This window comes from Lutra lutra, chromosome 4 (genome assembly GCF_902655055.1).
Source record: "Lutra lutra chromosome 4, mLutLut1.2, whole genome shotgun sequence".
Lineage (NCBI taxonomy): Eukaryota > Metazoa > Chordata > Mammalia > Carnivora > Mustelidae > Lutra > Lutra lutra.
In genome coordinates this window covers 157,593,905-157,839,157 of record NC_062281.1, presented here as the reverse complement: position 1 = coordinate 157,839,157, position 245,253 = coordinate 157,593,905, and the positions used below count along the sequence as shown (strand labels likewise).

The 245,253-nt window shown below is 40.1% G+C and overlaps 2 protein-coding genes and 1 pseudogene across 9 annotated transcripts in view; 2 read left to right on the top strand and 1 right to left on the bottom strand.

Moving 5' to 3' along the window:
* LOC125096937 (BEN domain-containing protein 5) overlaps positions 1-39,764 on the bottom strand; it is a 1,594,254-nt gene extending 1,554,490 nt beyond the window's left edge. For 2 of the 3 annotated variants that reach the window (XM_047724116.1, XM_047724117.1), the window contains exon 1: positions 39,545-39,764. In XM_047724116.1, the coding sequence (XP_047580072.1) occupies positions 39,545-39,578 (34 nt within the window). In that variant the 5' untranslated portion in view covers positions 39,579-39,764. The remainder of the gene's footprint in view (positions 1-39,544) is intronic. The other variant, XM_047724115.1, reaches the window with a different exon arrangement.
* A 36,297-nt stretch (positions 39,765-76,061) lies between these two features.
* ELAVL4 (ELAV like RNA binding protein 4) lies at positions 76,062-221,866 on the top strand. 6 transcript variants are annotated; one of them, XM_047728354.1, is made up of 8 exons: positions 134,301-134,352; positions 166,500-166,549; positions 169,573-169,813; positions 195,717-195,820; positions 211,903-212,056; positions 213,728-213,953; positions 215,559-215,597; positions 218,793-221,866. In XM_047728354.1, exons 3-8 carry the CDS (start codon positions 169,585-169,587, stop codon positions 219,160-219,162), a joined length of 1,122 nt encoding a protein of 373 aa, XP_047584310.1. In that variant the 5' UTR covers positions 134,301-134,352; positions 166,500-166,549; positions 169,573-169,584; the 3' UTR covers positions 219,163-221,866. The 6 variants fall into 6 exon arrangements, with proteins under 6 accessions (XP_047584307.1, XP_047584308.1, XP_047584310.1 ...); XM_047728355.1 differs by lacking the exon at positions 134,301-134,352 and adding an exon at positions 135,089-135,155; XM_047728351.1 differs by lacking the exons at positions 134,301-134,352; positions 166,500-166,549 and adding an exon at positions 76,062-76,194.
* Positions 186,709-187,095, top strand: LOC125099011 (40S ribosomal protein S12-like; annotated as a pseudogene).
* Positions 221,867-245,253: the final 23,387 nt, after the last annotated feature.

The following is a 245,253-nucleotide window of genomic DNA, read 5'->3' as shown; positions in this document are numbered from 1 at the left end:
TTTTTTAAAGATTTTATTTATTTTTTTGACGAGAGAGATCACAAGTAGACGGAGAGGCAGGCAGAGAAGAGGGAAGCAGGCTCCCCGCTGAGCAGAGAGCCTGATGCGGGACTCGATCCCAGGACCCTGAGATCATGACCTGAGCCGAAGGCAGCGGCTTAACCCACTGAGCCACCCAGGCGCCCCTGCTCAACGCTATTTTAAACACAAAGCTCACTGGATTTGACAAGGACTCCAGAGACAAACTCTGATAAATAAATAAAGGTACTGATTAAATGTTTAGTGAACTACATCATTACAGTTAAAATAGTACTTTGGGTATACTTGAATATTCCTTAATATGATAATTGGTTTTTTTTTAGAGAGGGAAAGAGAGAGTGAGAGAGGAGAGACAGAACACAAGGGGGAGAGGGGCAAAGGGAGAGAGAGACCCTGAGATGCTTAACTGAGCGAGCCACTCAGGCACCCCAATGATAATTTTTTTAAAAAGAAAAGAAAAGAAAAATAATAAATAGTAATAGGATGTGTACAAAATTAAATAGTATCTTAAAATGTTTTCAAACATAAAAAAGATTAAATAGTATCTAAATGCTACATAAAACTTAGTAAACTTATAATTTACTAATACTTGAATACCTGCTTTGATCATATTTTTTTCATTTTTTCATATTTATAAAAATTCATATAGAAAGGATTTTTAGATGATGTATTAGATCATTTATGTGTATTTGGGCTTGCAGTATATACCGTACCCTCACTCCTAGTCCTTGAATCACAAGGGTTATTACAAAGCAAAAGAACAGATGAAGTTCAAATACTTCTAAAATCATAAAAAATGTACTTCTGGGTAGATTGACAGTGCTTTTACCTTTAAATGTAAGTAGATATCAAATTTTGAGTGAGCATTATTATAATTCTCAGAAAATCAGTTTTTAAAAGACTTGATGAGACTATAAATTTCACTGCAAATAAATAGTAGCAATGTATAAACAAGACTGCAATGCCATCTTTACTGAAATTTGAAAGTCATATATAAATGATCAAAGGACTAGCCAGAAAATTCCTAAATCAGATAATGTCACTCCATCACTGAGCACTTATTTAATATAAGAGAACACATGTAAGAAGCAAACACTACTGCATAAATGAACAATGTAAAAATCACATTCTATACTTCCAAAGGATTTGTAATATATCATAAACAACTCATGTATTTGTTATTAATGATGGAAATTTATTTGTAATAATGCATAAAATGTTTTGGGTGCTGAAAATATTAAATGATAAAAATTTTTCAGTTTTGTTCTGTATTGCCTGAAGAATAAGAACATTGCAAACTTTCTACCATACTCTACTAAAGAATGAGAAGCTAAAGAGACTCTGATGATCATACAAATAATTTATCAATCATAGATAAAGACCACAGACGTGAAATAACTTGACTAAGTAACAAAAATAAGACCTCTTTTTTAAGAGATTTTTCTTTATTATTTGACAGATAGAGATCACAAGTAGGCAGAGAGGCAGGCAGACAGAGAGAGGAGGAAGCAGGCTCCCCACTTGAGCAGAGAGCCAGACGCAGGGCTCGGAAGTCCTCTTGTTAAACATGGTGTGTTGAATACTGATATTTAACACACCTCCCTTCTGAAAACATCACTGAAATGACAGGAATGAGAGAAAGTAAAAGTATATAAATCCAAAGGGACAGAAGAAAGGTAATGATGGCAACAAAATTTTGAAATTTAAAAGCTAACAGGAAAATGGCAACTAAAAAGAACAAAGAGCAAACCTATGGTGGCAATAGGGCAAAGTCCAGAAGCAGGCTGATTCTGACTGTAGAAGCCTAGAATCCCTCTCAAATAGGAGCTCAAATAAAGCTAAAAGCAGGACTGGCTAAGATTGTATAAGCAAAATGTACTCTTTAGAACACCTCCCTTAGCTCACACAACATGGAATCTGCCCTTTCTCCATCTTGGCAAAAGACCAGAGATTTACTTTCTAGAAGTTTTAAAACATTGCCAGGATATATTACACAACCCCAAAACCTCAGTAGTTTTGTACAATGATAGTTTATTCTTATTCAGATGGACAACATTTTAGGGCAGCTACCCTCCACATGCTGGCCATATCAACATGTGGTTCACATAACTCAATTAGTACACATCTTCTGTGGTAGGTTCAGTTTTGAAAATATTTTGCACCATTTGTCATATATTTTTATTCAAAATACATTCTTTAAAAAACAAATATTTTGTGGGGTACATGGGTGGTTTAGTCAATTAAGTGTCTGGCCTCTTGATTTTGGTCAGAACTCGGTTACAACCCTGAGATTATGAGAGTAAGCCCCATGTCCGGCTCCACACTGAGGACGGAACCTGCTTAAGATTCTCTCTCTGCCCCTCTGCCTCTCCCTCCCCTCTTGGAAAACAAAACATAACAAAACAAACAAAACAAATATTTTGCTACTCTTTTTTTTTAAGATTTTATTTATTTATTTCACACAGAGAGCACAAGCAGGGAGAGCAGCAGGAAGAGGGCAGGGAGAAGGCCCCTACAGAGCAGGAAGCCCAACATGGGGCTCAATCCCAGGACCCTGGGATCATGACCTAAGCTGAAGACAGATGCTTAACCTACTGAGCCACCTAGGCACGCCCTTTGTTATTATTCTTCCTTATTGAATCTCAAAGTCCCAGAAATTTCTCTTACTAAAGTTAGGGAGTTAACTTAGTTATATGATACCAATACCATAGTGAGCAACAAAATATACCTATATCATCTGTGTATTCTGAATATATCTTATACAACCCATTACCTCCTATTCTAAATTATAATCTTTATTTTCTCTTCTCATATTCTTGTGTGAAAAACCGTTTGTCTAATACTGGTAGTGCCCATCTAACATGATCTATCCCCAAAGTCTACAGAAGATTTGATGGGTTAGTCACTTATTCCTCTAGGAAACCACTTCCCTGCTGCTAAAGGAAATGATCTATGTACTATACAACCACTCTGGGGGGAAAAAACAGATCTATAAAACTCATTGGCATACACCAGCATGACTGCCAAATGTATTCAGTACTTTAAAATGCTTTGAAAAAAATTAAAAAATAAGATCCTTTGTTTATGCCAAATCATTAAAGTAACTCTAATTTTATCCACAAATGTCAAGAAGAGCAGAAAACCAGTCTCAGTCATAGCATTTTAGCCAAGGAACTTTGGTATATTGTTATCACTTTTACCTTATCACTAAGATAACAGAGCTGAACTATCTATCTAAAATACTTCTTTCTAAAGGCAAACCAATTCTGCAGTTTTTAACAACTAAATGGCCAAGTTGATATATCTTTGGAGAGATTCAAATGACCATTATCAGTATTCAGAAAACAAATCAAATACATTTTGCAGTGCTTCTAAAAATATAAGAAGCTATGTAAAATAGCAACGTAACAACAAATAATGGGGAGCATTTTGTGTTTGGTGTTATTCATCTAAAATTTGACAGGGACAGACAGCATGTAAGTAACAAAATCCAGGAATTTCTACTGAGCTCATACTTCATTCAATTCTACATAGGTACTGTGAACTTGAAAGTCATAGGATTTCTCACATCACACTGTAACTTTTTTAATTTGTTTAACAAATATTTCATTGTGTTTTGTTATGTTCCTAGCACAAATATTAACTCAATTAATTCCTAAAGTAATTATAGGTTAATAGGCAGAATTGGAACACTCAAGTCTAACAGCCACACAAATCCTCTTAACCACAAAAATAACTGAGAATATGTGTATAAATATAACCAAAATAACTTGACTCCTTTTTTCTTTTTAATAATAAATCTGGGATATACCTGGTCTTTCAATCACTAACTTCAGGGAAGTAATTTTGATCATTTATTTAAGAAAGAAAATATATGCCAAGACTCAAAGGCAAGAAATATACTCCTTTGCTATATGTTTACTCACCTTGCTTAAAACAATGTCATCAATTTTGTAAATATATTAATAGAAAATAAGAAGATATACCTATCTTTGGACAATAAGAAGCTTCTTTTAAATAATTTAGAACTACAAAATCCAGAGAAAATAAAAATAGTTTGAACTTATTCTCTAAGTTCTCTAATCATTCTTGAATCAAGGATGCATTTTGAATCAAGTTTTTATCTGCCCATTTATCCAGTCTTTTTCTAAGCATAGTAAGAGTACCAACAGATAATTTCAATGTATTCCTCAGGAGGGAAGAAGGAAATAAGAGAACTGAAAGGTCATTTAGTCAATTTCCTGCTCAAGCATTTTATTTTCCCTATATTTTCCAGGGCTTTGCAAAGCTACAAATAGAGACATTTCCTCACCAGAATCAACCCTTTCCACCAGATGATATAGAGCTTTTCTGGCTAAATAAAAATATATTTACTGGGGCGCCTGGGTGGCTCAGTCGTTAAGCTTCTACCTTCAGCTCAAGTCATGATCCCAGGGTCCTGGGATCAAGCCCCGCATCGGGGTCCCTGCTCCTCGGGAAGCCTGATTCTCCCTCTCCCACTCCTCCTGCTGTGTTCCCTCTCTCACTGTGTCTCTCTCTGACAAATAAATAAAATCTTAAAAATGTATATATATGCATATATATATTTTTTTGGTTTTGGTTTTTCAATTGAGATATAACTGATATAACATTTTGCTCATTTTAGGTGTACAACAATTATTTGATATATGTCTATACTGTGAAATGATTACAAGCTTAGTTAATATCCATCACCACACATAGTTACAAATTTCTTTTTGTGATGAGAATTTTAAGATATATTCTCTTAGCAACTTTCAAACATACAACATAGCAATGCTAACTATAAACATCATGATATAAATTATATCCCTGAAGTAGATTTTTAAAAGAAAAGGACTGCCTGCATGCCTGCATGCAGCAAAAGAAAGAATGATCCAAGTCTTTGCTTTCCTGATCTAATCAGATTTCCACTCACAATGGCCCTGCTTCCTCTGATTTCACTGTTAACATGAGTATTTCTAAATCATATACATCTAGGATGATCACACATTATCAGAACCACCCAAGAAACATCTGGAAAAAAAACTTTGGTTCTACAGTTGTAAAAATCTTTCCAATCCCAATCCTCTGTAACCCCTATCCTAGTTTCTTAAAAGTACTAGAAGTAGAAAATACAAAAGGACTACATATTAATACCAGTCTATATTTGTGATATGTACACAAAAACATTTCTTTCTCAAGCAAGCCACAGCATCTGAAATACCCATTTAGAGGAAGTTCTTGAGTGCCTAGATAATGCCACAAGTGCTATAATGATAATATAATGATAATTATATATATATATATATATGCACAATTAAACCTAGAAATAAACCTATACTTTTCTTATTTTTCAAAAGAGAAAATAAGACTCAGAAGCTATCATGCATGCCCAAGATTACAGAGCTTGACTGCGCTACTACTCAAATCCTCAACTATGTAAATACACTGCCTTAGATCCCAAGGAGACTTAAAGGAACAAAGGATGATTGTGCATCAATGTAAAATAATGGATTAATCTTGAAGAAAAGAGGACAAGACAGAGCTGTGAGGGGAAAGGAGATAAGACATGTACACTTTAAGTGTAAAGAAGGCTAATCTCTGGGAGAGCAGCTGCTTGATTCCCTGCTCAGGGAGAAGAGACTCATGGGCTGTCACTGATGAAGTAAATCAGTTAGGAATAGTAATGAGCCAAGTTCGAAGAAAGGCAAGTTACATACATAAATAGCTTTCACATGGGGTGCCTGGGTGTCTCAGTCAGTTAAGCATCTGCCTTCGGCTCAGGTCAAGAGCATCCGGCTCCCTGCTCAGTGGGGAGCCTTCTGCTTTCCCTGCTAGTGTGCTCTCTCTTTCTCTGTCAAATAAATAAATAAAATCTTAAAAAATAATAAGAAGAAAAAATAATAATAATAATAATAGTAGCTTTCACAGATTAACCTAGACCTATAATGGTAGTCATACCATTTGTAGTTATTGTAGTTATTTGTAGTTATTGTCTTAGTTGGTACTTTTATTTCTTCCAGCTAAAGACCTTGTTTCTTTTCCTCAAAACATATAAAAGAAAGAGCACGTGTCTTCTTGCAACTTCAGTACTTGCTCAAACACATCCAAATGTGACATCAATTAGCTCACCCTATGTAGACATTTAAAGGATTATCAGTTTCCCAACACCATTTGTTGAAGAGTCTTTCTTCCATTGGATATTCTTTCCTGCTTTTTCATAGATCAGTTAACCATACAGTTGTGGGTACATTCCTAGGTTTTTTCATTCTGCCTCATTGATCTATGAGTGTGTTTCTGGGCCAGTACCATATTGTCCTGATTACAGCTTTGCAATATACCTTGAAGTCCAGAATTGTGATGCCTCCGCCTTTTTCTTTTTCAGGATTATTTGGCTATTCCAGATCTCATGAAATTACTCCTGAAACCAATGTTACACTATATGTTAACTAACTAGAATTTAAATAAACATTTGAAAAGAAACCAGAGTTAAGTAGGTAGATTTACTGAGGCCATGTAATGAAGCCTTTAATAGATAAAAATAATAATAAATAAAGAAGTATCAGAAATTCTCCTGTTTTAAATCATGAAATGTTTCTTGAGTGATTAAAAAAAAATCAACAAGTTTTAGGTCTACCTCTGTGCTCTTTAAAAATAAGTTCAAATATAAAATATCATTCCACTCAGTTCTATCATACTGAAATGCTTCAGAAACTTCCAAAGTAATACCTCTGTGTCACAGTATTATCTCCTCACAGAAACTATAGATTTTATAGTAGCTGAGAAATATAAAAATACAAGACAGCATCCGAAAAACTAAGGCACTTTTTAATTATTTTCTAGTGGGTATACCTTCTTATATAATTTTCTATTTCTTTCTTTCTTATAAGAATAATTTCATGATATACTTAAGAAGTGAGGAGTTGGAGGAAAGCTAGAGATCATCTGTTTAATTTCCCACCTCTAGATATAACTGTATTTTTTCATTTAAATTTTAGCTAGTATCTAGAGATCATCTGTTAAATCTCCTGCCTCTAAAAAAAACTGTACTTTTTATTTAAATTTTAGTTAGTTAACATACAATGTAATATTGGTTTCTGGAATAGAATTCAGTGATTCATCACTTATGTACAACACTCAGTGCTCATCACAAGTGTCCTCTTTAATAGCCATCACCCACTGAGACCAACATCCACTGTCCTCCCTCCATCAACCTTCAGTTTGTTCTCTATCGTTCAGAGCTACTTACGGCTTGTTTCCCTCTCTCCTTTTTTTCTTTTTTTTGTTCCCATAAGTTTATCTGTTATCTTACTTAAATTCCACATATGAGTGAGACCATGCGGTATTTGTCTTTTTCTACCTTATTTCACTTAGAATAATATATTCTAGCTCCAACCACATCCTTGTAAATGGCCAGATTTCATATAGATATAGATAGATAGATATAGATATAGATAAATATAGATATAGATATAGATATATAGATATCACATCTTCTTTATCCATTCATCAGTCAATGGGCTTTCTCCATAGCTTGACTACTGTTGATATTGCTGGTTAAATGGATATATGTACCCCTTCAAATCTGTATGTTTCTATCCCTTGAGTAAATAACTAGTAGTGCAATTGCCAGATCATAGGGTAATTCTATTTTTAACTTTTTGAAGAACCTTCAAACTGTTCTCCAGAGTAGTAGCATCAGTTTGTGTTCCCACCAACAGTGCATAGGGTTCCCCTTTCTCAGCAACATATGTTGTCTCCTGTGTTGTTAATTTTAGTCATTCTGGCAGGTGTGAGGTGGTATCTCATCCTGGTTTTGATTTTTTTTCCCTCATGATGATTTGTATTTCCCAGACACTTTTCACGTGTCTATAAGCCATATGGATGTCTTCTTTGAAAAAGTGTGTCTATTCATAACTTCTGCCCATTTCTTAGCTGGATTATTGGTTCTAGGGGTGTTGAGGTGGGTATGTTCTTTATACATTTTGGATTTTGGACCATTTTTGTTTTTGATTCCCTTGCCTCAGGTAACATGTGGAGTAAGTTGCTAAGCCAAGATCAAAGAGGTTTTTGCCTGTGTTCTCTTCTAGGATTCTGATGGTTTCCTGTCTCACATTTAGATCTTTCATCCATTTTGAACTTATTTCTGTGTATGGTATAAGAAAGTGGTCCAGTTTCATTCTTCTGCATGTTGGTATCCAGTTTTCCCAACACCATTTGTTGGAGACTGTTTTCCCCCGCACTGGATATTCTTTCTTACTTTGTTGAAGATTAGCTGACCATAGAGTTGAGGGTCCACTTCTGGGTTCTCTGTTTTGTTCCATTGATCTATGTGCCTGTTTTTAATGCCAGTACTATACTGTCTTGATGACTACAGCTTTCACTATTACTATTTAATATAGTACTGGAAGTCTTAGCCACAGCAACTGGACAGCAAAAAGAAAATAAAAGGCATCCAGATCAGCAAGGAAGAAGTCAACCTGTTCACTATTTACAGATGGCATGACACTCTATGTAGAAAACCCAAAAGACTCCACCAAAAAATTGCTAGAACCAATACATGAATTCAGCCAAGTCGCAGGATATAAAATCAATTTTCAGAAATCTGTACATTTTTATATACCAATAATGAAGCAGCAGAAAAAGAAATCAAGGAATCCATCCCATTCACAATTGCACCCAAAACTGTCAGATATCTAAGAAAAAACTAATAGAGGGGCGCCTGGGTGGCTCAGTGGGTTAAGCCGCTGCCTTCAGCTCAGGTCATGATCTCAGGGTCCTGGGATCGAGTCCCGCATCGGGCTCTCTGCTCGGCAGGGAGCCTGCTTCCCTCTCTCTCTGCCTGCCTCTCTGTCTACTTGTGATCTCTCTCTGTCAAATAAATAAATAAAATCTTTAAAAAAAAAAACTAATAGAAATGGGAAAACATTCCATCCTAATGGATTGGAAGATAACATTGTTCAAACGTCTATACTACCTAAAGCAATCTAAACATTAAATGCAATCTCTATCAAAATACCACCAGCATTTTTCACAGAGCTAGAACAAACAATCCTAAAATTTGAGCCACAAAAGATCCCAAATAACAAAAGCAATCCTGAAAAAGGAAAACAAACTGGAAGCATCGCACAAAATAAGTCGGTCAGAGAAAGAAAAATACCATATAATTTCATTCATATGTGGAATTTAAGAAACAAAACAGATGAACAGAGGGGAAAGGAAGGAAAAATGGAATAAGATAAAAACAGAGAGGGAGACAAACCATAAAAGACTCTTAACTATAGGAAACAAACTGAGGGATGCTTGAGGGAAGGTGGGTGGGGTTATGGGGTAATTGGGTGATGGATATTAAGTACAGCACTTGATATAATAAGCACTGGGTGTTATATGCAACCAATGAATCACTAAACTCTACCCATGAAACTAATAATATACCACATATTAACTAAATTGAATTCAAATTTTAAAAATTTTTAAATAAAATAATACTTGTCCATTAGTAACCACACAATTTAAAAAAACTGGAGGCATCATAATTCCAGATTTGAAGCTACAGACATAACTGTATTTTTTTTAAGATTTTATTTATTTATTTGAGTGAGAGAGAGTGCAGGTGAGCTGAAGAGAGAGAAAGAGGGAGAAAGAATCTGAAGCAGACTCTGCGCTGATCACAGAGCCAGACACAGGGCTCAATTCCACAATCCTGAGATAATGACCCCAATCAAAACCACGAGTCAGCCACTTAACTGAGTTACCCAGGCAACCCCATAACTGTATTTTTAAAACAGTTCTGTAAAACAATCCATATTAAATATAAATACCACCAAATATTGGTATGATTTCTATATGGCACTAACACCACTAGAAAGAAGTGCAATACCAACATGAGGATAAATTTTCTTTTCACATTTTATTTTCTTTTAGCTACTGTAACAATCTGTTGTCAATCTGAGGCTGATAGTGGTACTAACTGTAATGGCTTAAACTGCAATGTTCTTAAAATCATCTATGATCTGTTACTTACTAGGCAGTAGACTGGCCAAGCTATTTAACTACCTATGTATCACATTCCTCATTGTAAATATAATGATAATACCTTCCTCACAGTAGGTTTATATGTATTAAGTTGCAGAATTCAGCATATGTTCAGTGCAATGATTCTTGTACTAACATGAATATGCATATGAAATTGCTGTGTATGTTCTAAAGTTCTATAAAAGTGGTAATATTAGCATCACTGACATAGATTAATGTTATATCCTCTTCACGATAAAAATCTCAAATCTAGCAGGGTTATTTGAGAACTAAATGAAATAGCACATGTGAAAAATGTTTAGCACAGAGCAAGCTCTCAATAAAAATTTGTTTAAAAATATGCAAGTGAAAACTCCTGAGCAGCCGGGGAGATTTAGTATACTACCTAATCTAAACTATTATATATATGACTACAATATTTACATATAATAATCTTTCATTTATAGGACAACATTATGTAGTATATTAAAATCATCAATTATTAATGTTTTGAGTTCAGAGATCCCTCATGTAATGTTATTAGGACTAATATAATGTGAATTTCCCTTGCAGGAAGTTAGTTAGTATATATTGTTAGTATATATTGTCTTAGTATATATTAAAAAAATACATATGTATATAATTGTATATATGTTATTGCTTTCAATATATCTATTAAAATAATCTTTAGATGTGTACATATATGACATTAAATCTATTCTAAAAATGAATATTTTGCAATCTTTGTAATAATCAGAAATTTTATATACTCCAATTTTTAAAACCTTTAAATAAATGATTCATTTTTACCTCCAGCTTACTCTTTACACAACATATATCTATACTTACATTCAACCACGTATACTTTCATTGACATTATCTCCACTCCTGGTTCTCTCAGAGTCAGGTATCAAATATCTAACTGCATTCTCATCATGCCCACATATTACCTCAAATTCATTGTGCCTGAAATAAATCTATCCCTCCCACAACAATACCATTTTCCCCCATTTCCTTCCATTTCTGTCAATGAATCACCGAGTTTGAAAACTCAAACCTTTTTTGATCCCTTTTTCTCTCCTCTCTGGAAAGAGAGCATATAGATGGAAGAGCAAAGAATTTTGGAGTCAACTGTATCTGGGATAGTCCTGTTTTTATTTCTTAGTAATTGTGTGAGCTTAAGCTATTATACCATTTCTGAACTTAAGTTTCCATGTCATAAAAATAGAAATTCATCTCAATTACCTTGTAAGATTTTTATAAGGTTTAAACATAATGTATATAAGGTGCTTAATAGGTAGTGAGCATGCATAAATATTGATAAAGCAACTTCTCTTCCTTCATCACATCTAGTCATCAAGAACTACAGATCCTTACTTTGAAACATCCCCATTGTCACAACTGTTCTGGGTCCTTCTCATTTAAATTCTAAGTTCTAGATCTCATCTACTTCCTTTATCCACCTTGGGGCAATGGCCACAAAAAAGACAGTCTGTCCAGAAGCCTCTGCTAACCTGCATACTAGCTCCCAATAGCATTTAATCTATTTTCCACCAATTTGGAATCCCAGAATTGTTCACTCCATCCAAATTCCTTCTGTCCATTCCCCTTCTTCATCCTTTACAATTCCCTTATAGGTTCCCTCTGAGAGTAAATTTGATAAAAATCCTCCACTGTCTCATCCTTCCCTTGCCTACACACTTCTAAATTACTCTGCCACTCAGTCTAGCTCCCCATGTCACCCTATCTTGTAACACTAAGATAATGTCTAGGACTGGAACTCTTAAAACTCACTCCAATGTTCCCATACTCTTAAATAAATGTCCCCACCATCTCCTTACTCTAAAACCTGACTCCCCAGATGGCACTATTACTCTTGCAGTCCTCTTAAGGAGAGACTGCTCATTTTTTCTTGCTCTAGAAACTCCAGGATGAGAGGAGGACCAATATTCTCAGCCCCATGTTTGCTTACAGATCATTACTATTCCATCCGTATTCAAAAATGCACTCTCTTTGGGAGGCCAACTCCTGAGACCAAAAATCCCCTTCTCTAAGACAGTTAAGTGCTATAGGATTCCTTGTCAGTTCTTTACTGAGTGCTGAGAATACAACAATGAATAAGGCAAATATAACAGATGCTTGGGTCCTGACATGAACATGTGCAACAAAACTACAACTGACCCCCACAGTGGACAAGTACTGGAAGCAAGAAATAAATCTTTGTTGAATGAGATCTTGCAGTTTGCAACACAGATGGACATAGAGGGTATTATGTAAGTGAAATAAGTCAGAGAAAGGCACATACCATATGATTTCACTTATGAATGGAATCTAAAATGAATGGAATCTGTGAAATGGAATCTAAAAACAAAACAAAAGCAAAAACAAACTAATAACTGTAGAGAAGAGATGGATGGATGCAGGGGAATGAGGCCAAAATGGGTGAAGGGGGAGTGAGAGGTAACAGGTTTTCAGTTACGGAATGAATAACGGCTAAAAGTCACAGGGATAAAAGATAATGCGTAGGTACAGTTAATGGTATTGTAGAGTACTTCATATTGACAGCTGGCAGCAACATTTGTAGAGAGCATAGCATAAGGTACAGAGTTGTCTGATCACTATACCCCTCACTGTACCCCCTGAAACTAATGTAACATTGTATGTCAACTACACTTCAATTAAAAAAAAAGAAACCTTGTTATTGGAAATGCCTGGAATTTTTGAGCCATTTATTATCACGGTATAACTGAGCCTAACGGTAAATATGCCATATCCTTTTACCATGATCATTCTCATGCTTCATGATCTATCTTAAGCATCACTATTGCCATGAAATTTTCCCAGATCAGTTTAATACCAAGTTATTTTTTTCCTCCTCTAGATTCCTAGAGTTCAGCTATACAACCTTTTTGGCAGTTCTATTCCTGTTTTGAATATTATTATTTAAATCTGAATCATCATAATTGCTTAGTGGGCTTGGCTAACATCATAAAATCAACATTCAAATATTATATGCCTCCTATAGGAACACAAAAAAAAAACCACTTTGAAATAGTCTTTAAGAAAAAAGGAGCCAAATATAATCAGATTTCTACATATACTCACTTATTTACAAGAAATATAGAAGACAAAGAATGCTGAACTGCAGTATAGGAAAAGCAATCAGCAAAATCCAGAAAATAATCTGCTTTCTTCAAAAAAACAAAAAAAAAACAAAAAAAAAGAGAGACAGAGAGAGAAAGATGGAGGAAAACCCATATATTAAATAATTCAATTCAAAACCAACTGGATATTTGATTGTAAGGAATTATTATTTGGGATGATTTTACATATATATCAAATCATATTGGTGTGATTACATATACATGTGTTATGTAGTTTATATATAGAAAGCATGCGTCCTGAACTAATTTAACATTTTGTGTCAAACTATATTCAAATTTTTAAAAAAGTTTTTTTAAAAGAGCACATGTCTTTTAGAGATGCATATTGAAATATTTATAGATTAAATTATATATCTGTGATTTACTTCAAAATAGTACTAGGAAAAGGACACTGAGTAGGAAAGAGGAGTACAATTAATAATTGCTAAAGCTGGATGATGAGTGTTCTTATATTAATTATATTGTACTTTCTATTTCTGTATACATTGAAATTTTCCCATAATACAAAAGCTAGTTTTACCATGGAGTTCAGAACTTGCCACATATACAAATTAACTTAATAATAAATGAAACTAAGTAGTAGATACATATGCTGATCCTATAAAGTACTGTGACCAAGTAAAACCCTGATAGTCTAGAAGAGGGCCTTCAATGAGGAAGAACATAAATGTACCTCCCTGGGGGGATTTTCCAACATACCCTATCAGAAAGAAAAAAATGCATACACACACACACACACACACACACACACACACACACACGTGAATATATATGTGTCATATATATATATGTATACATACACATTCACAAAGATTATTTAAAATGGGGGGGATTGCAATATTTATAAACTATGCAGGTAATACCAAATGAGTGAAATAGGCAGATAATAAGAAATAAGGAGAAAATTGGTGAAGGTGCAGACTGTATGTAATACCAGAAAGCTTTTGCCCCCTTCTAAGGATGGCACCAGCTACTCAGCTCTAGTCAACACTGAACATGCAACAATATAAGCCCCGTTTTGCCAAGTCTCCTGAATTTCCAAAAGAAGCCAGAAATTCATACTTTTCTGTGAAACCTCTCAATTTTTAAACAATTAAGAACCAATCAAATCTAATTAATTCCTTGCTCATGTATTTCATGAGCCCAACAAAGTGTTTCTAATAGGTTGATCCATCTCCTGCATGTCAGTATGCAACTACTGTCTAAGCAAAATGTAATATGGCATGATGAAACAAAGGGAGATGCATTCCAGCTTTTTCCTAATAGCAAGAATGTATTTTGTTCATAGCCACTAAAATGAGAGAAAATTTCATGAAATTCATTGCTACCTTTAATGTTTCTCTTGTGTAAATAAAATATTGAAGGTAAATTGTGAGCAGTTGTCATTTATTCCTCTCTCTCATCCCAAAACAAGGCTCCACTAAACAAGTCTCTATTTATTTGAAAGAATGGTCATATTTATTTGAAAGAATGGTCATAAGCTTCAGTGTGAGTAGGTGAGACAAATGAACCAAAAATAAATGGTTTTACCTTTGGCTTATATACCAATCTGTGAAAAGATATAATACCCCTGGGAACCCTGGGTGGCTCAGTCGGTTAAGCAACTGCCTTCAGCGTAGGTCATGATCCCAGGGTCCTGGGATCGAATCCTACATTGGGTCCCTTGTTCAGTGGGGAGCCTCCCTCTCCCTGCCTTTCCCTATGCTTGTGCTCTCAATCTATCTCTCACAAACAAATAAAATCTAAAATAAATGAATGAATGAATGAATGATATAACAGCCCTAAAACAGTCTAGGAACTATACTGGTTTCCTCACATTTATCCAAGCCCTTAAGTCTGCCCTAGTTTCTCAAACATGCCCATAGAGACTGTCCACAGAGGAATTAACTGTGGAAGACTGGTAAGAGACAGAAAAGACCACCAGATGTCTTTCACCTTAAATGCTAATATGTTTTGATTAATAGAGTATGCATTACAGGAAGGTAAGAGCCTCAAGTTTCTTACACTCCTACTTCTGGTACAGAAGCCAAATTTAACTTTTAAAAAACTTATTATAATAAAAAATGATAAAGTTACATTCTCAAGACCCAAAAAAGTCAATGTGGAGGAATTTGGGAACTTCTGCTCACAAATCCAGTCAGACAATCCACATACCCAAGGATCTTTTGTGCCTGAAATAAATTTCCTTATAATCTTCTAAGGGAAAATGTGCAAAATCAGCAAAGCAAGAAAATACACACAAGAAACCTTCAATGCAAGTAATAATGTGACAACCATGGTTCAAATAAAGCTATGTATTTCAGATTTCCCAGTTTGTTGGCATATAATTTTTCACAATATTCTCTTATACTTGCTTGTATTTTTGTGGTGTTATGATCTCTCCTCTTTCATTGTGATTTTATTTATTTGGGTCCTTACGCTTTTAGACAAGTCTGGCTAGGCACTGGTTTATCAATTTTATTAATTCTTTCAAAGAACAAACTCTTGGTTTCATTGATCTGTTCTACTGTGCTTTTTGTTTGTTTCTATATCATTTATTTCTCCTCTAGTCTTTATTATTTCCCTTCTTCTGCTGGCTTTAGGCATTAGTTACTGTTCCTTTTCTAGCTCCTTTAGGCAGTATGTTAGGTTGTGTATTTGAGACTTTTCTTGCTTCTTGAGATAGGCCTGTATTGCAAAATATTTCCTCTTAGAACCAGCTCTGCTGCATCCCAAAAGATTTGGACCATAATGTTTTCATTTTCATTTGTTCCCATATATTTTTTTATTTCTTAATTTCCTGGTTAACTCATTCATTCTTTGGTAGGATATTCTAAATCCCCATGTATTCGTGGTCTTTCCAAATTTTTTCTTGTAGTTGACATCAAGTTTCATAGCACTGTGGTCTGAAAATATGCATGATATGATCTCAATCTTTTTTATACTTGTTAAGGGCTGATTTGTGACCCAGTATGTGATCCATTCTGGAGAATGTTCCATCCACACTCAAAAAGAATGTGTATTCCATTGCTTTAGAATAAAATTTTCTGAGTATATATGTTAAATCCATCTGGTCCAGTGTGTCATTCAAAGCCATTATTTCCTTGTTGATTTTCTGTTTAGATGATCTGTCCACTGCTATAAGTAGGGTATTAAAGTCCCCTACTATTATTGTGTTATTATCAATGAATTTCTTTATGTTTGTTATTAACTGATTGATATATTTGGGTGCTCCCAAATTGGGGACATAAATATTTACAACTGTTAGATCTTTTTGATGATTAGACCCCTTAATTATGATATAAAGCCCTCCTCATCTCATGTTACCATCTTTGTCTGATATAAGTATGGCTACTGCAGCTTTCTTTTGGCATCCATTAGGTTATAGATGGTTTTCTATCACCTCACTTTCAATCTGCAGATGTCTTTAGGTCTCAAATGAGTCTCTTGTAGGTAGCATAGAGATGGGTCTTGTTTTTTGGGTTTTTGTTTTTTTTTTAATCCATTCCAATATGCTATGTCTTTTGACTGGAGCACTAAGGCCATTTACATTTAGAGTAATTATTGATAGATACTGATTTAATGCCATTGTGTTACCTATAAAGTTGGTGTTTCTGGTGATGTTCTCTGTTCCTTTCTAGTCTTTATTGCTTTGGGTCTTTTTTTTCCTCCACTCAGAGTCCCCTTTACTAATTCCTGCAGGGCTGGTTTAGTAGTCACAAACTCCTTTAGTTTTTCTTTAGGAAACTCTTTATCTCTCCTTCTGTTCTGAATGACAACCTTGCTAGATAAAGTATTCACGTCTGCATATTTTTTCAATTCACCATGTTGAATACATCATGCCATTCTTTTTTGGCCTGTGGAGTTTCTATGGACAGTTTTTCTGTGAACTGGATCTCTGTCTTCCCTTGAACATTAAAGATGTTTTTTCCCTTGCTGTTTTCAGGATTAGTTCCATGTCTGTGTATTTTGTGAATTTGACTGTGATATGTCCTGGTGATGGTCAGCTTTGGTTGGATTTAATGGAGTTCTCTGTACTTCCTGGATTTTGATGTCTATTTCCTTCCTCAGATTAAGAAGTTTTCAGCTCTAATTTGTTCAAATAAACCTTCTTCTCTTTTTCCTTTCTCTTCATCTTCTGGGACACCTATGATATGAATGTTATTATACTATAAAGATCACTGAGTTCCCTAAGTCTACATTCATACTCTAATATTTTCTTTCCTTTTTTTATTCAGCTCATTATTTTCCAAAATTTTATCTTCTATACCACTGGTTCATTCCTCTGCTTTGTCCATCCTTGCTGTCACTGCATCTATTCACTTTTGCATCTCGGTTGTATCATTTTTTTATTTGGCCTGACTGGCCTTTAGGTTTCTTATCTCTTCAGTAAGGGGTTCTCTACTGCCTTCTATTTGTTTCTCAATCCCAGCTAATGTCCTTGTGATTACTGTTTTAAATTCTGGTTCAGACATCATACTTGTATCTGTATTGATTAATTCCCTAGCCATGACTTCTTCTTGTTCTTTCTTTTGGGCTGAATTCTTCTGCCTTGTCATTTATTTTGGGTCACAGTTTTTTTATTAGGAAAGCCTGTTGTATTCCTGTGCCTGAGAATAATGGCTATATTAAGAAGGGGTCCAAAAACAAAATAAAACAAAACAAAACAAAAATAGAAAGCTGGATCCTGTGTATGTTTTGGTCTACTTGTTAAAAACCAGATCTGGGATCAGGGGTTGCCGGGAAGAAGCTAGATCCTACTTCCCCTAGAGCTGAAGATTTGCAGCACTCTATGATCAGTAGACTTGGTGCATGCAAGGGGTTTGTGCTGGTCTTCTCAGCATGTGGCCTGATGCACTGAATCTCAGGTGGACTTGCCCTAGTGGAGATGCACTTGCAGCTTGGGGTAGGGGGAGCTATGGGGCTTGGTGTAAGCACCTCCAGCCTCCACTGGGTGGAGAAGTTTGCTCATTGAGGTCAGTCAGTGTTAATGGGGGTGCAGGGGCATCAGGCAGAGAAGATTGCATCGACTAGCTCTCTCATCCCTGGAGTGGGAAGTCTGCAGCGACCACTCATCAGCAAGCCCTCGTAGAAAAGCAATCACCCCCCCTCCTTGAGTCACTGGCTTCTGCCAGATCCCTGACTTCACCCTGCCTACACCTGAGCTGTCCACCTGCCAGGTGGCACAATCGTCCTGTGTTTTATCTAAGGCTCATGGCAAGATTCCAAAACTCCCAATTTTAAAGATCCCATAGCATGAACCCATGCTGGTTTTCTGGGGAAGTGTCTCACTAAGCTTTTGCCATTTGCCAGTTTTGTCCCAGAAATTGGTCACCCAACCGTGCAGCAGTTTGGAGTACAGCACAACCAAAACCAGTACCAAAGTTTGCTGCCCTCAACTTGTCTCTCTGTTTCTATGTTAGTGAATGGGGCAGCTCAATGGCACCTGCTGAGTCTTTTGTCCCTAGAGAGGCCATTCCACTACTCCCAAATGCACTCCAAGGAGGGGAACTGTTTCTCCTTGGCAGCCCAGGAGATCCTAAGACCATGCTGCCTTCTCCCGGGTCGCCATCTTCTTTCCCCACTGGAGTACCACCAAGCCTACCAGGCATAACCCTGGTAATTGCACAGACCTCCAAAGCTGCAGACTTCGCACTCTGCAGCTTATAAAAACTTGCAGTGGTTAGCCTCTCTCCTTTTCCCAGTAAGTGGTTTCAGGGAAGAGTTTTCCTTGTGCAACCCCTGTGCACACTTTCACTCTTTCTCTCTGTCTCTCCCTTTCTCTCCCACTCCTCTCTCCATGATCAGGGCTCCTTTCCCTTTGCAGCATCCACAGTTCTCTTCTCCTGTCCCCCAAATCAACTCTCCCCAGCTCCTACCTGCCACAAGGTGGCCACTTTGGTACCTCTAATTGTACAGTTTTGTTCTCTCAGTATTCAGATTGATTTACTGGGTGTTCAAAATAATTTTATATTTATCTAGCTGTGTTCAAGGGTTGAGGCAAGCTTAGGGTCCCCCTATAGCTCTGTCATCTTAAGTCCTCCCACACACACAAGTATTTTTTTAATTAAATTTCCTAGCCTATTGGGGCACCTGGATGGCTCAGTCAGTTAAGCATCTGCCTTCAGCCCAGGTCATGATCCCAGTACCTGGGATCAAGCCCCGCATGGGGTTCCTGCTCCACGAGGAGTCTGCTTCTCCCTCTCCCTCTACCTGCTTGCTCCCCCTGCTTGTGTTCTCTCGCTCCCTCTCTTCTCTCTGTAAAATAAATAAATAAAATCTTTTAAAATAAATAAATAAAAATAAATGCATTTCCTAGCCTATTTCTTTTCTTTAGCACTAAATATTCATAACAGTCAAAGCAGTTGGGAATAGTACGCAGCACATTCATTTTAGACCTGAAATACCTAAAAAACAGACTTCTATTGCCCTGCCAGACAGCTCATTACCAAAAACCAATTAACAGAAAAAAGCAAGAACAATAAAAATACAGAAGAAATCAACCAGACAAAGACTGTAGCATGAAAATCAGAAAAGCTAAAGATGAAAAGTTTACAGATTTTACTGTTTTCGTTTCTTTAAAAAAGAATGGATTAGTATATAAAAAAGATAAAAGCTTGAAAAAAGCATAATCAGCAATATGAGAACATTTAGCTCGCTAGCACAGAAACAAAAGGAACTCATCTATTCCCTTGATAGTACTTAGCCATTTTTGAAAAACAATTTGACTAAAAGTTCTAAACTTTCGAAGTATGTGTTGCTCTGAGCAGACAGGAAGAGGATAACGATTCTTTCATTACTCTAATAACAAGAAAACCCATTCTTAGTTTTAAGTGTGTAATGTGTTTTTAAGAATGGTTGGCAACTTTTGATAACCTAAACAAGAAACTATTAAAATTAGATAGCTGAAAAAAATTTTACTTACTTCATTTTGGCAGGATGACATGCACTCCAATGTAAACTTTGCTAAGAACAACTCTTTGCCAAATTCAAACCATTTTAAAAGTAAGGATGTATAAATGACAAAGCAAAATTGCCCCCCTCTCCCACCAAAAACAATTTGATCCCTGGAATAATCTGGTTCACTAATTAGGCACAACACTCACTGTCTCAGAACATACCACTTTCAACCAGATTTCAATTAAAAATATATAAAATATCTCAATTATCTACTGATAACCTTAATTGAAGTAATCCAATCAATTAAAAAAACGCAAATCTACTCACAATATGAAAATCTCACAGTAAAGAAATTATATAATCAGCACAATACAACTTAAAACTAGTCCCAACTCTGGCAAATATTGATACAAAGGAAGGAAATTCCTTTCTTAGGATATAAGTAAGTCAGCTTCTAGGAGTTAATAAAAAGATCATGATTTCCTCCTCAGAATATAAGGAAAGGTTGTTCTCGGGAAGTTGAATCCTTGACTACAAACAATTTATATTAAATTGAAATAAAAGATCCAGGCTCCTCAGGGAAAATAATAAATAAAATCTAACCCCTTTATTAAATCATTTCATTTTTCATCCAGTTCCATAATACGAGTGATGTTGATCTTTAAGTACAAGGCCCCACAATATTAATAAACCTAAACTCAGATGAGCCCTTTCAAGTCTTTTATAAGAAAATTCAAAATAATTATAATTTTTATCAGGTTCCAGAAATGTTACTAGCATGTCTCATAAGCATTGCTATTCCTGAGGTAATGATATTAGTAAGATGAAAAATTAGAGTATTATTCCTTTGGAAGATATTTCTAATTTTAATTAAAATTATTTAAAGTTTCATAATATATTTATGACACGAGAACTCATATCCCATCAATACATTGTACTCTTCCAATAGATCAGAAAGGCTCTTTAAACATACATGAAGCTCCATATCTCATGAAAATGGAAAGCATCAATTAATCCAGTGAGTGGGTTAAGAGGATTTCTACTCTATCAGAGATATTATTATATACCCCTCACAACAATACTGAGTAAAGGATTAGTATCACTATTTTAAAGATAAATAACACTGAGGCTCAAAGAAGCACTGTAACACACTAAGGAGTAGTTAGAATTTTAAATTTTATCTGCTAATTCCAAAACCTATACTCTATTTACTATGTCATGCTGCATGAAGAGACAAACACCTCCAAATGAAGTTTTAGGGTTTGTTTATTTTTTTGTTTTTTATTGCAGTATAGTTAACATACAGTGTTATTTTAGTTTCAGATACACAATAAAGTGATTCAACAATTCTATGGGGCACCTGGGTGTCTAAGTCAGCTAAGCGTCTGCCTTTGGCTCAGGTCATGATCCCAGGATCCTGGGATTGAGCCCTGAGTCAGGCTCTCCAGTATGTGGGATTCTGCTTCTCCCTCTGCCCCTTCCACTCCCCCCTGCTCATACTCTCTTTCTCTCTCTCTCAAATAAATAAAATCTTTAAAAACTATTTTATACATTACTCAGTGCTCATCACAGTAAGTATAATCTTAATCCCCTTCACCTATTTCACCCATCAGCCCACCCACCTAACGATCAGTTTGTTCTCTATAATTAAGAGCCTATTTTGGGGTTTGTCTTTTTTTTCCTTGCTCAATTGTCTGTTTCAAAAATTCTATCTATGGGTGAAATCATATATTTGTCTTTCATAGACTGACTTATTTCACTTAGCAGTATACCCTCTAGATCCATCCATGTTGTTGCAAATGGCAAGATTTCACTTTTAATAGCAGAGTAATGTTCCCTTGTGTATATATACCACATTTTCTTTATGTGCTCATCTATTGATGGGCACTTGGGTTGCTTCCATATCTTGGCTATTACAAATAATTTATTAGTAAATAAATTAGATATATCTTTTAAATTAGTGTATTCTTTGGGAAAATACCTGGTAGTGGAATTACTGGATCATATGGTAGTTCTATTTTTAACTTTTTGAGAAAACTCCATGCTGTTTTCCACGGTGGCTGCACCAGTTTGCATTCCCACCAACAGTACACAAGGGTTCCTTCTTCTCCACATCCTCACCATCACTTGTTGTTTCTTCTGTTTTTTATTTTAGCCATTCTAATAGGTGTGACATGATATTTTCATTTGTATTGACCTGATAATGGGTGATATTGAGCATCTTTTCATGTGTCCATTGGCCATCTTTATGTCTTCTTTGGAAAAATTTCTGTCCATGTCATCTGCCAAGTTTAATTGGATGTTTTAGTTTTGGGGTGTTGAGTTGTACCAGTTCTTTTTATCTTTTAGATACTAACTTTTTATTGGATATAAATGACATGCAAACAACAATGCAAATATCTTTCTCCCATTCATTTAGTTTTGCTGATTGTTTACTTTGCTGTACAGAAGCTTTTTATTTTGATGCAGTCGCAATAGTTTGTTTTGGATTTTGTTTCCCTTGCCTGAAGAGACCTATCTAGAAAGATGTTGCTACAGCCAATATCAGAGAAAGTACTTCCTATGCTCTTTTCAGGATTTCTATGATTTCACATCTCACATTTAGGACTTTAATCCATTTTCAGTTTATTTTTTGTGTATGGTGAAAGGAAGTGGTCCAGTTTCATTCTTTTGCATGTTGTTGTCAAGTTTTCCCACAACCATTTCTTAAATGCATATTCTGGCTCTTCTGTCAAAAATTAATTGACTATGTAATCATGGGTTTATACCTGGGCTCTCTATTGTGTTCCATTAATCTATGTGTCTATTTTTGTGCCAGTACCATACTGTTTTGATGACTACAGCTTTGTACTATATCTTGATATCTGAGATTGTGCTACATCCAATTTCGTTTTCATTTTTCAAAACTGCTTTGGCTATTCAGGGTCTTATGTGGTTCCATACAAAATTTTAGGATTGATGGTTCTAGTTCTGTGAAAAATGCTGTTGCTCTTTTCATAGAGATTGCATTAAATCGATAGACCACTGTGGGTGGTATAGACATTTTAACAATACTTGTTCTTAATCCATGAGCATGGAATATCTTTCCATTTGTGTCATCTTCAACTTCTTTCATCAGTATTCTATATTTTTTAGAGAACAGGTCTTTCCCTTCTTTGGTTAGGTTAATTCCTAGGTATTTTATTTTTAGTACAATTATAAATGGGACTTTCTTCATTTCTCTTTCTGCTACTTGATTATTAGTGTGTAGTAATGCAACACATTTCTGTACATTGATTTTGTATCCTGTCACCTTACTGAATCCATTTATCAGTTCTTGACGTTTTTTGGTGGAGACTTTAAGGTTTTCTATATATAATATCATGTCATCTGTAAACAGGGAAAGTTTTACTTCTTTCTTACCAATTTGGATGACTTTTATTCCTTTGGGTTGTGTGACTGCTACAGGTAGAAATTCCAGCACTATGTTGAATAAAATTGGTGAGACTGGACATCCTTGTCTTGTTCCTGACCTTAAAGGAAAAAATTCTGGTTTTCCCCACGGAGTATGATGTTAACTGAATTTTTCATATTAGGCTTTTATTATGTTGAGGTATATTCCCTCTAAACCCACTTCTTGAGGGTTTTCATCATAAATGGATGTTGTACTTTGTCAAATGTTTTTTCTACATCTATTCAAATAATCATATGGTTTGATTCTTTCCCTTGTTGATGTGATGTATCACACTGACTGATTTGTGAATAATGAATCACCCTGGCATCCCAGGAATAAATGCAACTTGATTGTGGTGAATGAGTTTTTAATATATAGTTGGATTCAGTTTGCTAATATTTTATTCACGATTTTTGCATCTATGTTCATAAGACATATTGGCCTGTTGTTCCTTCTTTGTAGTGTCTTTATCTGGTTTTGGGATCAAGGTATTGCTGACCCCACAAAATGAATTTGGAAGCTTTTCCTCTTAGTTTTTGGAATAGCTTGAGAAGAATGGATATTAATTCTTCTTTAAATGTTTGGTAGAATTTGCCTGTGATGACCTCTAGTCCTGGACTTCTGTTTGTTGGGAGAGTTTTATTTACTGATTCCATTTCACAGCTGGTAATCAGGCTGTTCAAATGTTCTATATCTTTCTCCTTCAGTTTTGGGAGGTTATATGTTTCTAGGATTTTACCCATTTCTTCTAGGCTGCCCAACTTGGTGGCATATAATTTTCCGTAATATTCTCTTATAATCCTTTGTATTTCTGTGACATCAGTTGTTATTTCTCCTCTTTCACTTCCTATTTTGTTGGAGTCCTCCTTTTTTTTTCTTTGATGAATCCAGCTAAAGGCTTGACAATTTTGTTAATCTTTTCAAAGAACCAGTTCCTAGTATCATTGATCTGTTCTATTGTTTTTTAGTTTCTATATCATTTGTTTTTGTTCTAATTTTTATTATTTCCCTCCTTCTGCTAGGTTTGGGTTTTGTTTGATCTTCTTCTTCTAGACCTTTAGGTGTAAGGTTAGGCTGTTTATTTGAGACTTTTCTTGCTTCTTGAGGTAGGCTTGTATTGCTATGAACTTCCCCTTTGCAGCATCCCTAAGATTTTGGACCATTGTGTTTTCATTCTCATTTGTTTCCATGTATTTTTTTGATTTTTTTATTTCTTGGTTGCCATTTATTGTTTAGTAGCATGTTATTTAACCTCCAAGTATCTGTTTTCTTTCCAGATGTTTTTCCTTGTGATTGATTTCTAGATTCATAGTGTCAAGATCAAAAAAGATGCATGGTATGGCTTAATCTTTTTGAATTTGTTGAGCCTTGTTGTGTAGCCTAATATGTGATCTATTCTGGAAATTGTTCCATGTGCACTTGAAAAGAATGTTTATTTTCCTGGTTTGGAATGGAATGTTCTGAATATACCTGTTAGATCCATCTGGTCCAATGTGTCATTCAAAGCTATGGTTTCCTTTTTGATTTTCTGTTTGGATGATCTATCCACTGGTGTAAATAGTGTATTAAAGTCCCCTACTATTAATGTATTATTACCAATTACTTCTTTATATTTGTTATTACCCACCTTATATATTTGTGTGCTCCCATATTGGGTATGTATATACTTGTAATTCTTCTAGCTTCTTGTTAGATTGTTCCCTTTATGATTATATATATAGTATCCTTCTCTGTTTCTTGTTACAATCTTGGCTTTAAAGTATATTTTTTTCTGATATAAGTATTGCTACTTCAGCTTTCTTTTCACTTCCATTTGCATGATAAATGCTTTTCCATTTCTTCACTTTCAATCAACATGTGACTTTAGGTCTGAAGTGAGTCTTGTAGGCAACATATGATGGGTCCAGCTTTTTTCTCCATTTCGTCACCCTATGTCTTTTGATTGGAGCACTTAGTCCATTTACATTCCAAATAATTATTGATAGGTATGTACTTATTGCCATTTTGTTATTTGTTTTGTGTTTCTTTGTTCTCTTGCTCTCTCATCTCACAGTGTAGTGGCTTTCTTTAATGACACACTTTGATTCCTTTCTCTTTATGTTTTGTATGTCTATTACTGGTTTTTTATTTGTGGTTACCATTACATTTGCATATAACATCTTCTGCAAATAGCAGTCTAATATTATGTTGATAATCACTTATATTTGGACACTACTACTTTCCCCCTCACATTTTCAGTATATGCTGTCATATACTTTATAACCTTTCTTATTCTGAATCCCTTGACTGATTTTCATAGATATACTTAATTTTACTGCTTTTGTGCTTCCTACTTTTCTTATTCCTACTTTCTATTCCTTTCCCCGGTCTTTCTTTCCTTTCCACTCAGAGACCCCTTTAACATTTCTTGTAGAGCTGGTTCAGTGGTGATGAACTCCTTTAACTTGTGTCTGGGAAACCTTTCTTTTTAAGATTTTATATATTTATTTATTTGTCAGAGAGAGAGAGAGAGCACAGGCAAGCAGAGTGGCAGGCAGAGGCAGAGAGAGAAGCAGGCTCCCCGGTGAGCAAGCAGCCCGATGCAGGACTCGATCTAAGGACTCTGGGATCATGACCTGAGCCAAAGGCAGCAGCTTAACTGACTCAGCCACCCCGGCACCCTGAGGAAACTCTTTATCTCTCCTATTCTGAATGATAGCTTTTCTGGATAGAGCATTCTTGGCTGCAGATTTTTTCTTTCAGCACTTTCAATATATCATGCCAAAGTTTCTGGCCTGTAAAAGTCTCTGATTTAAAAAAAAAAGCCGATAGCCTTATGTTTTCCTTGTATGTAAGTTTTGTCTTGCTGCTTTTAAAATTCTCTCTTTATCACTACTTTTTGCCATTTTAATTACTATGTGCCTTGGTGTGGATCTCCTTGGTCTACTTTTATTGGTGGCTCTCTGTACCCCCTGGATCTGAATTTCTGTTTCTTTCCCCAGATTTGGGAAGTTTTCAACTATTATATCTTCAAATAAATTTTCTGCCCCTTTACTCTCTTCTCTTTGGGGAATCCCTATAATGCAAGTGTTATTATGCTTGATGGCATCGCTCAGTTCTGAGTCTATTTTTACTTTTCTTATTTTTCTCTCTCTCCTGTTGAGCTTGATTGCTTTCTAGTACTCTCCTCCAAGTCACTGATCCATTCTTTTGCTTCCTCTAGTCTATTATTTATTCCACCGTCATTTTTAATTTCAGTTATTGAGTTCTTCATCTCTTATTGGTTCTTTTTATGCTTTCTATCTCTGTGTTAAGGGTCTCATTGAACTCCTCTTCTCTTTTCTCAAATCCAGTAAGTACCTTTATGACTGCTAATTTAAATTCTCTATCAAGCACATTACTTATCTCCATTTGGTTTAGGTCTCTTCCTGTGATTTTGACCTGTTCTTTCATTTGGGAAATATTGCTCTGTCTCTTCATTTTGTCTAACTCCCTGTGTCCGTTTCTATGTGTTAGGAAAGTCAGCTATGTCTCCTGCTTGAAAGTAGGGGCGTTATGAAGAGGTCCTGTGATGCTCTGCAATGCAATATCCCGTTTATCAAAAGTTGGTGCTCACTGTGGTCTCCTATGTCTACTGCATGCACCCTCCTATTGCAGCTGAGCTATGTTTGCCTTTGATCCAGTCATCTGCAATGACTCTCTTTGCCTTTTGTGAACAGGGTTTGATCCCTGTGTTTTTAGTGGGTCCCTGTGCTGTTAGTGAGGCCACCTTTGGCTTGAATCAAATCAAACCAGGCATTTTCAAGATGCAGTAGCACTGAACTATAGGTCACTTTCCCTGTGTTGTTCCCTGAGAAGCTTTCACTAGCAGGTATGGCCTATACTCAGACCAAATGTCTTTCTCCCAACCCACTGCAGGGGCCACAGTCAGACTGGTGTCTGTGGTTATCTTCCCCTCTCCCCAGGGCAAGAGTCACTTTGCATTGGTGCCAGCCCATTTCAGGGCTCTTACACATTGCCAGGCTTGTGGCACCACTCTAGATGGGCTCTAGCCAAGGGCATGTTGAAGGGAGCAGGTCTACAGGAGAATACAGTAGTGCTGGCACACTACTGCCAGCATGGTCTGTACTACCAGTCTGCTGTAGGAGGGGACCTGCAGCCACTGGGGACCCAGGTAGGCAAGGTTGGAGGTGGTGATGCACATGGTGTTTGTGAGGTTTGTGTGGGTCTTCTATGGGAGGAGATCTGGAACCAAGGCCTTGCTTGAGGGGACATTCTGCAGAATTCAGGGGCAGGGCATGCCATTAGCAAGCCAGACAGCAAATGATGGTGCCATATTGGTTCTCTAGGGTCCATGTCTAGTCCAGAAAACAGGGAGGGAAATGGCATCCAACAGTTCCTTTGTTCCTGTAGAAGTCTCCTAGTGATTCCTGCCCCTCAGCTCATGCTCTGAGATTATTTAATGACTCTCTCTCTCATATACCCCATGCATTATTTTTCAAATTGCTGCTTCTATGTTGTATGTATCTCTAAAGGGCCATATGTTCTGCTATCTCTTTAAGAGTGGGGACTAAGTTTCCTCAGCGCTCCTGGCTCTCCCAAAGCTGAGACCACGTGCTTTTTAAAGTTCCAGGTGATGACCCCACAGTCATAAAAATTCATGAAATTTGGCCCCTCTGTTTTTCGAAGCCAAATGTTATGGGGATTCATCTTCCCCATGCAGGTTCTCCATCCCTGGGCTATGCTCTGAGGTTCTGTTTCTTTCCCCTCCCTGCATCTGCAGCATCCTTCCCTTCTTTCCTCCTATAGTCCATTTAGCTCCAAATCCCATCTCTACCCTTCCAACCTTCTTTCATTTGGACTCTTCTCAACACTGTAACTCTGGGGAATCTTCTCTGCCAGCCTTCGGGTCCTTTCCTAGGTTATTTACATTCATATGCTGTTATCTAGTTGTATGCATGGGATGAAGTGAGCTTAGGGTCCTCCTACTCTGCCATCTTCTCCAGAAGTCTCCCAAATGAGGTTTTAAATGAGCTTGCTCCATTCCCAATATATTAAATGTGTTTAAGTCCTATTCAACTAGGACACTTTGTTTGTGAAATGCCAAAAGTTTCTCCACTTTCCCCTTCATTTGTGTTAACATTCTCAGCTTCCAATAGCCTAAGTTCAAACATTTAAACCTAAAATTTACGGATTAAAAATGTTTCCACTCATTTAGTACACAAATATTTACTGAATGCCTACCATAGCAAGCATATGCTAATTGCTATTTTAGTCCCTACTATTCAGCACGAATTTACTCAAGAAGTGCATAGAGATGCCTAAGATGAGAAAATTCATTGACCCCATACTTCTCATTACTGAATTACAGTAATCAGAAATAAATGTGAATTTTTTGTTTCATATGTTTGTCTGAAAATTAACATATATATTATCTATTCTTCAATAACTCAATAACAAAAGAAAATTTTGAGTTATTTTAAGGTCTACTATGTGCCATCCCCTCCCATTAGTAAAGGCATTCATTTTATATTCAGGTTAAATAAACCCAGGAGGCAGAGTGGACTAGTCTCACCAGTATGGACACAGAGCCAGACAGACCTGGGTTATAGTTCAAGTTCTATTACTTAAGGGTTGTGCAGTCTTAGCTTCACCACTTAATATTTCTGAACCCCAATTTTCTCATATGTAAAACTGAGATAATTATACCCCTTGCAGTAATTCTGTGAAAATTAAATAAGATATATGTAAAGTGCCGTTTGTCCTTTGCAAATGACAAAACAATGGCTTACTGAACTAACTTTGCTTTTTTTTTTAAGATTTTATTTATTTATTTATTTGAGAGAGAGAGAGAGCATAAGCAGGGAGGGGCAGAGGGAGAGGGAGAAAGAATCTAAGGTAGACCCCACACTGAGTACAGAGCCCAGTGCAGGGCTCAATTCCACAATTGCACAATCATGACGTGAGTCAATACGAAGAGTCAGATGTTCAACCAACTGAGCCACCCAAAATCCCTACTAAGGTTGCTTTTAAAGGCCATTCCTATAACACCTGGTTATTTATCTCTCTCCATCTTAGGGCAGTATATTAATCACTGAATGGGAATCAGGAAATTTAGGTTACACTTCTGGTTCCTCTCTTCCCTAGTCGTGGGACCCTGGTTAAGTCACTTAACTTCTAACATTCAATATAAAGATAAAAATTCACACTTCCCTTACCATATGTTCTAATCTTATACATGTCTTTTCTATTTAGGAGAGCAAAAATGGAAAGAATCTGGGCTTCAGAATCAGAAATACCTGGTTTCTAGCCACATAAAAGCCTGAATCACTTAATCTCTCTTAAATACATCTATACAAACCTGGAGTCTTATTTTAGGTCTATTGTGATGTAAAATGAGAAAGTAAACTACTAAGAAGCTGAAAGTATAAGATAAACTGATGACCAAATAATTTAGGAACCAGCATTTGCTTTGGACCTACTCTAGCACAGATGTTATTGGGTCAACCAAATTATTCCTACTTTAAAGATTTCAGATTTTTAAATGTAACCTCTATTACTAACTGAAATGAAATCCTCTATTATTAACAAACAGAAGATTTCTTAACCTGGATTTCTAGGATGGACATTACCTCATAAAATTATTTTCAAATTTTCATGTGATTGCACACAGCATGCATTTTCATGAGAAAGAATTCATTGTCTTTTCATAACATACCCAAAGAGATCTATCACCCCAGAAATATTTAAGAACCAATAGAAGGAAAAAAAAAAAAAAGAAGAAATACAGTCTTTAGTTCTGTTAATAGATGAAAATACTAGCAATGTTCAGAATAAGCTTCATTTTCTCACCACACAACTTTCCTAGGTGTATGTTGCTCTCTCTGCCCTCCATTCCTCCTCTCTATTCCCAGTTCCTCTGCTTACAACCTTCACCGGGCTAATTTCTTATTATTCAGTACTCAATTCATGTGCCCTTCCAAGAAGTAGCTTTACTGAACTACTCTTACCACCACTCCCAGGCTGTCAGAGAACCATTCTCTAGCCTCAGAATTCTGTGTACCATTCTTTTTATTGACTGGATGGTAATTTTCTAACTCTATTCTTCCTCCACCATGATGGAAGATCCTTGGAGGCAGGGATTTTGACTAATACATCTCTGAATTTCCAAAGTTGGACACAATGCATGGTACATAATAAGTATTCAATACATATTTTTAAAGGTTTTTTTGGGGGGGGGAGAGACTGTGCGTAACTGGGTGTGGGGGAAGCAGGGCGGCAGTGGGAAAAGGAGAGAGAATCTTAAGCAGGCTGCACACCCAGTGCACAGCCCGATGCAGGTCAATTTCACAAGCCAAGATCATGATCTAAGCAAAATCAAGAGTCAGATTCTTAATTGAGTGAGCCATCCAGGCACCTCTCAATATTCTTAAATGAATAATCCTAAAAATGAATAACACAGTCCACAACATAGTGATTTCTTTCACAAAGCCATGACACAGAGATTAATATATTACAATTAGTGACGCCTAAAATTCCTGAAAAAATGCAGCAAAAAAATTTTTCCCATTTCTTCCACCAAAACTCAGAGATTTTGCTCTGTAACATTGCTGAAAGTCATTACATATGAATTTCCAATTCTATATAAAAGCTTTTAATCCTAGGGGCACCTGGGTGGCTCAGTTGGCTAAGCATCTGTCTTTGGCTCAGGTCATGATCCTAGGTCCTGGGATTGAGCCCTGCATCAGGCTCTCTGCTCAGTGGGGAGCCTGGTTCTCCCTCCTCCTCTGCCTGCCACTCTGCCTACTTATGCTCTTACTCTTTCTTTCTCTCTCTCTCTCTCTCTCTGTCAAGGAGTAAATAAAATCTTTTTAAAAAAAAAAGTGTTAGGGGCGCCTGGGTGGCTCAGTGGGTTAAAGCCTCTGCCTTCGGCTCAGGTCATGATCCCAGGGTCCTGGGATCAAGCCCCGCATCGGGCTCTCTGCTCTGCGGGGAGCCTGCTTCCTCCTCTCTCTCTCTCTGCCTGCCTCTCTGCCTACTTGTGATCTCTCTCTGTCAAATAAATAAATAAAAAATCTTTAAAAAAAAAAAAGTTTTAATCCTATATAAAATTCTAGAAGCCTTTTTATGTTTGATTGTTTTGTTTTCCTTCAGTTGACATGCAAGTACATTATTCTGAAAACCTGTTTAGAGACTCAAATAATCACAATCAATAGTTCTCAAAAATAAATGACAAATAAAATCATCTTGCAAAAAAAGAAATTTATGAGTCTCATTAAATAAATACAAAATATATAAAAATTATCATATTCCCATATGGTGAGTAACACATCAATGAATTATTGCAAGCTTTCACACTTACAATAACATCTTATAATCAGAAAAATCAAATTCAGCTAAGGATGAAACTTTTTCTTAAATCAATACTAAAATTAATACCTATCCCCTTGCTGAAATTTAACAATTAATAAAAATATTCTAACACCCATATAAGACCGTGCTGTTCTTCATTCCTCAACTTCATAAAATCCCTCTATGAAAAACACATAGCAAGTATCATTCTCAATGGGGAAAAGCTGACAGCCTTCCCTTTGAGATCAGGAACATGACAAGGATGCCCACTCTCGCCACTGTTGTTCAACATAGTACTAGAAGTCCTAGCAGCAGCAATCAGAAAACAAAAAGAAATAAAAGGTGTTCAAATTGGCAAAGAAGTCAAACTCACTCTCTTCACAGATGACATGATACTCTATATGGAAAACCCAAAAGACTCCACCCCCAAACTACTAGAACTCACACTGCAATTCAGTAATGTGGCAGGATACAAAACCAATGCACAGAAATCAGTTGCTTTCCTATACGCTAACAATGAAAATACAGAAAGGGAAATTAGAGAATCGATTCCATTTACTATAGCACCAAGAACCATAAGATACCTGGGAATAAACCTTACCAAAGAGGTAAAGGATCTGTATTCGAGGAACTACAGAACACTCACGAAAGAAACTGAAGAAGACACAAAAAGATGGAAAAGCATTCCATGCTCATGGATCGGAAGAATAAACATTGTTAAAATGTCTATACTGCCCAGAGCAATCTATACTTTCAATGCCATCCCGATCAAAATTCCACTGGCATTTTTCAAAGTGCTGGAACAAACAATCCTAAAGTTTGTATGGAACCAGAAAAGACCCCAAATTGCTCAGAAAATGTTGAAAAAGAAAAACAAAACCAGGGGCATCACGTTGCCTGATTTCAAACTTTACTACAAAGCTGTGATCACCAAGACAGCATGGTACTGGCACAAAAACAGACACATAGACCGGTGGAACAGACTAGACAGCCCAGGTATGGACCCACAACAATATGGTCAAATAATCTTCGACAAAGCAATAAAAAATACACAGTGGAAAAAAGACAGTCTCTTCGATAAATGGTGCTGGGAAAATTGGACAGCTATGTATAGAAGAATGAAACTTGACCATCCTCTTACACCATACACAAAGACAAACTCAAAATGGATATAAGACCTCAACATGAGGCAGGAATCTATCAAAATCCTAGAGTAGAACACAGGCAGTAACCTCTTCGACATCGGTCACAGCAACTTCTTTCAAGACATGTCTCCAAAGGCAAAGGAAACAGAAGCAAAAATGAACTTCTGGGACCTCATCAAGGTCAAAAGCTTCTGCACAGCAAAGAAAACAGTCAACAAAACAGGGGCAACCCACGGAATGGGAGAAGATATTTGCAAATGACACTACAGACAAAGGGCTGCTATCCAAGATCTACAAGGAACTCCTCAAACTCAACACACACAAAACAGATAATCACGTCAATAAATGGGCAGAAGACATGAACAGACACTTCTCCAAAGAAGACATGCAAATGGCTAACAGACACATGAAAAAAATGTTCATCATCATTAGCCCTCAGGGAGATTCAAATCAAAACCACATTGAGATACCACCTTACACCAGTCAGAATGGCCAAAATTAACAAGATAGTAAACAAGTGTTGGAGAGGATGTGGAGAAAGGGGAACCCTCTCACACTGTTGGTGGGAATGCAAACTGGTGCAGCCACTTTGGAAAACAGTGTGGAGATTCCTTAAGAAATTAAAAACAGAGGAGGGCACGTATTGCGTGGATCACTGGGTGTGGTGCATAAACAATGAATTTTGGAACACTGAAAAAAGTGGCTCAGTGGGTTAAGGCCTCTGCCTTCGGCTCAGGTCATGATCCCAGAGTCCTGGGATCTAGCCCCGCATCGGGCTCTCTGCTCAGCAGGGAGCCTGCTTCACCCTCTCTCTCTGCCTGCTGCTCTACCTACTTGTGATCTCTGTCAAATAAATAAATAAAAATCTTAAAAAAAATTTAATTTAATTTAATTTTAAAAAGAAATTAAAAATAGAGCTACCCCATGACCCTGCAATTGCACTACTAGGTAATTACCCCAAAGATACAGATGTAGTGAAAAGAAGGGCCATCTGTACCCCAATGTTCATAGCACCAATGGCCACAATCGCCAAACTGTGGAAAGAGCCAAGATGCCCTTCAACAGACAAATGGATAAAGAAGACATGGTCCATACATACAATGGAATATTATGCCTCCTATCAACAGAAAGAATGAATACCCAACTTCTGTACCAACATGGACAGGACTGGTGGAGATTGTGCTGAGTGAAATAAGTCAAGCTGAGAGAGTCAATTATCAGATGGTTTCACTTACTTGTGGAGCATAAGGAATAACATGGAGAACATTATGAGAAGTAAAGGAAAAGTGAATTGGGGGAAATCAGAGTGGGGAGATGAACCATGAGAGACTATGGACTCTGAGAAACAAACTGAGGGTTTTGGAGGGGCGAGGGGAGGGGGTTAGGTGAGCCTGCTGGTGGGTATTAAGGAGGGCAAGTATTGCATGGAGTACTGGGTGTGGTGCATAAACAATGAATTTTGGAACACTGAAAAACTAAAATTAAATTTAAAAAAAAAAAGAAGTGCCCCAGTGCCTCTGGGGGGCGGACGGGGACGGGGACTATACTGTTCTTAAATGACCTGAAAACAAAGCTGTGACTTTCTTAAAAATATGTATGCAAAATACTGACATCAATCTGACCTTCTTAATACATATAGTTCTCTGGTATCTCTCATTGAAAGGGACACTGAGCCATGATACTTGAAACTGAAGTCAAATGCAACATTCAGAGCTCCTTAGAAGAAACAAGCATACAAGCATGAGGGAAACAAAAGGTGTTTTCTGTCCCAAACAAAAGGTATTTTCTGTCCCAATACTGTACTTTTTAGATCTTTAATAAAGCTATACTTACAGATATTACAGAATATAAGTAACAAAAAAATTAAAGTTTTAAAAATATTTCATTTCTAAAAAGGGAAAAAGTTATGTAAATCCATATTCCCTTTTCCACAATACCAAAATCTGTCAATCTCTAAAAACCAAATGTTTGGTGCCAAAACTAATTTGTTGGCAAAACTTAACCTAAATTGACATGAAGCTATTTGTAAGTTTTTTTCATTCAGTGTGGATGTGCTATTAATGTTGTTTGATTACAAGGTAATTTCCCATACCCCATGGAGATATTATGTAATCAACAGTTCATATGCTGCATTACTTTTCCAAATCCCCAAAAACAATCTGAACTCTGAAATATATTTGCACTCAAGGCTGCAAATAAGGTACTATAGCCCTGGATTTCCTCTTCTCCAAAAGGTGAATTTATTAGTAAGCCTTTAGGGAAAACGTACACACACAGGTGTACACACTCACACACATACATATACTAATTAAGCTATCATTTCTTTGGGGATAGGATGGTGTAAGACATTATGCACTTTCCAAACCTATCTCTAATTCTTACCTGAAAAGTAGATGTTACTATCCCCAATTTGCAAACAGACTTAACTATTTTGCCCAGCTACTAACAGAAGATAGAAAAGATTCTTCTTGTCTCTAAGGCTTTTTAAATTTTCAAGATTCTGTCTACAGATGATTTCACATACCATGAAGTTATTTTTTTTTTTTTAAGACTCAATTTCACAGAGAAAGTGATCAAGGTACAGGCCATTTTAAGAGACTGCATCATTCTAAAATTTCTGGTCAGTATGGACTTCCACAAAAGTAACAAACTTGACAATATAGGAAAGCAATTTAACCCGGTAACTCAAACGAAAGCTTTCATTTATGATAATTGGAAAAGAAGGAGAAGAAACAGGGCAATCTCGTCTAAGACTAATACGCCTACATTTAATTTACTATAAGGTTTCTTTTTTATTATTATTCATAGTCAAATTGTTGAAGAAGAAAAATTCTAACATTCTTGTCCTCGATTTTTTTCTTGTCCTCATTTTAAGGTACATTACTTAAAGTTTAAAGAAACTTCCTTTTGCAAACCTGACCTTCTTACAGAGCTATCTGCATGCTTGAAAAAAAAAAAAAAGTTTAACTGTCCCTTTACACTTTCAAGAAATTTTAAGAAATTTACTCTGTTCAGGTAACAATTCCATACTCTCCTTTCTTCTGATAGCAAATAAATTAAACCAATGGGGAAAAAAACAGAATGTCTTAAATTCATCACTGTATATTTAAAGCTTGCTTTTATATGTAAAGTATAGGTAATGCAACTTAATTTTTTATATTCGAGTTTTTTTTATATGTAAAGTATAGGTAATGCATCTTAATTTTTTATATTCAAGCTTCAGGGGAACTAAGTAAATAGCTTATTGGGCACTTCAGATATATTATCTTTAGTATGCACAACCATCCCCATTTTAAAGATGAGGGAACTTTAGAACAGAAAATTTGAGTCTAAAGTCCTCATCTAATAAGGTACCGAAACAGGCTTTAAACAAAGATCTGAATCCCAGTTCTTTCCACATCACCTTGCTAACATATGCTTACCTTAGAATAACATTTCCTATGGGGCAATAATTTTCATCCTGGCTATTTGTTCAATATGTAGTATGTTGCAATACTAACAGAAAATCAAATAATGAATCTAGATGATGCTAAAATAGGCCCCAAAATCCTACAATCTTACACTTACTTGCAGTTATTGAGCAAGTTGCTTAACTTCTCTGTGCCAAAACTTCTTCAAATAGTAGAGATAATACTTAAGAATTAGTAATGATGCTGAAGTAGATTAAAACATACAATGCACTTGGCACAGTATCTGGCATATAATAAACATTCCATAAACATTAGCTATTCCCTACTAACATGAGAAATCACTAGAAGGACATGTTTTGTACCAGGCGACTCCAGCCAGCAGTATCTGGACATCTAATCCGAAACAGTCAATCCTACACTGACTTGCAATCTATGACATGATCTGGTGGGAAAGATGATGTATGCCAATCAGTTTTTCTCTCTCGGGAATCTAAATTAAGAAATAAAGACTGCACCCACTAGTAGTGATTCAGAAGTTAAATGGTTTGGCTTCTACCTTCACCAATTTTCTCTCATCAATGTTACCAAAAATGCTAAATATGTTGCTAACTCTAGTTTTTCAGTCATCCTTTTAATATCATTTGGCAGCATTTAATCTGTTCAAAACCATTCTCCTCATTCTCTTTGGAAAGCACTAAAATATTGAAGGTATTCAACACTTAATCCCAAGCCTCTGCTCCCCACACTCTACTCTTCCTCTAGGCAATTACATCTACACTTACGACTTCAGTAATTATCTCCACTTTGGCTCAGACTTCTCTTACACATTCAACTGTGTTGTCAATCCCTCCACTTACTTGGATGGTTAAATGATACCCCTAACTCCATATGTCCAAAACCAAACATGATCCCCCCTCAAACATAGCCAAGATCCCTTCCAGTGCTCCATATCTCCATTAGTGCATCACCAATTATCCAGTGCACAAATTAGAAAATTAGAATATGCCCTGATACCTCCTTTTCCTTCATCCCCATCTTTCACTAAATCCTATTAATTTTATCTCTTAAATATTTCTCAATTTCTTCTCTCCATCTCCATTGCCACCTTCTAAAAGGTCCACCTATATCCACTTTTGTACTTCTTTGTACTTTCTTGTACCTTTTGTACTTTCCACACTAGCCAGTTATATTTTTCATGATTTTAATCACGTCATGCTCCTTAAAAGCCCTTGACGGCTTCCTATTATTCCTAAGATTTCTGATCAAAATTCGTATCATAGTATACAAGGCCTACAAGATCTGTTTCAGTTTCTTTTCTCCTATTGCCGTACATGCAGCCATATTTGTCTCCTTTCATTTCCTTAAACACATCATGTTTCCTCCTACCTTATGGTCTTTGCACATGGTTTCCCTCTGCCTTGACCACTCTTCGTCCTTCTCTTCATTTATTCAATATATCTCAGCTAAAGTATCACTTCCTCAGAGAAAGTTTCTTGAACCCATAGACTTTATCAGGTCATTCAGTTATTCACTTAATAAATATTTAATAATAACCTACTGTATACCATGTATAGTTCTAGACAAGTGGGATTGTTAAACGTAACAAAGAACCTTGGCTTTCATGGAGCCTATATTCTAATGGAAGAAAATAGACAAGATGGAATAAAAATAATAAATGAATTCTACAATATGTATAAATGCAGTAAATCTAGGGGGAGATAGGGGGAGGGTAGGAAAGAACAAGAACAAGGTAAGAGAATCACAAACAGAGAGTTTCCAGTACCTAACTTGGCACCTGACATGTAGCTGGCACTCAATAAATTATTTGTTGAGTGGATGAATGAATAAAAAAATGTTATGAGGAACTTAAACTATAAAAAGAATAGAGGAACTACTTGGTGGAAGAAACAGAGATGCCACGAAAGAAAGAAATCATGCAGGTCTTGAGAGGTAACAATCTCTTGAATTATTCTCAACAGCTTTATTTGGCTTCTAGTTCCAGTCACTATATGGTCTTAACATAACCACTATCCCCCTTTCCCACCACCAAAGGCTGAATAATTCAAGTGAGTCACTCTTGTAACGAAAATACCTAATCAGGACACATACACAAGTCTGTGTATATCACTTTCATCACTTACCAACAGACATATCCCCAAGGCCACTGCTTTGCTACACACACAGATATCACTTGTCTTAAAGCTTCAGTTCTTTAGTCGCAGACCCTTTCAGGTACAAACTCCCTCCTACATGCACAAGACTGTGAAAATCCTAGCTCTCTTCTATGACTGTGTAAGACACTTAGGTCACTACTCTCCAAGCCCAGTCAAACTCACAAAGGGGTCCCCTCAGGAATAGGACAATGGGACCCCCTTCCCAATAGTCTTCCTGCACCTTGAAGACTATCTTCCACCCACAGATATGTGGATATACACTCCCTTGTGATTCTGAATGACCTTCAAGAGCACTGATCCCATATACACTCAAACTCAGGTTCCAGCATCGTTTGGAAAGGTTCTTAAGGACTGAGGCTCTGGGTGTCCCCTCAAGCCTCTTGTCTTTATAGGACCCACAGGAGGATCTGTATAGTTTCTATGTGTTCAGGGGTGACCCTAAGGTACCATACTTCCCCCAAAACACACATACTCGGTGTATACACCCCTTCCGTGCCACTACCTGATATTAAAGTAACAGTCCCCCCACATACACCTGCCTCCGCATTATATGAGACCCTCTCCACCAAACCATGCTCCTTTATGGAGCCCTCTTATGCTTCCACAGGACTGTGTACCCCCTACTCCTTCGATCAGCTTCATTTCAGGTGCCCCCTCAGTACTGGAGTCCCGTGTCTTCCCTGGAGTCCCAGCCCTTTTTGGGCCCACGCTCACTTAGAAGTGTGCACAGTCCCGCATACACCTCTGCCGCCCCCGCCAGGACTCCGAGGTCCATGCCCGCCACTCAGAGCGGTATGCACCTCCCCTGACCCCTGACCCCGAGGTCACAGCTCTAAGGCGCAAATACACGGAGCTCCTCCTCAGCAGTAGAGCCATGCCCAAGTCCCCCCTCCCTTCAGACCCAGGACAGCCATGCTGCCTCAAAGCTTCCCCATGATCGACCGCCCTCACAGACCTGCCTCAGGCGCCGTCTGGCTCCGCTCCGCCATTTTTTGTTGTCCCTCCGCCTCTAAGCCCACACGAAAATCGCGGGGCAGTGGGGAGCTGGCCACGGGATCTGCCGGCTGACAGAGCTCCCTCAGGAAGACGCGGCTCGACGGTTGCCAGGGCAACGGGCGGCCCGCGTGCAGGCGGGCAACGCGAGGCGGCGGGGGAAGGGGGGGAGGAGAGGTGGGTGCGCGGGGAGGCGGGCTGGGAGGGAGCGTGCGTCGAAGGCCCCGCCCCCGCGGCGCCAGCACTCTTCGGTCTAGGCGCCTGCCGGGCTGGGACTATGCTGCACCTCTCTCCGCCACCGAGGCACCGCGTCCTGGCAACTGAGCATGCTCAGCTGCCTCTGGTTAGTCTGGACGAGGTCCGCTGGGACGGCGCTCGCCAGCCACAGAGGGGGTCCTTTCTGCTGACCACAGACCTGGTTGGGCTGGCTTTTCTGTGGTTGGCGCTGTTTGAGGGGCCTGAGAGGTTTCTTGATTTCCCAACGCGCCTGGCCCTGGTCGAGGTACTGCGTAACTTAGGTTTTCAACTGAAATGCACCAAGAATCAATCATTCTGTGCCCACCCCACCCCATACTTGGGCTCCTCGCCCTCGCACGACAGCACCAAAAGGGCTTCTCTTTCGCTGCTGTATTTTTCAGTATATTTAGGAAGCCCTTTCCCATCTCTCCGTGGTGAATCGCCACTATCTTCCAAGACCCAGCTAGAATATTACTCTTTCCTGAGCTACTCTGTCCTCCCAAGGTCCTCTGTGCCACCCTGGCCTAACACTGACTACTTTATGCATCATTCACTTCTATCTTCCTTACTTAAGGGTAAGGTGAACTCCCTGTTGCCTGGAGTCAGTCTCTTCATCTAGGTACATTCCATAATACAACATAGTGCTTGACACAAGATAAGTGCTCAGTAAATATTTGTGGAATGAAAAATGACTCCTAAATTCACTCCTGTACATCCTACCAGTTTTATTGAGCACTTAATTTTTTAACAAGTACCATTCCAGGTAGGCCCCTTCTCTTCAAGGCACTCGCAGAGATAAGAGGCTTTATATGCCTCATGTAACTAACTTCTAGGAAGTTAGCCCACCAGATAGTGGACATTCAATACATTTCTTAACTGAATAAAAGATGTGGTCACATCTAGGTTCTTTCCATAGTTTGGCTATTGTAGACATTGCTGCTATAAACATTCGGGTGCACGTGCCCCTTCGGATCACTACGTTTGTATCTTTAGGGTAAATACCCAGCAGTGCAATTGCAGGGTCATAGGGTAGTTCTATTTTCAACATTTTGAGGAACCTCCATGCTGTTTTCCAGAGTGGTTGCACCAGCTTGCATTCCCACCAACAGTGTAGGAGGGTTCCCCTTTCTCCGCATCCTCGCCAGCATCTGTCATTTCCTGACTTGTTAATTTTAGCCATTCTGACTGGTGTGAGGTGATATCTCATGGTGGTTTTGATTTGTATTTCCCTGATGCCGAGTGATATGGAGCACTTTTTCATGTGTCTGTTGGCCATCTGGATGTCTTCTTTGCAGAAATGTCTGTTCATGTCCTCTGCCCATTTCTTGATTGGATTATTTGTTCTTTGGGTGTTGAGTTTGCTAAGTTCTTTATAGATTTTGGACACTAGCCCTTTATCTGATATGTCATTTGCAAATATCTTCTCCCATTCTGTCAGTTGTCTTTTGGTTTTGTTAACTGTTTCCTTTGCTGTGCAAAAGCTTTTGATCTTGATAAAATCCCAAAAGTTCATTTTTGCCCTTGCTTCCCTTGCCTTTGGTGATGTTCCTAGGAAGATGTTGCTGCGGCTGAGGTCGAAGAGGTTGCTGCCTGTGTTCTCCTCGAGGATTTTGATGGATTCCTTTCTCACATTGAGATCCTTCATCCATTTTGAGTCTATTTTCGTGTGTGGTGTAAGGAAATGATCCAATTTCATTTTTCTGCATGTGGCTGTCCAGTTTTCCCAACACCATTTATTGAAGAGGCTGTCTTTTTTCCATTGGACATTCTTTCCTGCTTTGTCGAAGATGAGTTGACCATAGAGTTGAGGGTCCATTTCTGGGCTCTCTATTCTGTTCCATTGATCTATGTGTCTGTTTTTGTGCCAGTACCATGCTGTCTTGATGATGACAGCTTTGTAATAGAGCTTGAAGTCCGGAATTGTGATGCCACCAACTTTGGCTTTCTTTTTCAATATTCCTTTGGCTATTCGAGGTCTTTTCTGCTTCCATATAAATTTTAGGATTATTTGTTCCATTTCTTTGAAAAAAATGGATGGTACTTTGATAGGAATTGCATTAAATGTGTAGATTGCTTTAGGTAGCATAGACATTTTCACAATATTTATTCTTCCAATCCAGGAGCATGGAACATTTTTCCATTTCTTTGTGTCTTCCTCAATTTCTTTCATGAGTACTTTATAGTTTTCTGAGTATAGATTCTTAGTCTCTTTGGTTAGGTTATTCCTAGGTATCTTATAGTTAAGCAGAGAGAGTCAATTATCATATGGTTTCACTTATTTGTGGAGCATAACAAATAGCATGGAGGACAAGGGGAGATGGAGAGGAGAAGGGAGTTGAGGGAAATTGGAAGGGGAGGTGAACCATGAGAGACTATGGACTCTGAAAAACGATCTGAGAATTTTGAAGGGGTGGGGGGTGGGAGGTTGGGGGCACCAGGTGGTGGGTATTGTAGAGGGCACGGATTGCATGGAGCACTGAGTGTGGTGCAAAAATAATGAATACTGTTATGCTGAAAAAAATAAAAAATTAAAAAAAAAAAAGATGTGGTCACAGAAACAAAAAGAGAGAGAGAGAGAATGGCTTTGGTAGAGGTTAACTAGTCTTTAAAGTGCTACAGGATCATAGAGGTGGGACTTTAAATTGGGAGGTGGTGGGGTAAAACAGTTAAGATTCCAAAGAGGAGTGGATACCCTAGCTGAGTCTTGAAAAATGGATAGTTGTCAGCCAGGCAAAGGAAAGGAGGACTGTGGCAGGCAGAAGGAGCAGCAGGAGCAAGGCAGAGTGTAGGGACCATCTGTTAAACTACAAGAAGTCCAGTATGCTAAAGCACAAACTGACAGGACAAAGCCTTATCTCTAAAGAAGCTCCTGTATAGCTAGGTAATGTCTTCAGATGTGTTCCCCAAAAGCAGAGACTGAGGTCAGGACTTGGGTGCTAGTAATTTGCTTGGGATATAAGCCCAGGAAACAGAAGTGAGGGAGAGAAGTGAAAGAGGGAAGGGTTTTGAGATTGAGTTGATTGCCTTAGTAGACTCCTGGGCATAAGATCACCAGAGAGACCTTCTGAAAACAGTGTAGAATATGTCTCAGCATTGTCCCACCAAAGAAGAAGGAGACTAGGTCATTTACCTCATGATTTCCATCTTCATTGTTTCATATTATCTCCATCCCTCAGGTTGAACTCTCATATTCCCTGGTTATGCTTGCCCAGGGCTAAGCAACCTTTTAGGACTTAAAAGAAAGCCTTGAAGCAGAAAAACAGAGGGACTAGAAAGTACTTGGGGTGGGATGCTGGCAACAAATTGGAACTACACATTCACCTGTACTGAAATCAGGAATAAGTTGTGGGTACCACGAGAACCTGGGCAAAAAGTTACATGAAAATACTCATCATTGGGGTAAATACCCAGTAGTGTAATCAGCTGGGTCATAGAGTGGCTCTATTTTTAATTTTTTGAGGAACCTCCACACTGTTTTCCAAAGTGGCTGTACCAAACTTGCATTCCCACCAATAGTGTAACAGGGTTCCCCTTTCTCCACAACCTCTCCAACATTGGTTGTTTCTTGTCTTGTCAGTTTTTGCCATTCTAATTGGTGTGAAGTGGTATCTCAATGTGGTTTTGATTTGAATCTCCTTGAGGGCTAATGATGATGAACATTTTTTCATGTGTCTGTTAGCCATTTGTATATCTTCATTGGAGAAGTGTCTCTTCATGTCTTCTGCCTATTTTTTGACTTGATTATTTGTTTTTTGAGTGTTGAGTTTGAGAAGTTCTTTAAAGATCTTGGATACCAGCCCTTTATCTGATATGTCATTTGCAAATATCTTTTCCCATACATGGGCTGTCTCTTTGTTTTGTTGACTGTTTCCTTTGCTGTGCAGAAGCTTTTTATCTTGATGAAGTCCCAGAAGTTCATTTTCACTTTTGTTTCCCTTGTCTTTGGAGACATGTTTTGAAAGAATTTGCTCTGGCTGATGTCGAAAAGGTTACTGCCTATATTCTCCTCTAAGATTTTGATGGATTCCTCTCACGTTGATGTCTTTCATCTATTTAGAGCTTATCTTTGTGTATGGTGTAAGGGAATGGTCGAGTTTCATTTTTCGGTATATAGCTGTCCAATTTTCCCAGCAACATTTATTGAAGAGACTGTCTTTTTCCATTGGATCTTTTTTTCCTGCTTTGTCAAAGATTAGTTGACCATAAAACTAATGATAGTTAGAAGTATGTAGTATATGAAGTATAGTATGGTGACTAACATAACATAATAAAAAAATTACCTGGGTGGCTCAGTGGGTTGAGTCTCTCTCTGCCTTCGGCTCAGGTCATGATCTCAGGGTCCTGGGATCAAGCCCTGCATTGGGCTCTCTGCTTGACAGGGAGTCTGATTCCCACTCTCTCTCTCTGCCTGCCTCTCTGCCTACTTGTGATCTCTGTCCATCAAATAAATAAATAAAATCTTTTTAAAAAATTACAATTAAAAAAAGAAAATACTCATCAGAAATATCCCTCATATTTGAGTAGTTTAAAAACTCACAAGCCATGTCACCACAACCATCAAGATGAAAATAGACAAGCTTTCACAAATCAATCCTAATGACTGACTGATAAAGGCTGTGAGGACTATAGGAATTTCAGTATGGGGGCGGGGGGGGTTACTGAGGACTAAAGACCACAAAAGAGCTTCATTGCATATAGGAAAATGGGGGGGGGGAGTTGAGGACCCAGCTTCTACTCAAATTCTGACTTTATAGCTTTATAATCTGGGGCAAATCACTTAAATAGACATTGAGCATCAGTTTCCTTTTCCAACAATCCTGAACAGCCCTTCCTTCCACACAGAGTGCTCTAAGTCACAAGTGGTGGGACAGGTTAAAATGCATTTAATAAGTATAATTACAGTAAATAAAAATCTGGCATGTTTTAGAACAATTAAACCTTGATTACATTTTCTGAGCCATTCTCTGTGCAGATACTAGCATTAACCTTAAAAAATAAAACTACCAGTTATTTTACCAATAAAAACAAGTTTATCCAGAAATAGCAGAAAATTGCAATCTGAGACAAATGAACTGTAGCAAAACCATAGAAAGGGCAAGGCCCAGAGCAAAGGAGAGATACACTCTCTTGTATAGAAAAGGAAGGAAGTTGGGAAGGCTGTTATAAACATAAAGTCCATTGGAGTAAAGTAGGAGTCTCAAGTATAGTGGCTTCTCATTGGCTGCGTTGTGACTGTTTCTCATTGGCTGAACAGTTGCCAGGACTGAAGGAAAGCCTTTCTTAGTAACCCCTGTGGGGTTAGTAAAATAATATTCACCTGGGAAGCTCCTCACATTCTGTAGGTATGCAATTGTCACGGAGTGCTGGGCTTGAGAGCTTCCCCAGCCCACTTCCTGACTCCTTTCTAAAAGAATTTTCCTTGTATTAATTTTCACACTGAAGATAGAGATGAATATAACACTGTCTATGGTTTCTAGGAGCTCACAATCCAGAAGGGAAAAGAGATTTAATCCATAATTATAAGACTGCATGATCAGGGTTTTAATAAAGGAAAGTATGAGAGGTGGTAGGAGCCCAGAAAAAGGCACACAACCCAGCCTGGAGCAGAGGAGATAGGTAAAGGTATATTTAGGAAAAACTTCCTAGAGGAGAGTTTCTGATCTAACTCTTAAAGGGCAAGTAGGAATAAGCTGGACAAAGAAGATAGTGGAACATGGGGAAAGGGTGGTTGAGGCAACAGGAACAGCTTGGTCAAAGCAAGGGTAGTGTGTCTGGGGTAGATAGCAAGGCTGCATCAATAAGTAAAGACAGATTCTGGAGAACTCCTATATGGGGAACTTGATCCTGAAAGTGACAGAAACCCATTAACAAATTTCTAAGAAGGTCAGGGCCCTGGTCAGCTCCTCTGGTTGCTGTGCAGAGAGTTGATTAGAGCCCAGAAAAGAAGAATTGGATGGTGCTGTTCTATACAAATGTGTTTGTTGACATTCCAAATTATCATTTGATGAGAACTTTTATGTGCTACATACACTGCACTGTTCAATTTAAATTTTAAGTAAAATTAAAAATCAACTAGTCAGACTAGCCACATTTCAAGTGCTCAGTAGCCACCCTATATTGACAACATATATAGAGAATAGTCCCATCAATGCAGAGAGTTCTGTTGGACAACACTGATAGACATATTCCAACTGGGCAGAGAAAATAAAATGCCTAGAAAAATTCAGCACTGAAAAGGACCAGGTTCAGTTCTCTCCTGTGTGTCAGCTTCTCTTTAAGAAGCAGGGCAGGAAGGAGGGTCGACTTCACACCTGCTGAAGTCCTCAGAGACTTCCTTCTAGTATAAACAGCACAGCATGAGGAGAGGGTTATACATGCCCCGCCACGTGGACTCCTTGGAGTCAGTTTTCCCATGCTATCATTCAAGGTGTGCCCAGGAGGTCTGCCTTCCACAGGGATTTCCTGAGGTTTCTTATCTCCACAAACAGCCACCCACCCACCCTAGAGCCAGGGTTCCTTCCTTTTAACAAAATACTCCCTGTAGGATTCACCAACCTCTGTAAACTTTTATTAAAATGATGCCTTCCATGTGCTTATCACTGAGTTAGATACAGGATGGGAGAGAAATATTCAAGTTACAATCACATTTCTCACATGTACCAACTCATTTAATTCTCAAAGTAACATGGTAAAATTGGTATTAATGTTATCAACCTGTACAGAAGATCACATTGAGATTCAGAGAGTTGAAGTGACTTATGATAAGTCACACAGTCAGATAGCAGTAGCCCCAGGGAAGACTGGAATGCTGCTAAGAAATTTACCTATGTTCTCCCAAGAAATCTCATATCAAAAATCATACAAACTAACTGGGGAAAAAAGATGAATAAACAAAAATCCAGTTCACAATTTCCAAATATAGTAAGAGCAGTAATAAAGCACACTCAGAAAAAGTGTCAAAGCATTAAAGAGGGATGCCCTTGGTGGGCATCAAAGAAGGTTTTCTGTAGGAAATGACCCTGGAACTGAGTACTAAGGATGAAGGGGGTCAGCCGGATGAAATACAGGGTAGAAAGAAGAGAAATGAAAATATTTTTTAATTCAACTTATAATTTGTATTTCTACTCTGTTTATTGCTGGTTTGGCCTTCTAGAAATGTTATCATTCTATCTTGTCTTCTAAGTTTTGCTTAAAAAAACAACTGGTCCTACACCAAAGCTGTAAAAGAATTATTTGAGGATTTCTTTTTAACCTGAATAAACTATTTAAATGTTAAAATATGAGCGAATTTAACAGAAAGAAAAATATTCTGATGTTGAAAGGAAGAGAAAAATCAAAGGTGTGAAGTTATTTGTCCTTGCAGTTTCCTTGCCCCAGAATGCTCTTTTTTCAGAATCTGCCTGACTGACTCTCACTTCGTTTAGATCTCATCTCAAACATTACATTATTGGAGAAATCTTCCCTGACAACACTATTTAAAGTGTATTTCCTAGATAGTTCAGAGTTTTTTATAGTATTCCAAGTGGTATCTTGGGTTTTCTAATTTTTTCCTATTTCTTTGCTCATTTAGACAAATGCTATTAATTTTGTAAGTTAACACTATAATTGTAAAATTCTGTGAAATCTCATATTATGTCTAATAGCTTGTTGACTATTTCAGATTTTTCTTAGCCTATAGGAAAAATCAACAGCAAAATAGCAGTTGCCTTTTCCCTTCCCGTTATTTAGTGTATTTATTTTTCCTTTACTACTGCTTTAGCCAGAGCTTTTAGTATTGTGTTAAAAAGTACTGTATAAGATGTACTGAAAAGAAGGGCCATTTGTACCCCAATGTTTATAGCAGCAATGGCCACAGTCGCCAAACTGTGGAAAGAACCAAGATGCCCTTCAACGGACGAATGGATAAGGAAGATGTGGTCCATATACACTATGGAGTATTATGCCTCCATCAGAAAGGATGAATACCCCACTTTTGTAGCAACATGGACGGGACTGGAAGAGATTATGCTGAGTGAAATAAGTCAAGCAGAGAGAGTCAATTATCATATGGTTTCCCTTTTTTGTGGAGCATAACAAATAGCATGGAGGACAAAGGGAGTTAGAGAGGAGAAGGGAGTTGAGGGAAATTGGAAGGGGAGGTGACTCTGAAAACAATCTGAGGGGTCTGAAGGGGCGGAGGGTGGGAGGTTGGGGGAACCAGGTGGTGGGTATTGGAGAGGGCATGTATTGCATGGAGCACTGGGTGTGGTGCAAAAACAATGAATACTGTTATGCTGAAAATAAATTTAAAAAATTTATTTTCTGTATAGCTGGCATTCTTTTCTTTTTCTGATATTAAAAGAACTGCATCTAAATTTTTGTCATTAAATGTAGAGTTCAACACAAAGTCTTTGTCAAGTTGAGGAAGTTTACAAGGAGTTTTTAAATTACAAATAGGTATTAAATTTAAAAGCAAAAACTTTGTTTGCATCCACTAAGATAATCACATGGCCTTTCTTCTTTAATTTGGTTAAACAAATTGATAGGTACTCTAATTTTAAAACATCTTTGCGTTTCTGGAATAAATACTATTTGATCATAGCTTAGTTTCTTAATGCATTGTTGGATTCAGTTAACTATTTTATTTAAAATGTTTATATCTATGTTAGAAAATAAAATGGGCCATCCGAGCCTAGAGAATTTGGGGAGGAACATTTTCAATTGTGATATCAAATTCTTCAGTGGTTGTTATTTTGCATTGTTCTTCAGCCAATTTTGGCATTTTATATTTTTCAGAAATATATAAATTTCATTATGTTTAAGTTCTCACATTTTTTTTATTTTTAAAATCTTTCTTATGGCTGTATATATCTCTTTTTTATTATGAATTTTGTTATTTCAGTTTTTTTTCTTGATTGATATTACCAGAGATATATCTATCTTATTGACCAAGTCAAAACTTTTTGTTTGTGTTTTTTCTCTCACTCCTCTCTCCCTCCCTCCCATCTGCCACCCTTTTAGTTAGTCAGGGTTAGGTTCAGGTACAAGTTACAGGAAAACTCAAAATGTCACTGGCCTAAGGTAAAATGTTTCTTCTTTCTTAAGTTGAAGAAGTCTACAGGTAGTTCAGGGTTATTGTGGTGCTCTAAATGTCAAGGATCAAATTATATGTATCTTGCTGCTCCACCTTGTATGGCTTCCACCTTGGTCCAAGATGACTACTGGAATTCCAGCTATTAAGATTATATTTCTGCCAGCAAGAAGGAGGAATGGCTCTTAAGGACATATTCCAGGTGCTGCACATACAATTCTACTTACATCCCATTGAGCAGAATTTGCTCACGGAAACACTCCTAGCTGAAGAAAGAATGGGAAGTGAGTTTCTACCATAGACAGTTGTATGCCCAGATCAAGATGAGCTACACAATTGGTAGGGCTCTGTGCAAAAGGAAAATGTGATGGCTCCTTATTCAAAAAGTATTAAGAATTTCAATATGGCAACAGCAGAGCATTAAATTAATCTTGGGACCCTCTGAGCACTGCACCCTGGGAGACTGCTCAGGTCACATGCCAATAAAACTGATTCTGACCTGGTTTCTCTAAAAATTGGGGTTTTTTATTTAATGAAGAAGAGGATGAAAACAAATATTGAGGGACAACTCAAAGTCTATGCTTCATTGTTTGATTTAATCCTTTATGCCTTTATTTTTTTCTCCTTGTTTCTTAGGGTTTCCTCTGTCCCACTTTTTTAGATCTTCAATTGAACATTTAACTAATTTGTTTCTTATTTTCTGAAAAATAGATTGTATATTTCCTTCCATGTACTCAGATTGGTATTATTATTGATTCCATTTTACAAATGAGAAGAATGAGCATAGAGAACTTGAATGGTTAAGCTTAAAGAGCTAATAATTGGCAGAGGTGGAATATGAACCCAGGCATCTTGTCTCTGGATTCCACGCTTTTAACTAAGACACTGTACTACCATTCTACATTGTACGTACATTTTAATTATGTCTATCACTTGAGTTATAACTTATTTTATTCTATCGCTCTTTCCAGTTGTGGGACTTATTAAATAAAAATATGCAAGTCTAAGAGGTTACTGCCTATGTTTTCCTCTAGGATTTTGATAGATTCCTGCCTCACATTGAGGTCTTCTGTCCATTTTGAGTTTATCTTTGTGTATGGTATAGGAGAATGGTAGAGTTTCATTCTTCTATACATAGCTGTCCAATTTTCCCAGCACCATTTATTGAAGAGACTGTCCTTTTACCACTGCATATTATTCTTGCTCTGTCGAAGATTAGTTGATGAATATTAGTTGACCATAGAGTTGCGGGTCCATATCTGGCCTCTCCACTCTGTTGCACTGGTCTATGTGTCTATTTATACACTGGTACCATGATGTCTTGGTGATCACAGCTTTGTAGTAAAGCTTGAAATTAGGCAACGTGATACCCTCAGTTTTTTTTTTTCTTTTTCAATGTTTCCTGAGCAATTCAGGGTTTCTTCTGGTTCCATACAAATTTTAGGATAGTTTGTTCTAGCACTTTGAAAAAAATGCCAGTGGAATTTTGATCAGGATGGCATTGAAAGTATAGATTGCTACTAGGCAGTATAGACATTTTAACAATGTTTATTCTTCCACTCCATACACAAAGATAAACTCAAAATGGATGAAAGACTTCAACGTGAGGCAGGAATCTATCAAAATCCTAGAGGAGAACATAGGCAGTAACCTCTTTGACATTGGCCACAGCAACTTCTTTCAAGACATGTCTCCAAAGGCAAAGGAAACAGAAGCAAAAATGAACTTCTGGGACCTCATCAAGATCAAAAGCTTCTGCACAGCAAAGAAAACAGTTAACAAAACAAAGAGGCAACCCACGGAATGGGAGAAGATGTTCACAAATGACATTATAGAGAGAGGGCTGCTATCCAACATCTATAAAGAACTCCTCAAACTCAACGCACACAAAAAACAGATAATCACGTCAATAAATGGGCAGAAGACATGAACAGACACTTCTCCAAAGAAGACATGCAAATGGCTAACAGACACATGAAAAAATATTCATCATCATTAGCCCTCAGGGAGATTCAAATCAAAACCATATTGCAAGGGGTACCTGAGTGGCTCAGTGGGTTAAGCCTCTGCCTTCGGCTCAGATCATGGTCTCAGGGTCCTGGGATCGAGCCCCACATCGGGCTCTCTGCTGAGCAGGGAGCCTGCTTTCCCTCTCTCCCTCTGCCTGGCTCTCTGTCTACTTGTGATCTCTCTCTGTCAAATAAATAAATAAAATCTTAAAAAAAAAACCACATTGCGATACCACCTTACACCAGTTAGAATGGCAAAAAATTAACAAGATCATAAACAACAAGAGTTGGAGAGGATGTGGAGAAAGGGGAACCCTCTTGCACTGTTGGTGGGAACGCAAGTTGGTATAGCCACTTTGGAAAACAGCGTGGAGATTCCTTAAGAAATTAAAAATAGAGCTACCCTATGACTCTGTAATTGCACTACTGGGTATTTACCCCAAAGATACAGATGTAGTGAAAAGAAGGGCCATCTGTACCCCAATGTTCATAGCACCAATGGCCACAATCACCAAACTGTGGAAAGAGCCAAGATGCCCTTCAACAGACGAATTGATAAAGAAGACATGGTCCATATATACAATTGAATATTATGCCTCCATCAGGAAGGATGAATACCTAACTTTTGTATCAACATGGACGAGACTACAGGAGATTATGCTGAGTGAAATAAGTCAAGCTGAGAGAGTCAATTATCATATGGTTTCACGTACTTGTGGAGCATAAGGAATAACATGGAGGACATTATGAGAAGGAAAGGAAAAGTGAATTGGAGGAAATTGGAGGGGGAACATAAACCATGAGAGACTGTGGACTCTGAGAAACAAATTGAGGGTTTTGGAGGGGAGAAGGGTGGCGGTTGGGTGAGCCTGGTGGTGAGTAATAAGGAGGGCACTTATTGCATGGAGCACTTGGTGTGATGCATAAACAGTGAATCTTGGAACACTGAAAAAATAATTAAAGTTTAAAAGATACCACAACTCATATTGAGTAGAATATTGATAAACTGTGCCCTCTAAGCTTTGCTCAAATGCACATTCACGAAGAAAATAAATGTTGCTTTAAAGCTTTAAAAAAAAATGTGCAAGTCCAAATTAAAGTGTTTAGGGATACACACTTGAATAATAAAACCATAAAGAAGCACATAGAAGTGATAATTAAAATATGAGGTAGGACAGAAACTGTGATTAGGACAGGGCATGCACAGGGGCTAGAAAAATTCTTTCAGATCTGGTTGGTGGTTACAAGGTTGTTTGCCTTCTAAGAACTCATGAAGCTACACATTTTTGCATTTGTGTTTTATTTTACAATTAAATATTTTTAAACAAATATGTTCTTTCAGTTCAAGAGTACATTTCCATCCCAACCATTTTTCTCCAGATTAATATTACATTTTTAAGACTGCCTACCATTCACTATAATAATTGTTATCACTTAATAAGTGCTAGTATGTGCCAAGCACCTGACACATGCTCTAATTTCATTCTCACATAGCTCCATGATAAAGGTTTGGTTTTGCTTTTGTTCTGTTTATTTTTTAAGTAGACTCCCTGTCCAGCATGGAGCTCAACACAGTGCATGAACTCATAACCCTGAAATCAAGACCCAAGCTGAGATCAAACATCCAACTGGATGTTTAACCTACTGAGCTACCTAGGTCCCCATGCTTTTGCTTTTAACATAGGTGAATCCTACGTTTATTTTGAAGATGATAATAAGACTCACCAGAGCCCATAATTTATGATTCCATGCATGTAAATGTTAGCAACCGCCACAGACAAACTATATTTTGAGAACTAATACACAATAGAAAAAGCGATCCAACAAGTCAGGTATTAGTGACTTTTTGTCCCCCAAGTTTTTATTTAAATTCCAATTGGTTAACATACAGTGTAAAGTTAGTTTCAGGTGTAGAATTTAGTGATTCATCACTTATATACAACACCCAGTGCTCATCACAACAAGTGCCCTTTTGGGGTGCCTGGGTGGCTCAGTCAAGCATCTGTCTTTAGCTCAAGTCATGATCCCAGAGTCCTGAGATTGAGCCCTGCAGCAGGGTCCCTGCTCTTTGGCAAACCTGCTCTCTCTCTCCTTTGGCAGCTCCCCTACTTGTACTCTATTTCTCTCAAAATAAATAAATAAAATATATTTTTTAAAAGTGCCCTCCTTAACCCATCTCCCTGCCCACCTCCCCTCTAGTAACCCTCAGTTTGTTCTCTATAGCTAAGAGTCAGTTTTCTGTCTTGTCTCTCTCTTTTTTTCCCCCGTGTTCATCTGTTTTGTTTCTTTTTTTTTCTTTGGGGGGGGATGGGAGTGGCAGAGGAAGAGGGTAAGAGAGTCTTAGGCAGACTCCATGCCCAGAATGGAGCCCAACGTGGGACTTGATCTTACAACCCTGAGATCATGACACAAGCTGAAATCAAGAGTCAGTTGGATGCTTAACCAACTCAGCCACCCAGATGCCCCACATCTTTTTCGTTTCTTAAATTTCATATATGATTGAAATCATATGATATTTGTCTTTCTCTGACTGATTTATTTTGCTTAACATAATAGTTCTAGCTCCATCCACATCATTGCAAATGGCAAGATTTCATTTTTTTGGTGACTGAGTAATATTACTTTATAAATACTCACACACATATATACATACACACACACACACATATATATATGTATACATATATACACACACATGCACATAAAATATCTTTATCCATTCATCAGTTGAAGGACATTTGGGCTTTTTCCATAATTTAGCTACTGTTGATAAAGCTGCTATAAACATTGGGGTGCATGTATCCCTTCAAATCAATATTTTTGTATCCTTTGGGTAAATACCTACTAGTGCAAATGCTGGGTGGTAGCATAGCTCTATTTTTAACTTTTTGAGGAAGCTCCATACTGTTTTCCAGAGTAGCTGTACCAGCTTGCAATCTCATCAACAGTGTAAGAGGGTTCCCCTTTCTATGCACATGATATAGGTTTTACTCCCATTTTACTAACCAAGAAACAGAGAGAGAGGTTCAATAAATTGCTTGATGTAACAAAACTACTAAGCGTTACAGTGAAGATTTGAAGCCAGGCATGATTCCAAAGATTATGCTTTTCATTAAGATATTCCGTTAGCTCCCAGCCTTTTCCATAACAAACACTCAAATAATATTGATAATATAAAGGCAGCTCAGTTTGAGGGACAGAGTATTCTATCAATGACAGTAAGGGTAAGGCTGTGTCTAGATGAGTCAGACTTGGTATTGGCTTAAGGAAACTAACTAGTAGAAGGGACATTGTGGCAATTTAAGCTGAAAAATCTGTCCCCTTACCACTTCTACTTCTAAATTGTAAATCATGTCATTGAAGAATATGTAATCGACAGTAACACAATTCTGTGTAGCAAAAAGGAGAGCCATTAACAGCTAGTTTGGTGGATTGAAAATACAAACCAGGCTCAGGAGAGTGCCAGTGGCTTCTTAGCCCAGTAATGCCCAGAGGCTTATGTTTTGAGGTAACATGGATAAATACTTGGTAAAAGAAGAGAAACGCTCTCCTTAGTAAATCTTGTTTGTCTGTAAGAAATAATGCCACACACACCCCATGGGCTTTGTGAAATAACTTATAGGGTAAACTAATGAGAAAATCAACAGTGATTGTCTTTCTCTTAGGAACAGGAAGTGACCAGAAGGGTAGGAGTTGAGGGAAAACTGGTCCAAACCAGAAATATACAAAAGGTCAGAAGAGCAGATTATCTTCCTTCAGATGAGGAATAGAATTCCCAAAGGACGGAATGAGAACATGGGCCTCAGGGATTTGGAAGAAGATTGGGTTAAAAGGGAAAGTTCAGGAAACTGAGAAGGGAAGGAGGTCTGAAAGATTGAAATTCCCACAGAGGCCACCCTCTTTTTTTGAATGCCCAATATGAAAAGCTTCACTTTTCCATTAAAAGTGCTAAAGAAGGATGGGTTCCAGTCTCTATTTCTCCCACTCCTTGCTAAGAGCTGCCTCCATAAAGAATTTTGTATAGTTTATGTGGTTCTTCATGTGAGTGAGTTTAGCAGGACAGGCTAGTCAAAGAAGCGTCAGACACAAACCCCCTAGTACTTCGTAACGCCAGTGGAGTGGGACTATAGAATGCATTATACCCAGGGTGACTTGGTGGCTCAGCATTTAAGCATCTGCCTTTGGCTCAGGTCCTGATCCCGGGGTCCTGGGATTCAACCCTGCATCAGCCAAGAGTCTGCTTCTCCCTTTCCCTCTGCCCTTCCCTTGCTTGTGCTTGCACACTTTCTCTCTCTCTGTCTCTCTCTCAAATAAATAAATAAATATATATTTTTTATATATATATATATATAATATATATATATAAAATTTATTTGTCAATTTGTATGTCAAATAAATAATATATATAATAAATTATATATATAATTATATTATATATAATATATAATAATATTATTATATATTATACATAATATTAATATAAATAATTATATAATAATATTATTATATATTATACATAATATTAATATAAATAATTATATATAAATTTAATTAAATTTAAATATAATATTATTTTAAATAAATTTATAAATTTATTTTATAAAAATTTATTTTTATTTTACATATATATTATATATTTATATTTTATATATTTATTTTATAAATTTATTTTATAAAAATTTATAAATATTAAATAAAATTAAATATAAATTATATATAAATAATAATAATATAATAATATATAATAATATTATATGTTATATATAATATAATTATATTATATATAAAATTTATTATATATTATTTATTTATTTATTTATTTATTTGACAGAGAGTGAAAGATCACAAGTAGGCAAAGAAGCAGGCAGAGAGACAGGGGAAATAGGCTCCCTGCAGAGCAGAGAGCCTGATGCAGGACTCGATCCCAGGACCCTGAGATCATGACCTGAGCCAAAGGCAGAAGTTTAACCCACTGAGCCATCCAGGTGCCCCAATGAAATATATTTTTTAAAGTGCATTATATCCACATATAAACTTAACTTTTTAAAAACTGAGATCACACACTATGTATCATGTATGCCTTGGTTTCATCACTTAATGTTAATTCATAATTTTCCATGTAATAAAGTATTCTTTGCAAACATTATTCCTATTGTTGGAAAAAATCCATCTTAGGGATCCATCATAACTAATTAAACCATTCACTTCTTGAATATTTAGTTGAATCAAGTCCTACCTTTTTTTTCTATTATAAATAATGCCACAGTGAACATTCTTGCATCATCTCTGATCACTTCCTTGTTTGGATTTCTAGATATCAGGTCACTGGGTCAAAGGGTATGATCTTTTCCAGTCTGTTGAAACATTTTGAAAGTTATCATCCCTTAGAACTCAACCCTTTATGCTTCCAGTAGCAGAGCATGTGAGTACCTGTCACACAATAAGTTCCCAACATTCTGGCTGTGATATTTATGGGAAAGAAATGTTTTACCCCATTAGCCAGGACATATGAACTGATAGAACTTAACCATCTGCCGAGAAGAAATTTGAGAAGTTTGGTTTAAACATGGATAAGCTGATTGCACTTGTCACAGATGGGGCACTGCAAAAAAAGGGGGAAATTGTTCTCAGTGTTTTATTTGCATCAGGAGAGAAGAGTTTGCACCCTAGACTTTCATGCCTCTTTCAGAAAGAGGGTTCTCGATATAAACTAGTTGTGCTGAGCCCTCTGTGGTTTAATGGAGGAACAGATCAAGATCTCTAATTTTACTCATGCTTATGCCCTTAACCAGTACTTATTTATGGTCTATTTGGAAGAAGACAAAGTAGAGTAGGGAAACCAGTTTATTTTAATGACATCAGATTACTTGATTGTTTAAACTTATTAAAGAACTAGAATAAAAGACTTCATGCTAAATGACTTTAGGTTAAAGGACTCCATTTTGGTAGGTCTCCCAGTGACATTAAGATTAGATTTTCTTAGTGCTATGGCAAATACCTAAACAGGTCAAGCCTGAAACTGCAAGAAATTAAACAAGGCAGTTGCTGACTTGTTCAAAAAAATGAAGACATTTAGATTAAACATGAGGCCTGGAACTTCATTCTCCAGTACTCAGAGGAATAACAAATTTTACAGTTCTAGAGTCGAGATGTAGAAATAGAGTGAGAGTTTCAGAAGAGATTCACAGATTATGATAACAATGAACCTAAATATCCAGAATCAGTTTTGAAGTGCAAATTTCAGGATGTGCCCAAGTTTTATTAGTTTTAAGAGGAAGTGATTAATATAAAAGTTAACTATGTCCAATAAAGAGTGACAGTATCTCTAAAATGGTGTGTGCAACTATGTAAATCTCAAAACTATTTGAAAATTCATGCCAATGTAATGAAACACTAGGTTATGACTCTTTTTAAGAAAATATGTGAAAAGAAAACTGATTATCACAAGTGACATAAGTCTAGAATTAGAATTCAGATGTTCTCTATTCCTAACACAGCAGTTTTCAAAATAGTCTGGTCTGATAAAAACCTGTATTTTCACTGAGTTGACCAAAATAGGTCAATGATTAATAGTAGGCCTAAAACTGGGTATTTCTTTCCTAGTTAATAAATATGATTAATTTTTTCTGAAACACTTTCATTACATTTTAGTGCATCTTAAGTGATATTTTTGAACAGCCTAAAGGTTTCACTTCCTATCGTTGTATTATAGAATGTGACATGTATTGGTAATATACTATGATAGGCACTAGCTTTTGGAGTGTGACAAGTCTAGTCCCAAATCTTGGCCCCATCAACCCATATAGTTCTCTCCGAGACCTTTAACATCAGTTGTCTAGGCTTGCCTTTCCAATCTCACCTCCTACAACATTCCTCCTCACTTATGATGCTGCAGCCACACAGGCTCCTTGCTGTTCTTCAAACACCTCAAGATTGTTACCCTTCACATCCTTCATTGTTCCCTTGTTCCCTCTGCTTAGACTGCTCTCCCCCCATATCTTCACATCATTTGTTCTCTCATCATTCAGATCTCTTTTCAAATGTCACCTCCTCAGAAAAACCTTCCCTAACCATTCAATCAAAATAGCTCCACCTTCAATCACTCACTATTACATCAATATATTATGCCATAAATAAAATCATAAATTCTATTTAATTATTTGCCTACTTATTTATTGACTATCATCCCCACTGTAAGCTCTATGGAAGTAGGAACATAACTGTTTGGGCCCTGCTGTATCTCCAGCAGCTAGAACAGTTTCTGACACAGAGTGGTTACTTAGTAAGTAATTTTGAATGAATGATTAAATAAATGAACAAACAAACAAAAGCTGTGATAGCTTTATGTACAGATATTTGGGGTATACAAAGAAGGTGTGTCTAATCTAAACTTGCAATTAAAATGGGGAATGATGGAAGGAGATTTCCCAGAGAATGGTAAATATAAATTGAGTTTTGATGGACAAGTAGGAAGAAGGGAAGGATCCTAGGTAAGGAAACAGTAAAGGATATAAAGAACAGAGGGTCACAGAGAACATAATTTGAATACTCAGGGAATGCAGGTAATGTGGGGTGATTCCACAATAAGGAAAATTCAAGAGAAAAATGGCTACTGTGTGATTGCTTGCAGGAGTTGAGTATAGTCTCTGAAGTCCTATAAATAATTTGAAACCTAAAGGTGCTAAAAGTGTCCTCTGTTTAAATGCCCACAAAGGTGATCAAAATAATCTGGATTTTCCTTCCAGTAGCGTTTCCGGTGATATGGGAAATTAAAACATTTATTGGATATTTAGGTCGATCTTTAAAATTCTCTGTGTATGCTCTGTCCATCTCCCTCCTATACCCACTCTCCAACTAAGATCTAGCAGAGACGTGGGTGAGCTGCCCTTCAGGACATCCAACAAGATCTATAATCATAAGCCATCTTTAGGTAGGGTTAGAGACAGATTCTGTATGGTAAGTGCATCTTACATAGCTGTATTAATAATACTCAGTAATTGCAGCTGTTGCTATATGTGTCTTAGCTGATGTTTTAAATAGTAGTCCTCCCAAGAACTTTCCCACAATAAACTGATTGCAAAAGACACATGTATATATATATTTTTTTGACACATGTATATTTTTATGGTTGGTACAATTGTCAGTTTAAGAGGCACACATCCTCTGTAGTTGGAGAGAAAAAGAGTACATGTTGTTTTGCAGCAGGTAAAATGGTCCAAACACAAAACCACATCCATACCACAAGGACTTTGTAATCCAAAAGCAAGAGTGGGCATGCTATGAAGCACTACAGAACAATACACACACAATACAGGCAGATGGAGTGGCATATGGCCACCACAGCTGGAATGCTTTGTAAATGATCCCCAAACCATCACTGGTCTTTGAGCACTTCCCCAGTTCAAGGTATAAAACACCATCTATTATCAGCAAACTCTGAAAAGCCAAATGAGACATTTAAAGTAGCCTTGAGTCAAGGTCATATTCCTAAAGTGTGTAGACCTGAAAAATAAAGCTTTCTGATGAGAAGTGAACTGCTGCCCACTTTTAGTGGTAAAATACTCTGTATCCTTGTTTTCAGAGGCAGATACAATTCATTGACTCTTCCTGATAAGATGCCACTAACCAACACTAAAATAAGGATCTTAGATAAATGTCTTTTAAGGGCAAATAAGAAACAGTTCAGGAATTATTCTCTTGGCTTATATTCATCAACTACTAAAACCCTAGTGCTGTTAGTGCCTATATTGTTGCTAAAATTTGGGAATAATGGATGTGTAACTGGAATGTGGTGGAAAGATCATTGGTACTAGAGTCAGATCAGGTTTTTGTTGTTTTTTTTTTTTAAGATTGTATTTATTTGACAGACAGAGATCACAAGTAGGCAGAGAGGCAGGCGGGGGGCGGGGAGCGGGGTCCCTGCTGAGCAGAGAGCCCAATGCAGGGCTTGATCCCAGGGCCCTGAGACCATGACTTGAGCCGAAGACAGAGGCTCAACCCACTGAGCCACCCAGGTGTCCCTAGATCAGGTTTTGATTCCCAGCAAGTCACTTCATCTTTCCAAGCTCTACTCTTTCTAACTGCAAAATGGGAGTAATTAATTGTATCTACTTCACTAGACTGTTTAAAAATTAAATGAAATAGTATTATTAAGTCATTTCCCAAATTAGAAAGCAGTATACAAATGTTAGAGCTTATTATGTAATATTCATTGTGTTCTCTTCAGTCTCCATGAAAGCTCTTTGAATGACCCTACAAGAATTATGTTAGTTATTTTTAAATAGGTTTGACTTTTTTAAAACACGTTTTTTTTTTTAAGTTTATTTACTTATAATTTCTACACCTAACATGGGGCTTAAACTCGCACTCACAACCCTGAGATCAAGAGTCACATGTTCCACTGACTGAGGCAGCCAGGCTTTCCTAGAATGCTTTAGACTTAGAGAAAAATTGAGAAGCTAGTATACAGAGTTCCCATATACTCTATAGGCAGTTTCCTCTATTATTAACATCTTAGATTAGTATAGTATGTTTTACAATTAATGAACAAATATTGACACACTGTTATTAACTAAAGTTTAGAGTTATTTCCTTGTTTTATTTCCTTAGTTTTATTTAATGTCTTAGTTTTATTTAATGTCCATTTTCTTTTCCAAGATCCCATGCAAAATATCACATTACATTTAGTTGACATATTTCCTTAGACTAGTTGTGATTGTGACATGTTCTCAGACTTTCCTTGTTTTTAATGACCTTGACAGTTTAGAATATTGTTCAACTATTTTGTAGGATGCCCCTTGATAGCAATTTATCTGATGTTTTTCTCATGATTAGATTGCAGTTATAGGTTTGGGGGAGGATGACCACAGAGGTAAAGTGCCATCTTCATCACATCATATCAAGGGTATGCACTATCAGTATGATTTATGACATTGATGTTGATCTTGATCACCTGGCTGAGATAGTGTTTGCTTGGTTTCTCCCCTGTAAAGTTACTCTTTATCCCCCTTTCTGTACTATATTCTTTGGAGGAAGTTGTGATGTGAGGCTCACGCTTAAGGGATAGGGAGTTTTACTCCCTGTCTCAGTTTGTTTTTGCCAAATAAAAGCAGCATTTCCATGGGACAGAGCTTGGCCACTTGCTGTAGGGGAATGTTGGGACTATTTTCCAAAGACCTGATATGAGCTCACTGTGTTTTAGAAGGAAAGCTAGTGGGCGCCTGGGTGGCTCAGTGGGTTAAGCCGCTGCCTTCGGCTCAGGTCATGATCTCAGGGTCCTGGGATTGAGTCCCACATCGGGCTCTCTGCTCAGCAAGAAGCCTGCTTCCCTCTCTCTCTCTCTCTGCCTGCCTCTCCGTCTACTTGTGATCTCTCTCTGTCAAATAAATAAATAAAGTCTTTAAAAAAAAAAAAGCTTTTAGAAGGAAAGCTAGTGAGAGTAATTTTCTGTTCCTTTCCTTGAAAATCATGGTCAGTTCCCATTTTTCCTTCAAGATAAGTTTTACCTTAGAGAAAAAATGTTTAGTTTTTAGATTTGACATTGAATGCTTCAGGGGGGCCTGTCCTCTTCATATAGTGCTGTTTTTTCCTTCCTTATTCTCCTTTCTTATCTGCATCTTCTTTAAAAGGAGAGCTCATGCATTCATTTCTTCTTTTAGATTTTTCCACCATGCTATTTCAAATATATTGCCTGTATAATTTTCTGAGATAAAATTTAGAATCCAAGCTTCTCTCTGAGGAAACATTACCTTTGAAGTTCAGGGAAGCATCAGAATCGAAGTGAAATCTACCATTTGCCTCCTTACAACAAATTTTGGGAAGATAAAACTAAAAAGATACAAAAGGAAAAATCAGTTTTAAACTGATAATAAAGATGCTGTAATGAGTAAAAATTAAGAAAGTCATGAATAAAAGTCACTTGGTTTACAATAATTGCATTTCCCTAAACTCAGCAATGTGGACCAGCCAAAGTATCTAAATCTCAAACTTCTGATTCACCCTTTCCAGGACAAAATTCATTTCTCAAATACTAGTCTTTATGGCAGAATAAAAACACCATACACATACAAATACACAAAGTGATAGGGTACCTGTGTGGCTCAGTGGGTTTAGCGTCTGACTTTTGGTTTCAGCTCAGGTTGTGATCTCAGGGTCATGAGATGGAACCCTACATCCTACCTCAGGTTCCAACTCACACTCAGCGGGAACTCTGCTTGAGATTCTCTCCCTCTGCCCTCCTCCCAACTCATGCTCCTTCTTTCTCTCTAAAATAAATAAATAAATCTTTAAAAAATACACAAAGTGAAATCTGACACAGGAAATTTAGATAGGTTAAACCAAGTCATCAATATTTGTTTTAAAAGAAAGTCATGGGGCACCTGGGTGGCTCAGTGGGTTAAAGCCTCCGTCTTCGGCTCGGGTCATGATCCCAGAGTCCTGGGATCGAGCCCCACATCAGGCTCTCTGCTCAGCAGGGAGCCTGTTTCCCTTCCTCTCTCTCTCTGCCTGTCTCTCTGCCTACCTGTGATCTCTGTCAGATAAATAAATAAAATCTTAAAAAAAAAAGGAGGTCATATAAAGGTAACTTTTTTCTAATGATAGTCATGTAGATATACAATTCCTGCCATTTTCCCTATCAAAAATATGCACATATCAAGAAAAGATGGCTCATTTGGCTAACATACCTATTAAGGCAATTTATTGTTTGACAAAAAGGTAACAAAGATTAAAATATCCCTGGTTATAGTACAATATAGTATAAAGGAAAGAATATGAGTTTTGGAACTGGAAAGACCTCATATCAAATTCTAACCTCACCACTTACTAATAATATGACCTCACATATGTTAACTTTCCTGAAGGAAAGTTATGAAAGACATCTATGAAATCTATGAAAGACACTAGCCTGCCCTTACAAGTTATGACAATTCTATATAACATAAGTTAGATGCATAGCAAAAAGCCCTAATTAATATAACGAGGTTCTGAATTTCAAGAGACAGAGAGGGATGCCTGGGTAGCTCAGTTATTTAAGCATCTGCCTTCACCTCAGGTCATGATCTCAGGGTCCTGGGATGGAGCCCCATATAGGTCTCTCTGCTCAGTAGAGAGTCTGTTCTCCCTCTCCCTTTGTGTTCTCTCTCTCTCTCATAAATCAGTCAATCAATCAATCTTTAAAAAAAATAGAGAAAGAGAAAGAAGATACTATCCTGATCCCCACAGAGTTTATAATCTAGTGGAAGAAATGGGGATGAATCAAGAAATGCTTTTTTTAAAAGTAAAATTATCAAAATAATACATTCTACTGAGTGACTTAGAAACAGGTAGACTTCCCTAAGAAAGTAATTTTGAGTTAAAATAAATCACTGAAAGAGCTAAAAGAAAGGTAAGCATTAACTAAATCAAATCCTGAGGAAGAGAAATGCAGACAAAGGGAACAGAATATGCAAAACTTCCGTGGTAGGGCACACAATGGTGCTTTCAGGGAGTGAAAGGATGCAGGCTCCAGGAACAATATGTGGGAGAGGTGGAAGGAGCCAAGATTAGCAGGGCCTTATAGACCACCTTAAGGATTTTAGTCCTTACCCTACCAATAATAAAAAACCTTTGAAAAGTTTTGAGCACAGCAGGAACATAATCACGTTTTTAAGAAGGCACCGGACTGTAGGGCATGAGAAGAGACAGGAAGGCCTGAGGAGACCAAGGCAGCAGGCGAAGCAGGAGCTGATGGAGGTCCTAGAAGAGGAAATGTAGGCACAGAGCAACTAGCAAATGATAGAGCCAGAATTGACAGGTCCATTTTTCCTCCGAAGTTTGCTTTCTAACCTTATATTAAAATACTAAATACCCACAATGAACCACACATAGAAAGAAGGATACTTGTGGAATAAGCTGTTGATTTAAAGAATTACCCTAGCAGCCAGCATCTAGATTTATTCCCAGCAACATAATTACATGGAGGAAAATGGAGGTGCACAGAATAGCAGAGTTCAAGCAACTGAGGAACTAAATACTGAGGCGGGAGGGAGAGACAGGGTAGTGGAAAGGGCACTAGATGAGGAAACTGGATTCCAACTTCTAGGTCCAATTCTGTGACATATACTTGGACAAACAAGTCACTTCTCCTCTTCAGACCGCCCCCATCTGTCATAGGACCAAGTAGAGCTAGCTGATTCTCTAGGCTCCCTTTCAGGGCAAAGTTTTCTCACTGCAGGAGATATATCATAAACAATAAAGACAGTTGTTAGTACAGTGGGATAGTGTGCAGGTCTGAAGCTACCGTAGGAAGAGAAAACACTTAATAAGTCCTTATCATGTGCCAGGAATTCTTCTAAGTATTACATATAAACTGCCTTAATCTTCCCAGCAAATCTTATGGGTAAGAACTATTATATTATTCATTAGCTTCATTTTATAGTTAAGAAAACATAGGCACAGAGATGTTAAGTTATTTGCTCAAGATCTCACAATTACTAAAAGGCGAGACAAGATTTCAATGTCATAGCCTAGCTATAACATATATATCCTCTAAGGATGTCTGGGTTCAAATGCTAGCTCAGCTATTTTCCAATAATATGAGTCCTGTTGTGACTCAATTTTCTCATCTACAAAATGGAAATAATAATAGTTTTTACCTAAAAATGTTTTCATGATGATTAATTAAGGATATACATATAAAGTGAGTAGAAGACCGTTGCCTAGGACTTAGTAAGGGTCAGTAAATGTTAGGTTTATTATTACTTAACATTGTGGGAAACAGTGGCAAGAATGACTATTCTTGGGGCACCGAGTGGCTCAGGGGTTAAGCCTTTTGCCTTCGGCTCAGGTCATGATATCAGGTCCTGGGATTGAGCCCGCATCCACATCTGGTTCTCTGCTCAGCAGGGAGCCTGCTTCCCCCTCTCTCTCTGCCTGTCTCTCTGCCTACTTGTGATCTCGCTCTCTGTCAAATAAATAAATAAAATCTTAAAAAAAAAAAAAGAATGATTTATTCTTTCCCTAAGCTTTCCTGGTGTTTCCAAGGCCAAGAGGCAAACTTTAAAACTATGAGACCCTGCAGAGGAGAGCTATTGTTTGTCTGTGCAAAGAATTTCTCCCACATGTTATTTTTTAAGGTATACCTTCTCTTAATACTTGAAATTTTTTTTAATGTGGTGGTTATAAATAAAATAACCTATGTACAAAATAAAATTGGCTCCTATACCTAATCTAATATTGATTTGAATTAGGTTGGAACTCCTTAGGGTCCTAAGTCAGTTTATTGGGTCGTAACCAGCATTTAAGAGAAATGAAAGGATGGTGTAAATGATAACAACATCAGAGTGCATTGCAATTAATAAAGGTAAGTATTATTCATGAAATGAGAGAGGGGAGAACATAAATTTTATTCTTTACTTTGCATAGTTAAAAAAGTTTCAATAACACCGAGCTAGATTATTTATTCATTCAACACACATTCACTATGTGTAATTTGTGCTAAGCATTCTGCCAAGAGCTAGGTTCACAAGAAATACTTAACAGAGTTTCAACTTCAGGAAATTCGAAGCGAAGTGGGAAAAACAGACACTAAACAAAACCAAACTGCACTTCATGGAGCCTAGGCCTTCCTTCCTAGGAGAGGAGTGATATTTACAAGGGAAGGAACATTTGGAATTACTGAGGTATCATGGGAACCACATGGCTGGGGAAGGGGTGCTTATTCTGTCAAGGTCACTTGTAGCTTGGTAAATTTCTTTGATTTTGGATTAACCTTGATTAAAAAGTCACAACATTTACACAGCTGAGGAACAGATAAACTGTGAGATATGAATCACAATTTATATAGCTGATTTAATAAATTTTCTTGCTTTCTGACAGGTACTTTCCTTTTGGAACATTTGAGAGGGGACGTGGAATGGAATGGGAGAATATTAGATCCTGTCCATCCTTCTCCTCCAGATCCTATCATTAAAATGTGTTAAAGAGAGAAGATGCTGAATTGTTGAAACTAGATATAGTTAAAACCTCACTGTAATTATTGCGGGAGCCCCACAGACTGCTAATAAGGCTGTCTGAATTAGCACCTGCTCCTGGAAGGTGTGAGCCCATTGGCAGCCTGGCCCCTTGAGTCAGTAAGAAAAAAATAGGAGTGGAAGAAGGAGTCTATGTACTGCCTTGTAGGTGTTCTCTGAAAGTCTCTGAATCAGTATTTATTTTCTGTTTGCTGCATTCACTATGTGCAAGAGATTAGGCTAGATGGCAAAGGAAACATAAAGGTAAGAGATACAATCTTTACACACAAAGAAATCAAACAGAGGGACAAGACATTTACACAAGGGACAAAAGTCCAAAGTACATATGGAGCAACATGGATCAGCACAAGAACAAGAACACTGACCTTGGAGTGGATCACAATCCCACCACTTTCTATCTGTGTGACCCTTGGACTCAAGTCATCTAACCTTTCAGAGCTTCAATTTCGTTATGTGCAAAATTAGGATGATGAGTTTTTATGAGGAGTAAAAGATAGCCATGAGTGAAATGGGCAGCATATCTTGAGTGAATGGTAGATATTCAATAATTGAGGTGACTGCAAAATCAAAGTGCCTGCAAAGACATAACACTGAAATGCTTTGGAATTTCAAAGGAGGAAAGTGTTATTTCAGGAAAAACTTCTTAGAGGTGACATCTGAGATAAACCTTATAGGACTTGTCTGACATTAAAAGAAGGCAATGAAGTAGGGGGAAAATATTCCTAGGGAGGAAGGACATAAGCAGAGACATGAAGCGGTAAAAACCTGGGCCTTCCAACCAGTAGATGTGTTTTTGCTGGGAATTGTAGTTACATAAATGAATAAGTCTGTCTCCAACCTCAAAAAGCTCATAATCTAGTGGGAGACAGATACAAATAGAACTGAAGTAGACAAAGCAGAGTGACACCAGCTGTGAGAGAGGACTGCACAGGGGCTGTTGGAATCTAGCAGAGGCCCATTTGGACCAGCTGGGGCTAGGAGAAAAAATATGGCAGGTGGAGACATTTAATGCCATAATGAAGCCTAGGGTCAACAGTGGGGCTGAGTAGCCTAAGTGACAGAAAATGAGTCATTAGAAATGAAGAGTTCAAGGAGTAATGGAATTAAGTGATCAAGATTATTGTTGTCTGTTGATGGCCCAGAAGGCAGAAATAGAAGGAAGGCTATGTGGAAGAGGTCAATGAACTAGGTATAAACCTCACCCGGAAAGGTAAGATTATTTCCTGGAGGGCAGTAGGTTTGGTGTTTGAAATTTACTAAATACTTCCTATGGAGCAGTTGCATTCTGCCAGGTACTTAGATTCATTATAATATCTCTAATTGTGTTGGTTAGAATATTGGTTGGTTTGCTGCAACAGAAACGTCCAAAATAAGTGGCCCAAACAAGATGGGAGTTTGTTCCTCTGTCAAGCGAAAGTCTGGCTATGTCAACCATGGCTATTAGGACAACACACATAATCATCAAGATTCCAGAGTTTTGTTGTCCTGCGAACTTGTATCTCAACTCTCACCATGACATCTGCATTCCTATCACCTGGAAAGAAGGGACAGTGGATAATGTGACCCAGAGTCACTAACAGTGACCAAGATTCAAGGGGAAGAAGATTAGATTCCCCTCTAATCTAATTTTGCAAGGTCACATTGCAAAAGAACAGGTGGGTTTGGGATATACTGCTGTAGCCACATTTGGAAAATACAATCTGCCACACATTTTAACAAATAACCTTTAACAGAATGCTGCTCAGCCTAATGAATGTTAGTAACCTGCAGACAAAATGGCCATGAACAAAATGGATTCCACTTACTTATTTTATTCATTTGAATCCATAGAACAACTCTTAAAGGTAGATTTAGTTCATACCCTCACTTTACATATAAAGAAAATAGGTAATTTGCCAAGATCCCTAAGACGGCTAGTTGTGGAGCTGGCATTTGACTACCAAGCTTGTGATTCTTCCTGGCATGACAGAGCCTCTCATGAAGCCTGACATCCAAAGAAAATGCAATAGAAAAGACAGATTTCTTTGCTATCACAAGGATTCAATAAATATTTGTCAAACTGAACTGAGTTAAATCAAACTCCTAGAAGAGAATCTTAGAAACAAAATTTGAAAGATGTTCATAAAACTAAAGTTAGTATTGAAGAAAATACATTAACCAGCTAATGAAACAAGCTCTAAGTGAATACCGTTCCTTCATTCACTGATATACACACAACAAATGTTTAACTTTTTAAAAGTACTTATTCTTTGTTCCATTCTAAAAGAATTCAGGGCACAGATATTAGACTAGCAATGTCAATAAGATGAAATAATACTTACAGATTTCAGTTAATCACGTTAGCACACTGGAAATGTCCAGTAAATTGTATTCATTGCCATTGGTGAGAGCACTTTGTAGAGAGCTGAGGGAACTGGATTTTATTTCTGACTCTGCTTCTCACCAGCTGTGTGAACTTGGGCAGATCACTGAACTTCTCTGGACCTGCCTTTCCTTCCCTATAAAATAAAAAAGATTATATCAATGATCTCTAAGGTCCCTTCCATCGCTAAAACCTATATGAAGACTGAGTGCTCTTTTTCTTATCATTTCCTGTATGTCATGCTTGGCCAAGCTCTTTTCTACTACTAAGCAATTAATTATCTAATCTATTAAGTGCAAACTACAACAGTTAAGGAGCAACTAAGAATAGTTAAAACTGTTAGATCAAAGGTTCTAATAAAATGTTTCTGAACATATGCTCATGGCCTTACTTGAAAAGCTTACTCATTGTTCCATTGAAATCTCACATGATGAAACACTCGAGAATGCACAAATTCCATTATATCCATAATAATAACATCACAATGTAGCCTTATTCTGACAATGGAATATACCATTTATTTCACAGCTATGTAGAGCTTTTTTAAAAGGCACCTTACCTCTATCAAGCTTCAATATTCATTCAGTCTTTCACCTTCTAAATCCTACTTGTTCTTTAAAATTCAATTCTGGGGGTCCCTTGGGTGACTCGTGGGTTAAAGCCTCTGCCTTCAGCTCGGTCATGCTTCCAGGGGTCCTGGGATCGAGCCCCACATCGGGCTCTCTGCTTAGCAGGGTGCCTGCTCCCCCCTCCCCACGCCTGCCTCTCTGCCTACTTGTGATCTCTGTCTGTCAAATAAATAAATAAAATCTTAAAAAAAACAAAAACAAGAACAAAAACTCAATTCTGGAATCCAAGAATCTTCCCTGGTCCCACTCCCACCTAACTCCCTCTCTCCTAGACTGCTCTGGATGCCCCACTTGGCACTCTCAAATCCCTGGTATTCTGTTTTAGCACCTGTTAACACTGTGTTACATTGTACTATCACAGTCTGTCATTTCCTTGTCTGCTATCCCCTCGGGCCATGATCTTGAGGACAGAAGACAATTCCATTGCCAGTGGTTAACAGGAGGCCTAGACCTAGTAGGTGCTCAGTGAATACTTGCTAAATGAATAGAGTTCTTTCTTCTCTTTCAGGAGATGTTGATGAAGAAAACAATTAGATCCACTTTTTATCTTAAATATTTGAGGGATTCAGGAATTTGATTAAGATTAAATAACAGACTGTGATAGTACAATGTAACATAGTGATTAATCCATGCCTTCACACATGCTTATTCTCTTATGAATGGGCATAGCTGGACTCTTTTATGAATGTTTACCACGCAGAGGAGAAAGAAGCAACTTGTATTAATGGTTACCATACACACTTTTCCCATTAACATTAAATATAATCATTATAAAACTTATGAGTTCAGTTTATCTCTATTTTATCTCTATTATACAGACACTGAGGCTCAGAGAGATTAAAAAAAAGAAAAGGAAAAAAGCTCACCAAAGATCACAGAGCTCCTGAATGACAGAGGTGGGATTAATCTGACTCCATCTAATTTCACACTGCCTTTCAAGGGAGGAGGGGCAGGTGGGGAGAAGGAGGTAGGAGTGGAAGGGTGAGGGTTGGGCCTCATGTTCTGAAATCTCTCCTGTGTTTAAAAGTGATCTATTCCACAAGTGTATTCTTACTACCCTGAAATTTACCCCTTTACATGAAGGTTAAGCAGCAAATGCTCCTCCATCATAACTAATACCCATGTTCCTCCCAAGTCATTATTTGAGCCTTGGAGGGTGTACACATGCTATTGTTAAGTTGTTCTCATTAAGAAAGAAATAGGACGATACAAACATAGTGATCCGAAGGGGCACATGCACCCGAATGTTTATAGCAGCAATGTCTACAATAGCCAAACTATGGAAAGAACCTAGATGTCCATCTACAACGAATGGATAAAGAAGATGTGGTATATATACACAATGGAATACTATGCAAGCCATCAAAGAAATGAAATCTTGCCATTTGCGACGACGTGGATGGAATTAGAGGTATCATGCTTAGCGAAATAAGTCAATTGGAGAAAGACAACTATCATATGATCTCCCTGATATGAGGGATAGGAGATGCAACAATGGGGGTTGAGGGGGTAGGAGAGAGTATATTGAACAAGAATGGGATTGGGAGGGAGAACAAACCATAAGTGACTCTTAATCTCACAAAACAAACTGAGGGTTGATGGGGGGAGGGGGTTGGGAGAGGGGGGTGGGGTTATGGATATTGGGGAGGTATGTGCTATGGTGAGTGTTGGAAGTGTGTAAACCTGGTGATTCGCAGACCTGTACCCCTGGGGATAAAATATATGTTTATAAAGCTGTAAAAAAAAAAAAAAAAAAAAAAAGAAAGAAAGGATGAATACCCAAGTTTGGTAGCAACATGGACGGGACTGGAAGAGATTATGCTGAGTGAAATAACTCAAGCAGAGAGAGTCAATTATCATAGTGGTTTCACTTATTGTGGAGCATAACAACTAGCATGGAGGACAAGGGGAGATGGAGAGGAGAAGGGAGTTGAGGGAAATTGGAAGGGGAGGGTGAACCATGAGAGGACTATGGACTCTGAAAAACGATCTGAGAATTTTGAAGGGGTGGGGGGTGGGAGGTTGGGGCACCAGGTGGTGGGTATTGTAGAGGGCACGGATTGCATGGAGCACTGGGTGTGGTGCAAAAATAATGAATACTGTTATGCTGAAAAAATAAAAAATTTAAAAAAAAAAAAAGAAAGAAAGAAATAGGGCGGGACAGGGGAGGAGTGTGGCAAATCAAATCCTGAGGTCCAAAGGACCAGATAACAAAGAACACAGGTGCCCTTATAATTAAGGTTCACAATGAGCTTGTGATACCTTTGTGTGAAGATTTGAGACTTTAAAAAAAAAATAACATTGCCCTTAATACAGGAATTGCCTTTCAGAGGAAGAAAGTAAGTTTCCATTCTCTTACTAATTACTTTGTTACATGAAGTTGACTCTTCTAGAATCACAAAAGACTTACAATTGTAAAATTTTAACAGATTGTCTTTATGGTTTATATTGGGATGGGATGTAAATTAACATTATACTTGGAGAATTTAACATAATTACAAGACACTTGTTTTAAATAGTTAACATCATGCTGATAAAATTAATATTTTAATATGTTATAATATGTACATATGTATAGTGTGTGTATATATATGTATATATATATACATACATATGTGTGTGTGTATATATATGTGTGTATATATATATATAATTTAGCCAAAGAAATATTTTCAGTTGATGAGAAATAGTTTCATTTTCCTGTACTATGGTTCTTAATTCTATGATGATTTATTTTTTTGAGATTTTTCATAAGTAGTATTATCTTAACATATTTGAATATAAAATTGAAGACATATGATTTTTATTTATGTGTAGAATTTTTCAATTGTTTTCAAAAGACCTCATAAATCCAGAGAATAGATCAAATCTTTGAATATAGTAAATAAAATGTATGACAGAGTGAAGTTCTAAATATGCCAGAATCTTTTCTTTGAAGAATTCATGGCTGAACTGATTTTGGAAAAGTTAAGACTGAAAGAATTGGTATTTTTTTTTGTATATTTCATGTCTGGGTTTGAAGTCTGTTTTAGTAATACAAGCACACGTAAATGCTACAGGAGTTTCTTTTAAATGGGGACAGCTTCCTCCTATGAATTCTGACAGGTTGTGCATTTACACAAGCTTTTAGTGTTAAATAAAAATATCTTCAGTTATCAATATAATGCATGTGCTAAAATCTTTATATCGGTGTAAAAAGAACATGCAATTCGTAAAATGTGTAATCATTTAAAGAACGCTGAGTACAACAGGCACTGTTCTCATTGCTTTCTGTCTGTTAACTCTTTAATACTTAAACCCCATGAAGTCAGTTCTATTAGCCCATCTTACAACCAAGAAAACTGAGGAAAAAAGAGGCTAAGTAATTTACCCAAGATCCAGGTCTAGTAAGTGGTAGAGCTAGGATTCAAAACAAGGCAGTTGCAGATCCACCCTCTTACCCACCACACTGAATAGATAAATTAGATCCCCTGGAGTGGTGATTTGAGTAATAAGATGATTACAAAGAGCAGAATTTTGCTACAAGAATTGTGCCTCAATTATTGAAAATGACGGGTTTCAAGTTTATATGTATCTACCTGGCAGTGTGTTAGGCTAAGTACTTTAACTATCTCTTTGCATTTAATCCTTACACCCATACTGTGATGTATTTATCTAACTATGGAAACTAGGGCAAGTTATTTGGCTTCCCTTAATTTAAGCCTCAATTTCCTCATCCTTATGTGAGGATGAAATTATATACTGAGTGCTCTGCTTAGTGGCTAGTACAAGGCCAACTCTCTATGAGTTAGCTATTATTATCATTACTGGTTTTAGGCTAGAAGAACCAAGTAACTTGTTCAAGATGACACACCTTAAAGAAGGCAGAGCTGCAACTTAAAAGCTAGGTCTGATTGATAACCTAACTATAGTGGCTAAGACTATGTTCTTTACTGTGCTAAACTGCAGTGAATTCTTGTGTGCTCATCTTGGCACAACGCCTTGTTCGTTGTAGGTACTTTGATAATAATCAGAGAGTGATTAAAACAAAATTTATTTCAATTCCAAAATAATAAAAATTTACTGCTGATATTTTTTTTAAAATGCAGGTAAGAAAAAGAACTAAAAATCACACATAATCCCACCTTCCAAAGTAGCACTGTTACCCTTTCGCAAACAAGATCATTCTAAGCATACATTTTGTGATTTCCTTTTTTTTCCTCTTTGAAATATATTGTGAACATCTCTCCATGTGGATAAAGATTTATCTATTGTATCACTCTTAATGTCTACAGAATATTGCATTGCATGATCAGTCCTATTTGTGGACCACTAAAGACTATTACCAATTTTTCCATATTCCAAAGAATGCTACAGTAAACAATCATAGAACTTCATCTTTGAACACAATAATGATTACTTCCTTAAATAAATTTATAGAAATGGAGAGGCCAGATCAAAGGATACCAGTTAGAATTTTGAGTTGGTTTATCCTATCTGCTCAGGAACAAAACTCTTTTGTAGTACATAGTCAAAAGGAGACTGGGAAAACAGCTCTTATAACCATCAGGGATTGTTCCATTTTAAGGCTGTACTAAGAATGAATTCATTTAAAACTTGTATTAAGTGAGATAATCCATGAAATGTAAATATGATAAGTGGTCAATAACTAATTGCTATTATCATAATGAAAACAACATCAAATTTGTTTCATTTGGCCTTCCAAGTCCTTTTATTACCTAGGCCTCCTCCTTAGTTTATTTGGGTGTATTTGAAGGTCTGAATGGATCAAGCCCTAAAACCAGGAAAAACTTCATATCCTGCGAATTATGATGTAAATCAATAGACCAGGGGTCAGGAGAACTTTTATAGTTTTTCCTCCCACTTCCTTTGTGACCTTGGGTAGGTCTTCTCTGGACCTTAGAGCCTTCACCTATAAAGAGGCATTGGATAAAAAGACCCGTTTAAGATTTCCACTCTAACACTAGGATGTTTACTCCACCCCAGTAATTCTTTTTTTTTTTTTTAAGATTTTATTTATTTATTTGACAGAGATCACAAGCAGGCAGAGAGGCAGGCAGAGTGAGAGGAGGAAGCAGGCTCCTTGCTGAGCAGAGAGCCCGATGCGAGGCTCGATCCCAGGACCCTGAGATCATGACCTGAGCCGAAGGCAGCGGCTTAACCCACTGAGCCACCCAGGCGCCCCCAAACCCAGTAATTCTTATTCATACCTGTATTTCCTGTACTTTGAATCAAGGTAGATTTTCTTTGGGCAATAATAGACATTCTCAACATCCCAAATATCTGTGAGTTTCTGAGCCCCGAATACAGAAATTTTATAAAGATCAGGGAGTACCAAAGAAGTCACTCCCTCCCTTTTTTTTTTAGTCTTCCCATCTTTAATTATCATCACATTACCCAGCACTGGACTAACACTGTAACATTCAAACATCTGATGTGATTTAGGAGACCAGAGAGTATCTGAAGGTCTCTCCCAAATCATTCAGGCCAACAAACATTTTTACCTTAAATTATCATTAACATACTTATTTTAAATTATAGTACACAAATCTCTTGGACAGTTTTTTAAATTTAAATTTTAGTTAACATACAGTGAAATACTGGTTTCTGGAGTAGAATTCAGTGATTCATCACTTACATTCAACACCAGTGTTCATCACAACAAGTGCCCTCCTTAACACCTATCATCCATCTAGCCCATCCCTCACCCACCTCCCCTCCATCAACCCTCAGTTTGTTCTATATTGTTAAGAGCCTCTTATGGCTTGTCCCTCTCTCCTTTCTTTACTTCCCCCTCTTCCCTATGTTCATACTGTTTGTTTCTTAAATTCCACATATGAGTGAGATCATATGGTATTTGTCTTTCTCTGACTTATTTTGCTTAGTACAATATACCTAGCTCCAACTGCATCATTGCACATGACAAAATTTCATTTTTTGATAGCTGAGTAATACTCCACTGTAGATATATATACCACATCTTTTTTATCCATTCATCAGTTGATGGACATTTGGGCTCTCTCCATAGCTTGGCTGTTGCTGATAATGCTGCTATAGACATCGAGGTGCATATACCCTTTCAAATCTGTGTGTTTTTATCCTTTGGGTGAATACTTAGTAGTGCAATTTCTGGATCATAGCGTAGATCTATTCTTAACTTTTTGAGGAAACTCCATAATGTTTTCCAGAATGGCTATACCAGTTTGCATTCCTACCAACAGTGCAAGAGGGTTCCCCTTTCTCCACATCCCCGCCAACACCTGTTGTTTTTTGTGTTCTTAATTTTAGCCATTCTGACAGGTGTGAGGTGGTATCTCATCATAGTTTTGATTTGTATTTCCCTGACGCTGAGTGATGTTGAGCATCTTTTCATGTGTCTGTTAGCCATCTGGATGTCTTGTTTGGCAAACTGTCTCTTCATGTCTTCATTTCTTAACTGAATTATTTGGTTTTTGGGTGTCGAGATACTAATTCTTTATCAAATATGTGGCTTGCAAATATCTTCTTCCATTCAACAGGCTGCCTTTTAGTTTTGTTGATTGTTTCCTTTGCTGTCCAGAAGCCTTTTATTTTGATGAAGTTCCAGTAGTTCATTTTTGCTTTTGTTTCCCTTGCCTCCTGGGATGACTCTAGTAAGAAGTTACAGCACTGGTTGTTTGAGGTTTAGTGATGTCATTCACAGTCTCCATTTCTCAGTTCTCTTTGGACCTATCTTGGACACACTAATCAACTGGCCAAACATGGCTTGCGGGACCAACTTAAAGTGTCCACACTGCCTGCCAGAGCAGGCCACTTTCCTAGTGTGCCTTCACCCAAAGGGTAAGATTTATCCTAAGGATTCCAAATTGAGTAAGTTTTTAAACCCTCGGAGCTCAGCACAGTGTTTTGCCAATAACAGTGGTCCCAATGGTGTTGGTGGACATGAACCGCAAAGCTGCTACCTCGCTTAAAATTTAAGCACGGGTAACAGTACTGGAGTAAAGGGAGAAATTTTACTCAATTACCTTTTCAACATAGACTCTAGGTCAAGCGCCAGGGCCAGGATGGAAGCCTGCCTGGCAATGGCCTGTCCTCCGGCTCTCCCGCGGGGCGCCCCCTTGAGGCGACCGTGGGGTTGACTGCAGAGACGGCGGCGGGGGTTGCAAAGCGACCAAGCGGCGCTGGGCGGGCGAGCGAACTAGCCAGCCGGGTGCGACTCCACGGACTAGCCCCGCGCGCCGCTCCCCGCGTCGCGCCCTGCCTCCGTCGCCTCCCGCTGGACGGCACCGCCAGGAAGATGCGCCTCAAGAACCAGGTAGCCGCGCCTCTGGTCGGCCCAGCGCCCCTGACGCCCCGCCCACCCGCTGTCACGGTCGCCCGCGGCCACGCGGCCACGTGGCCGCGACTACACCGTTCCGGGCGCGCAGCCCCGCCGCCCCATTCCCAGGGAGGGAGTGGGAGCCCCTGTAGTTGGGAATCGCTCGGCGCACCTCTGGCTGGAGGACTCCCGGCGACCCTTCCCCCTCCCATCTGGAGGCTCTTTTCCGGCTGGGCTCCGGTCAATACACCGCCGGCCTCCCGAAAGTCCCTTGGCTTCAGAGAAGACAACCGAAAGTTGGGTGGGCGCGCGCCCCCTCTCCTGCGACGGTGGACCCTGCCGCGCGTAGAAGCCACCGCCCTGTGCCACTCCCCTCTGCGCCTTTCCCGAGCTGTCCTCTGAGTGGTTTTGCTGAACTAGCTGGTGGCGCCAAAAAGTCCGGGCGGCTTCGAGCCTGCAGGGCCCCAGGGTGCTGGGCGAGCGGGAGCGGATCCTCTGGGGGCCCCTTTTCTGTGTGACTCCCGCTAATTGTTGAAAAGCCGAAATCTCCGATCCTTCCCCCCCGCCCCATTACTGCGCGCTGTGGACCTGGGCTTGGGATATTTCTGGATGAGATTGAGAGGGCGCGTCTGTTGCACTAAGCAGTGCTCTTGGTTAACCGACGAAAACGGAGACTCAGATGTTGGGTAGGGTCTGTCTGTGTTTTGTGGTTTTTGTTTCTCTTTGGGCTGGGGGTTGTCAAACGTTCAGGATTTAGTAAACACACGTCCTCAGGTTTTGAACTTGCCCGAGTCGAATTCGTTTCTAAAAGGGACCGAAGCTCTCCTCCCCCAGCATATGTTAAGGGACTTAGGTAGACCCCAGGGAAACCGAGGGGAGGGGATTCTAGAAAACAACTGTAGGGTTGCGGGGGGGGGGGGGGCGGGGATGAGTCATATGATTCCCAAGGTGTTAGCCGGTACCTCTCAAGGGTGGTAATTCTGGTAAAATCTTTCCCCTGGGGTTTCAAATACCTGCCTCTATAACGCTGTTCGGCAGGATCTTTGTGGGATCCTGAAAGCCTACCTGTACTGCTTTATTTTACTAGAACCCCTTTAAAGAGGCTGCCTCATTTTACTCTCCTGCGTTTGTGTGCCTAGTTTTTTTCATATTTTATAATACTTGCAAATTGACACAGAACAAGCTTTAACCTCAGTCATTTCAGAATAAAAGTGAAATGTGAATGGAGCTTCATTCATGAGGGAAGTAATCTGTGTGAAGTGTTTTGTAAATGTGAGTGGGTAGAATTTTAAACTGAATAAAATTAATGTAATGAGGAATCAAAAGGTTCAATCCAGATGTTTGCCTGCATCCCTAATAAAGTGACAGTGCAGAGCTGCACAGTGCCTTTCCTTGTGGCTCTTGGGTGGAGTGGGCTGTGGCACTGTGGTTGACTAAGAACAAGTGGATGGTTGGATTCCTTCCATTCATTTTCTAAGGCACTAACCATTCCTTGGGGCTGATGGGGTTGTGACCCACCCACCTATGTAGAGGATTTTCCACCTTTCCCAAGTACTTTAGAAGTATATAAGGGATTTAATGCAGATTTTCAGTTAAAGAACTTGTAAGTAATCCTCTTTAGTTATCATTAGTACGAGACCGTTGCTTGCTTGTTAAGATGCAGTGCCTGAATGTGATTGTAATAGAGGTGGAGTTGTGATTTAGAGCTGGTGACTTCACTAATTCTACTACGTAGTGTGTGTCTTGAATTAACAGACAACTCCTAACTATTTGTGTAGAGGAAATATAATTTGGCATAAGGGATTCTAATTCAGATATTCTTGGTTCAGGTCTGATCCCACCACTCCTAGTTTTGTGACCTTGCATACTTAATTTCTTGATCCTACCATCCCCTCCCCCTTTATTCCCAATAGACCAAGGAGGATAATACCAACCTTTAACATGGGAATTAAATGAAATACTCTGTATATATAAAAAAAAGAAACACTAAGTACAGTGCCTGGCATGTAGGCACCTAGTAAATACTCCTATTGTTAACTATCCATAAGCAGTAGCTATTACCAGCACTACTACTGTATTTACTTAAAAATACCTACTTACCTATCTATGGTTGGAGAGAGAAACTGACTGCAAAGGGGAAGGAGGAAACTCTCTGGGGTGACTGAAATATACTATATCTTGACTGGGGTGTTGATTAAGAGGGTGTATCCATTTTTTAAAACCCATCAAATTGAACCATTAAGATCTGTGCATTTGATTGTATGTACATTACATCTCAATTAATTTAAAAATTTAACCTCCAAATGTGTTAAATACATATCTTTGGGGAGGTGGCAGTTGACACACCAGCCTAATTCTGCGTAATCTAGGAATTCATTTCCAGAGACCCCTCTGCATATGAGCATATCTCCTTCATAAGTTCATATTGGGTCTTAGGAAACAGAAAGAAGGTGTTCTCATTTTTCGGGTTGTTGTCAGGAGTGATAGTCTATGGAGAAGAATGATTGACTCATTCTGAGATGATATTTAAACTTACATTTAGTATTAGTTTTTACTAAATAGCTTTTTACTTTAAAAAAAAAAAGATCTTATTTATTTATTTGACTGACAGAGATCACTAGTAGGCAGAGAAGCAGGTGGGGGGCGGGGGGAGCACGCTCCCCACTGAGCAGAGAGCCTGATGTGGGACTCCATCCCAGGACCCTGAGATCATGACCTGAGCCGAAGGCAGAGGTTTTAACCCACTGAGCCACCCGGCCGCCCCACTAAATAGCTTTTTAAAAACCAGATTAAAATGTTTTATTTGATCCAGTAGTGCTTGTTTGTATAATATACCCATTCAGTAAACACAGTTTCTGAAAGGTCATAGTCACTTTGTATCCCTTTCTTTGCTTTCAGTAAATTCTTTATATTGTTTGGAGTTAAATGAGATACCTAACATGCTTTTAGCAAGGTACCAGGCACTTAGTAAATGCTAATTTTCTAGCTGTTATTATTAAAATTAATATATACAGGGTACCCGGGATGGGTCAGTGTGTCGGGCTCCCTGCTCAGTGGGGAGTTGGCTTCTCCCTCTGCCCCTTCCCCCTGTTTGTGGTCTCTATCTCTCTGTCTCTCTCAGATAAATAAAATCTTTTTTTAAAAATTGATATATTCATATTCATGTTTTTTGGAGGTCAGAAATCAACATTATGCATGTTTTAATGTCAATTCACTATAAAGATGCTGTGAAAAATAGTTATTTTTCAGAAGCTTCTCTCCTTGGCTAAGAGATGACCTTCTTCTCTTTCTGTCTTCACATGGTCTTTTCTGTGTGTCTGTGTCCTAATCATCTCTTCTTATAAAAACACAGTCATCTGAATTAGGTCCCACTCATATGACTTCATTTTACCTTAATTACTATCTCTTTAAAGGCCCTATCTCCAAATAGTCATATTCTGAGGTACTGGGTGTTTCAAGACCTTAACATATGAATGCGGTGGGGGCAAGGGGTTCACAATTCAGCCCACATCACATGGTATCTAGTAAAAAGCTGCATTGGTTCTTTCAAAATAGCTCAGCACAGAGAATATGAAACAAGTCAGATTTTGACTCTTGTTTTAGAACAGTTCAGTTTAGATTGAAATGTTGTAGTTCCCTGCTGCAGTGAGAAACCCAAACATATCCATCAGGTACACACACACACATTTTACATATAAGGTCAATTACAACTGAGGCAGAGTTAAGGTCATTGTCTAAGCTGGGTTTAATCTGTGACAATCATGTCCTTCGTTGATTGAGAAAGATAGCTATACAGTGTCTTCCTAATCTTTCTGGCTTTATAACACTTGGGTGATGAAGGTAGAAGTTTTGGCTCTCTGGAAAGAAATCATTTACCCCTTTTGTACTTTAATACCTAGTTCTGTCTTCTGAGCCCTTTGTTTGACTTTCCAGGTTATCTTTGCAACAAAATAATTATACTAATCCCTTAATACATATTTTCTACATATTCAAGTCATGAATTTATGGACCCCAATTTAATGCACAAGCAACCTTTGTTTCTCAAATCAGAGCCTGGAGATAGTTTACTTAGAGCTACCTAACCTGCCCACTTCATGGTTTATTTCTCTTACCAGTTTGAGGTTCATCTTGGCTCTTCATGTTCATGCATCAGGATGTGATATTTTATCTAAGGAAAAAAATTCTCTAAACTTATGTTGTGCAAAAATGGCTCTCAAATGCATTATGTGTGTTACTATAAGTTTGTCCTAATTTGCACAGCCTCTGAACAACTGGCAAAGTGGCTGGTGTTGACATTTCGGCTTCCAAGGAGTTCCCAGTTGCTTTAGGAATTTTTACATTTTATTCGTGTAATGACAGAGTTTACAGTTATCCACAGTATGTTAATTATAAACATTTATTATCTATAGTACCAGTTTGATGCTTGATCTTGTATTTCTTTTACTAGAAACATTACAGCTTTTACGTTTAATTATAAGGGATTAATCATCACATATCAGTTTTCACCTATGAACAAAAATCTTGGAACAAATTATAATTGAGATGAGGCTATTGGATTTAAAATTCAATGCCAACAAAGCTTTCTTTTTTTTTTTTTACTTTTAAATTTTCCATTAACAAAAACTTGCTGATATCACTGAGCCTCATTTCACAAGACTGATCTGATGATTGACTGACTCATTCATTCAATGAACATTTGTTGAGTGTCCAGTATGGGCAAGGCCCAGTTGTAGGTGTTTGGGATATAACAGGGAACAAAATTCAAATATCTCTGTCAGCAAGAGTACAAGGGGATATAGGCATTAAAAACAGCCATAATAAAGAAGTACTTTATATAGCATGTTAGAAGGTTATAAGTGCTATGAGGGGTGGGCTTGGGAGGGGAGAAGTAGATTAGGATAAAGGGGATCAGGAGCTTGGGTAGGGGATTGTGATCTTGAATAGGGTTGGCCTCACTGAGAAGGTGATATCTGAACAAACTTAATGGCAATAAAGAAGTTAGCCACGTGACAATGTGGAGAATAAGCAGAGGGAATAGCCAGAGGAAAGGCCCTAATGCAGGGGTGTACCTAGAAGGCTTCAAGGAACTTCAAGGAAGACAGTGTAAGCTAGAGAAGAGTGAATGAGAAGGAAAAAAATTATAAATTGGATTATAATGTTTGTATGTTGAATAAATAGCATCATGGTTCGTCATCCACTAATAAGCAAATAGATGATTAACATATATTAAGCACACAGCAAATGCCTGCTGAATGTTTCTTTGGTAAATGAATTGGTGCTTCTAAGAACCGGTCCTGAACCTCAATAGAAAAAGGAATAGGCTTCTAGAATTGTTGCTGATTCTGGTGCCAGCAAAAGTTAGAATTGGAGCTGGGAAAGGGAAGGCAGGAAACTAACATGGAGATGCCAGCATGCAGTTGACTGAGTCTTGCCAGACTGTTGTCACACTGACTTCACTAGGGAGTTAGTTTTTCACTCGGACTTAAATGTTTGGTACTGAAAAATTCCTTTTCAGTTTGATTTTTGTCCTCATGATTTGAACTTTTAATCAGAAAGAAAAAATTCTAGATAGAGGATATTCTTGATTTGAAAGCTTGAGATGTGTCAACCTCGCGATTCCCATACCATAGCATTAATCTTTCTTGCTTACTTCTTATTGGCTAGATCTCATAGTTATCATATTTGCATATTTTGTTCACAGTTTACAAAGTATTTTTATATATATTATTTGTACCTCACAACAATATATGTGTAGTCCACCGTAGTAGCCCTTATTACATTTTGGACTGGGTGTCTTCCATTTGTCCTCTAGATCTACTTTCTATCCTTTTCCACAACCTTTCTGTGGCCTTGGAGGCTGACCTTCATAGATTGCATCACTGGGGTCCACTGCCCTCTTGCTTTGGGAAGGATTCAGCTAGTGGTAGGATCCTTTGGGAAGAACTCAGCTAGTAGAGCAGCATATCTGAGGGCAGAAGGAGAGGTCCGGGTATTTATTCCCCCAGGTCCCACTCTGCTAGGCTATTGGTTAGCAGTGGTGTGTGAAGGCCAGAGCCCCTACCCATTCTACAGCTATAGTTCTCTCTCTGGGTTCTCTAAGGTCTAAGGGATAGCAAAGGGTCTCCAATCCTGCTGGCCCAGGGTGCTTCATCTCCCTTGATGAATTTCTTTCATTAAATCCTGTTTAATTTTACTCTTTGTGTATGCCTTCTGTTTCCTGTCTGGGGCCCTGACTGAGACATAGCTTTCAAGATGACAACCTAGAGAAGTTGACTTGCCCAATGATAGAAATCTGGTAAATGACAGAGTAGGGACTTGAATTCTTGTTTTGTGACTCTGGTGCAATTAATTTTAAACATACCTCTGTAAATATATTCCAGCTGGTGTATACTGTTGAGAAACCTTTCTATTTTGGTCTCCATTTAAAAGTGTATTGTATGGGATATTATGTATTGGTATTTCCTTAAATGTGGAAAGGCTTTTGTAAAAAGTAGGGCTCTTTAGAAAGAAATACTGTTCTCTTTTTTGCCCGCAAACAAATAGACATAACCTGTAGTATGTCATATCTTCAGAAGAAAAGCATGGAAATCGGGGCACCTAGGTGGCTCAGTCGATTAAGCTTAAGCGGCTGCCTTTGGCTCAGGTCATGATCTCAGGGTCCTGGAATTGAGCCTGGCTTTGGGCTCCCTGCTCAGTACAGAGTCTTCTTCTCCTTTTCCCTCTCCCCCTACTCCTGCTCATGCTTTCTCCCTCTCTCAAATAAATATAATCTTTAAAAAAAAAAAAAAGCAATTAAACTGTTTGCCTTTGGTTATTCGTGGTGATGAAAAATAGGGATAGTGTGTATAGTTAATAATCTGTTATTTTCCCTTTCATCTCTCTGCTGGTCTGCCATAAAATCCCCTTTACTCTTTGTCCTACTTTCCTGTCTCTTCCCTTCCAACTGTTCACCAACACCAAACATTGTCTCTGAGTTGTAGATCTGACCCTGTCATTCCCTGTCCCCCACTGTCCACAGGATGAGGCCCAAGCTCATTAGTTTGTCTTTCTCCAACTATCTTTACCCTTCTATCTAACCTCATGGCCATCCATTTCTCCAGTTTAAATCCTCTACTTGCTTCAATATTAAATTATTTGCAGTTAACCAAACATGCTTCATATTTGCTTTTGCTGACTTGCATTTGTTGTTCTCTCTGCCTACAATATCAACCATCCTTGCCCCTGAGCCCTAGCATCTGCCAAGAGAACCATTTACACATCAGAATTCTGTTGGAAATCATCACATGAAACCTTGTGGACACCTCAGACAGAGCTGCCACATCTGAGGAAAAAAGCCAAAGTCCTTGAGGACAGAAACTAGACTTTATTCATCACTGTATCCCCAGAGTTCTGGAGCCTTGTACTTAGTGGACGATCAACAAGTATTTATTGAGCAAATGACTCAGCATAAGGCTCTTTCGACCAAGATTTTTATAAGGAAAATTGTTTTTCCTAATTTGAATTAAAATGTCAGAAAGGTAGGGTGAGGGTGGTAGTAAGGAAGAAATAAAAAGCAAAAATTCTGGGTTGTCATCAACTAGAGTTTCTATACAGGGAGTCCATGCCATGGAGTCATGTTTTTGCTGCTAGAGGCCCAAGTAGGACTCTGTACAACTTTGGTCTCTTACCCAATATACGGACACCTGTGGTTGACCTGTGTTAGCCTGTTCTGCTGCTATTATAGAAGGGATTATTCTTTTTTTTCTTTTCCCCCTGAAGATTAGTTGGCCATCTTTTCCCTACATCTCTGATATTAAAGATCTTTTAGTTCTCACAGCATGAGTTTCTGAACAAAGAGTCATCTGGGAAGCAGCAGTTTTGAGGATCTTACTCAGGTCATTGGAACTAGTGTTCCTGAAAGTGCCTGGTGCATAACTGTAATAATAGAAGTCAGATCCCAAGTTTGTATTACAAGTGAGTGTTTTGTACTACAAACTCTCCCTGTCCACTCATACTATCACTTGATGAGGGGAAAATGATACTAACTGTAATACTATACTGTAATTTGAAGTCTAATTACTATGTTGTTTGGAGACATATGGCAGAAGGACAGAGCTCAAGAAACTTTAGTATACGTGGGACACCCTTATTTTGGGTTGAAATAAATTTCTCTGTCCTCTGAGGATGTGATCTATTTTTTTGAGGTGTAAATTATACAAGGTTTAGAATATTGTCATAATAAAATAATTTCAAAATACAAGTAGCATCAAAACATTTTTACCAAATTTTAAAGAGTGAATTATTTTTTCCAATCTTTGAAATGGGAGAATCACACTTTATAAGGGAGAGGTGATCAGAGTAAACAAAAATTTAGTGATCTGTCCTCTACTTATAAAATGTTGTCATACGGAATCACAATGGGCCTGCTATTCTGCTTTTCTAGATAAGTTGTGTTCAATAGGAGACATTTTTTAATTCATAAGATAGTGAAGAGACTTAATAAATTTGCCAAACCAAATTGGGATAACCAGTGCTGTAAAGACTATCATAAGAGTCTTTTTCTCTATGGAAAATTGTACATATATGGGATGGATTGACATTCAGTAGGGATGAGGACAGGAAAGGACATATGGGGGAAAAAAACCAAACCACAAAAAATTAAGGTGAGAAATGTTTGTGAGTAGCAGTGTTTGTAGAGAACCATTTCACTTTTCTCTTACATTTTTCTGCATTGAAAGAGTAGTATAAAAGGAACGTGAAAATTGAAGAATAAAGAGTAAAAACAGAACTCTGAACTAATGGTAAGAATTCTGAGATACTGTATTTATCACAAGTGTTACTGTTCCTGTATTTATTATCCTGATTTATGGCATCATCATCTACCTAGTGGACCTGTGCAGAAGAATGCTGAAGAATTACTATAGATCTGTCCTTCTACCTTACTGTCCACATTTAGTTTCAGTCTCTGGGTCCAGATAGCCAATTTGATTTCTTTAATTAGTTAAGTGCCTAGTATATGCCTTGTTCAGATAGGGAGAATGATATAGATAAAAATTACCGCCCATGTGAAACTTATATTTTCTTAAGCATTGTATTTTTCTGATTTGAAGATAAGATTTCTGAAATGTAAATGCATTTTAACAATCAATGTTTGGAAAAAAAAAAAAACCACTAAACTAAGACTTAGTAGGTTGTGGTGTGGTTATCATTACCTGTACATGGACGAACTTAGTTAGGCTCATAGGAGGTATCTTTTCAACCATCACCTTGGTTGTATTTTTTGCATTTGGAAGTCCCATACACGATTGAATTTTAACTTACATTTATATCCCTGACTGTCACTTAAATTCAAGATAGTCAAAAAACACATGAAAAGATCTCCCACATTATTAGTCATTAGTGAAATGCAAATCAAAACCACAGTGAGATATCACCTCATATCCACTAGCGTGGCCATAACAAAATAAGAAGAGAAGAAGTTCTCCACGAAGATGTGGAGAAATTGGAACCCTCATACATTGCTGGTAGGATTGTAAAATGATGCAGCAACTGTGGAAAAGTTAGCCAGTTCCTCAAAATGTTAGATATAGAATAACTATATGACCTCCACAGGTCCGCTCCTCCGTGGGTACCCACGAGAATTGAAAGCAGTCATTCAGATACACGTTACACACATGTTCATAGTAGCAGTCTTCACAATAGCCATAAGGTGGAACCAGCCCAGATGTCCATCAATGGATGAGCAGATAAACAAATTCCGTATACACATACAATGGGATATTCTTCAACTACGAGAGGGAAAGAAGTTCTATTGCAGGCTACAACATGGATGGACCTCCACAGTACACTGAAAGAAGTGACAGAAGCCAGACACAAAAGGTGACACATGATTCTACTTATATGAAATATCCAGAATAGATAGGTCCAAAGAATGAGAAGGAAGATTGGTGGTTGCTGGGGACTAGAGGTGGCAGTGGGAATGGGGAGAAACTGCCTAACAAGTAAGGGGGTTTTACTTTGAAGTGATTGGAATGTTTTAAAACTCGACAGAGGTGGCGGTTGCACAATGTGGCAAGTGTGTTAAATGCCTCTGAATTGTTCGCTTTAAAATGATTAATTTTATATTACATAAATTTCACCTCGATAAATTATTTTAAAAAATATTATACTGTGATCCAAAATGGAAATAAAAATTATCATGTGCCCTCAAGTTTGCCGGTCATATACTATTCAGTGCAATTATAAGCTTATTTGTGGAGCATAAGAAATAACACGGAGGACACGGGGAGATGGAGAGGAGAAGGGAGTTGAGGGAAATTGGAGGCAGAGACAAACCGTGAAAGACTATGGACTCTGAAAAACAATCTGAGAGTTTTGGAGGGGTGGGAGGTGGGAGGTTGGGTGAGCCAGGTAGTGGGTATTACGGAGGGGACGTATTGCATGGAGAACTGGGTGTGGTGCATAAACAATGAATTCCAGAACACTGAAAAGAAATTAAAAAAACAAATAAAAATTAAAAGAATTATAAATTTAAAAAAAAGTGAAATCTTATCATTTGCAATGATGTTGCAACTAGACAGTTGGAACTAGAGAGTATTATGCTGAGTGAAATAAGTCAATCAGAGAAAGACAATTATCATATGATTTCACTCATTTGTGGAATTTAAGAAACAAAACAAAGGATCATAGGGGAAGGGAGGGAAAAACAAAATAAGACAAAATCAGAGAGGGAGACAAACCATGAAAGACTCTTAACTATAGGAAATAAACTGAGGATTGCTGGATGGGAGATGGATGGGGGGATGGGAATCACTGGGTGATGGGCATTAAGGAGGGCACATGATATAATGAGCACTGGGTGTTATATGTAATTGATGAATCACTGACCTCTACCTCTGAAACTAATAATACATTATATGTTAATTTAAAAAAAATAAGTGGTCAAATCTCTCTTTTTTTTTAAGATTTTATTTATTTATTTGACAGACAGAGATCACAAGTAGTCAGAGAGACAGGCAGAGAGAGAGGGGGAAGCAGCCTCCCTGCTGAGCAGAGAGAGCCCAAAGCGGGGCTTGATCCCAGAATCCTGGGATCATGACCTGAGCCAAAGGCAGAGACTTTAACCCACTGAACCACCCAGGCGCCCTGGTCAAATCTCTTTCTAAAGATCCTAGAATTTTCAGAGTTCAGAGATTGTTAGGAACTTTTCGTGTGTCATAAAGGACTGTCATATAGGCATCTGACATCTACATGTCAGAAACTTGACTTCCAGTAGAAGCTGTATGATATAGGTATAACTGGGGTATCCACATTCCTTTTCTCCTCAGCCGCTCAGAGCACATCAGTAAACCCCACTTGGGACTCATAAATGATTTTGCCTTTTTTGTAGTTGTCATGAGTGAGCACTGGTGGCAGAATTGCAATTTGCCTCGACAGGTGGGTCCAGAAGCAAGATCCAGAGCAGTGACAAAGGAGTTTGTGAAGCAGTCTCTTGCTATTACCGTGTTGAGGAAGGGTGAGGCAGGCTGTAGCTGAGGATATGCTGGACTTGGTCTTCTTCTAACTATGGCACTGCTACCAGCATGATCCCATTTACAGCAATAGTAGTCCCCCTGTCATTTGTCAAGTCTCAGACAGCCCTCAAAACCCTGTGACACTGTGAGCTCATATTTCTATGCCTTTACAGGCCCAGAACTCTGACCTATTACATCTCTTAAAGTCTGGCTGGACAAAGCTGTCTGGTTACTTCTTATAGGTACCTTGAATGCCTTGTAGTACTCAAGCATGATTTATACATTCAAGGTGATTTTTCTTTTTTTTCTCTTATTGGGGAAAAATATAAATAAACATGTTTAATATCCAGCAGATCATCTCCATAAGTAAAAAGTATCAGAACTTGGAAAAACCAATATTCCCTGATACCTTTTGAGATTGTAATATCCCTCCTAACTCAAAGAGGCCACGTCCACCAACATGGACTATGAAAAGCAGAGTCCCTGTGATGCTCTGCTTAGCTATCAATGGCCAAAAATGATGGATAATATCTTTGCATAATAGTTTCTTTTTATTCATAAAATTATATACAAATTTAGTTTTCAAAGTTTGAATCTTAGCCAGGATTTAATAGTTGCTATTTTCTTTGATATCATGTTTCATCTTAATACCATTAGGCAGGGTGTGTACACTCCAGGTAAGCTACAGAAACCATGGGCCCCTTTCTCCCTTTTATTTCACTCAGGCCAATGTATACATATTTCCTAACTAGCCCCTACAGTCACCTGAATTTACAATTCCCAAAAAAGATTGAAGTTTTTCAGTTGCCTGTAATTGTGCAAAGAATTTACAGTAAAATCAAATATTATAATAGTACACACTGAGTTTCTCAGCACTGTTCTAAGTGTTTTATCTGTATTAACTAACCAATGGAATCTCACAACAGTGTGGCCACTGTGGAGGTGTGCCATTCAGACCTCTGTTCAAGAGAGAACTCACTTCTCTCAAGAGGAGTGAAGTTAGATAATAGCCTCTAATTGCAGCATCTTTAGGGCATGCCCCAGCCAGTGACGGAGCATGGTAGAGATCTAGAGCCTGACCATTTTTGCCTAATGTGGTACTTCTTGTGTTGGAAATCTTTGTTCCAGAGCTCTCTTAGGGGATGGCCAAGCCTTTGTGTGATCTTTATCGTACTCTCCTCTTGAATTCTACTTCCTCTCCCTATATTTTCACAATAAACTGATAAATCTCCTGCATGCCTGACCCTGTTTACTGTCAGCTTCTGGGAGGATAGAAGTGATACAGGTAGGTACTATTACTGTCCTTATTTTACAGATAAGGTAGCCAAGGCACAGAGAAGTGGCTCAAGGTCTCATAGCTAAATGGCTTTCAATGTCTTTAATCTTGTTCTTCACTCATTATGGTATGTTACCTCCCCATTCTAAAGTTCTTATCTATCCAATTAAGTATCCTTTGTATGGCAGAAACTCTGCTGGGTTCTAGAAATAAAGAACTGTGTAATATAGCCCCCTATCTCAAGAAACCCATAATCTAGTAGAGAAAACAAGGAAAATAAGCAGGCAGTTTCAGTCTTTGCTCTCAGTGCAATGATGAGACATGTGCAGGGTGCCCTGAGAGTCTAGAGGGGAGGAACCTAATTTGTGTCATTTCTCACTTCCTCTACCCCTGGTATGGACATCCCCTTCCTCTTATTCCTCTAGCCCATGCCACCAGACTCATCTGGGATGCATATCATGTTCTCTGACCTCCCAAAACTGAGTTGGGCATGATTGTTCTGTATTCTTTTTTTTAAAGATTATATTTATTTAATTGACACAGAGAGAGAGAGAGACAGACAGACAGACAGAAAGATCACAAGTAGGTGGAGAGGCAGGCAGAGAGAGGGGGGGAAGCAGGCTCTCTGTTGAGCAGAGAGCCTGATGCGGGGCTCAATCCCAGGACCCTGAGATCATGACCTGAGCCGAAGATAGAGGCTTAACCTACTGAGCCACCCAGGTGCCCATTGCTCTGTATTCTTATGGGAACCATCTGTCTTACCATCTCATACCTGCCTTAGCTGATGTTTACTACTTGCCTCCTGCTTGTCCATATGCGTGTTGCCTAGTGGCATGACTAGCTACAGAAGTCTTTGTTGAATCAATGAATGAGGACAATCATTTGTTTGCTTGGACTATTAACTCCCAAACCTTGAACAAGGTGTCAAGGTGTGAGTAGAAAAGAGATGTTGGAAGAGAATGCACAAGAGGCACTTCTGCTCCTTTAAAATTTGGGCTCAAACATGGACAAATACTTCCTATCTTGTTTATGATATAGATATGTTGGGCTGATATTTTTATCCATTTACCCACTCATCCATCCATCCATGCATCCATCCATTAGTTTATTCACTCTGTCAACACATATTTATGGAGTGCCCTCTGTGTGTCAGGCACAGTGCTAGGTACTGTTCATAGAGGTGATTGAGAGGTACAGTCTCTGACCTCAAGGAGTTTTCATTCTGGCAGGGTAATTGGGATCTAAACAAATACAACCCAAATGTCCCCCAGGTCCCTCTAATTCATGGATCTTAGATGAGGTCACTTTAAATCTTTGTCAATAAGTCCAGTGTGTGTATTTATGTACCGGATGACATGCTGTCAGTTCTGTCCCTCTCTTAAGTCTCTGTGGGCATCCTCAAAGGCTGCCTTTTTCTTGTAAGTGAAATAACACCTATCATTGATAGTTGCTTGATAGTTGAATAAGTGTTGCACAAATTCAATATTTTATCATTATTACTAATATAATCATATAATATATCCTGCTATTTACATTTCTACTTTTCTTCTCCTCTGATGCCTCCTTCTCACCATTTTTCCTGGCCACCATGTGCTGTTCTATTTGTTGCTATAAAGCTGCGCAAACCTTTCCACTATGCTACCACCACTACTGGAAACACCTGCATGATATGACCTTCTGGTTTATCAGCTTCCTCTATGGCCACTGTCTCTAGATTTCTGTTCCTTTGTCACCATCTTCAATCATCTACTACTAAGACTTGCTACACTCATTTCATCACCTAACCACTGTTCACCCCTGCCCCCCTTAGAGCATCTGCTCTTTCTCCTGCCAGTTTGAGTTTGTTGCAATTTCCCATGATCTCTGGGTCTCAGGTGCTCCCCTCTCTCTAGTCAGTAGTGAAGTACTTCCCCCCCCCCTTTTTTTTAAAAGATTTTATTTATTTATTTGACAGACAGAGATCACAAGTAGGCAGAAAGACAGGCGGAGAGAGGGGAAGGGAAGCAGGCTCCTGGCCAAGCAGAGAGCCCGATGCGGGGCTCCATCCCAGGACCCTGGGATCATGACCCAACCTGAAGGAAGAGGCTTTAAACCCACTGAGCCACCCAGTCACCCTGCACTTTCCTCTTTTTATGTCTATCGACTTTTGTAGGGATCCCACGATACTGTAGCTTGGGCTTCTAGTAAGAGTTATTTTGTTATCAGACATCTTTCCTTTTTTTTCACTGTTAAATGTAGCTTTCAGTTAGAACCTCCAACTGTAGCTGGAACCAATGATCCCATCCAGCCTATTTTCTCATTTATGGTGGATTTTTTTCCCATAGGGCTTTCTGTTTTACCTCTGTTCCAACCTGGAAGGTTCAAACCAAGGATGAAGAAAAAAATAGGGATTAGCTAATGGAAGAATGGAAGCAGGATTAGGTACACTGCAGAGAGGAGATGAGAGACACAGTAGAAGGAAGGGCCCTCTGCAAAGCTCCAGAGGTCAGGACCAGCATGGGTGTGTGATAAAGCGAGGTGTGCTGAGATAATGCAAGCATCGTGATATAACCAGCATACTCTAGAGTTCAAGGGCTTAGATGGCAAGAAGAAATCCTGGGAGCTTTGACTGTGTCAGAACCAGGAGGGCCTCTCCTAGATACTGAGAACAGAAAAAATTATCTGGAAGTGAAACAGGTTGAGTTTTCCCATGTGCAGGTGTTTTGTTGGTAGCTAATTTTTCCCTGGCCCCCAAAAGCTGACATAAGCTGCTGACCTTTCGTATGTATTAAGCAAGGCTTGTATTTCTTCTTGGTCCTTTTCTCCATCACTTTTATTACCCATTATCTCCATTACTTTTATTACTGGTCTAGACAATGTATATACTTCTTGTTTGTTTTCTGGATCTGTTGATTGTCATGACCTGAGAGTTGCCTCAAGCTCCCAGAATCCAGTTATCAGCCCTTCCAAGTTTTGGATGTTAGGACTCTCAGATTAGTCTTTTCTCTTCTTTTTTAAAAAGACTTTCTTTTTAAGTAATCGCTATACCCAACAGGGACTCCAACTTACAACCTGAGATCATGAGTCATATACTCTATGGACTGAGACCACAGGCACCCCTCAGATGAGTCTTTCTTACTCCCTTACAAAGAATTGCCCTTGTCCAAACCCACCAGATTTGAAGAGTCACCACATGGATATCTTGAAGATATAATCGCTGTGACAATCCTGTGACAAAAATCACATATCTATAGCAACAGAAGACTGTGGTCCCACAGGAATCTCCCATCCTGGGCGTCCTTCATGGTCCTTCCCATGTGAGGCCTTGTCAGTCCACGTTTCTCTCACTTTCCTTTCAACTCTGGAATCTATTTATTCCATTCATTTGACAATCACTAATACCTCTTCAATTTCTTACTATACCATTTAACTTTTTGTAAATTTCAATCTTGCATCCCCAACTAACTGTGAGTTCCTCGAAGGCAGAGAATATGGAGTTAACTGCTTTGAATCCTCCTCAAGAACCAGTCTTGTGGCTGGAGACATAGGAGGTATTTGGTACGTACCTGCTAGACAAACAGTGGGGCCGCAGGCAAATGAACTGCAGGAAAGATTGAACTTCTTGGAGAACCCCAGGATGGTTCAGAAGAGCGGCATGGGCCTGTGCTCTGGAGCTATCAGACTTGGAGTTACAGCTCTGCTAGACTGCTCACAGGCTGTGTGATGTAGGGGGTAGGTTAATTTCTCTGAGCCTCCCCCTATACCTTTTTATTCTCTTCTTTTTAAAACAGAGTTGATGACACAACCTTCACAGGTTTGTTTAAGGATCAAATGAGATAAAGTATCAGCAAATGAAATCACTGCTGTTGTTGTTATTCTTCATAGAATTGGCTCTTTGTGTTGGAAAAATCAGAAGGACAGGGAAAGGGTAGGGCAAATTATCATAAAAAAGACTGGAAAAATTACTTATTTGTTGGATTAAGTAGAAGATCCTCTTTCTGGGATTGAGTGCTGCTCTGAAGTTGGACTGCCTGATAAGAATTTTGGCCCCATTGTCTGCTGGTTGTGCAGCAGTGGACGAGTTAACTTAAACTCTGTGTACCACAATTTTATAATCTATAAAATGGGAATAACAATATTTACTGCATAAAGTTATTGTGAGAAGCAAATGAAACAACCCCTCTAAGGTATATTAGCACAATGCCAGGCACATAGTAAGGCTCCTGATAGGTTAGTTTTGTTACTGTTACTTATACCAGTTACCTATTACTGTAAAATTAATTACTCTAAAACTAAGTGGTTTAAAACTGTGAGTGTTTATTATTGCTCATGGGTATACAAATCAGCTGGGCAGTTCTTTTGATGTCACCTGTGCTCATTCATACCTCTGCAGCCAGCTCTAGGGCAGGTAGGCAGCTCTGTGATCTTGGCTGAGTCTCTCACGAGTGGGGTCAGTGGGCAATAGGCTGTTCCAGGATGGCCTTGATGGGGCTCACTGGGCCATTTTCCATGTAGTCTTTCTTTCTCTGGAAGGACAGTAAGGGCTTGTTCACATGACAGCTGGGCATGAATCCAAGATAGAGTGAAAGTAAGCAAGAACTGACACAGTGGATGTCTGCTTCGTCCTGTTGGCCAAACCAAATCACAAAGCCAGCCCAGATCCAGGTATAGGGAAATAGATTACATCTCCTGGTAGTCAGATCTACAAAGTCACATTGCATAGGGCATGGATACAAGGAGGGTTGAAGGTTGTGGCCAGTTTTACAGTTGCTCTACCACACTACCTTTACATTCCTTCTAGAAATAATAAAAACAAATATTTGTACCATGGTTTGCAGCTTACAAAGACCTTTTGCCTGAGAAAGTACTGAGTCTTATAATGAGACTGTGAGTTAAGTATTTTTGAGCCTTTACTAGGAGCTAGGCACATACTTCTATTGAAATCTTTTTCTTAAAACAAAATATTGCAGTTTGCAATGACATGGATGGAACTAGAGGGTATTATGCTAAGCAAAATAAGACAATCAGAGAAAGACAATTATCATATGGTCTCTCTCATATGAGGAATAGAGGTGGGCAGGGCGGTCCTGGGGGGAACAGAGGGAAAAAAAATGAAACAAGATGGGACTGGGGAGGGAGACAAGCCATAAGAGACTCTTAATATCAGGAAACAAACTGAAGGTTGCTGGGAAGTGTGTGGGAAGGGGGGAGGGATAGGGCGGCTGGGTGATGGACATTGGGGAGGGTATGTGCTATGGTGAGTGCTGTAAGACTGTAAAACTGTGAGTGCTGTAAGATTGTGTAAGACTGATGATTCATAGACCTGTACCCCTCATGCAAATAATACATTATACGTTAATAAAAGACAAAAAAGAAGGAAATCTTTCTCTTACCCTTCCAACATACATTGATTGCTAACATTTGGGCAGTGAGGTTTCTTCCTCTACCTACTGCTCTCCTGACCCTTCCAGGGTCATTTTATTTACTCTCATGGTTTCATGTTCTACCTTTATGTAGAGACACTGATACTCCAGCCCAAATCTTCCAGAATTTTGTTCTTCTTAGTGCTTGTTAATCAGTGCTTCATAGCTATCACATGACCACCTCAAACTCAACATGCCCAGATGTGTAACCAGATGTGTTATCATTTTAAAATATAATTAGGGTGATACTTCCCAGAGTAAAAATGCTATGAAAATAAAAAATAGATATCATAATCTTTTGGCCCTTCTATGACTTTTATGTATGACTTTTAAATCCTTAAACTTTGAGAGACACTGCAAATGAATTTCTGTAATTAACATTCTTAGGAAAAATATTCTTTGGATAAAGGCATTTCCTAATTGGCCTTAATTTTGGGTTGGAAGGTGGGGTCCTGGTTGTAGATTGGGTAGTTTTTATTTAGGGTTTTAGTGGTGCTACTAAATATAGCATGTCCCATTTTTCCTTTTCCCTCAAACTGTCTCATTGATGTAACATGAAACCAAATAGAACAGTGCCGAACAGCTTGAAAGAGTGAATATCATGTGTTGAAAAGGAATATCACAGTATCACCTGATAAAAATAGCTTATACCCACAGGAAGCAGAGATTGGTGCACTCTAGAAGAGTGCATGCTTTTTAAAGGTTTGGTTCACTTTTTTACCCCCGAGAAATTGATAGTTGTTTGCAAAAGCCATACCAAGTAATGGTTTTTTAGATGGGGGAAAAATAACCTTCAAACTTGGTGGTCAAGTATAGTTCTTAAAAATAAGCAGCAGAAATGTGGTTAAAAGGGTCCTAAACCTTTCCATGTTACCAGCCAAATACGTTCATATTTCTGAGGATTGAGATAGAGGTGTGACAAAGTCAAGATTAAGAAGCCTGAAGAGGAAGGGATCATATTATTTATTTACTCTGCAGGTCTTAACCAAGGGACAGCATCATTTATTCATTCAACAGGCATTAACCAAAGAAATGCTTTATCCTGGGTATCAGAGGATACAAAGGTGAAACAGACAAACTCCTCAAGAAATTTCTTGCCATATAGGGAAGACATATTTATACATATAAGTATGCATAAAAATATTACCATGTCAAAAGGGAAAGGTATTGTCAGAAAGGTTTAAAGTGATATGGAATTTGTATGTTTTATCATTTATTCTGAAAAAAATTGATTGAATACCTATTTCTCCAGGCACTGTGGTAGGTACTGGGGACACAGCTTACACTCCAGTGGGGCATATAAATAACAAGCTAATGAACTATTAAATAATATAACACAGGTTAGCAGAGAGAGACCTGGGAGTGCTATTTTTAAGTAGGTGGTTAGGATTGTGTAGAAATGAGGGTAGGAAAATGAAGGTCTTTCTGAAATAAAAAACTAGACATGAGGGGGGCCTGGGTGGCTCAGCTGGTTAAGTGTCTTCCTTTGGCTCAGGTCATGATCTCAAGGTCCTAGGTGGAGCCCTGCATGGGGGGGCCCTTCCTGCTTGGCAGGGGGCCTGCTTCTCCCTCTCCCCTGTCCCTGCTTATGCTCTCTCTCGCTATCTCTCTCGCAAATAAATAAATAAAATCTTAAAAAAAAAAAAAAACTAGACATGAGTAAACATGGGAGGACAAGGAATGTGTTTGGGAAAGAGCAGTCCAGTTGGACTGGTTTGGGGGTGGTTGAGAGGGGTAAGGAAGCGCAGACGAATTGGCAAACCTCCATCTTCTACACTTTTGAAAGGCTCTCTAGTGGGAGAAGTCAAGACTGACCTAGAACCAATGGCTGGAGTTTCAGGGGTTAAAGTCTATGCTAATAGTGGGTAGTGGAAGATGATTCTGGCATCATGTTAGAATAGCATGGAACTCCAAAGGGGCAAAGGAACAGAAATGGTATCTTTTTCATCTTTTACATGGTGCCTATCCCAGTGTCTGACACATAATAGGTGATCAAGAGGTGAGTTTTGAGTTGTATTTCTGAACATCACATATGTGGTTGTGTGAAATCCATGGATCTTCTTGCAAGTATTCATTTGAGAGGGCTATGGATTTAAATGGAGGTCTACAGCTAAGTTTCCCCCAAAAGGATGAAATCCTCCCTTGGATGAAATGAATTATAAGTAATTCCTTTTTCATTTCATAGACATTTTCTCTGCTAGGATCTTAGAGTGGTTCTGTTGTCCATAGAGCTGTACCTGATTTAAACAGGGTATGGTAATTTAATTTCTATTTATTTTGCTTATTCACAAACATTTATTTATTTCAGAAAGAGTAATTTTATCCAGGATTTCACAGACAGTAATCACTGAGGCCTTTTGGCTCTAAGTCCATGCTCTTTCTACTACATCCTGCTGTCTTATATGAAACTGATTTCATTTCATGCAAGTTCTGTTTATGTACCTCTGTGTCATATTTCAATTTCTTTAACAGCAGCACCATTTTTACTAGCTAAGAAGACTGCCTGCTTTGGATGGAGACCTAGTCACTGTGCTGAGGAAGACACCTTACTCTCTGTCACCTGTTTAATAAAGCCCTTCCGGATCTCTCTGGCCCCCATTATTCTCTCTTGTCTCTTGTTTCTGCAACATTTATACCCTGCCCCCACACCTTCTCACATTTAGCTTGTTTTCCTACTCTTTCATCTGGTTGAGTCTTATCTCCCTTGATGTGTTGTATGTTTTAATCCCAGAGCTATCTTTTATTTATTTACTTATTTTTAATTTTTTTTTAAGATTTTATTTATTTATTTGACAGAGAGAGATCACAAGTAGACGGAGAGGCAGGCAGAGAGAGAGAGAGAGAGAGGGAAGCAGGCTCCCTGCCGAGCAGAGAGCCCGATGCGGGACTCAATCCCAGGACCGTGAGACCATGACCTGAGCCGAAGGCAGCGGCTTAACCCACTGAGCCACCCAGGCGCCCCTTTATTTTTAATTTATTTTTATTTTTTCAGTGTTCCAAGATTCGCTGTTTATGCACCACACCCGGTGGTCCATGCAATATGAGCTATCTTTTTTTTAATCTCTTTTTTTTTATATTTCTTTTTTTTTATTTCTTTTTTTTTAAATTTCTTTTCAGCGTAACAGTATTCCTTGTTTTTGCACCACACCCAGTGCTCCATGCAATACGTGCCCTCCTTAATACCCACCACCTGACTCCCCCAACCTCCCACCATGAGAGACTATGGACTCTGAAAAACAACCTGAGGGTTATGAGCTATCTTTTAAACCAGAAACTTCATTTGTGTTTTGTGTGACACTAGACATGGGTGCTTATGAACTACTTGTTTGATTTAGAACCATCCATGGGTGCAAGGAAAGTTATAGTGAATTCCTCCAAGGCATAGGTCATATTGTCAACCTCATTTATATTCCAAGCCACTGGAATTGAGTCCAGAGTAGGTGCTCAATAAATATGTTTCAGATATGCGGCCCTGACTTCCCTACACCCTTGCAGTTTGTTCTTGGCAATAGTCTTCTTAGTCATGTTATTTACTTCACTGTCTTTGATGCAGGGTCTGGGGTTTATTTATCTGTGCAATTAACAGTAATAATAATAACAGTTTGGTTTTTAGTTATTCGTATGTGCTGGGCATTATACTAAGTGTTTTACATGAATTACCATATTAAGCCTTTCTGACACCTGCTGCAGCCAAGCAGTCTTCGGAGCCCAAACTCCTAACCTTGGTACTACATTGCCTTTGTAGACCCTCTCTGTGCTTGGTAACTCACAGGGGGTCAGCCCTCATGAATTCCTGGAGAAGGCTGATTGAAAGCATTGCCTAAGTATTTTACACATTTCTAAGTCCTTTTTATTTTAGTGTCAAGACTGTTATTAATATCTTCTATGAAATTCTGTGGTTTCTTTTTCTTCCTAGCTGAATTTGCTAAGTACAGGATTATTACAGGGACTATCTAGACTAGACTGGAATTGACGTATTTGCCACCCCTGGCTTTGCCAGACAACAAGATTCCCTGTTTTCTGAAGCTTTCTTCGCACTGTTAATGTGGTTGGACATAGAAGGATATCTGTGATGTAAATAGTGGTCACTGGGATGGAGGAGATAGCACTTTTGGGGATGGTATTTCTAGTTTTGGGGAGGTGCAAAGGAACTGCAATGGCCAAAGAAGGTTGAACACTGTGTTTATTTTCCTGAGCCCTCATTCAGATTTCTACTCATTTAGCACTATTTAAGAGCTGTTCTTTGTGAGGGGTAGGGGGGAGGGGGAAGCATGGACTCTTCTTCCCCATCGTTTTCATTTTCCTCTTAGCTGACCTGTGTTTTCATTTGATAGCAAGAATATAGAATATGAAACTTCCACAGCTAAAAGGTGAGAATTCATAAAGGCAGAGAAAGTTGTATAATCACTTTAGACATCAATATTTTCCTCTGTAAATACTATGTACTCCATAGAACTGTTGGTGGAATAAATGAGATCCAAATTCCTAACTGTGGTCCACAACAGCCAGTATTAGCTGATCTCAGCCTGCCTCTCACATCTTCTCAGATCACCCCACTCCAGCCTCACTGGCCCTCTTGTCTTTTTCCAGCCAGCCCAGCTGACTCCTGACTCCAAGCCTGCTCTACCCACACTTCTCAGATCTACAGGTGGCTGGCTGTCTTCCTCCTTCACTTGGCTCAGGCCTCTGCTCAAATAAGCCCACCTCAGAAAGCCTTCCTACCCCCAGTCCAGAAGAGCTCTCCTTCCTCTGCTGTTTTGTCTAATCCCCCTTACCTTGCATTCTTTTCCTTGTACTACTTACAGTTATCTTAAACTATTTTATTTTTTATTACTTATTTGTTCTCCCCTCACTTAAATGTAAGCTCCATAAGGGGAGGGGTTTTGTCCATCAAGTTTCCTTATCTCCTCAGCCCCTCCAGCGCTGTCTGGCACATGGTAAGTAGTCAAACAGTGTTTCTGGTCATGGATGTAAATGTGCCTGACACGATCCATTCCTTGTGGCATGGATAGACTTCCTAATTACAGCTGTGTAACAACTTTTTTCCTGGGTTATAATTTTTTTTTTTGTTTTTACTGGTTTAACCAGTAAAAATTTATTGAAAAGTTTGGTTACAGAGAATCAAGGTCAAATTGAGGTCTACCATGGATACAGCTTCCTAAGGATTAGGTGGCTGCCTTATGGGCTAGGAATTGTTAGATGCAGAGTTATCTCTGGCAGCTGATCTTTAGAGAGGTAGCCAAGATATGTTTGGAAGAACTGGATTTGAGTAGGTGAAGAGAACACTAAGAGTTTTATTTGAACATGACAGGGCTGTAACCAAACTGGACAGGCAAGGAGTGCTGAAGGCCTTTTACTTACTGATGGTGTGACTTTGTTCAAGTCCTTTGACCTCCTCTTCACTTCAGATTCCTTGTCTGTAAAATGAGGCTCATAACTGGAGAAGGGAGATGGGGGGGCGGGGGCTGCCTATCATATAAGGGTTGTTGTAGAACTGTTGAGAGAATGTATGTGATCATCGTTTATATCAAGTGGCACTCATATAAATTGACATAAATGCATATAAAGTGCTTGGCATCCAGTAAATACTCAACAAATGGCACCTAATATTTGTATTAAAATTATTAAAACACTTGGAGAATGATTTGAAACACTTGTAAAGATTTGGGTGTCTTGGCATTAATGATTAGCTTTTTTTGAATTTCAGAAAACTTTAAACAAACTTTTGGATTGTCTTCCACTCCCTATTTGCATTTTGTAAGCATAAGATGGCCCTTGATCATAGTAAGAATCTGGATTTGGAGTCAGGCAGAAATGAGTGCAAATCCTGAAGTGAATGAATAAATAGGCAAACAGACTATTGCCCAAACCTAATCTTAACATATGCAAGTTTCAGTTTCCTTTACCTCTCAAATTGCTGTCTACTGTTTAAAGGAAGCACTATGGCCAAAATGCCAGAAGCAAGAGAAATAAAGTGTGGCCTAGATAATTCACAGATACCTTTTTTACCCCTGCACAAATGTGTGTCCCCCTGTATTTCCTCCCTGACAAGAGGCAGTGGCATGCTTGGTCCACAGAGCCCTACTGGGCCTTCCCCTTGTTTTATGAGACAGATGCCAAGACCCACTGAGTGTCAGCCACTCATTGTCACCATCACTGGTGAATGACAAGAATCCTGGAAAAGAAAGAGCTTTAGACAAGTCATCTTCTCCTCTAGCTTATCAAGGGGTATACATGGATCCTCCTTTTCTTGGTAATTGGACTCCAACTAACTTTGAGGGGCCTTCAAATCTGTGATCTTTGCATCTTCTGGGAAAGAATAAATAATAATCTTGATACAAAGATTGGTTGAATACTTGCTAGTGTCAAACACTCTACTCGGTCCTTCATCTGAATCCTTCCACAACACAAGAAGGCATAGGTACTATTGTTGATCCCATTTTTTTCAGATGGGGAAACTGAAGTTTCAAGAGATGAAATAACTTCCACAAAGTATACCAGCTAGAAAGTGGAGGAGTTTGGAGGTCAGTCAAAATCATCTGACTCTGGAGCCTATGCTGGGTTGTCACAGTCTAAGGTGGTCTGTCACCTTTGCCAAACAGTGAAGTCTTTGGGATAGATCTTATTCACCTTAATCCCCACTCGTCCCCAATGCCCTGCTCAGTCAGTTGTTATTAAGATGAAATTTTAAATCCCCTCTATGTGGAATTGAAGGGATATATGCACCCCAATGTTTATAGCAACATTATCAACAATAGCCAAACTATGGAAAGTGTCCAAATGTCCATGAACTGATGAATAGGTAAAGAAGATGTGGTACACACACACACACACACAGGAGTATTACTCAACCATCAAAAAGAATGAAATCTTGCCATTTGCAATGACATGGATGGAGCTAGAGTGTATTATGCTAAGCAAAATAAGCCAGTCAGAGAAAGACAAATACCATTTGATTTCACTTGTATGTGGAATTTAAGAAACAAAACAGATGAACATGTGGGAGGAGGGAAAAAGAGAGAGGGAAAAAAATAAGAGACTCTTAACGATAGGGACCAAAATGAGGGTTGATGGAGGGAAGGGGGTGGAAGATGGGCTAGATTGTGATGGGTATTAAGGAGGCCACTTGTTATGATGAGCCCTGGGCATTGTGTGCAAGTGATGAATTACTGAATTCTACTCCTGAAACCAACATTGCACTGTACGTTAACTAACCAGAATTAAATTAATTTTTGAAAAAAAAGAACAATAAAAAGTAAAAAATAATACCCTAGTCTATATCTTGAGCTGCAAGCTAGAAAGTGCCTGTACCTGTGCAATCTACTCAGCCCATTGCTCAGACACACAGTCTCCTCAAGCCTCATAGCACCTGGGGAAGGGGTGAGGGTATTACTCCATTTTATAGAGGAATAAATATTCTCCCAGTCCTTTTTAGTAGGCAGTGAAGTTGGGATATAAACTCAGGTTCCTTTATTTCATATTTGGTCATTACCCTCCTCTGCATCTTTTAACTTTTAAGAGACTTAGACACTTTCTGGATGGGGCAAAGATATTTGACAAAGTCTCTTATATATTTTTTTAAAAGCCTAGTGTAATTGTGTGGTAAAGCTATTTTAATCTCTAATACAGGCACAAATGCTCTATTGATTTTTTTTAAAGCAAACTAACAAAAACCCATGTCCTTCTTTTTGTGAAAAATCATTATTACTAGGTATTGTGGTCTGCAAGATGCTAAATAAGGATTCTAGCTAAAATGCTTTGCAAAACTATTTCAATGCAAAATCAATAATATACATGAAAAATTTATGAAAAGATGAATTAAGGATAAAACAACTCCTTACCTTTTAGTGAATACACATGCACGTATGAAACATTAATATGCAATGTTGACTTTTGGTTATCTGCCGGGGTTTGAGATCTAGTGACTTTGTAGATGAGGAAAATACCAAGAATCCTGCCTGAAATATAATGGTAGCCATAAACAAACTGGGCAGGCTACAGATACCAAAGGCCTGCAGTGCTTAGAAAAGTAGAGATCTAGCTTGGGTCCAAACTCTGGACTTCCAGGTAAGACTCCTGTGCCTCCATTGCCTTTTGGACATTTTCCGTGGACCATGTGGATAAGACTGTGAGCTGGTATTTGGTTAGTCATGGCTGCAAGGCAGGCTGTGCAGTGTAGAGCCAAGAGGACTAGGAATAGAGAGGGAAGGGGGTAGATTTGAAAATTATGTAGAGTGCAATGCCTGGACCATAATAGTTGTTTGATGTTTCCCAAAAGAGTAAAAGGACTCAAAGTCCTGCTGATGAAGGACAAGGGGAAGAGCTGTAAACTGTGCAAGTCATTCAACCTCTAGCCTCATCTATAAGAGGGGAAAGGTGAGAAGACTTCCCGTATTCACTGATTAGTCAGGGTTTTCCAGAAGGTGTATGTATGTATAGAGAGATTTATTATAAGGAATTGGCTCATGTGATTATGGAGGCTGACAAGACACAAGATCTGCAGTCAGCAAGCCAGAAACCCAGGAGAGCCAATGGTGTCATTCCATTCTGAGTCCAAAGGCCTGAGAGCCAGGAGAGCTGATGGTGTAGTTCCAGTCTGGATGCCTGCAAGCTCAAGGCCTAGGAAGAGCTGATGTTTCAATTAGAGTTGGAAGGCATAAAAGAACTGATGTCCCAGCTCAGTGCAGTCAAGCAGAAGTTCCCTTTAACTCACAGGAAGGTCAATCTTTTTGTTCTATTCTGGCCTTCAACTGATTAAATGAGCCCACCCACACTGGGGAGGGCAATCTGCTTTACTGGGTACACTCATTCAAATGCTAATCTCTTCCAAAATACCCTCAAAGACACCCAGAATAATATTTGACCAAATACTTGGGCACCCTGTGGCCCAATCAAATTGACATATAAATTAACCATCACAAATCCCGTGCTTGTTGTAGAAATGCTGGGGGAGTTTAAAAATACGTATAAATGTAAGAGAGTACTGCCATTTATTCAAAAGAAGAGGTATTTATTCCTCAATGATAATAGCGTACACTTACCTCATGCTTCCCCATGCCAGTTAGTGTTCTGTTTTACTTGCCTTATCTCATTCAATTCTCTCAATAACCTTATCTCTCCTTTTACCCTTAGAGGGGTCCATGTCTGTAACCATTACTGCACATAGACCGCCTGCCCTATGACCTGGTGAGCGGTAGCATAGACCCTGGAACCAGCCTGCCATGTTTTGAATTCTGGCTCTTTCTCTATGCCTCAATTTCCTCTCCTGTGATATGGGATAATAATTATAAAATGCTTAGAACAGAGCCTGGCATTTAGTATGTAAATATATGCTAGGCGCATCTGCATGTAGAGGTGGCATTTCGTTGTGAATGTGTGCATGTTGCAGTGGTGACAGTGATTGTACAGAGAAAAACTTACTTGCCTTCAGGGGCCAGTTAGGTAACATCAGTGTGTGAAGCAACCAAAAATAAGTCAGTAAGGAGTGGTAGAGTAAGAGGACAACTAGAAAGTGCCCCCTTCACTTAAAGGCATTAAAATTTGGGAGTTTACAAATCATGCTCAGACCAAGATCGGTTTTTTTTTTAAGATTTTTATTTATTTATTTGAGACAGAGATCACAACTAGGCAGAGAGGCAGGCAGAGAGAGAGAGGAAAGCAAGGCTCCCTGCTGAGCAGAGAGCCCAATGTGGGGTTCGATCCTAAGACCCTGGGATCATGACCTGAGCTGAAGGCAGAGGCTTTAAACCACTGAGCCACCCAGGTGCCCCAGACCAAGATCAATTTTTGAAGCCCCCTCCCCACCATGCCAAGTTCCTGTAATATGTGTTTTACCAAAAGTTCCCTTAACAATCCTGCCAGCAGGGTGGTCCATTTTACTGGTGTGAGAAGCAAAGTTCACTCCCCAGGTAGTAAGTACCAGAGGGAATTGGAACAAATAAAGGGCCCTCCCTAAGCAAATCCCACCCCCTACTTACCTCACTCTCTCTTTGGCCATTCTCATGCCTAATACTGGACCCTCTGTTAGTGGCCTCGGAGGTTGTGGCTGTGTTTGCATTTGTGTTGCTCACTCCTTCCTGAGCTCAGAATGGTTGGGGCCTTATTCATCTTTCTATTCCCTGCTTCCCTAGCACACTGGTATCCATTAAGTAACATCTGCTGGGTCTAAGTTCTGGTCATTGTCCATCCCTCATCAGGTGGTGAACTGGGCAATCAGTGTATTGTCTAAGATGTTCAGTTTCTCCATCTTCAAGATTGGGATAATTCTCACAGGTTGTATTCCCTGGGAAGGGAAACTGACTCTGAGATGTGGACTAGCATGCAGGAAGGAGGCTTATTAGCAAGTGCTCTTGGGATCAAAACCAAGGAGGAAAGAGAAGGGAAAGGAGAAGAGGGAAGGGGAACTGGGAGGAGGAAGCAGGATCAGGCAGAGGGAGAGGTGGGCCTGCAGCAAGGTCCCTGTGAAAGCCTTTGGCAAAGCCCATGAGGAGCTGTAAAGCTGAGATAGCCCTTCCAAATTTTCTGGGTCAGATTAAGGGTGCCAGGTCTTTCGACCCTCTGTTGACCAGTCACTAGATATGTGGTGCCCCAAGAAGGAGGCATGACTTTGGGAAAGACAAGCTGAGGACTGTCTAGGACACGAAGTCCTTCAGTCCTGAAAGAGAATCTGGGCAGGTCCTGGCAGCTTCCACTGTAGCAACTTTGCAGGGCGTTTGGAAAGCTGATACATATAAAAGTGTACTGGGAAGTGCTAAACAAACGTACTATTTTAGTTGTTAATATGAACAGCAATATATTTGGGGCTCAGGCAATATTTCAGCTAAGTTGAGTGTATATTTTTAGAATAGGTTCCCAGTAAGAATCATGAAGTTGGTATATACCCTTGTTTTTATTCCTCTCACTTCCCCAAAGACACCCTTTCCCCTCTCTCTTTTGTTATTAATCTCATCTTAAAAGTGCTTATGCTGGGGCGCCTGGGTGGCTCAGTGGGTTAAAGCCTCTGCCTTCCGCTCAGGTCATGATCTCAGGGTCCTGGGATCGAGCCCACATCGGGCTCTCTGCTCCACAGGGAGCCTGCTTCCTCCTCTCTCTCTCTCTCTGCCTACCTCTCTGCCTACTTGTGATCTCTGTCTGTCAAATAAATAAATAAAATCTTAAAAAAAAAAAAGGTGCTTATGCCATCCTATTTTAAAACCTCTAGGGTTGGTTTGATTTGATTTCCTTTCCACTAAAATGACTGTTCTGAACTCTGACCTTAATCCGGGGTGGTTAGAGCAGCTGGAAGCACTTTCTTGACTATCTGTCTTCACACTTCGTACTCCATATAGGCTCAGAGAAATTCTAAGTCTGAGTGCAGTTTTCAAACATTGCTAACATTAACTATTCCTATTATCAGTGAGGTTAATTAAACATAATTGAGTGCCATCCCTAGCATTCCCAACTCTGTACTGACCCTGGAGTCAGTTCTGTCAACTTGTAGAGCTCACACATGAGAACAGCATGGCAAAAGCCGTCAACGTGAAAGATGAATGTTCCAGAGATCAAGAGTCCTGAGCAACTCTGAGTCAATTCCAGGGACCCGCTGCTTATAGAAAGAACTATGTTTGGGAGTTCAAAGGTGTAATATATTGTTGATTTCACACACACAGACACAGACACACACTATATATTCAGGCAATCACATTGTGAGTTCCATCATCATATGATTTCCCTCAAACATATGTGTATGTGTGTGTGTGTCTGTATGTATTTCTAACTCACAAATTGCATCATGTCACTTGTCTGCCAAAATATCTCCTGTTGCCCCTAACATCTCCACGATAAAATCTAAAGTCTCAGCAAAGCTCTTTTAGTCCCTGAATATGTCAGGATCTTGTTTGCTGCTGCGTCTTTGTGCATGCCATTTCCTTTCCCCCAAAGCCTTCTCATTGCCTATGCATCCTTCAGGTCTCGGATCAAATGTCACCCCACTCCCACCCCCACCACAATGCCACAATGCCACTTACTGCTGTGTACTTTCTTTCCTCCCACTGAGCCACCGGATGGGAGGAAAATGAATTCACAGATCTGTCGGAAGGGTGACAGGGTCAGGGTGGAGAGAGAAGGGGAGAAGTAATATGCAAAACCCTTTTATTTAAAACTTGTGTCCTGTAGAATCAACATTCAATTTTAAGTGTGGCTTAATATATCTTATCCTTGAGTTTAGTTTTGGTTTTAAGAAGAACCGTGACGACATGGATAGAAGAACCACCTTTTGACCCAAGGATTAGGAGAGCTTCTAAGGAAGGAGAGGTTTTCTGACAGAAGAAAACTTTCCCCTGACTGCCCTCTTGTGGAGGTGCTGAAAGAGCCCAGCGATGACGGATGAAAAACCTAAACCTTGTTCTGCAGGTTGAGAGTAATATGTTCTGGATTGTCCATTAGTCGAGAGTAATATATTCTGGATTGTCCATTAGTCAAGCTACCTTATGTAGATAATTATAGATTGTTAAAGAATTAGAGTATTGCAAACCATTCCCCAAGATGAACTCAGTTTTCCTCTGGTGAATCAAATGGTTCTTCAAAAATGTTAGACTACCCGAAGAGAAAGAAAACTATGAACAGCATATGGGGAAAGGTCATGTGTGGTTAAGAGAGGTCTCTGGCAGATGAAGCGCTAGATGCACACCTGCTTTCACTTGCACATCTAGAGCACTATTAAGAACACTGTCAGCTCTGTTTCTCTTCGTGACTCTTGCCATGTCCAAGAATCACCTGAGGAGCTATGTTAAAGTACTGATTTCTGAACCTCTCATCCAGATTCTGTTTCAGTGGATCTGAGCTGGAGACCAGGAATATACATTTTGATAAACACCCTACGGTGATTCTAATGGATGTGACCCACACATGTCTTGCAGTGTGGATAGGTTTTAGAGAGCCATTTACACACTTTTCCATGACTAGGCAACTTTCTATAGAAGTCATGTTTTTAGATATTCTGAACTGTTGTCCCTTGATAGCACTCTTTTTATACCTCATGCCATGATTTTTGGCTTGAAAGACATAGTCTTCATTTCTGTACATGGGATTGCTAGTTAGAATTAGCATTTGATCTCTAACATTGGAACAAACTTTCTCCTTTCCCCAATCCCTGTCTTTCTTTATACCCATCTACCTGTCTATCTGACTGTGTACCTACGTACCTTTGTACCTACTCACTTATATTTATGGATCATATTTATGTGTTGTGTGTCTGGTAAACCAACATGAACCACAGGAAGAGCCAGCCTTTTGAGACTGGGGTTCCCCTAGAATTTTGACATTTTTGATGGGTAAAGGTGAAATGTACTGGCTAGGAACTAACCTCCCCTGAGAAAAATACCAATGGTCATTTCTTGAGTACCTGTGAGGTACCAAGTACTCTACAGGTCTTCTTAGGTACACGATTACTACCCCAGAAGAGGGTAGTTCATAGGCAAGGAAGCCAGAAACTTAAAGAGATTGTGTAACCACTCAAGTCTTATGGAGTCTTGTAGGTTGAACTATAACTTGAATCCCAAATCTCCCTGTTCCCTTTCTCTTGATGAATTTGTGTGTCTGGGTACCCATAGATGGGCACCAAAGCTCATCAACCTTTTCTAGGTCCACCAGTCATTTTTGCTCTCATTAAAGATAGAATTTTAGGGGGAAACTCCATTTTCTTTGTCCCCCCTGCCTTTTTAAGATTTTATTTATTTATTTGTTAGCGAGAAAGAGAGCAAGCACAAGCGGGGGGAGCGGCGGGCAAAGGGAGAAGAAAGATCCCTGCTGACGAAGGAGCCTGATGCAGGACTGGATTCTATGACCTGAGCCAGAGGCAGATGCTTAACTGACTGAGCCACCCAGGCATCTGGAAAATCTCCATTTTCAACAAAGCTAGCAAATCAAGAATTTCTCCAGGGCATTGCTACTAACATCTTCCCAGTTTCTGGGAAATCTGAAAATCAGTTGTACTGAAGCAAAGAGAAGAATGCTTGCTGTGATTTTTTTTTTTTTTAGAGGTTTCTGAAAGTTGTTTTAGGACCAAACTGGGCAGCCATGTATCTTAATTTTGTACTTTGTAGAGAACCCACAGTATTGTTGACACTCCTAAAAGGTCAATGACAACTTGTTTGATATTTCAAGTTAATTGTGAGTCTCTGCATGTTTGCATAGCTGAACCTTTATTGCTAAAGGTCCCTTATAAATGTTGCATTGCCCTCAATGTTTGAGGCTGCCTTGAATGCCTTGTATGCCAATGAAAATGCATTTGTTGCAGTGGAAAGGCATTTGATTTAACACAATGTAGTTCATTTTCCTTTAGCTACCAGAACATTTTAAAAAATAAAATTTGTGTTTTTCTGATTATAAATTATGTTTGAATGTTAAACATTAGGAAAATATAAAGTGGTATAAGGAAGATAAATCACCCATAATCCTCTTATCCAAGAGTAATGGTAATAATAATAAAAAAATGCTTTTTGAATCAGCCATGCTTACTGTGTGTCAGCTCACTGTTGTGAGGTAACATAATTCTAATTTTATATATTTGGTAACTAAGACTTGGAAAGGTTAAATATCTATCCTCCTAAGTGTAAGTAGTGAAGCCTGGATATAACATTCGGGTCTTTTTCTAGTTCCAAGGCAAGTATGCTTTTTGTGCTTCTCCCACATAACCACTGTTAACATTCTAGTATGTTTCTTCCAAGTCTTTTTTTATGCGTATTTTTTCATGGCTGAGATCATACTGTGAAGATAATTTTCGACCCTCCCGTTTCACTTAACATAATGGCATAAGCATTTTCCTTATACGATATGGCTCTGCCTTCCTATCTGACTTCATCTCATACCACCTTCTACCTTGCATGTCACACTCCAGCCACACTGGCCTTCTGTCTGTTCTGGGAATGAGCCAAGAATGTTCTTGCCTCGGGACATTTGCACTGGCCTGGCTCAACAGCTCTTGTCTCAGTCCTCAAATGGTTCGTTTTTTTTCCTCAGCCTTCAGGCCCCAAGTTAAATGTGTAGGCTTTTCCTGGATGTTTGTCTCAAGTAGGTTCTGTTCTCTTTCTTAGCCCCTTGTGGTTTTCCTTCATAGCACTTATTACAACTTACCATTAGTTTATTTTATTTGCCTTTTCACTGTATCCTTATGTCAACTTCATCTTTTTAGGTCTAGCCTAATATGGGCTTACACATGATTCTATACTGGACATTTTTGTGTATAATATGCTTTCTTTATTATTATGGTAGTTTCATGGCAGTTCACCTATTGGGTCAAATTATAGGAACATTTTTAAGGCTCTTGCTTCATATTACTGCAAAAATTTCATCCCAGGCGCCTGAGTGGCTCAGTTGGTTAAGTGTCTGACTTTTGATTTCAGCTCAAGTCATGATCTCAGGGTCCTGAGATCAAGCCCTGCATCGGGCTCCGCACTGCAAGTGGAGCCTGCTTAAGATTCTCTCTCTCCCTCTTGCCCCCGCAATAAAAGGGAAGAAAAAAATTTCATCCCAGCAGCTCAAAATGTGTATGACTGCAAGCTCCGTGTGAGGATTGTACCTTTGCCAGTGTGATCAGTTTTTAAAGTCTTGGTTAAGTATATATCCATGAAACCATCACCTTCATAAAGTAGTTTAAAAATAAATAAATAAAGTAAAATAGAAAAAAAGCAGCTTTGGCTATTTTGATAAGTGACTCAAAAGAAGCCCACACATTGTAGGTGCTCAGGAAATTTGTGTTGAAGGTATAGGGGAATCTCATTTGATAAGGGGGTGATATAGGGTTGCATTTAGTCAGAGTTCCAAGAACACTCAAATCATTTTTCTGGACTCAAATCCTTTTCTCATTCTCCTGTCAGGTCACAGAGAAATGTAAGTGCAGAGAACAAGCAGAGGTGCACAGATGAGATCCATCTGCAGTCCTTGTAATCTGGGCTGGACCTTGTAAAATATTCCTTTTGCTGGGCCTAGATGTGGCCAGAGACTAAAAAATGGGGTTGCCCTTTGTTACTTTTCCCCATCTGCACTGGAATGGTGAGGAAAGTCCTGTTTAGAGCAAAGGAATGCTATTTGCCCTATCTTGGCTGATATAGACCAATCCACATGCCATTTCAGTTTCATCTCCTTGACAGATGAGATACCATTTTTATTCAGATATATCACATTGACAAAGCCTTTAAAAATTGATAGTATTTAATGCATGGCATGATTAAAACTTTACCCTGAGATCATGATCCAATAAAAGTCTCTTGAACCTGACTGGATTTATTCTCGCACTCATCTTCCTTAAGTGGGCAGTGAAGAGGGACACAGATACTGAGACCTCCTCTTATCAGTGTTGTTTTAATGTACATACTTTTAAAAACTAATTGTGAGGTTATATATTCTCCATACCTGTTAACCAGTTGTAAGTCCTCTTTTGGATAACTGTTCGTGTGTTTTGCCTGAGTCTATACTGACGTCTTTGGTAATTTATGTGAGTGCTTTAAAAAGCAGCAGTCCTTTTTTATACCTGTGCTAAATATTTTTCCAGCTCATCTTCTTTATAATTTTTATTGTTTTAGACTTAACCGAAGTTTTGAATTTACATGTAGTCAAGTCTATAAATATTTTTCTTTGTTAATTACTTTTAAGCTTAGAGAAGTCTAGGATTAGATAAACGGTTAGTTTTTTCTTATTTTAGAGTTTGATAAGCATGTCTGGTTTAAGAAGGTGCTTTTTAATTGTATAAAGGAACACTGAAATTGTTTGAGTTGTAAATAACTTGTTCTGTAGTACCTTCCCTAAAATTGTTGTGAACTTTTTTTCCAATTTGGTTTTGAAAAAAATAGATTACAAAATTAGGTGTAACTAGATAAGCTTTAAAGATGTTTCTTTGTTTAGTTCCTTGGAATCATTCAGCTTTTTTTTTTTTTTCATGCTCTCCCTTCTATCTCCTGGAATAGTACACAGAGGAACTCTTTAGCATACTAATATAATAAGGATGCTTTTTATGGCTTAAGAGATCTTGGGAATCCTTGGGAAATTGTTCGGTGACTCTCTGCAATGGAATTAATGCTTTTAAGTCAGAAGCCTGCATTCTATATTAGAGATACATTTTCAGAGCTCTTCTTGCTGCAAGGTCTCCCAACCCCTCCCTCCTGTTGGCTATCCTGGGAGTGGTGCATACCCCCCCTCCAATAACTGGATTATGGCCAGCGTTCCTTGGTTGTTTGCTGTTCAGAGAAGGGAGGTTGTGTATTACATTCCCAAAGGAATGGGGGCTGCGGTAGTGTCAGTGCATTGTCTCAGGGGTTCTACAGATCCAAGGCCAGTTGTTCATTCTCTGTTCCTCATGTCACTTCTTGGCCTTGGCTGTTCTTCAACTAATGGGGAAGATTCCCGAATATTACTACTGATTGTTCTTATCTATTTTTCCAAAGGGAGAATGCTAGTACCAGGGAAGAGGGTGGGTATAAAGGAGCAATCAGTTATCTTATGGGCTTGAAACTAAGCAAAATGAAAAGACCAAATAGATTAAGGATATTTATTTTAGCATCCATTATTTACCTTTAATATACCCCTTTGGAGCAGGGGATTATTTTCCTAATCACTGTACTGATTTGGATCTTCCCGATAACTGACCAGAAATGACATTCTGAAACATAGTTTTTATTTTATTTTATTTTTTAAAAATTTTATCTACTTATTTGAGAGAGAGCATGAGAGGGGAGAAGGTCAGAGGGAGAAGCAGACTCCCTGTGGAGCTGGGAGCCCGGTGTGGGACTTGATCCCAGGACTCTGGGATCATGACCTAAGCTGAAGGCAGTTGCTTAACCAACTGAGCCACCCAGGCACCCCGTAGTTTATTTTAAATTAATGTGTTTTCTTGTTTAAACCAGCTTGGTATAATGAGGAAACAGAGGCACAGAAAGGGCCGAGAACTTAGCCAAGGTGGACCAGCTAGTTAATTACAGAATAAAGACGCTTGGTGTTCATGCTTCCATTCCAGTACTTTCCATTGTCTCTTTTCTTACAATCTCCAGAGAAATATATTTTACAACTCTGGTTATGAACAGCAAACAGCATACATCTTCTGGATTGTATCTTTAAAAGATTTTAGCTAAAATAATCCATTGATGGGGACCCCTGGTGGCTCAATTGGTAAAGCATACCACTTTTAATCTCAGGGTTGTGAATTCGAGCCCCATGTTGGGTATAGAAATTACTTAATTAAAAAAAATTTTTTATATACCCTGCTAAGGATAAATATAATTTTATTTTTGTGATTTTCACCTTAGTGATATGGCTTAAACTGTAACCACCTGAAGTAGGCACTGAACTTTCTGTGTGAAAGTTATGGCCTGAATTATGTCCCTCCAAAATCCATATGTTGAAGCTCTAACCCTCCAATGTGACTTTATTTGGAGATAGAGCTTTTAGGAGGTAGTTAAGGTTAAATGAGCTCATAAGGGTGGAGTCGTATTTCAGTAGGATTGGTGGCCTTTTAAGAGAGGGAGACCTTTCCCTCTGCCATGTGAGCACACAGCCAACACCAGGCAATCACATCTGCAAGCCAGGAAGAGCTTCCTGTTCAGAACCCATGGTGCTCTGATCTTGGACTTATAGCCTCCAGAACTGTGAGAAAATAAATTTCTGTTGTTAAAGCCATGCAGTCTGTGGTATTTGGTTATGACAATATAAGTGGACTAAGATAAAAGTTTTATGGTCTTATTAAATTTTGGTTCCTAGACTCAGTACACCTAGATCTTTGATACTCTGGATACCTTTTGTGGTATATGATGGTGAGCACTTTAGAGGACTTGCTTTACCTGTAACAACTAGCTTACTGTTGACTGGAAATATCCTCGTTCACAGATTGAACTTGTGGATGGAAGTTGGCCTGTCTTCCACTGAACCAAGAATAAAGAATGCATTAACATTGTGATGTCACTGCGGCCAGAGGTCTTTGCTAGGCTGGGAACTCAGTCCTTAGTTCCGGAAATCACTTAATTAAAGGCAAAAGCACATAATACCTGAACAGCATTACTGTGCTGGTTTTGTCTTTCCTGCCATGCTGAGTTATTCAATGACATTTGTGTAAAACACCTGAATCATAGAATCCTTGTAGGAGGTCATCTAGCTCATCCTTTTCTCTGTAGATCAACACTTCCACAAGCCTCTCTAACAAAATTCTGAGCCTCTCATCTTCCCCACTGCAGAGTTGGTGCCCTTGCATTGACAGATTCAGCTAATGTCAAAATTGGAAACAAATATTTAACAATGCAACCTTGGACAAAGTATGAGTTCTAAAACTGTATGCCCTTATGCCTCATAAAGCTCTTGAAATAAGAGAAAGCCACCTGCTGCTCTTTATGTCTTAACTGGATAGTAATGCTACTTCCTAATGTTAACCACCAAATGCCCTCCACCTCCCAGGATGGTCAGGCTCCTTGGATCACTCAGGGCACTAGAAACCAGGAAACAAGAAAGGACACCCACCCAGATGGCAACCCAGGACCTCTTACATCCTCCCAGAGACCCTGTTCTCCAAATGTTAGAGAGCAGAATAATCAGTTAAAACTTTGGTGACTGTCAGTGTTACTTGAGATCCATTCAAATGACTCTGTTTGGTTCCTACTCAGAGTTGGCAATTACTCTGTAAAGTAGACTGGGTGCAACCAGAGCCCCATTTCACAGCTGATGATGCTGATCCAAAGTAAGGCTTGAGGGCTCCAGAGCAGAGGAATTGAACAGTTCTGTTACTGTGAACTACACTAAAACTTAACCAGCTCCTCAAGGATTATCTGGCACACCGCCAGGCACTGGGATAAAGAAGAGAATCAGACATGGTCCCTGCCTGGTCTTGCAGAACTCTAAATGTAGTGGGAAAGAAAGCCCCATAAACTGATCATTACAGTGGGAAAAGTGCTGCAGTTTTGGAAAGAAAGCAGAGGAGGCTGTGAGGGCAGAGAGGAGGATTCCTAACACAGATTCTTAAACACTGATCAAATTCAGTTAAAGAGATAAAGTATCTTAACTTTGAAAGGTTTTTCTTTTCATCCCAAGATGATCTTCATAGCTTCCAATGGAATTAAAAAAAAAAAAAAGCCAAACAAACCTAAACTTTTGATATATGTTGGCTTTCCTGTATTTTAAGAACTTTATTAGACATAGGGCCATACATTTTTAGATCTCATACTTTGTCAAAAGTTGCACTGTTGGGGCACCTGGGTGGCTCAGTGGGTTGAGCTGCTGCCTTCGGCTCGGGTCATGGTCTCAGGGTCCTGGGATCGAGTCCCGCATCGGGCTCTCTGCTCAGCGAGAGGCCTGCTTCCCATCTCTCTCTCTGACTGCCTCTCCATCTACTTGTGATCTCTCTCTGTCAAATAAATAAATAAAAATATTTAAATAAATAAAAAAAAGTTGCACTGTTAAATATTTATTTCCAATTTGACATCAGCTTGATCTGTCAGTGCAAGGGCACCAGCCATGCAGTGGGGCAGATGAGAGGCTTAAACTTTCAAACTTTTTGAAACTTTGATTTAATTTCAACATTCTCTCAGGTGTTGGCTTTTAAAAAACATCTTTCTTTCACACCCTTCCTGTAGTTAAAATGGGCGGTAGGGGTGCATTTTCTCAGCAGATGCCACCAAGATGGAAAGGATGAGGCCAGATGCAGAGAACACAGCTGTTTGCTACGGCCACCTGCAGAAGAGCAGCCAGATTGGGAAACCCAGTGTCCAAGGGACTCAATTGTTTGTTTTAAGAATCTTGAAAACGGGGCACCTGGGTGGCTCAGTGGGTTAAAGCCTCTGCCTTCAGCTCAGGTCATGATCTCAGGGTCCTGGGATCAAGCCCCGCATCAGGCTCTCTGCTCAGTAGGGAGCCTGCTTCCCCCTCTCTCTCTGCCTGCCTCTCTGCCTACTTGTGATTTCTGTCTGTCAAATAAATAAATAAAATCTTTAAAAAAAAGAGTCTTGAAAACACCTGGTATTTGGGGTCCTAGCATGGAAAGCATAGCAACAGAGATTCTGAGGTTGGTGTCTGGGCATCAGACAGACAGGTGGAAGTTGTGAGAAAGTCTGTCCACAGAAGCCAGCTGATAGGTTCTGGTGCTGAAATCACTGGAAAATGACTGTGCCCAAGCATACTCATGTTATGTACATGATCCTGCCTGAGTATCTGTTTCCTCCTGTTTAAAATGGTGGTGATTCTATCACATAGGGTTATCATAAGAGATCAATGAAATTTACATGCATAAGGAGGCTGGTCCTTGAGAAAATGCGGCCTTCCCCACATCTCCTTCCTTCCCACACCCTCTTCCCCTGCCTTCCTGCACTACTCCTTTCCACTTTTCAGGAACTAATGGTACATAGAGACATACTATGCATATATCCTATATAAGTGTGCCACTAAGGCTTCTAGGAGACATGGTAATACAGGAACTTCTAAGATATTTAGTCCAGTATTGCCACTTTAAAAAATTGGATGAATGATCCCTATGTCAGAATATAAATTATTTAGCAAGCAGCCCTCAAATATCAGTGTCTTAATGCAGGTAAGGTACTTTTTACTCATATTACAGTTCAAATGGGTCTGCAGGAGGCATGTGCTCCACATGGCCCCAGGCCCCCTCCATCCAGGGGTTTCCTTTTGGGCCTTAGAGTTCAGCATTGTACCCCCTGCATCTACTCAAGGCAAGGGAAGAAAGAGAAGATGGAGCATCATACAGAACTTGTTGGGGTACCATGCTTGGAAGGATGCACATCACTTCTGTCCATATTCCAATGGCCAGAACTCAGTTACTCAACCCCTCTGTGGTCTAGCTAGCTGGCCAGGCAGAAAAGGAAATGGGATTTTGTGGACACATGGCAGTCCCTGCCCTATGACCAGAACTAACCCCAAATTGGGCAAATTATTAGAAAAGTAGTGAATGAGCTCCCTTTCACTGAAACCATGTAAGCAGAGTCTGATGACCCTTTGTTTGGAATGTACTACTGGGGTGGAGGGGACACGTTCAAGCTAGAATACAGAGGACATTTCTCTCTCTGAGATTCTCTGATTTAGTAAAGCAGCAGAGAATTGGAGCCGATTTACCCAGCCGAATTTCCGGTGCCTTAAACTGAGTTCTTGGAGTAGAAATAGAACACTGAATTTCATTTTATAAATTGTTCTTCCAGCTTGACGTATTGGAGATTTTTAGCACGCACACTCACACCTGGCTACCCGCCACCTTCTGCCATTGCAGATACGCTTACAGGAAACCGTAAGTGGATCTGCTTTTGATGCTGGCAGCATCTTACTAAAATGCTTTTGCTGGCATCATGGAACAGGAGCAGAATTCAGCTGGGACCAATAATGAGGCTATTTAGAAAGTTCTTTCCTCCACCCCCTGACAAGGCAGATGTGGTGGGGATTTTTCCACTCTCATTCTGTCGATGGTGGCCGAAATTAGTTCAAGGCCATCAAAAATGTTTAGACCTCGAGAGTTGAAACCCCAGACCCATAAAAAGGACAAATTCTCTTTCTCCTATCTAGCAAGAGAAAAAGAAACTCACCCCAGAGACTCCTAACACAGAGGTTTGTAACCTAATTTGTCCATTAGCAGACCTAGAAAAACCACAGCCATGTGTCAATTTAGAAGGAAAGAAGTATTTGTCTAAATTAAAAATATCTCCAGATAGCATTACTGTAGCTAATACATCCCCCCCAAAATCATGTTATATTGAAACATTTTATTCTAAACATTTTCACTTCTTTCATCTCATTTAAAACTCCCAGTCATTGTTGTGTGAAGTAGGGATTTCATGCTTTATCGCAATTTAACAGATAAGACTAATTGAGGTCCAGAGAGATTAAGTGACTTCACTTAAGATTATGTGACGACTTCAGGATTGGTACCCAAATCTCTATAGTTCCAAACTCTTTCACTAGACCACAACAGGTTATATCAGCTGATGCTTTTCTTGTTTGGTGGAGAGGAGGGAACACTCCAGCTCATAACTGAGTCTATCTGTATGTTGATACATTCATCTGTATGTCCATCCACAAACTCTGTACCAAGCATTGCTCTTGAGACACAAAGTTGAATGAAGGTCTTTGCCTTCAACAAGTTTTCAGTGTAGTAAGGGAGATGGACCTATAGATAAATAAATGATGATTACAGTTAAATGTATGGACAGAGTACAGTGGGTATATGTGGGGAAGGAATAGGTTTGGATACACAGTGAAAGCATGGTCAGTTTTTCCTAGGAGGTTCATGGATGGTATCACAAAAGAGGCTACATTTGAGCTGAATCTTAATGACCATCAGATACACAAGGGGTATAGAGGCATCCCATATTGGGCAAAAGCATAGAAGCTTGAGAGGATGTGGCCCATGTAAGGATATCCTGGCATATTTGGGGATGGTTTTAGAGAGTGGTGAACCCCAGGGGGGCAGCCTGGCAGCATTGCTGGGCTAAAGTGAAGGATGATGATCTTTAATTCTTGTGTTCACCCTCATTTCTGGGCCCATGATCACATCCCAGTTCTCGAAACTTAAGGAATATTTTGAATCTGATCCACATAACCTATCAAGTTCTTGATCATGTATTATCTTGTTTTGTTCCATTCCTGTTCTCATCAATAAACCTGGCCTCCCAAGTCTGATTATAAATGCTCAAAGATCCTGAACCATACCACATTCTTGCCACATCGCCATCCCCGTGCAAAGAACAGTAGATTGTGGGTGCCAAGAAATTGCTTGGTGTTTTTAAATGTTCAGAAATCAAACAGTGAGCTTAAGGGAATGTTAGCGGGCTGTGACATTGTGGGAAGGAAAGCATGTGGCCTTCAGTTCAATTAGGTAATCCAATACTGTGCCAGCCTTGGGAAACACAGATGATGGTGTGTTGTTGCCCTCAAAGAGCTCAGTCTTGAGTGGAAGGTAGATATGGAAGGCAGTTATTGCAATTCCATGAGAAACAGAGTAATCTGGAGAACAAGTTCTATGAGAAGTCAGATAAGAAACTGCTAATAGGGGTGCCTGGGTGGCTCAGTGGGTTAGGCCTCTGCCTTCGGCTCAGGTCATGATCTCAGGGTCCTGGGATCGAGCCCCACATCGGGCTCTCTGCTCACCAGGGAGCCTGCTTCCTCCTCTCTCTATCTCTGCCTGCCTCTCTGCCTACTTGTGATCTGTCTGTCAAATAAATGAATAATATCTTTAAAAAAAAAAAAAGAAACTGCTAATAGCATCTGGGGAAATTTGGAAAGCTTTATTGTCTGCTCTGAGTTCAGTGTAAACTCTGAAGGCAGAGGATTCATGTGCCTTGTTTAATGTTGAATCTTTAGTGTCCAGCACATAGTAGGTTCTCAGTAAATATTTGCTGAATGAATTTGTAGGAATTAATACTTGAACTTTGTTTTGGAGTATGAGTAGGTATTCACTAAGCAGCAGAAGAAGGGAGGTATCATGTTCCAGACAGAGAGAATAGCTCGTACAAAGATACATACATAAGTGTGTATTTTTATTTACCTGCACTATTTCCCTAAATATAATTCCAGAAGGTATTCTTGGAGAGTCTGGACATCAGTGGGATTTCTGGTTTGCTTGGATAGTGCTGGTTTATGCTTGTTGTCTTGGTGTAATTATTAATAGAGTCTCCTTGCACTCTCCAAAGTGTCTGGATTTGATCAAAAGAAGAGGGGTCCCTTCTCTCCAAGTATCAGTCTAGAAAAGTGGATGATATAGAAAGGCCCACTAACAGATTTCAGGAGCACTAATTCAGTACTTATTCCACAGATATTTATTAAATGTGATTCTGTTCTGGATGCCCTAGAGATCCCCAGTGATGAACTAGACATAGTTTCTCCTTGGCCTTTATTTTAAAGTGATGATTGTACATATCCTTTCTTGCTTGTAGTTGGTTGTGAAAATAGCACAGTAAACACTCTGTGAATGTTTGCTGAATGATTACAGTGAGTCAGTGTATATTATTTAAACGCTCTCTGTCCTCATTAGTTGTCCTCATCTGTCAAAGAAGGGATAACAGTAATAGTACCTACCTTACAGGATTATTGTGACACTAAGTGAGTTAATACATATAAAGAGCTAATACGAGCACCCTATATAGTAAATGCTCAATAGATAGTAGTTGTGTGAAACCACTTTGCAAATGGAAGAGAGCTACCTACAGCTCTCTGTAGCCTAAAAATGAGAAAAACAACTATTTGGAAACTTAATTTAGAGAAAGTTGCGTTTATTAATCTACTTACCATCACTTATTATAAATCATATATGTGCCCCACCCTTTAAGGAGTTCAAGCTTAGTAAGAGAAACAGACATGCAAAAGAAGAATATGAACTTATATACATTTATTTATGTACATTGGTGTCATGAGACAATGTCCTGTTAGCTTGTGGAGAGAGGCCTGCTGGGTGAATTTCACTGGAAATCTCAGCAGAAGAGGGGTGAACATTCATTAATATTTATCAAGGAAGCAATGTGGTTAGATTAGAATTTTAGAAAGGTGGCTGTGTCTGGCTAAAGGGGTTCAGTCAGAATTGGAGGTAAGGATATGTTGATGATAATAATCTAGGAGAGAGATACAGAGACTTAAATCAAGTGAGTATCACTGGGTAGAAGAAAAGTTAGGGAGATACAATCTACTAAACTAAGTGGTTGGCAGGACTCTTCAGAAGCTTCCAGTTAATTTTTCTTGACTGGAGAGTGGTATATCTCTCCAAATGAACTCAAGACACTCCAATATGTTCTAAGCAATTGTTGAAATTTGTGTTTGTGCAATTGAAGAATGATTGGGAAATAGACTAACTATGGAGCTTTAAGGTAGGTAAAAAGTAGAAGAAGAGTAAGTACTGCTGTTGTTATCCTGTGTTCCTGAGAAGCCGCAGAAACTGAGGCATTGCATTTGGAATCTTGGAGAGCAATTACCAAATGCTTTGAATTAGATGTACTGGATGAGGAGGCTTAGGCCCAAGATGGTAGCGTTGGTACTGGAACCCAAGTTCTTGATTCCCACTTTTTTCCCACTGCAGTACAGACTAGACTAGACTAGACTAGACTAGACTAGACTAGACTAGATTGGTTTAGTGGGACCCACTCTTTTCCCAACCAGGAGAGGAGTATTTTATTTGTTTATATGTTAGGAGTTCTAATAGAGTTTACCTAGATAAAAGTTTACTCTAATAGAGTTTACCCCACTCCCTGGGGGCGCCTGGGTGGCTCAGTGGGTTAAAGCCTCTGCCTTCGGCTCAGGTCATGGTCCCAGGGTCCTGGGATCGAGCCCCACATCGGGCTCTCTGCTCAGCAGGGAGCCTGCTTCCTCCTCTCTCTCTCTGCCTGCCTCTCTGCCTACTTGTGATCTCTATCTGTCAAATAAATAAATAAAATCTTTAAAAAAAAATTTAAAAAAAAAAACACTCCCTGGAAAAAACCTTGAGAGCAATTCCTCTGGAGTTACAAGCTGGCCAAATAACCTGCTATTCCTATAGTGCAGAACTATTGACTCTCCTTTTAAACTACCTATATCACATAAAATGACATAATTTTATACACACAAACATACATACATTAACTAGTAAGTGTCATTGTTTACATAGGCAGTAACATTAGTTAAAGAATTTTTAGGGTACACGATCAATTCTCTTAAGCATGTGCACGTCCCACAGTTCTTCCAGAGTCCTGGTTGCAGAGAGCGTGGGAATGTGGGCAAATGATGAATTCATGCCCTGGGCTGCAGCATCAGCATCATCCTCCTCTGTTCCATGCCTTCCACACCAGACAGGGACTTATTGGAGTTCTCTGTGACTGTTACTTCTCCAGCAATGGAAGCACACATTTGGTTTGCAAACTGTCACTTTATAGCCACTATAAATGAGGTTGCAGCCAGAGCATTGCCATCTCTAGTGCTAAAACAACAGTCTTGGTTGAAAGCTCATGGCTTCAGCTCAGTGGATTTGTCTTGAAGAGTGACTTCCACTGTCGAGTTTCTGATTTTAGTCATCTGAGCATTTTCAGAAGGAGAAAGATCTTACTTGGCAGAGATTTCTCACCTCAAAAAAAAAAAAAAGGCTCCGTGGGGGGGCGGGTGTAGATTCCAAAAGTGACATTTTTTGGAGTCATGTTTGGTATTTATCTATTTACTACTTATTTCTAAGAGAAGCCATATCTTAACCTGCCATGTGAATATGTTCATTTTCCTTTAGTGAATATTTACTGAGCACCAACTACGAGACAGCCCATGTGCTCAACTGGAGGAGAACAGAGCCAAATAAGAACAGCAGCCTGTGCTGTGACGTATCTTGAAAGCAGCTCAGGGAGACAGACCTGTAAACAACGGGGGTGGAGTCAGGAAGAAGCAGCTACTATAAATGCTCAGATAACGAATCAGCTCATTTTGCTTAGTGAGCCTAAAGCCGTGAAGGATGAGTATGATTCTCCAGGGAGAGAAGGCATTTCAAATGGAAGAAACAACAGGAGCAAAGGCATGAGGTAGAAGGGCCAAGGGACATGGGAGAATAGACTGGCATGTGTAGGGCTGTATATATGGAAGAGGGAATGTCCCAAAGGACTCAGGAACCCAAAATGAAGACCAGACTGCAAAGAGCCTTGAATGCCATACTGAGTAATTGGACTTGATATAAGCAGTGAGGATAATGGAAGATATTTTAGGCAGGAGAGTAACAACATAGCTTGAACCATAAAAAGTGACAGTATTTGATTCTGTTTAACCTATAAAAACAATTTCATGTATTTCACCCTAATATTGAGAAATATTTAACATCTCTGCATACTTAATAGTATGTTACTATACCCTATAATACATACCATGCATGCATTATCTCACATTATCTCCTTTAAGCCTCACAACCTCAGGCACTCACAACCTCAGGCATTATTATTGTCCCCATTTTGAATATGATGACACTAAAGCTCAAAGAGAATCTTTGAACTTTTTCAAGGTCCTGGTCAAAGCCATTGTTTTTAATGAGGTTAACCAGCTATCTCTAGTTCTGTTTTATTAAGATAACTTTGGTGACCAGGCTGGATATTGGGGGAACATGATACTAAACTGGATCTTCATTTGAGGGAGATTTTTAAATCCTCAAAAGTTTGACTCCCCCTTAGCCAGCATCTAACACAGTAATGTCAGTTGAAAATCTGAGTTAACCTTACTGAAAATTTTGTTTGCTAATTACAAACCATTTATTTATAGACTCTGACATATTAGAGCTGGCGGGGACTTCAGAAATCACCTAGTTTCAGTTCTTATTTAATCAAAAAGATACTGGTCCAAAGAGGAGAATGATTTGCCCAAGGTCATGGAATTATTAGTGGTAGAGATGGAACTGGCCTTGAAGTCTTCTGGCTCCTCTCTGTATGTTTCCTAGTGATTTAAAATGGATCTTACTTATATGAACAGGCATCCAGCACCTACTGTGTATAAGGGTCTTTGCTCTAGGCACGTTCATCAGTAATACCTCACACACGGAAATGTATAAAACTTCATGTCAGGTGTATGGCACAATTAGGCTATCTACTGGTACCAAGCGAGAACATATCTTTTCGCTTCCCACATCTTGGGATTGGCAAACCTAAATCAACAGTAAAGATGTTCATTGTTCTAAGCCCTTGTGCATTTTGTGCTCCAAGGTATCCATGTGCTGATAGATAATAAAGAACACATTTCAAGCAGAAGTTTATATATTATCTGAGTTGCAAAACCTTTAAGATGAAAAAAGAACTTCAAAATTTTTGAGCAAGATTAAAGTTTTAATGATAGGCGTAACATATATGATATGCACATTTTACATGCCTAAGGGTTTTTGAAGGCTAGCAAAACCTTTTGCAAGCACCCTCACTTAACCAGCAATGTAACAACAATTAAATGTGATGATTATTTGATTATCTCTTGGTCCATTTTATAGATAATGAAGTGAGCAAGGTAAGTATTGAATAATAAAATCAGTAAGTACCAGTTTGGGGTAAAGTTGGAATTTCTTTTTTTTTTTTTTATGAGAGAGAGAGAGAGCAAGAGAGTGAGAGAGAGAGAGTGCACACAAGCAGACAGAGTTGCAGGCAGAGGCAGAGAGAGAAGCAGGCTCCCCACTGAGCAGAGAGCCCGATGCGGAACTCAATCCCAGGACCCTGGGATCATGACCTGAGCCAAAGGCAGCGGCTTAACCAACTGAGCCACCCAGGCATCCCTGGAATTTCTTTTTATATTTTTCCTTAAACTGTCCACAGAACCTTAGGTTACATGTAATAAATATAGTTTGTAAAACCCTGATGTAGGTTTTAAAAACTGTGATTTTAGTTATTCACTCTTCTCAGTAAGGGAGCAAACTGAATAGTAAAGTCAATATCAATAACCCTTTTTAAAGAACTTAAGTGTAATTTCTATAATAACCTAGGATTGATGGTGACTTGATAAAATAAAAGTTATGTATTTGTGAATAATTTCAGAGTAGGACCAGGGCTTTTCTAGGGACTGAAATTTCGCAGGAGCCCAGCACTCTTATGGTTACTGCATAATATCATAAAGTAAAGTTAGCATGGAATAGGTATTTGTAGCCTACAAGGCTTTGGGGGTTGTAATGTTAAAACATCTGTTCAAAAACCTTACATTAAAAAAAAATACTCATCTTCGTTAAAGATGTGATCCTTTTCAAGGAGGTATTTTGAACTTGAAGCTGTCGTTGCTAAGGGGTTGCTAAGGGAAATGAGCTACTCAGCACTAATGTGTAACTTTACTCTTCTGCTTAAAAGTAGTTAAATCATTCCCCCAGCTTCAGAGTCAGAGAAGAGAACTAAAAAGGGTCAAGTGGAGAGTTCCCTCTTTCTGACAGGTATATAGCATGCCTCTCTTGTTTTTCACGGTTTTTCCTTATCTCCCACAGAGAAAGGAAGCAATCTTCCTGGGCATAGGAAGGGTGAAAAGGTAAACTGGACTGCTGTGCAGGGCAGGGCTTATAATGAATGTAGACTGTCCCTGGCTAAGGCAGAAGGAAGCACCTGACCACTGAAAGAAATGCTTCTGCTGATGACCAGCCTCAGGAAAGGGCTTTCCAAAGTTTTTCTAAAATATTTGGAATCAATTATTTATGTTCTTTTAGTGAGTGCCCACTATGTTCTAGGTGCTGGCATTCTCATGCTGGGATGATAAGGCAAATAATATACAATTTCTACCCTGCATGCTCAGAATACAGTGTGAAAGTAACAACTATAATTCATTGAATACAATCTGTGATAGAATTGTTTGAAAATTTTTGAAGTTTAGAACTATACTCAGAGTTGAATTTTTGATAAATAAAATCTGGAAAATATTTGGAAAGATTAATGTCTTGGGTCTTTAGTAGACAGTTCTGTCGGAAGATCAGACACTCTTTTCTTTCCTTCCAGAGGTGGAAGCACACACACAAAATGATAGCAGATCAAAAGGTGATGCTTGTAATTCTCATAGGTACAATATTCTATCATCACCTGGTGGCAGAATACTGAAATTGCAAGCATAGGTTAGGTTTTTTTGTTCTTGGGTTTTGTTTTGTTTTTTATTGTTGTTCTTACAAATGTCAGCAGATGTCAATGACATTACTTTTTAAAAATTTATTTATTTATTTATTTATTTATTTATTTATTTATTTTAGAGAGAGAGCATGCACACACGAGTGGGGAGGAGCAGAAGGAGAGAGAGAATCTCAAGTGGACTCCCTGCTGAGCATGGACCACCCCCCCTACCCCCCATGCAGGGCTTGATCCCATGACCCCGGGATCATGACCTAAGCCAATATCAAGAGTCAGATGCTTAACCAACTGAGCCACCCAGGCACCCTGACATTACTTTTTTTCTTTTTTAAAGAGATTTATTTATATATTTTAAAGAGAGTGTGTGTGCACATGTGAGTTGGGGGGAGGGGCAAAGAGAGAGGAAGAGAGAGAATTCTCAAGCAGACTCCCTGCTGAGCATGGAGACAGGGCTCCATCCCAGGACCTCAAGATCATGACTTGAGCTGAAATCAAGAGTCGGCTGCTCAACCGACTGAACCACCTAGGCTCCCCATAAATGACATTATTTTGAATGTTAGTTTCTGAGTATATAGTAACATAGAGAATAAGATTTAAATTTCTCTAGATCTACACTCTTCTATGTAAGGTAGTATTTGTAGTAAAGAGTATGAACTGAGGTTGGACATGTATAAATTTGCCTCTTACTATCTCTGTGATCTTGAGCAAATTCTCTAATCTTTAGTTTCCCTGTTGGAAATCTGAGTTATGAGATTAAATGAGATTTATAGGCAAAGTACCTAGTGCAGTGTTGGACATATAATAGACGTACAATAAATATTAATTCCTGCTCCTTTTATGAACGTACTTACTGAATAAAAGGTCTGTTCTCCCACAGTCATCATATCATAATATTCCTCTATTTATAACTTTTAAAAAATGGAACAGGTTGGAATAGATTCAGAGGAAACCTCAGAGGGGGTCTAACTAAAATGAGCTGGCTGCGACTATCCCCTACCTGCCCTCCTCCCCGACGTTTGTTCTTATATGAAGTACCCGGAATTTTCCTAGACAAATCCTATCATTCTATAAGCCTAGTGTTAATTCCAGCTTCTTCCATGAAGCCTTCCCCCTGTCAATTCAGATGGTATCCTCACCATCAACTGCCCTTCTGTATTTCGTTTTGATACTATTCTTTTTATATTCCCTATGCTATCAAGATTCATACATAAGAAGGAAAGTTCCTTTACCAACCAGACTGTAAGCTCCTTGAAGATGAGATCTATGACTTGTATTTCTTTTTATTCTTCACACTCAGAATTTAGCACTGAACTTTGCCTATTGGCTAAGTCCTAATCTGCAGCAGTCATTTTCATTGGAACTGGAACAGACCACTCAGGTTTCTTAGTGATTATTCTCTAGTTGTTTTGAGAGTCTCTGGATTGTATTGTCCTCATCAAGATTGAATTGCTTTATAGCTAGGTACTAAGTCATACAGTTTTCCCCTACTCTCCATATTAATAATAATAGGTACCATTTAGAGCACTGCCTCCACCAAGCCTGTATCTGTTTTAATCCTGGCAACAAACTTTGAGGGATGTATTATTGTGTCCATTTTGCAGATGAGGAAACTGAGACTTAGGGAGCCAACATATCTTTTCCCTTAAAATGGGTTCAGCGCCCCCTAGTTGCATCACATGAACTAGGCCTTAGGATAGTTCTTGAGGTGATTTAAATGGAATTGTTGATCTTTATTCCTTGCTCATAATTGAGTGTTGTCTGGAGCCAGGCTGTGTCCTGTAAGGAGCTAAAGACATAGAAGTTCATCCAACTATTGTTTGCTGAGCTACTCTATGTAAGGAGTTTTTCCAGGTTTGGAAAAAGTAGGAAATGAAGACTTAGCCAGGTACTCATACTACCCGCTAAGAGTTTTTTGCTTTCTAGCTTTAGTCCTTTGTGTCTCTCTCACTTCAAATGTATAGCCTGGTTGAAATGATAGATTAAATAAAATACATTTTGAGGACATGCTTAGTTAGAAGCACCTCACAAAGAAAACTTTTGGTCACTTTCAGATGAGAAAAAAAATCTTTTTCTTTCTCTTCTAGTCTGTACCCATCTTCCTCATTCGTTCAACAAATATTTACTAAGTGTATTCTTCTATGAAATGATGGAGGGGAGATCTTACTCTTAGATGAGGAAACCATCTTTCTAGAAGAATGCTTCCATTATAACCTTTGTCACCACTATGATGTCGTGTGAGATTGTGCATGTCAACTGCCTACTGTAGTGTTCAGCATACAATAGACTCTTGGTTAAAAAAAAAAAATAGCAGTTTTTATTTGTACTTTGTTGTAAGTCCTATTGTTTATTTCTTTTTCTCCTCACTCTCCTCCCCTCCCCTTTATCTTTCCTTCCTTCTCCTCCTCCTCCTTCCACAAATTCCTTGCTTTTTACAATACTATACATCTATTTCTTTATTTATAGTTACAGAATTATAAATGAGTACAAGAGTTTTTTTTTTTTTTTTTTTTTTTTTTCTTAACTCTATGTTGAGGGGTGCCTGGGTGGCTCAGTCGGTTAAGTGTCTGTCTTAGGCTCAGGTCATGATCCTGGAATCCTGGGATCAAGCTCCACATAATTGGGCTCCTTGCTCAGCAAGGAGCCTCCTTCTCCCTCTCCATCTGTCCTTCCCCACTGACTCCCTGCTTGTTGTTCTCTCTCTCTGTCTCTCTCTCTCATGCTGCCTCTCTCTCTAATAAATAAATAAAATCTTTTAAAAAACTCTACAATGAATTATTTTCAAGACTGTATTAATCTGGATAAACACTGTATCCTTTGATGGTATGGCTACTCTGTATTTATCTGCTCAGTGGCATTTGATTTGTAAAGATTTATATTTATCTTGGGTTTTTTGTTTGTTTCTCTCTTTTTTTAATTTTTAGTGAAGCTTATCTGAACTGAAATGGAAAGGCCCCAATCCCTTAATGCAGGGATCTTCAGAAATCTTGGTGTGTTTACACATTGACCCTGCTGAATTTTCTTATGCTGTGATGAAGAATATAACAGTGAAAATTCCAGACAGGGACTCCACCTAAATTAGTTTTTTTTTTTATATATATAAATGTGTATTTACTTTTTTCAGAATTTTGTAAGTCAGGCAGTTTTCCTGTCCTTTAAATTTCCTTTCCCAGAAAGACATCCTAGTGTTTTAAGGGTATAGTCAAAGGCACTTTTGACAAAATGTACATTGATTCAGGAAAGAAACCTTCTGCTTTCAGCTGCCATTCTAGTGTAAGGCTTAGGAGCATGGAAAGAAAACAGGAAGATCAAGTATGAATCAACCTGGTGGTTATTTTACCTGCACAGGTGAACTCTTGGCAATTTAAGTGGACTAGACATCCATTTGTCACATTTTCCCACACAGTAGCATTCTTATAGCTCTTTCCCACAATCCATAGTGGATGAAACTACTTAGGAAAGAGAAAAGCATCATATGGTCAGGTCATATATCTCTAAGAGAACCTTGACAGTGAATTCCTGATCCTTCTGATAGGCTCTGTGTCAGTATGGTGCATCTTTTTTGCCTCTGTGGTATGTTTGCATTTTCCTATAAAATTTGATTTAATGTTTTTCATAGAAAAAAAAAAACAATACCACAATTTGTCAAAGGAAAATTAGATTTTAAGCTTTATCAAAAGCACTTAAATGAGTATACCAATGTATGGGCATACTGATTATATTTTCTCTAAAGGAAGAAATGCCAGCAGTTTCAGTTTAGTTTTCAAGGGAAGAGGGAGAAGATAAAAAGAAATAGCACTACAGGAAAATGTCAGGTCATAGACACTGATGACGCTATTTAAATGGTGTGCCATAATCATATTAGGGCAGAACACATGAAATTCCCGATTTCTGCATGACATTGAAGAAGGGCCAGCAATTATCTCTGTGTGCGCGCGCACGCACGCGCGTGTGTGTGTGTGTGTGTGTGTGTGTGTGTGTTTGCTCTACCTTCCTACCCTATTTTGCTAATTCCATTGAGGGGCAAGAAGAGATAATCCAGACACCCCGAACAGGAGGAAAATGTCTGCAGCTGTGCTGGGGAGGGACTGGTGTGAAGGGAGAGGCTCAGTCAGACTTGGAGTTTTGTGCTATTGCACGTGAATGCTCTGGAACTACCCTAATCGACTGAAAATGAGCCGGCTACGGTCATATGGAACAGGTCTGTTTAGCTACATCGCTGGGTAGCATGGCAGATGGTAGACCGTCAATGGGTGGTATTGATTGGCTGGATTTGCCTTAGGGTAACAAGACTATGGTCCTTAAAACCCTGCTTCATCTTATTCTCCTTTGTGCAGCTACATACAGTTGTGGTTTTCTCTTCTCGCTCCCCAAGCCCCCAATATCTTGGGTTTTTTTTTTTTCCCCTTTTCGAATAAAAAACCTTTCTTGGTAATCAAAATAGAGAGGTTACCTTAAGATAAACACTCTTTAAATTATCACCACAGCAAGAAAACTCAAGAATATTTTATTTACTAGGCTGATTACATTTTAATGTTTGAAGAAAGTGACATTTTTTAATTAGTGTTTAAGACATATGGTGAGTGTACAAATTAGCTTATTTCATACAACCAGAATTTGATGAGAGCAACTCCTCCTTCTCATTCCCCAGTTAAAAATTGTCACTTGAAACTTAATATATGCGAGGAGGTTAAATGGTATTAAGTGATGCAGCCTTGACTTAAAGATGAAGGAGACAGTCACTGTTGTGTGTGGCTAAATATTGCCTGGATGGGCTGGAAAAATACTAGTATCGACATCTGTGTTTGCAAGAGGATGTAGAAGTTCCAGGGCTTTAATTTTGTCCAGCCAAGAAAACAAAATCCCAGGTATCTGTGTGTTGTTTCTCTTTTAGATACGAGGGAACATAGAATAGTGAATGCACGCTCTGTAATAAAATCCTCCTTAAAATCAGGCCATAGAACAATGTAAGTGATGAGATTTATTTTTGTCCAGGTGGTTCTTTATCTTTGAACATCCACCCTCCATCACTTGGGGCTTTCAGCTTGGGACATTCTATTTATTCCTAGCAAGAGGCAGATTAATTGGAATAGAATTGTACAAAGGAGACACTAAGTTAGCTTTATACCCAAAATAACACAGGACAGAAATGTTCCACTTTGAGGCAGATCTTAAGGAAAAAGAACAGGACTGGGGAGAGATATATGATTACTTTGCTCTTGTGGTTGTTTATAGCTATTCACATAATTGTATTTTTGAAAGAGATGCTTAAGATTATGCTTTTGTTTTTGTTTTCAGTGTCTTTATGTTTAAAAAGCTGTTGAGTTATTTCCTATCATGAAAGACCCTATCAAATAAACCTAACGCTTTACTTAGGAGAAAAGTTACACCCTTAAACTCTTGCCTCCATTTTGAATGTGCTTCGTCTGTATGTTTACTTTTGAATTAGGTTTTTATCACGTGAGTCAGTATTTTTCTCTTTTTGCTAAAGGAAAATATTTCCATGGAGTTTTTGGTACCCCCACCCCCTGCCTTGCTCTGTGTTGATTGGATTTTCCTTGTTCATCCTTTGCTGAAAGAAACAAAGCGTGTTTGTGTTTCATTCTTCACAGTTCTTATTAGAATTGGTGATGGTGTTTTGTTTCCTCGCTATAAGTCAGGAGAAGGAATTTTATTTATTTATTTTGACAAGATACAGAGAGATACAAGACACGATGCCTGTTAGGATGTGGCGTTTCTCGTGTTACATTCTACACCTAAAAGGGGGGAAAAAAACAACAACACAATCCTTTAAGATGGTTCATTTGAATCTGTACACTCTACCCACCTGGTGGTTATATAGTGAACTGTTACTTTAAAGAGTAGTTTAAACACCAGCCATGTTTGGGGCAGGCTGCTCTTGCAAAGAGAGCAGTACATATAACAGGAGTCTACTGTGTGTGAGATAAGGGGAAAATTCAGCTCACTGACTAGAGGTTTTAATGTGCGAACTCTAGGGAAATAATATATTGACTGTTCCGTGGCGCGCAAGAAAATTGAAGAACCCTTTGCAGACGGAGTGCTTTGCAAAGGATTCTATCTGTTTCTCTTAAAACAAAATCTGTGGCAAGATGTTTGAAATCAGCAGGACGCTTAATGCTGCTTTGTTAAATAATGAGGTAATATTTTGTCACTTTTTTCTGGGCAGCATCTGTTTTCCACCCCCCCCCCATTCTTTCCCCCTATGTTTATGAAGGATTCTTTTTCTTTTTTCTTTTTTCCTTTTTTTTTCTTTTTTTTTTTTTCTTTTTCTTCTCAAGGAAGTCAAGGAATACAGTTCACGCTTCCCTTTCTGTTCCTTCCTTTTGGTGTTTTTGGAGAATTTGGTTTGTCTTCTTTATTTGCAGTTTCAGCCGGCTGCTGTTTCCTAGCCCATTGTGCCACGTAAGGCTTCTCCACTGCGCGGAGTAGGTAGTTATTAACGCTGAATTGGCTTCTGGTACAGTCCATCTGGACTCTGTGTGGGAAAGCTGGCTGCCGGCGACTGATGCTGACATGTCCGCAACCTTTGGGATGTGTGCATGGTGGCAAGGGGCTGAGTGATATGAGATTCCTTTTTTTAAGGGAAATTGTTATTAATGAGTCAAGAAACTGCTCATTTATGGTAAGAGGGATACAGCGGCGCTAGCAGCCCCACAGCTCTGGGATATCATTTTTAGGTTGCCTGAGCTGCCTGAGTGAGACAAGTTTCTTTCTGTGGTGGTGGAGGATTGTGGCAGAAAGAAAAAAAAAATCATGCATGACTGGGAGACTCGCCTGCCTGATTCTTGAGATAATATATTGAGAATCTGTTGCTTTACAAATGTCACACCACTGATGGAGCGGTCAGCCCCTCACTCTGAAAGATGAATGGTACTATTGGAAATCCAATAATAAGGTTGACTTTTCCCAACAATAGGATTCTGCCTTTGTCTTTAGAGAAAAGGCCTCTGAGGACATTTGTGAATTTGTTTGAGGATTCCGTTGAAAGACTTTAGAGTGGGTTTTTGGAGAAGTGATCAATATACAAAGTGCATGGATTTTTTTTAACCTGGCAAAACTAGCTAATTATTTATACTGTAATATATAGTTTCTGTTTCAGAAGAGTGGCCAGAACATCTTTTGATATACCTAATGGTAATTAATGGCTCACTAAGTAATGCTGAGATTAGTATGGGTGGGGGAGAATGGTTTTAAGAAATTCTGACATTTCTAACCTCCAGAGAAGTACAAAGTAAATATTTTCTTCTGGAGCGAGCTGTTTTCATTTATGTGTTTGTCAGCATTGTGTTCATGGTTTTCTTCTCACAATATTTCTGTAATGGGGAGCTCACACTCAGAGTTTCTGTTACTGATTTGGGGCACCTGTACCTGCCCTGTGTCTGTATGTTGAGCTCTTTAGAACACTTAACCTCTGAATTCGTCCCTAGAACACAGTTCAACAGATACTGTAGTATTATTGTGACTCGTAGGACTTTTACATATTTGCTGGAGAAATTATTTTAAAAGTTTACTTAATTCAGTCTTGTTCCACTTGAAGGGGTTATAGTTTTAACATTTCTACTTTTCTATTTCATGGATTGTTATTTCTAACAGCTGAATGTATTTATATTCAAGTCTAATTCTCCACATAGTGTACCCAACACATATTGTTTTGTGGTGTATCTGTATTTTTAAAAGCGTGCATATCTATGTATATTTGTGTGTGTGTGTTCGTGAAATAGTAGCTGGGAGAGAACAGTTTTAATTTTTTTTTTTTAATGTAAAAGTCATTTTCTTTCCTAATCATTTTTCACAGATACGTATATTCTTGGACTTGAAGCCCAGAGTGTGGCATGATTTTCAGTCTATATTTCTATACTGCCCAGTCCCATCTCACTGTCAACTCCAGCCAAAGACTTAAAATTACGTTAAAATATTTCTTTAGTAGTATTTGTTACCTCTACGTGTTCGTTGAGGAACAAATTGACTAAATTATGAGTTAAAAAAAATAGCAATAAGTTAGCTTTTTGGATAGAAGTAAAGCAAAAACTCCTCAGGTAAGCCACTTTAAAACCCAAACCAGGACAAATTACTATACTACTGAAGACTGGTATCGTGGAGGTTATGAAATGTATAACATAGGTGGACAAACTATACATCACCGCACCCTTGCTAAATGTCTCTTTTCAAGTCTTTTAAGAGGCCAAAGAAAAAAGACATCTTTTGAAAGACAGAAGCAAAATCACGTGTTCAGTCCAGCAAGATGAGCACTCTGCACTGGTCATGAAATGATGCTGTTGTCAAAAGCATGCTTTACCATTCTTTACAGCAGTGGGGAAGCAAAGAAAAAAATGTGTTTTAGTGGATTTTAAAAATTCAGATCATGCCCCTATCCAAGTTGAGAAATAAATTCATTTAAATAAATCATTCATCATTCTTTGTTTTGAAAAGCTCAGACAGAAGGCAGAAAGGTAGAGGCTGACAGCTGCCCCCATATCCCTCTGTTTTTTTTGTTGTTGTTGTTTATTAAGAAGTAGTTTTCTGAAGCAAACTTGTAGGAACCCAGTTCGCAGAGCAAACACAATCTCAAACTTGCTGTCTCTTGAAACGCTGGCCATGGTAGCTGCAGAAGGAGCATTGCTTACTAAAAATCAGCAATATTAGGAAATAATAAAGTTAAAATGTAGATGTATTAGCACATTAAAGTGCTTTTGTTGTATCTTTAAGCCTAGAGGCAGATCATTAAATATGCATTTCGCTAGAAAGCAACTGTCGAGAAAGATAAGGTGGCTGAAAATATGCTATACTGGAAATATGCTGTACTGTCAAAGGGGTTTGGTGGTGCAGCCTTCAGGACAGGGGAAAGGGAGGACACTCCCACTGGTAAGGTTTGCAAGCAGCCGGCCGGTGACCTGCAGTTGTTACATTACTTTTGAGCTAGGAGGAGGGAAAAGGTAAAAATACAAGCATGGCTGTTGTTGCTTCAGCCTGGCCTTAATTACCAGACACAAGAAGCAGTTCAGAAATCTGGTCTCTGTTGTTGTAGAGGTCACCAAATCATTAACATCGTCAATCTGGCAGTAGCTAATTTAAATAGCACCTGATGTTGCAACGCCTCCCTTCGTTTCCCCAGCCAATCAGATCCTGGCTTCGGCTGACAGATGGTCCCATAAATGGATGTAAAAAGGGGAAGCTTCGAGCCAATTTCAGCAAGGCTCTGTTCAGTTGTTCTTATCTACATCCTAGAATCGGGGGTTTCAGCTCACTGCTCCTTTTCTTTCTTTTTTTTTTTCTTTCTCTCCCCCCCCGTCCCCTCCCCCCAAATAATTGATTTACTTTACAATCATCCACACTGTGTTTTGTGGATCCTTAAATATATATAACAATAGTAGTCATTTAAAAAATATATCCTGAAAGCTTTGCAAATTTTAAGAGAAGAGTCGAAGCTCTGCGAGACCCAATATTTGCCAATAAGAATGGTTATGGTAGGTATGACTAGATTTATAATCTGTTGTTTGTGTTGCTGGAGGGAAGAAAAGCATCTACACCTTGACCAGTCTTATGCTTGCACAAGAGTTTAGTTCTCTGCTGCTGTTTGGTTCCTACATTTACTATCTCTTTTGTGTAGAGAGTGCCGGTAGGTCCTTTTATTGAAAAGCAGTGGGAAAATAGATTGTCATTTTTAACAGGTCATTGTCAGTTTTCCCTTCACATAAAGGAGGGGGTGGTAGAGAGGGGAGGTGGGCTGAAATAATTGCTGGTTTGTTGAAAGAGGTTATATTACATGAGACCATATTGGCAGAAAAGGGGTTTTTTTTTGTTTTTTGTTTTTTTGTTTTGTTTTGTTTTGTTTTGTAAGGGAGAGGGGGGTTTGTCTATGTGCCTGGGTTTTGTGGGGCTGGAGGTGGATGCAGCGGGGTTAGGAATCTCCATTTCCGTGCTGGAAATTTAAAGCTCGAGAAGCAGTTCCTGGATACTGAACGTTGAGATGGGCAGTTGTGTTTCGGGGGACTGCGCAGTCAAAACGGCAAAGAGAGTGATTTATTTGGGCTTCAGTAAATGCTGCATCTTGTATTTCAAAGAGTTTCCTGTCATGACCTCATAAAAAAGAGGAGGCGGCTTGTATGTGTAGCGGTGCCTGGCGTGTTGAGTTGTTGCTTCCTTCTCTGGGCAGCAGCTCTGTAAGAAGGAATGTCAGCTTTTACATAACGTTCCTTTCCGCTTTTGACACACTGTGTGAGGGTCCATCTTCTTCTGATCACAGATGGAGTGGAATGGCTTGAAGATGGTAAGTGAAAATTCAGAGGAAGGCAGCTTGGAGATTCCAGCCGTGTGTGTGTGTGTGTGTGTGTGTGTGTGTGTGTGTGTGTGTGTGAAGGATGATGGACTGTGCATCGTAAATCACTGTGCAGATCATGTGTGTGTGTATGTGTGTGTTTATTAGTATTTCTCTCTTCTGAAAGCCAGAATCCATCTCCAAGTGTAATGGCACTGCATGCACACAAGGCACACACACTGCCTCTTCCATCGAACACACATTTAGCCAAGCAAGGTTGGTGTCTTTTTTGACAATCACAATGTCACCGTCGCTGTTGGCTGGCGTGTCCACCGCCTCTGTGAGCTTTCAACAGAATTACATGACTGTTAAAGTTAAAGGCACATTTCTTTTTCAGTCTCCTGCTAGGAGTGATGGGGAAGGCTGGGTAAGAGGGGTGGAGGAGGTGAGGTTCAGTACCAGCAGATGCAATTGTGAAACAGGACTTCGGGATGTGGAAGGGGAAGTGGAAAACCTTTCTGCCAAAGTAGTAAATCTATTTTTAGCATCATCTTTTTCGGAAAAAAAAAAAAAGCAGGGAAACTCCTTGACTGCCGCTCCTGTTGCCTGGTGTTGACCCTGAAGATATGGCACAAAATGGCACAATCAGATGCCACGAGTGCCCACTTTGACTTTGAATTTCACCAGCAATAGCTTTCACGGGGTTTCAAAGCCGGGTATGTGGGGAGGCTGTAAATTCATATCCATCTCACTTATTTTTTGCTAGGAAAGCCTGGGGAGGACTTTTTGCTCTGCATAGATGTTATAACAAAGCTGTGGTCTTTTTCCCATTCTTAGAGGATTGCCTTTGTCTGGCTGCTTGTTTTGATGGGTGTAAAACAAATAAGATTAGACCGAGCAGCCCAACTGAAAGCGATAGCTGGGAGGAAAACCCAATGAAAGGTTGCCGGGGAAACGAACAGAGGAAAAGCCGAGTAGGGAGCAGGTGGCTATCATGAGAACACACTGCAAACAGTGTAAAAAAGGGGGGGGGAGGACGGGACCTCGATTATCTTTGCTGTTCTTTGTGGCCGGCCCAACTTTAATTATTCTTTATAAATAGGTGTTAATTACATTTCTAACTCTGGTTTACAGTGATTTTTAGAAATCTATTTTTAAGCATCTGTTCTGTCTCTTTTTTTTTTTTGGTTTAAAAAACAGAGAGAGGGAGAGAGAGAAAAGAAGAAGAGGGGGAAGGGAGGGTAGGGAATCTTGCTTTTTTTTTTTTTCCCTCTCTCTCTCTCTCTCTCTTTCCCCCTTTTCCCTGCTGTGAAATTGTACGTGCGAAAAATCGCAAGGAATCCTGTGAGGCCATTTGAAAAAAAATGTAAATTATATTGAATGAAGTTGACGGAAGCATAATAGTGAACTCCCACAGCTGATAGGTTCTGCAAATGATTTCTTAGAAATTTCTAGCAAATATCCATTGGAGAAATATAGGTAGAATAGATTTACCCTAAAGCAATGATTTTGTGCTAGGTGATATTGGTGTTTTTACTAAATCAGACGTTGATACTGCAATTCTAGGGAGTTCATTTTATCTCTCATTTTATATCCCAAGTAGAAATTACTTTTAAAAATAATAAATGAAAAACTGTATTCTGGCCTTTATCTTCGTTTTCCCCTCTGTACCTCCAACCCCAAGGTCCATCAGGCTGCACCCTTGTAGGAACTGCAAGGCATTTTGGTCCTGGGTCTGGTCTTAGCATAAACTGAGTGAAAAGCTGATTTCTTTCTTTCTTTCTTTCCTTTTTTTTTTTTTTCTTTTTTTTTTCCAGTGTCTCTGAACATCTAAGACCCGTGCATGTGCTGGGTGACAGGCATAGTTCCCTTTTTCTCTGAGTGTGCTTTACTAGTAGTCTCTTTTTCTCATGATGGTGGTACCAGAAGGACTGAAAGGTATAGTGCTTAGGCGAATAGGCAGTAACATAAAAACCATGATCTGTTATGACTTGTTCCAAATTACATTTTTGATCAGATAGCTAATATTAACCCCCAAAATGAGAGATTAAAAAATACTGAAATATGTTAAAAAGTTAGGAAATATATATTGGCTTTACAGAAAGTACTCTTAATTTTTACTCTCTCCATTGCAAATCTCTGCACTTACCTCCCCCTTCTTTTTTTCTTGCAAGGGGTTTCTTTTTGTTTTCTCTTCTTTTGGGGGGATTTTTAAAATTTGTTTTGACTCTTGAGGTAAAAATAAGTAAACTTATTTTTTTGTCATAGGTCATACACTTGAATTTTTGCATAACCATATATCTCTTAAAAATTAGCATAGTTTTTTTTTTTTCCTAAGAAATTTCTAGCATTACTTAGTTAGGGGGAAATAATTTCCATAAGAACTGTCATCTTGTCTTGGGTTGTAAAAAAGACACGTAGTTCTACTGCTGACCTTTCTTGCTTCTTTGTCTTAAAAATATTAATGCCTACTACCTGTATGTGGAGGTGCGCCTTTGTGGAAGCACAAGGCTGAGTGTGCATTTATTAAGAAATGAAAATCTGATTGGAAATATTTCTGCAAAGATCACCTCACTACATCACAGTTTTATGATCAGAATGTCTGTATATGTCATTGTAACATCATGGCCACATAGTTTAATATTTACATTTTTTTTAAAAAGATAAAATGGACATAGATAGGGAAATGACTGAGAAATTGCTTTGAGAATCACTGACTTATAGGATAATTTTAATATCTCAGGAAAAAAAAAGCCTAAGAAGCAACTTAACCACTCATTTTTGTAGTCCCATACATTTCTAACTGCCATTCATTCAAGTCATCCTCCTGGCCAGAAATAGATGAGCTTCCTTCTGTTTGATAGTTTTCCAAAGACTTAAAACTTTTTTCTCTCCCGATAGCCCTTCCTGGGTCCTTTGAATATTCAAAGATTTTGTGATGAGACGAAGGCCAGATTGTTGTGAGCTAATAACAATAGAATTTTTTTTTAAGGAAAGAGAAAGAAAATGAACTCCGCATTTGCGTTTTAGTTCTTAACTCAGTCTTAAAAAAGGGTTTGAGACGTGGTAGACTTCAGGTATTTGAAACTTAGTATTTCTGTTGGGAATAATCTATTTGACATTTTGAATCAGAAATCTTTGCCTGAATAGTGCTTTGTGTGTGTATTCAGTATCTCTAAAAGAATTTGTGGGTGAATCAAGGTGTTCTTCGCAAGTAAGAATTACCACTAACAATGAAAGGCTTTCCTCAGGGCAAGTCCTTTCTTTGGTTTGATTTCTTCCCTTTGCACTTATTTCCTTTTTGTGGGTCAATTCTTTTCCTATATGTAGACCAAATACTATTCCTTCCATGAGGATATATGCTGCTTCACTTAGCCGTTGGCATCTTAATGCCCTATTTTAATAATAAAAAAAAAACAATGAAACAAATTGTGTGTACCGCAAATAAGGAATGGCGGTCTTGATAGAGGTCATTGTATGTGGACAGAAGTACTTTGGCCTTGACAAATTTCTTCATCAATTCCAGTGATCTGTGGCCACCAGGCTCTTAATTTATATGCCTGGACACTTAATATGTACATTTGTTGGTGAACTGGCCAGCGGATGCTAGACACATGAGGGTGCGCTGGCGAATGCTGCAATGCAGTATTTTTTCCCAATGTCATTAGGAATTTGGGAGGGTATGAAGGGACACAAACATTCTCAAGCTTTTATCTTACTATCTTCCAGTAGATGGACCATGTTGTACAGAATTTGCCAATTCTCTTTTTAAAAGCGAAGTCAACCTTTTATTGTCCGCTGTCTGTTCTTCCATCCATTTGATGGATATGTGGAAAGTATGTGTATGTGACAGAGGGAGACTCTGTGTGTGTGTGTGTGTGTGTGTGTGTGTGTGTGTATCTGTGTAAGCATGTGTGTTTCTGGAATCCTGCACCTGTCTTAGGTTTTCCTTATTTGGTATTACCAAATGTGTATACATACTTGCAAGTATATGTGCATCCAAAAAGGGAAAGAAAACCAAACTCGGCTGGCTTCCCATAAGAAGTGGCTTCTCCTCCTCATAAACTCCAAGAGTTTTCTTATTAGAAAAATACAAAACTTAAAAAAAAAAAAAAAAAAAAAAGATAGATCCAGACCCTGCAACCTGCATTCATAACCAAACACCTTTCTTTAGTTGCCACTTGAGAAACTATAAAAGTACAGATCTATCACAATATTTGTGAGTTCAAAGCTGCTCTCTCAAGCAAAGGGTTAGGCTTGAAATAAAATGTGTGTATATGTGGAAGAAGAGTTGTTTTTTTCTTTGGGAGCATTTGAGCCTAATCTTTAACCATTGGTAAAAACAAATAGGAGGTAGGGTGGCTGTGTTAGCAGTGTGTGCGTTGTTTTGTGAGTTTGTGTGTAGATGCGTGTGCTTTAGAAACATCCTCCTATTTTTTAAATCTCCATGTATTTTAAGGGTGGAGGGCTATTATAGATCAGTGGCTTTTTAAGGGTAAAAAAGATAGGTGATCTGTGGATGTGTGGAAGTTGTCACAAGCAGTAATTGTCATAAATTACTCATCTAGAAGTGGAAAGAAAAAAAGGCTGGAGGACAAGAGTGAAGAGGGGTACCAACATGTGGGTCTGCACTTGCCGATATAAGAGATAATGAGTGATAAATTTGAACTGGTGCAGTGTGGGATGCCCGATAATTTCTCAGAACCTTGACTTTGCAGGTTCATTACTTCCTTGCTTGCTTGTTCACACCTTTAATTATATCCAGTTTGGGATGCTAGCTAGGGGCACCAACAATGAGCCATTTTGTTTGTTGTTTACTTCATTAAGTATTCAGGCAGTGTGCTCACAATAGCTTTGGAGCATCAGTGTTAGGAATCAAGCACTTTGGAAACGGAATTGTTACAAAAGGATAAAAAATAAGAAAGCAATCGGCCAGGTAGCTTGCTTTGGATGTTCACTCTGCTTAATGGTAATATTTATGCTGTTCCTTGTACATTCATTAAGAAATACATTATGCAGTGTCAGTGCTCCTAATACGCTGGTGGCTCCCCCTACTACCCTCACTCTATCTCTTTTCTCTCTCACCCGACGCTCCACCCCCAAGATTTTGCCTTTTACTTGACCATTTTAGGACTGACCATTTTTGCTATGGGGAAGATCGGTATTCAGTCCCTCATTGTATTTAATAACAGAGATATTTTCCCTTCGATAAGGGTCTTTCTCCATAAGGATCACAAAATGCTGAACACCATAAAGGAATCTTTAAATAATTTTTGTTGAGGAAGCAGTGAAAATGTTGAAGAAATAAGGTCAATGTAATTGTTGTGCTTGCGTTTTGTTTTTTGTTGTTTTTGGAAAGCCTTATTTTTGACCACAAAAGTAAAGTGCAAAACTAGCATATGTGATTTTTTAAAAATGAAAAAAGATTACAAGTCGTAGGTCTCTATTAAAAATAACTCACCTGGACTCTTGGTTTGAAAAATAATATTTAAACTTGAGTTTAATTTTTTAATTATTCATGCTGAAGCTATAAAAATGTAATTCATAAATACTTTTTCTATAAGAGGTTTAGTTCTATTTTCAGGATATGAGGAAACAGAAACAATTCTAGCAAGATGGCGAATTCTGAAAAACACACCACAACATGGAGGTTGCCTCCTCTCTGCACTTTGTGGCTTTGAATCCACTCCTGCTTATTCTGTGAATCATTTACCTTCTATCGTCTCCTGCCTTGGAGCAACTAGCCCTTGAAGTGATATTGCCAACTGTGTTCACAGTAGAGGCTAGCTATCATTTGTTGTTGGATGAAGATGTGTTTGTCGAGGACTTACTGTGTGCATTTCCCTGGAAGGTGGAACTCAAGGTCATCCTTTCTTTTTCTTCTGACACTGATCAAAACAAACAATAAAAGTCTAAGTCCCTGTGATTGGAGCTAAAGTTGAGGTGAGGGATTTTAAGGTTGGATGTCACATAACGCAGTTTGTGTCAAGTTATGAGAAGACATCTGTCGGAACATTCAAGTACACAAATGTTTTTCTTTTTGTATTTGTAAGAGCCTGGGCATGACTCCAAAAGAGAGAAATCAGAGATCTTCTGGACATTTTTGTCTATAAGGTTCCATGTATGCAGATGTTTGCTTTCAGGAAAAGGAAACTTTAGACAGTTGGGAGGAACTTGTCTTTCTGTCAGCTACCCATGGAGCTTGGCTAGATCCTGTTAATTTTACAGAAATACGAATGCTGTTCTTCTAACAGAGATGACTCTGAGTACCTTTCCCCATGTCACCCTCCAGGGAGGACCTGAGAATATAGTGACCCTCTTGGCATGCTCCTATGCAAACTTTAAAGTTTGCACATACAGCAGATGTCATTATGTTGTGATATACACTTAGATACTGCCTGTACTCTGTGTGGGGGTGGGCAGTGGTATAGATAGACAGCCATGACTCCTGGTGTGCACTTGGATGTGCCAGTAATGGCTTCTCAAGTAGCCTGTGTTTTCCTAAGCTGCCAGTCTAAACCTTTAGAGTTTTCCTTTCTAATTTGTACATGAAAAATAATAGGCTGAGTTGAACTATTTTTTTTTTCGAGTGCCCCCTTTGAAGATGAAGATGTAGTAAAAACAGCTTTAATGATAAACTTTAACTCTAAGTGCTATTTAAAAGTCTGTCGTGGAAAGCCTGAGAACTTTACTAATGAAACTTTTATTGGGAGAGTGCTCACTTAAAATGGAGTAAACGACTAAGTCCCTGTAATGTGTGATTTTGACCAGATTGACTCATCATCCTCTCTTATGTTACTTTTTGTAATGCAGCCAACCACATATCTAAAATTCTGGATATTGTACTTGTCTTCAATATTAATTATCTCTGTTGATGTACTGGGTACAGACAGTACAATTCCCACAAGTCCAGATTCTTACTGTAACACCAAAACAAAAGTGATATTTATGAATAATATTGGGAAAGTTGTCCTCATAGTAACCATTCCCCAAAGGAAACTTTACATAAATGTGCATTTATTATTCAGGATATTAAAAGGGAATCCTTAGCTTTTACTTTTTAATTTGGGTTAAAATATGTAAATTGGTTTTATTTTGGAGTTGCTCTGTTTTAGGTGGCTTTGGGGGAGGATAACTTTCTAGCTTGATTATATTTTAATCACCTCTGTAGTAGAAAGGGTTCCAAATCCTGAAATCAACCTGGTTATTGTGATTAGGACCCAGAGGGCCAGTGTGCAGATGGGGCTAAAAACATATTACATCAACTTGTATATATGTAGAAAAATTAGATTTGTTTCTGCTAGATACCACTGTGCCCATGTCTTCACTGGCAGGCCTGCTCAGAGGCTATGGAACCCCAGGTCTGCCTCTGGATTCACAGACCTTCATGGGCTGCCTGTTCGGTCAACCATATGGAAAGATTGCTCTTTTGTCTTATGAAACCAGGAAGTGCCAAGGACTTTGAAGTCAGGTGGATTGGGGGCTAGAGTCCTGACTTGCCCTATTAGTAACTGGGTGATCTTGGATGAGGTCCTTCAGTTCTAGAGCTTCAATTTCCTCATCTCTAAGATGGGGATGATAAGGCCTGACTCACAGGGTTTTGTGTGGATCAGATGAGAAACAATATGGGAAGGTACCAGTCATAGGCCTGAATATTAAAGGTGCCCAGAGATGTTAGGTCTCTTTCAGTCTGCCCGTGCCAGATGTCCTGGGGAGAAGTGACACTGAATGCTACCCTCATAGTCTCCGTTCTCTCAAGGACAGAGAACTCAAGGAGGATGGGGGTGACACACAGTAATTTTTAAACACAGACAAGCCCTCAGTTATGCCCTGGAATTATGTGGCTTTATTAAGTTTTCGGCATTCTCATAGGCTTTTGCAAGGTACATTCATGGCCCCCTTTGGAATTAGAATTATCTTGGGATTTAGTTGTTAAATGAGAAAAAAGGTGAACATAAAATTAATCTTAATCGGTGCTGTTTTTTCTTTTTTTAATTTCATGAAAGAGTCTGTTAGGAATTTCAGAAGTCAAGCAGAAAAAAAATCAGGTTAAGCTAATGAATACGGTCTCATCTTTGCTGTCTAAAATATATTATTATAACCTATGAGTTATTTGACTTTGGCCCAGAAACCAGCCTCTTTGGAGCTATTTTTTTTTTCCTCTTCACCACATCAGCTTTTTTCTTCTATCCCTCTTATTTCCCCAACAGACTGAATTTTGAAGTTCTATTTTTCAAGGAATGGTGAAGAGGTTGAGGCAAAAAGTGGCTTAATGAGATTTTTCTAACTTGCCATCAGTTTTCTTTCTCCTGCTTGGTGAGGCAGGATGATGGATGGCTTTGGCAGTGCAAACAGCTCTAGAAGCGATCGCATTGACTGAAGAGGTGTGGGAGATGTGAGCAGAATGCTGGCCCTCAATTTATGACCCTCCCATTTGCAGGAAAGAAAGAGACAGGACGAGAGTCACCGTAATGGCCTGATATAGCTGTTGATCACACGCACTTGGGAAGGGGTGAAGGGGGGTGTCAGGACCAGCGTTAGGCCAAGCCTAATTTTGTGCCTTTTTCCCAAGGCTCTGAAAGGGGAAATAAACAGACATATTAAATAAAATTCATAAGCTGTTCTAAATCGGGACCTGTTGCTGTCACCAGTGAGGACAAAAAAAAGAAAAAAAAAATACAAGTAGTACTTGAAAGGGTTCGAGATTGAAACTGAAAACATAACCTCCTTGGTTCAAACAGTATTTTAATGTCACGGATTTGGGATTCCACTTTATATAATCAGGGGAAGGATGTGAAAGGGAGTCCTTTTCTTTCCTTCAATTTAATCCTTAAAATCAGGGGACAGATTATAAATTGATGGGATCCCCCAAGCACCGTTTTGCAGACCCTGTGCTTTTGTGTAAAAACAAACAAGCAAACAAACAAACAACCCCTTTACTGTGAAGCAGACAATAGAATTTTTCTTTTTCCACGTGTATCTATTTCAAGCCTTCACCAAGGTTATTCTAAGGATTCTAAGCCTTGTATGTGGCACGCAAGCTCTCTGGAAGAATTTGGTTGATTTTTACAATGTGTTTTGTATAGGCAGAAATACACCAGTGGAAGAAAGGGGCTTGAATGTGGAGAGCGGTAGAGTTTGCATAGTTTATCCTAGAAAAATCTCACACCTATTAATGAGAGACCAAAAAGAGATGATTGGGTGAGTGATTTGAGCAGGTAACTGGGCAGGGGAGGGGCAGGTGGGTATTCTTAGAACCTCTTTGGTAGATACATGTTCATGTTATTAAAAAAATGACTCCTATTTAAGCCAGTACTTGAGTCTCAGTTCCTTCTTGCTTTACACCCCTGGCTTAAAGTTATCAGCAAGAAGAAAAGACTTTTATCTTGGAAGAGTTTTAGTAAAAACTCTTAAGGTGGTCTCTAGTTGGTGAATTTTGGAGACATGGGCTTGCAGTTGCTGTAATCATAACAGTATTCTTCCTGAACTATCGTCACGTCACTTTTCCAAGAACAGAGGAGAAATGTGTTTCTAGAACCTCAGCTATTCCCAGCACAGTTCTGCTGTAATCGATCTGTGACTAGGGAGATCATTTCTCATATTCATTTAACATTGTATAATTTTTGCCCTTTGGTGTCAGGTTGATCTCCTTAATGCAGTTAGGGCAGGTGTTGTTAACCCCTTTTTATAGAAAATAAAACCTAGCCTGCCTCAGGATACATGTTTAACAATATCAGAAGTCTTAGTTCCACAGTGTTTAGGAATACATCCAGCTTAGCCAAAGCTTACTTCTCTAGAGGGGGGAAACAAAAACAAACACAAAAATAAAACAAAACAAAAAGCAATTCCTTTTTTAGATCAGGATTTTCGGTGCAGAATCAGCAAATACAATTGCATGTCTGTCCCTATAAACCACATTCTAGGTGCCTTCTGGAATGTCACAGTATTTAAAACATATTCTGATATAGTGGGTAAGGACAGTGACAGGCAGAATGTGAAAAGTGTCTCGGCAGAAGAGGTACAATAGACAGAAGAGAAGACATTTGTTGCTGTTGGGGGAAGGAGACAGCCTTCACAGAGGAAATGCCATTTGAGTGGAGCCAGGAAAGATGGATAGGCAGAGAAATTAGGAAAAAGGGGCATTCTGTGTGGAAGGAAGAATATGAGTAAAGGCACAGAGTTAGGCACTTGCTTAAGCAATGATAAGTAGTCTAGTGGAAATGCAGCATAAGATGTGTAAAGATAAAGCTAGAGAGATAGGTAAAAGCTATCGTTTAGGAAGATTAAGGTGTTTTGACTTGGTTTTAACTTTATTTGAATTAGTAGCTATGGGATGTCTTAGATCAGAGGATTATGGTTTCCCGATTGTTTTGCAGGGTCAGGACTTGCCTTTATTGGGTCATGATTTCTCAGAAGCTGAAGTCACTGAATTGGACATTGGTTATTTAAAGAGAATTGACATTAAAGCACTCTTCTGATGAGAGTGTGATGTGATAATGATGACGATGATGATGATGATGATGCTCACACCCATCGAGGATTGCTTTTAGGGTTACAGTGCCAAAAAGCGCTAGGAGGAAGAATATCAACTTTATTCCAGATTATAAAGAAGTGTGCCATTAGAGGACCACACTGCATTCTCTCACTAGCAGGTACCAGTGCTCAGGTCGTGGGAAGGTGTGCGGCCAGAGAAAGGATGGTGGCAGTCTGGGAAACAGCTTACTTGCTCCAGAATAGAAAAGTACCCACTTCAGACTTCCATGTACCATGGCATACTTGTCTTCCCTGGTAGTCTGCGAGCCCAGAAGGGCAGATTTCTTGTCAAATGCTCTCTTATTTCAATGTTAGGCACACAGTAAATACTCAATAAATGTTTATTGAATTGAGTTATAATTTTTTTTTTTAAAGAGTCTGAACTACAGAGTTAGAAGACTTGCAAGTTTTGGTTCCGTCATTTAGTTTATTCATCCAAGCCACCTAACCTGTCTGAGTTTCAGGTTCTTTTTTTTTTTTTTTTAAAGATTTTATTTATTTATTTGACAGAGAGAGATCATAAGTAGGCAGAGAGACAGGCAGAGAGAGAGAGGAGGAAGCAGGCTGCTTGCCAAGCAGAGAGCCCGATGTGGGGCTCGATCCCAGGATCCTGAGATCATGACCTGAGCCGAAGGCAGCGGCTTAACTCACTGAGCCACCCAGGTGCCCCGAGTTTCAGGTTCTTAATGTAAAATAGAATTAATACAACTTCATATCTTGATGGGAGGATCAGTTAAACTGTATCCTTGACACACCCCAATAGACAGAATAACAATATTAGTAAATAACTAGTCTAGTTTTGCCGATAATTATTTTATTGGGTCTTGACCAGAATTTAAAAAAAAATTAAAACAATAAGTGAAATAGACACTTTGACTTTGTTATATTTCTGCTTTCTTGGTTAACATCTCAGAGATGAAACACTCCACATTTCTCAGCAGTATGGGGGGGGGGCCAACTTGAGTTTAAAATTCTGACAAAATCAACCTGCTTCTAGCTTATCCAAATCCTCTGCCCCTCACTCCTATTTATTAAGCATCACACTACTCAGAAGGTACACTAGCAAATTGTGCAATTGAATAAAACCCACACTTTTCATTTAGATTCTTATAACTGTATCATATGTATAGTACCACTTTTTCTACATTTTGTCAAATAAATTTTTACATAAACTAAAAAAAGTGAAATAGAAAAGATCAGTGGCTAGTGCTTAGTAAGCGTAAGTATTATTTCATGAAACTTTTGGTTCAGTTACCTATGTTTTGAGTTGTGATGTGAAGTTGCTGTATGTTCAATATATTTCTTACTTTTTTTGCTTTGTTGGATCCTTGTCAGTAAATTTCGAAAAACACTGTTCTAGATGATACTGAGTTCTGCATTATCCCAAAGGAAAAAAAAGCCACCTTTTTTTTTTCTTCAGAGCTATGCAATGCAAGATCTCTAGTAACTTCCAAATTATTAAAGAAAGGATAGCATCTGATTATTTTAGGTTTAATGTGGAAAATATATCTTAAATCTTGGAAAGTTAAGATATTTACATGGCATATGTTGGGACTTTCTATTTTTTTTTTCTTAAAAATTTTCTTTTTTTTTTTAATTTATTTTCAGCATAACAGTATTCATTGTTTTTGTACCACACCCAGTGCTCCATGCAATCCGTGCCCTCTCTAATACCCACCACCTGGTTCCCCCAACCTCCCACCCCCCCCACCTCTTCAAACCCTTCAGATTGTTTTTCAGAGTCCATAGTCTCTCATTGTTCACCTCCCCTTCCAATTTCCCCCAACTGCCTTCTTCTAACTCCCCATGTCCAAGCAGAGAGAGTCAATTATCATATCGTTTTACTTATTTGTGGAGCATAACAAATAGCATGGAGGACATGGGGACTCTCTATTAATCAAAGTATTCATTAACTAGCAAGTCTTACACCTTGGTCATGCTACCTAGCTGAACCTTCAAAGTAATAATAATAATAATAATGATAATAATGATAGTACTAAGTAGTGGAGGTGATCTGGAGGTGGGACTAAAATAATCAGATTAGCTTTCATTTCTTGAGCCCTTACTATGAGTCAGGCACTGTGCCTTACATACCATTCCTTTTAACCCTTAAAACAACCTTAAAAGGTAAATGTTAATTTTCCTGTTTTATGGATGAACTGAGATTTTGAAAGGTAAGTTAAGGTTACACAGCCAGCAATTGGGCCAGATTTGATTTCAACCCAAGTGTGTCTAATTCTAGAACAAAATATCAAAGATTTATTCAGTTCCGTGAAAATGTTTTTAGAGCTTGGTGGGTCAGTTGGTCTCTGCCCTCGAGGGTTTACTGTGTATGAAAGTGGGTGAGATGTGATTTAATCACAGGAGGACAGGCACGAAGACTTTCATACTAAGTGTTTAATTTTGGAAGTAGTGAGAAAAGCACCTGTCACATGGTTTAGGTATTCAATAAAGATCTATTGAATTGAAATTAGATTAATTCTCACCTGGAAATTTGGAAGTGAGTGGGAGAGTATTGGAGAACCTTTGTGCTGAAGAATATCCTTACCTGGAAGGTGGCAAATCCATCTGCCCTAAAACCCTTTAGCGCCCCTTTGGAACTCCTAAAACTGGCAACAGCAAAAAGCCAAACAGAGCTCAAGAACTCAAGTTACGAACTCCAAGTTTCATTCAGGCAGAGAAAACATTTGCCATTTTAGTATGAAAAGAGAATCCTGTGGCAGAAACATTTAAAGAATGATAAATAGACAGCAGCCTTCCTTAGAATGAAAAATAGTAGTTATTATTGTTGTTATAGCTATTTTTACTATACTAACCTCATAACCTCAAGCAAGTCACATTACCTCTGTGAGCCTCCATTTCCATGGATGTAAAATGATTTATACATCTTGGCGTTGTTGTGAAGATTAAATAGATCCGTTTGATAAAGCCTTGCTAAGTACTTACTATTTAGTGGTCTCTGAGGATTTAGTATAAAGGAAACATAGTCCCCTGCCCTCAGGGAGCTGAGTGTCCGGTGAAACTGCTGTGAGTGTTGGATTCAGAGTAGCCCACTACTGAAAGAATGCAAGCCTTGTAGTCTGCTTTGGGATGTGTATATTATTGTCATGCATGTCTCATTTACATCATTGGAAGTTCAAGTTTATTGAGGATAAGTGTGCCATGATAGTCATCCTCTTATCTTCTACTACCCTATGGCCCCTGCTTACCCATTGGTGCAACATTACCTTGTAGAGTTCTCACTCAATGAATCCAGCCCAGTTCAGCAAATATTTACCAAGTTGTTCAAGGTGCTGTGCTAGAAAAGGGAGAGTATCATTTGCTGAACAGAGTTGAGTTTAAACTCACTTTAGAGGGCAAAGGAGGAAGAGTATCATGATTTGGTGATACTACACTAGTGCTAAAAATGCCTGTGATCTATTCAGGAAGAAAGGAAGGCCCAAAGAAAATTCGGTGGTGAACCTAAAAAATTAATATATTTTTATTTTTCTCAGTGCTGTTTTGTTTGTATTTCGTGGGAACCAGTGTATTTGCTACAGGCACACAGTTGAGATGTGATCTCAGAGATGGCCATTTACTATTAAATGGCCATCTAATGATGGCCATTAAATGGCCACACTTGTGGCTCAGGATCAAGTCAAGCTGCCTTCACAGTGCCCAGGAGACCCTCTGTGACCCAGCCCCTGCCCTTCTTTCCTGCTCCCCACCTGCAGCTCTCCACCTTCCATTCATTCTCTGCTGCGGAACTTCCCCGTGCTGTTCCATCTGTACCTATGCTCAAACAGATCCCTTGGTCTCAAACATCCTTCTGCTCTTCTTCACCTGGCTTCAGGAGACAAATAGGAGGTGACTTCCCAACTAGGAAAGCGCTGCTGGCTCGTGCTGGGTTAGGGCCTCATCCATGAGCACAGCCAGTGTCCTTCCGCCATTGGTCTTCCCCACTGTATTGTCACTTGTTGATTTGTCTGTCTCACCACCATATCAGCAGTCAGACCTGGGTTTCTCTCTGTGCCTGGTCCCTAGCAGGTGCTCAGTAATGAATTGTTAACTGAATGATAGATTTGGATGTTGGTTAGATTATTCATAAAGAGGTTGCCATCAGGTTCTCTGTTACCTCTAGCCTGTGAGAGGGTTGTTGGACCCGAAGCCCTCTGTCATGAAGGCTGGTTTTGACACTACTGTTGCTCACCAACCACAGTTCTATAAATTTGGGTTGAAGATCTTAAGTATGTCTAGTTACATGAAGCTTTTCCAGACTACCATGACTCATCTATACTGCCTCAGTAATTCTTTCTTTCAGACCCCTTTCATTACTTAGTCTCTACCATACAGTTAACAATGATACATCACAATAATAGGGACTCTTTTCAGGCTTTACAGAAAGAAGAGACTTAGGTTATCTCATTGAACCTCACAACCCTAGGAACAGGTATTCATGTTCCTGTTTTGGAGAAGGAGCACCACATGGTTTACATAACTTGCACAAAGGTCACAGGGCTAGGGAGTGTCAGACTTGGAATTCCAAGCTTAGTCTGTTTGATTCCAGAATCCATTTTCTGTCTCCCATTTTTGTACTACTCACTTCTTAAAGGAAGAGACTGAGAGACATTTAGCCTAGTGGTTATTGATCGAGACTTTATTTTTTTTTTTTAAAGATTTTATTTATTTATTTGACAGACAGAGATCACAAGCAGGCAGAGAGGCAGGCAGAGAGAGAGAGGGAAGCAGGCTCCCTGCTGAGCAGAGAGCCCGATGTGGGACTCGATCCCAGGACCCTGAGATCATGACCTGAGCCGAAGGCAGCGGCTTAACCCACTGAGCCACCCAGGCGCCCTGATCGAGACTTTAAATCAAGATCGCCAAGGTTCAAATCCTGTCTTTACCAATTATGACCTTGAGCAGATCCCTTACTCTCCCTATGCCTCAGTTTCTTCATCTGTACTCTAAGGTTGTAAGGATTTGATGGACCAATGTGTATTAAGAACTTGAAACAGTGCTTGGCATATAAAGTGCTAGTGATCATCATCATTATTATTATCATATAATATTAATTTGTGTCCCACTCTTCAAATAGTTGTTGAGTGCTTCCTGTAATCCACTGTGCAGGGTACTGGGAGATACAGTGGTAACTAAGACAAGTCCCTGCCCTTGTGGAGTTTTCACTTTAGAGGGGGAAGACAGGCAATAGAGTAAGTAAATAATTAGAATTAGTGTATATATTATGTGATATTTTATAATTTCATGTGATGAAATGCTATTTAAAAAATACAATGAGACAATAGGTGGGAGAGTGATACTAATGAGAATTTGTGAACACGTAATGAGGCCACAGCAGTTCAGCCAGCATCTTGCTTCTACTTGATAAGCTGGAGCAGTCATTGCTTTGTTTTGAAAGGCTGGCTTTTTATGTCCAGCTTTTGGCTCTTGGGGTAAAACACTTGCCCTACCTGCACTCAGTGTGGGGTGCTCATCCCTGGAGTAGCAGGAAATTAAGAGATTTGTTGGGGAAAACACAACAAAAAGAACTCCTAAATCGGCCAGGGGTCTCCAGTCTATGAGGGAGAGGCTCCCCTCTATTTCCCTAGAGTTGAGGCTGTTCCAAGAAGGTCAGAAGGAAGATTAGGCCAGCCATTCAGAAGTGCAGTAGTTATTAGCATTATCATAGGATGCTTCATCTCAATTACAAGTATCCTACTGGTTAAGAGCATGGGCTTTTGAGTCAGAGAAAGAGGATTTTTTTTCCCCTCCCACTTACTTGTGGTGGGGTGTTGGTAAAGTCACTAACTTGTTCTAGCCTCAGTTTCATTTTCTGTAAAATGGAGTTAATAATACCTACTGCAAAGCTTTGTTTAAAGGATAGTTAGCATATGTAAAGAGTCTGGTTCAGAGCCTGGCACATAGTAGGCATTTAATAAAGGAATATTTTAGAAAATAGTTCAGTCTCTCCAGGGTGTATATTTTAGATATTGGCCATTTTTTGCAGGGTTCATAGGGAGAGAAGATTTAGAAAAAAATATGCAAGCTACTTCCCATTTCATAACCTTCAAAAAGGAGAACAGATAACTTCAAAACTGAGGCTATATCATCCCAGAAAGGATCTTGGATGCCAGAGGAAGATAAAAGAGCTGGGTAAAAGAGCTCTGGTGTGTGAGATCCTGAGTTCAGTTCTTGAGTCTGCTACTTTCTAGTATTAAGTTAAAGTGCTTACTTTTGAATTTGTATCTTCATAGGTAAAAAATATTCAGGTCAAGACTCCTGTATTAACTGGAATTGCAAATAAGCTTACTTAATGGTCCAGTGTGAGCAACTAGAAAGCATTAGTTTTAAAGTATAAATATGTGTATTTTATGTATTTTTTATCTCCTCTCTCTTTTATACTATTTTATATTATTGCATAAAATTAGATTGAAATCTCAAGATTAAAAGAGAGACATAGTTTATTCTTGTGCCAAAGCTCTTTTGTTTTCACTTGCAATGTGTGGACTTAAATTACTTTAAAAAAAAAAAAAAGGAAGAAAGAAAGAAAGCAAAACTCTCCATCAAATACTTTTTTTTTTAAAGATTTTATTTATTATTTATTTGACAGAGAGAGATCACAAGTAGACAGAGAGGCAGGCAGGCGGAGAGAGAGAGAGAGAGAGAGAGAAGCAGGCTCCCTGTCGAGCAGAGAGCCCGATGCGGGACTCGATCCCAGGACCCTGAGATCATGACCTGAGCCGAAGGCAGCGGCTTAACCCACTGAGCCACCCAGGCGCCCCTCCATCAAATACTTTTGAGAGTAGAAGAATAACTGAACATTTGGCAGTACATCTTTTGTGCACCGCATTGGATGAAGCCCTAAATATTTTCTTCCTTTTTTGTTTAGTGGCATGTTCGGATTGTGATTCTCCCAAAATTTATTTGCCCCACACTTGGCCACTAGTTCACATTTGTTTTGATCTTGATGCCTGCACTCATCTAAAATAAACAGTGCAGGTAGAGTGAAGAAAAGGCTTAAGAAAAGGATTTAAAAACAGAGAACCACACATTTCTCTTATGGTTTTTTCAGCACACTGCAGAGCCTGGTGGGTAGGGAAAAAGGAAGTGTCCTGCAGTGTTCCCCAGTTTTCTCCCTCTAAACTCTCCTAGCACCCTGCACTTGCCTCTGAGCACTAATTCAGTCAGCAGCCTTTGGTCACATTCTTCCTGTAATACTACATGCCTGGAGCAAGAAGTCAACGAAAATTCAGGCCCTTTTCTCAAAGAGCTCCCAGTCAGTGGGGAGACAGGCAGGTAAACTGTGACTGAATAAGAAGCGTGAGTACCACGACGAAGGAGAGAGGGGAGGTGCCTATGCCATGTGGGTCAAGGAGGCAGGCACCGCACTTGGCGAAATGGCCTGGTTATTTAGACAGTGGTGGGAGCAGCATTTTAGTAGGGGGAGCACACGTATAAAGACATGGAAGAGACATACGTACCACAGAAGGCATTCAGAATATGGCATTTGCCTTGTTGAAGTTTGGAGCTCTGTTCATAGATCTGTCTACTAACCACTGCTGCCCCTCGCTTCCAGAACTACATTCCTAGAGGGCAAGCATCAAATGCCATGGAACTCAGTTACTTGAACCGTAATAATACATTTTATCTTTGCCACATACTATGAACACTATCAACACTGAGAAAACTTAAACGCGGAATTGTTAAGTAATATGTCCAAAATCACACAGTGGAACCGGGATTCAAACCTAGACATTTAAGCTCTGGTGCCTGTGTTCCTAATAATTACACTCTGCAATTGATATTGGATACATGCTTAAATTGATTTGAAATGAATGGAAGTAGAAGTAATTGCGTGATAGTTTATTCACTCATTTGTTTAAAAAAATAACATGTAAGGCATTCCTCACTCTGATAGTTGTTGCAACATATTGAGTCCCCATTTACTTTGACTTTGGCTTGTGTGATTTGTAGGAGCTCTCAAAGCTGGAAATGTTCTGTGGGACTCTTAACCTGGAGACTTTAGGTAGATTCAGACCCAAGGTGAAAATGAAAGAGGAGTTTAGGCCTGAAGCAGTGGCAATCTGTGTTGGAAGGAATGTGGAGGTAAAGAAACAGAGGCTATGAAATTGACCTTAAAAATACAGTCTTTAGGGACAGTTTGAAAGAAGTTGAAGACAAGAGTGATGAGGGCAATATAGCTTTAAAAGCTAAAAGTGCCCCTATTTTTAAATTGATTTTGAAGAGGTGAGAGAGATATGAGAGAGGTTTGTGATGAGAGCAGAGTGGTAGGGAATAGAGCAAGGAGAGCAGATTTAACTATGGAGAGCAGGTGAGCACCTAGAGAGCCATCCATTTATTCATTTATTCTACCAACAAAGCCTAGAGCTCTGCACTGGCCCCTGGGATTATAGATGAATCAAACACAGTCCCTGTCCTCAAGATGCTCACAGTCCAGTGACAGAGACAGGAAGATGGAGAGTCTCGGGGCTGTGTGGTACATGTCTGTGAGGGAAGCATATACATGGGAGCTGGGGAGAGATGGGGAGCTGGAGAAGGGCTCGTTAGCAGAAGGATATTGCCAGGAATGTGCTTTCCAGGAGGTTGTGGTAGGTAAAGGAGGAAGATGGAGTCAGTAACAGTAAGACCTTGGTTCACATCCCTGCTCTGTGCCCTGCAAACCAGGTCTAGTCACTCTACTTTCTGTTTGCTCCTTGACCTTTGTTCTGCTCACCTATGAAATGCAAATGACAGGGTAGGGGGCAAATCCCATTTATCTCCCAGGGTCTTCATGAAGATGGAATGGGCTGTTGGGTGTGAATGTGCTCACAAAATCTCCTGAGTCTAGCATGTGACTGAAAGGATTCTTTCTGGTGCTTTGTAAAGGGTTCATCTCGCTTCTGTGGGGAGGTCACACTTTCTGTGTTTTCTCTGCACTTCCCACAACTCCTTTCCAACCGTGCCCTGGAAGATCCTCTTGAAGTGCATTTGATGTCAATGTAGCTGCTCCTTGGGGTCCACAGGAAGGAAGGAGCAGTCCAAGTGGAGGGTGGACCAGGGACATGGACCTGCCCACCCTGAGCAGTTCCATGTGGAAAGCCAGAAATGCCCTCTGGTATCTGTACCCAGAGCAATCTATGTCAATTTCCCAAAATTTCCCATGAAAACAAGAGGGTTACTCTCTCGGGAAATCAGAAACCTGAAAGACTACACTTATTAGATGTAAAGTATCTAACTTTAGGCCATTCACAGTAGAGGGTTTTTTAAAAAGGCAAAGTGTACCAGAAATTATGTTTGTTAAAAATGGTGCTTTCATTATTCACTTTTTAAAGTTCACTTAATCTCTTCCCCTTTGCTCTGTATTTTTCTGGCTGGTATTATTCTGAGAACTTACTAGTTAATGTTTGTGAAACATTTTGAAGATGGAGGAAATAGCTATTGACATAGGTAGGTGATGAGTAGTAACATTTTTAAGTGTTCTTTTCCATTTCAGAAATTAAATTCCAAGGATAAATGTTACCAGCACTTAGTTGACTTTGCCACCTCATTTTAATGGGAATATATTTTCAGAATGTTACATTTTTGATAAGGGGAATGAATAGGTATTGAGTCCTTGTTGTGTGCCCAGCTCTGAGCCAGGTGCCTTAAATTGGTTATTTTTCGTCTTCACAGCAACCCTGCAAGGCAGACAGAATTGTGTGTATTTTTCAGATGAGTAAATTAAATTGCACCTCTGAGAGTTTTAAGTGTCTAAACCCAGGTCAAGGCTAGAGCCACTTTTCAAACCCAAACTCTAAACTTCATGCTCTTGCCATTGCACCATGTAGAATTTTTGAATTAAGATCTTTCCTATAACAGTCATTTATTTGGCAGTTTTAGTGACTAACAGCAGATCCATAGTCCAGAATGGTATTAATCAGATTAGATCGTTTCCTTTCTCCAAGACTATTGGGTTACATTTTACGGTGATAGGAACTCTTTCCTCTGACTTGGAGGTTTCAGAAAGGCCACAGGGTTTGGTTTCACACTTGAGTTCGGGTTTTGGTTCTGGCTGAGTGAGAATGGGTACTGCCTGACCCAGGCCTCACTTCTTCATTCTGGACAGAGTGATTTCAGTTCTTCAAGCCTTGGTTTCCCCAACTCTAAGTGGGGGGAATGACAGTTACCTACTTTGCAAAGTTGTGGGAGAATTAAGTGAAGTAATGTACCTGATGACAGCTATCACCATTTATTATGTGCTAACTGGGGTAGTATTGGAAGGAGTTAATTGTAATTGCCTCCCTAAACCTTTTTCCATGTAACCCTAAGCATTTTTTAATCAGTGTTATCACAGGATCTCCATTTGTTGGGCCTTTGCCATGTTCCTGGCAGGGACTTTGCTGGGCACTTTGTATATACTCCATTACCACATTTATGACATTATAGAGTAATTACTTATTTACTGATTTATTTACTTCCTTGCAGGCAGGAACCCCTTTTTTCTCCTGTATCTCAGGCATTTATCATAATGGCTTCTGGCCCATTGAAGGAACTCATTAATGTTAAGGAAGTTAGCTTGACTTTTTTTTTTTTAAACATATAATGTATTATTTGTTTCAGGGGTACAGGTCTGTGATTCATCAGTCTTACACAATTCACAGCTTGACTTTTGTCCCTTTGTACTGCCTTTCCTCTTCTTTTAAGAACGAACTTCAGTTGTGGGGAGGAGCTATTCTAATGGAGGACAGTATTGTCATTATTAAATTGTGACTTGCTTTAAAATATGCCTATAACTAAAAAAAAAAAAATTGTTTGCCCTAATTTCACAACAGCTGATTCTGAATATTTGTCAGCCTTTCACTTTTTAAAAAACATATTTCTGGGATAGAAAGACTGTATCAAGATTAGGAGGAGATTACTAAGGAAATTTACTTTGTATCTGTGATTTTAAAGGACATGGTTACCTAACACAAAGAAGTAAACTCTTTTTATTATTATTGTTATTATTAACATATAATGTATTATTTGTTTCAGGGGTGCAGGTCTGTGATTCCTCAGTCTTACACAACACACAGAGCTCACCACAACACCACAACACAACACACTCTTTTCAGTACCAGAGTGTATACATGTATCTATTCAAATTATTCTTAGGGACTTATTAAATTAGTCCTAAAAGGTTCTTATCTGAGAATTATATATCATGCAGTTTGAATTTTAGTATAATTTTAGTATAATTTTGAAATCCTACCATGTGTTTTAAAAAGTCTTACCATTTCTGAATTTTTAAAATGCCAATTTTACTCATGCCCAATTAGTATGAATTAGTGAGATTTTATTTTTTTTTAAAGATTTTATTTATTTATTTGACAGAGAGAGATCACAAGTAGACGGAGAGGCAGGCAGAGAGAGAGAGAGAGGGAAGCAGGCTTCTTGCTGAGCAGAGAGCCTGATGTGGGACTCGATCCCAGGACCCTGAGATCATGGCCTGAGCCGAAGGCAGCGGCTTAACCCACTGAGCCACCCAGGCGCCCCGAATTAGTGAGATTTTAAAAGCATATCTTGAAAGGCAAAAGATTATTTGTGAAGACATAACTATTAACTTATTTATTCTTTGTTCTAATCCAAAATTCTCTGTTGTTATAAGGCAAATCACAAACATCCATAGAAATACAGCTATTTTTCTTTTTTAAAATATAGAACAATGAAGAAATTGAGGTGAAGGAAAATTAAGAGAAGAAAAAATAACATGAATTCAGAAGTAAAGTTTGTGTCTAAAAAGAATTAAAACTTTTCAGCGAGATTCTCTGCTCTTCCTTTAAACACAGTGGGCTACGGATTTACCACTTGTTTTTCTAGCAATATTGCAAAAAGGAGACCCAATGAATTACAAGATGCAGAGTCCATAAAACTAAAGCAAACCCGTCATACAGAGGACAAAGAATGTTAGTGGTTCATTGTCATAACAAAGTGTTTGTCTTAAAGTAGACAAATATTCTGATATGTGGTATTTGTGATTTTTTTTTTTTACCTCTCCACATTGCTTCTTGTTCGTGAGATTTTTAATAAATATGTATTAAGAAGATCTCCGTAGGTAGGAAAGAGAGAGGGAGACGCTTAAGAAGCGTGGTGTGGAATGCTGCTTGCCAGTGTCATACATTCATAAAATGTCCTTGAAGATGGAGCACAGAACAGAGATCAGGGAAATTTTGGCAGCTGCAGTTGGGAAAATAAATGGCTGTTGTGTGATTGGGCAGATCCTAAAAGCAGGCTCCTGCTCAAACCATGTAATTAAGAAAAGTGGGAGCTTTTGTCCAAGTGCAGAATGTTCATAATATCAGAGTTTGTCAGCAGGAGCTTTTAGAACGGATCAGTACTTTTCACTCCCTGATCCAGGGAATGGTTTTCTTATAAATCATCTTCTCTCCTTGCTGTCCTCCTGAAGGTTGCCGCCAGGCGATAAGGCAGACTTAGATTGTAACCTTGCTAATACACAGTGATTTAGGTGAAGGAGAGCCCGAATCACAGTCCGTTTCAAGAAATGCGATTTTCATTCGTTTGGGCTCCTATGTGTCCTCTAATGTAGGATAAGAGTGTGGCCAAGGAGAGATCCAGCAGGACAGCTCTGGGAAGGAGATGGAATAATATTTAATACTGTGACTCCAAACTGGTTTGAAGGATTTGACATTTTCTTTCACTTTTAAAAATAACTTCCTTTCAAATTATAAAAGTGCTGTATTTTCAACATAAAACAAAAAACTTGGAAGATAAAGATAGAGACAAGTATAATCCCACACCTTATTGTTAGCATTTTTATTTTTCCTCCTATACTGTGCATGTTTATATAATCAAGATAATCAATTTTTTTATTTCACTTTATTTTACGTTTATCATATGCATTTTCTCAAGCTGTCAAACCCATTATACATATCATTTTAACAGCTGAAAATACTGGATCATAAAACTATATAATAACTTACTTAGTCATTCCCCTTTGTTGGCCTTAGGTTGTTTCTGTTTTTTCACTCTTTTAGATACACTTTTTATAATGTATCTTATTTTGCATAATTTCGGTCTTCAGAATTCCAGATTCTTTTCTTAGCTTCAGAATGGATTCTTGGGTCCAAGAATCTGAACATAAGGTTCAGAAAGATTGTGTCCAGTTACATTTCCACCAATGATGATAATAAGAGAGACTATTTTACTGCACCTTAAAGCTTGCCAGTTGCGAACCTTGGATTTCTGTGTTCTCTGTAAACAAGGTGTCCGCAAATAATTCAAAGATACACTTCTCCCAGCCCAGGCCTGCATTCTCACCGAAACTGATATGATCGAGTCCAATTTTACGCATACCCATCTGCCTTCTCAGGGGGTGTCAAGGATGAATGGTAGTCCCAAACACCTCGCTGAGTTAGATGAGGGATAACATTCTCCTATTAGATCAAAAAGTCCTTTTTTCGAATGTATCCTTCTTATTAAGAAAAAGAAGAAGAAGAAAGGAAACAGAAGAAAAGGAAGAAAGAAGAAAGAAATTCAGAGAAGGAAAAAATTAAAAATAAAATTCAAGTGTGATAAAGTAATTTTCAAATTTAAAACTGCCCTATCATAATGATGTTCAGGATTTTTTCAGTAGTGAACATATGGATATAACATGAAGTTGTGTGAATTATCCATGGGTCTAATTTATCGTGACCACTTATACATAACATTGAATTACTGAGAACCGTTTTATTTCACTCAGTATCTTTAGCTTCAAAATGACCCCAAATAATCTCTCTCCTTTAAATGGCACAATTGGAAGAGCCATTGGCATTATACAATTCTTAACAAAGAGAAGGTTGCCTTGTGCAGATTTTTCTAGATACTAACTTCCTCTAATCCCTTTTACTATCATCCCCATCTCCACCCAGCTTTGTTAACAAATATAAAGTTTCACAACAAAAAATATTTTATTTACATTTCTGAAGAATTTAATCTGAGTGTGCATAAGATAAATTCAGAGATGTGACCCATGATATCTGTATCATGATATAGATACGGAATAACACATTGCTTTGTACAGCTGGATCTATGTGAGTTTGCCCACACTCTGCGTCCGGGAACCAGACATTTTATAAATAAAAATACAATATTTATGTTTACATGAATTGTGTCATTGGCTATTCATTATGCATCAGAAGATAAGCTCAACTTAGTCAGTCTGGGGACAGTTTTACAAATGACTCATTAACGTTCTTTGTATGGAAGATGTGGGTAACCCATCTACCGTCACAACTGGTTCCCGCCGCAGCAGGTGCTCATAGTTTATCATGAGACATTTTGGTTATTTTGTCCACAATAAACATTCAGAGTTTGGAAGCTTGGACGGTTGGATAGGAAAGGAATTGTTTTCCAACTGAATTTCTAATTAGATCTAATATTTTTGCAGGAAGCCTAAGAGCTTGGCCACGAAATTGCATTTATATTGAAATGAATACATTTGCACTTTTCAGATATGTCTTTTAAAAAGAAAGCTTATCAAAAGTTTGAAAGCAGGGGTGCCTGGGTGGCTCAGTGGGTTAAGCCTCTGCCTTCGGCTCAGGTCATGATCTCAGGGTCCTGGGATCAAGCCCCGCATCGGGCTTTCTGCTCAGCATGGAGCCTGCTTCCTCCTCTCTCTCTGCCTGCCTCTCTGCCTACTTGTGATCTCTCTCTGTCAAATAAATAAATAAAATTAAAAAAAAAAAAGTTTGAAAGCATCTTTATTGGCCATTTTGGAAAAGAGGACTAAATTTAGGGCTTGGGAGGTCATGAGAGAAAGGTCTCCTCGTCTTTATAATGAACAGAATGGTCATGCCATCCCTCAGCTCTGGAGAGTTTGCTGGAAAAGTCTGTTAAAACCAAAATAACCAGGAGTTTGACTAGGACTGGGCATACGGGAAATCATTTTAGGCCCAAACGGAAGCCCTAAAGATATAAAGGAGGCCAATATTTATTTAGGAGGGAAAATGTGTGTGATGTATCTGGGGAGGAATATTAAGAACTCAGGTTTCTGTGAATTTGAGAAGAATGTCTAAGAGAAATTAAATTTTGATTATGCTTTTCATATCCATGCTGGCCTTGCTATTTTAAGTATTGATGCCTCTTATTCTCTCCAGCGGCTGCTGATTTTTAAAAAATCCTGACTACCCCCACTGAGAATACTTTTGGCATGCCTGGTATTCCTCTCCAGTGAAGAAGATGCTGTTTCAAAGAAGTAATGCCTCAAGCTTACCTCCCTGTTATAAAGTCATTGGTCTAGGATGTAAGCATTTAAATCTGAAGCAGGACATGTCCATCCAATACCAGGACAAGTCTACATGTATTTCATGTATGTGCTCTTTGGTATGGAGGGAGAGTCATTAGAGAAACTCTGAAGGGAACTGCTTAATGAAAGGGGTATATGCAATTGATTTTAGTTAATTACTTGTTTATCTGCCCTCCTCTTCCATCCTCCTAACTTGAACCCTCTAAGGGCAGGGACAAAATTTTTTTTTTTTCCTGGATTCCTAGAACAATGCCTTGGTCTGTAATAGCGTTCAATAAACTTGTGTTGAATGAAACACACTTGTTTTAAGGATATGCCGGGAATTTATTACCGTGTAACTTCCTAGAGTAAATAGGTCTTTCAGGTTATTTGTGCATCTACCCAAAGGTACTATTAAACTGTCAGCATGTTTTCCCCAGTTAGAATTAAATATTTTTTCTAGAGCTTTCTAGTTACTCTCCAGCAGAATTACAGAAACTTGGTACAAATGGTTTTGAGAGACACAAGTGCAGTCTTCAGCCAGATTCTTCTGCTCCAGGGACCTTTGTGAATCATCACCTGTAATCTGGTTTGGGGGTGGGGATGTGGGTATATTCCCAAGTTCCCTTTTCTTAGAGTGATCAGGTCATCAATCTCAGCCCCTGCTCCTGGGCCCTATTAATAACATGTGTCTCCTTCCCAGTTGAATCATAACCAGGGAAGCATTGCATTTAGAGAAAAATATTAATCTGAAGGGATTTGAGTGAATTAAAGCCTCTTGAAGAGAAGGAGGGGAGAGTACGGATTTTATGAGCTGATGGACGAAACTTAAAAAATATGAAATTGGGGGGTTGTAAGGACATTTTTAGTATCTTTCAAGGAGCAAGAAGAGAAGTGAGGAATTATTCCTAAAAATAATATCTGTCTTCAGGAACACAGAGCCTGCTATGTAATTTTCTAACTTTGGGGATTTGTTTTTCAGGCTTTCGAAAGGCGGGCTAGTTGCACTAGTCTGGGCTGCACCACCAGTGTCTGACATACTGCGTGTCAGGATTTTATAAGGGTTAAGTGGGAAATGCCTACAAAGAGAATTAGGACTTTTATTTTTGTCCTCATGAATAATTTAAATCTATTTCTTTAATGGTTCGATTCAGTGACTGCCCTTGGTAAACATTATTCTTCATGCTCTCGGGAGCGCTTGTTCTATTACATAAGGGTTAGCCTTTATACATAAATTTTCAAAAGTCCTTCCAACATGGTGAAAGAAAACACCTTTAAATACTCATTAAAATATTGAACAAAGTACGTGTGTGTGTCTCAGATGCACACACCTGAGACATGTTTGCAATCAGAACATTCTATTAACACCGTTCTCATTTCTGGGGATGCTGACAGTTAGAGGGCGCTGGAGGTAGAAGGGAGAGTGTTTAGGAAAGAAGCATCATATTCCTGTGACCTTCTTAGGTTCTTTTCTCTTGATCCTTTTGCTTGAATCGAGCATCATGGCCACCCCTCTGCCAGAAAACCAGAAGTTGAGGTTGGCCGTGATGGGGGTAGAAGGGCCCTTCCCTGAGCTTGTGGATGACGAATGTCAGTGGTGAGTTCTACAGTGGCATGGGTTCCTGTAACATAAAGTCGGAACCTTATATGTGTCTCACAAAGTAAATCCTGAGAGCGTAAAGTAGGTTAAGATGTGTAAATGCAAAACTGTGCAGTATATTATTGGACTGCCATTTTTGTGGAAAATATTAGAGCAAGACCACGCAGTATGGCTGACAGAATTGGTGAGGGGGCTGCAGGAAGACCTCCGATGTCGTTCTCTGGTGCCTGGGACAGTGACTGTCCTTAGTTGTGAGGAGGAGGACCAGCCCTCTAACTCTAGCCTGACTGTCCCCAAATTTGAGCAAATGAAAACCTTGTCAAGACTGAGGGACAGAGGGAGCTGTGAGAAATTCATGAGAAATTCATTTCACCATGATAAACTCATGGTGAAAGAAATATTAAAGGAGGCTTTAAATACATTTTTGGAATTTTTTTTTTTTTTAATTTGTCAGAGAGAGAGGGAGAGAGAGCGAGCACAGGCGGACAGAATGGCAGGCAGAGGCAGAGGGAGAAGCAGGCTCCCCGCCAAGCAAGGAGCCCGATGTGGGACTCGATCCCAGGACGCTGGGATCATGACCTGAGCCGAAGGCAGCTGCTTAACCAACTGAGCCACCCAGGCGCCCCCATTTTTGGAATTTTATAGTGGTCTTGTCTAATACACTTAAAGGGCCTTTTGGCCACAGGACATGCTTTCTCTCTGCTCTGACGTGTAGAACCTTCAGCAGTCAGTATTTGTTTGGTTAATAAATTAATTCTGAGAACAAGAAATTATATGAAAAGAATGATTTGGGGAGGAGGGGAAGTTTGGCTCTTTGATTGTATTGCTACTCTTAGAATCAACTGGAGGATTTCAATCTGGAGACGAAGGATTGCCATTCATGTACGTAAAATATGTGTGTGCATTTTTCTGGTGAGAATGAGCGAAGACATTCAACAGGTTCTCAAGGGGGTCCTTGTCAGCTGAAGATTCAGCCCCTACTCTTAAATGAATGCCTCTTAAAATCTATATTTGAAATAATATCTAAATGTATGCCTGGCATATAAATAGGTACTCAGTAAGTGTTCTGTCCTCTTTTGTTATATGTAAAATTGGGATAACTTTCGCACCTTTTTGGCTTGTACTTTACAGGGTTGTTTGAAGGATGTAGTGAACTATTGAGCATGCAAGGGCCTTCATTCATTCAATAGTCCTTAATCTAAACCTATCAATTGTCAGGCCCTGTTCTACATGCAGGAGATGCTATAATAAACAAAACAGATGTGGTCTCTGTGCTATGGAGCTCAGAGTTCAGGTCACACTTTTTGTGACCTGTAAAGTGCCAGATTCAGTAAGTTACGGAGATAGACATGTCTCTGCATGTCTGTTCAAGTACATTTTTATGATATGGCCACCCCTTACTGTCTCCTTCCAGAAAAGGAAAAGTAAACCCTCATCTAAATGTCCATGTCTGCACTGTCACACTGTACGCTGTCCCTATACTCTTGTGTACTCTTGCGTAGAGCTGGGCTTAAGTTCCCACTTCCTGCTCTAACTGGCATTGTCACCCTGAGCAAGTCATTTCCCCTTTCTTTTCCTCAGTTGCCTCATCATTAAAATTATGGCATTAGGCTCCATGGTCCCTAATGTTCTCTGATATCTGTCTTGCATCTACATCATGAACTCAGTGAGGGCTAGCTCCTTGTCTTTGTTGTCTCCATATCCTGAGGGCCCAGCACAAGTGCTTGGCATTCTGGGGCTCTATCTCTATTCATCTAACATTCCCAGATCTAGCCAGAATGTAAATAAACCTATTTTTTTTTAATGTGCATTTGACCTGACAAGTCCAGGAAATAGTGTAGCAGATGCCTTGGGTGGACAATAATAAGAGGTGGGATTGAGCAGATAATTAGGGATATCAGGAAGGACCCAGGATTGTGGTGATGGAGATGCTATCAAGAGCTTTTTTTTCAGCAGCACCCTGAGAAAGAGGCTGAGCCCAGCCCCTGCTTCTTAGCTCCCTCCACAGAGATTAATGACCCTGAGTGGTGATCCAGCAGCTGCACGTGTGAGGCCTTCCCTCTTGCTTTTGTTGTATATTTTGCTGGGAAGAAAAAAAAAATTGGTGGGAGGGGTGAGGTTAATGCGTTGAGTGTGAGTAATTAGTCATTCAAACCATTGACATTTACAATGACAGGATTTGAGTGCCTGCGTTATTGTGCACTGCTTTAATAGTTTATCCCTGAAATTTTCTGCCTGTATAATGTTTCTTAAAATATATCACAGAAACATAAAAGATTTAATGCAGTGCTTTGTACAACCATTAGAGTTTGACGTCAACTGAACCTCCTCAGTGCTCTATCCTGGATGCTCACTGTAATTCTGTTCTTAATTATGCCATTCAGAAGAGAGAAGGAGGGCAAGTCAGGGGTTTGGAACCTGGTCAGCTGCAAAGTCGGCCATGTGACCCACACAGACTGTTTCATGAAAGTACATAGGCACACTTGAGTAACTGATCTATTTATTTGCAATGAAAATTGTGCTGTTAGAATATCAAAAGCCTGGAGAAGGAAGTGTTCTGATCTTTCTGAGCCAGCCTCTGTGCTTATTGGAGGGTATGGATTACCTCTGGTTTGCTTCCTATGTTGAGATTACAGGTGTCCTCTCTTTACGATGTATCAGGTAACCTTCAAATATTATAGTTTCATTTTCTTGAGTTTGATATCGTTAGATCTTGGCCATTTCTCTTATTTTCCAAGTATGTTTTAAAATCCTCTTGATTCACTTGTGTGTCACATTTCATTCTGACATTTTACATTTGTGATTCTTTTTTTAAGCCTGTCTTGTATCCTGGGATGCACCATTAAGACCAATGAGGGGTCTCATTACATGATGTATATTAACACATTTGCAAGTGTTTCTTAGCTTTAGTACATTTTTACTGAGCAAACTCAGTGTGCATGTGTGTATTTTCATCAGTTCTTTCTGAATACACAAAACGATAACTGTAGAATGTGTTCAAGGCAAAGAGAGCTCCCCTCCCATAAGCCAAGAATGACTTGACCTAATTTATAGGTTTGGTTGGTTGAAGTAGCTCAGTACCGAACACTGCATCTCGTGGATCATTCTTTTCAGAGGTTTGGGCCCAATTAGGGTTCAGATGGGGCTACAGATGGGGCTCAACTCCAGGAGTCAGCATAATTTAGGAAATCCACATAAGATGTAAGAAGATGAAAGCTGGTTGGGGAACTGAAATTACCTTGCTGCAGACTTGGTACTTCCTAGGCTTCTCTGGAGCAGGGAGACCTGTGAGATGTTCACATGGATGAGGGCTGGCTTTCGCAACACACGTCTGTGAGGCAGGCATCCAATGAACGAAAAAGATGAACCCGGCTCTCAGGTGATCATCAATTGTCATAGTCCCATAAAATCTCAGCACGTTTAGGTATGATTTACATTCTTCTTCATACTCCATCATTAATGCCCCAAAAGCTGCCTCAGTGCAGGATATTTTCTAGGTGCTTGTGGGGCAGCCTTAACAAGGGTAACCTGAGAAAGATGAAGAGCCGGGAACGTGTTCTTGAGATTGTGGGGCTGGCTTGTTTGCCACTACGGCAAAAGGTAGCAGTGTGTAGCCCTGTGGTTCTGCCAGCCCCAACTCCTGAACTGGATAAAGTCTGTTTTTAAGTTCCTTATCAAGTTGGCAGTGCTCCTTGTGTTTATTGCCTGGACACCTGACTGAGTGAAGCAGTGAGACAACACTGCAAATGGAGACGCTGCTCAGACCCAGGAGGCCCAATGGTGGGGCAGAGCAGAAACCTGCCTCCCCACCAGGAGTTGTGATGATGCTCTACGACATCATCTCCATTAGCATGTGCCTCCCTTGAGCACATCTCCCTTGTGTTTTCCCGGACAGAGCAGCAGAATAGGCTTTGCTTGGATACAGCTTCTATCAATGCTGAGAAGAGCTTGATTTAAGATTCTTCTCAGAAACCCTTTGTTTTCTCCTTGCTGTCTGGACCAGCCTTCCAGAATCTCACAGTTGACCTGAATCCTAGAAGTTCTGATGATGTGGTAAGCAGAGCCACTTAAGTTACTTACATGATGATAAAGAATCTTAGAAGCTCCTCACCTTCCTCAGTCTGCCTTATTCCCCTGACTCCTCTTGAGACTTCTTTTTTGTTTGTTTGTTTCATTTCCCATTTGTGATCATTCAGAAAAGGAAACAATTAGAGGAACACCTACCTAGGGCATGATGAAGAATAACAATTGTAATGCCTCCAGGCATTCATTCTGAAGAGAAACCTGCACATGAGGCTTTATTCCAATTTACAAAGAGGAAACTGAGGTAGAATATTCAAGTCACCTGCCTGAGATTACATAGCTAATAAGTGGTAGGACTACAGTCTTAAGTCAGCTGCTGCCGTGACTAAAAACTTAACTCCTTTTTTACTTTATCACTTCTGCTTCAGTGAGAAGATAAGCAAAAAACCCACCAAAATAAACCCCCCAAAATCTCTGAGTATTGATGAGGTTGTGCAGCAACTGGAACTTTGATACGCTGCTGGTGGGAGTGTAAGTTGGTGCCACCATTTAAAAGAGATACTGAGGGGCACCTGGGTGGCTCAGTGAGTTAAGCCTCTGCCTTCGGCTCAGGTCATGATCCCGGGGTCCTGGGATCGAGCCCTGCATTGGGCTCTCTGCTCAGCGGGGAGCCTGCTTCCCTTCCTCTCTCTCTGCCTCCCTCTCTGCCTACTTGTGATCTCTCTCTGTCAAATAAATAAATAATCTTTAAAAAAAAATAAAAAAAAATAAAAGAGATACTGACAGTGTCTGCTGCACAGAACATACATATACTCTGACCTGAAAATAGATTCCCAGGAATACTCCCAACAGAAACGTGTGTGTATGTAAATCATGAGACGTGTGCGTAATGCTCAGAGCAGCATTATCTATAATAGTTAAAAACCAAAAACGACTGAAATATTTATCAACAGAAGTGGTAAATAAAATGAGATAGTTTCATAATTTCACAAAGGAATTCTCTACAGCAGTAGAGAAGTAAAACCTACCACTATATCTAATGACATGGATGACACCCAGACATAATGTGTGAAAAGACATAAAAGAGTACATATTGTGTGATTCCATGTATATAAAGTTCAAAAGCAGATAAAACTAATCTATGAATTATAAGTCAGTTACCTTGGGGTGGGTGTGGTAGTGAGAATGATGGAGGTAGGGACACAAGAAAGGCTTCTGGGATGCTCGTCATGTTCTATATCATGGTCTGACGGTGAACACTCAGGTGTGAATCGTGTTCTCTTTGTAAATATTCTTTGAGTTGTACCCTTAAGGTTTACATGTTTAACTACATGTATATGAAAGTGCTTGTCCCCCCAAAATTCTCTCAGCAGCCAAATGGTGATAATAATGGAAGATGCTAGTTGTCAGATGCCTGCTAAACCTTGCTTTCCACGTCTATGAGATGTAGAGAATATTACGATATGCCTCATTGCCTTTTTGTGAGGACTCAGTGAGAGAAGTCACATCAGGCAATTGGTAGAGTGACTTTAATAAATATCAGTAATGGCAAATTACATTCCCGCCACTATTCAGGTGCTTTCTATACCTCATGTCACCACCTTGCAAGACAGGTGGCTTTGTTCCCATTTTTCAAATGAGGAAAACTAAGGCTTCTAGAATTTCAGTCACTTCCCCCAAGGTCACACAGCTGGTGAATGGCAGAGCATGATTCCATTTCCAAAGAACTGGTCAAGGTCAGAGGCGACAGAAGTCCTATCATGAAGGACAAATAAGACATGTGAGAGGATAGAGTGCAAAAGTGGGACTGCTCGGCTGCATTTGGGGCCAGGGAACCTGGGTGCAGGCCCAGACTCTGCCCCAGTTTCCCATGATGACAGAATTCACTGGATGTCTCTGGAATTCATCTCAAACATGAGAGTTTTGAACTAGATTTTATTTCCTTACGTGTCTTCTGGCTCTGCAGTTTTGTGATTCTCTGTTTGTCATGCCACACAGGACCTCTTTATAACCAGGCCCCATGAGCTTACATCCGTTTTCCATATAGAATGTATTATGTATTCTAGCTTCATCTTCTCAGTACTTTACCTGAATCCCATCCTGTAAAGCAGGGCTAATTGCTCCTCTCCTGTATGCCCACAGTCCTCCTGGGAGCCATTTACCTATCTGTGTCCTCAGTAGGCTGTAAGCTCCTTGAGGGTAGAGACTGAGATTTATTCATCTCTTTTTTTCCATGCATGCTGCCTGGAACAGTTCACACATTTGTGGAAACCTTTGTTTAATTAACTATTTGAATCCAAATTTAATTTAAATTTAAACTATTTACTTTTTGAGTAAAGTGTGAAAGGATAGCCTTGGGCTGTGCTGGACCTAAGGTAGGACCTAGAGAGAGCTCTACCTTTATGTTTTTCATTTTATTTGAGGTCCAGGAGGAACAGTCACAGAGTGGCTAAGGAGAAAAATCATTAGATGACTTTGTAGCTCCCCAGAATGTGCTTATGAAATCTGAAGTTTGATCAGTGCTTAAGCATCGGTGAAAATCTAAACCCTTCCCATATGGAACGGCCCCACTTAATTTAATGTCATTTTACTTTATGAGATAGTTAATAAACAGGTACTGTATTTGATCTTGTGAGCGTAGCCCTCTATATTTAGTTTTTCAGCTTTAATGGAACTATAATTTTAATCATGATTATTACTTTACATTTTAATTATAATTTGGTGTGGCTTAAGTATACATTTCTGAGAGTGATTGTGTAATGAAAACAGGAATTAGCTTTTCATTAACAAAATAATGGGAGAGTTCCCACTGCATTCTAGTCTGTGTTCAAAATCCATGGGCTGGCCTAAAAATAGCAAGGGGAGTTTAACATTTTGGTTAAAAACATGCTTCTAAATTGGCTGTGTTCACAACCCAGTCTCCTTTGTTCCATCTTGCTTTATCTTGTCCTCTTTCTTTTCAAAACATAAAATAAAATAAAATCTTGAAAGAGACTTTACTTGTGTCTTTAAATTTCATGAGGCTTATTTTTATTATTTTTATTTTTATTTAGATAATTAGCACCATGGAGCCACAGGTGTCAAATGGCCCGACATCCAATACAAGCAATGGACCCTCCAGCAACAATAGAAACTGTCCTTCTCCCATGCAGACAGGAGCAGCCACAGATGACAGCAAAACCAACCTCATAGTCAACTATTTACCCCAGAACATGACCCAGGAGGAATTCAGGAGTCTCTTTGGGAGCATTGGTGAAATAGAATCCTGCAAACTCGTGAGAGACAAAATTACAGGTATGCTCTTCTTCAATATTCAAGGCTTAGACTTAGTAGCTGTGTTGTTCCATTAGATGTTCAGAACTTAGCAGAAATGCACACAGATGGTGAATGCATCTGAGTGTCTGCAGTGTGTATCCTGCATTCAAGGATGGCATGGGTACACAGTCATAAACTCACCCATGCGTGTACTCCACATAAAACCAGATTGCAGATTGGGAGGACTGGGAAGCAGATGAGGATGTTGGAACTTCCTTGAGCTTTACTTTTTGTGAAATAACCCTTTGGTTTTATCCCCTTTTATTCTGAATCAGCCACCCCTTCCCTTTGTTCTATAGTTCTCCGTTCTGCCCTCTGCCCTCCCTGTCCTCCACACTAGTTTTTATCTCTTCCTTTCTTCTCAAGCATTTGGTTTGTGTGTGTCCAGTGTCCCATGTGTCTGAGACAGTGTTTTAAAGGGGGGCCATAGTGAACTTTGGAAGGAGATCACAACAGTCCATTGTCCCTGGGGAGAGATAGTCTCTAAGGAGAGCAGATTATTCTGGAATAAAACTACTCCACAGGAAGAAGGAAAAGCTTAATGAGGATCTGCAGTTGAGGTATTTTATTTCATTTCGTTTGGTTTGGTTTTGAAGATACTCTTTGAGAAGGCAGAGACTTTTTACTGGAAAGTAAAACAATACCTGATCAACTTCAGTACTTGAAATTTTTAGCTTCTGATTTTTTTCCGAATTGACAACTATTTGTTGAGGACCTCATGTTCGCCAGACACTATAATTCTTTGTGGTAACGTTTCCGTGTAATCTTTTTGGAAGTGAGAATATTTCCTCAGATGACTGATGGCTACGTCACAACAGCAATGCAGCCGCTGCGCCACGGCGCTCCACTCCCAAAATCATTCGCCCTCAACTGAGTACTTGGCGTTTTCCAGGACTGACTTTTGTTTCCCTTTCCCTGGGCAGATTAGGTGACAAGTAACTGGCCTATCTTAGAAAAAGGAAATTCTGTCATTAAAATAGGAAGATACATCAGCTTGATTTTCAGTAGGGGAGTCTGTGTGTGTTGCTCTACGTGTTCTCCAGTTCTTCTGCTTCACGTGCAAATCTGTCTCCCATATAAATTAAATTACTTTGCAAAATCATAAAACTAAAATGACTGTAGGAAATAAAAGTCACGTAACCCTCCAAACATAATTTCCTCATCTATAAAGTTGGAAAAGAATATTGATCTCAAAGGGCTTATTGTGAGGCTGAAATGAGAGACTAAATATAGATAGGACCACCTAGCATGGTTCCTCGTGCCCAGTGGTCTCATGGTAAATGGGAGACGTTATTATTACAGATACAGGTAGTAGGTTACAAGGAGAGCGGCTGAACAGAGACGTTTACCAAGGTTTCCAAATAGGGCCAGGGCTTAGAGGATCTTATCTGAGTACGCTGGATCATCCATCCTTTAACAGAATTGCCTGCACTCTCAGAAAGCCAATGTTTAGATTTCTGAATAATCTTTATATAATAGGATGATAATTCAAACAAAATTAAAACCACTTAACCATATGATTCTTCCTCCCACTCCTGTATAGAAAATGTATTTTTGGTGGAGCCTTACCTCCTAAATAGGGACTCTGCCAGCTATATTAGTGAATGTTATTAATCACCTTTTCAAAAGAATTCCCTTAGAACCGTAGTGAGATTTTTGAAAAGTACTGATTCGTGGTGTTGTTCCTTGTTTTCTAAAGACACATGTTTAAACAAGCAGATTCCTTTACTGAAAGAATGCTAATTTGGTAGTTCACCGAGTGGATTTGAATAGGAGTGACAGCTTCGAAGACAGCCTTTAATTTGGTATACAAAACCAAAATTGTCAACTTTGGTTTGTTTAGCACCCTCTCCAGCACAAGCAGAGACATACAGTAGCATCTGAGCTTAAAGAAGAAGCTTATGGGTTGAAAGCAGAACTATAATTCAGGCATAAATTTATAATTATGCATTTTTTAAATTTCAGGCAAAAACATTTTTTTTATTTGCAAAGAACTTACGGGAACGAGGCAAGGAAATATAGAGAGACCAGAGATATTTGCCCTCATTTGGTAGCAGTGTTTAATAAAAGTAGAACTTGTGGTTGTAAAGAGCGCTTATTAAATTCTTCATTTACACTACCTAATTAATTCTAGCATTTTAAATTAACAGTGAAACTGGTCCCTGCTGTACCATTCCATAGATGCAGCATATTTCCTCCATCCACCAGTTGTTCAGGTTTAATTGACTACGCTAAAAGTCAGAGAAGGAGGGAGAGATAGGGCTGTGGGGAGGTGGGGAAGGAGTGAGAATCGCTCTAATGGAAGACCCTCTGAGGCCTACATTTGGTGGTAAGTGATAACACAGGCTGGGAGAGGTGAGGTGTAACGCCAGCCAAGTTGAAAGGCTGCTGCTGGTGGTTCAGAAGTCAGGGTGAATGACATCATAGGTATTTTTGTTGCCCTGATTTTTAACATCCCAGTCCCCACTTTTCCTCCAACACCTCCTACAGATCTCAATACATCTCGATCCTGTGAAGTTTACAAGGAGTTCTAAATATCTAGTGGGAGGATTGGGGGGTGGGAAGTGGCAAAGAGATAAGAATTCAAGATTAAGATTTTCCAACCCCAGCCACTCCCCAAGAGAATGGATTCCCTTAGAAGGTACCGGCTTGTCGAATTAAGAGAAAGAGAGACACTGAGAGGAAGAGAAGGAGAGAGAGACTTGTTGTGGATGGCGTTGCATGTAGACTAGGTTCCCTCCTGGCTGTGGGTTGTCAATGAATGTGCCATTTGAGAACACATAGAGGGAATTTGGGCATAGACTTAAATGTTTGGTGCTGAGGACATATGCTATCATTTATAAAGTAGTTAGTTTATGCTAGGTACTTGCTAAGCGCTGAACATACCTTATTTGATGTAACACCGAGAACAACCTCCATCTTCTTAGATGAGGACACTGAAACTGTGTAAGGTCAAGTAACTTCTCCCAGCAGCACAGGTATTACCAGGTGGTAGAGCTGGGGTTCACCCCCAGACTGCAAAAGCATGATCTTATGGGGAGGTACGAGCAGGATGCCCCGGCCGGTGTTGAGTGAAGACCCCTGCCTAAGCCTCCCCCCATAACCCAGTGAAACATTGTGAGCGTCTGAGTAGCAGTTGCTGGCCACCCTCTGGAGATTCTACCTAATGCACCACGCTTTCAACTAGACTCCTGTGTAGAACAGGAAGCAAAGATAACAATATTTATCATCCTCTGGGGATACAACTCAGCCTTCAGAGTAGAACCAAATTTACTGAAAGTGCCAGGTTTGAGATTCTGTTATAGTGCTTTTGGACATCTCTGTTACTTATCTTCTCAGACATATTAGATTTTCTTTTTCCAATTGGGAAAGGACACTTATCAGGATAATCTAGGTATCAGGGAGAGAAAACATGTCTCCCAAGTTGCTTTTGTGTGCAGCTGCAGACACGTGGTGACACCAGAAGCCATGTTCTTCCTTTTTCTCCTGCATCCACCTGCAGGCTCTGCTACTGGAGAGAAAGGGAAGTGTGGTACATGGTCCATGAGCTTCTGTGCAACCTAGAAACTCAGGCAAGAAAACGTCAAACTCCTGGTAGAAATTATGTTATTCCCATGAACTGTAGAGAACTGAATTAGTTTCTAATTTTTAATCTTGTTGCCTTTTTGGTTTTTTGTTTGTTTCTTTTTTTAAGCTTTGAGATTGCATTACAGATGCTCAGTATTTTAGGGGAGGAAACATGGCTCAGGCAGGTTATAGTTAGGTGGCTCAGGGAATGTTTTAAAGCCAACAGAGCTGGAATGCTAAATTATATTTTAATAATAATAATTTTTAATAATTTGCCATCACCCCTCTCCAAAAGGAATAGAAAAAGAAGAAAAAAGGTAACCAAAAAAAAAAAAAACCCAGATATTAATCGATGTACAACAACAAATGGTTTGCTCTACCTGTCTAGATTGTATGATTATTTGCATCATAGCAATCAAAAAGAATTATATTTTTTTACTTGTTGTTACTCTTCATGTGCCCATGCAGTGTAGTTTTTCAGGCAAGTAAGAGCTCTGAAGGGAGGGTTTTAAAGACAGAGTTGTTCAAACTGAACGTTATCCACGATAAAGCTGAATATATGGAGTGACCTGGGTATGGAAGAGACTGTAAGGACTGTAGGTGGTTGATAAAAGGTGAGGTCTGTGTTAGCTGGAGCTACTGGGAGAGGTTTGAAAGATAGGGTTGGGATTTGGGTAGAGGGAAGGAAACCAGAGGTATAGTGCTAAAATTCCAGTCTATGAACAAAAAACTTTTTTATTCTTTCATGCTTTGGACGCAGGTAATAGAGCTGGGACATACCTCTTTGGAAACAGCGATCTAAGATACAGCAGCATTGCCAGGTGAAGTTAAGCATACCAAAGAATGAAGCTGGTTAAAGTTGCATCCCAACCGGCAAAGAACATTTCCTAAACCTCACCTTTAGCTCATTCTTTCATTTTTCTTTTCTTTCTAACACATGTCTTTGGCTTAATTAATGTTATCATTCAGAACAAGGCAAAAAGACCCTTCACAACTGTGGACATCAGGGTGAAAAATGCTTTGCCACCACTTTTATATCTGGAATCACAACTCTGGTTAAAGGAAGCAACTCAGTTTTGATTTGGTGACACGGGGTAACTTCTGTTCTTTCTCAGATTTGTGAAAATGCTATTAATCCGATGTGTCCCTCTCAGTAGGTGACACGTAGAACATGGACTACAGCAGTGAGGGGTGGGAGGGTGTGTTAGGGCACCAACACACACAATACATTGCATGGAATACATTCTCTTGGGTTGAAGATGGAAAGGAGAGTGAGGGCTGCAAATTGCTTTAGGTTACCTCATATAATTTCAAGGAACTGGACAGACTTATAGGACAGTATGGGAATTTGATTGACTTATTTACTTATTTGATTGACTTGATTTACTTCTGAGGTAACTTTATAAAACAATAAAAGACCCTGAAAAATTCTAAAATACGGAAGTTCATTTAATTCACTCCTAAAATGTGATTTCAACCCTAAAGTGAGTTATTGGCATACTTTCTTACATCACCTAGCAAAGGCAAATAAATTTGCATTTTTTATGTTTGTGTGTGCCTTATGTGTGTTCTGGGCACTGTATTAGATGCTTTAAACATAGTAGCTCATTTAAATAGTAAATTGAGATTTCTTGGAGACTCATGATAATAGCTAGTGTTTATTGTGCACTTACTACGTGCTAAGCATTGTGCTGAGATCAGTAGATGGAATTTCATGTAGTCCTCAAGACAGTTATTTCACAGATAAAAAAACTTGGATTTAGGAATGATTTAGTAATTAGTCCAAAGTGACTTAGCTTCCAAGAAGGGGAGTTGGGACTTGAACCCTGGTCTGTCTGACAAATTTTGAGATGTCCAATTTATAGTTCATCTCTGGTAGTTTCTCTGAAATTACTCAACTGACTTCTCCCCTTTACAAACCAACTCAGCTTTTGTTACCTACTGAATGAAAACTTTTAGTTCAGGGAAAACCTAATTAGAGTTCAAAATCTTTTGTTTTGGAAAAGAGTATACTATGCATTAAAAAAATAATAAGTACCAGTGGTTTTTTTAATTAAGCAGGTCACTGCTTACCTGAACGAGGAAGAACAGACTTAGAGTGGCTTTTAACTTCAGATTTTATTTCTTCACAAACTACTCTTCACTGTGTTTGCCTTTTCTTTCTTTTGCAAGCCCTGTATTAAAATGGATGCTGCCTTAAAGTTAAGCATAGTTAAAACCCAACCTCAATTATGCATAATCCAAGAAAATCCCAAGATATTGATTAGCTAAATGAACTTTTTTATACGTACATCAGAGGGATATCCATTAGTGATGGGAAGGGTAGAGGAAATAGTAGCATTTATCAGCACATTTTGTTGCTGACTTGGAAAATGTGCTTGGTACAGTGCAATGTGTCTCTTGAATTCAGAGGAAAATCAGGCAGATTTACATCTGTCATTTTATTTATCACCTCCCTGCAGTCATCTTACATGTATTCCACAAAGAAGAATGAAAGAATTTTGATTTGATGACTTGGGGAAGGAAATGGATTATTGTTGGGGTGAATGGAAAACAGGTATGGAGAAGATTTGGCAGCCTAGTGGGGTTACACAATGGGAGAATAGGGGTCTCTCTTAGTAAGGGGAACTTGGAAAATGTCAGAATGTTAAGTGCAGACAGTAAACCATGTAATTATTGTGGCTCTTACACACCCGTCAGGGGCAATCAGAGACCTCCCATCCTTTCTAATTAGGATAAGTTGGCAAAGTGGAGCTATGAGGTTTAGAATTTGTACAGGTACATTCTGCTTCCTTCTACATAATTCTGGATGGCAGAAGGATGGCAGTAGTCAGGATTATGGACCAGGTATGGTTTCCTTTTGCCCCCTGGCTGTCTTCCCCTTCATCTTCCTTTCCATATCAGATGGTTCTGCCCTCTTTCCAAACTCAGATAACTATAGGAAAGTATTCTCATATCCCAGGAGAGTTGTCTCAAAGGATTTTTTACCTAGGATGTGAATCAGGCCTGGGTATTTTAAGGATTTTCTATTTCTGTACTTTAGCTGACTATTTGGTTCCTAGGACCAATTCCCTGTTCACCCAGCCTCCTCTCCTTCCCCCAGTACATGCGTAGACATACCCCACACACATTCCCTCCCTCCATCCCTTCCCCGTTCTCTGTGTGACCTGGCTGATTGAGACTAAGAACTAAGGAAGAAGGTAATGTCAAGCTGAAATTTCCACACATTATCTAAAAATGTAATTCATCAGCTTCAGGGTAGGAGGAAAGTGCTTTCTGAAATGTGTTAATGGGAAATTCATTTTTTTTCTTGTCTTCTGGGAGGTGTGGCAGGGTGATTTCTCTTTTCAGTCTGCCTTCCCTCACCCCATTCCATATCTCCCTTACTGCTCTTAACTGATGAACTCTGTATCTGTCTTTATTCCTTGTAAGAACTAAAGATCTTTAAGTTGCCTTTTTATTTTTTCTATAGTACCCAAATTGAGCTTTGATGGGAGAAGATATTTCTAGTTTGGAGAGAAGATAAAATTCAGATGGAGACCATATATTTATATAAGGCTTTTACATTTGTAAAACATTTTCAATCAGCCAACAGTATTTATTTAGTGTCTGTGCTCTCAGACCAAATAAATGTTATTCCCTTTCCCTCTCTTCTCTTAAATTCTGTATCAGGGTCTGTGAGGAAGCCGGAGAGGATAAGACCTAGTTTGTGCCCAAATGTTGCTGCTAGCAGGGCAGTGATGGGGGAAGCCAGGACAAATTATGGGGCCCTGCGGCAGCCTACAGTTCTGGAAGGGGCTGGGATGCACATCACTGCACATCCACCTTTGCTGTTTTATGGAGGGTTTTGTTTTGTTTTGTTTTGTTTTTCACCAAGGTCCAAACTCACCCTCCCTGACCCTGGCTATTAATTTCATTAGTGCAGGAAGACTCATAACAATACAGTGAAGTTGAAGTTTTGATATGTGTTTTGATATATGTCAGCTACAGGGTTAGGCATATTATTCTATGTCTTTTGAAGCTTTATGTCAGTTACGGGTGATCAATGGTATTATCCCCATTTTATAGATAAGGAAGCCAAGACTTAGAATCTGTTAGCTGGAGAGTGGGGTTAGATCTGTCTGACTGAAAGTCTGTGGTCTTTCTCTTATCTTATCACTCCGCCTCTGGTGAATGAATATGAAGTCATCAACTATGAGTGTTCAAAGAAGAAAAAAAAAAATGACAGTGGGCTGGGGATCTCGGAACAAGTGTCGAGTAGGAGTGAGCCTTGATCTTGGTAGAGAGTAGGTTGTGGGAGACCAGTCCATGAAGAGGAAGCAGCTGAGCCAAGTTTCAGAGACCTCTTCAAGGGGTAGTGAATGGAACAGCCAGGACTATTCTGTGGATAAGTGTTAGTGCCCTCTTTGTGCTGATGAAATAACTGAAGCTCAGACAGGGTTTAAGTATGTTAAGTAAGTTATCCAAGGTCACAGCTAATAAGCCGTGGAGCTGAGATTTGAACCCAAGTTTGTCAGACTCCAAAGTCTGTGTTTTTCTAGTTTACTAATAAATAAGCTGACCTAACACAGAAGGAGGTGGACAATTTGCAGACTCCCCATGGTGTCTATGATTTGAGAGCCACCATTTATCTTGCTGAGGTCAGGTACATGTTCTCTCAGTGACTCTGTTTCCACCTCCTTCAGTTTCTAGCTGACCTCTGAGTTTGGATTTCTGCTTGGCCCTTGTTTTGTGGTTGTATGTCCGGTGATCTGTGAGGTCCCATTACCATTAAGTGGTTATAGCTACTTAGGGTAATTACTCTAATTCCTATGGCTGCTAATGGAATTTCTCATCACAAACATCTTAAATCAGATTAAGTCATTTTATTGGTGGTATGGCATAAAATGTACACTTAATAATCCCCGATATTTGCCATTTGTGTTTGTTTTCAAAGGCTTTTACTTTTAGTACTTCTCTGACCCTTTTGAAATAGCCAATATGGATAACGTCTATACTTTACAAATGGGGCCAATGCAGCCCAAGGAAGACTTGAGTCAGGAGCACTTGGCTTCTTATTTTCCTCTCTCTTTCTTCTTCTCTTTTTTCTTTTCTTTGCTTGTTGCCTGTCCTGCCCCCTCTTTTTGCCTTTTTATTTACTTAGATGCCATTTGATTATAAAAGAATTTGAATTGGCTTTATAAGATAATATGGAAAAGAGCTAGAATTAAAATAGCCATGGATTTTTTTTTTTTTTAAAAGCAAGGTAGAGTGAAATATGTGTAGAATGAATGGTAAAAGGAGAACCAGAAGGAAAATTAAATTAAACGTGGCTAGGGTACTTGTCCGAGAAGTAACATACCACCTAGCCCAAGTTTTCTTTACATCAAGGAAATATAGATGGTGACAACCTTGATCCCATTGTTAAGTGTAAGCAGGATCCCAGCCCTGGCCTCCCCTACCCAGATCCCAGCCCTGCCCTCTTTCCCCCACACTCACAGTTAGCCCACAGAAATGTCTGTGGAGACACTTGCCAGCTGTATATAATATAGGGTGGGATATGAAGCCTGAAATCACATACATAGTTTTCCCTTCCTCATCTTTCTTGCTTGAACCCATGTTGGATTGATTGACATTTTCTTCTTTTCTGACCAGGGCAGGCAGTGACAGAGAGAAGTTTTCTGAGTGGAGTACCTGTTTTCACAAATTATACGCCAAAGGGGGTGTTCTGAATTGGGCTTCCATTCTTGCTGCCCTGAACTGAGGTATAACCAGCTTCTGGGTTTCTTCAGTCTTTCCCATTGGGTCAAACCCTGAGTCTGGACACATAGGCACTTCAGTGCTCTGCTTCCATCTCCCTGGCAAGGGTTCGTACAGTCTTTTCTGGCAGGTTCCCCATTGCCCTGGCCTCTGAGCTGGATAGCAAACAGGAGAATCAAACATTACTTTCACTTCCCAGGTCCTGATCTTGCAAACTGGAACTGGTCCTCAGCCACCTTTTCTCTTCCCAGTGCCCTTTGCTCGTCAGTGGAACCTTCCCAATGAGACAGACCGCACTCTAAGTACAAAAGAAAGCAAACACTACCCCAGTGTGCCACATTCCCCAAAACACACACACACCACAAATGCTTCCTTGTCAGAAATACCAGACATAGTACAGTGAACTAACCAGCAGATAGACATCAGTGAAAGCCCTACACCATCCCCCAGGTCGCTCATACACATGCTGAATAGGTATGTGCCTGGCTTTGAGTTAGTCACTCTGTCCCTGTGGACCTCCATATTCTCACCACACAGTAAGAAGACAGATCCTTTCCTTACCTTCTTTGCATGGAACTTGGCATTCAAACCATCTGACACAGGTGGGGGCACTTATAAACTGAAGCAATCTATAAATGGGAGGGGACCCTTGTGTCTCACAAGCCCTCCTTCTTCTCACCAAGTGCTACCCCAGGGCCAACAGATGGAGAAGGAGAGAAGGAAGGAAAAGTAGATATATTCCTGGTTCAGTCCTCAGTTATGTAATTCCAAGGAGGAAGTAGGAGATACCATCTGAGAAGGCAGCAGAGTAGAATGGGACCTCACATTTATTAAGCACCGCTGGATGCCAGTTGCTTTATGTTTGTTAGCTCATTTAATCCTGACCACAATCCCAAGAGGTAATAGCAGCCCTATTCTTGAGATGAGGAAACCAAAGCTCATGTTGTTTGAAGTGACTGACCACACTGCCTGTGTACCCATGTCTGTCTGACCACATGCTGCTGCCAGTGGGATCAGGAGACCTTCACAGAGAGGGCTCCTCGAGTTCTTGCTGTTTCATCCTGAATCTTGCTTGTGGCTGTGTAGGATGTATTCCAGCAAACCTCAGAAATAGCTGCAATAATAATGAACAACAGTTTTACTGGTTCTAGAAGATTGTATATGAAAGCCTTCAGTTCAATATTTTGAAAATGCCAGGATGATTTCTAAGATCCTTTTTAAAATCAAGCCACCTTTCTGAGTGGCAACATGATAAAATGGAAGATTCCACCAAGTTCTCATTCTAGCTATACGACTTTTGGTGGATCGAAAGATTGTTGCGCATAAAATGGGGATAATAACACTGGCTCTTTCCACCTTACTGTGTGTCGACACGAGATGAGCTGCTAATGTGTTGGTAAGCCTTTAAAATGCTATACCAATTCAGGATATTACTATGGTCACCTAGAAGATAGGATGTTGTAAGCAGGGGATTTAGGAGGGTAAAGCAAATACTAAGCCCCTTGGGATAAGCTAGTTTTGCTCTCTAGTCTGCTTTCCAGATGTTTTGTTCTGTTATCTACATGCATCTCAACAAAAGCTGATTAACTCTCTCAGACATCAGTGTCTAACTGTTATTAATGCTCAAGCTGATCAAATTACAATGCCACAGATCCTACTTGTGCTGTTAATATTAGATTTTGGATTCCGGTCTATAATGAATGATTTTTCCTCCATGCATTGGAAAAATTGGTTAGCAGGGTTCATAAGAAAGTTTAATTAGCAGGCTGTTTGTGAAAATAGTGGTTGTGAGTCATCACTCAGAATGAACTAACATTTCTCAGCACTGAATTTGTTCTTCTGTTTCTTGAACAGCCACATAGGATCCTTGTGTTTAGGAAGTTGGTGTCTGCCTGCTGCCCACTTGAACTGCCCATGTAATAAACTAATAACAAAAACAGCCCATTTTAAATCCCAGAGAGGAAGAGGAGGTGTAGGGTATTTGTGCGTGTGTGTGTGTGTCTTCCCAGGGAATGTCATGCACCTACTGTAATCTGGAACTGTGCTAGGCAGGATAGCCCAGTAATGAAGAGCGACACTGCTTGTGTTAGCATCCCAGCCTTACTACTTACTAGCTGTGTAATAGAAAAATTCTTACCCTCTCTGTACCTCAGTTTTCTCATTTGTAAAATAGGGAGATTGATAGGATTATTTTGATTATCAATACATACAACATACTTAGAACAGCACCTGGTGTGTAGTGATTTAATTCATACAGCAGTGTTATAAGGTGTAATAATAATTAACCCTATTTTACAGGTGAGGGAACAGGCTCAGAAAAGTTATGTAACTTGTCCAAGGTCACAGAACTTCCAAGTGTCAGAGCAAGATTGAACCCATATTTGTTGGTCTGTCTCCTCATCTGCAGTACTATATCGGCTCCTAGGGTCATGTGCCTAGTTAGTTAAGCATAGATAACATGCAGGTGTGCTTCTGTATGTGTACACCCATACATGTGTGCTCCTGCTTGGGTGTCCATGAGCCACACGCAATTATGTTTTGTTTTATCCTTGGGTCTTTGGTTCTCCGCATGAAACTCCTTGAGTGACTTCGTGCTGACCACTGATACATCATGAGCTAGAGATCAGACCTGTATGACTTGTACCAACATGAAACTATGTCTTCAAATGTCTGATCACCTCCCCGCTATGCATCTCTGTCCTGTGTCTAGATTATCCCAGACACAAGTCTGTGTGATGTCTTCTAAGAAATGGAATCATAAGCTGTTACAGCGAAAAGAGACTTTAGAAGTGCTCTCTGGCTTGGTTTCCTTTTTTTCTGTGAGCACCTCTGGTATCTCAGGAACTATAGCTCAGACCATGGGCCCAGAACCCCCAACTCAGGGTAATTATATCCTGAGACAGTATTCAGTCCTATTTCAAAGAGTAATGGTCATTTGGGAATCTCTTCTGAAAGTCTTTCCCAAAAATGTTTAATAGATGATTTTTTTTTAATAGATGATTTTTTAAAAGATTTTATTTATTTATTTGACAGAGAAAGACACGACAAGAGAGGGAACACAAGGAGGGGGAGTGGAAGAGGGAGAAGCAGGCTCCCCTCTGAGCAGGGAGCCCGATGCGGGGCTCGATCCCAGGACCCTGAGATCATGACCTGAGCTAAAGGCAGATACTTAATGACTGAGCCACCCAGGCACCCCCATAAGATTTTTTTTTTGAAGAGGTTTCATGACCAAATGAGATTGGGGGAATGGAAGTGAACCAAATTAAAATGGGGTTTCTTTTTATCACTACTTCTTGAGTCTGTGCTAATGTGCATTATAAATCTTAAAAGGAATGGTATACCACATAACCTTTCCCTCGGAACATTTACTTTCCAGCATTTTATGGACTTTTGTTCTAAGCCAAGAGGGAGGGATGGAGTTCCATTAGGGATAAGTTTGCAGGTAGAAGGGAAGGGGGCAGTTTAGGACAGTTCTATATGATGACCTCATTTTTTTTTGTTAAGAAAGAGGTGGGGTCCTCTTTTGTACATGGGTGGGCAAGTGGAGGCCTTGGTGTCCTAGAAAAGTCTTACTAGCTCCCAAGAGAAACTGAATGTGGTGCCAGATGGATCCATCTCTTCAGCACCAACGCAGCCCCATCACGCATTAGGCATTTTTTGTGAAAGTCACTGAATACTGAGCATGTTCTGGGCACGATTTAAATCTTGAGTTCATTTGGCTTTCTGACTGTCAGGGTGACATTTCATTTTCCATTGCCCCAAAGAGCTGAGCCATAGAAGGTGTTTACCTTTTGTAATTCTCACACACATTCCCGGGCATGCCTTCATTTTCACCTCTCTCAGGTACTCGACTCAGTGTAATGAGGCTGGTCACACTGGCACAGTATAGCCATTCCCTGAGGAGCCTTTAGCTTTAAAAAGAAAAAAAAAAATCAAAGAAGATGACTTCTCTCCGTAATTCTTACTATACAGGCCCATTTCTGCATGAGTCCTTTGTTTTTGGTTTTTATTTCTTGATTTTTGTCTTATTATTTATCTGAAAACTGAATAGTAAGGAAAAGGGGAAATGCACTTTTCTTTCTTGTTTCTTTTCTTATTCATGGATCTGGGGAATTTCTCTTTTAACATTTGTTGGAACTGAACACGGTCATGAGCTTCCTGTCTGGCACTTTACTATCAGTGAACTCCTTGATAATAGGGATGGGGTACTCATCTCTGCATTTCACAAGCTCTTAATGGTAAGTCCAAGGCCAGAGAGCCCCAAGCGCATTTCAGAAATGACACACCGATAAAGATTCTCAAAGTCCTTCTCCAGCTCACATTTGACATACTGGCTTCTCTCTGCACAGACAAGTTATTTATCTCCTTCATCGAGAGCCATGAATTTTCTTTTACTTTGGATAGAGGCAGTTTTAATAGATTTATATTCAGTTAATATTTATGAAGCATCTACTTGTGCCAGGCCCTCTCACATACTTTATCTCATGTAATCTAAATCCCAACACTGTATCAGGAGCCTCCACACATGCTTTATACAAATAGTGTCTGATGGGAGTTTTGGAAGCTGTTGTCTTTAGTGTTAAACACAGCACTTCCTTTCACCCACAGACATTTCACCCACAGACAGTCTCATTTTGCCCAAAGGCTAATTATAGAGTATGTAATTAGTACTAACCTGATAACTTTTTCTACCTCTTCTTCCTTTGTTGCTAGACCGTTGTCTAACATTGGCTGCGTTTCTGGAATCACCGGTGGGTTCACATCCCTTCTGGGTGGCAAGTCTTGTCTGTCTGACATCCAGACCTTTTGTTTTATGTGAGAGCAAGCCAATGAAGAATTAAGAATTCTGGTTCATTTCTCTGGCTAGCTGGGAGTTTGCCAAAATCCTCCTCTTTTTCAACCCTCGTTAAAAATATGTTTAAATGTTTGACTGTTCTTTCCTGTCTGTAAGAATATTCTGCACATAATGTAATTGAATGCTGCTTCGATTAAGAACTTTTCACTGCCCCAGGGTCATCAGTCTGAACACTTCTCTTTGTGTGATAGATGCTGAGTGTGAGGTGGTTGTCACTGAGGTTTCTATTATCCCTGGCACATTCCCTATTTTTCCCTTTCAGCTTTTTTTTTTTTTTTAAACTAAGTACTTGATACTGGCTTTTTATCTTATGAATTGCCTTTCTCTCCTGAACAGACAGAAGAAAAATAGGTTCAGATTAGTTTCATTTTGTCATTTATTGAGGTTTATTATTGAAATATATATGTTTGAAGTTCTGTCATTTGGAGCAACTTATTTTATAGGACAAACCAAAAGAGGTTAAAAAAAATCCTTAGAGAATTTGTTGGTTGGCTTTCTTTTTGGAATAATGTAATTTTGTAACCGGTCCTTCCTGTTTTGGGGACTGCTGGGAATCATTGTATATACTTTGTGCATTTCCATATGCCTTACCCTGGTAACAGAGGCTTTGTTTTACCTTTACTTTAACAGTTTGGTTCTGTATATACTCGTGCGTTTGCATGTGCCTACCCCAGTAACAGAGGCTTTGTTTCACCTTTACTTAAACGGTTTGGTTTGTGTTGTCTCTGAAATCGGGAAACTCTATTAAAAGTATCTATGGACTTTGGAGCCAGATGGACTTGTGTCTTGGGATCTGAGGCCTCTGGACATTGGTCTTTTTGATTGTAAATGGCAGTCATAATGCCAACTTGTAGGATTGTTTTGGGGGTAGATGAGATGCTAGACATGAAGTACTCAGCTAGAACTTGAATGTTCTCATCAAAAATATGAGTAAGTAAATAAATGTATACATATATCAAATCATCACAATGTATACTTTAAATATCTTACAATCTTATTTGTCAATTATACCTCAATAAAGCTGGGGGTGGGGGAAACAAAGCACTCAGTACATTGATTGGCACATGGTAAACACTCAAAAAATAAATTTAAAAAAAATTCTTTTTTTTAGAGAGAGAGTGGGGAGGGGCGGCGGGAGAGGGAGAGAGAATCTCAAGCAGGTTCCATACCCAGAGCAGAGTCGATGCAGGGCTTAAACCATGACCCTGAGATCATGACCTGAGCCAAAATCCAGAGTCAGACACTTAACTAACTGAGCCACTCATTTGCCCCCCAAAATAACTATTTTTGTTCCTATTTATTCACTTTTTGAATTTGTTAACTTATTCATCCATTCTACATAGATTTATTGAAAGCCTACTACGTGCCGCACATTGGTTATACCATTAGTAAGATTCACGTTCCTGCCCTTAATGGATTTAGGGTCCACTAAGAAATGCATTCAGTTCAGCAAGCTTATATTGCAAGCCCACTGTGGGACAAGTGCTTTGTTCATTGCCATTTTGATGCCCCATGATGAGCTCTCAGCTTCTGGGTAAATTACATCTACTTAGGAAGCCAGAATGTAACCTCTAGAGATAACCTACTACTGGTTCAGTGTAATTTTAAATACTTTGGGAATTCAAAATAAGGACTGCTGAGTCCTGTCATTTTCAATAGTGTTTGTCATTGGCAGAAAGCAGACACACTCAAAATTTCAGATGCCTAAATGATGGATCTGTGCCACAGGTCTAGGGGGGATGTCATAATTACATCTGAGCACAGATTCAAGTTGGAAGCAGTATTGAGAATTCAGGTTGGTATCAACAATCAGCAGCCTCCTGCAAGTAATGACTGTAAACCAAGGGGCAGGTCTCTCTCCTTGAGGAACAGATGCTCATGCTGTCCTCTCCTGCTATAATGCCCCTCTCTGTCTGTTGTGTGGCTATCTCTTGTCAATCTTTTTGAATTCATCTCAGAAAGCCCTCTTTCCTTCTAACTGTCATAACACTGAACCATACCCTACTGTCATTATTGATTCATAGGTCTGACTTTCCTACTAGACCACGAACTCCTTGCTTATTCCTTGGTCTTCAGTTTTAGAATCTATCATACAGACTTGAAGATGATTGATACTAAAGTCCTTTCTAAGACTGTCACTCTGTGATGTACCAGATCCAGGCACAACCAGTTTAGAAGTGGGAATGGGATACTTTGAAGGTATATATTGGAATTAAATGGAAAGAATGAGGACTTGGAGATAGTACTAGAAAACTCAGGCTCTCTCAAAGTCTCACTCACACTGTGCCATGCATGTCCAGCTGGTGTGCTTAGCATACAGGTGAACACATATTCAAGAAGCCAGGGCACAGCAAAAAAGTGCACAGGCTCTGGAATCAAATGGGTCTGGCTGCTATTCTGTGGCCAAATAACTTTGGGTATGTTATTTCTATTTTGTGGGGCTCAGTTTCCCCTTCTGTAAAGTAGGGATAAAAATGCCTGCTTCAGAGATTGTGAAGATTTAAATAATGATGTATGTAAAGTGTTTAGCCCATACTAGGTGCTTAGTAATTATTCTCTATTCTTTTTATTTCCTCAGTTAGAAATCAGGATAAACTGAAACCAGTTGGGAATGTTGGGTCTAAAATAAATATAATTTAGCTCTTTCCCTGCTGATACCAAGTAGCACAGAGGCAGAGACCTCAAGATTTGGCCCCACCCGTAACCCACTGCCATGGCCAAGGAAGGCATTGCTGCTGGAAGTGTTGTGGACGTTAATACTGCTTTCCAAGAGCTGTTGAAGACTGCCTTCATCCATGATGGCCTAGCAGATGGAATTCACAAAGCTGCCAAAGCCTTAGACAAGCTCCAAGCCCATCTTTGTGGCCTTGCATCCAACTGTGATGAGCCTATGTCTGTCAAGTTGGTGGAGCCCTTTGTCCTGAACACCAAATCCACCTAATGAAGGTCGATGGCAACAAGAAAGTAGGGGAATGGGTAGACCTCTGAGAAACTGATGGAAAAACCCTGAAAAGTGTTTGGTTGCAGTTGTTTGGTGGTTAAGAACTATGGTGAAGAGTTTCAGGCCAAGGATATCACTAAGGAATACTTTAAGAAATGAACAAATGAGAAACTTGGTTCTTGTTCCTCAAATAAATAAGTAAAATATAACTTAGAATCTTTGAATCTTACCATTGGAAGGGATCAGTCAATCTTGCTGACTGCTGCCACATCCCCTGATAAAACATTGATCTGGTCTCTCTTTGCATACCTCTAGTCATGGGGCCCTTACCAGCTCCCAAGGCAACCACACCTTATAAATCAGCATTAGACAGTTCTTCCTTAATACCACCAATACGTGCATGGAGCACTGGCTACGGTGCATAAACAATAAATCTTGGAACACTGAAAAAATAAATTAAATTTTTTTAAAAAGTTCTTCCTTTTATCAAGGCAGAAATCTACTCCCTAACTTTCTTCTCTGATCTTTGTTCTCTCCCATGGGGTACCACATGGCAAATTTACCCCTGTAGTCCCATGACAGCCCTTCCAATATTAGAATTGGCTCTGAGCACCTCTAGAGTCTTCTCTCCTTCAGACTAAAGACTGAAGGTCATTCAGATGTGTCTCATAGGCTTGGTTCCTCTGGACATGGATAAGACCCGGGTAAAAGGGTTTGTTGCTCTTTCTGGTTGCTTTCTGTTTGGTATATGAGAGTTTGAATTGGTTAAGAGGTTGTAAATGTGTATGTGCATAGATAATATTCATCCATTCAGCCAACAGACATTTACTGGGTATCCAACAATGTCATGGACCCTTTGGTAGGTCCTGGGGGCACAGAGATGAATAAAATATCGTCTTGACCTCAAGTAGCCTCCAATCTAGTAAGGAACAGAGTCACATAAAGAGATGGTTTCAAAAAGATGTTTCAGTAAGAGTATTTACCTGATCTGCAAAGCTATGGGGGGGGGGGTGAGTTTTTTCATACATGTATTATTCAACAGCATCATAGAACCAGTCTGAAAGAATCAGGGCTACCCTTTTCCTCTTTTTAGGCCTTTAACAAGTGCAGTGGTATGTTGCCTTCACATTCACTTGTTTCATTGCTCCAACATACCATGCACGCTCCTGCCTCAGGGCCTTTGCACAGATTGCCTCTGCCTGGGATGCCCTTCCCTCAGATGGGGGGACTAGCTGCTTCCTCTCCCTCAGGTCTCTGCTCTCATGTCACCTTATCCTTACTTGGTCCTCTATTAAAAAGTTGCAACCCCATCCCCTACACTGTCTTCCCCCTTCTGTGCTTTATTTCCTCCCAAGAACTCACCATCATCTGACAAACTTTATATTTTATTTATGTTTCTTGTCTTGCTCCATCACCCCCAATCAGAATATACATTCAGTGATGGCAGAAAACAAGTATTTTTGTTCTCTGCTATAATCTCAGTAAATGGAACTATGTCTGGCACATAATAGGTGCTCGATAAATACCTGTAGGGTAATATGCAGTGCTTGGATTCAGCCCTCCCATTGGAAGCTCATCCCTTGATGGGAAAATCCTATCAAAATCTCCTGGTTTTTTTTTCAAAGCTGAACTCAAATGCCCCCCTCCCCGCAGGAAGCCTTCTGTATTCTGCTCAGTCAGAATCAGTCTGCATTTCGTCTCTGTTTCTGTATATAGTTTTTTTTTAAATTTTTAAAAATATTTTACATATTTATTTGAGAGATTGAGCATGAGAGAGAGCATTAGCAGGGGGAAGAGGCAGAGGGAGAGGGAGAAGCAGGCTCCCTGCTGAGCAAGGAGCCTGATGTGGGGCTCAATCCCAGGACCCTGGGATCATGACCTGAGCCAAAGGCAGTCGCTTAACTGACTGAGCCACCCAGGAACCCCTGTATATAATTTTAAAAGAAGTATCTCTGATATATTTATTATTTTTGCTGAACTAAAATTAATTCTTATATCCATCTTTGCATTCTACATATTAAGTCCCCTGAAGTCAGGAACAATTTCTTGGTCATTTGGGGGCCCACTGTTATATATGGAATTTGTGTGCCTGATGCGTATCATGTGGTCCAATATAAAAGTAAAGCATCAGAAACATTCTCTACCTTTAAGAAGTTTGGGGCCTCACTGAGGGGATAGCATTCTCATAGACAATAGTAGAAGGCAGTATTTAATGGGGGTGTGGCAGCAAAAAGATAAGGAACCAACATCTATTGAGTATCTTTTATATGCCAGGCATTTTGCATGCATTATCACTTTTAATCTTCCTAATAACTCCATGAAAAAGTAATATTAAGTTCATTTTACAAATGAGATGACTGCAGCAGAAAGGGACAAAGTAGGAATGCAGATTTGGAGGAAGAAAAGAAATAGTGTATACAAAGGAATTCTGAGAACTTTCCTATCAAAGTTTCCCTTCCCTGTTACTATGGATTAGGATGTGTAGCTTTCTCAGAAACCAAGGTGTAGGGAGATTAATTTAAGTGAGTTAGCCAAGGCCACACAGCAATAAGCTGAAACTACATTTCTTACATCATTATAGTTCTGTGTCAAGTCCCCAGATGTTGCCAATGATGCTAGTAGAGGGACCACACTTAGAGTACCAGGACTTTAAACCATACTTAGTTTGAGGCATTTGTGTGAAAGGCATTTGTGTGAACTACCAAAAGAAAAATCCTCTGACTTGTCTCCCCTAACCCTGAGCTTGCAGAAGAAAAGCCAGGACTCCCGTTGCCCAGCACTGTGTAAACCCCGCAGAGGTGGGATGGGTGGGAACAGAGCTGTGAATGCTCCAGCATCTCAGAATATCCCCAGTCAGTGCTAAGAACGGGAAGAGACCCCAATGTAGGGTGTGTTCATCCCCCTGAGTGCTTACCTGATGCTGGACACTGCCGTGCCTTTTCACGTGCCTTTTCTCCCTGTGGGGAGAAAAGCAAGAGCTAAGTCACACAGACCTGGGCTTATTCAAATCCTAGCCATGGACCCTACTTGCCGGTTACTCCACATGTTTTAGCCCATTTTCCTTATCTGCACATTGGGCGCCATGGCACCCATTTCACACAGGATTAAATTAGGAAACATTAGTAGGCCACTTAGCATGGTGCCTGGCACAAGGTGAAACCTGAATAGATGGTAGCTGCTGTTGGTCTGTGTGTTAACGTTGTTAGCCCTTACAGCGATGCTAAGATTGTGAGGATAAGGGATTACCCGGGGTTTTCAGATGAAAGAAGAGGCTGATAGAGCTTAAATGACTTAACCAACGTTATAGGGCAAGTATAGTTTACACACACACACACACACACACACACACACACACCCCACATATCAGTGTGTGTGTAGTAATAGCTGCAGGCCTCTCTGACACTTAGAGTGTGTTCAGGTAGATTTTGAGGCACCCAATAACAGGGAAACGTCATCTCAGGACTGGCAGGGAGGGAGTCCTGGGATTTAGAGTTGGCTGCTGTTAACGCAGCACGCGGATTACCGCCATGCAGGTGATGTTAAGGTGACTGGGGATTTTATCATGTGTTTTGAGAACAGAATTTCAGCCTGAGCTAGGGGTTCTAACATTCACAAAAATTCCTTACTCAACTCAGAAGTTTTTATCAACAGCAGCTACCCATCTGGCTGCCCCCTTTGGGGCTTCGCAGATGAGGAGAGTAGCAGTTAGCTTTCTGGAGAATGATGATTTTTGAAGAAAGAAAGAGCGAAGTGTGCAGGTTGGCAGTGCAGAAATGCTGAGGTCCCTTCCAGCCAGCCCTGCAAAGGGATGGCTTCTCTGTTGCTGCCATCAACCATGAGGATGTCACATTTGGGGTCCTCCTGTCATAACCTCCAGGTCTGCAAAGGTGAAGGGAAAACAACATCTATCCAGAATGACCAGGAAAATGATGGGTTATAATCAGCTATGATGGTGATTCCTAGAATTTGAATACAATGAAAATGTTTATTAGAGCAGATTATTGAAGATAGTTGAGTTTTTCTTAGATGATTCAAAAAAGCCTCAGAAGTATTTCAGGGCTTTGGTATCATTGTCAGTGATATTTTAGTTCAAATGGGGTAGCTGTGAGTATGGCAAAGGGTACTGGATTTGGACTCAAAAGATCTAAACCAGGGATCAGCAAACTATGGCCCAAAGGCCAAATTGAGCCCAATGCCTATTTTTCTGAATGTGTTTTATTGGAACACATATTGTCTATGGCTGCTTTCTTGCTGTAATGGCAAAGTTGTCATGACAGAGACCAGAGGACCCGCCAATCCTAAACTACATACTGTCTCACCCGGTACGTAAAAAAAAAAGTTTGCCAACCACTGATCTAGACTGAGATCCAGCTCTGTAATGGAGGGCATATCACTATTTTCTCTAATCTTCAGTTTCCATATCTATAAAATGATGATTATCCCTCCCACGGGGTTGTTGTAGGAGTCAGATGTGACAGAACAGGTGGCAAAGCACTTTAGAAACTCCAAGGGTGGGCAGCACCTGATCTGTGCTGGCGGAGAGCCCACCCAGACATTCATTACGTTTTCTTTTCCAATCCTTGGTGTCAGCTTGTCATGCTCTCCCTTTCTCACAAATGCAAAAAGAATTCCACAGATCCCCTTCCTTTTTCCCCCAAGCATAAAGCATTCTTCCAGAAATGGAGGGTTGGTACAGACAGGTATATCCACTCTTTGATCTGTTTGTTGAGCACCTACTATGTTCGAGGAAGCAAACTTTTATAAGCTAGTTCTTGTGAGAAGTGTTTGGTTTCCAGGGGGCAGAAGTTGGTATACAAATTATTACCGCAGAATGGAGATGTTGCTATGTCAGAGTAGGAGGACACATCCTGTGTTCGTGTGTGTGTGAGTGTGCATTTGTGCAGTTTTTCAAAACAGAGATATTCATGTTCAGATTTAAGAAAAGCTTGTTAAAAACATGAACCTCTTTAATCCAAAATACACTGAAGTGCCTTAAAATGTAGCCATTATGTATAAATGTTTCCCCTCGGAAACTACATTCTAATTTTAAGTTTCCATCCCAAACTGCCAAGAATGCATTTCCTGCCCATGCGTCATCACTGGGGATCCCTCATCTGTGCCTGCTGGACAGGACTATTAAGGAGTGGTCACATGTAAGGGCTGTGGATCACTTGAGTATCAAGGAGCCAGGTATTCAGGATAATTTCTAAATTTTGGAGGCAATCTTCATTTCATAATATCATCTTTTCTTTATTGATTTTATTTTTTATTGATGATTCAGTAGCCATAACCTCAATGGTTTAATTGTTTTATTTGACCAACTTGGTATCAAAATAAATTCATAACTTGAGAACAAAAATAAAATTTAAAAAAATTTTCTGTTCTGAAAATCCTGTCACTATACTTATATGGTCAAATCTTGCTACTGCTGATAAAGGAAGATGTAGTTATTTTGGGAAAAAGGAATAATAAGAGTCCCTTATCTATTTCTGGGATGCAGATACACACACACTTCGCTCTAGGCTCCAGACTGGGTCCCCTGGGGCCTTCCCAGCATGGTGGCTTTCTGGGTCCCCATGGAAATAGTGTTGGTATATTTTGTGAATGTGTTTCATCTATAGTTTTCTATGTGCATTTAAATACAGAACTGCAAACCCAAAACTCATCACCAGTGTATGCCCACCATTCTTCGTTTCACTCTCCCCCGCTACTAATAATTTTTGAAAGAAATGAGGCTTGGGTTTTATATTTTCCACCTTGGGATTTAATCATCTCTAGAGTGTTTTAAAAGAGATTGCTTAGTTCCATCAAGTATTTTTTATTAGACTTAGCTGGACTCCTCCTATGTTGGCAAGAAGCACGTGAGGAAGCTGTTCTCGAACTAGACTAACCACAGGTAGTATCATTGTGTGGCAGTTTATCTCATGTCTTTCAGTTCACAGGCAATGCTTTCCACCTCTGTTCCCCTCTTGTTCAATGCAGTGTTCTGTTTCAGAGTTTGCACCTCATTATTTCATATCAAAGAGAACCTCCAGTCTTTCCCCCTCTTCCTTTCTGAAACGATGTTCATCTGGTTTTTAGTTTTCTCAAAAGCACCCTCATTCCTGATGTTAAGTGCAGTCTCTCTCTAAACCTAGAGCAGGTTATAATAGCACAGTTGTGCTAATTGCCTTCAACCTGAGGTGATGGTTTGGGACTGATACAGGCAGGTGAGTAGATATGACACAGCTTGCTAGGCAGGAGTCCTCTTTTGGGGTACCTGGGTGGCTCAGTAGGTTGAGCATCCGACTCTTGATCTCAGCACAGGTCATGATCTCATGGGTCCTGGGATCAAGTCCCCTTCCCCCCATCATTGGACTCTGCGCTCAACAGGGTGTCTTCTTAAAGATTCCGTCCCTCTGCCACTCCCCTACCCCCGCTCTCTCTCTCTGTAAAATAAAAAAATAAGTCTTTAAAAAAAAAAAAAGAGTCCTTTCTTTCACTTGACCTTCAGAACCTTCCTAGGACCTGAAGCGTCTAAAATAAAGATAAAATATAGAATGTAAAATCATAGCCACTATATTTACTTTAGATTTCCATAAATACTGAATAATTAGAAAGAAAGATATAGTATATTGGGGAACATGCACCACTGGTAGGCATAATAATTTCTTTCACATACATTCCATCAGTATGATGACTCATGAACTATTTGGGTTTAGGTTTAATGTTTGCAGTTAAGGGGTGAGTGTTTTGTCTGTGTTTTTTCATATTTCATTTTAATTTCATACAAATTCAATTTAGCTGGGTAGATTGACTGTCTGACTTGTTTCCTAGAACTCATAACTATGGTTTATCATTGAGATTATTGCTTTAAAAATGCCCTTTAAAGCATCTCAACTTGGTGCATGACTGTTTAAAATGAATAATTATAAGAATATTTTAGTACTGCAATTTTTAAGACTTCTCTGATTTACAAGGAAAATGGAACTGATAAATTTGAATGATGAAAATGGATTTAATTAGGTGAATTTAGTTAGGCTTGATGAGGTGGAGCCAAATTTAGGATAAATGGTATTTTTAAACTAATGTCTCTTATATTTTTGGATTTGCAGAAGTTTCCCAGAACATGTGGCAGGGTCTTGTAATTCACACACACCTCTCTCTCCGTCACACTTTTACTCTCCTGCACACACGCGCACGCATGCGCACAGAGGGGCCTGGCAGCTGGAGGGTGTTCAACATTCTCTCCTCCTTCTTCAGTTACTAATTCTGCCTATAAAGGGTATATCTGGCAAAGTTTGCTCCTGTCTTTCCTGTTCTAGCCCTGTTATTCCAAAACACAAAGGAATATTCTAATGGAAAGTATTCTCATTTGGGGGACAAAAATGGGCACTTAGCCATTTCCTCGTGATGCTCTTTGCTTGCGTCCTATAAAGGATGACAAAGTCACCCATTTTCTAATCCAGAACCCAACTTGTTTTCCCAGGTTCCCTCCTACAACCAACACAAACACAGACATTTACCAGCAAAACAGAAGCTGTTGGAAAGATTTTTTGGCTGCTGAAATGGGCTCCTGTCACCAGGACATGGCAGGCTTTTTGCTGTATTGTCTCCCAGACCTGGCCCGAGTACTCCAAAAAGAGCTTTATGTAATCAGTCTTCCCTGACATGTGACGTCCTGTCATTTTCCTCCCCTTCGGCTCTGCTGCCGCCCACAAATCAATAACATTGCCTGGGAAGTTCAAGCTGGTTTTGCAGCCACCCTAAGCTCTGTGTTTCTTAAAGGGTATGTCAGAAAATGTAAAGTTTCCTAATGATATTTCTGGCTGATGACACATGGCAGAGCTGATGGACTATTTATAATCAGTGGCACGATCGCAAGCACATTATTTTTATTTCACTTAGGGGGGAGCCCTGTCACTTGCTACCTCTCTTTGCAGACAAGTTGATGCCATCTCCACCTAAAGGAGCTAAACCGTCTTTGCAGAATGTGTTTGCACTCTCTCCTTTGTGTTAGGAGCTCCCCAGTCCTTTCCAATAGAACCCTCCTTTTTTTTTTTTTTTTTTTTTAAATTGTTCTTGGGCTGGGGAGATGATGAGGGCAACCAATGATTTGTAGCAACTGCTTTAAATTCTGGTCATGCCTTCACTATAAATGTCTCTGTCTTTGCTGCTCAGATCCTGCTACATTCCTCCGCGTGTGGGCGTGGCTGGCATGACTGAGGCAGCAGACACAGCTACTGCATTCAGCTCGCCCCAGTTTCACAGGACTCAGCGTAGCATAGCTGCCTTTCGTTGAGCAGCTACTATATTCTAGGCAACGTATTTGGTAGGCATTTTATGCACAAGATCTCATTAACACTTTTAAACTTGTCTGTGGCAAGTGCTATTATCTCCAGAGAAAACATGTAGGGGAAGAAACGGGACATTAAATGACTTCTCTCCACTGTCCCACAGCTGATAGGAAAAGCCCCATGACTCCAGTTCAAATCTAACAAACCACACCTGCTCTCTTTCCACGGCCTTCTCACTTCTTTCTGATTGAACGGACACTTATGTATGTATGTGTATGGGCAGGGGCGCTCACCCATTCCTAACTTGGGTGGCTCCTGTGAGTTCATAGGCTGACCAAAGTGAGAGATGGAAGAACTGGAAACTTTTCCACCTGGGGTAAACCCTGCTGTAAAACGCATCATATACTAAAGGAAAGTTTTGACTCCTTGCTGCAGTGGGAGCTGTTATTGCGATAAAGATACTGAGCTCTCTCTCTCTCTCTCTTTTTTTAAATGTTTCCACAGGACAGAGTTTAGGGTATGGATTCGTTAACTATATTGATCCAAAGGATGCAGAGAAAGCCATCAACACTTTAAATGGACTCAGACTCCAGACCAAAACCATAAAGGTAAGAAGTGATATGCTGTCTCCTGACTGGACAGCACTGGTTAAATTTCATCCCTTTGATCTAATAAATCCAGGCTATGAGGGAGCTGGAAGTGGTGTTTTTTATTCATGCAAAGGACATTTATCACCCACTGTACTAAGTGGGGGATGCAGATCATTACAAAGAATGAGAAGCGGGCTGAGTAGAGGGAGGGGACAGAGGGCAGATGGGGTGTCAGGGCCCACCAGGAAGGCCTGTGAGCCCAAGTCTGCAAAGATGGCCAGAACTGAGCCATAGGAAGAAGCTGGGGCTGGAAAGCTGTTCCAGACACAGGGAACAGCACATGAGAAGCTGTGAAAATGAATGTAAACATTATGAGTGGGGAACAGCATATAGACTAGCATGGCCTAAGTTTGGATGGGAGGTGGGCAGGGGTCTCATGGGCCAGGCTGAACAGTTCGACTTTACCAAAGGGTGGACAGTTCATCTCCTAACTGAGACTAGAAAAGACAAAATCAGTTATAAATAAACTCTAGTATAATAAGGATGGGTACTATAAAATTGTTAGGAACATAGTAAAGGAGTGACAGAAAAAGTGACATTCGAACCATTGGAAAATAATCAGGGCTGTAGATAATATCTCAGGTGGGATTGTTTTAAGTTGAAAAAGAGAAGCAATTACCCAGAGCCTGCTCCTCCAGACAGAGGTTTCTGTGACTGTGTGTCACACTCGGTTCAGACTTCATCTCGTGGGGAGCCTTCAGGAAGTGGCGCTGTTTGCTTTGAGGCCCCCTCCCACAGCCAGTGGTGATCTCCTGGATGGAGACTCCTCCTCCTCAGCCTCCCTTCCCCTTCTTCCTCCACCTCCAGGCAGCGTCCTGCTTGGGGGCAGCTGCCAGCCCATTAATGAGTCCCATCCTTCATAGCCTATTAAACCACAGGGAGGTGTCTCCTGGGCGCTCTTATCCTCACGACAGCAGGTCTGACGCAAAGTAGGACAAAAGAGAAACCTCTCCCAGAATGGAGATCTATAGATGGCACCAGCTCTCAGCGCACGAAAACACAAAAGCAGAACTTTTGGGTTCAACACACCTACTTCTCCAACATCCAGACTGACAGAGGGGACGATTGGCATCAGATAATCTTAGCTAGGAGGCAATCAAAGCAAAACCAAAGCCAAAACAAAAACCTTCTTTTTTGGAATATATTACATGATTATCTGTCCTCCCTTGCTCCTTCCTTCCTTTAAGCAGCTTTACTTTTGCAGTTGAGTTTAATTTTATTTCGAAAGATGATTGCTTTCCTGATATTTATGGTCTGTGGTACACACAGACCCCAAAATGGGCCTGACTCCGGCTGCCTCCTTCTCATCTTAAAATCAATCCCTTGAGCTATCTAATGGAGAAATAATTAAGAGTTGTTTAATTATGAGGTAGTCCTCTGAGAGGTAGGAGGATTAATTTCTTTCAAAGGAAAAACATACCTGTTTTTATGCTTTAAGTGAAGATGGGAGGCTCGCATCCCTGTTTGTTGAGGCCACACCGGGTTGAGGCTGTATTTGTGGTTTTGATTGATTTTTCTGTGCTATCCCGTTCAGCGTTAGACTGTCAGACACTTACTCTTCCCTTGATGGACGCCTTGACCTTGAACCGAGAAAGTCCTTTTCATTCCTCTCCAGTTTTCTTGAAACCCAAACCTTCCCAAGAGTTTAGGATCAAATCATGAGCCATCCATTCTGCCATATATAAAATCTCCCATGAAGCTGTTTGGGCTTCCTGGAAGACTGACTGAACCTGGCTTTTCCGATCTCAGAATGCAACCCCTGATCCATCGTGCCATTGGAAGCAGGGCTTTGTCTAGGTGGATCTTACAGATGAGGAACATTGATTATTTTCATGTGAAGAGACAGTCTGCCCCACCCCCTCACCTACCCTGAGCTCACCCTGCATCAAAACGCTGCCCACACATTTGCACCCAGCAGTAACGGGGGCTTCCGAGGCACTGTAGGATTCAAAATGCATGATGCCACGGCTGAATCAATAATTTCCATTCTCTACTACGAATGAAAATTTAATGTGCAAACCTAGGGATTTCAGGCCTTTCATTAAAGCAGTTTATTTGCCATACTCAAAATTAAGTTTGAGTGATAGGTTCCTTTATTAACTTTTCTTCCCTTTCCTAAAGGGACACAATGTTTAAGGTAAAAAATCATATTAAAGAGGAGGGGAAAAAAGCAAACCCTTTTCATGTGCTGTTAATAGTCTCATCATTTATTAATTTTTTAAAATTGCTTTTCTGCCTTTCAGGCCACTGTTTACTTCTGCTTCAGTTTGCTTTGATAAGTGACACGAGATTTATGTCTTTGCTCTGGCTCCCATGAAGGAATAGATAACTTGATAACTTGCCTATCTGGAAAACATAAGTATCCTCCTGGAAGCATGCTTTACAGAGATCTCCCCAGAACTATTTAGCACATGTTTGCAAGATGAGGTCAAGTGTGTCCCTCCTTCTCGCATTTGTGATGCATTTCTGGACTGCTTTGTGCAAAACACCCTGTGTTAAATATAATGCACAACACAGATGCAGGCACACCAAGAGTTAATTCCTAAGGGTTTGGGTTTTTTTTTTTGTTTTTTGTTTGTTTGTTTGTTTGTTTGTTAATTCCTATGTTTTGACAATCAATGATTAACAGCTTGGGATAGATCTGGAAAGCCCTGAGGGAGTGGTAGAGAATGTAGTGAGGTAGAGAGCAATAAAGAGGGCAGCTACTCTTCAGCTACTGCTGATTGTTTAAGCCCAGATTATTGCCAGATCTTCCAATTATTCAATAAAAGCTGAAATCTAGATTTTTTTTTCTTGCCATACCTCTCAATTTTTAAAAGTTGGAAACCAACTTAAAAATTTTAAATCAGGGACGCCTGGGTGGCTCAGTGGGTTAAAGCCTCTGCCTTCGGCTCAGGTCATGATCCCAGGGTCCTGGGATCGAGCCCCGTGTCGGGCTCTCTGCTCAGCGGGGAGCCTGCTTCCTTCTCTCTCTCTCTGCCTGCCTCTCTGCTTACTTGTAATCTCTGTCTGTCAAATAAATAAATAAAATCTTTAAAAAAAATTTTAAATCATAGGTGGTCGGGGCAAACAAAATTTGGTAGTTGACCTGTGGACACACAGTTTGTAGCCTCTGGAGTCCAATTTGAATACACAAACACTGTTTTGCCTATTGGAAGTGGGTGGCTCATTACTGGGTTGCTAGGGGAAGGTGCCCACAAATGATGGTTCCCTGTTAACAAATTTTCATTGCTCCTTTAGTAAGAGGGATGGAATGTGCCAATGCCAAGGGCACGTGGAGGGCAAGGCCAGGCCTCTGTCCTCAAGGAGAATACAATCTTGGCACAAACACAGCATCAAAACAGAGAAGGAGTGTGATTTGTTCATTAAGCCCCAACAAGTAGTATGGATGACTGCAGATAATGTGCCTATCTGGAAGAAACAAGTACATTCTTCAGAAGCGTGTGTTACAGTGATCTCCTAGGAACATCTAGTACATGTTTGCAGACATGTGACTACAGAGGGATTATTCTCTGGTTTATAACTTGTTTCGTGGGGAAAAGTGGCCAGGCTGAAAGATGAAATGACTTGTCCAAAGGCAAACAAGTGACCAGCAGCTGAGCCGAGTTAGCATCTGAAGGTCCTGTGAAGCGTTCTGCCCCAAGAAGGAAATAATAATGATTACTTATTATATTACACTAACAATGAATAATAGTAATGCTACCTTATATTGAATATTTAATCTGTGTCCAACAGTATTCTAGCCCGTTTACATGCTTGATAGGATTTAATCCTTGAAACATCTCTTGGGGTGGATGCTTTACGTGCATTAACTCTACTTCTTAAGATAGCCCTATAAGAAGGTTCTATTCACTCCTTCATACAGTTGAGGAAAGGAAGGCCCAGAGAGGTTAGGAGACTTACCCAAGATCACGCAGTTGGCAAGTGAGATTTGGAGTCAGCAAGTGTGCTTCAGAAATAACTCTGGCAATGGGCTGTAAGTGTTGGAAGGTCACACTGTGTGTTTGTTCAGCAGCACATGTGTTCTGTAAGATTGTGTGGGTGTGTATTGGCTCTGCACACACACAGGTTATACTCCCTGGCATGGGAAGGAGATATAAAAAGCAAACAAATTGTGTGGTCCCTCCAGGTTCTTCAGTAAACAGACCTGTGGTTAGGGCCATAAGGGATAGACCTGGGGATAGACCTGACTTCAGGTCGTTTCTTCTTGACCCCCTGTTTCCAGGCTCTGTGCCAGGTCCTGGGATTTAGATGACCCAGGGGTGGCAGTGCCCTGGGGATTCTCCCATCCATGTGTGTCAGAGAGGCATGGGGCATGGACCATAGGCTTACATGTCTAGTCTGCCAGACCAGCTTGGAGCTCCACTTGGGAAATTGGGTCTTTTCTCAGGATTTCAACTCTGGACCCAGTGGAGATGATTTGCCCTGTTTAGGGCTTTGAGAGTGCTAATTGTTCAGCTTCTTTCCTCACTTCTCTCCAATAGAGATCACTTTAGACTCTGGGAACCATTGGGTGAAATGGCTATGGGTTCTGGGAAATGATTCTCGGTTCTCCTTAACCGCATACCAGATGTCCCAGTCCTGGGCTCTCTCCTCTCTCCATGCATTCTAAAACAGCAGCTTCTGAATTCCCACTGTAATTTCAGCCTCTTGATGGGAAGCACTCCATTGAATCCAGCGGTACTGGTCCAGCTCTTTGCTGTATTAATTAGTAACAGAAAATTAGATGGTCTGTAGTACCTTCAAAAGGGATATCTTTACAAAAAGTTTGGATTGATATTCAAGTTACACTGAGTAAAAAGTGATCTAAGTGGATATGAGGGTTTGGAATCACTCCCAATAAACCTTTCAGAGTAATGGGATGCCAATTTGGATTTTAACTTAAGTTCGAGGAGCAGGAATAAAGAAGTGTTCACTGCTCTGCCTCCGTGGGGGCTCCTGTCTTGTGGGGGTAACAGACATGCAATGGACCAACTCCAATGCAATGGGATAGGGCAGTCTTAGGGATGCAGGGGCTCCCACTGGTTTGGGGTGGAGGGGCGGGAAGAAGGAAGCTGTGTGAAGTTTGAGCAGGAGAGGGACCTGCACAAAGTAAAGTTCCAAGAAGGCTCATCTGGCAGCGGTGTGTCACTTGGGGTGTTTGACAGATGAAACCAGCGGCTTGCAGGCTGAAGGTGTTTGTCATCCTTAGACACTGGTTTTCATGAGATTTGGGGGAACTTTTTTACTCATTTTAAAAGCAAGGCATGCTTATTTATAAATAATTTGGAGAATGCATTATCATATAATGAAGGCAGTATCAGCCATTCCCAACTCAATACTGTAAACAATGTTTTTATATGTTTCCTTCCTTTTGTCATTGCATTACAGGCTTATAAATGATTTTGTGTCATGTCTTTTTCTAATAATTGCATTAAGCTATTATTCAATTTATAAAAATGTGACTTTAAAGAAGACATTCCCAGAGCACAACTCTTGTGCAAACTGGGGGTGTGAGTGATTTCGGGGCCGGAGCTGGGATGAGGGGACAAAAGTCTGCCTCTGCCATGCAGAGTGAACCCAGGAGGGCTGGCAGGCAGTCAGGAGAGGCCCTGTGAGAGTAGGAAGGGAGCTTTATCACACAGCCGCAGCCCAGCTCCAGGGGGAGCAGGACTGGAGAAGGGGGAGGTGTGAGTGAGGGCTTTTTCAGAAGGAAAAAACTTCCTTCTCTGGGAAGGAGAACAAACGGAGTTCCTGTATTCTGGCATCTCTGTGCCATAATGCCTCTTAGCCATTTCTCCATCCTCGCTTTATTCTTCTAATAAGCGCTAACGGTGCCTCCAGGGGATCTCTCCACACTGGAGTTTTGCAGGGTCCGGTGTGCCCCTCCCTCCTCTTCCTCTTGCCAAGGGTCATCAGGGTACTACCATCCCTCACCCCGCCATCTACCTGCCTTGCTAAAGGCCTTTGTTCCGCTGAAGCATCTTTTCTTTGCACTCAGCATAAGCAATTATTTCTCCTATCACTGCTCTTAGTGCTTCCCGGAGAGTTAGCAGATCATTTTTTGCTGACGGGTAGCACCCCACCCAGAAATGATAGACTGCCTCCCTCATTCTTATTAATAATAAAAAGGCACTTTTCTCTCCTCCCCCACGACAGCTATAGTCAGAACAGTGTGGGAGCACTGCCCTGCCAAGGTCAGCAGGGGAGGCTGGATCACTGAATCCCCAAGGAGCCAAGAGAGGGCACACATCCACAGCAGCGGAAACTGGACACCCATTTACCCCCCGTTGTACTGGGCAGCTCTTTCTCTCCTGTGAGAGCTTGTTTGCCTACTCTGCTTCCCAGCACCCTGCTAACTTCATCTGGGTGAATAATTTCAGATACCGGTGTAGGAGTTTGAAGGATTGACCTAGCGCGTCCCTGTTCTCTCTGCCCAGTGAGGTTGTTATAATTCCAGTATCTTAAAGGTCAACTGTGTCCTGGGTCTGGATTACAAAAGCAAATCAGGTGTGGGTTGAGAGGACACGTAGGTTTTCAGAAGTGTGTGGAATGGGGCTTGGGGGCTTTAGTTGTCTGCAAGTGTGAAAGAAACCATCAGGGGGGTGTGAGCTGCCTTAGAAAAGCCAGCTCACCTTGGCTGTGTTAGGAGAATTGTGGATTCCAGATTCCAGGAATCCACTCTGGTCAACTGTCCTTCGTGTCTGTGTCCCATTCTCAGCTTTATGTTTTAAAGAGACACTCTAAGGGTTGTGCAGAGGCAAATGGGGAAGACAGCAAAGATGGCGCTGCCCTCCCAGATTCATCCACCATGGTTGTTTCTCTGTTCCTACTGGAAAAGAAGTCTGCAGGGACTCTGAAGTGCAATCCTGTATTTCAAGAATCCAGGAAGAGAGCCCGCGCAGCTCTCAGGATAGAACATTTGCCTTGGGTGGTAGTGAGTCTCTGATTGTCAGAGACATTCGGATGGAGTCATTGGGGATGATGTAGGAGAGATTCCTATACCACACTGGGGTCTGACCCTTAAGCTCTGAGATTCTGTATTTTGTGTGATTTCTGGGCTTCAGACTCTTCTGTCCAGTAAAGTAGCCACCAGCTACATATGACTTTTTAAATTTGAATTTAAATTAATTAAAATTAAGTAAAATGAAAAGTTCCATTCCTCAGTCATGCTGGGTATATTGAAAGTGTTCAGTAGCCACATGTAGCTAGTGGCCACCATCGAACACCTCAGATCTAGAACATTTTCGTGATCCCAGAAAGTTCTACTGGACAGCGCTGGCCTGAAACATTGGTGGCTATGGGGAATAAAGAATCTCTTCTCTGTGACTATCATGAAACCCCAGGGCAAATCAGCCGGTCCGTCAAAGATCATAGAGCCAATCCCACTTCCCTTCCCCTTTGTTGTCCATTTGAAAGAGCACTGAGTTACGATGAAGAATCAGTCAAGTCCCAGCTCTGTCAAAAACCACCAGGATGACCTTGGGTGACTTACTTTTACTTCTCTGGATCCATTTCCTCATCTGCAAAATGGTGTCTTCCAGCTCTAACAATCTAACTAATAAAATATTATAGCGTGATCTTGTCAGCTTGGTAACTTTCCAGGGAAAGTAGCCATTTGTGCCAAGCACACAGCTTTTATTTCACTGTCCACATTAGCCTGACATAGTGGAAAGATCCCAGATCTTGGAGTCATATCCAGCTTTGTCTTAGTTCAGCTATGTGACCTTGGACAAGTACTTCATCTCACTGACCCAGAGTATGTCATCTAGAAAATGGGACAAATAATGTCTCACTTCTGGGTCCTCATAGTTTATAGTCAGTTGCCCAAGTAATGCTCCCCAGAATGAAGGCAAAAGTGAATAGGGTTATCCCTGGGTGAAAGTTACATGAGAGGGTAAGTCTGTTTGAGAGTGTAAGTCTGTTTCCTGTCTGCATGTTTCAGAGATGTACATGCTTCAAAGATGCTTTTTAAAAATGTAAGGAAAGAACTTTGAGTCTTGTTAAGCCTCAGGCACCATATATAGAGGCTTTGTATAGTGGGAAGTATAATGCAACTCCCAGGTGGCTTCAGTCATCTTACCAGTCTAACAGAGAGCAAGAGTCAGGAGGTGCAGTTTAGTGAGAAGACTGAGTGTCTTCATCTCTGAGACCAGCTCTTCCACCAATCAGCCCATGAAACCTTTAACACATCTCTACTTTCTGGGGCCACTAGACAAACAGCGAGATCCTTCTACTAAGTAAGTCCGCTTGGTAATTTGATGGACTTCGTTAAAGTTGTAGGCATACGAACAGATCACTACACCATTTTTTTAAAAGAAGTGTTTTTCCAGCCTACTATATGCCAGATACCCTCCTGATATTCTTGGATACTCCTAAACTCCATGATGGAGGTATTGTGATAGCTGTGGCCATGGAAATGTATACCATCTATAGAGTTCAAGGAGACAGCAGTCATTTGTACCTGGGCCTCTTGGAGGAGGCGGTATTCAGACAGGGTCTGTATGGATGGGCAGGGGTTCGCTTTGATATGATGGTGAACAAATAGCAAGAACAAAGACAGAAGTAGAGACAAGTGCATATTCAGAAAACTGACCTTTTTAATTTGAACTGTGGCACAGAGTGCACAGAGCATTAGCAGGAGGTGAGAAGTCCAGGTCTCAGAGGGCCTTGAATGCTCAAATGAGGCATTTGATCATCATCACAAGGTGCTGGAGAACCACTGAAGGTTTTGAGCAGGGAGAAGTGGTACCATCGCGGTTCATTAGAAATATTACCGTCGGGTCTTGCCCCTTGTTAAAGAATATCATGTATCAGGTGACAGGTGGAGGAAAGTATGAGGAATGGGGCCACATAAGCAGACACCTGTTCTGCCTGTGGGCAGGGCTGCAGCAATAGGCACAGGGGTAAGCTGATCCTCACAATCAAAGCTGTCGTTTCTAGGAAACAGCTGGCTTCTTTCTTCTCTCCTTGCTCCTGGAGGTGGGATCAGAGGTACCTGCAAGGGTTTGCTCCTCGAAGGCCCTGGCAGCGCCAGAGTCTGTCCTCTGCTGCCATTCTCCTGGGCTCTTTTTGGAATGAATATCCCCCCTGGGATCCGTATGCTCTGGGGAGTTTGTGCTCACTCAGAGAGTAAGGTGTTATAACAGATTGGGGAAAATCTGCAGCCTGATCTTCTGAAATGATAGGTCTCTGTGTGTGTCTCCTCTGCTAGACTCATAGTTCTACATGTCAAGGACTGTTGTATTCATCTCTATACTCCCAGAGCCTCATGTAAGACCATAGCATTTACAGCAAAGCTGCTGTATATTGAGCACTATCTGTGTGCCAGGCATAATGCCTAGAAACCTTTTTTTTTTTTAAGATTTGTTTATTTATTTGAGAGACAGACACAGAGAGAGGGTGTTAAGGGGCAGAGAGAGAGAGAGAGAGAGAATCTCAAGCAGACTCCCTGCTGAGCACAGAGCCTGGACACGGGGCTTGATCACATGACCCTGAAATTAAGAATCAGGTGCTTAACTGACTGAGCCACCCAGGCTCCCCATAGTGCCTAGAAATCTTATATGCATTAGCTTATTTATTTTATGTTTTTATAATTTTCTTATTATGTTATGTTAGTCACCATACAATACATCATTAGTTTTGATGTAGTGGTCCATGATTCATTGCTTGCATATAACATATTTGCATTAGCTTGTTTAATGCTCCAAGTCCTCTGTTAGAAATCTTCTAAACTATGTTACTCAGGTGATACATCTCGGAAAAGTTAAGTTGCTTTCCCCAAACTTACACCGCTAGTAAGCAGTCAGGATTTGAATTCCTATATTTCTAGCCCCACAGCCCTCGCTCTTGACCTTTGTCTCTTTTCAGAATTCCAGAATAGATGCTCAGTGTCAGTTAAAGTAACATAACCAAGAACTTCCTTGGAGTGGCCTGTCTCAAAATACAGTTGCCTGATGCTCTAATGAGCACCTATCAGTGAGAGAAACCCACGGGATAAAGGGTGATTCAGACAGAAGGGTGCTCCTAGTGTTTGTAGCTAGAATAGAAATTGGAGAAGGATGGAAGCTGTAGAAGAGACACATTAGAATTCAGTAGACAGATGAGCTTACCCATAATCAGGGATGGCCAGTGATGGGGCAGGACACCTCATGAAGCAGTAAGCTTCCTGTATAACATATAAGGCAGGTGGCCAGCTGCCTAGGATCTTACCTAGAAATTTTGAGGCCCCTTTTGGCACTGAGTTTCTGTAAAGTGGATTTCAAGGAGAGTGCTTTCTGCTCGGATCACCAGTGACACCTGTCACCTTTATTTCTGCTTACCATGAACCACAGTTGTAGAGATTAGCAGTTTTGTGAATAGAATGCCTAGCCCATGAAAACATCCAGTCAGTGAGATCCTTCTTATAATTCGAAGGGGTCTAACAAGTGATAGCCTTGTCTTCCACATCCTAGCTATAAACCAGTTGAGAGATAAGACAAAAAAGAAGAGCGTATTAAATCCTAAGGTCACCTTTATTACGGATTACATCCAAGATGGATTTCCTGAACACAATGGGCTTCCTGACACAGAACCCCACACTTTGACAGACTGACAGCCCCTGTCACAGGTGCTATGGACACCACAGACCTCCCCACATGAGAGCAGAACCTGCTCACATAGTACAGAGCCTGGAACAGAAAGTGGCTGCCAGAAGGGAGGAGGCAGGCAGCAGCTGACGCTCCTGTGCCCATCGCCCTTACCAAAACCTGTTCAAATGGTCCCTCTAGTCTTCCCCTGGTGAGGAGGTGGTGATGGGGCACTGAGAGGCCTAGAGTCCTACTCCAAGGGCTCCCTGCACATGGAAGCTAACACTGGGAGCGGGAGTGTTCCTTGACAGGAACAGCCCTCTGTACTGTTCTCATTTATTTGCTCCCTTCCTCATTGGACCATGGTTGAAATAGAGGCACCCAGCAGGGGACCTGTCCCCAGGAAGTGTCCTGGAAGGGGAAGAATGAATGAACTCTTGTCTTCTAGTGCCAGTATTTGACTAATGAAGCACCTTCCCAAGGCAGAGAAGGATGCCTTTTCTTATCTTACCAGCCTCCCAGCACCCAAAACCAAGCCTTTACCATGCTTTTCCAAGCCCTCTCCCTTTTCTGTACCGTGGCAGGTTAGACAGGAGGTGAGGGGTTGCCAGAGGACTTGGGAAACGTTTTTCCCTAGGCTGTGCTGTTCCTCCCACCCCACCCAGGCAGACCCCTGGCTGTGAGCTGGGGTGTGGGGGAGGGGCATCCCCAGCCCTGTTTCTGCTGCCCCGTTAGTGACGAATGCCAATGCCTGCTGTACCACCTTGGTGAGAATCACCGACAGCAACCTTATGAAGTCACTTTGGAAAATGGAAAGTACTTCGTGGAAACTGGGAAGTACAGTGGAATCTGTAGGAATGTGCTTGAAGAAATTCATGGCAGTGAAGTAGTAAAGGATGACCCAAACTCCACCAGGCTGATGGAGGAGGACAGTGGTGCCTCTATAGCTGCTCACTGGTGGTATCCCAGATGTTTGCTTGTGTGGTAAAATTGTAAGGTGTGTCCCAGTGGGGGCTAGAGTCCCACACTGCCCCACGAAAGCCCATAGTACATACCACATAATAATATGTACTAAATAGCTGCTAAATTCTAGGAATGCACTATACACATTAAATCTATTATCTCAATTCTTTACAATAACTCACCGAAAGAAAATCATCCCCCTATATACAAGTAAAGAAACTGAGATTTATCAAGATCAAATTACTTGCCCAAGGTCACAGCTAATGAGTGCCAGAGCCAGCCCACAGTCAGGGCTCATAAACTCCACACTGTACTGTCACTCTTGCAGAGGGTCGAGGTTAGGGTAAGCCTGCGGAGATGGGGAGTTTGGAGAGACTACATATCTTTTTTTTTATATAATATATATTTGTTAAGATTTATTTATTGGACAGAGAGAGATCACAAGTAGGCAGAGAGGCAGGCAGAGAGAGGGGGTGGTAAGCAGGCTACTTGCTGAGCAGAGAGCCCAATGCGGGGCTCAATCCCAGGACCCTGAGATCATGACCTGAGCTGAAGGCAGAGGCTTCACCCACTGAGCCACCCAGGCACCCTGAGACTACATATCTTTTATCAAGATCACTTGTAAACTCACCTGCCTCTGGACCATACTTACCTAGAGAGAGAGGAGTAGCTTCCCCACTCCCAGCTCTTTCTGAGCTCCAGAGCAAGATCAGTGCCAGCCTAGAAATGCCAGTCTTGTCTTCAGAGATCCTGAATGAATGAATTGAGCAGGATCCTGATGGTCTGAGGCCTGGGATTCTCTAGGGCTCTGCCTTCAGCATTGGAAGCCCTGGGCTCCAGGCCATTAGTTTAGTGGGGTGAACAAACCAGCAAAGCCTGGCTGGCTGGCTGCCGGTGCTAGAAGTGCATCATTTTTGAGAAATGTTTCAGCACAACGACGTGCCTCACACCTGTAGTCACTTGGGACTTCATAAATGAATGAGGACACTTGAGGTGTGCAAATACCAGGATGAGATTTGGATAATAAATGTAGAGAGATCCCTTTTCTGTCATTTTTGCCCACACCCACTTCTACAGATTTCCTGGACAGGGCAGGGGACTAAGTGAACAAGGGACTTAAGACTCCAAGTCAAGGAGAAAAAGTAAGTGGGAGTTAGGTTTGGTGAATGTTCAAAGTGCTGCTGTTCACCTTTGGGACTTGTTATTGCTCTGTGGCTGTGATCTGTGGCAGTAATTCTCCCTGGATGAGGTTTGGGGAAATGGTTTTGTTCTGTCATTGACTCTCCAGTGCCAGCTCCTTTTCCTAGCAGGTCTGTCTCCAGCCTACCCCCTCCCCCAGCTCTGTCTGTCCAGACCATTGGGTGTCAAGGTCATTACTCTCCATTGCACATTTATTGGGTGTCAAACAGGCACCGCACTAAGCTCTTGACCTTCATCATCTTATTTGTCCTTGGAGAGCTATCACTAGACCACCATTCCCTGACCCCAACATACACCTTGTCTCACCATCAGTCTCATCTCAGCTCTGCCTTCTTCCTGGCCCTTTTAACCCTTAATTAAAAGGGATATTAGGGGCGCCTGGGTGGCTCAGCGGGTTAAAGCCTCTGCCTTCGGCTCAGGTCATGATCCCGGGGTCCTGGGATCGAGCCCCACATCAGGCTCTCTGCTCGGCGGGGAGCCTGCTTCCTCCTCTCTCTGCCTGTCTCTCTGCCTACTTGTGATCTCTGTCAAATAAATAAATAAAATCTTTAAAAAAAAAAAGGGGGGGATATTAGTCTCCCCTTCTCAGTGATCCAGTCCCAGTGATATAGCCCTGAAAGAGAACACATCTTGGGGCATTGTGATAATTGGCCCATAAGAGTATTTCTTGTATTTGACTCATGTTTATTTGGTGCCTCCTGTGTGTTGTCTCTTGTCCCCATTGGACTTGGAAATCCTTTAGGGCAAGAGACCACTCTTTTTTCTTGCTTATTATGCATCCCCAGCACACAACACTGCTCCTGGTTCATAGTAGATCTTCGGGAAATGTTTGCTTAGAGAAGGCCTCTGGGTGATGTCTAGTCATTGAACAGTCTTCTTTCAGTCCTTCCAATCCCAGACACTGGGGGATAGGAAACCTGTCCCTTAGCTCTTAGCTTAATAGGGAAACCTAGCTATGATTCTGGATGCATGAGTCTATGATTCTATGATAAACTCTTGTTGATCCCCCTAAGTGGAGGAATCCAAGTTGCAGTTAGCCCCAAAGAGTCATTAAGGCCCACGTCATTCATTATGTTCTGTGGGTGTGTTCATTTATTCTTTCCGTAGGTGTTGAACATCCTGCAGGTATGCTCGAAGCTAGAGCCACAAAAATGAACAAGACACACACACACACACACACACCATGGCCACAAGGAGATCAGCAAATTAGATGATCAGGAGACTAGATAGAAAGATGGTGACTCAAGGTCCGAACAGGTTAAGCAAGTACTGTGGGTGCAGTTCACTGACAGCCCTACTAGGGGGATTTTTAGGAGGAGGTAAGATCAGGGAAAGCTGCCTAGAGAAGATGGCATTGGAGCTGGGCCTTAAAGGAGAATAGGATCAGGGCCTGAGAAAGTAGGTGGAAAAATTTTCCCCACAAGCAAGGACATAGAAGTGGGAGGGTATGTTTTAGGGCAGCGCAAATGTCATTCAGATAATTTGTCTAATAATTGGCACTGGTGAGACAGGGGTAACTCTCATTACCATGAACATATCACTACAACGTTCTTATTTCCTTCTCCCTACTGCTCCCTTCTCATGCCTGAAAAACAGTTCTGCTGGGTTATAACCTGAAAGACTTTGTTCCTTAAAGGATGGGGTAGGAGAGCTTTGTGTGGAGTGATGCTCTGTCCACACAGTCACATGAAACTCAACCCCCACTCCTCAGGTACCAGCCACGTAAAGGTCCCTTTGCATGTCAGCCCTGTGCTGGGAAGGGGCTTACAGAGGCCACCCCTGAGTTCCTGGAAGAGGTAGATACTGCAGATAGGCCGACTCACTCCATCAGCAGGAGGAGACCAGTGAGCCAGATTTGTCACTCACATCATTTTATCTGTTGAGTGAACATCTATTTTTCAGTGTGGAATCCATAAAGGGACTCGGCATCTCTGTCCCGGAGAGGGAAAGAGTGCCAAGGGTGAGGTGTCTGCTCAGCATTCACTCCCCTTTGCTAGATCCACCACCAGACCCATTCTCAGATGCAAGGTCGGCTTCACTGCTCAAGTTTTAGTTCTTAATGCCAAGGGTCCAGTTTAACATGTACGCTTTCTTAGGTACACACATTTGTGTGTGTGTGCAGAACACACGCACACACCCCTGTAGTCTTAGCAGGCCTTGTAAATTGGTTATATGGATTAAATAAAACTCCCAACTGAAAAATGCTAAGCCATATAGGTCCCTTCCTGTCCAACATTGTCAGATGTGCTCTGAAATGACTGTTTTCATCATCTATTCTGAGCCATCACTGCCCCAGAAATAGCTTTAGCAGGAAAGTGCTTTTGTTAGACTAGCTGTAAATTATATTTCAAATGTCTGATGTTGTTTTCTTAAAAAATAAATAAATAAGTAAATGAAAGTCTAAAATTAATGACTGCTGGGGTTTGCTTTGCTTATGTGTACTGCTACAGATTTGGCTTCTTGCAGATGGAATTTCAGATCTGTTTACACTTCTGTGTTAGCTTTTTGGGGGAAGAAAAGCAGTTGAGAGATCTGGGAGGACAAATTTACAAAGTCGAACTTATTATAAGCGCTCGTGAGGCTCGCTTCTTTCTTCCCTGCCCTCTCCCTCCCTCCTTTCCCACCCCCCCCTGCCCTCATTTTGTTGATTGTGGTTTTATCTGCTCCTGCTCAAAGTTAGACGGCAACTGGTTCTTGCAGATGTTATGACAAGGTCACAGATCCAGTCTCACAAGCAGATGTTCACGAAGCCCCGTTTCACCAGCACTTTGTCATTCAGCGAGAGCAGACCTTATGGGAGCAGATTGGAACAACACAAAGGATGGGACATAAAAAATCTTGCAGAGAGCCTGATCACTTTAATGTGTTGAAGACGAAGGGCTGGGGGGTGGGGAGGGTGGCAAGGAGAGAAATCTGCAGAGCAGAATTTCATGGAGGTTTTTTTTTTTTTGGTTTATTCAAAGATTAATATGTGTTGGATACAGTAAATCATCTATACACCCACATCCAGGAGGTAAATCTTCAGAACTCCATGCGTGGGTAGTTCTGCATTTAACAGCTGCCATACAGTAGCTATTTTGCTCTGCACTTAGAGACCCTTATCTGTGCATTTGTTTTAAGTTATAGTCAACTCTCCTTTTGTTCCTCTATTGCTGTTCTCCTGATTCTCACTACTATTACAAGAGTAGCTAAGACTCTGAACTACTGAGTTATTTAAAATGACACCATGAGTTAGAATGATAGACGAGAGACTGCCATCTCAGTTGTTGACTCAGCCTCTACTTGGAGGGTGTTGCTATAATGGATTTAGCTCCTCTTGCCTTTTCCTAGGTCTCATATGCCCGTCCAAGCTCTGCCTCAATCAGGGATGCTAACCTCTACGTTAGCGGCCTTCCCAAAACCATGACCCAGAAGGAACTGGAGCAGCTTTTCTCGCAGTATGGCCGTATCATCACCTCTCGAATCCTGGTTGATCAAGTCACAGGTTAAGTGTTTCTTTGTCATTTCTTTCCTTGTGTCTCAATGCCACAGCCAGTGCCCTGTGACCCATAGGAGCAGAGAGATAACGGTTGCTTAGGGTAAAAGACATGGGTCATGCGTAGACATGGTTTTGACTTAGGAGAAAGACTCTGATCAATCAAATGCCCACATTTAAAATGGGCCGCCTTAGGAGGTAGATCTCCATCATGGAACAGTTCCAGCAACAGCTAACCTGCTTGGCAAGGCTGTAGAGAGGATTCGGGCATCAGGTTGTGAGTAGGACTGAATGACCTTCAAAGTCTCTTTCAACCCTCAACCAAGTAACATTACTTTTGTATGTGGAAAGAACCCATCTTAGAGCTCCGGCTCCAATGATAGAGAGCTAGAGGGAATCTCATGCTGCCTCATTCCCCACATGAGAAAACAGTGGTCCAAAGTGAGGGATCTGACTTCTGCCCAGGTAGTTAGCAGCAGTGCAGGACACGAAGCCAGGGCCTGGGACTGTGGTACTTTGTCCATCATAAAGAAAGGCAACCACCACCTCTCAGTAAGAAATGTAAGCTACCCTGGGTTGCATTTTTAATGACAACATGTTTTCACCTATTCCACGTTAGATCCAATTTAAAACACCACCCCCCCTCCCAGAGCAGTTTAGTGTCTGTTTATCATCCAGCTCATGTGACAAACGCTTACGGAACCCAGCTCTGCTCCCAGACACTGTTCTGAGGGACACTGGGGCACAGGGATGAAGGAGACACAGTCCTACCCTTGCAGGACTCCAGTGTGATGCGCACCTGCAAGGGGCTCTCCCTTGTCCCCCGCGAACTCAGGAGATGTGCTGTGCCTGGCATGGGATTGGTGTGAGGGCTGCGTCAAGGAGGTGACGTTTGAGCAGGGTTTGGGAGGATGACTTGCAGTTATCTGGCACAAAGGAGGGATAGAGAATTCTAGGTGGGTATGATGTATCCTATAGAATAGGTGGAGAGGACATATCGTAAGGCATGGAGCTGAGGAAGAACACAGCCTGTTCAAGGAATATGTGGCAGTTCAAGTATGACTGGCCTGAGGCTCAATGGGGAACTTGGAGCCACCTCATCAGGGGCACTGAAAGCCAGGCTAAGAAGTCTGACTTCATCTGTGTGCAACATGGAGCCATGGAAGGGTTTTTTGGTGTGTGGGCTTTGTTACTCTGTGTGTGGAATGTGGGGCCATGAGGAACAGGAATCATATACAAGGTAAAAAATTGAAAAGTTATGAAAAATGGATAAAGAGTATTTTTAAAAGGTGCCCTGTAGTCAGAGTTTGCTTGGCAAACAGATTATGTAGTCGCTAGGTGTCAGGGACACATTGTAGGACTAGAAACTGGACAGTGGGTGATGGGCTACAGCAACTAGAGGGAGACAGGGACTGAGCAGGCCAGTGGTAGAGGCTGGAATGAATGTGAGAGGTGCCTGTGTTCTGTAGGTGGGAGTCACCTGTCCAGAGCCATGATGGCAGAAACATAGGCAGATGGGTTTTGATGGGTGAGAGAGATACAGGGAGCCAGGCTCAGCCCTGGCCCCCCCAGTGGGCTGACTCCCCACAGAATCTCTCTGGGGCCCAGCCCATCTCTTCCCAGGGGTGTTTACCAGTTTGGTTTGTTCACTCTTTATGAAGGCCCTTTCTCTTTCCCCAGGAGTGTCCAGAGGGGTGGGATTCATCCGGTTTGACAAGAGAATCGAGGCAGAAGAAGCCATCAAAGGGCTGAATGGCCAGAAGCCCAGCGGTGCTACGGAACCGATTACTGTGAAGTTTGCCAACAACCCCAGCCAGAAGTCCAGCCAGGCCCTGCTGTCCCAGCTCTACCAGTCCCCCAACCGGCGCTATCCTGGCCCACTTCACCACCAAGCCCAGAGGTTCAGGTAGGCACACCCACGGGGAAAGGACCCTGCTACAGGAGTACAGAGCTGGGCGAGGGCCAGGGAAACCCGTAGCCCTGAAAGATGGGGCAAGAGTAAGAACCTCGGCCCCCAGGTTCACACACCCCACCGGGCCTCAGTTTCCACTGCTATAACATGAAATGATTGGACCAGATGCTCTTCCAAGCCCCCTTTCAACTTACCAATGTGAGTGTGGTTAAACTCAATCAATCCAGATAAAACAAAATTCCTCTATTTAACCAAACCAGAAGGTTCTGTTCATCCCCAATAAGTAGGCACATTCAACAGCTTAGACTTAAAGGCTGAGGGAGTGGCTTTAATAAAGTCAAAGGCATGTGTAGCCCAGGAGGCAGATCCTTGCCAGGGAGAGTGGTTTGGCCTGTCCTCCTTTCTTCTGCAGGAAACTCTGTAGCATAGGTACTCTCTTTTGTGTTAACTTCACTCTGACTGTTAAGTCAGCAGATTCTGGGAAGACAAGAAGGAAGGTTTTCCTAAGCCTTATTAGTGTTTCCTTCAGGCACCCAACCCTCTCAGTACAATGGGCACTCCCCTTCTCCTGGGACATTTCTGAAAGGCAGGTTTCACTCTGGGAGGGCGGTCCAAAGTTGATTGCCTTTATTGTAGGAGAGATAAGAACATTCTTGACCTACCCATAATAATTCTAAATAATTCTTTTATTCCATCCATGTGCCCTTTAATGAAAGGGGTTTTTTTTTTTTTTCTTCTTTTCAAACATCACATGGAAAGATAGTAGGCTCTCCATCTGGCCATGAAGAGGAGGAAAATCAGCCTCAGTAGTGTCCTCCCATGTCCTGGGAATTTGAACGGGTTAATGATTTCATGAAGAGTCCAAGTCATCTAATTTTTATTTTGTGTGAGCACACATGCAGTATTTATGTAAAAAGCCTTTCCAGCAGGCTTCTAATGGTGGAAACTATGGTTACTACTGCCCCATGGTGTGAATAGCTTGTCCCCAAGTAAAATACTGAACATGAGGGAGATTATAACATAATGACAGTTTGTGAGGCGGAGCTTTCAGGTTGTAAATAATAAGCTAATTGTAAAAAAAAAAAAAAAAAAAATCTTAACCCCCAAACTCCTCCTTCCCCAAAAAATGTGTGTGGTAAGATTTAGTTAATGTAGCTAGACTAAGAGAAAAGATCCATTCTGATATGCATTGTACATGCACGTGTGTTCCTTTCATTCGCAAGTTTAATTGCACTAAAAGGTGAATTGTAATAAAAGGTGAACAACTTAAGAAGCTGCCCCCTTTTAACAACTTCACACACAATATAAAATGAAATCCACACACATGTTCTCAGAGGAGGAGGGAGGGGGATTAATTCAGACCTTGAAAGAAAGGGAGCTTCATTAGACACTTGCTTTAAACTCTAGCATTGACCTGAACATGAATTACTCATGGTTGGAGGCAGAAAAGGGGGAAACTACCAGCGGATAGACTCCTAAGCATTGGGGAAAGTTGTTGAGCTTTTCTTCTTTGAAAATGGAGCATTCTTATTAATAGTTCCATTGAGCAATCTTGCCATCTGTGAGGCATTAACCCAGAGACCCTCCTTCTCTTTGCAGGCTGGACAATTTGCTTAATATGGCCTATGGCGTAAAGAGGTAATTAAAACTCCACAGATTGCCAGATGTCCGTGTTGGCACAGACTGGGGCTAGAAATTTTTTTTTTTTTTAATTCACTAACTTTACTTTTTTTTTTTAAATTCTTCCTTTTCCTCCACCAGCATGTCAAATTCTTAATTTTAATTTCAGACCTCAGTTGGTTTTGTTTCTTTTAGGGCACACAAAGTGTGTTTGTGTGTTTCACTTTTTCTTTTATTTGCAGGTGGGCTTCTCCTATGGTTCAGGTGCCACAGCTACCAAGCCCTTGATAATCTGGTTCCCTGGACAGCTCCCCTTAAGGGAGAAGGCTCCTACTCTTTGCCAGCTGATTTTGCAAACTTGCAGAGCAACTGTTTTGCATTAGCAATGCCAAGATTCAGTTAAGAGGGCAGATTCCAGCAAATCAAAATTAGAACATTTTGCTAATCGTGGTTAACAATCTTATGATTGTCAGTGGATAAATTAGATTTTGGACTACCAGGCCTGGCCACAGGATGAGTAAACGTGTGGATGACCTGCTGACTCCCACCCCCACCTCAGTGTGCATTTCAGGGCACAGGCTGAGAACGAAGTGTATCTGTGTGCACCTCAACCAGGGGTTTCTTTTGTTACAGGTTTTAGCAGTTATTATAAATCCTCCCTTGGTTATACATGTATTGTGTTTTAAACTTGTGGTTTCTTTCATGGAAAGCCTTTCTGGAGGGTTGGGGGCTCAAAGAGAATCAAGGTTTGTGGGGCTCTCTGAATGCAGTCACAAGAGTGATCCAGACCTAGTGTGAAAGCTGAATCTTGGGAAGTTGAGTGTGTTCTGTCACTGTGTCCATGAGATTCCCATATGTGCTTTTGATAAGCTCCATTGAGCTGCTAGGGACACAGCATCTTCATCATCCTGCTCAGTAGAGCTGCACGCTTTAATTCCCCTTCCCACAGTCAGGCAAAGAGATGTGGTTTTTAATAGTCCCAGTCACACTCCCCATACGAGGCAGTGCTCTCAGCACTTGGCCACGCATGGTAAGTACCCCAACTCTGGAAACCCACACGCAGTGGCAGAAGGAGCTGGCCTGCCGGCTTTGTTAGCCGAGAGCCAGCCTCCCCGGTCTCCAGCCTGGCACCAGTGAGGATAATTGGGAATTACTTCCATGTGTTGGGCACACTGCTTGCCTCTTCCCGCTCCCGCTCTTCCATTTTTCCCACCTCTGGCCTCTGCTCCCATCTAACTTCAGGGAGGCAGCTCCACGTGTGGAGTGATGCTTACATGCACTGAGGCCACGGAAGGCACAGGTGCAGCCTCAGAGCAAACATCACTAGTCGCTAAGAGCATTTTCTTTTCCTATTAGACCCAGATTTGGGTCCAGACTCCTTCCTACCAAAGCCCTCCAGGTAATCATGACTGACTAGAATTGTGACTCTGTTTGAAACCTCTTTGCTGGCTCCTGACTTTGGCCTTTAGATAAATACCTCGCTGTTCTCTACCTTTGAATGAAAGAAGTCAGTTCACTCAGTTGGAGGAGAGAAGGTTGAGAAGACAGTCTTGAGAAATAATGCAAATCATAGACATGGATTTGCCCTCCTAAGAATCCTTACCATCATGTGTTTTGTTTCTGTTATTTGCTTTTAAGCAAGAGAGAAAATTGACTTAGTGAATAATGCCAAAATTAGTACCTATTGAGTTGTTATGTTTAGCATATCTTTACCAGCCCTTTGATTATCTAAATTCTAGTTAGATGCAGAACTGTTCTTTCCTAGGACTTTCAAATCTCCAAGAATAGTTGCTGATTTTTAAAATGTCCTAAGGACTCCAGGTCGGGTCAGTCAGTTAAGCATCTGACTCTTGATTTTGGCCCAGGTCATAACCTCAGGGTTGTGAGATTGAGCCCCGCATTGGGCTACACTCTGGGCGTGGAGCCTGCTTGGGATTCTCTCTTTCCCTCCCCACCTCTGAAACCAAAAACCAAACCAAAATGACAACCAAAAGTCCTAGATAACACTTTATCCCATCCTCTCTCCAGTTTTTGCTTCCTCTCCTCCCTTTTTTCAGAAATAAAAACCAAAGCCCAACCACGTGAAAACCAAGACAGTAGTCAATGGATAGGACCAAATGCCTGTATATATTTGGTATAAAACAAAATGTTAACAAATATTTTTCTGCTATAGGCACTGGTAACCTAACCCAATGTATCCATTATGAATCACACATAGATATATTTTATCAGACCTTGAATAGACTCTGAAGAGTTGTTTTCCTTTTCAAGATAACATGAAAACTGAGATTTCAAAGCCTAATACAAAAGTAGTTGTAATAGGGCAAATAACAGTTTTCAGCTTTTCTAATTTAAGACATATAAATGCACAAACAACTTGAAATTTCACTCCTGTGATGCTTAGAAATGAAGATAATATATTTTATATATCATATCATATAATTATATATATTATTATAAGCTTTATAATGATGCTTAGAAATTCCAGATAATATAGCATCAAGGAGTGATATGTCTTTAGTATTCTTGCTTGGGGATTTTTTGGGGAACTCCTTTGAATAGATGCTAAATGAAACATGAGCCACCCATCTGATTAATAACAAGGTATGTCTGTTCATTCTCATGTGTTTCTCTCCTCAAAATATCAAGAGATTTTGGCAACAATAAGTCAGGGGACTGCAAAGATGGTAGACTTGAGCACTCCTAGGGCCATCCCCTAATCTGGCTTCAAGAATAAATAAAATCTCCCAAGCATTGATAGCCACCAATGTTATTCACTTGTGCAATGAGTATTTATTGAGTATTTTCTATGTGTCAGTGTCTGTGATAGTCCCATACGTGCCTCACTGAATAAATAAGTAGAGCAACAAGATGAATAATATAGAGCCGCTCCTCCCAAGAGCTTACTGTGTGCTGTGGGGAGGGTGGGAGGATAAGGGTCAGGGTGGGATATCCTATGGTAGAAGTATCCTGTGGTAGAAGTGTGATAGAGCCTTGCTCTGGGATTTCCTTACAGTTATTAGGAATTGATCTAGCCTTTTTCTTGGCATATATGGGCCTTAGCCGTTTTAGCCATTCCATTCAGAAAAAATACCAGAGACATTAGTTTTTGCATTTTGGTTTTTAAACCCTGAAGACTCTCCTGCAAACACACTCACTCAGCCCTCTGCCCCCATGTCTGTGTCTGTGCATCTGTGTGTTATCCGTGGTCAGACTGATGTCTGGACCAGTCCCCCCTTCTGCCTGTCCCCCCAGGTTCTCCCCAATCACCATTGACGGGATGACAAGCCTTGTGGGAATGAACATCCCTGGTCACACGGGAACAGGCTGGTGCATCTTTGTCTACAACCTGTCCCCTGATTCCGACGAGAGTGTCCTCTGGCAGCTCTTTGGTCCCTTTGGCGCAGTGAACAACGTCAAGGTCATCCGCGACTTCAACACCAACAAGTGCAAGGGATTCGGCTTTGTCACCATGACCAACTATGATGAGGCAGCCATGGCCATTGCCAGCCTCAACGGGTACCGCCTAGGAGACCGAGTGTTGCAAGTTTCCTTTAAAACCAACAAAGCCCACAAGTCCTGAATTTCCCATCCTTACTTATTAAAATATATATATAAATATATACGAACAAAACACACGCGCGCACACACACACATACACACGCACACACACACACACAAAAGAGAGAGAAACAAACTTTTCGAGGCTTATATTCAACCATGGACTTTATAAGCCAGTGTTGCCTAAGTATTAAAACATTGGATTATCCTGAGGTGTACCAGGAAAGGATTTTATAATGCTTAGAAAAAAAGAAAAAAAAATACAAAAAAAAAAAAACCTTTGATGCATTGAATGTTCTTTCATAGCTGTCGTTGTTGAATATAATATACATAGATAGCGATGTGCAGGGATTTTAACCCAGCCAGCTAACTTTACTACCTTCCTTGAAGGTGGGTCTTTTTAAGATGACCATTCGCTCATTTGAAGAAGAAAAACAAAAAACAAAAAAAAAAAAATAATTATAAAAATAAAACAATTTTTACAAAGTAATGGGATTCAAAGAAAGAAAAAAAAGATTTTTCTTTTTTGTCAAAAAAGTTGATCCAATCCGATTGGTAAAAACCCCCCACACAAATTAAAGAGGAATAATAAAAATTGCAAAAATAAAAAAAAAACTTTTGCAAATTTTTTTATTTTTCCTTTTTTCTTTTATATCATGTGAACTAAAAACAGTCTTCTGTTAGGGGATGGGGGTAAAGGGGGATACCTGATGACATTAACAATTTAATAACATTAACATTGTTGCCAAAGAGGTGGTCTCTTTGCTGAAAATGGGTTTCAAGAAAAATCTATTTTTATAAAATATAAAGAATTTTTACAAGAGAATCTGGATTTGAGAAAAAAATATTTTGACTGGCTAATTTAGGGGAAATTGACAACTTTGTCGCGTTCATACTGCACTGGTAACTTTTTAGAGATCAAGATGTGTGTTTTAAACTGGATTCGTAGACTGTTTTTTGAAGGATGGGCTATAAACAGATGATCTTCATATCTTTTCATAGCATGTAATAATAATTAAAAAAAATTATTAATTACTAGGGGAAAGGAGTGTTCGTTCTACCCAGGGTACCACAGTTCCCCACAGTCAAAACCCAAAAGCAAGGAGATGAGTTGAAAGACAGTTTTTCTTTAAGTCATCAGTATGGGATGTCAGCAGAACAAAAATTAAAAAGATTAATTTTCCTTTTGATCTAAAAATTCCTTAGTTTGAGCAGTAGGTGCTACGAAATTATTTACATATCTTAGTATCATAGTTAAATGTAATGTGTTTAGGAGAGGAAAACAAAAGATACATTTGCTTTAAATTCATTAAGGAATTTTCAAATTCACTTTGTAGCCCATGCTGATAGAACTGGGCTGTGTTGGTACATTTGAAACACTGTTTATGTTGCTTGAAACACTTATTTATTTAATCGCCGATGTGATGATGCCTATGGCCGAGATCAAATATAGCTAGATTGGCTAGACTACTTATTTGTTTACTTAAACTATGGGAAGAAGCATATTATCGTGTCATTCTGTTGTGTGTGTATGTGTATATACAATATAAATATATATATATAAAGTTATTTTTTCTTTGGGTTAATTTATTATAAGTTGTAACACTTGGCTAGTTTTGTTTGTATATGTCTTAAAATGTTTTCTTATGATATTTAAGTGACAGTTAAAGAGGTATCAAGGTAACTTGTGTAGAACTATTGTTTGATATATTGTCATGTTTGTTGTGAATATTTTTTCTTACTGCACAGTAGAAAAATAAAAACAACTGGGTCTTTATTTTAATGTAATTCAGATTGGGGAAAACAAAACAGAGCTAAGGGAACAAAATGACTTGAGGGAGCATTCTCCCACGTCCAGTGCACTGATCATTTTAGTATGTTTGTGCTTTGTACGGTTATATATTTAAAACAAAAACAAAACAAAAAAATACAAGGGTTCATGCTCTTCCCTGGGTAATAGAAACAGTTACTCGCTATGCATAATCTAGTTGATAGTTAAATTTGCTATTGCTTTTCTTGTCTTGTTATATAAAATCTTTTCAATACAAGTTTAGTCTTAATGGTAATAAAACGTTATGGTTATTTATAACTTGTGCTTATTTTGTGCGTTTTTTCCCATGCTGAACCCACTAAGTGCATGTAGACAGAACTGTTGTTTTCACACTGAAGAGGCAAACTTTGTAGTAGTAGTCGTAGTGGTAGACAGGTAACGAAAACCAAGGCTGCATCATAGACTCCTCCTTTAAATTTTTTTTCTGTTTTTTTTTCCTCTTTTCGGTTTTGAAAAAATAAAAATAAACCACCAGATTTCAGTTCAGAGAACACTCGTTCAACATTCAGGGAAAACTTTTTACATCACCTGCTATGAATGAACGCAGTTTGCTGGCAAAGTTTTGATGCATTTGCTAAGCATTAGTGGGAAAGGCATGCCAAAATCTCTTCTCTATAATGTGTTCACTCTTGGGGGAAAAAAAAAGGAAAAAAAATCTTAGGACCAGGCAGTTGTATACTTTAGTTATAATGAATGACTTCATGTTAATCTTGCTAGTTTAGATGATTTCTGAGGGAAAGTATTGTAAATGTTTTTTTTTTCCATAATCTTGTTGTGTTTGAATTATTTGTACTTTATCTGTCCAGACAATAAATGAAAGTGTGTAGAATGGATTTGAGCTTCCCAGATTTTTAAATGTGTTCATTCAAACTTTTTTTTGTAGCATCTTCAGATTTCCCCAATAATTTTATCATTAAACAAATGCAAAAAAAAAAAAAGGTAGAGTAAAATTGTGTTTTGCAACTTAGCCCATTCTCTCAAAGTCAATTCAGTATTCAAAAGTCATTGCCCTAGTTCCATACAACAAAAAGTTGGGCTTCAGCCACCAGTATCTACATCATCTGGGAGCTTGTTAAAATGCAGAATCTCAGACTAAATGCAAATCTATATTTAACCAGATCCCCAGGTGAATCACTGGTACTTTAAAGTGAGGAACACTACCCTGATTGATAACAAGCTGGCACATTTGACATTGTGTTTGGCCTTAGGATACATAAGTGTCTTTTATTCATTTATAAACATATCTGTGACTTATTCCAGAGAAAGGAAGTCACTATTGCAAAGCATCTATTGCCAGGCTGTGTGGTGTCCTCTACATTCTCTCACTTTCTTCTCTAGCAATCTGGGAGAACTGGATGGCACTATCCTCATTTCACAGATGGCAAGACTGAGGCACAATGAGATTAAGTAACTTGAAACAGATAGCGAGTTTCCAGCTGGGATTTGAATCCCAGTCTGATTCTACTGCCCAGCACCTCAGCCTTGAGAGTGGAGAGTTTGAGCAGTATTAAGGAAACAGACCATTTGCGTTGGAAATGACAGCTAAACAGAAAGGTCACCTTTTTATTTTAGCATTCATTCTTGCATAGAAGTTAGCAAATATTTGACTTTCTTACCTTTGAATAGAAACCCTAAGTAAAGGACTTATGCAGTGTATTAAAAAAACACGGATTTTAAGCTCAACTGAGAGGGGCGACAAAATGCCTAAGGTATCATGAAGTCATATTAAAATATGCCCTGAACTTTACAGATGAGCTGTTTAGTGATTTCCTGATACGATCACTCATTGATGATCTACTGTCTGTCTTTCGTTTCCATTTTCTCACTAATTGAAAATTCATATTACCCCATAAACCATCACCATCCATAAACTGACACTTGCAGAAGAAATGCTCCCACTGAGCCAGATGAAGGAATGGTCAGATTCTCTTCCATTTCTCATTAGCCCCCTTTTTTATTCTTATATTAAATTACCTCAATGGTTGGGATAATTAAATTCAGGGCAAAGAATGGAATTTAATTAACCAAGCTAAATATTAAAACTAAGTTAGCCTGAACTTCACATAGTTGAACTTAAAGGTTCTTATTTTAGTTTTATTTGAAGACAAGCCCCTATGTTCCTTTTCTGGGGGAAAAAAAAGGATAAACTTATAGCTGCCTCCAGGACTAATAGAGCTTCACCAACGAGTGTATAAGGGTCTAAAAATATTACCGCTAAACCTACAAGAGTTATCACTAATCATCATCACACCTGATCCTTAAAGGTGGTGTTTCAGTGCAGTTTAAACAAATGGATACATTATTTTTTGGACTATTAGAAGCTGGTGGAATCTTACCAGTTCATAGAGTTCATTCCTCAGCTTCCAACAGATCTAGCCCGAAAGTTTCATAAATGGCTATAGGTGTTTAAATAAATCTGTAGAATATCCCTAACAGACCATTCTACATACACTCTCTCGGTAACACTTCCCAACATCAGCATAACATGTCTGCCTAACATCCAATAAAAAATTCATCTTGCTGTGAGTATAAGCCTGTTACCTTAAATCTCCAGGCAAACATTATATAGTTTCTGTAGGTGTTTGTGGAAAAGTTTTAACAAATCACAAGAATACAGAGATTATTACATTTCTTTAAGGTATGGGTACATTATGTTTTGCTTGGATGAAAAATTGCATGCCAGGGAAGGCTGAAGGCATTTACTTAGTGTTATTTCTGTCAAACTGATAGGAAGAAAAGAGCACACACACACACACACACACACAAAGTGCTTGTATCTGTAACCATCCCACATCATCACCACCAGCATCAAAATGACCTGCATCTGACAGAGAAGATCAAAGAGTAACCAAATGTTAGTTGCAGCCAAGAAGATTTTATCAACTTGGCTCCTGTTTAAATTTCTCTCATCAAGATCAGTCATTATTTGTTCATTTATAAATAAAACATTTAAATCCCAGAGAACAACATTTAAGAGTACATTTGAAACTCACAAAGTCTCATGGGGCCCCGAGGCAGTCAGTATTTGTGTCTGGCTACCTTAACCTTGTCAAAATTTGGCACTTAATCACCCTTCACCACAGGTGATTCTGGAAACTGTTCTTCAAACTGTTTTGCCCTTACTTTCTGTAGGCTCTGTGTGTTTTGTTCTTTAACAGACATACACATGCAAACATACAGAGGCGAGCATTTGTACCACTGAATAGGAAAGGGGGTGTTTTACTTTCACTTGCATATTCAAAAATCATACCTGTGTTTTCTAAATGGAAGAGTCATTAAAATCTTAATTTGAGGCCATCCTGCCTGGATCCATTCCACAGCCTTAGGAAGAGCTCATGGAACACAGCTGTATAATATCCCTCCACCCTCCACTGCCTTTGTTCTCCTGGAGAATAATAAAAGGAAATTACATTTTATTTCCATGAGCTAAAATCAAGTTTTAATATTGTCCAAAAATGACTCGTACCATTCCTTTATCTTATTAGCTTTTTGGCATATTAAGTAATAAGATAATTTCTCATGGTACAGTATTTATGTAAGAATCATATTTCTCTCTGTGCAGATCACTTACAGAAGTGTCTGTTAACAGGAGAGAATGATGCATAATCGGCACTTAAGATTAAAATAGACCTGAGAACATAAAAGTGTTCCTTCAATTAAAGGAATAGCATTTCTTTGGTCTCATCTTTTTTGTTTCTGCAGCAGAATGAAAACTGGCTTAAAATCACCCAACCCCAGGTTAATTACAGGAAGGTTTCCCTATGCAAGTCCGGCTTAATCTGCTAGCGGTTCAAATGCAAAGTAGACTCACATGCCCCTCCAGAAAACCATGTAATTATTTTAAACAGTTTCCACCAAAGTCTTGAGGTTTAAGAGATTATTTCCAGAAAGAGCACTAGCATTTATTATCTATCCAATATGCCAGGCACTATACATTTAGCATCTGGTCCTTCTACCAACTCAGGAGTATCATTCTCCTTTTACATAGAGCAAAAAGAGACTCAGAGAAATTTGTTATCTTGTACAAGCAGGTAGGTGGTAAAAATAGAATTCAAATCCAGATCTGCCTGAACCCAAAGCTCCCAGTTATACCACCCTGGCTCTGAGCCAGTTCTATCATAATTAGAGCCAAAACAATTACCAAATTGTCCTTCCTTCAATTAAAGGTAGAGATGAGTCCTGTTATGTAAGGAACAAGGGAAATAACATTAATGCATTGTGCCTGGGGCTAATCCCCAAATCTTTAATGGAAAAACAGATCCAACAATGTTAGTTTACAAACAGATTGGCAAGGAAAAACTAAAAATGAGAGTTTTTAAATACTGATGAGCATTTTAAAACAGGGTTTAAAAATGAAGATTTCATGAACAAGTCTATTTAAACCACCAAAAGTCAGTAAGGTAGAAAGGAGTTGAGGATAGGACCATAAGGTAAGAAACATTTACCAACCAACTCAGTCGCCTTTGTAACTGGCCCTCCAAGTCTCCCTACAAGATGAAGGCATTGTATGAAGAGTATCACCATGATGAGACCTCCTATTACTATCTATATTGCCTCCAAATCCTTAGAACATTCCTAGGAGGCGCATAGTATAATCCCTATTTTACATCTGACAAAACGGGCTCAGAGACATTAAATATCTTACCCAAGGTGTTACAGCATGTCACAGAATTGGAATTTACACCCATGTTGTCTGACTCCAATGCATTATCTTTCCACACCAATGGCCTTTCAGTGTGATACTACCATTTGTTGCATACCCACAAACCTGTGAGGTCTGGCAGACCGGGGGTGGGAAACCCAGCTTAAGCCTTGTCTATATTAGAATCCGTATTCTGGACACCTGCCACATGCCAGGCACTGAGTTCAGGGACACGGTGATAAATAAACATATTCAGCACTTTTTTCTTCAGCCTATTTAGTGTACGGCACTGTGCGTGGATAATAATAGGAAACAAACAAGCAAAAGAAAGGAAATTCAGACTTTTGTAACAAAGACAAGGTACAACTTTTTAGCCATGCCAGGTAGTTTCTGTGCTGGAAAGAGAATTACAGGAAATTTTGAAAATCTGCAGGGAGTGAAATAATATTTTGGTACCCAGAACAGAAGGAGAGTATGGCCTGGTAGAAGGACAACAAGTCTAGTGAAAGAAAGTTGTAGGTTTGGATCCCTAGGTAAATCATTTCATGTCTCTGAGATTTCCGGTCCAATAAGGATGAGTGATAAAACATGTCAAGTTCCTGGCCCTTGATGAAGAGTAGTTGACCCTTGAACAACATGGGTCCTGGGGCACCAACCACCACAGTCAAAAATCCATATATAATTTCTGACTCCCCAAAAACTTAAGTACTAATAGCTGTGTTAACCAGAAGTCTTAGTGACAACTCATAGTCAATTAACACATACTTTGTATGTTACATGTGTTATCTACTGTATTATTACAATAAAATGAACCAGAGAAAGGAAAATGTTAAGAAAATCATAAGGAAAAGAAAATATGGTGCTATAAAACAAACAAACAAACCCATGTATAAGTGAACACTCACAGTTCAAACTTATGCTGTTCAAGGGTCAACAGGAGTAGGGAAAAAACTGTAGCCAGAAAGATTCCCAAAGGTAAGGATCTTGGGCCAGACCCTTTGCCAGGGGAAGTGGGTTTGGCGGGTGCCGGTAGATGTAAAGAACAAAGAAACCTCAAGGAAGGAGGCAGTAGTAGGATGCATGTGAGAAAAAGCACTTGGAAATCTCACTCAGTCTCGTGGAATTTGACCTTCTCTTAAAATACCACAGTGATGGTGAACCATGAGAGACTATGGACTCTGAAAAACGATCTGAGAATTTTGAAGGGGTGGGGGGTGGGAGGTTGGGGGCACCAGGTGGTGGGTATTGTAGAGGGCACGGATTGCATGGAGCACTGGGTGTGGTGCAAAAATAATCAATATTGTTATGCTGAAAAAATAAAAAAATTAAAAAAAAAATACCACAGTGACTCCAACCACATGCTATCAGGGGCTCTAAATGCCCGCCAGCAACCATAGACCCTGTTGGTGTCCCCTCTGGTGCCTGGCCATTCCAGTGACTCTGCCATTGCACCTCCTCGCTGTGAATCTTCCATTATGTCCCTTTACCAACAGACCAACTCTCCGTAAACAAACAGTTCCAATTCCAGAGAGGAAGGACCGTGTTGGCCCTGGTTAGCTGGCATTCACAGGCTGCTGGCACCATTAATTCTCCTTCTTACAGACCAACCCAGTCCAAATAGCTAAAGCCAGGGCTGAGGTCATGGCTATGCACCATGGCCCATTGGCAAAGTTGGGTTGGGGGACCTGCCCCGAGCAAGGGCTTGGGGCAAGGCAGGCAGCTTGAGCAGCTCTGGAGTACAGTGGGAAGTGGCTAGGCAAGATGGAGCTGAGGCAGGCCTTCCCGGGGTTGGTGAAGGGACAGAGACAGGTGCTAAGGAGCTCAGGTAGGCAACAGTGGGAGGATAGCAGAAGAAACTGCCACCCCCAAGCCCTACTCGTCTTTACTGTAGACACAAGAAAGACTCATAAGTTCTGTCTCAAGATGAGAAAGGGATCCAATTAGACCTTTTGTAAAGGGCAGCCTTCCCCCACTTGTCACACAGTTGGCCTGTCATTGCCTGCTTAGTTAGCTATGGAAAGCCCTTGGAAGTCAGTTCCACCTCCTCATTTGAATCCTTGGGAGATAAAAGGACTTTGGGTTGCCCAACCCCACCCCAAGTAATTAGCTCCTTATCCCATCCTACAAACATTAGGATTCCTCTCCTTAAAATGCCCTCCATCCCACACTCCACCACAGGCCCCATTTCACACAAAACACACACAAACACATGCATCATCCACGTGGCTACTCCTGCTTGTTCAGCTCATGATTCACTGCCTCCTGAGAACTTTCCCTGACCCTCAGGCTGGGTTAAGGATACCTGGACAATCCCATATCCCTCTCCTTTCCCATCTCAGAACACACTTCACACTTCACACACCACACTTGTACTGCTGTGTGCATGCCTCCCTGGGGAGGGAGGAATCAGATGCAGTGCCTACACTGGAAGGCTCAAATGCAAGCAGAGCACTGAAGAAAAGAGCAAAGCTAGAGGGTGTCTGGGGAGCACAGAGAAAAAGACAGTCAAGTGTGACTTTGACACGGAAGGGTGAGATTAAGGTGTAATAAGAAAGACATCCTAGAGATGGTTAGGAATCAACTTTACCTGGAAAGATGAATCAGACTCGGACAGGTGGGTACTGGGGCAAGGTCAGGAGCATCACACTGGGAACCATGAAAGTGACCCAGGTCCAGAAGTCAGAATCCTCAGCCCTTCCCCTGACTCACTGTATGACATTGGCAAGTCACTGCACCTCACTGGGCCTCAGATTCCCAGAAGCTAAGAGAAGATGTTGGACTAGATAGTCTCTGATGGTCTTGCTCCTGCTTTCTGCTAGACTTTCATTTTCCGTGATGTTTTTCATTGATTGAGCAAATATTTATTGACTACCTACTCTACGGCACTGAGGATACAAAGAGGGGACAAGGGGACAAAAGAGATGTTTGTATACAGCTAGGGATGAATGCTGTTAAAGTCAAGTACAGGCTGCTTTGAGAGTAATAAGGATAACTGCTCATCTGAGGACAAGGAGAGCCCTGTTTCTGGGGCATCTGAGCTGAGGTCCGAAGGATGAGGTGGGCATGTCCCATCCTAGGCAGAAGGAAGAGCATGTGCAAAGGGCCAGAGTTGGAGAGGAGGCTCTGCTGAAAGGAACCCAGTGACAGGGCTGGGCTGGGCTGTGCCCTTGCCAGCCACAGAAAGGACATTGATCTTTACCTTACGAATAGTGGGAAGGACCCACATTCCAGCCAATGGATCATCGTTTCTCAGCCTCAGTTTACTTCTCTATAAAATAGCAATGATGAAGTACCCACCTTATGTGGTAATGAAAGAATCAAATGCATTAATACCTGTTAAGTGATTAAAACACAACCTGGCAAATAGTAAAAACAATACAAATGTTTGCTATCATCCTCATCATCTCATCATTATTCTTCTGACTAATTCTCACACATTCCTCAAAATTCAGCATGGAAGCCATCTCTTCTGGAGTTCCTTCCCTGACTTCCCAAATCAGATTATGTACCACTCCCTGGGGCCCCCAAAGTCCCTGTGCTTGCCTCCCTTAGCATGCATAGTAATTTGCTATTGACATCTCTGCCTTCACCCCTAAACAATAAGCTCATTAAAGGCAAGGACTGTGACCTATTTGCAGCCCAAGATTGGGCACAAAAAGAATGTCAGTGAAGGTGCTCAACTGTGGTGGGCTGAATAAAGCCCCCCAACATATCCACGTCCTAATCTTTGGAACTTGAGATTACGTTCCCTTATTACATGATAAACATGACTTTGCAAATGTGTGCAAAAGTTAAGTATCCTAAGATGGAGACATTATCCTGAATTATCTAGGTGAACCCAATATGATCACAAGGGCACCAAGAAGGAAGCAGGAGGATCAGTCAATTGTAGATGTGATAACAGAAGCAAAAGTTGGGCCCACGAGCCAAGGAAGGTGGTTGCAAGCGGTTTCTACAAGCTGAAAAATGTAAGGACCTCCAGAATTCTAAGAGAATATATTGGTGTTGCTTTAACCCACTCAGTTTATAGTAATTTCTTACAACAGCACTAGGAAATTAATGTACCAGCCAAGCACAAAGCAGGGACTACAGAAAGAATACTTGTGGGAGAAGCCAATGCCCGGTCCAGGCAGATCCTGACCTCCTCACATCAGTGAGAGCACGAGTTCTGTATGGTGGCCCCTCTGCCCACCCACTCATCAAACTAGGCCACCCAGAAAAAAGATGCCACCACCGTTTTAATTTCATTCCTGGGATCTCATGAGCTGGTTGGGTAGAGAAATAGGGAGAAAAGTCAGCAGGTCCAAAGACATCAGTGGACTTTTTTTTCCAGGCTCCAAAGGATAGAGGCTGGAGTATAAAATATAGTCCATGATCATCAAACATTAATTCTCTTCTTTCTTTCTAACAGTACCCTTATTTTATTAGACAACAAAATGCCTAGCTTTCACACGTCTTTTGGTCTTCCTTGCAGTTCAAAGTAGCCACATCATACAGCCCTGGCCAACGAGATGTAACAAGTCCTTGGTGAGGCTTCCAGGAAAGCTCTTTAAAAGGGAGCAAACTCAGCTGACATTCTGTTTTCTCTTCTCCATCCTCCTCCTCCATGTCTTCTTTCTTCCACCTTGGAATGCTGATGTGATGTCTGGAGCTACAGGTGCCATATTGCAGCTCTGAAGGCAACATCCAAGACATCTGCCAATGAATGGCAGATTAGAAACATATGAGACACCTAGGTCCTCAGTGGCATCTCTAAGCTGCTATAGCAGTCCTGCGTTATCTTCCCTGTGCTTCTTATTACACAAGAAAAAATACATAACTTACTGCGGAGCTTCCCGACAAGTGAACACATTCTTATTGAGGTACTAATTCTATTTCCTCAACATTCTGAGCAGCCAGGTGAGGACCCAGGCCATTAGAGCTCTCAAGCCATTTATTTCTGGCCCCAAACAGCCTGTCCCCCTACCCTGTTGGGACAAACAAATATTTTTCAATGTATGTCACTATGTGGAACAGGTTAGACACCTTTGCCTCACTGATTTAAATTTGATTATAACTCTGTCCAACGTGGGTGTTGCCTGTGCCTCTCGCATTGACGAGACCCTGTTGGTCTTCAGACCCACCCTAGATGTTCAATGCCCCTACAAAAGCCTGTATCCCCACTTCTAGGAGTTCTATCCCCATCTGCCTCCATAGTGCCCTTGCTTTATTTCTGCCTATATCAGTCTGCCCTGCATCGAAGGGCTCCCCATCCAGCGGTACTGACCTGTTTTTTACCTCCGATGCTCCTTGTGGCCTCTGTTCCTGCCACACCATTGACTGGAATATCTCAATGTCTTTGCTCACCTCCAGATCTGCTGGACACATTTCTCTCTCACTTGCTCACTCTCACTCTTGTTCCTCATTAGGGATGCACCCTCCCTCTCTCTTATCTTACTTAGCTGGGAATGGTCCTATCACAGAATTGCTTAGACCCCTAGTGACTTAGTAAAATAGTTCTTTGGATTTGCCAGGGTTGGGGAGGTCAGAGTGGGCTAAGAAGGCCCATGACTAGTGCCTTTTGTCTTTGAGCCTGTTAGCTAGCCAGACCTCCTCCTCACCACTTTCAGTGATCAGTGATGTTTCCTCTTGGAACCCTGTTGTCCTTGTTGTAATCTGGCTGCCAATGCCCCTATCCCCATAGCCTCAATACCCATCAGATATACTTCTATATGTCTGAATCTCAAATATGAACCATCCAAATTCTCACTCATGGAGTCTATGTAGCTAGACACTGGAAGGGCACAGAATGTATCTGAATTCCTGAGCCTCCTGCTAAGAATGAATGATTACATTCTCTAGGCCTCAGTTTCCCCATTTGTAAATGCAGAAGCAGGTCTATGTGATCTCAGCTCCACCAGGCTGACTCCAGAAGGAACCCCAGGAGAAGGCTGGAGGCCCCAAAATACATAGAACCAGTCTAGGAGCAAGAGGAGCGGGAGAAATGAGGGGGAGAGGAAGTTTTCATCAGGTGCTAAGCTTTCACTGCCAAAAAATTTCCCACAAACAAACCCACCCCAGCAAAGGAAGCTACTGTCGGCTGGCACACTGCAGAAAAGAAGGCGGGCATGAGGCCTCATTAATCCGGCAACTGTGGGATCAGTTGCAGATCCCCCCCAGCCCACCCACTTCTCACCATCTGCTGCTGCTGCTGCCCAGCCGAAGGCATGCGGCTCTGGTGGGAGTCCAGCCTGCAGCCAGCAGAGGGCCTGGACCCTAGTCTGTGGGGCAGCCTCAGCACAGGAACCGGCACATTCCCTCAGGGCCAGCTCAGGCCCCAAGTGTGTCTCCCAACCCCCGTCCCCACCCACCAAGCTATGCCACGGCCCGGCAGGAAGTTCTGATCTGGAAGCAACTGAGGGAGAAGCCCCAGCGCCCTGAACAAATACCAAGCAAATAAAATGACTAAAGGACATTGACTGAGAACCAACTGTGCACCAGCCACGTACCTCATCTCCTGTACTCCCCCAAACCACACTGAATCTCTCCAAAACTAGTCCATCATAAGCTATGATGATTTCAACATGAATACAGATGATTCCTCCAATATCCTGGTTTCTCAGTTCCTCAGCCTTTGCTTCTCCTTCCACCTCATTACTCCCTTCCTGATCAGACCTCAGGTCTTAACACCTTAATGTCCATTTCAAGCATCTCCATCAATGTCTACTTCCTCTCCCACTCCCTCTAGTCAACAGACTCAACCTCCTGGGATCTTCAACTGCCTTTTACTGTCCCTTTTCCCCTCCTCCACCTCACTGTCCTCACTTTCCTTCCTATCCAGTGTAAGCTCTATGGTCGAACAACGAACCCTGCCTTGCAGGCATTCTCACTGTCCTCACCAGCCCTCATTCCCCTGTACTCATTAGCTCTTCATCTTCTCTTCACCTGCACCTTCACAGCTGAGCAAAGAGGAAAGTACATATTAATGCTGATCAGGCTCCCTCTAAATTAGAAACCACCAGCCTCACACCCAAAACTGCCTGAAGGAGCAGCCTTTCTCTAGTTCCTTTTCACTCCTTCTCTCCTAGATAGTGCTTTCCTGCTCTCTCCTCATTCCTTAAACTTCCAGTACCCCATCCCCCATCATCATTCTCAAGCAAAGACTCTACTCCTTAACCTACCTTTCTGGCCACCTCTCAGTTGCTTCCTCATCTCTTTGACCTCTGAATGTTGAAAGCTGTGTTCTTGGACCTTTTCTCTAACTACATTCACTCCTCAGTATCACTCATCCGGGATCTTGGCTTTTAGTATGATTGATGTTCAGATGGCTCCCAAATGTATTTTCAGCCCAGATCTCTGCCCTGAACTTGGGAGCCATATATACCATTGTCAAGCTGACATCTCCACCTGACTGTCTAAAGTGCGTCTCGTACTTAACCTAATTTAAAAAAATAGCATTTGACCTTCCCACCCACCAAACCTGCTCTCTTCCCCATTTTAGCAAATGGCAGCACTGTCCTACCAGTTGCTCAACCCAAACCCTTGCAGTGACACTAACTCCATTTGCTTTTCTTCTGTCCTTTAGAAAGTTTCCCCATCGTGCTAAGATTGGAAAATGTTTTGGTCACTATTATAACTTCAGCTCCTGAAAGAATGACCTTAGTAGCTGTTCAAAAAATATTTGTTAAATAAATGAATAATAAGTTAACTTAATTAAACACCTTGGGTACCTAGCTATTCATCCATATGCTCATTTAATAAATAATTAGAGTGTATAAAGGCTGGGAAGGAAGGTGCCCTGGAAGAAAATAACAGAGGGTATCTTGGGTAGTACTTTGGTAGAGGTCTTTTCCCTCAGACTTTGAAATGGGATCTGAAGGATGAGAAGGGGTCATTATAGAAGAAAAGCCAGGCAAAGAACATCAGTACAAAGGTCTGATGAGTTTAAGGGGATCTGGGAAATAACAGATGGCCAGAGGGGCAGAAGAACAGGGGAGAAACAGAGGTGCCTGCAGACGCTGGGCTACTGAACAAGGCCAGACCATATAAGGCTATTTGCAGGCTTTTGCAGACCCTAGTAAGGAATGTGGGTTTTATTCCAAGGCCACTGAGTTCACTAGTCTTGTCAACTTTCTAAATAAAAAATGTGGAGTAATGTTAAGACTTGAGGATTTGGCTCCTTGTTCTGCCAGGCTTAGGTATGTGACCTCTAGCAAGCATCTCTCCCTCTCTGAACTCCATATCTATAATCTAGGGATAACCCTTTCTGACCTGCTTACCTTGTACCATTGTCTTCAGATTCAAGTGAGATTAGCCAGGGACCTACAGAAGAGTCACTGCCAGAGCTCAGTGAACATTTAAACAAGATTGTTAAAGATGTGGACTAAGCAAAAGGGAAAGCTAGGAATGGTTTGTATTTAAAGATGTTAAATATGGTTAAAATCAGCAAGGGCTATTTTGCCATGGCGTAAGTTAAAAGGTATTTCCTAGCAGGGCTTGAGGCTTCCCAACCAAGATGCCAACCAAGTTCCTGACATTTGATAAGACAAGATGTTAAGTGACCTGCTGACCAAAAAGTACCTGGACACGGGATCTCTGTCCTGTTGAGGCCCCCAAGTCAGGACCTGCTTTGCCTACTCCTGCCATGGCCATTAACTCTCACCCTCCTTCCTCTGCCAAGACTTGAGCATCTCATTTCTCTGCTCAGGGAGAGTTAATATAAACCGAACACAACTGTAGCCACTCCTGCCTTGAGGTCAGGATATCCCCAAGAGGAATTATGGAAGGACTAAGATATCTGAATCAGGCTGACCAGTCCCATGTACCTCGGTGACCTGAGAGCCAGGCTGGAGTTCCAGGTCTGCACCGGCTGGGCAGTGGCAACATTTCCTCCATCATTTTCAGAAAGTTGCCCAGGGCTGCTCAAGGGAAGCTGAAGCAGGTCAGGGAAAAAGAGAGACTTCCACATGCTAATATGGCCAGGCCTGCCCCAGGCATGGGGTCTGGGATCTCAGAGCAGAGGTAATAAAAATGACTGCTTTTTTGTGAGGACCAACTAGGAGCCCAAGGCTTTAATACATTTTCTATGATCCTCCCAACACCTCTTTAAAGTGCATAGTATTTTTACACTTTCCAGGTAAGAAATCAGAGGTACAGAGGAGTCCCATAACCTTTCCAGCATCTACAGCTTGGATGTGGGGAGGGTAGGATTCTATCCCAGTCTGTCTGACTCCAAAGCTCATGAACTCTTTCTACTAAGTGTCACTACCTATTCCAAGGTTATCTGCCTCATCCCTCCTGTCACAGAGCCCACGGGAGGGGACATCTAAGGCAACTTTGCCCCTCACAAGTGGAAATTTAAGAATAGTTACCTTGGGGTGTCTGGGTGGCTCAGTCAGTTAAGCGTCTGCCTTTAGCCCAGGTCATGATCTCAGGGTCCTGGGATAATCAAGCCCTGAGTTAGGCTCTCTGCTCCGTGGAGAGCCTTCTTTTCCCTCTCTTCCCCATTTGTGCTCTCTCTCTCACTGTCTTTATTGCTATCTTTGTCTCTCTCTCTCTCTCTCAAATAAATAAAATCTTTAAAAATAATAATATTAATTTTTTTAAAGACCCTGATAAACAAGTCAGGTAGCACAGACACACCAAACAAAATTTGACCCCCCCACCCCCCAAAACTGGCATCCAGTTGTCATCATCCTCATACACACCAAGAATTGGACACATCTTTTAAAATCCCTCAAAGTGACTTCCTTTCCAGCTGTCCTTCAGGCTGCAATGAGAGATGACAGAGTTCTGACATCCTCATCACACAATTACTAAAACATCCTTCTTGAGTTACTATTTTAAAACATTTGCCTATTTTAGCTGGAGTTTGGGTTTAATTACAGGAAGAATGTGGGCTTGGGTTAGGTTGAGTTGGATTTAGGGAAGGGGGGAGCAGATAACTGTATCCCTTTCCCTTGCTCAAGAACTTTTGCTGGCCCGAGAACTCCTGATGAAGATTAGGCAAGTCAATAAAACCAGTGACATGGTAGAAACTTGGAGAACTCTTTGGAAAGAAAGAGAAGGTCATGGAGCCGGAGTCTGAGAAGGCCTCACTCCAGCTAAAAATCCTTCAGTGTCTCTCTAAGGCCCTAGAACACAGGACAAGATGCTTGGCCTGACATTCAAGACTTCTAGGATCTGGCCACACCTCTAGTCACTGCCACTTTATGTCCCACCACGCAACCCCCAACACCATGTGCCCCATTGACTTTAAAGACTTCAGGGCTCCTCCAGCTTCTTTCTCTTGACCAGGGCCCTGTTTTATTCCTTCTTCCTGTACAGTAGCCTAATGTGGTCTAGTCTATCAGTGAATAAATATTTATCAGGGGCTTGCTATGCACCCAACATTGTTTCAGATGCTGGGGAGAAAGCGGTTAACAGAAGAGGTAAAATCCCCTGCCCTCCAGGAGGAGACAGACAATAAAAATGACTACAATCCATGTAAATAAACAATATAGTCTTTTAAATGCTATGATAATTGCTTACTGTATTAGTTCCTCTTCCCTTTTTGCTAGAACTGGTAAGTGAAAGTGGCAAAACAAAATTTGGGCTTCATCCAATGTGTAACTTTTGAAACATCTTTGATGTCCTAAAGACTCATGAAAATACCCTGGACCCTCTTTTACCATTGCACTGAGACCCATTAACTGATACTAACAGTGTGTTATATTGTCCTTTGGACTAGATAGAGAGCTGCTAAAGGGCAAGGGTGGTGGTTGAGTCTCACAAAAAGGCACTGTAGACTATCTGCTGAATGAATAAGAGAAAGATTGTGCCAACTCTGAGCTGTCCATCCACTGACCCCTAGTCATAAACCTTCAATTCTTTTCTACAAACATTCATTTTTTTTAAGATTTTATTTATTTATTTGATAGATCACAAGTAGGCAGAGAGGCAGGCACAGAGAGAAAGGAGGAAGCAGGCTCCCTACTGAGCAGAGAGCCCGATGCGGGGCTCGATCCCAGGACCCTGAGATCATGACCTGAGCCGAAGGCAGAGGCTCTAACCCACTGAGCCACCCAGGTGCCCCTTCTATAAACATTCTGCTATTCTTGCAGTGGGCCTGTTCTGGTCTCTAAGGTGGTCTACTAGTGATAACATCCCCTTGAGCTGAGATCGCTGATATATATATATATATATATATATATATATATATATATATATATCCCAGAAATAAGCTTAGCATTTCCTAGCCCACCTCTATGAAAATAATGATTGCAAACATCATCATCTAGTGAGCACCTTCTACTGCCAGGTGCCATGCTAGGCCCTTGACATAGAATGTCTTTTTAATAAGTAAAACGTTCTCCTTCGTAATCCTCCCAGTGCCAATAACTGTGAGAAATACATGGAAATTACTAGCTGCTATCAATATTACTATGTCTAAAACTACCGTTTTCCCCGGCATTAGAACAATCTGAACATTGTTAGGCAAAGACATCTAAGCAATTTTAAAATTATTTGAGTCATGACAGAGAGACTCACAACTGAAATATTTACCTTTCAATTTCAGGTAAGGATGTTCTCAGAGATGGAAGATGTGACAAGTTCCCACATCGTGTGAGCATCAGAGAAAAGTTCCCCTGACAAGTCACGTGCAGAGATGGGAACCGCTGATTAAGGGTAGGATTAATTTTATCTTCCAAGTATTTCTGCCAGGGAAATACTCTAAGATTTGTAGAATGATGAGGCTGGACGTGTCCTTTGAGGTCTCCCACTCCACCCCTGTGCCTTATGAATGGGGAAACAGAAGTGCATCCTAATTGTTCAGAGGGCTTCTTTACTTTTCCTGCTCCAATCCCTCCACCACACGAGAGTTTATTGAATGAATAAATGAATACATTGAGGGGATTTTTTTGAATTTTGGTTCATTTGTTCATTAACTCAACAAATACTGAGTATTCACTATTTGTCAGGCACTGTTCTAGGTACTGGGGCTCTAACAGTAGACAAAACAGACAAAAATCTCTACTCTCATGGAGTTCACATTCTAAAGAGAGGAGGTGAATACTAAAAATACATACATACATACATCACACTGACTTTTAAATGGTCATAAAAGCTAGAGAGAAGAATATTACAAGGAGATAAGGAAGACCAGAAGGGGAGGAGGAAACTTAATCAGGATTGTCAAAGAAGGCCTCACTTAGAAAGAGATAGAAGCAAGGAAGGGAGCCATGCGGCTATCCCATGGTCAAAATCCAGATGGAAGGAATAGCAAATGCAAAGGGCTACAGTGCCCAAGGAATCCTGAGGAGGCCAATGTGACTGGAGCATGGTGAGTGAAGTGTAAGATTTTGGACATGAGTCCAGAGACATAATAGGGGAGTGGGGAGGGGTGTGCCTTATGGTAAAGGTCCTGTGCCATCAATAGCTGGTTTCATCTCATATTCATCCTTCTCCATATTGCTTCCTTGCCCTCTGGATCCTGGTTAGGTTTGGCCAATGGGAGGCACTAGTAGGAGATTAGAGAGGGAGGGAATACAAGCTAAGTATATCTCTCACTCTCTGTTCAAGAGGTCTGTCTAGCTGGAGCCACAACTCCCCATGGTTCCAGATCCTGACAGACATGCCAACCAAGCTTTGGGCTCCAACCCTTGGGCTCTAGTAACATGGTATCCTCCCTTTATTCCTCCATCTCTTAGGGAAGTAGCAGCGCAGCTGCTGCATTTTTTTTTTTTTTAAGATTTTATTTATTTATTTGAGAGAGAGACAGTGAGAGAGAGCATGAGCGAGGAGAAGGTCAGAGAGAGAAGCAGACTCCCCATGGAGCTGGGAGCCTGATTCGGGACTCGATCCCGGGACTCCCAGGATCATGACCTGAGCCGAAGGCAGTCGTCCAACCAACTGAGCCACCCAGGCGTCCCTGCATTTCTAATCTCAGAGTTGCCTCAGCTTTTCAGTTACTCTTTCAGCACTTCTAACACCTTTGTAACAAACTCTTTGCACTAAATGATCTCTACTAGATTACCCGGTGTGAATTGTGTTTTGCCATCTGTACCCTGACTGATACAGACTCCATAAGCCTCTGTAAGACTTGAACTTTTACTCTAAATGAAATGGGCAGCCATTGGAGGGTTCAAGCAGAGGTTCATGAAAGGTCTTGAAAGCCTGGACAAGGCATTTGTGTTTCTATAAACGTTTTTTTGATTGAAGACATTTGACCAAAGTCACATGAAATATGTGATGGAACAAACCCCTGGGGCCTGCTTTTCTGCTCCACTCAGTGCTCAATAAATGGCATTAGGAATCCAGAAATTTCAAAGACAAGGAAAAGCATTTGCATATTCTTAAGTAAAGTTTTGCATAGGACTCCAACTCTTTGAAGAACTTTGAGGTCAGGAGGGGAGATGGCACTGTGCAGAGGAAGGCTTTTATCTGTTTGATTTCCCAGGAGCACCAGCAGAGATGGAAAAGAAAAGCTAACCCTTAGGAAGCCCTTGCAGTATCCTAGGCACCCTGCCAGACAATTTCACATCTAATGGCTCATTTAATCCTACAAGGACACTACTCAGTGGATATTATTATCTTTATTTTACAAACAGCTTTTGAGCTTCAGAGTGGTTAGGTAACAAATGTAAGGTCACACATCCTCCTTTTCTATTGACAAGTGGATCGAGGATCAATCCAACCCTTCAAGGTGGCCATCAAGGCAATGAAATGGGGAATCTTTGGGCAAAATCACTGGACAAGAGACAAGTTTTTGGACTAAAATTCATTTTGTCTCAACGACATATCAGATAAAGGGCTAGTATCCAAAATCTATAAAGAGCTTCTCAAACTCAACACCCAAAGAACAAATAATCCAATCAAGAAATGGGCAGAGGACATGAACAGACATTTCTTCAAAGAAGACATCCAGATGGCCAACAGACACATGAAAAAATGCTCCACATCTCTCGGCATCAGGGAAATATAAATCAAAACCACAAGGTGATACCACCTCACACCAGTCAGAATGGCTAAAATTAACAATTCAGGAAATGACAGATGCTGGCGAGGATGCGGAGAAAGGGGAACCCTCCTACACTGTTGGTGGGAATGCAAGCTGGTGCAGCCACTCTGGAAAACAGTGTGGAAGTTCCTCAAAAAACTGAAAATAGAGGGACGCCTGGGTGGCTCAGTTGGTTAAGCAGCTGCCTTCGGCTCAGGTCATGATCCCAGCGTCCTGGGATCGAGTCCCGCATCAGGCTCCTTGCTCAGCAGGAGCCTGCTTCTCCCTCTGCCTCTGCCTGCCATTCTGTCTGCCTGTGCTCGCTCTCTCTCCCTCTCTCTCTGACAAATAAATAAAATCTTAAAAAAAAAAAAAACTGAAAATAGAGCTACCCTATGACCCAGCGATAGCACTGCTAGGTATATATCCTAAAGATACAAACGTGGTGCTCCAAAGGGGCACATGCACCCGAATGTTTACGGCGGCAATGTCCACAATAGCCAAACTATGGAAAGAACCTAGATGTCCATCAACAGATGAATGGATAAAGAAGATGTGGAATATATTTACAATGGAATACTATGCAGCCATCAAAAGAAATGAAATCTTACCATTTGCAACGACGTGGATGGAACTAGAGTGTATCATGCTTAGCGAAATAAGTCAATCGGAGAAAGACAACTATCATATGATCTCCCTGATATGAGGAAGTGGAGATGCAACATGGGGGGTTTGGGGGGTAGGAAAAGAAAAAATGAAAGAAGGTGGGATTGGGAGGGAGACAAACCATAAAAGACTCAATCTCAAAAAACAGACTGAGGGTTGCTGGGGGGAGTGGGGACAAGAGAGGGTGGTGGGGATATGGACATTGGGGAGGGTATGTGCTATGATGAGTGCTATGAAATGTGTAAACCTGACGAGTCACAGACCTGTACCCTGGGGATAAAAGCACATTATATGTTTATTAAAAATTTTTAAAATAAAAAAAATAAAAATAAAAATAAAATTTAAAAAAAAATTTTTTAAATAATAAAAATTTCATTTTGTCTCTAAGAATCTCAATTTCCTCATCTATAAAGTAGGAATAATTTCAATGGAATCCATTTCAAAGGATGGCTTTGAGGGTTAAAATAAGCTACCATGTGATAAGCACTATACACATTTAAAGCTCTATATCAAAAATTATTTTTTTAAACATTTTATTTGTTTATTTGTTTGACAGAGAGAGAAATCACAAGTAGGCAGAGAGGCAGGCAGAGAGAGAGGGAGAAACAGGCTCCCTGCTGAGCAGAGAGCCTGATGAGGGGCTTGATCCCAGGACCCTGAGGTCATGACCTAAGCCAAAGGCAGAGGCTTAACTCACTGAGCCACCCAGGTGCCCCGAAAGCTCTATATCAAAAATTCTTAGCTTGAGGTCCATGCCTAAGCTTTGAGGTCCATGAATCCCTTGAAGGTGGTGCTAAAACTTGTATGTACAGGCATAGATCGGCTGATCCTGCAAAAAGTGTGACTTTCCTTGTGCCCCTTTCATAGGTAAGCATCTTGCTGTGTGGATGGTGATCCTATTATTTAAAGTAAGGCTTTTCTATACTACATGGCTCCCAAAGTGAACCAACTAACTACTATGTAGGCAATGTACTCTGAAATTTAGGAGCAATTCAAGGATTTTCAAGAATAATTTTGATTCTGTGTGATTTTTGCCTCACAGACCTTTAGAATCCAACCCCCGCATAAGATGTGACTCCTCTGTATATTTGTGGCAGGAGGGTCTGTGTCCCAGTAACAGATTCTCAAAGGAGAAGGTGACCCAAAATTGTTTGAGAAACAGCATTCTAGACAAATTTTGCAAGTATTACAATGTTAATAATGAACATACTATGGTTATTGTCATTACATATACATTTATTGAGCACCTATTATTTGTAAGATTTAATTCAAGAGTGAATTAGAGAAATTCATGCCCACAAGGCTCATAGTGCTATGGAGATAAACCATATGTAACTGGCAAGTCTGGAGGGGATGGGCTATGAGCTGGATCCTAAAGGATACTAAGAACCTTAACAGGTGAAAATGATAGAAAAGCCTGCCAGATATTTTGAGCAAAGATGTGGAGTGAAGAAGTGGCAGGCCCAGATTAGAGAACTAGGTGTGACTGGAGTACTGACCAAGATGGGGAATGTGCAGGGAGGAAACAGAAGTAGAGGCCAGCTATGGAGATCTTCAGTGTCAGCCAGGCTACAAACTCTCCGTCTCAATATCCACAACTATTTCAGCCCTTTCTCTCCCTTAGTATCCATTCCAGGGCTGAATACCTATGATATGTTGGGAGAGGGAGACACTTAACCTAGGTAAGAACAAGACTGACCTGGAGTCTAGTACTGATTCAGCTACTGCCCAACTATGTGACCTTGGGCAAGACTATTTCCCTCTCTGAACCTCAGGCTTTTTACGTATAAAATGGAAATAGTCATACTTCTGCCAATAGTACCCACTAGGGTACTTGGCACTTAGTGGGAGCTCACTTCATGTTCTTTGAACTGGGCTCTTGGAGGACATCAAATGAGGTAGTAGATGGTCAAATGATTAGGAAGAAAGACCAAAGTCCTGTGTTACTGTAGTCACTGACCTTGAGCAGCTCTAACTCCATCCAGAGGCAGCAGACTCAGCCACACCCTTCACGCCAAGCTCCCTCTGCTGCAAAGGAGACAGGAGGGAAACTCATCCATTACCTGGGCTGAGCCAGACGTTGGAAATCTCCCAATGCATGATAATGTCATCGACCCTTGCTGAGATGTGCAAGGTTTTCAAATAAGCTTATCTGACTCCGATTCACCTCTGGAGAAAAGAAAGGTTACATTATTGATATGAAGGAATACCGGGAACAAAGTCACCCAAACAACAACAGTTCTCCTCAGGCTTCAACTTTCACAACTTCTGCTTAGGTTGAAGTGAAAGGTCCTTCTTAGAGAGGCCATCATGCCATCATCTAATCACTTGATTATCTAACAACACTCACTTTGAGCAGCCCCTGAGCCAGACCCTGGGAGCACCAAGAGAACATGAAACAAACCATATGTTAAAGAAGCTCCCCATCTAGGGGCAAGAAATGAGCAAAACCATGGACCCAGACAACTGCAGACATTAAGATGTGGTGGATGATAGGGCAGAGTAGTCCAGAGTGCTGTGGGAGCCAGACAAGGGAGAACTCAAGTAGGCAAGGCCAGAGAGGTTTTGAAGACACCAGGCCCTGTACAGGCCAGGTCCAGCTACAGCCTCAGGGCTCCTTTTCACCACAACTGTTCACACTAACTATACTACCACGCCAGTGACTTATAGCTTTTTGTCTTCACCAGGCCATTTCATGTATTCACACCTATGATGATGTATGTAAAAATAAGGCTTGGGAACCTATAAGTGAAGCCCCTTCCTGGAAGGCAATTTAGGCAAAGTCTCACAGGGCAATATTAAAATGACTAGGAATTCATTTGAGGAAATGTCCATGGACTCTGTGTGGCATGTGCGTAGAAAGGAAAGTATATGCAAGTGATAGTATGGAGTTTAGTGTAATTAGAGCAAAAGGTAAGAGTGGAGGAATGTGGGAATTAAGGCTAGGGGCAGGGAAAAGGTGGCAAAGGTCTTGGACGCCAGGCTAAGAAGTTAGGACTTTATCCTGTGGGTGATGGGGAGCCCTTCATTGGTTGTAGCTGGGTAGTGACTTGGTCAACCATCATGACTTTGGGGTCCTTGAAGTAAGTTCAGAGGAAGCCAGGCTTCTATAACCTTGTAGAGAGAAAGCTGAAATCTGACCCAAATCCAAGAAAGTGCATTCCACGTCCCAACAGAGCTTCAGCCAATGAGCAATCCCTGCCCCCTCAGCAATCTGAGCCCACAAGGAGCAGAGGACTTCCCAAGGTCACCCTGATGGCCTTTGCTGTCTCTAGCATTTCTCCCCCACCTTCCTAAACCATCACCTTTCAACAGATTCTGCACCAAGGACAGATTTGATGGTGAGCAAATGGCCCGCTAGAGAAAGAAAATGCTTGTTTCTTCAGCCGGGAAGGCTGTTGGGGTTTTTTGTTATCATTATTATTATTTTTCTCTGAGCCAAACAAGTGACAGGACATAATAATATCATTTATTCTAACTTGCTCTTGCAAATCAGAACTTTTTAATATTTTCCTTTCAAATGAAAATGCCATTTATCATTATCAAATGAAGTGCTAATGAAAACAACATGTATAAGAAACACATTCACACAGCAGAGCATGATGGAGCACCTTGTCAGCGGTCCATAGTCTCGCCGTTAATTTTATTTCTGCCAAAAATCACTTAAGTGAGACTTGGGGGTTTTTTTTTCCTCAGTGCTCCAGGCCCTTCTACTGAAGCCTTTTTATTCCCCTCTCCTGAGAAGGCTCTGAAATCCCAAGCCAGTTTTAATCTGACTTTTCATGGAACTCCCGTTGATTGCATGAGGGATGTGTGTGCATGTCAGAGAGTGTGGGGGGTTACGCTCGCCTGTCTGCGTGTTACCGTGCATTTCCTCCAGCCAAAACATATGTGACTGGTAGACTTTGGCTGTGTCCTTGTTGAGGTATGTGTGTGTTTGTGTACTTCAGTCTGGGTGTGCCTCTGTAGATGATTATGTGTTTGTGTCCTTAAGCCATGAGGACAGTAATTATGTCTATTTGTTCCCCACTGTAGGCCCAGCATCTGGCCTATTGCCTGACATGTGGTAGGCACTCAATAAATATTTGTTAAATGAACGTTAAGTGAATATGCCTGCATGTCTTCATGAGGCATGTGTTTTTGTCTGCATGGGTTCATATCTGTGTTTCTACTTACATGTATGAGACCTTCAGGGCAGAAATTATCCCAGAATCTCTAGTGCTTTGTACAGTGCCTGGCACATGAAAGACATTCAGTAAATGTTTGTAGAATGAATATGTCTATGGACTTCCATACATTTTTTTAAATTGAGGTAAAATTTACATAACATTAAACTAACCATTTTAAGTGTACAAGCTTGGTGGCACTTAGTATATTCACAGTGTTGTGTAACTATCACATCCATCTGATTCCAAAACATTTTCATTGACCCCAAAAGAAACCCTGTACCCATTAACCAGTCATTCCACATTTCCCCTCCCTCAGGTCCCTGGCAACCACTTACCTGCTTTCCATCTCTATGGATTTACCTATTTTTGATATTTTATATAAATGGAATCATACATTGTGTGATCTTCTGTGTCTGGCTCCTTTCACATAACATAATATTTTCAAGGTTCTCCATATATGTTTTTACATTTGTGGGTACTTAAGTCTTAGGTGTGTATTTACATGTGGGATAGTTGCCACCAGTGCTATAACCCCAGGACCTAAACTAAGACCTGAGAGAGAATAGCTGAGCAATGAGGAAAACTTATTTTGCTGTTCCTCCACCCTCTTCCATGTCTGGCACCTCTGAGCCTTTGCATAGGCTATTCCTTAGCCCAGATCACCTTTCCTCATCCTGACCTTTGCTATTGCCAGGCTAACTCTGATAGATTTGTTGGCAATCTTTCCAAGCATTATCTACACCAGGCAGCCTTTTTCTACCGCAGTCTGGGTTACAAAATCCTCCTCTGGACTCCCACTGCCCTGTGCTTTCTTTTGTCACTGCCTTGCCCTACTATGTAGTCATAGT

What these genes read in the sequence shown, in the direction of transcription:
- ELAVL4 (XM_047728350.1), top strand. Translation starts at nt 135,132, where the DNA reads ATGGAGTGGAATGGCTTGAAGATG. An exon ending in CACCAAGCCCAGAGGTTCAG is followed by an intron (nt 213,954 to 215,558) that starts GTAGGCACACCC and finishes TTCTCTTTGCAG; the next exon opens with GCTGGACAATTTGCTTAATA. An exon ending in ATGGCCTATGGCGTAAAGAG is followed by an intron (nt 215,598 to 218,792) that starts GTAATTAAAACT and finishes ATCCGTGGTCAG; the next exon opens with ACTGATGTCTGGACCAGTCC.